This window comes from Bactrocera tryoni, chromosome 4, assembly GCF_016617805.1.
Source record: "Bactrocera tryoni isolate S06 chromosome 4, CSIRO_BtryS06_freeze2, whole genome shotgun sequence".
Lineage (NCBI taxonomy): Eukaryota > Metazoa > Arthropoda > Insecta > Diptera > Tephritidae > Bactrocera > Bactrocera tryoni.
In genome coordinates, this window is record NC_052502.1 from 18,878,171 (window position 1) to 19,121,963 (window position 243,793).

General features: G+C 32.8%; 3 protein-coding genes across 3 annotated transcripts; 2 read left to right on the forward strand and 1 right to left on the reverse strand.

Moving 5' to 3' along the window:
• The first annotated feature begins 22 nt into the window (after positions 1-22).
• LOC120776046 lies at positions 23-6,329 on the forward strand. The gene is made up of 3 exons (XM_040106496.1): positions 23-1,084; positions 3,767-3,899; positions 6,156-6,329. Exons 1-3 carry the CDS (start codon positions 910-912, stop codon positions 6,262-6,264), a joined length of 417 nt encoding a protein of 138 aa, XP_039962430.1. The 5' UTR covers positions 23-909; the 3' UTR covers positions 6,265-6,329.
• A 30,489-nt stretch (positions 6,330-36,818) lies between these two features.
• On the reverse strand, positions 36,819-240,646 carry LOC120775967 (death-associated protein kinase related). Its single transcript, XM_040106383.1, has 6 exons — positions 240,491-240,646; positions 239,265-239,489; positions 42,699-42,911; positions 42,395-42,570; positions 42,004-42,322; positions 36,819-41,938 (listed from the first exon to the last, which is right to left on the reverse strand). The coding sequence occupies exons 2-6, from the start codon at positions 239,390-239,392 to the stop codon at positions 39,916-39,918; spliced, it is 2,859 nt and encodes a 952-aa protein (XP_039962317.1). The 5' UTR covers positions 239,393-239,489; positions 240,491-240,646; the 3' UTR covers positions 36,819-39,915.
• LOC120775968 (3-oxoacyl-[acyl-carrier-protein] reductase FabG-like) lies at positions 200,129-201,603 on the forward strand. The gene has a single exon (XM_040106384.1). It carries the CDS (start codon positions 200,545-200,547, stop codon positions 201,310-201,312), a length of 768 nt encoding a protein of 255 aa, XP_039962318.1. The 5' UTR covers positions 200,129-200,544; the 3' UTR covers positions 201,313-201,603.
• Positions 240,647-243,793: the final 3,147 nt, after the last annotated feature.

The following is a 243,793-nucleotide window of genomic DNA, read 5'->3' on the forward strand; positions in this document are numbered from 1 at the left end:
CGCCGACAGTCGTTTGCCAGCTTTGGCGCGGTGGCTATGCAAGGCGCGCGCTCTTCGCGAAAGTAAGAGTGAGTGAGTGGTTGTTGTAATGAGCAGCGCCAACTGTTGACGTGGCAGGCAGCAAAGATTCGCATACAATTTGCCATACAAATTACGTTGCTGCTCGACGCTCCGATTAAATATATATTTTATAGCGATTTTTATCTTAATTTATTTTGTTTTTGTTGCTGTTTGCGCTGCGGTTATTTTTAAAAATATCACACTTGCCACATCGTGTCGTAATTTGTACTTAAAGCGCAGCGGTCTGAGTGGTTGTTCACCCTTGCTAACGAGCAACGCCATTATGTTTTTGTTGTTGTCGCCACTGCGTAGTTACCGTTGTAGCAATTACATTTGCGTTGATGGCGTTTAACAGTTGTAAATCGTTTCGCGGTTTTTGGATGCCACCATCGAACCGCAGAAGCAGTCGTCGCCGCAGTTGGCACGCCAAAGCACACACAACACCGATGTTGGCTGAAAAGCACCGCTCAGTACAGGGGTGGCTCTCGCTGTGCATAAATGTCCGGAAAGGCGGTTAATGTGGCGATTCGCAGGAACACACCTCAACACGCTGATAAACTCAAAGTAGTGACATTCACCGCGTAAAAAATAGAAAAAAGTAGAAAATATTAAAAAAAAATTAAAATTAAGAAGTTCAAAAAACAAGCAGAAAGAATTATATTCGAAGATTAAAGCTTAAAACGAAAAGGCAAATAATCTGAAGTGTTAGCAAACAATTAATTACAGTGTGGATTGATAAGCATAGTGCAAGAAGTGTCTCACGCCAAAGTGCCAGTGCTCAGCATTTAAAAGTGAAAAATTTAAATCAAATCAGCTGCCGATATTTCCTAGTCTCTGAGTGTTCGTTCAATGGCGCGTTTGGTGATTTACTTTTTGGTCATAAATTCGTTGTTCTTTTATAATGAAAATGCACGCTTGCTTGGTGGCGGTGGCAGCAGCGGTCTGGCGGCAGCGACAAACGGACACGGTAGCCAGCTGGAAGGACGGGATCGACATCATCACGAGCGCGGTGGACATATAAGACGTGAGTGAGATGATTAGTTTCAGCGACACGCTCGTTTTTTGGGATGAAAAGGACTAAATTTCAAATAATAATTTTAAATGAACTAAAATTTGGTAACCATGAAATAGTAAGGCTGTGAAAGCGTATGCTTTTCTGAATTCTGAAATTTTTGAAAAAAAAAAATTAAACTCGGCCAGTGACCCCTCGGAAAAAGATGAGAACCCGTTGGCAGAATAACTCCTTACTGGATTATCTAAATTGAAAAAAATACATGCTTTTGTTAAAACCTTAACTAAGAACTTGCGCGAAGAGAAAAAAACTGAAAATGGAATTTTTGGCAAACATTTTTACAAAACAATTAATATATATATATTTAAATAGTTGTAATCAAAAAAATCCTGCTTCCAAATCTTTGATCTCAAAGACCTGTGTAAAATTTCATGAAGATGGGTTGAATAGTTCTCGAGAAATCTTGCCAACCGACTTCAAAAACACTGTTTCGAGAAAAACGCATTTAAAGACTTAGCTTTGCTAACCTCGAGCGCACAAGTTCTCAAGGCTGGATCTCCGAAACTATTTCTTGGATCGACTTAACTTGACGATTTAAGACAATAGTCTTGAGATGTTGTAGAATTTAATAAGACAATAAAAAATCATCGATTTTTTGGTACCCGTAAACCCATGTAAGCCGTTAATGAATTTAATTAAGGGTTCGGCTGAATATCGCACGTGCGGCACAAAATACTTTCCGGAACTAGGTGAAAAAAGGTTTTCTGTTCCTAATGCATGCCTTAGTAAACTTTATATTGAGAATGTATTATTCAAGCTTTTTTAAAAACTAAACGAAGCTTCAACATTTTTTTCTCAATATTATAAAATTTAAGAAACGTATGGCAGCATTTGAGCATCCTTATATCTGTCCTTTTGAAGCGGAGTAAACTAAATTAGCAGAATTAGTGAATAATTGTTTACATAAGCAAAACTCTAGCGAAATATATATCACATTTAAGCTTTTCCTTCAGAAACTAAGCTCAAATCTCACAATACGATACGGATGATATGATAAATAAGTATCAGAAGCATGAGACTCTTTGTTTCTTCTGAAGAAATACCTCTAAGGATTTGGCAAATATTTAGCGGCAATTATACCATATGGCATTAACTGCTCATAAACATAACCGATAAGCCTTCAAACCAAATCAGATTACATCAGGCTTTCACCGTTGACAAAAGTATGAACAATTACTGTAACCCGATCCTGTAACCAATTTATGAGCAGATATTACATTATTTACATATTGCAGAATTATTTACAAAAAAATTGAGAGATAAAGCGAAAAGTAGCGCAATCTCTATAAATACAATGGCAGCATAGAAATATATTTATCATCATGTAGTATATTTTTAACTTATTAAAGGATAATAATAAAATATATTTTAGCATTTCTATATGGAAAAATGAATAAACTTTTAGTAGGAGACTTCGCTCTATACTTAATTTTGTCAGTTTTATTATAATTTTTTCTTTTTTATACTAATCAATTTCCCAATATACATTGTGACAAAAAACTGGTGCACTCATGCCATTACCATTTTTCATGTCCTCGCCCTCAGCTCCTTCAGCGTATAGAACTCCCTATTTACCGACCATCTGTCCCTCCGTAACAAATTATTAATGCACCAAACCAACCTCCATACCGATGATTGTTGACTTGGTTGAATGTCAAACACATAAACCCATGTTTCTTTGGCAGTTGTAGTGCTCTCCATAAGAATCTCACAAGCAAGCATTTCCTAAATGACTTGTTTACGGTACACTTTCTGAAAACAAATCATCTTTTCTTGTATATATACACCAAAATTATTTGAACACACTCCCGAGAGATTTCGAGCTTTTGCCTTCTCTTTAATACTTGCCTGACGATTTTCAAGCACCATACTTTAATTTAATATTTTCATCAGTTGAGAGGCCGAAAATCGTCCAAAATGAGGCAAAGATCTTCTGTCTTTGTACCACTCGTAGGTTTGTGTTTTTGATAAAACTGAATCACCGTAAGCCTTTTTTTAATAATCGCAATGATTTCGCATACGAAATTTGATTAGAAATACATAATATGAGGCAAATTCTTTGTTCGATACTTTTATCCATTATATTCGTCTCTGAATTAGTTGCTTACTGCTAATAAAAAGTGCCAGCCGAAATGGTGATTTTCCCACATTAAGATGACATTGGCACAGAATTATGTACTATGAGCAACTTCGCTAGAGAAAAACTTTTAATTTGGACCAGAACTGCCAACAATTTAACAGTCTGAATTGAACAATCGTCTAGGGACAGGCAGCTTTGGCCATTAGGAGATCAATTTTACTAATGTTCCTTCAAAATAACATCAGTCAACACATGTTAATAATAGTGGCTTACCACAGAAGCTACAGGAGCTTAGTTGAGTTGTTCTTATACAAGTACATACACCCTATAGCGAATGAGTTTGCTAGTAAAAAATTCACATCAAGCGAAGCTTTTGAAAATCGACTGACTCGTCTTCCTTTTCCATTTTTATAATTTAATGTGATCATACTTATAAATGTAAAATCTTATGACCACCATTATTTCCTTATAAATTCAGTATGCATACCATATGTACATATTTCATTAAATGTATATATATAGATAAATTCAACTTTTTTTCATTCTTTCTTCAGGTGACCTCAACCACTGTTGGCGTCGTTATGATGGCTACAATTTACAAAGCACAATGGTCAACAAGAAGGAGCAATTGAAGAAGCCATACGGCATATTGTGCAACTTCAAATGTACTTGGTTCTTCACAATAAAGTAAGTCAATTAAATGGTAATAGAAATCGAATACTCGTTATTGTAGCTGCAAAAATAAGTCTTTTCTAAAATATTTGTATAAGGCGTATGCGTACATCAAAAGTGTTTAAAAGCAAAAAACGGAATGAAGTTGTCAATTTTCTAGAGAAAAAATCGAAAAAATTACTAATACGCCAAACATTTGATATTTAGGAAAATATAGCCGAAAGTAGCCCTGCATAGAGACTGTAGTAGACAAGGGCCAATAATTTTTGAAAGCAAAATAAAATCAAAGAAAGATTAAACCTATTGCAAACGTGAAATACAATAACAAAAATTAAAGTTAAAAATATTTACAAGACACTTTGCAGTCGGGACGACAAAGGAAAGGTGGGGGATTTTTAAAAGTTTAAAAGCGGCTTAGCTCGATTTTCGGCAAAATATAAAAAAAAAAAAATTTATGGCAAAGTTTTGGCTACTAAAGGTTAGGTTAGGTTAATCTGGTAAGCCAATAAGCCAAGCATAGGCCAGTTCTGATCCCTTGCGATACCAGAAAGAGGTCAGTCGCTAGGTCAAAGAGGAGTAGTCATGCTGTAGGATGCCTGCGTATGACTCGAATTTTACCAGACTCTGCGGCCTCACTATCGATACCTCTCATCATACAGCGTAGTCTTACCAATGCGGGGCAAGTGCACAAGAGATGCTCCATTGTTTCCCTGATGCCCTGCTTTAGACATTTCCTACAGTTTTCCCGTTTTGTCAGCCGCCAAATTTTTTGTAAAAAAATGAAATAACCATGTTTTGTATTTTTTGGAAAAATTTAATTATACTCTATGGATTAGTGAGCTTTTTGAAATTATTTCAAAACTGAATTTTTAAGCCAGAAAATATAAACTTAAGAAGAAAAAAAAAAACAAATAAGGAAGAGCTAAGTTCGGGTATAACCGAATTAGTTAGATGGTATCTAGGGCGAGATTTCACCTGTTTTGATTCATTCTAAGCACAACGATGCACCGTTAGAAGAAAGACAGGCTTTCTCAATTTAATTATGATAACTCACATTTTAGCCGATATATGCGGTATAAAAGCCGGTAGTTCGAAAATCTTTATAGAATGTAGGTATATGGGTGCTAACGGAATTATTGATCCGATTCAACTCATTTGTAGCAGGCAGACATACTACTATCAGAAAAGAAATCTCTCTGAATTTCCATTATAAATTGTAACCTAAAATTCAAAGTAATTCCCACCAGATGTAATACACTTATGCCAACGATTTTTCCAGTCTTTGCATAAGCACTTTTGGAATAGTCTTCAGCCCCTTTGAAGAATTTTATTTTATCTCTTCGACCGACTGAAAACGGGCTGCACGGAACGGAATGTTTGAAGAACAAGAAAAAATCACACAAAGCCAAATCTGGTGACTACGGTGGTTGATCGATGGTATTCATTGCGTTTTTGGCTTTAAATTCAATCACAATCGTGGCCCGATGTTATGGTGCAATATCATTGTGAAAAATTCATGAATTGTTCTTCCACAATTCCGGCCATTTTTGACAAATAGAACTACTTATTGACCGTCTGTTCCTCCGGATCAAATTTATATGCAACAATCCATTAATATCGAAAAAAATCAAAGCGACTTTGGTGTGGTTTTTGGTTTCGGCACGTTTTTTCTTTCCATTCCGATAATTATTGACTGGTTTGTATGTCAAACATATAAACTCATGTCTCATCGGAAGTTATAACACTCTCCATGAATCTGTAATCGGAATTCGCATGATCAAATATGTCCAAAGAGACCTTTTTACGGTATTCTTTTTGAAAAAAATTCAGCTTTATCGGGACCAGTCAAGCAAGAACGCATACCTAAAATATCCACCAAACTCTTTCAAACGGACTCGCATGAGATGTCGAGCTCTCTTGCCATCTCTCTAACACTCACCTATCGATTTCCAAGCACCATATCCTTTACTCTTTTGATATTTGTATCAGTTGAAGAGATCGAAGTTCATCCGGAACGAGGCATGTCTTCAACGATCTCTCCACCGTCTTTGAAAATTGAATCATCGTAAGCCTTTTGCAGCATTCACAACGATTTTGCACACGAAATTTGGTTAGAAATATAATATTTGAGACAAATTATTTTTCGATATTTTTATCCATTGTACAAATATGAACCATACTTAAGGCTTTAATAAAAGTTTCCACGTATATAGCATACCAAAAAAATAAAATGTTTTAAAAATAATATTTTTTTTTATTTTTTCATTGCAGCTTTCCCACATGTGAATTCATTTATGATTACAAACTTTCTTGCTACTTATTTACATCACTGCCGGATTGTACTACGGTAAAATGTACGCTTTTAAATTTTTTTACATAAACACTAGTAACAATTACATAGCTAATTATAGTTATAATTATTTACAATTAAAATATTTAAAAGTAATTTTTTATTTTAAGTAAATTTTGTAAATATATTTATATTAAAATTAAAATAAATAAATGTACATTTTTTAAATAAATAAATTAAATATTTTAACAAATTAACAAGAGCATTTTGAATAAAAATTGTATATTTTTATAATATAAAAGCTAAAAAATAAATGCTTCAAGCAGTTGGTTGGGCTGCGTGGTGTTTCATAATTTTTCATAATTTTTACATAATTTTTTCATAATTTTTTCATAATTTTTACATAATTTTTTTCCAAAAATTATTTTTTTATAAGTGATTTGCTAAGTGGTGTTTAAGAACTTTTTCTTAATTTTTGACAAAAAAAAACTATTTTTTTGTATAAGTTTTTTGCTCATTGGTGTTTAAGAATTTTTTATAATTTTTTTTATCGAAAAACTTATTTTTTTATAATTAAAATCTTCATGTGTTATGTATTATTAGTTTTGGAAGTTCCAAGCAAGCTCTTCTTTTTATTTGTGACTACATAAGTATTTTGGAAATATTTGCTCTATTGTATGTATAATTGTTCCTTTTCCACTCTCCATTGCTGCTGAGTCCTTCGCTGCTGCATCAATTTCTGATATCCTGTTGTTGTTGTTGGTTATAGTACGCCAAGTGCAGCATCGCTGCTCAAAATAAAATATAATCAAAAATTCACTTGTATTTGTTTATTAACCCCTGCATATAATAAATTCGCCATTAAGTAAATGCGCGCCTGGCAATGTTCAGCTCATATAAGTATAATTTAAAAACAAAAATAAATAAATAAATTGTATAACTCTTCATAGTGTACAAACTAAATATACCCTAGCTTGCCCACTCTGGCTAATTTTCATTATTTTCATTAAGTCACCTGCAGCAGCACCGCAATTTCACTCATCCTCAGCCTCAGCAAAAGCGATGCGGTGTTTTGAATTTCACTTTGTTTGTCATATTTCACTAAGTGATTTCACCACAGTGCTGACCCCTGAAAAAGGTATGCGGCTTTCAATGTCATTTCAATTGTCCGTGCTTCTTGTTTGCTGAGAGATTTACGACATATATTGTACTTACATACATACAAACCATATTATGTACATATGTACATGCATTCTCCCATGCAATATTTTCACAAATTCCTATGTCATGCACATAAAAACACCAGTGTAGCATATTATTTGTATGTGTGAATAAGTAATGACTGTACAAACACAAATACATACATAAATAACTTGGTTGAAGGGGTTGCATGTAAATATTTTTATTTATTTATAAACAAACATGTATTTAATGGCGTAGTTCACCCAACAACACTTCTGCACTAATATTTACCGGCAACACACATACACACACACCCACACACACATCGGAATGAAATCCATGAGTTTATTTGGTTAGCTCAGTTTGACATACTTAAAGGTATTTAAGTTATTGTTTTTGCTGAGCTTTTCGTGTGCGAGGGTAGCTTGCGTCCGCTTTAGTGCTTAAAACAAATTGTTTCCAGCTGTGAAAAGTAAGAGTGACATATGTGCGCGTACTGGTTATGTATGCGCATAAAATAAAATAGAATAAAATAAAAAAGTTATTTATATTAACTAAATTGCCGCAATGTCATGCTACACTTTCAGTGCCTACATTGATAAATACACACATATAATATAAATATATATGTAAGTATATAAATAAATATAAATGCAAACATAAAGACACTTTTGTGTACATTAGGCATGTTTTGTGGTTAAGTTGTGGGAATTTTTACGTTTACAAAAGTGCTTACGACAGTAAATATGGGCATTACAGAGGTAATATAAAACAAGTTGTTCGAGAAAATTGTAAGTTTAAATAAAATAAATCAATTTTTCATGTATATTTTTATTAACTTTAACTTTTATACAATTTTCTCGCACAATATATTTTTCTTAAAGGTAAAATAAAACTATTAATTTGCGAAAATTAAATTTTAAATCAAATCAATCTGGTATTTCTCTACTGCTTCTACTTTTTATAATATTATCTCGCATGGTATATTTTTGTCAAAGGTGAAATGCAACAATTTATTCGCAAAAATTATGCCTTAAGTAAAATAAATAAATTTTATCGAGTATTTCTGTATTGCTCCTACTTTTTATATTATTTTATCGCATGCTATATTTTTGTCGAAAGTGAAATGAATTTTTTTTTTTGTGAAAATTAAAGTTTAAATCAAATGAATCCAATATTTTTTTACGGTTACCTTTTAATATTACTTTATCGCATGCTACATTTATGTCAAAGGAAAAATCAAACAAGATATTTGCGAATATTATGCTTTAAGTAACATAAATAAATTTTATCGAGTATTTCTGTATTGCTCCTACTTTTTATATTATTTTATCGCATGCTATATTTTTGTCGAAAGTGAAATGAATTTTTTTTTTTGTGAAAATTAAAGTTTAAATCAAATGAATCCAATATTTTTTTACGGTTACCTTTTAATATTACTTTATCGCATGCTACATTTATGTCAAAGGAAAAATCAAACAAGATATTTGCGAATATTATGCTTTAAGTAACATAAATAAATTTTATAGAGTATAGATTCGCTGTATTATTTTCTAGCATGCTATATTTTTGTCAAAAAACTTATGTCATTTATTTGCGAAACTTTATGTAAACTTTTATCAAAAGTAAAAAAAAAAACAATATATTTTATTATTATTTAATTTTATTAATAAGTTTTGGTAGAGTATATTTTTTATATTATTCCCTCGCACGCTACATTTTTGTTAAAGGTTAAATGAAATAAGATATTTAAGAAAATTATGCTTTAAGTTAAAACTATATGCTAAAACTAAAGTCAAATGAATTAAGCTTGGCCGAGTATTTCTTAATTATATTATTTTCTATCATGCTATATTTTTATAAAAAGTAAAAACCCAAGTTGTTTGCGAAAACGAAGCTTTATGTCAAATAAATATATTTTGCTGACTTTTCTTTACTGGTTTCTCTTTTTATATTATTTTCTCGCATGCTATATTTTTATCAAAAAGAAAAGAAACAATGTATTTTATATTACTTAATTTTATTAGTAAATTTAGTTGAATATTTCTTTATGACTTTTATTTCTTTATTTTTTTCTCGCATGTTATTTTTTAAATAAACGATGGTGGACTGTTCAATGTCAAGTTATTCGTTTTGTAGCACAAACTCGAATTTAATATTTTCTGTTTATGAATAACTCTCAAGATTACTAATTTAGGTGTTCGAGTAACTAAGAACATAATTTAGAAAATTTCTCCGAATTAATTAATTAATAATTATTCATCAATATTTATTTTGTCGCCTTTAAAGTAATCCCCACCAGATGTAATACACTTAAGGCAACGATTTTTTCGGTCTTCGAAACACTTTTCATGACCACTTATGGGGATGGCCTTCAGCTCCTTCAGTGTATTTTGTTTAATCTCTTCCATCGACAGAAAACGGATTCCCCGGAGCGGCAATTTCAGTTTGGGAAAAAGAAAAAACCACAGGGAGCCAAATTTGGTGGTTAGTCGATTGTTTTCATTGCGTTTTAGCTTTAAATTCGGTCACAATCGCAGTTCGATGCGCTGGTGTACTATCAGCGTGTAAAATCCAATAATTGTTCCTTCACATTTCCAGCCGTTTTCGATGGGTTTTCTTACGCATCTACCTCAATAGAGCCAAATAGAACTCCTTACTGACCGACTGTCTCTCCGGAATAAATTTTTGATGCACCAAACCACGAATAACTAAAAAAGCAATAAGCATCGCCTTGATTGTTGGGCGACTTTGGCGTGTTTTCTATTGGTTTCCTCTCGTTTTTTCCCTCCATTACGAGGATTGTTGACTTTTTTGCATGTCAAACTCACAAACCTCTCCATCAATGTGGGATCGGACCTCCCACGCTCAAGCATGACTAAAGAGACCTATTTACAGTACTCTTTTTGAAAAAAATTCAGCTTCATCGAGACTAGTTGAGCAAGTAGATACGTGTTTTATACCCAAAATATCAAATAAATCAAAATCATTTGAACTGACTCACAAGAGGTGACGAGCTCTCTTGCCACCTCTCTAATTTTTGCCCGACGAATTTCATGAACCACATCCTTCACTTTTTTAATATTTGCATCAGCTGAAAAGGTTGAAAGTCCTCCATAACGAGGAATGTCTTCAACAATCTCTCGACCGTCTTTGAAGGCTTTGTATCATTCGTAGGCTTGTGACAAATAATGGGTTGTCAAAAAAGTATTGCGGTATTTTTATTGATTTTTTTTTATTGAAATTAAAATGAATTTTTGATGACTCATGCCCAGCTCTTGACCGATGCTACGGCTGCTACTATGCCGGTCTCTTTCGACCAATTCAGCGATTTTATCGCAATTTTCGACGACAGGCCTTCCGGAGCGTGGCGCATCTCCGACCACCTCTACACCAGAACGAAAACGTTGAAATCATCGTTGTGCGGAGGAAATGGAAACTGTATCGGGTCCATAAACTGCATAAATTTTATTAGCGGCTTGAGATGCATTTCTGCCTTTATCGTAGTAGTACTGTAAAATATGTCGTATTTTCTCTTTATTTTGCTTCATGTTTGCGACGCTATAACTCACGAACGACTTAAAAGAAACGACAATCAATCAAACACGTGTTAGCGCGTGAAATGAGCTTTCCAAAAAGATATAGCATGACCCGATGCGACGAATAAAACTAGAACTACGCGCTTTCAGCGCCAACTAGCGAAAATACCACAAGACTTTTTTGACAACCTAATATATGGTGGACTGTCAAAATGGTCATGACACAAATAACTCAATAGTGTAAGCCACTTTTATTGTAAGCCGGGGTTGCTTCTCATTTGGCATCTAGCGAAGTCAAACTGATCTTCAATTTTATTGAATATTGAAGATTTCATAAACACAATACAGCTTTTGAAAGATCTAAATTTTCCTTCTCCACCGACACTTGTCCAATAAAATCAAAACCGCTTTTATGTTTTAACAATACTTTTGTAAAAATTTTTGTAAAAATTTTGACCTACCAATTCAAAAAAAAAAATGTGAGTAAAAAATTTCAGTGAACACAAACAACGAATTGACACGAACTGCATTTCTGCCAGCTGTGGCTACTACATTTGCAATTCGTTGCGTCCGCTTGCATGCAGCACAAATTGAGCAGAAGTTTTAGTTCAAATGAAATCAAACCAATCACAGTCAATTTGGCGCTGCCCAAAAAATCCGACTTAGCCAACTTTAACTTGCGCATTTTCTGTCATATTATAGAAATATATACTTTTTAGCTTCCTCAAGTACTGTTATACGTACATACATATATATATGTACGTATATAAGAGAGCGATATGTTGCTGGCTGATCGATGTCGACCATTTACCGAAATAAAAAGTCATCCAACAAACTTTTACTTCCCGTCACAAAAACTTTTACAATTTGTTCAATGTCATAGAGATATGCGTGTGTATGTGTGCGAATGTGTGGGCGTGCACAAACAGTAGACAAATCAAATATCGCACAGCTGACTTTGAATTTGAGCCGGAAAAAGCAAATACGACATATTCAGCAGCTATAAATCGCCGGAATCAAAACGATGACATACAAACGAGTGCATATTTAGTTAGTAAGAAATTAAAGTTGAGATTTCAAATTAAATTTAAATGTTATTTAAAGTTGCATGCATTGTTTATTTAGTCAAAAATTATCTTTAGCTCTAATTTAATCTGGGAAATAGCATTATGTTTGCGTTAAGGATAGTTGCACTAAATATATTAATGTAAATACCAATTAACTCACATTTCATACATTAATCAACAACAAAGCATTATTATTATTTATATTTCGTGCTTAGAAAATATTTCCTTTCATTATTTTCACAACTGCCTACAGCGTTTCTAAACACAACAAAATTTATTAGCTCCAAGCGACGTGTCATTGCGCTTACTACGCATTGGTTACTCATACGCAGTGTCTTACTTTGTCCTTATGAGTATTTAGCAGGTTATTTGGCACCCGCAGCGCTGCTGTCAATCAACATGAAATCAAGTCAAGTCATTATTTGTTATTGACAATCCATTAGGTTTCCGTTATGGTTGTGATTGCGCCCAATTTTGTGTATGTGTGTGTGTATTTATATTATTTGGTTTAATTAAGGCGTTGATGTGTGAGAAAGTATTTTAATGGCTGAGTGTTAATTAACTATAACAGAAATTAATTAATGTATGGTATACATATTTCTGATGGTAATACGCTGCAAGCGAAGTTAAAGGAAATGTTATATATTTATATTAGGGTGGGTAAAAAAAAAATTAATTTTAAATAAAATTTTGCTTGATAAAAAACAAACAGAAAACTGTCAGGTGGAGGACATTCACGTTACAATTCAGAGTTTATGCTTGGTGAAGTTAGAAGAAATGTTATATATATATATATTTATAAATTAGGGTGGATAAAAAAAAGATTTTTTTTTTTTGTTTGATGATTGGAGAGACTTGTCTAAGAACTTATTCTTCAGATACAAAGCGTAAACAATATAGTATTTATTTTTTTTTACCCACCCTAATATATAAATTTAACATTTACTTAACCAAAAGCTCATGTTTGGAGAGGCTTGCTTAGAGGTGCCTAAGAACTGTTATTTCAAATACCAAAATATTATTTTTTTCACCCACCCTAATATAAAAATTTAACTATTTAGATTGAAAAAATTTAACTATAAAAATTGAAAAAATTTTGCGCGTAATAAAAAATATATTTTTTTCTTTATTGGGGTACATAAAATATTATTTAAAATTTTTTCAGATTTCGGAAAAAATTCAAATTTAAATTAAATTAGATGGAAAAATTTTTTTTTAATTAAATTTAAATTTTTTCCAAAATCAGAATTTAAATTAAATTTTTTTTATTAAATTTAATAATTCTAATACAAGATACAAGATTAATATAAACATAAAAGTCTGATTTAAAATTTGCTTAATTGTAGCAGAAAGAATCAAGAACTGAACGATTAGCCTTTAATTAAATATTTGAAGTCTTTATTGTCCCAAATATCACCACTAACATTTCCACAACGTCACACAAAATTAGCTTTTCTGGTGTAATAAAAACTAATTGTTTCGATAATCATTGACGCCTTAACCATAATGCACCTATGTATAAGCATGCTTATATGCTTAAACTTATATACATATATTTATATAAAGTCAATTCAAGACAACGTAGCAATTTTCTTAACTTCCTTTAACCTTTCATACATACATATATAATACGTATACTACGTAAACAAAAAAAAATCGTAATCAAAAACAGATTTTTTGCTGCCGCTAATGCACATAATTATTCAACACTTTCAGCTGTTATTATATAAGCCGCCAGCTACTCAACCAAGTAGCTTGTACACATAAACATATTAGCTGACACGTGCTTACGTACATACATATGCTATATATGCTTATATAGACAGAATAATGCAACAATTTGGTTAACGAGCTAGAGCACAGTAGTCTAAGCGTGCAAAAAAACAGAAAATATGTGTGTTCCTCTTCACATTTGTATATAATTTCTTCATTTAAAAAAAATTTATTATTAATATTTTATTATCAAATTTATTTTTTTTGGTTTTTTGATACTATTTTATGCAAGACACTCAAAAAATATCAGCAAATGCAACAGTACTAACTTTACTATATCCAATCACTTTCCTTTGCTGCTGCTTTTTCACTGTTTTCTAGCAGCATCGGGCAAAAAAAATGAAAACTTTTTCAGTATTATTTGGCATTTCATCTTGGAAAGATTTACACCTGCACAACGTTTCCAAATCGTTCAACTTCATTGCGATAATTCACGTTCTGTAAAGAATGACTTTTGCGGGCTTTGCTCAACTTATGGTCAACATAATTATCCATCTTGGGACCCAACATTCATTATTGGATAATATTCGACTGAATATACTACGTCCAGCCAGCAGCGATAGCTGAGAGTGTACACGAAGACCGTGGTGAGTCGATTCGGTGCCGTTCAACGCAACTCGGACTGACGTATAGATCGACTTGCGCATTTTGCGTTGAGATCTTAAATTGAAAAAGTTCCAAGTATAGCCAAAGTTTTCGAGTCAAATTTAGTTCAACGATGAAGCCCATTTCTGGCTAAATGAGTATGAAAACAAGCAAAATTGCCCGACTTGAAAAGAAGAGCTATCTGAAGAGATTCCAAAAATGTCATTCCATGCCGAAAAATTAACAGTTCGGTGTGGTTTTTGGAAATCAACAGTCCATATTTCTTCAAAAATGATGCCGGTACGAACGTATCCGTCAATGGAGACCGCGGAGCTATCGCGCCGTGATAAACGACTGTTTGATGCCTGGAATTGAAGCTTGTGATCTCGGCGACATTTAGTTTTAATAAGAAGGCGCCACTTCCCACACATCACGTCAATCAATGATTTTATTGAGAGAACACTTCGATGAGCAGATAATTTCTCGTTTTGTGCCGGTCAATTGGTTACCAAGATCGTGTGATATCAGACTTTTAGACTTTTTCCTATGGGGGTATTTAAAGTCTAAGTTCTATGCGGACAATCCCGCTTCCATTCAGGCTTTGGAGTAAAACATCACGCGTGTCATTCGCCAGTTACCAGTCGAAGTGCTCGAAAGAGTCATCGAAAATTGGACTCAACGGATGGACCTTCTGAGACGTAGCCGTGACCAACATTTGAAAGAGATAATCTTCAAAACATTAATGACGAAAAATGTGTTTTTTCTTTAAAAAAGTATAAAACCTCGAAATGGATGTTGCAAGAGGATAAAAGCAGATGAAATGTCAGGTTAAATGTGGTTAAACCATTTATAAATCTAGCACGACTGAACCAAATTTGATTATCTCAGATTTGAAGAATACGTCAGCCGATCGTTAGCTTTGACAGTGCCGAAGCTATAATACTCTTAACAGATGCTTTTCTTATATCATGGAGGGTATTAAAAGATATTTGTCTTGATTTTTTAAGTTAGTTTGTATGACAGCTATATCCTAAGAAAAAAACGTTTATACAATTTCATCTCGAAACCTCAAAAGCTTCGCTTTTATTTAGGCAGACAAACGGACAGACCGCCGGACATGGATAAATCGACTACGTTTTCCGCATACTTATAAAAGTCTGTTGAGGATATACAATCTTTTTTACCGTTTGTGGGGTCACACCAGTAGTACAATCCAATTGCAGACAGGTCGCTATGCAATTGGTGCTTCCATTGGAACGCCGTCTGCTCTTACTTTCTTTGTTCACCAAAGAGCCTACAATCAAAGGAACTTTTCGCTAGAACGCCAACTATCAATCGGACGATTTTTATGCGCTTAACTAAGTTCATGGCGCTGTAGAGCTCGTACAGTTTACAACTTCTTCGATATTGATCGAGCATGGCTCAAAGGACCTGGCGGAAATAAGTTCTATCGAATGCTCGAAATGCTTTCTCTTCTCGGTTTATCATACTTAAACCATGTTTCTACGTCATAGATATAAAAGGACAGGAATGATGTGAGACTTATAGAGTGTAATTTTTGTACATCTATATATTCCAAAGAGATTATGGCATGGAATTATAGGACAAAATTTTACAGATTTGTAAAAATAATTATTTTTTCCTGATATGTAGTATGTATAGAGTATATTGAGAATTTTGCGGAGAGAGTCTTGTACAAATTGCGCTCCAAATCCGGGCTTTAATTAGAAAGTATAGAAAACTTAGCATACTTTTAGGCGTATGTGCAACTTTTATCCTAAAAATTTTAGTTAATATTTACAAACACTGTACCCACAATTTAATGAGTATTTACGCCACTTTGTATGCCTATGCAAGTACATGGTCTGTCGACGCCAGCGCTACGCTGAGGAAGATTGATGACAACGCTTATAAAAGTGTGCGAAAAATGTCAGGACAGACCACAAAATGAAATAAAATTCAAGAAGAAAAGTGAAGCGCGGCGCCGCAAAAGAATGTGCTTATAATCTCTTAAGGAAAAAAGTCAATTGAGTAAATGGCGAGCGATGCTAAGCTAGGAGTTGAAGGCGAGCGGTTGAAGGCGAGCAGCATGAAGTGTCTTAAAGTGTCTTAAATGCATAAATATTAGCTGAAATATTAAAAGTTTTATTTTTGCATTTTCCTGGTTTAATTTTTAATTTTAGATATCTTTTGAAAGCCGTAAGTGGTGACACGTGTAAGCGCTCAATTAATTTAAAATGTCTAAAATTATCCACAAAGTACACACACACCTGTCTGCCTGAATGCTTGAGGCCACGCTGCCAGTACAAGTGGCATATGACTACCTAACTTCCATAATTTAATTGTGTGCACATTAAATTAGATTGAGCTGCCAAGCGCCGTTAAAGTGCCGGAAAGCAGCTGCCTAAACAGGCTATGTAAATTCTGCTACGTTCAAGGAATTAAATTACAGACCATGCAGACTTTGTGGATACTTAGCAGAAACGAAAGCAGGCTTAACAATATTTATTTTTTATCTTCTTTTATTTTCCGCTCATTTTTTGCCTTGCCACCTTGCCACCTTGCACGCATACGACATTATGGCATATGGTGTTTTTAATGAGATTTTCCGCATTCGCCACAAATGTCATCTGCAGCGCGCATTGCCGCACGTTCGCACATTCATTCACAAGTCGGCACTTTTTCTGCTCACACGCACACACGCACACACGTATACGTTTCTTTATATACTGTGGCCTGGCGCCTGCGTTTGTCACTTAATAAAAAGTTTATTAAAAAGCATAATCGTGGTATTATCTTCATGATCGACATACCGAAGCCGCTTTTATGCCGCGAAAAAATGGAATTTTTACTATGCCATTTCTACGTGTACAGCTCGTCTATTAAGTATGCGTATAATTGCATAAGTGGACTTAATGCCATATGAATATGGAAGTTATGTGTATGAAGTGTTAGTGTCAGTAAAAAAAAGTAAAAAAGTATACGCTAATGACTTTTCCGTTTGCACGCAAAAAAGTATTTGGTGGATACTACCGGGAGCAAAAAATAGTAAGACTTTTTAATTTAAAGTTCGATAAGTGATAAGTTCCAATATACTGCTAGTTGCTAATGAGGCAATGTGATCCCTAACTGAAAACATGGATCCAAGGGCCTCTATCCTGCATCTGCAGACTGCTACGAAGTCAATTAGCAGGTGTTATGGAGTGTTAGGCTCCCTGTCGCAGAACCTCCGAAACTTGATCCATATTATGTACATAAGTGCTTCTTGGAAGTTAATTAGACCTGATGAGGTTGTATCCAACCATTAGCTACTTGACAAAGCGAACGCTTTGGTGTTGTTGTTAATCTCCCTGCCTATTTCTTCCAGTTCCTTTATTGTATGAGGACTCACCGCAATTAAGGGTTCAGGTCCTACCATGTGAGTGGATGCTGCGGAGCAGGTGAGCTTATCAGCCAGCTTATTCCTGGCTATACCTTTCTGACCGGGCATGCAGATAAGGCGTACTTGGTTAGGTTCAGTCGTGCTCTCCACTCCGGCAACAGTAGCGATTTGATCTCGTAGGCAGAGATTTTTTTAAGTGCCGCCTGTTCGCTGCGATAGTTGCGTTGGAGGTTTATCTCTACGTACCGACTTATGGCGAAGATCCCTGCTTAAAAAATGGTCGGGAAACTTTCTATAGATATGGATGGTTTGGTGCCCTGCGACTCCTGCACCAATGCCCCCAACAATTGTATTATCTGTAAGCAGTAGCTCGAGATTGGAATCATTCTCTTCAACCTTACTGCTAAGGCAACCTTGAACTTCTCAGTGAAGTGTACTCTTTTGGTAATGCTGTCCCTTGGGAGAAGAGAAGAGGTACGCTGGAATGAGATTAGCTTACCTCTGCCAAACCCTTCTGCAGTCATTTGAAGCAGTGTGTGTTTGGTTACCTAACCACCTACCAATTACTAGGTGAAATGATGTGAGTTCACGCATTACTTCAAGTGCTGTCATCGGGCATTTGCGCATGGCACCCGACATACAAGTGCATGTAATTTGTTAGAGCTTCGATGGTTGGAGCCCTACCAATATATGCAATGCTCCCAAGCCACCAGCCCATACGTGATAATCGGTGGTATAATCATGGTGTATAACCACCTTATAATCCTTGGCTTGCAGCCCTAACTACCAGCTAATCGATGGCACACCATTAGTATTTTATTAGCATTGACCATGATCAGGACAACATTCTCTGTCCCAAGGGTTAGATTCCTGAAGCCGGGCAGAGACCCAAGTCTTGTAAACGGGACGATGGTCGTCTTCGAGGTGTGTCCTTGAATTTACCACTAGCAACAACAATGTCAACCGCATATCCCTGACAGCGGATCCCATTGTTACTTAGCTTAGTAGGTCGTCCACGACAAAGCTCCATAATGAGGTGATAGCACTTCACGCTATCCATCTACAGTGCTCTCGCTACATTCCCGTGAGACATGTTGTCAAAAGCACCTTTGCTGTCTCGGAAGGCCCATAACATTACTTTTCCTCCTTCCAGCGAACTCTGTATCTCCGGAGCTAACTGGTACAGAGCAGTATTAGTTGATCTGCCTGCTCAGTAAGCATGCTGGTTCACATGCAGAGGTGCAATTTTTAGCGCCTTTCCACTTTTTTTCATAATTTATGTTCTTTTCCATAATTTTTAGTAAGAAGGAAGTTAGAGTAATAGGATAAAGGATTTTGTCAGTAAATAGACCTTCCTTTCAGGCCCTCTATAGTTCAGGGTAAAGGTAATCCCTCATCAGCCGAATAAGATGTGGCTGTGGAACCTGTTCACCCTGTTGTAAAACTGCTGGAAAGATACCGTTCGCTTCCGGAGACTTGAATTTCGAGATATAAGCGATATGGCTTGTGTTCGACTATGGGTCGACATTGGTTTCGACAAATTGTTCCCGGTAAATGCGCCCGCAGAAATTCGGTAGCTCTTTCTTCTTCGCTGGTCGCATATGTCACGTCGCATCTTTTGATTGTCAATGCTGTGTCAGTCTTGCCTCTGGCCAGAACGTTGTGCAACCTAGCTACTTCTGGTGTAGAGGTGACGTTTTCACAGAAGTTCCTACTTAGTTACATCTTTGCCAAATCTGAGTTCAATGTAATTCTAATTAAAATATGTGTATATAAAAAGTCGAAAATCTTCATCGAATACAAGGCAAATCTTACATCGAAGCAAAATTGGCAAATATGTGTTATTTGATCTCTCTAATATTCTCTAACTTGGCTAGTGATGTAATAAGGATGGATTTTGCGCCGTCATGGAAATAGTTTAATTTTATCCAAGTAACGTTAGACCTGCTGAGTCAAATATAGAAAATAATGCGCAATAAGTGAGATCGTGAAAAAAATTTTGGGTAATTCTTTTAATTAAAGGCTTTCTATTCAGCCCATCAACAGTTGCAGAATTATTGAAGAAAATTTCCAGAATTTAATTAGCTTTTTTTGTACAATACAAATCATAATTGCACCAAAGAATTCAAACAAATATTTATTGCGTAATATTTCGCACTAAAACACCTTTTTAAATTGACCCAAATCGAACGAATTTCACTTTTGAGCGCATCAAATTTCGAAAAGGACACATTTCAACCCACCAAAGGGGTCGAAGCAAAAAGAGCACCGGCTTGCCTAAATATTTTGCTTTCATTTACATTTGCAAATACAAACAGCCCAACAAACCAACTAACAAGATCATGTAGAAGGAAACGTCTGCCTTTAGAGAAAATCCTTTTAGTTGCATGACTATAAATAAACCGATAAAGGAGGCCTACGTTTTTGCTCTTTCCGCATACCGATTGCGGGAAAGCACGAATGACCTAAAAACGCGAAAAGATTCTTAAAACAAATTGTAGAAACTTGCACGCACAGCTGGAAATATTCTCCAATGATGTTTTCAAAACAAAGCAAAGCGAAAGAAAAAGGCGAAAACAAACAACTGTTGAAAGAGGCAGAAGCAACAAAGTGCCCTTGTGTTTGTAAATACATATATATTATTTGCAATATATCCAGTTTGGTATGACTATGTTGCCTGTTCAATCTGTCGCGTGTTTAAAACATCTAAAAAATAAGAAGCTTGGGCTGAAATTAAAACAGAAAACGGCAGTCAACAAGGAAAACCACATATCTAAGTACAACAATTCGGTTTTATTATTTGTGTCTTCATCGGCGCACTCTAACACGTTAGGAAATGACATATGTAGGTACATGCAACCTAAAAGTTGACGCAGGCAATGATTTTGGTTATGTGTGTGTGTAATGAAAGATTGAGCGACCTGGCAATAAAAGTTTTCTTTAACTTGCTCGCTTCAATAATTTTCGACCAGCTCCGAATCGCATAACTACTACTAAGCGCAAAGTTATATCAATGAGATGAGATGAAATGAGATGGAATGAATAACTGATAATTCATTTAAGAACACTGATCGAATTTTAATCCAGCTCAGCAATCATTAATTGAAAGCAACATCCTTCTACGACATGACCAACTTTATGACTGTCACTAAGTGGTACTTAGTGTCATAATGCCGCTCGCATAGACACTTTCGTCCCTATTGGCAAAAAACTAAGACAGCCGATATTTACAAGCTTCACTTGAAGCGAATTTTTCACCAGCAAAACTATTCGCCGGAGGATGGAGCCATGTGTAGAAGTTCGCGCAACTGATGACATTCACTTTGGAGTGGCCAGAAAGGGTTCTTTTACATATGGCTCAAGCAACTCACGACTTCCTCTGAGTGGCCAAAAAACATCCGTTTGAAGTCGAGTTAAAGTGAGAAGGCGAAGGGTTCCGCCACATAAAAAAACACCGCCAGAAAGAAAGAAGAAACCTTCCTGACCTTCAGTATTGCCTTGACCACACAACGTTGTCATAAATTACTCACTTTCTAGTAATCATCAACTTCAGAAATCGATTTTTCCATGAGTATTTTTGTGTTAAATCGTATGGCGTCTATTCAGATCAACAAACTATCAACGTGGTTTCGGAAAAGAACACAGCACCACCACAGCACCTAGTGTCATAAACGCCTAGATAGTTTGTGGCCTAAATTAAAAATCACGCTATGAGAGAACGATCATAGAAGTGTTAGACATTCCAAAAGATCTCGAACCATCTACCTTCCCGCCAGAAATGAAGAGGCAGAATATGAACTACCAAAGCGATCGGCAATCATTTCGATGTGAGTTTCCCTGCAACAGCTTAACTTCTACATCACGAAACTTCCGCATTCACCAGAGGGAGTTTCCATCTCCTCATATGTAAATGATTGCACGATGTTGACTTCAGACAATGAAATTTAAGGCATTTGTTCAAAAGTATACAACCAACCTTTTGATCTTTCACGCTTCTTCTTAGTAATACTTCCCGCATTCAGAGCGACCATATTCACGAACTGGACGAAAGAAACGGAGTACGGATCTTAATGCTACAGTCGTTGATAATGAATTCCGACTATCAACAACGCTGAGATTTTAGGCGTTACATTTAATAGCCAGCATTGCTGCACTCCGCACATGACCGCGATTATTGCCAAAGTACAGATCCGCCTCAAGTAGTTAGCTGGCAGCGCCTGGAGTAAAAAGGAAAAAGCCTTGTTGGTAACTTTCAAGGTAATCTGCATTCAACAGGAATTTAAAAAACATATGTTAAAAAAGTTTTCATAAAAATGGAAGTATTTGCATACAGACATATAAAATGTAAATATAAATATTTCAAACTGACTTTTGAATGAAAAATACTCTAATTTCCTCAGTTCCAGATATTCGGTTTGATTTCAACCCTTTTTTTCATTTTAATCCTCATTAAGCTCCTTTTGCACTTTCACACAAATTCAAATATTATTTTATTAGTAATACTAAGAAAGAGAAATCAATTAATCACTTGTGCCATGTTGTGCCGATATTTCCCAAGTGACCTTCACTCTCTGTTGAGCAACTCAAGCATTTCTCATTCAATTATTGATTCTCCACAGCGCTTCCTTTCATTTGTCATTGGAAAACCGCAAAATAAAATATTTTTGCCATATCCCACTTGGCAAGCGCTTGCAGCACCAAAGTCTGCATATTTATAACAGGTGATCCAAGTAGAGGTACTTTTTCAATAGCCTGTTTTTTTACAGATGACGACTGAGTCGTGTTAAGCTGTCATGTTATTTTTTCAGTGTTGCTTGGCATTTCACCATGAAAAGACTTACGTCTGAATAAATTTTACGAATCGCTTAACTTTACTACGAAAATTCACGTTCTGTAAAGAATGTGTTTCGCTTAACTTATGGTCAACATAATCGGCCTACTGTGCATACTATTCTCAAAACCAACACCCTTCTTGAGACTCAGCATTCATTTTTGGATAGTATTCGACCGAATGGAACACGTCCATCACGCAGTGAAGAAAATATAGCAGCCGTAGCTGAGAGTGTACACGAAGACCGTGGAGAGTCGATCCGGCATTGTGTGGATCAACTTGGCGCATTTTACGTCGAGATTTTAACTTGAAAGGGTTAAAAATACAATGTGTGCAAGAACTGAAGCCACTCGATTTTTCCAAGCGACAACGCTTCACTCTATAGGCTCTTGAAAAGTTCCAAGAAGATCTGTTGTTTTCGAGCAAAATTTTGTTCAGCGATGAGCCCCATTTCTGGCTCAAGGTGTATGTAAACAAGCAAAATTGGCGAATTCGGGACAAAGAGCAACCTGAAGAGATTCAAGAGCTGCAATTTCATACAAAAAACGCAACGCTTTGGTGTGGTTTATGGGTTGGTGGAGTCATCCATACATATTTAATCAAATATGATACATGTGAGAACGTAACCCTCAATGACGACTGTTATCGCGCCATGATAACTGACTATTTGAAGCCTGTAATTGAAGCTCGTAATCTCGACGACATTTGGTTTCAACAAGATGGCACCACTTCCCACTCATCACATCAATCAATGGATTTATTGAGAGAACACTTTGGTGAGCAGATAATTTCACGTTTTTGGCCGGTCGATTGGCCACCAAGATCGTACCGTTAGACTTTTTCTAAAGAGATGTGTATAGTCTAAAATCTATGCGATCAATTCCGGTTCTATTAGGCTTTGGAGCAAAACATCACGTGTGTCATTTGAATGCTCGAACAAGTCAACGAAAATTGGACTCAACGGTTGGACCAACTGAGACGTAGGCGCGGCCAACATTTGAAAGAGATAAACTTCAGAAAATAAATGCCAAAGAATATTCTTTCGAATGATAATAAACATTCCCTTTTAAATTTGAAGTTTCAATCCTTTTCTTTAAAACAGTAGATAAACTCGAAATAGATCACCCTTTATTTTTATAAGTATGTACATTATTTATAAATGATATTCGCAAATAAATGCACTTCTATTTTATTGTGCTTATGCAAATGTATAAGCGTTTTATTTTCCTTTAATATATTCCACTTCGCTTTCGCTTTCGCATTCAATAAGTCTCTTCATTTCCATTCGCTCAAATATCATTTCGCTGTCACGCGAAAAATCCACAATCTTTTGCAAATTTAAAATCGTTTGGCAGAGAAGATATTTATGGCAACTTCAGCAAAGCGGACTTTTCGCGTGTCACGCACACACATATATTTTTACTGTACCGTTATATGCATACATATGTGTGTGTGTATATTTAAAAATTTCAGCTCGAAATGCTATTTGTAAACACTTTGATGCAAAAACTTTGCGCTTTTTCATCAGCATTGGTGAGCGCATTTACAGCAACGCACACGTGCGCGCGCACACAGACACATTTGAAAAAGTTGAAAAAGTTGCGCTTTTGGTAGATTTTATCTGGCATTGTATTGTTGTTTGTGCTTGCTGGTGTGTATGCATGTAGCTCATGCTCTGTGGCTCGAGCGAATGTAAACAATTTGTTTCTGAATTTAAAGGCTTGCGTTGTTATTGGCTTGGCGGAGGAATTTCAAATATTCGACAATCCGGAAAAATAATTTGGAAATGTATGAAGTTACATTTTTCTCTGACATATACACATTACTCATAATGTGTGGATTAAATTTAATGCGATTGTGTGAAAATTATAATAATTTTGTACACGTGCCAAAGTTGAAAGCAAAATTTGCTAAAATAAAAGAAATTAATCACCAAATTTGTTTTTTAACATAAGCCGTCCCAAAGCAATGATATTTTTGGTGGCAAATGAAAGCATTTTTTTCTAAACATAACCTCATTAGCTCAAAAAGTTTAGTTTTGAATTTTTATAACTATTTATTAAATCTAAAAAAATGAAACTATTTCGTAGGTTAGGTTAGGTTAGATGGCTGATTAAAGATCGCACGTGGACTGCTATATGTAGTGCTTTGTGTGGCCATATAGAAGAAGAACTGATGTGTTCGAAGTTACAAATTTACACAAGCGTTTAATTTCCATTCCCGCCAGCTCGGGATGTCTGAAAGTATGTGCTCCCAAGTGCTTAAGTCTTCACCTCACAAATGCAGCAGAGTCAAGAAGGAAGTGTTGAGTTGATGGCATTTAATAGGATTCCCAGCCTTACTGAGTGGACGCCAATAGAGCGATGGCCCGTTTAAAGCTCTAAAACTAAGGAGAGGCTAGTCTGACTGAAGGCATAGAGATTACTAGATCTCCTGCGATCGATCTTGGGTCAAAAGGCTTTTGCGACAAGGCATGTACCGATGGTGGCCCAGCGCTGATGAAGCTTCCGCGAAACGCAGTTGTCTAGTAGTAAATCACAAGAAGATACGAGAGCACCAACCCGCTTCCATTCTACCGATAACGGTTCTAAGGTACCTTTTCTTGCTAGCTCATCAGCTTTACAGTTTCCTATGATTCCACTGTCTTATCACAAAGGCACTCGATCCTGTTCATAGCGAAGTTAGGCACTCTTGGTCACAGCGGTATAGCCGGTAATAAACTGGCGGATGAGCTAGCCTGCTCCGCAGCCTCCACCAAGATGGTGGGACCAGAACCCTTTATTGGGGTAGGTTCACATACCATAAAGGAGCTACTTCGCAGGGAAGAAGGAGTGGGCAGAGAGGAGCATTGGCGGCAAACGCGTGGTATGAGACATGCCAAGCTGCTAATGGGAGGATACAATCTGAGCAGGTTCAAGTTTATAATAAACCTCCCCAGGAACAAACTCAGGCTACTGGTCGCATGGTATACCGGCCACTGCAAGTTGAATAGGCACCTGTACAACATGGGCCTATCCTCTTGCATTAACTGCCGGTTCTGCGACTTGGAGCCTGAAACCCCGAAGCACCTGCTGATTGACTGCACAGCGGTCTGTAGACACAGGACTAAGGCCCTCGGATCAATGTTTCCGTATAGGGATCGCATAGCCTCACTAGCACCCAGAAGTCTATTGAACTTCATCGATGCGCTGGGGCTAGGTGAGTCTATGTAAGTTTGGAGAGGGCACAATAGACCAAAGATCACGGTGCATTCCTCATATTAATCAATCAATCAATCAATAGGCACTCTTTGATTAGTCTTGAACGCACTGAACTAATGAGTTCAAGGTTAGTATCGCCACTCTGCTATTTGGGTGGATGCCCACTTCTCCGAAGGAGGCTGTACTCCTGCGCAGTAAATTTGTGCTACCTTAATGCTGCCAAAGTTCGGTTTGGCGATTCCATGATCCAATTTATCCGGTATAAAGACAAAGTGAGTGAGGATTTTCGAGTATTTAGACATATATTCTTTTATAAAGCCAGACTCTCTAAGTATGATAGCAACTTTCGCAGCCATACACCTTCCGGTGATGTCCATGGGCAATATTTGCAAGACGGCGTTAAGTGCCATGGTTGGATCGGTGCTTAGTGCACCACACATGCTGATAAGCGCCACTCGTTAGTGGTCAGAGTTGAAGAACGTGGCCTGCCAAATACCCCACAGAAATTTATAAAATTTAAAAAAATCTTTGGTTCGAGTTGAACTTGGACGCAGCGCTAAGGTTTACCAGATAACTCGAAGACTATGTGCTGTCTACTCTTGAACTATCAGGCATTGAAGCTTCCCAGCGAACTTTCAACTAAGATTTAGTAGATTTTTCTAAGATCTCATTTTCCTCAAAACGGAAACTGGTGGATATGAAAACTTCTGAAAGTCATGAAAACTCAGTTCTCTATATACATATATATATAGGTTGTCAAAAGAGTCTTGCGGTATTTTCGCTAGTTGGCGCTGAAAGCGCGTAGTTCTAGTTTTACCTTTTTGGAAAGCTCATTTCACGCGCTAATACATGTTTGATTGATTGTCGTTTCTTTTAAGTCGTTCGTGAGTTATAGCGTCGCAAACATGAAGCAAAATAAAGAGAAAATACGGCATATTTTACAGTACTACTACGATAAAGGCAAAAATGCATCTCAAGCCGCCAATAAAATTTGTGCAGTTTATGGACCCGATACAGTTTCCATTTCCACCGCACAACGATGGTTTCAACATTTTCGTTCCGGTGTAGAGGTGGTCGAAGATGCGCCACGCTCCGGAAGGCCTGTCGTCGAAAATTGCGATAAAATCGCTGAATTGATCGAAAGAGACCGGCATAGTAGCAGCCGTAGTATCGGTCAAGAGCTGGGCATGAGTCATCAAAAATTCATTTCAATTTCAATTTCAATAAAAAAAAAATTCAATAAAAATACCGCAAGACTTTTTTGACAACCCATTACTTCTTCCCTTTTTCTCGAACACTCCTAAGGCCAATACATCAAATGATGTCATCGTCCATGCCTTATAGTGTTTGGTCTTTGTTGGTCGGCAGAGGACATTACTTCTCAATTTCCTACTTAGTCCAAAGTAGCACCTGTTACCAAGAGTGATTCTGCGTTGGATTTCAAGGCTGATATTGTTGTTAGTGTTGATGCTGGTTCTGGCAAGAGATATTTCGTACTGCTCTCGTTCACAACCAGACTCACTGCTCGATAGATAATTCCACACATATAGATTTCAGCTAAATCCAACTCAACATTTTTTGCAAGCCCCAGTTACAAAAAATTTATTAATTCAAAATTTACTCTTAAAAATACTTTTTAAAATAAAAGTTAACAAAAATTTAATCTCATTTAAGTTCCGTTTAAAGCATAAACCTCCTCTTAACTGCCCACCAACTTGGATAATATATTTCAGCAAGTGTTTACTGCTACAAAAGAGGCTGTAGACAATGAGTGACAGGTGTGTTTTGTGGATAAATGACTGTGTCATGTGCTGAGTGACATCTCTCTTGAGCAGCATGAAAACGCCGACCATTACAGCTGCCTCAAAAGCAATCACACTCGTCTGCAGTCAAGCATTTAGTTGCTGGCAGAGTGATGATGATGATGTTGATGGCGCTTTGGTTGGAGACGAAGGTGTTTAAGCAGATACTTTTGTATACACTTTCAATTACATGTGAAACTTTTGCTATGTGTATATTTAACTGTACGTGTGTGTATATCTCACATTAGTGAGAAGAGCACTCGCTGCTATTAACTTTATTAACGACTAATCAAAAGTGCCTTTAATGATATAATCATCGAGGATGTCTGTCCGTATGGAGTAGATAAAAGAAAATGTTGTCTGCTAATGTCATTGACTGGCTTTCTTGATGTATTTTTGCGTTAAATCGATATATATTCGTATTTAATTGATATCTATGGTTTTTCTTAGTAATTAATTACAACAGAAGAATTAATCTCTAAATGTATCTGATTTTGTTTCTGGTATGATTTTTGTTTAAGTTTAAGTGTGTGCAAATTTATGAATATTTTCTTACTTTTTAGCAATATGTGCTGATATGAATGACAATTTCATTCAAAAGAAGCAATCTCTTTGTAATAGTTTAATTTTTGGCTAGTGGGGCGTATGAGTAACTTTACTATTATGCATAATAATTGAGATTAAGTATATATTAAAGATGTTGGACAGCATTTCTCTGCTTATATATTTTTGATGAATATCTTTGTATATTCCAATAAGTGAGTAACTTTAGTTTTGAAGTCACATTGAACAGCTGATAGATGTAATAAGAAAACATTCAATTTTAGTAATGAGTTCGAAGCAATATTACGGCTCTCCGAAGAGAACTAAAATTCGGAAAACATACGAGGTGAAGTAACACATAATTAGTATTGTATTAGATTTAAAAATAATTTGCTTTTTATTTATAATTTAGAAGGAGATAACCAACCCGCCAGGTGTGTATAGTTGGCAGTATCGGTCTGTAAGAAGTTCGTAGTTTGCTGGAGGTCATTTCTTTGTCAGTTAGATGAGAATGCTATAAAATACATAGGAAGTTACATATTCCATATATACCGCTGTGTTAATTGAAATAGCAGTGCTGATGACCTGAATGCTATACATTGATAAATTTTATTATAGAGGCCAATATGAGATAAAAAATGTTTTAGAAGTAGTAAATCTGCGCGCATGTCTCTTGTACAACCTGCCAAATCTGTGACCTAGAAGACGGGGATCGCTTTGAAGCTTAATTTTATATGGGGTTGAGATCCGAGAATTGAGCTGGCCATAGTATCAAATCAATTTTTTCTTGGCTGAGCCAACTTTTAGCCAATTTTCTGGTGTGTCTCCATTGGAAGGGCATATTCCAACTACCAAAGGGCAACATAACGTTCCTTAATATCTCCAGGTACACATTTTGATTCATAATCCCATCGGTCATATAAATTGGGCCCACATCGCTATAAGAAAACACTCCCATATCAAAATTTTAAGGCCACCGTACTTTTCTGTGTCAACCATAAATTTGGAATATACTCCGTGTTTGAGGGTCGACGGACATACCAAGATCATAAAACAAGAGCATTTTGGACTCATCTGTTCAAAGGATATTGCGACGTTTTGACATTTTCCAACCGGACTTTGAAAAGCCTTTAACTAAGTGAAAGCACCTTTCGTAGGCTTCACGCATTCAATTTTTTATTCAACAGTCGTCGTCAAATGGTTACGTTGCTGATCCCCAACTTCAGCTCCGCTATTTTCTCTAGTGAATGCAAAAGGATTGTTTTTGCTGAAGCGCACTATGCGTCGGTCCTCTAAATTTGTAGTTTTGCGTAGGGCACCACATTTTACGGGCTTCTATTCATAATGTATGGCAATGTATATTTAAAATTTTTCCTTTTCAAACTCATTATTCACAAATTTAAAATTTCTATCGACACTTTTCGTTGAAAAATATATGATGTTCGCAAAAATATCAAAAACTACACCAAGTCCTTCAAATATAACAGGTTTTTACTTTTTTCTATTTTCTGTATTCCATTAAAAAAAAAAAATGTGCAAGCGATCAACTAACAAAAAAGAATATGCACAAAACCTGTTCTATATTTTTGCTTCTCTTGCACTGCTATTTCAACGAACACATGTATACATGACATATCTTAAGTGTTTCTAACGTTTTATTATCTTAGGAATTTATCACTTACTAATTTAGCAAAATGTTACTCATACGCCATGGTGCAGAATCCAAAGTGTTACAAAATGCATTGCTGACTATTAGAATACATTATTTAATCCAAAGCACAATATGTATTTTTTTACTTGGCTACTGGAAGTAGATTTTTGTCGTGATCACCGATGATACACTTGCAGCCTAAGTATTATGTTCTATAAATTAGTTTTATTTCTTTGGTAAAAATATTTCTCTTACAAACCCATTTTAACATATTTGCAAGTGCATATAACCCCTTAGCTCTCAAATGTTTAATCAAAACCAACACTTTAACGTTCGATAACTTGTAACATTTTATTATTTATTTATATTTATATATATGTACGTATGTGTGTATATCATAAGATGCAATATAATTCAATTATTTAACTATGATTCAAATTTTCATAAATTTATAAATATATTTAACTCAATATGAACACAATTTATTACGTTAGTTGTGGCAAGGCATGAGATAAATTATATTTACAGAGAAAAGAGTTAAGAAAATTATAAAAAAAAATAAAAAGGTATAACAAAATATAATCAAGAAACAGTATTATTACCGCTGATGCAACATGTTGCCAGAGTATAATAACCTTTATTAAATACTTAATTCAAGTATTAAATATTATAGCCTTAGAAAATAGTTAACTTGCTTAATTAGCTTAGAGCACAATTCAGTTAATTAATTGTAAACAGAACATTCTTGAATATATAAATTTATTGTTGAAATTCTTTAATGTATGCTTTCCATTTGCATAAATTCTTACACATACACATGTAAATACATTGAGATTTTATATTCTTTTTTATACTTTTTTGAAATTTTTTTATATGATTTATTATATATACATACATATGTATATAACCCAATTTCTATGACCCTCCACAATTATATTTAAAAATGTACTTATTATATGCACTTCTATGTTGCTTTTGTATTTGTAGCGCAGCAATTCATAAGAATCAGTTAACATTTGCAGTAACAATTGGAAAGTAAAATTTTTCTGTTTTCTGCTTTTCTTGCACAAATGCGATTTAGCAAACGTTTGCTACCAAGCAGACGCTGTCGGATTTGAGTAAGTCTTCCTATATATATATATATAATATATATATATATGTGATTTGTGTGTCCTCAAGTCTTGCTTAGCTGCTTTTGTTAATGGAAGTTGCAATTGATGGTTTTACGAATTTGTTTAACTATTGCATGCCGACTTTTGGCTTATATATAATGCTTACTTATTTATTTTATATATTTTTGAACCAATATTTTCTGTTTGCTTGAACTATTTTGCAAAAATATTAAGCTTTTCGGCTGCATAAATGCATAAAATGTCTATGAACCACATTCTCTTTCAATAAAATGCATAAATCAACGCTTTGCAAGATGCGTTGCATACTTTTGGGGGCGCAATTGTATAAGCAGAGAACGTATATTTATAGAGAAGGTTCACGATGTCGAGAATTTAGGGATACTTCAACGTTCTCTGGTATAAGTATATATTGCTTAAAGTATTTTTGCTTAATTTTATTAAACAAATAACGCTGCCATATTTTATTTTTTATACCTCACTATGACAAACATGCATTTTCTTATATTATATTCTCATTTTCCATCTTTCCACTTTATTTTCTTGAGTATAACTTCTTTTATTGTTTAAAATTTTTCAGCTTGAATAATTACACACATTACACATACGTTGAACTTCACACATAGCATTTATATAATATGTATATTATATTTCCAATATCTTCAAAAATTCATATTCGAAAACTCTTATCTCTTAATAAATTTCACATATCTAAAGAAAAGTTCTCATAATTTTTTTGGGTCGGCATTAATTACGCAAGAATTGTTGTCCTTCTCGAAACCGTGAACAATTTTAGTAATAAATACCGTTGTAATTACGCAACTTCGAAAAAATTCGTATTCGTTGTAAGAACTTTCGTATTCAGTCGGTAAACTGAATTTTGTGCGTTCGTCGTCACACATACACATACATGTAAACATATATGTATATGCATGTAGGCGTGTGTGAGTGATTTTATTGTATTTTAGTTCCTGATTTTTTATGTATTGACTTTAATGGGTCACATTAGGGTAATGCAAAATATTTTTTATTAATTTTATGTTTAGAAAAATTTTGTAAAAACATTTTATAAGAAATTACCCAAAAATTCCAAAATCATTTAATATTTTAAATAATTAAATATAAAATAAATAAATAAAAATTCCAAAAATAAAAAAAAATTAATTAAATATAAAATTTAAATAAAAATTTCTAAAATAAAAAAAGGTTGCTAATTTTAAAATTAGATAAAATTCCAAGAAAAATTAAATATATAATAAATTTAAATAAAAAAATAAATATTAATTTTTAAATAAAATTTCCTAAAATTATATATAAAATTGAAATAAAAATTCCAAAAATAAAAAGAATTAATTAAATTGAAATTAAAAAAAAAAAATTTTAAATTCCCGAAATAAAAAAATAAATTATATTATATATAAAACTTAAATAAAAATTAAAATAAAAAATTTGTGAAATTTAAAATTAGAAAAAAATACAAAAATAATAAGAATGATTAAAAATAAAATTCAATTAAAAATTTCAAAATTAAAAAAAGTAATGAATTAAAAAATTTAAATTAAAATTTAAAATAACTTGAATATATTTGCTGCTTTTCGTATCTTTTGATTCAAGCTGGTGAAATTTTTATTAAATATACATATACTATAGGTATTTTTTAATATAATTAATTTTGATATAAAAAATTCGTATTAATTAAAAAAAATATGTAATATACAAGTATTAAGAAAATTTCTTTTAAGAAGTTATATCCCCTTGCAATTCAGAGAAGACGCATTTTTCGAAAACTGTTTTTTATTAATTTTGTAACACGTATTTTATTTAATAAATAAATAAAAAATAATGTGCATTTAAAATTTAAAAAATTTTGAATTTGCTGATCTTCAGGAGGACCTCTGAGAAAGGTTTTCTGGCACTGAGGAACATTTCACTGCTTAAAATTATCTCACAAATCATACACTCAAAAATCATAAACAATTATTTTTACAATAAAAGAATACAGATAATGAACGGCTTTTGAAAAACGCCGTTTTGTTTTTGTGAAAAACTATTATCAGAAATCTTATTCCTCGATCACTACCAAACAAATATACATATGTACATATGTAAGCACGTAGTGTGAAAATATAAAATCGATCGATCTAGCCATTGCAGAGACGTTTTACTCACTGCCGCTGGAAAGAATTTTCGAGAAAAACGAATGCAAGGTTTTGGGAGTCGATTAAGCCACCTAAGTTTAAAAGTTTTGCGCATATGTATGTATATCGCAAATTATTTAATATAAGAACTACAAAGTGATAAAAATCATTTTTTTGAAATTCACAAGTGGCTATAACCTCTTATTAAAGCACAAAAAAATTTAATTTTTCAGTCGATATTGTCATAATATTTCAATAAATAACTCTTCAAAATAATACTCAAATTATTTTCCGCCCTAAATACCAACACAACAAATAATCTAAGGTAATTCAAGGTTAAAAATAAGAAAAAGTAAGGAAGTAAGCTAAAAAAATGTTTATTATATTTCATCAAATACGAAAATAATTTAATTTGACTCGGCATTTAGCTTAAGTGTTTAATTTTCGGTGACTTTTTTTATTTTACGGTGTACGGTGAAATATGTTTTCGAATTGACTTTGACTCGTTGCGTTTTTTCGCTTTGTATGTACATATATGTAACTACATTTTTAATTTAAAGACGCCTAATTTTTAAACCACACACATTTATTATATACCATATACACATCGACATTTAGATTTTCCTTGTAACAACTTTTAAATTTCTCTTACTACCAGCTATAACGAGTTTGATATGTTCATGCAGTATTTTATTCGAATAAAAATTCAAATACTCGTACATCAATATAATTTTCCTCAAATATGCGACGCAGAAATTTTTATAAATTTTGTATTCCATTATAACTTGACATGCTTAACAGTCTTTATATTTGTAGTCATATATTTCTATTTAATTGTCAATATTATGTATATATGTATATATTTTTTTTTGCTTTGGCTTCTTTTAATTCAGCAAAATTATATGCTACAGCCATAATATGGTATGTACGTGCCAAATTTACTAATTTGAAATTCCAGCAATTAAGTAATAAAATAATAATTTTCTAAAATATTAATAAAGTCAGTTAAATTTTAGTCTGAAAAGTGAAAAATTCAATGCATTTAACTGCGAAGTTTGTTTTTAGTGCACCCAGGCTGTGAAAACATACACTACTCTCGTAAAATTTTCTGCTCGCAACATGTTGATACAAGCAACAGCAACATTAGAAATTAAAAAAAATATTTTTTTTTCTATTTTTCAAGCATTCTCAACAATTTTCCGCACGCTTTCGCAAAAATTTGTATTCGCAACACGTGTACCAATGCCTCAGCAACACACCAACTGTTTCTAAACATACATATATTTTTCCCACTTTAAATATACATTTATTGTAATGCAACAGTTAGAGAACATTGCTGCTGCAAAACATGGTAAATTTTACCTCAACATTCATTACGTTGTGTTCATAGCAACAATTACAGAATGTTTTATATACTTATGCATATGAATTGATGTTTATAGCATTATTAGCAACATTTTTTCGCGCTCTCATAGCACTCCTGCCTCATTTGATGTATAAAGAACTAGCCAACATTTAGATACCAAACGTATTTAGCAACATTTATTTTGTTTCAACATGTGCCTAGTAACATTTTTCATGCAAAATGTTGACAACATTTTATTATATTTTTCTGCATATCATTTTGCTTTCTCATATATGTATGTATACTTAACTATAATATTATGTTTGGATTAGTTTTATAGCAACATTTGTATCTTTCGTCGTAGCAGATCTTTGTGCTCTCATAGCAAACTGGCCTCCTTTCATGCATACATTAATAATTAGCCAACATTTAGACACCAAACATGTTCAGCAACATTTATGTCATGCAACATTTTCCTACCAACATGTTTTTTGCAACATTTCGACAACATTATTTTACATATATTTTTATTAGATAGCTAGCAACATTCGTGCAACATTTTCCCAGCAACATGTTGCATGCAACATTTTGACAACATTATTTTACACATTTCTTCGCTTTCTCATAAGCAATATTATATTGTGTGTAGTCTTACAGCAACATTTGAAGCTTTCATTATACAATAGAATACCATTCAGAATCAGTTGAAAGAAAAATTGTTTTGGAAAATTGTCTTCTACGAATTGTACGGCTTTTTAATGCTATTTTATGCATATCGTAATTATGTAAATCTGTTACCATTTAATTTCTTTCGCACAATTTTACCTATCTAGTAAATTTGGTTATCATTTGCTTATTTTAAATATAATGAACACTTTTATTTTGAAATTCGTTTGAACGTCAGCAATCACACTGCGCTTTTAGCTGTCGTTGAGCTTAGCAGTTAATAATAGAGCCGTTATAGGCCGTTATTCCAAGTGAAAAATTATTTTATAATAATTATAAGAAGAGATTTTTAGGCTAACTTAATATTGATCTTAATATTGATTGGTCGGTGAACTGCCCTTTGAATGATAGTGAAGACACGTTTCCTTTGAAAATATTTGAAGGTGTTACTTTAAACAGCATTTTTAAGAACAACTCAACATTCTAATTTTTGTTCCTACCTATATACGCATTGAAGGAAGTGTTTTTAGTAACAATTAAACAAAAAATTCAACATAACCTCACAAAATAACCTCAAAATTATGCGAAAGATAGCAATCATGTTTCACGATGATTTTTTTTCACAGTCGCTACAATTCTTTCCAACCTAAGATTTTAAGAACTAATCACAAAAATGATAAAAACCCAAAAACCTGCTCGTTTGTCGGAATCGCCCATATCAGAACACTATAGCATATACATACATAGCTGTCATGCAAACTGATTGATCATAATCATGTGGTTGTATGAAAAACTTTTTTATTTGACAAGATATCATCAAATTTCGCATAATTCATGCTTTAATACAACGCCATAATATCCGTATATGTGACCTGGTCTACGGAAAGGGGGCTTAGGTGTCAAAAAATCAATTTTCACTTTTTAGCTGATTCGGATGGAAGATGAGTTTTTAACAGCTGTTTCCCAGAAAACTAGTTTTCGCACGTTAGCCCCCTTTTCCCTTTTCGTAGACCAGGTCACATACTGTATTGTTTCGTTCGGACCACTATAGCATATAGCTGCGATACAAACTGATTGGTCGAAATCAAGTCGCTATATGAAAAAGTTTTGTATATGACAAGATATCTTCACGAAATTTGGCATAAACCATGCCTTAAGACAATGCTACAATCTGCTTATATATTGTTCAGATCGGATCAATATAGCGTATAGCTGCCATACAAACTGATCTTTCGAAATCAACTTCTTATAGGAAAACTTTTTTAGTTGAAAAGATATCTACACAAAATTTGGCACATATAATTTTCTAAGACAGCATTACAATTTCTGTATATATTGTGCAGATCGGACTACTATAGCATATAGCTACCATACAAACAGGTCGTTCGAAATAAAGTCGTTATATGGAAAACTTTCTTAGTCGGCAAGATATCTTCACGAAAATTGGCCTAGAATATTATTCAAAACAACACTACAATCTCCTTACATATTTTTCAGATCAGACTACTATAGCATATAGCTGCCATACAAACTGACTTAAAAAATGTCATAAAATTTAGCATTTTTTATTAAAATAATATATTATACTTCTATGTGTAAGTGTTTATACCATCTTTTCTAAACAAACCAAAAAATAATGAAATCAAACTAAAAACAAAGAATATTTATATAATGTATTACCAAATATAATGGATTTATTTTATTCGTTTAAGTTTTGTGTTTGACAAAAAGTAACCACACAGCATTATTATCATTATTATTCATTTAAATTAAATTTCAGTTATATTATCAATTATCATAACGCAATTAATTAGTAACTAGTTTGTCTACGAACGGCATAACGATGATTATGCGTTTCACGTACGTAAATATTTATTTATTTATTTAAAGAATGCCGCTTGGTTCAACTAAAAATAAAGGTAGGCATATAATATGTATGCATGTATGTATGCGTGTATGTTTGTATGTATGTATAGCAATTCATATTAAATTTTCTTAGTTGCAAATTTAACGATTTCCTTTAACTACACAGAAAGAAAAATTATATATATTAAAGATATAGCATTAAATATTTAAATATATAAAAAAGAAACGTAAGCAAGTGAGAAACTTAAATGGTACAAAGCAAACGAATAATGCAAAAAATAAAAAGATACATAATAGAGTTAAACGAGTAGAACGCAATTTTTTGCAGTGTAGAAAACATACGACAGCCAACGGCGGCGACACCAACAATTTGAAGCCCTAACAGCCAATATAACTATACACTTTTATATTAACTAATTCACTAAGACTTATTTAAGATCAGCAGCAGCAGCGGCGGCGGCAGCGGCAGCGACAGCGCGAAATGGTTTAGTCTATGATGCCATTTCAACTAAATTTTATTTATTTATATAAAAAACTAGTAAGTTGAGGCATTACTAAATATTATATATATGTATATACCCTCAATTTCCCTTTCCCTTTCGATTTCTGGATTTCTTCATTTCGGGGCAACGCATAATTTTTTATTCTAGCAAATTAAATGTAGGCATTTCAATATGGTTTCATATAAAAAATAAAAGGTTTCACAAAAATAAACCAACTTAGCGCTAAATACTTGTAATTGTAAAAACTGTAAATATAAGCGAGTAAATAAACTAAATAAATTATTTAAGCGAATTAGCTGGATGTTGTGTGAGGAGGTTTGAATTAAGTTTTTTCAGCGACGAAGGTTTGCCGACTTTGGGAGCAAACTAAATTTTCGGAATTAAGTAGTACGGATTTAAAAAAAAAAAATGCAAATAGACCAGAAAAAAACATGATATCATGAAACCCATTGGAAAAGTCAGATAAAAATTACAAAATTTAAAAATAAAAGAATTATTACAGGCGATCTCACGACGGGCAGAGCAAATGTAGTGAAAATTTTCGAATTTCCGTTACAACGACAATGAGGTATACGTAACCGGAACGGTCGCGGATTTTTTAATCGGTCAAGTACCGTCGGCACGCTACAACAACAACACAATTTTCGATTTAAAATTGGCGACTTTTCTGTTATTAAGTCCAAAAAAAAGTTGAAAAAATATATATTTCAAATACAAAAATTTACAGATTGTTTGGGTCACCAAATTTTGTAAAGAAACTTTTTTTGCCAGAAAAAAAATTTTTTTAAATATTATTTTAATTTAATTTTGTTTCTTCACTTAATGAAAACAGCGCACACTCTATTATGAAAAGTGCACACATTATCCTCACTTATGATTTCTACATTTTAAGATGACTAAATTTTATTATTTGCAATTTCACATATGTAAATTTTGAGGTTATGGAGAAAAATTGTACATACAAAAGTTGTAGATCTTTGCTTTAGCTACAACTTTGCCATATAATAGTTTTACTCTAAAACTCGTAGTTAAATACATTATTACGGTGACCAGATTTCGTTAATTGAACTTTTTCGAAAAAATTTTGAGGTTATGAGAAAAAGTTGTACGTACAAAAGCTACAACTTTGCCATATAAAAACCTTTCCCTAAGGCTCGTAGTTATATTTTAAAGTGAACAGATTTCGCTATTTGCAATTTTCACAAAAATTTTGAGGTTATGCGAAAAAGGTTTACATTCAAAGGTTGTAGATATTTTGATTACGTACAACTTTGCCATACAACTTTTTACTATAGCATTCGTAGTTTTGCCGAAAAGTCGAGGAAATCCGTTTTTGAAACTTAAAAATTAAATTTTGAGGTTATGCGAAAAAAGTTTGCATACAAAAGTTGTAAATCTTTGCTTTAGCTACAACTTTGCCGTACAATAATTTTTCTTTAAGACTCTTACATTATATTTTAACGGTGACTCGATTTCATTATTTGAATGTTTTACATAAAATTTGAGGTTATGGAGAAAAGTTTAACATGCAAAAGCTGTAGATCTTTTCATTACATACAACTTTGCCATACAACTTTTTTCTATAGCATACGTAGTTTTGCTGAAAAATGGAGGAAATCCGTTTTTGAAACTTAAAAAACCATCCGGGACCTTAACCTTATGAGCTCATATTGTCCATAATTTTTTTTTTTGTTTTCATTTTTGTTATTTTATCTGACTTTTACAATGGAATTCAAACTACAATTGATTTTTTCGCTTTTTAAACGCTCAAAGGCATTTTCAAAGGCTTTTGCACTGGCCTAATATAACTAGAAAATTTCTAAAAATACTAAAAAAAAGCGTATAAAAAATTTAAAAAAAAAAATAGAATAATTTTACAACATTTAAGCTTTAATTTCATTTTACCTAATATTAAATTTGTTTTGACATAATTATACGGCAACATACAGAGAAAGTCTTGTGCAATGCTAGCATGCCAACCACCATTGAACTAATTCAATATAAACTTAGCAATTTTCGGCTACTAGCGCGCCTTACTACGCAGCTAGCGCTTTTATTTAGTTTAAAAATTAATTAGCTGTAAAGTTGTAACACTAAACTAAATTGAACAGTTATGCGCATGCGCGTATTGCGCAATGAGGCAAAAGGCATAAGCAGCAGCGGTGTGTGTATGTGTGTGTGTGCGCATAATTCACAACAATTCATAAGACATATGTATACATATATAAGTTACTTGATATATATATATATGTATGTATACATATTTTGATCACTTTTAAGATTCACTTTAACCAGCAGCTTTAATATTAAGAGTAACAAAGAGCAAAAACAGACATTGCGCACCGCCACACGCCGCTTGCAACACCCACACCGACCGCAACTGCGTGTTGCCTGCTTGTAAGCGGTTTTCAGAGGCAAACAGCTGATTGCTGATTAGGGGCCACAGACCGCTTACAAAGCATCAACGCAATACTACATGCAGCAAAGAAATCGATTAAAGAAATTTCTGGCATTTCTACGCGCCCGATTGGCCTTTAGCTAACAAATAATACCCTGATCTAAGCTTAAATTGTTGGCGGTAGCCGCCTTCGTCGCCACATGCATGTGATGGTGGTGATGGTGATGATGGTGATGTGCATGATGGTGCACGCCGTTCATGTGATGCTGGTGGAGCTGCTGCTGTTGTTGTTGTTGTTGCTGCTGTTGCTGATGATGACTGCTGCCCAGCAGTAGTGCCGTTGTGGTGGTGGCGGCAGTGCTGCCATTGCTGCTGCCATTCACAATGGCGGTGGCGGTCACGGTGGCAGTGTTGGTGGCATTAGCATTGCTGTTGGCCATTTTGCTGCTACAACACTTGGTGGCCGCTGTGCCATTATTGTTGCTAATGCTTGACGTTTTGTTGTACCTGCCGGCGGCGTCCGTTGAGTGCCTGCAACCATTGCTGCTGGTGCCAATCGACGACGACGCCGCCTTGCTGCCGCCACCACCGATGCAGAGTACACAAGTCGTTTTATAGCTTGTCGCGGCGGCGCTGCCAACGCCGATGCCACCGCTGCCGCTGCGATTGTGTGCTATATGCGTCGTGACTTGTGTGACCGTCGCTGGCTCGGAGGCGCGGCGCCCGTTGCTGAGGCTGCCACTGCCAGCTGTGCCATTGTGTTGTTCGCCGCCATACTTGCGTGTCGTATCGAATTTCTTGGCAATACCGTTAGTGATTGGCGACTTCTTGTTGCTGCTGTTGCTGTTGCTGCCAGCGCTAACGCCGTTCATTTGTGTTGTCGTGTTTGTTATTGTTGCATGTAATGTTTGCTGATTTGTTGCTTGTGCCTCTTTCAAATGTGTTGTGGCGTGCTTTTCAAAGGCTGTGGGGCTGGTGTTGCCGCCTTCTAATTGAAACTTCTTCACCAATGCCTTGACCGAGGTCGGTGAGGCTTCGGTGTTTGGGGTTTTGCGTATAACTTTCGGTGTTGTGGGTGCGTCGGGGAAGAGGCAGTGCGTTGTTGTTGTTATATACTTTTCGTGATTCGCATTGTTGTTGCTGTGATTGCTACTGTTAGTATGCATGCTGCTGTTGTTGCTGCTGCTGTTGTTGCTGTGATTACTGTGATTGTGATTGTAGCCGCTGGGTAGCGTAAATGTGGCAACCACATTAGCAGTGGCAACACCCGTTGCCGTCGTCGTATCACCCATTTCGCTGCCAGCAATCACAATGGTCGTGGTCGCTGTAGCCGTCAGTGGCTTCTTCACAACGCTGCCAACACTGGCTGTTGACGGCGCTATTTTCTTCGTAGCCAGATAGGTGTTCTCCTTGTTGGAGTCTGAGGATGAATGGCGGCGCGCAAGCACCTGCAATTGTTGTTGCCTTTGCAGTTGCTGCTGTTGTTGTTGTTGCTGGCGATGGCCACCGTTGTATTGTAGCGGTATGGTGGTGGCACGCACAGCCGGCACCGTCACCACGGCGGTTGTGCGCTGCGTTGTCGCTGTTGTTGTTGTTGTTGCGCTCGCTTTAACGCCGTTCGTGTAACGCGCAGCGCTGCCAGCGCCATTCGTATACGTAGTGTGTGTGCCGTTATGACGTGCAGTATTGTTGCTGTAACTACTGTTGCTGGCGCTGCGTCCATTATAGTTGCTGTAACCGTTGCTGTTGCTCTTATTGTACGCTGTCTTGCCGTTGGTGATAACCGGCTGTTTGTTGGTTGCGCTCTCCTCCGCCAATTCTTCGGCATCCGATGATTCCATTTTGCTGCCATTTGTACCATTCAATTGTTGTTCTGTGTCAATGCTAATATTGAGCTCGTCCTCATCGCCGTCATCGTGTGACATTTCGTTTTCCAATTCAGCTTCATTCGCTTCTACCTCATCGTCCTCTTCTTCCACCTCGTCGTCGTCTTCATCTTCATCTACATCTACATCTTCTTCATCATCATCATCCTCATCGTCTGCAGCTGCGGCTGAGTCGACTGTCGTTGATTTGGTGATATCGGTGAGGATTTGTCTATCGATGGAGCATTCGTCTTTTAACCAAATGTGCTCGAGACATCCTGCAGCGGTCATGCGATCACTGCAAATAATTTTGGATGGAAATTAGTATTGTGTTTATTGAATTTTTATGCGTTTCGGACTTACTTTGGCTTTATTCGCAATGCGCGACGTATAAAATCAATGGCCGCAGCGGACACTCCGCCAAACAGCTTGTCCGGAAATGTCAGCGCACACTGCGAAATGTTGAGGAACGTTTCCTGTTTGGTTTCGCCGCCGAAAGGCGAAAAACCGGACAGTAGCACATAGGCCAGCACGCCCACCGACCAAATGTCCGTCAATAATGAGAGCGGTTCGTATTGCAGCACCTCGGGTGCGACATAATCCGGTGTGCCGACAATCTCACGCACATTGGTGCCCTCGGCAACCACGCGTGAGATGCCAAAATCGCACAGCTTCAAACCGTCTGCAAGTTACAACAACAACAAAAATCATTATTAGTATGAAGGAATAGTAGTTTTTACAGTTATGTACGCACCTTCAATGCGCTCACCAGTGAGCAATATATTCTGCGGCTTCAAGTCCAGATGTGCTATGGAACGTTTGTGCAGATATTGCAATGCCTTAAGTACCTCGCGCATGCAATAGCGCGCATGTGCCTCACTGAGGCATTCCTCATTGTCTAGAAATGTCTGTAGCTCACCACCGGTTGCCCTGCAAGTATACAATTACAATTATTTATGACTAAGATTGAACATATATATGTATATATAGGTGTATACATATGTATGTAGACATTTATATATAAATATTTAGATTTGTTTGTATGTAATTCAACTTACAGTTCCAGCAGCAACGCTGTGTCGGAGCGTGACTCGTGCACGGCATTCAATTTGACAATATTGTCGGCGCCATCGCATAGCATTAGCACAGCGATCTCGTGTTTGATCTCCTTATCTGAGGATTGAGCGCGTCGGCGTCGTTTCAGAAATTTGGCAGCAAAATGTGTACCGGAATTTTTATGTATGGCGCGACGCACAGCAGCGAATTTGCCTCTGTAGAAGAGAGAAAACATAATTGGATAAGTTAAAGAAAATAAATTTATTTAAAATATATTTGTTAAGGGCAGTATAGAGCGCTCTACGAATAACTTATACAATATATGCGCGCCGAAATGTAGGCAATATTATTTCACCGAAACATATTAGCAGGTGGTACGGCAGGCATAAGCTTACCAACACACAAATTTTAGCTTTGAAAATGCTTAGAAGAGAAATGAGCAGTTTTTTTCACGGAGGAACCAGATTTTTGCAACAAATTCTACGAAGAAAGCGTATGAAATAAATTTAGAACTTAGGTAGAGGTCAACAGCATAGAACGTAGGACGCCGATCACACTTCGGCAGAGCTTTCTCTTTAACTGCACCCCCTGCAGTGATGAGTGACAAGCCGAGACTTACCGAGGAAGTAAATGGGGTTAGTTCTCCGTAATAACAGCCCTCGGCCGGTTAAAATCCGGGTCAATTCCGGTAACCTAGAACCGGCTGTGGTGGAATTACTACTCATGATACTAGCCACCTCTTTGCGTGACCTTTTAACCCTGCACATCTGACACTCTTCTCCCTTTGGTCGGACCCCGTCGAAATACCACGTTTCCTGGGCTTACCGTTGGGTGACATCGATGACATATTATCCAATCCTTACAATCCCAACGGGGATTAGGTACCCGTTACAACAACAACAAAAACAACAAAAACATGAGTAACAAATTTTGTTTTGCGGAAAACGGATTTTTGAAGTCACTAGCAGTCATTATTCAGTTTCAGAGGGGGATCTGGAAAATCTCGGCTGGATTTGGAAACTTATTTCTAGCTCTTCAAGGCAAAGTGATATTAAACTTGTAAAATCACGCGTCCTTGCGATGATTGAAAAAAATATGGCATAGACGGCTTTACAAATATATCGACATAGCGCCGAATATGGATTAAATTTTCAAATAAATTTTGCTATCTTTGTAGAGCAGGTATTATTGAAAGATAAATTAATTCGGTTAGTAAATACGTTTCGAAAAATACCTATACAACGACAGTTAACGGAATTTGAAGAGAAATCAGTTTGGAAGACTATAAAAAGTATACCATTAGAGCCTTTCAAATACGATTCTTCAATATGTTATGGATATAATTTCAAACTTTCCTTGAAAGGTAAATGCATTCGTTGAATATCCATAGTCCATGGTCCAAACTGAAGGATTTGTTTGCGATTAAAACTATTTGAAAAAAATTCGCGAAATTTTAAATTTTTTTTGTAAAAATGTCTGCCAAAATCCAATTTTCAGTTTTTTGCCTCGTCCAAGTTAAGGTTTTAACTAAAACACGTATTTTTCACTTTAAATGATCCCGGAAGCAGTTATCCTGCCAACGTGGGCGCATCTTTTTCCGAGGGGTCACCGGAAATGGCGTCCCAATGACAGAGTTTAAAATATTTTTTTTCCAAAAAAATTCAGAATTTCTCTGTTAATAGTGTATGTTTGTAACAATAAAAAACTCTAATCAAATATTTCATTTTTTATATGAAAAAAAAAATTGTTGAAAAAAGGCTGTTTTTTATCCGAGGAAACCCATGTAACCTCTTAAGCGATCTCAATGTTTGCCCAAGAAAATCCTTGTCAGGAATGAAATAAGTGTTCAGGTAAACCTACAAATGTCTCAATAAACATAAGCATTTCAACACACACACAAAGTCACAAGCAGGCTGCCGGACTGGGGGCACGTGACGCGTGACAGAAGTCACCAAACAACAACAGTACAGCCCAGTTTTGGATGTCCACCCATGGGCAGACTTGGTCTAAATGTCAATGTTGCATTTTTAGTGGACTTAGTGGCATTACGCAGCTGCAGAGCACACATACACATGTATATTTTCATGTATGTACATATGTATGTGTGTCTCTCACAAATTGTCGACTTTATTGCAAAGGTGCGCATAAGTGGCGGAAATTGTTCACGTTTTGTCGCCGCGTGGACTTTTATTGCCTGCAACTGTAGTTTCAAAGCTAGCTTGTAATACGTTATAACAATAACAATAAACAAAAACATTTTAGGTATGACGCATAGCAATGAGCAGCACAATTATCACGGTGACGTTGACGGCAAAAAAAAAATCAGAGAAGTACGTAACTAAAATGACGCCAAAACATATGTAAAAATGTACATATGTACATATGTGCGTATAATTTTGAGTATGTGTATGTGTGTGTGACGTATTGGCAAACTGCGAGCAAGAAATGTCAACAATAGTCAATAATAAAAGTCAGCGGAACGGATTTGCTTCCGGCATAGACGAAAAAGCGCAGCAACTGAAGAAAGAATTTACACTGATTTAAGATACCAGAATAATGTCTGGTAAGCGCGATGTGCTCTCCTAAAGAGATTGAGCATTCTTCGTACAGCAGTGGGAAGTTTAATGTCAGTTCGGTTGCGAAAACCATTACAAAGCTTAAGGAGACTAGAAAAGAATATTTATTATTACCATTTCGATTGTATGGTATATTTAAAGCAAAAATAAAATAAAACTCCCGAAAAATTTTAAAATTGTTGAAAACTATTATAAAGCTTAAGGAGATTCAAGAATATACTTAAAATTTTTAATATTACCACTTTTATTAGTAACACTTGGTAAATATATTTCATCCAATAAGAATTTGAGTTAAAACTGAAATAGATCACCAGCCTCTTATTGCATTTAAGCAGCCATTCACACTCATCCAACCAAAGTTATCAGCGAAAAGCATTGAAGATCCTCCCTTTTGCAACTTTTTCTCGAAAACCTAACTAACCTGTAGACAGCTCATTTAATTTTGAGTGTCAAAAATATTTCACACAGAACATGCTTGCATCAGCTCTTAACTTTCTGACTCTGCCATATGAGTATATTTATGCTTTATCCATGAAAGCTGGATATAGAAAGTGTTATAATAGATTAAAATGCTTAATATAAATATTTGCCCAAAATACATTGGGAATCCTCGGAATATGCTATAGCTGGAAATCTAACTTGAGCGTCAATGATTAGCCGAATTATGTACTTAAGGTTTAAATCAATCTATATGTCTATATGCGATATTTAGCACTAAAATTTGTCTAAAGGTTCAATTCAGGGTGATTACAATTTCTTTAAAAATATTTTTGGGAAACTTTGCAAGGATATTTATACGAAAAAAAAAGGTTTTAAGTATATTGGGTATGGAGAAAAAATTTTGGTAAAATTTACATAAATAAAAACAAACAACAAAAAGCCCATATGGCAACGCTAGATCCTTATTTTAAAGATCTAATTGTGGGAAAAGTTGAATATGCGCAAAATTACTTTTGGAAAATGTGCTTTATCAGAAGATAGCACTTCAAATCCACATTTTTTGTAAAAAAAAGTCAGTCCGATTCCTAACGCCATTTCTAATTTTTCATTAGATGTAATAAAGGGTTTTTAATAGAGACGCTACAAAAGTAGACCGATAGGGACAGCAAACGATGCTATATTTTTTCTCGCTCTATTGACATTTCTCTTCGGTAAGGTTTGCCATTTCATCATAGAAAGATATACGATCCAACAACGAGACGAAATTATTAAAATTTACTGCCGAAATTCGCAGTCAGAGTCACAGTACAAAATGTTCCCGTGCCAGTGAGACAAGGATTGGACTGAGCAACAATTTGAAAATGATCTTGATTTTCATCGAAAAATCATCTTCAGCGATGAGGCTCATTTCTGGCTGCATGGCTTTGTCAATAAGCAAAATATGCGTTATTGGTCAGGCAGCAATCCACACGTACTCCATGCGTCACCATAGCATCCCGAAAAAAGTACAGTTTGGTGTGATTTATGGGCCGGCGGTATCATAGGGAACGGCCCTTCTTCCGTGATGATCAAGACCGACACGTTACAGTAAATGGGAATCGGTACCACTCAATGATAACCGAATATTTTTGGTTCGAATTGGACATTATGGACTTGGACAATGCATTCGTCTATTTCACATACTCATTATATAGCACAAAGCAAGTTCGCAACATTGAAATGGTATAAACACCGGCAGAAGACAGTAACGAGGACAACCATAACAATTAAAAGGTAAAAAAACCTACAAATACTGGTGCAATTGTCGACAATCGTTAGACTGCGAGATGCCACTAAATCTTTTCGAGCTTGTTAGAAGCCCTTGTTTTGGAGCTAAAACAGCAGCAACACCTCAAACCAAAATCTAACAACGAACCCTCGTAAATAACAACGATCACAATCCATACATAAACACGTATGTACGGTATATGTACAATATATATATATATGTACAATGTACAATATATACATTGTATGGCGCAGCTTACGAGCCAGATCGACGGCGAGGAAAACCACTTTGGTGCACTCAAACGGATGTGTACGCTTTGTCTGGACACGTCGTCTTAGGCGTGAGTAGCCAGCCGCCCGGTTTTAGTAGTGCTGGCGCCGACATCCCGTTCATTGATGGAGCGGACTATAACAACAAAAATAACAATAATAACAGCAGAAGCAACAATAATAGCAGCAGCAACAACAAGGCGAGTCGAGAACAACATCGCTTGCGTGTCTAGAATGATGAGTAAGGCGTGCTTTGGCACTAACAACCTTAATAATGAAGCCTTCTTACAAATACAAAGCACGCACACATGCATACATATGTAAATGACATACATACATATATACATATAATATAAAAGTAGTATGTACGTAGATGTCAGCGCAACCATAAACAGCAATGAAATGTTGCAGGTTGTAGGAGCAAAGTAAGGATGCGTGTTGTTGCAACAGTAGCAGCTGTCACGCACACAAACACAGACATATGAGCAAACACACATACATACATATGTGGATTACATAAGCGCACATGCAGATGCTCAATTTGGTGACAATTTATGAGCAAAGGGTACGTGGCACGTAATGCCAAGTCCATCTTATTAGTAATGCAGTTAGAATGGTTTGGTTCGTGGTTCATTGGCTTCCACTCGTCAGCTTTGTATGTTTGTGTGTTGTTAAGCCGTTCGGGAGGCTGCTGATTTGTTGATTGGTCTGCTGGTTGGCTTTGACGCAAATATGGCTTTGGTCACGCAACACTTTTGAAAGCATTCGTGTAAATTATGTTGCAACAAACGACGACTTAAATTTCTGGCTGCAGGAAATCAATGCATTAATTTAAGAATTGCATTAGAGAGAACATGTCGAAGCGGTAATGTTGTTTGTCAGGTCAGTTGGAGTATCAAAAAGAATAAAAAAAATATATGTATGTATTCAAGAAGATATAAATTAAATAATAAAAATTAAAGAACAAATAAAGAAGTATAAAAAATAAAAGAGAAAACAATTAAAAAATAAATTAAAAATTTAGCAAAAATTAAAAATTAAAAGTTTTTAAATTGAAAAAAATATTTTAATAAAAAAATAAATAAAAAAAATAAATGGTAAAAAAATAATAAAAAATAAATTAACTAAGAAAACCATTAGGATTTAAAGAAAAATTAAAAATTTTAATTAAAAATTAAATGAATTATTTGGCTGAATAACAAAAAAAAAATTAATAAATAAAAATGAATAACATAAATAAATATAAATAATACATACATAAATAAAAAAATAACCAAACAAATTAATTAATTAAAATTAAAAAAAACATTTAAATTGAAAATACATAAAAATAATAATTAATAAATTAAGAAAAATTATAAATCAAATTTTTAAATTAAAACCATAGTTTAAAAGGAAAAAAAATAAAATAAAAAAATTAATTAAGTAATAAATATTACAAAACATTCCTAAATACAAAAAATAAATTGAAAAAACATAAAAATAATAATTTAATAGTCAATAAAAATAATAAAAGAATTAAGAAAAAATTAAGAATCAAATTTTTAAATTAAAACTAAACTAAAACAATAATTTAAAAAAGATTAATAAATACATAATTAAATACGAGTATTAATAAAAATATTAAAAATCTTAAGAAAAAATTAATTAACTAAATAAATTAAAAAAATTGTTAAATTAATTAAATAAATTATTTACTGTAGTTTTCATGTAAAACAGTAAAATTATTAATTAAAAAAATATATTTAATTAAAAAGTTATTTTTTTAATTTATTATAATTAAAAACAAAATATGTATATATACAATTATATACATACATATATAGGTTTTTCAGTTTGTTTATGTTCCCTAATATTTTTGTAACAGCAATTTTATTTTATTTTTTTTGGAATTAATGTCACTTCCCTAGCAACATCGTTTCAGATTTAGATAATTTCACGTTTTGGACCGGTCGATTGGCCACCAAGATCAAGTGGTATCATACTGATCAATTTTTTCCTATGGGGATATGTAAAGTCTAATGCCTTTGTGGACAATCCCACTTCAATTCTGGCCTAGAGCTAATATAAGGTTTTATTTGAGAAATTATATGACGACTTTAAAGGTGGTATGCCTTCATATGAACTAACTCTTCATATGAACTTCAGACTACCGCATATGAATCGAAGATCACCTGAGATCACCACATACATATTTATTGATATACTTGTAGTATTCATACAATACAAAACAATTAAAAATGAGCAGCTCTATAATTATCTACATATAAATACACAAGTGCGCTCTACAACACTATTTCCATATATTCAAAATCAAAACTTGCCTTCAAAACGAAAACGAAAAAGCCGCAGTAAACAGATAATTTAAATTAAATAAGGGCATTTACGAAATCACCAAATTATAGATTTTGCTAAACCAGTGATGTAATCGCTACATTTTCACAGCGCTCGGCGTTTAACGGCATTGTTGACAATCGTTTATTGTGAGCCTACCTTTTTGTAGATATGACTTCTCGGCTTAAAAGCATTGATCGTGGGCGTGCGATTTTTATGCGCCTCTTTTACGTGCGGCGACAGAATGAATACCTCGAAAAAACCTAACAAAAAAAAAAAATACTTGTCCGCGCACAGAGTACAGTTATTGAACCTTTGGAGGCTGAGAATTTCGTATAATTATAAACTATGGTTTTGACTTCGTTTTTTGTGCGGACTTTAGCTGTTTTTGCGGTTTCGTATTCGTACGGTGGCGGTTCGGCTGATTTGTTGACTTGTTGGCTGCTCGTTTGGAGTGTTGACTGCTCGCTTAGGGCACGCAAAGTTCATGGTTCATTTCGCTTGCTTCACATTTCGGTTTGCTTTTAGCCTTACTTTTGTTGTTGTTTTTGCTTGCTCAAAAGTATTGTTTTTAGCTATTCGGTTACATGGCGGCGTTCGCTCGCCAAAGCGGTTTGGCCAAAGCTATTGTTGACTTGGCGGCGGCGCAACAGTGGACACTCCCACCCACATGCCGATCAAAATAGACGCACACACACATACATACAGACATATATGTGTATATTCATTATGTGGTTACATAAATGTATCTATGGAGAGTGGCGGCCTGCTGTACCGCAAAAGCGATGCGCAGCGGCGGGTGGGCACACAGCACGTTCTGCTCGCGCCATGTTGTTGCCATTTGTATATGGACATTTACATGGGCACACTCAACAGCAACACACATACACACATATACTTGTACATATTTGTATGTGTTGTTGCGTTTTTAACTATTTGCCTCATTAATTTTTCGCATATCGTGCGATTCCAGCACTGGACGGCATACATACTTACTTATATGGGCGCTTATACACACACACACCTATAAAGTTATAGCGGCTTTTTGACTTGTCGCGTCGCACAAAGGTAAATGCGCAACAATGTGGCGAACCTTAAATGGCCAAGATTTCTGTTGTCTTCTATTGATCGATCACGAATGTACATACATACATATATACATACATATGTCCATATGTACTTCAGTGTGTATGTACATACATATGTATGTATGTGCTTAAAGCAAATCAGCGGCAACAAGTCAACAATTTTCGAAGCGCTTTTGCGGCGATCATTAATTTTTTTGCAGATTCTTTAGGTAGGTTTTCATTTTGCGACATTTGTCAGCCCGTAAATGGCGGAAGATATCACTTTACAGAGAACCGCAGTGCCCCGCGCTTATCCACAGAACAGGAGGCAGCTGGTGAGCGACCAAAAAAAATTGTTTATGAAAATGTTTTTAACAAAATAAGAGATTTTTTATAATTTAAGATATTTTTGGCAATAAATACAACAATAAAAATATGGCATACACATTTTTTGTTGTGAAATCTCTTTGGTCACAATAACAAAATCATTGGACTGCAACAAAATTGCGTAATAAACAAAATTCCGTCATCCTCGCAGTGCACAAAGCGCCACTTTTTAGTGAGAAATGAACTGCTTAGAAGTATTGTTAGGAATACCTGGTTTAAGAACCAAATGTTTTAACAGAAGAAAGTTAAAAGGTTGCCACTTGTCGGAGAAAAATTAACTACAAAAATCAAGCTATGAAAATACGCTACAGTCTAAAAATTTTTTACTCTTAAAAAAAATTAATTTAAAAAAATTATGAGTGTTGCCAGATCTTTCAAATTTTTTAACTAAATAAATAAAATATTACAAAGCGGTCCTTCAAATAATGAAGTTTTAATAAAATTTTGTTCAAAAACACATGAAGGGTTGCCACCTGTTTGAAATTTTAAAGAAATGCCAACTTCTGTCAAAAAATGCTAGTGTATGTTAAATTAAGCAAACTCAAACTAAGGATTTTTTAAAAACATTTTAATCGAATATATGAACATACATACATATGTGTGTAAAGAGTTGCCACCTTTTTAAAATTTTAAGTCAATCATATTAGTAAATTCATATAGCTTTCAATAAAAAAATATCTTGACAACTTTTACGCTTTTGTTAGAAAATTTAATCCCGTTAAACTGGTGACATAGCCTACTTTTTGGCGCAACTTATATAACTTGAGCCAGGAAGATTAACGACTTCACAAAGCAGCATATTTAAAGTGAACGAACAAAATTGTTCTGAATTCCTCTCGACCTGCCAACAACTAGCAAAAATAAATATCACAATACTTTCAATCTCAAAATATACCAACTGACCCTTGCAGTGTTCACCGTGAATACCTTAAAATATTTATGTAATTTCATCAATATTAAATTACACACAAAGTGAAGGCCGATATGGGTCAACAGCATTCGCTTATATAAACAAACAAATAAAGTCGCACTTCAGTTCCGCACTTGGAAGCGGTGTGAGTCAAGGATTGCCGGCTGCCGAATAATTTATTGTACTTGTGGTGCTACATATGTATCCGATATGCTGTGCGCCATGCAATCAAAAGTACAACAATGCGTAAGTGGTGGCCGGTGCTTAATTGTTGCCATGATTTTGACCGCTGAGCTGCGAGAATGCGCTGAACCTTGAGCGCAGTTAAGTAGTTTGAGGCGCACGACTCAAATTCGCACTTTCAATGAAACGAACGAAGCAATCGCAATTAAAAATTAAGCTAAATTGTAAACATTGCGAATGTGAACTTTTAGGTATGTGGGCAACAAAAAAAAAAAAAAAAAAAACAAAAACTAAAAAGATATTAACAATAAACATTAAAATGAGATAAGCAAAGCGCAAGTGTGGCAATGCTGTGCAAATGGGGCGAAGAAAATTTTAAATTGCGCTAAATTGGGTTTGAGTGCGAAAGCAATAAAATTGTATGCCATTAAAGTGGTGTTAAAGAGTGGGTTATTATAAACAACGATTGAATTGTAATTTAAAATTATTTACTTTTGTTGAGCAGCAGTAAATCGATATGTCTAATAATAAAATATAATTTGAGCTAAAAACAAGTTTCTTATAAAATTTCAAGTATTATTTGCATTTTTTGCAAGAAAAATGCACCGTTGGATTTTAGTGATTGCATATAAGATAATAAGATTATTTACTGTTGCCATTTCTGCAGCTGAAGACATTAATCTAAACTGTTAAAGGAAAAGATGAAGACTTGATTGCCATTGATTAGAAAACCAACTGATCAAATTTGACTCGGATAGTTAAAAAAAACTCATCGTCTGCAAAATTGTCTCCTCGGCCATCACATATTTCAGTGATTTCAGTTTTTTTTTTTCGAATTAACAAGCTTCATACCCAAAAAATTAACCAAAATATACTGAGCCGATACACACGTCATGTCGAGATGCCTTGCCATCTCTCTGATGCCGCCCCGACTCAGGTACTGTTGCTATAACTTTTTCGATGCTATATAAAGATGTCAATAACGGAGGTCAATGGATGGACGACTCACATGTAAACAAGCAAAATTGCCGCATTTGGGACGAAGATCAACCTGAAGTGATTACAGAACTGCTATTTCATCAAAAAAAAAACAACATTTTGGTGTGGTTTGTGGGGCGGTGGAATCATTGGTCCATATTTCTTCAAAAATGATGTCGGTGAGAAAATAATCGTCAATGGTCACCGTTATTTCGCCATGTTAACCGATTATTTGATGCCTGAAATTGAAGCTCGTGATCTCGGGCATATTTGGTTTCAACAAATCACTTCCCACACATCGCATCAATCAGTGGATTTTTTGAGAGAACACTTCGGTGAGCAGATAATTTCTCGTTTTGGGCCCGTCAATTGGCCACCAAGATGGTGTGAATATCACACCGTTAGACTTTTTCCTACAATAGCTGTCGAGTTGATTTTGAGATGTTCGAAACACATGGACCACCCAGTACTCTTACAACAAAAATAATTACAATAATATAATTTTTTAAGAAAATTATATCATTTGAGAGAATTGGAAGAAAAAAATATTTTTCACTCATAAATTTTGTGAGCAACAGGATTTTTTTAGTTTTGGCTGTACTTGACCCATAATGTATATGAAAAATTTCCAAAATATAACCAACCAGATTGTAAATAATCAAAAAAAAAAATAAATAAATAAATAAATAAAACTTAAGAAACTCTTGAAGAATTAAGTCAATAATTTCGGAAAAGGTGCTGAAGGTAGTGAAATGCCACGGAGAAAATATAACAAATCTAATCACACACACATAAAGCTTTTTGTTTTCCTAATTTTAAACATTCACGTGTAAAAAACACGCGCACTTTATTCAAATAAGCAAATTATGCGCGCTAATCAACTGCTCAGTCCATCAAAGCGGCAGCACAGCAGCAGCAGCGTAATCAACATCGATGTATCTGCAAGATATCAAACGGTGAGGCAAATGAAAATGAGGCGAACGCCAGCAAGCGGCGCGCAGTCAACAGGTGGGTGGTGTGGTTGGGCGGACTTTTCCGCATTGGCTGCCGTGCATAGACAAGTGGGTGGTTGGTAGTTGGCTACAAGTACGGCTGTGTTGGTGTGTGTGTGCAATGTTGTAGTCTATTAACACGCCAAACGATGAGGCGTCTTTGGCCGACTGCCAAATAGTGAGTGCTAACATTTTCTCAGCGCTTTGTTGGTGTTGGCAACCACATCAACAAACACTCACACACAAGCAGGAACATCAGCAAACACACACACACATAACAAACACTGCGTTTATTTGTGCGCTCCTGCTGTGCGGCTGCTTAGCGGTTTTGTTTTGATTCCGTTTTTATGATAATTAAGTGCGAATGAGATTTTAAAGTGCTTGTTGGCTCCTGCGTAGCGTTTAGAATGCTTGCAGGGCACTCTCCTGGAAGATTTCTGCATTTTTTATTTTATTTCCTGTGTTTGCCAATATTTGCTATTTGAAGAATTTCAAAGCGCCGGAAATTTTTGAAATTTCTTTGCTTCGGTTTGGCAATATTGAAAATTTCCAATTATTACAGGGTTTTCGTAAGCAGCGGATAGTTTAATGGTCTTGTTGTTTGTTTTATAGAAATTTCGGATGCAAAGAGATATTTGTTGATGTTGCAAACGCCCGGCTTGTGAAACTGTTTCGCTCCGAGGCTAAGTTGGGCAATTTTGCGTGATAAAAGTACTTGGTAAATAATGAAAAGTTTTCAAAATAACTGTCCGAAATATTTCAAAATTTTCGAAAATATATTATTATTTATTTTTAGAAAACTTTATTTCATATTTAATTCAAAAATTGTTTTTGCATAAAATGTTTTAAGCCGACAAACGAAGAGACTTTTCAAAATTTTTTATTTATTTGCCAATGAGTAATAAAATCTTAAAAAAAATACAAGTTTAAAAAAAATATTTTTTTTATTCATTGAATCAGTATTGTTTATAGCCTAACAATGAGTAATAAAATCTTAATAAAAAAGTAAATAAAAGAAAAAAATAATAATAATTAAAATAAAAAAAAACAATAAAAAACTCAAAATAAAATAAAAGTTTCCAGAATTTTATGAAAAATTAAATAAATAGTTAAAAAACATACAAAAAAATAAAAATTTATATTTAAAATTAAATAAAAATAAGTAAATAAGATATTGACAATATGCAATGCAATAAATTAAAATTATTAAAAATATATCTCCCTTTAACACCACTCCTCAAAATAACAAAACAAAAAGAAAAACAAAACAACTATTAAAAAAATAAAGATACCAAGTAAACAAAAAAATAATACGAAAACTATAAATAAAACACTATTTAAAGCAGCTATTCGAAATTATAAAAAATATCAAAGGCCTTAGGTTACAAAAAATGTATTTAAAAAAATCTAGAAAAAATTTAAATAAAAAACATAAAAATACTAATTATTAAATTAATTATTTTTAAATTTTTTTTATTTCTTTTTCCATATTTTTTTATATTTTACTTTAAGATCTTTGATATGTAAAAAAAAAAAATAAAGTAAAATAAATAAATAAAAAAAATGCAAAATTAATTTTCATAATTTTTCATGTTTTATTTTATTATTTTTTATTTTTTATTTTTTTTTTTTTTTTATTTTTATTTTTTTTTTATTTTTTTTTTCCATATATAAAATATATATGTTGTTTTTTACTTTAAAACCTTTGATATTAACAAAAAAATAAAAAGTAAAAAAATATAAAAAAAGAAAAAAAAAATAAAAACAGTAAAAATTGAAAAAAATTTGAAAATAATAAAAAACACTAAAATTAAAAAAAGTATATATGTATATAATAATCAAATATTAATAAAAAATAAAACTACCCACGCTCTATACAAATCCTAAAATATAAAAAAAGAGCGGCGACATTAAAGCCCGCCATATAAACTACGCGCATGCGCACTAAGTACACCAAGTGTGTTAGCGGCTGACCATAAAAATCTAAGCACGTGCGTGAAAAGTGGTCAATCAGAGTGTACTTAATGCCAGATTTCGCGCTTAATTAAGTAAATAGCTACAAGTATTTGCAAATCAACTTACGCTAATGCTTATATTTGAGCGCGAAAGAGTAGCTGGACTATTAAAGAGTCTTAAAATGCGGTGTTTAGGTGTTGCTTGACGGCGAATCACGCCATTGTTTGCTGAAATCTGATTTCACTTGCAGCGTTTCAACGCATTTAAGTGTTAAGAAATGCTTGTATTTCTTGCCGAATCGTTTGTGGGCGGAAATTATGAATGAAAGAGTGCAGGCAGCCGCTATTTTTGGTGAGCTAAGTTTACACGAGATTACCCGATTTGGCAGGTGTTAACACAGAAATGAAGCTGTCAGTATGATTACGAGCTTAAAAGTTGAGGGAAATTAAATAAAAATATATTGTATATAATATTTTTGAGTTAAAAATATAATAATAAAAAAGTATGGCTTTCAAAAAATTTAGGTTATAAAGTTCGGCAAGTTTTTAAAAACCCTTGAGAGTCGCTCCGTCATGAAAAAGCTTAATATTATTTTATATTAATTATTTTATATTAAGCTTTTTCATGGCTGGCCGACTTTCGACGATTTCTTGTGACTTGTCGCACTTAATATACAACTTTCGATTTTTTTCATAATCAACCATGTCACAGGCAAATACTTTTAACTTTGATAGGACAACAATATACACAAGTTCTTAAGCAAGCTTCACGAATTTTAGTATAACTTTTTCAACAATTTTCAAACTTTCACAACTCTACTGAATGACAAGCCAAGCAGCGACCTCCTTCCTTACTATTAAACCCTCCTAACCCACAATTTAGCTCGCATATCTCCATTAAGAAATCCACATTGCCATCAAGATCAGTAGCAAGCGTTCAATGTCAAGGCAGCTAATTTGTTTAATGTCTGCTCCATAAGACACCCACACTACCAGAAAGCACCGAATAAGTTCCGGCAAATATGTACTAGGCAATTAGCAATTATTCAAATAACCTCAGTAATTAGAAAAATCCTCAATTCTATAAATGACGAACCGACTTGAGACTTATTTAATACAGCGCTTAGAGTATAAATGGCAAAATCAGGCGGTAATTGGCAGGCGACGTGCTACCAAATGAAATATCTAAGTCATCAGCGTGCCGCAGTCAGTCACTAGGTCATTCACTAATTTACATGCGCATTTATGAGCAAAAATGTTGGCGCAACTACAGGCGAACGCAACAATAAAAACCAGCAATAAAATGTTCATTGTTTCAGTCATAATTTTTCATTTCACACTTTCCAGCAATTTAACGGGTAAATAAACAGATATATATTGTATATATTTGCTTATGATTTGCAAAGCGCACAGTTGATTAGGCAGGCAGGCAGCCAGTTAGCTATGCGTGCGCTCTTAACCTTGTTATCAATTTGTATTGAATGCGAAATGTAATTGTATTATATGCATTTTATGTTAAATTGAAATTGAATGCGGCTCCAAAGCGCAGCTTGTTTGATTTGTTTGCGTGACGACAACTTTTGACGCGTCGAGAAACAGTAACTAATTTAAGACTACAAAAATGATGCGATTATATGCAAGCATATTTATGTTTTATTTATTTTTGTAATTTTTATAATATATACAAATAGTCTACAGTGGCGGAAGGAAATTTATGATGGAGCAGCGGTGAACATGGGCGATTATATTTATGAAGCAGACACTGCCGAAATATTAAATAAACTCTGGACGTGCTTTGTTAGTCGATTTGACCGTGTTTCGGGTTAAAAAAATGTGTTATATAAAGGATTCCACTCATAAACCCCAGTAATCAAATGAGTGACCAAGCGAATACATTTAGTTTGCTTTGAGGCCAACTACGATGGGTTCTATTTCAGTTGTCAACTGTATATTAACTTTTTTGGATAATTGAAATAGTTATTCTCATCATCGAACCCATTAAGGAAAAGCAGTATATCTAAACTTGGGCATCAATATTTTGAACATCGTTTCGAAAACAATTGGCTATCAGGATTCCACAAGAGATGGGCTTAAAATCAAGAACCGCTACTGATTCAAAAACTATGTCAACAATATAAATAGAGAGAGACCAAATTCGATAAAAAACTAAAAGAACAACAACAATAATAATAACAAAAAACCTACAACAATCACCACAATAATAAAAAATTATTTAAAACTACAACAATTGTAACAACAATACCAAAAAAAAAACTACGCTAAATAACGTGCGGCCTTTGTGGCCTTTCAACCCCTGATGACTGTAAAGGTGAAATCGGATTAGGAGTAGGATTAGCTATTTGGGATTTTGGTAGAATCCTGAGCTGGAGGTTGTGGCTTCCTGACACCTGAGTATGATGGGGTGACACTCATCAGAAATGGCTGACGGGCTTTTATGGAAGCCGAATATTGAGGAGAAAGAAAAAAGGCATCGATTGCCTTGTACTTCTGTAGAGGAGCCATTGGCAAACGGTGGGATCTCTCACCGAAAGTGGTCCTTTGGCTCTGCGACACCATAGTCAAGCCTAATATGTTCTTGGAGTCTTTATGTGATGGAGGGCTCTAGAAAAGACCACACTTGAAAAGAAACTCAAGAACTCGAAAAACATGTTTACGGTCAGGAGCTCTTTATCAATTCCTAGATTCAGACTTCCTGACTATTGCAGTGTCTTCCAGGCCGAGGTTTCAGCCCATTGAGGAGCGGCGACATTAGCCTTGAAATCATTAACAGTGCGTTCAGGGCTGGTCAAAGAGTGCCTAACATCGCCATCAACAGAATCGAATGTCTTTGTGATAAGACTGGTATGTGTGCAAGGCCACAGCGGAATCGCAGAAAACTGTAAAGCTAATGAGCTAGCAAGAAAATGTACTCTAGAACCGTTGTGTGTAGAATGGGAGCGGGTTGGTGCTCTCGTATTCTCTTGTGTTCTACTTCTAGATAGCTTTTTACCCACAGTAAGACTAGCTTTTCTCTAAATTTGTGGCTTTTAACAGGCCACTGGCCTTTTGGCGTCCACGCAGTAAGGCTGGGTATCTTACCATCTGCAGAATCTGTATGTAAGAAGATGAGGTGGAAACAATTCGAAACTTCCTTCTTGACTGTACCGCGATTGGGAGGTCAAGACTCTGCACATCCCGGCTACCATGCGCTACTAATCGTTTTGCTAATTTTTAAGAACGAAATCAGGAGTTCTTTTCTATAACCTCACAAAGGACTACATATAGTACTCCAAGTGTGATCTTCGATCAACCATCTAACTTAACCATTTCATAAATAAATCAAAAAACTAAACACACAACACAAATATGAGCAAAAAATCTGCCAAAGAGGCAAAAAAAAAAATCAAATGGGGTTTGAGTCCCCCAAAACCCCCACGCAGTTGCGCCTCTGCTCAACTATGTGCATAAATATGTATATATCTATATGTTTGCATTTTTTTGCAATCATATTTTGCGATTTCGCCAGTTTGTGGGTTGCCGATTTTAGCATTCATCGGCAGTTTGTATTACAGTAGTTTTGTAAAGAGTAGCAATTTACAAGTTCAGCGCTGCACAAGCGACACCCGCGCCAGCGCAAGCCACCTACAGCTGTTCGAGGGGAAAATTAGTGAACAAATTTATGGAAATGATTGAATATAGCATGTGATATATCTATTTCTATACAATATATCTATCTACACATGAGTGTACATATGTATATTGGCACCCACCAGCAGCATTTAAGCGCTCACACGCTGGCGCTACACAGCAGCACATATTATACTTATATAAAAGTATATGCATACATATATCGTTATTAACGGCATGTATGTATCGCAATCGAAAAGTCGAGTGGAATTGAAATCGTGCGCGACCTCAGCGCACCCGCTTAAATTGCCATTTCGCACCTTGTTAACGTGCAATTGTAATCAACAACAAACACACCACACATACATACACACATGTATAAGTTTAAGCATAGATTTCTGTATTATTTACATGCATTTAATTTTTTAATTTGCGCTTTTCGGCGGCTTTCGCAAGCGGCACAACAACACTAGCGCTAATGGCATTGTTTGTTACTGACCAAATTAGTGAATTTACGCTTGCGCCGCACGCCAACTTAACGCGCGGCCAGCGCTAGTAACGCTTGTTAGTGGAGTTGTGTAGCGGTGCGGGTGTGCGTTTGCTTGTAGTGGGCGCGTGCGCAGCGCAATCTCGCTGCTAAATAGCAGGCATATTAATATTCGCACGCTTGCTAACGCTTACGAATTCATATTTTCAAATAATTTTCACAGTCATTTGCATTTAATGTTGTATTTTGGGTGAATATGTGTGTTTGTGTGTATTGCTTATGTCAACGCACTGTCATCAATAGTTGTAGTTTATTGTTGCTTGTAACAATGTTGTGACTTTCATTTGTACACAAATTTTTAATTAAAACAAATAGTAGTTGAAGAGTACAGCAACACTAAAGGCGTTTAGCGGCCGTTGTAATGCAAAAACAGATATAATAAATTAATGCAAAGAAGAAATTGTAATATTATTTTTTTCCATTATTATTTTTTTAATATTTCTAATTTTTTTCTTAACTATTTTTTTTTAATATTTATATAATATTATAAATAATAAAAAATAATTATAAATAATAATAAAAATAATAATATTTATATAATATTATAAATAATAAAAATAATTAAAAACAAGAAAAAACGTTAACTTCGGTTGCACCGAAGCTAAATACCCTTCACAGGTGCATTTCTGTTAGTAACTATGTGTTCAGTTTGTATGGAAGCTATATGCTATAGTCAACCGATCTGATTAATTTCTTCAGAGATTACATTGTTGCTTTCACGAAATAATATATACCAAATTTCGTGAATATATCTTGTCAAATGTGAAAGTTTTCGATACAAGCATTTGATTCCGATCGTTCAGTTTGTATGGCAGCTATATGTTATAATGATCCGATATCGGCCGTTCCGACAAATGAGCAGCTTCTTGAAAAGAAAATGACGTTTGCAAAATTTCAAAACGATATCTTAAAAACTGAGGGACTAGTTCGTATATATACAGACAGACAGACAGACGGACATGGCTAAATCGACTCAGCTCGACATACTGGTCATTTATATATATACTTTATAGGGTCTCCAACGATTCCTTCTGGGTGTTACAAACTTCGTGACAAACTTAATATACCCTGTTCAGGGTATAATAATTAAAAATTGAAAAAATATATATAAGAAATTTTTTTTTAATGTTTACATAACATTTTTTTCAATTAGAATTTTTTTGATATTTTTATTATACATTTTTTATTTTTCCTTAATTAAATTTCTTTTTTAATATTTTTTTATACTTCAATTTTAAATTTGTTTTATTATTATAATATTTTCGCTCAATTATTTTTTTTTTATATTTTATTTTCAATATTTTTTATTTCTTTTAATATTTTTTATATCTTTTATTTAATTTTTTTTTTTAATACACGTTATGTTTTCAATTTGTTTTAATTAATTTTCTCTTTAATAGTCTGATTGTATTTTATTTTTGTAATTATTTTCTTAATTAATTTTTTTATTACAGTTTATTCTATTTTTTGAGTTTTATCCTCACTTATTTCCTTAATGTTTTATAATCATTTTTTTTTTCTCAATTAATTTTCTTTTTCAATAATTATACTATACATATTTTTTCAATTTTTAATTATTTTTATCTTATTTTTTTATTATTTCTTTCTGTTTTTTTTCTTTTATTTCTATTTTTATTAATGTTATTATTTATTTTATTTTTATTATTTTGGATCAATTAATTTCTTTTTAATATTATTCCTTAAATTTCTTTTTGTTATTTTTTCTCAATTATTTCTTTCTTATATTTTATTGTATATTTTTTTTAATTTTTTAACAAGATTTTTTTTTTACATATTTAATTTATATTTTAATTTTTCCCCTTAATATTTTTTTTTAATTTTTGATTAAAACTAATTTTTCAATTTTCAATTATTTTTATCTTCTTTTTTTTACAATATCTTTTTATTGTTATTATTTTATTTTTTTTGGTTCGTATACATATATTTATGTATATATTTTTGTTGTAATTTTTTAATAAATTTTGTTCTCTTTTATTACTATTTTTATTATTATTTTTTTTATGTGTAATTTTTATTTTTTTTATTTTTAATTTTTATTTTTATTTTATTTTTAATTTTTATTTTTTTGTATGTTTTCATTAAGATATAATTTAATTTAATATTTTTTAATTTTTTTTTATGAACTTTTTTATTTATGTGTTTTTTTTTGCTTTTATATTTATATTTTATTTTTCATTCGCATTTTTTTATATTAAAATATAGTTTTTTATTTAATATATTTTTTAATTTTTAGGCGTTTTAAATTTTTTTAATATGTTTCAAATATTCTTAATTATTATATTTATTTTTTTGTATGATAAATTATACATATTCATATTTTTTTTAACAATTTTGTTATATCATTAATATTATTCATTTTTATTTTTTTTAATTTTTTATTTTATATTTTTTATTACTTTTATTATTGTATTTTGCTTATTTTTCTTATTAGTATAGTTGTTATTGTTTTGTTTTTATTTATTTATATATTTTAAAATTTTTTAAATATTTAATTTTCTAAATTTTGTTTATACATTTTTTGTTTAATTTCAACTATTTTTTTATTTTTATGCACCAATCACTCACTCGTAACCCTCAACCGCCTGCGGTTGTAGGTGTTTGGGTGGTGCTTGCTCAGCGTTTTGCCAATGTAATTAACCATTTTTGGCTAACAAGCCGGAAACTATTTAAAGCGGCCACAACCACAAAATTTGCAACTGATTTCGAATTTGGCGCGGGGGTGTGCTTGATTACACAAACCGTAAGCCATATTTTTGAGTTTTTATGAGCTTGCTAATTTTTGCAAAACAAATAGTAATGCAATAGTACTGTTATTTAATTAAATAGTAGCAATGCGAACGATTGTGGGTGGTGAAATTAATGAAATATCGCTTGCCTTGATTTTTGATTGCTTTGTTATGTAATTGTGGGTAATGAAAGTAATTACGGTAAATAGTTATGACATGGCCTTTGACTGAAAATATTTTTTTTTTAGAAGTTTATGATCTAATCAATTAGCATAGTAATTTTTGTGGACTTTTTTGTTGTAAAGACATAAAACAATTCACAAATAGTTTTGGATGGATTGTATACGTCTAGAAATATAAAGCTATCTTTATAGTTCACTATATGTAGAATAATAGATATTTGTTCACTAACATATATTGTCTTAAATTCAAGAAGTTCCTTCAGTGTGCCAATTTTTGTGACGGATACACATCTCGATCTTAAGTTGGAACTTCTTGACCTACCTGTTTCAGTATAAGTCTGATTTTTGTCTGATCTTTCCGAAAAAACATGTTTGAATAAAAATTTAATTATAATTGCGTAACGACATTGAGACGAAACTGAAGCGTATTTAACACTTGCAAACCATCGACAACATGAAGCACCATTTGCTTTCATCGTCTTGATTTTGATATTATCACGTTCATTTACCTGAAAAGATAAGGAAATTTAAGAAATAATTATTTTATTGTTTTAAATATTTTTTTATTATTAATTTATTTTAAATATTATCACGAAAAGTAAAGCCATAAGAAAATTTTAAATATACACTACGCAATAAAAAAATGAGTACATGTGACCTTGTCATATTTTTGGACCGAAAGAAGGAAACAAATCGAACGTTTTTAAATATTTGTGTCAATTGTTACTAAGTACTTATACGAGATACAAAAAAAATACTGAAGAGCAGATTTTTAAGTTATCGATAAATATTATAATCGATAATTTTTATCATTGATATCACACTGATAACGATAATTAATATAATAATTAGTCGTCATCGGTAATTACCAAAAATAATGTCTTTGATAACCATTGCCATCGTTAAATGTTTCTATCGGTAATCATTAATATCGATACGAATTGTTATCGATAATTATTGATAGCGAGATACATGTTCGGCATGCCTTTAAGTTGTCGATAAATATTAAAATCGACAAATTCTATCGGCGATACATACTGATATCGATATACATATATTTTCAGCACTGCCTATAATTACCGATAAGTACCATAAATAGTGTCACTAATAAATTTTACCACTGATAAGTATTTCTATCGATAAACATTATTATCGATACGTATTGTTATCGATATTTATCGATAGCAAGCTACAACTACAGCTTATTTTCAGAGTGATGCTCTAATATGAAATCCTCTTATAACATAGTGTTTTGAAAGAAGATATTATTACCGCCATCGAAAATCTGCCTGCGAACCCACAAAAGCCCTCATGTAAACATTAACCGAGCTATTTAGTTATGGTTTCGGGTTCATCGGACATCACACGCGCTTAGAATCGAGTAGTACTCATTCGTACGTATGTATATCGTCACATGAAGTCCGTGCCTTTTAATAACTCCAAAAGCCGGAAGATGCTAAAACAACAAGCGATACCAATTTAGTGCCAAGCAAAGCGGCTTATTTCTTTCAAATGCAAACGCAAAAGGCTGCTCGCCCAGAAGGCTCGGCTCACTACTAGTACGGCACATTTGCATTATTATCTGCATTTCAAGGAAGTGAGTGGGCATAAAACGCTAAGCGCCTTTAAAAGCGTGCGGCACTCAGACGCAGAAGCCGGCCGAACACAAATTTAATGGCCGAGAGCGAGGTGGGGGAATAAGAAACAAAACTGTGGTAAAAGAAGCAGCAGGCATAAGCAGAAGAAAGAAGAAGGAGCAAAGTCTTTTATTTCATTTAATATTTTTTCTTTCGCTACTCAGAAACGCCAAACAAAAACAATGCGAAGTTTTGCTTCCTGCACTTAAGCAAACATAACTTACACATACTTATATATATACATTTATATACACACGTATATCCGTGTTTGTTGCCTGCTTTTGTTTGAAGCGTAATGCAAGCTTGCGTTTTGCCCAGCACTTTACATTCAAAGAACTTCGCCAACAACAGTAACAAATAGTGATGCATTGAAGTGGAGTAAATTCTTCAGTAGAAGAGTCGAAATGGCATAAAATAAAACTGGGAAATGGAACTTTGTTTGTTTGTTTAACTACATACTTATGTTTGCTATATAGACCATATACATATGTAATAAGTATGTAGTAGCTGCTGGTAACTGGAAATTTACTTCCGCTTACTTTATTGTTGTAAGTGAAAAATAAAAACAAAAAGCAGTTAAGAGAAAATGCATTATTATTGAAGGGAGCCAGGTAAAAAAATACGAGGAGTTGCAAAGTGTAGCGAGCTTCCAAAAATAAGGTCTCTTAAGTAAATAACCAAAACTACAAAATTTTATGGAGTTATAATAATTGTAGTGAGAGGGACTTCAGTTTCCTTGAAAGCTTAGACTGCCATTTAGAATAATAAAACTCCTAAACCCAATTTTCCCCAATAAGTTTGACATTATATTTTGAGGGATTTCGAACTCTTTGAAATAAATTTATTTAATATATTACCTAATCCTTGTCTATCCTGGCATAAATTAAAAAATATTAAATTTCACGAAAATATTTGAATTTTTATAAAAAACGTGTTTAAACAGATACGTACTTAGTGAAATTGTATTCAAATGAAATAAAGTTCGGATTGGTCTTAAAGTAACTAGTTGGTAACTAGTATATAAATAACTATCCTGGCTTAAATTAAAAAATATTTTTTGTACAAGTTTTCTATGTTATTATTTTGTTTTGTTACTACGAGATAGTGATTATAGTTATCAAATATTTTATTGTTTCCTTTCAAAAGAGCAAATTGGATCAAATAATTATGACAAGGATATGAAGGTGTTTTTGCTTTATTACTACTATCAATTTATACTGTTATGTTTTGTTTTGGAATTTTTTTTTAAATAGTAAGATTAAATTTTTTTTCACAAGCAAATGCTTTCTCATATTTTGTGTCTTTAGTCATGAATTTCAAATTTTATTAAGGGGAACCTTTTTTTTTTTGTTATATTTATTACTTTCATTTTGTTATTTCTTTTTTTATTTTTAAGTTAAGTTATTGTATTTATTTATTTATTTTTTTTATTTTATCTAAATTATTTTCTTTTTTTGTTTATTATTTTTATTTAATTTGGTAATTTAAGTAATATGTTCTTATTTTTTCATTTTATTTAGATAAAAAACCAATTATTTTATTTTTTGAATTTTAATTTTTTTTTTCATATTATTTAGATAAAAAACAAATTATTTTTTTTTTAATTATTTTTATTTATTTGAGTTAAAGTAGTTTTTTGCTTTTACTTTTATATTTAACAGTTTACTCTTGCTCTTCATTTCAAGTAATGCTTTTTTATAAACTTTTTTTAGAAAAATTATTATTTTTTATAAATTATTTCGTTTGTTTTCTTATTTATTATTTTTTATATTATCTTTAAACTATTTTACTGTTTTTGGAATCTCAACATTTATTTATTATTTCGAAAATGTTACATTATTATTCTTACACGTTTTTAAATTATATCGCAATTTTAATTTTATTTTTTTATATATTTTTTTATGTTGATTGTATTTTTTTGAATTTTGTTAAATATTTTTATATTTTTTCTGATTTTTGTTTTTTTTCAATTTTTTTTCATTGCATTTTTTGTATTTTTAAACGTTTTTTTTTATTACTATTTTTTTTTTTACATTTGTGATATTTTAGGTAGTCGACGACTACTTTTTATGTTTTTCTCAAACTTGTTTACAACATTTATTATAGTTTTTTTATCAGATTTTTGGATTAAGTTTCAACCAGTACTTTGATGTTATTTTGCTTTAATCTCGAGATTTCATTTGTCTCCAAATACGCTTCATAAAGAGAGCTTTAACGCGTAGGAACTTTTTATTATTCTCTACGACATATTATATTAATTTAAAACGACTGTGCTTTACAATAATATAAACGCATGGCAGCTTTAGCCCTTGCACTTAAATTTATCATTCCAAAACAGGGAATGCATGATTTTCATTATTTCACATTGCCTTTAACTACAACAACATCTGGTTACCTATAAAATCTTCATTGATAGTATCAAATTTCAGCAAATAAACTTTGTGCACGTAACAGTTAAAGGGATGGCTCTTGATAAGGCATCGGTTTTAATGCGACGCTCAATATAAAGTTTCTTATATTTTCATTTAATAGTACATTGCGCAGGTCGGTCTTACTCGGCATTTCAGTTGCATCTTGATTAACCCAACATTAGTTAAACCACATTTAGAGGTTCGGATTTGCAACCATCTCATGCATGCGTTTCTTTTATTTTCAAATTATTTTTTCATACATTTACTTTTCTAAGATTTTTTGAATGGCATCTAAATCAGTTTTTTCAAGGGTTTTGTAAATTGCTTAACTAAGATTACGCTATTTGGCCAAACCATCCCTTTTGCGTTTATTATGTGTGATTTAATGTTTAATTAACCTAATCGCCCAGTTGAATTGATGTTCATCTCAAGAAATGGACACATTATCTTAATTATACAAAATCATACATTTTTATAATTTAGAAACAATACTATTTTAAAATTTGTTTTAATTCACCGTTTTCAAGTTAGCTAATTAAATTTTTTTAAGTATAGAAAATATTAACAAATAAATTAAGGAACTGAAACATTAATTACAAAAATATAAATCATTCAGCTCCACCAAGACCCTGCATGGAATTCAATCAGTTATTCTCAAAACTTGCCACAACTACAACAACATCATATACCAAGTTTTCGGTGATTATCAACTTACAATGCACTGCTGGCACTGCCACCAGCTGATAATCATCTGCTTTCCCTTATTTTCTTTATTTTCGTTAATATTTTCGCCTGTTTCACTTTTCCTCTGTCTCACACGCGTTCACATTCGGACACTAAAAACGCTCTGCCCTCAAGTTCATTCAACTATTTTCGCGAAGTTGTTTACAATACATATGTACAAGCATATTTACATACAAAGTAGCATATGCATAGATATGTACATATGTGTGTGGCAGTTGCCGTCATTGTAGGGCCATTAAGTGACTCGAAGTGGAAGAGTTAAAACAATGAAGAAGTTATGACAAAAAGTAGAAGAAAGATGTGCATGTATGTGTGCGTGTGTTTATGCCCATAAGCAAATGTGCACAAATTTACACACATCGTATGTATGTACTCGTATGTATGCCGGTATGCATCACCATGCACAGTTGCATGTCATTACATTAGTTCCGAGTATGTGGTTGGCGCCAACTGCAAATACTATGTATACAGCATGTCAGCAAGTTTTGTTTCACTTTACACATAACAATGAAGAAAGGAAGGAAATAGGACTAAGATGGCAACATTGCCGCGCGCAGTAGCAACTCAAGATTTTTGGTATGACTAAAGATATCGGTATTTGGCTACATATACAAAAATACATGATGATGCTTAATGAGGAATTTAACAAAATTACTATAAAAAAAATATTTCATATTTCACTTTTCTAAACTAATTTTCTAATAAATGTCACTATATTATTTGAATTTTCATAAAAATGTGTTCAAAAATATACTTACTTTGTGAAGTTGAATTCAAAACAAAAAAATTAGGATTGGTCTCAAAGTAACTAGTTGGTAACTAGTTTATAAATAATTAGTTAATAACTAGTTTCAACGCCCAAAATGATGAAGCCGGTGTTAAAATATTTATTATTACGAATTTCTCGAATTTTCCAAAAATTTACAATAAATATATTATATGCTGTTAGCACAAAACTAGTTGTAACCACCATATTTAGCATAGTCAATAGCACACAAATTACTTAAAGTTCCACTATGGTGTTTTTGGCCACCTTCACAGCAAATTTAATCATATTACACCCAAACCATGAAACAAAACTTGTCACAAACAAGATTTCTTATGTCTTCTGCAGTAGAAGAAAATTTGGTTCGCTTGGCAGCCATAACGAATTCCATTGTAAGCATCTTAGTTTTGTTAAGATATATATGGAATTATTTTATTGCTCACGTTCGCAATGACTTGTTAAGGTATTTAAATTTCGCGAGTGTTGGTTGGAAAACTTTTTCACACGTTCCTGACAGCGATGTGATGTTGTAATGAAATAATTGTAAATAAAATTGTAATATGTTGACTCCAAATTATTAATAAAAAATTAACAATTTGAAAATTTAAAAAAAAATTATTTAAAATTGAAAAAATAAAAAAAAATTAAAATTAAAAAAATTTACAATTTAAAAAAATTTAAAATTAAAAAAATTTGAAAATTTAAAGAAAAAATTTCAAAATGTAAAACAAAAATTTAAAAATTATAAAATAATTGCAATGCACATATGTATATAAAACAAAATATTTCTTTTGACAAACGCACATACAGTTTTTTTTTTTAATTTTATATTTTATACTTTTTTTTGGAAAAATAAACAACACCTCAAAACAGATTTTATGAAGAAATGTATGGTGGCCTCAAATTATTCATAAGAAAAAGTTTTTAAAATTAAAAAAAAATTTAACATTTAAAAAAAAATTATAACAAAAAATTTCAAAGCACAAAATAAAAAAAAAAAAACATTTTTGTAGCACATATAGTTTTTGTTTTTTGTTTAATTTTTTTTGAAAAATATTTTTCATTTCTTTTCTTGAAAAATAATTTTTTTAACGTATTTTTTTTTTTGAAAACCATTTTATATATTTTTATTTATACTATATGCATATATTTTTTGTAGAAATATTTTTGTTATATTTTTTTAATTTTTTTTTTTTTTTTTGAAATTGGCTATTAATCAAAAATGTACTATAAAAAAGTGCGATGATAAAAAAATAAAAATTATTTTCTATATATTTTTTTTAAATTCTCTAATTTTTTTTTGTGTTTTTCTTTAAATTTATTTTCAATTTAGTCTTCACCCTTTTCATAAAATCATCTTCTATAAGTCTGACTACAAAGACTATCTAATTAATTTCAAAAGTCATAAATATTTCACATGCAATTATCTGTAGCCTATTCTCAATTTAATTGACACGCTTCAAATCACATTTTTCAAAAGCTAACTGCCATCTACCACACCCACTGTCCAGAAAAAAACGAAAACAGAAATAAGAAACCAAACACAAAATGGAGACATATTTGTCCACCATTATATTTTACCTTCGCTGACACTCTAACGATCAGCTAAACTCCATTTAACGGTTTGGACATACTCAGAGGGCATATAAGCACTCAACTGAGTGACCATAGCGCTCAATTTTTGTAGGCCAACTTTTTGCTAGTGCAATGGACGGCAGATAAATTACGCGAAAAATTGGTTGGGATTGCGCGGTGGCACACCCTCGCAATTTAGGCTCAATAGCGCATATATCAGATGTCAAAATTTTGTAAATTATATATATAGTAAAACTTTTGCTTCGTTAGAAGCGACATTGCTGGCAATAATTTTCCGTTCTCGCATGCGATACGGTAATTTATATAGTCAAACAATTTGTTGAAATATGATATTTGAAAAATGGCAAAAGTGAATGACAGTAATGACAATGTAAACGTCACGTTTCCAGTTGACTGAATGATTGAGTGACTGAGCCAATGAGCAGTTAGTGTTAGTATTTACGTTAGCACACACATACATCCATATATGTAGATATGTATGTATATGTGAATGTAGATATGGCATACATATGTATATTTCTTCCGAAGTTAAAGATATGGCAATCTAACGCAGTGTTGATCGAGTGAAGGCACAAAATATATGAGCGCATAACTATTAACTGCTCACGTATAGTTTCAAAAGCGCAACTTGAATGCGCATGCGCACGCAAGTTTCGCTCATTTTAGCCATTTCGCAGCCGCGTGGCCACTGGTTTTTTGCTTTGTGTGTTATTTATAGAGCGTGGCTTTTGCTCTTGCTGTTGTTGTTGAAGTTGGAGTTGCTGGTTGGTATGTGCTGACATTTCAAGGATACGAAACGCTTAATGGTTTTCTTGCGATTTGCGAATTTGGTAAATGAGTAGGTTTGTGTGTGTGTGTCTGAGTGCGATTATACGAGTTTGGCCCAGTTTTGTGCACTAAATAAGCGTTTTATAGTTTTATTTATAAATTTTTTTTAAACTGAAAGTATTTCATATTCGAAGACTTTTTAAAAATTTGTTTCTATTGGAATTAAAAAAATATATAAAAAATAATTAAATTGAAAAAATAAAATAATAACAAAAATAAAAAGTTAGAGAAATAAATAAAATGGAATAAAAAAAATAAATGAAATGGAATAAAAAAATAAATAAAATATAAAAAAAATAAATAAAGAAATAGTAAAAAAAGAAATAAAAAGCCAAAAATATATATACAATACAATAATACATAATAAATGTTTCCGAAATTTTGTTAATAATACAAAACATTATTATTTTTTGAAAATTATTTTTAATAATTTTATATTTATTTTTTTATTCATTGTTTTAAACAACTTCAAAAACTGTATATGACAAAAAAAATATTTTTCATATAAAATTATTCGACAAAATTTTAAAAATTGTTTTAAAATTTTCACACGAAACTATAAAACTGAGAAAAATATATTTATTTTCAATTTCAGAAGTTTTAAATATTTTCTCTAACGTTCTGTGCAGAAAAAATATTTTTTATTTTTTATTAAAATATTTTTAAATCAATAACAATTTAGTTTTTAAATTTAATTTTTAAAATTTTTTGTTAGTAATACTGAAAGCTATTATATCTTAATTGCAAAAACAAATACAAAAAACTGGAGTTCGATTTTTTCATCCCAAACAATGTTAAAAAAACTTAGTGAAATTAAGTAAAAATACTTTTTTTTTAAGAGGTATGTATATATTTTATGTATAAAACCAACTCAAAACAAAAAAAAATTATTCAACTTAAGAAAACAAAAAAACCAAATTAAAGTCGAAGTAAAATATAATGAATAAAAATAAATAATAATAAAGCATAAATAAAATTATAACTAAAAAAACTGAGTTAAATACATACAACTCTTGTAATAAAGCAAAATATAAATAAAAAAAAAATAGAATAATATAAAATATGTAAAAGTAAAGAACAAAAGTAAACATTAAAAACCAAAACAAAAAAAAACATTGAAATATTAAAATAAAAAAATTATTACATTTAAAAAATCTAATGTAGAATAAAAAATTGTAAATAAAAAATAAATATAAATACAAAAATATTACATATATAAAAAATATTTGATACATTAAAAAAAAATAGTTTTAAAAATATGTAAAAAAAAAATACTTTAAAAATAACAATTTAAAAAACTTGAATAATTAAAATATATTAAAAAATAAACAAAAGAATTAAAAAAAAATAAAATAAATAAGCAATAGAATAATGAATAAAAAATAAAAAATAATAAACAGAAATAAAAAAATATTTAAAAATAAATTTAAATAATAAAATAAAAAATTTATTACACTTAAAACCAAAACAAAACAAATAAATAAAAAATAATTCAAATATATAAAAATAAAAAATTATTAGCATTACAATAAACAAAATAATTAAAAAAAATATATAAAAAATCAAAAATAATTTAAAAATAATATAAAAAGATACAAAATTAAATAATCAAAATATAGTAAAAATTAAATTAAAAAAATAATAAATTAATTAAAATATATTAAATTAAAACGTAATAAACAATAAAAAACAATTTCACTTATGCTTGACCGCAGAGAATTGGTTACGAGTTTCAAGAATAAAAAAAATAATTAAATAAATAGAATACAAAATAAATAATAAAAAAAAACAAAAAAATTTAAAAAAATAATAATAATACGTAAAAAAGTTTTTACTCTTAATTGACTGTGGAGACTTGGTCGAATAGTTTCAGCTGCAGAACCAAAAATTCCATATAAAAAAGTAAACTGAGTGAGGTTCAAAAAAATATATAAATTAACGACATGAATATACTACATTCAAAAGTTATGATTTTTTTAAAATAAAACTTCAATTAATACAAACGAGAATAATCTATTATATTAAAATCTAAACCCTCTTAGAATTGCACGCGAATTTCGGAGTGAACAAAAACTTTGCTAATTTGACCAGTTTACATAACGCGCAATCCAAATTTGACATGCGAACTTGGATTTCGAACAACTGTTAAAATACATACTTTTATCTTATAACATAGAATCTAACGTACCTGATTAACATAAGCTATAAAAAGTAAATGCTCAGAGGGAAGGATGCTAAATTCAAAAATTTCATATCTCAATCGAAATTTCGAGAGGATTGCAATACGCATAATGAAAAATAAATATTCGAAAAAAAATTAGCATTTTTAAATGCCAAAAATTTTTAAACAATTTCTTCTTGCACTAAGAAATGCCATTTTACAAATCAAAGAATTACAGAGAGAGAGGGGAGAAAAAATATAAAAATTCTCATTAATTTCAGTAACTACACAAAAACACTAAAATATATGAACAAAACACTAAGCAAATAATAAACAAACTATTCAGGGTATATATGTACATATGTAAGTCTGAATGCCTGTAGTTTCAATTACATTTATTTCATAGAAAAAATCCGCAGCTCAACACAAGCAAATGCAATTTACGTTTTTTAATGAGATTTCTTTATTTTCGACTTCTTTTTCGCTACCTTTAAGCTTTTGTAAGTCGAACACAAATCAACAAAAGCGCTTAGTGGTAGGCAAGAGAAAATAAAAAAAATACAAAAACAAATACAAAAATAGGAATTCAAATATAAAAATATGCATACACATATGTATATATGTAAGACACAGCTATGGAGCTGCATGTGCATTGCTCCCGCGCAATTTGACACACATTGATGGCCGTAAATACACACACGCACACATGAATGGCAACAAAAAGAAAGCAAATAAAGTAAATCGAGGCAGAGAGCTAGGCCGGAAGGCAAACAAATAAAAGAAGTACACCCACACACACACACACATGCATATACATATGAATATGTAATGGATTGTAAGGCATTACAGCAGATAAAAGCAAACATGCATTATTTGCAATAACACACAGGCACACACACACACACACACTTAAATTTGCGCTTGTTTGCTTGCGACTTCAATTTCGCCGCCATATTGGCACAGAAAGGCATAGAAAGCTCGTTAAGATTGCATAACGTCAAATGACTTCCTGGTACTTTATTTGCATTCGCTCGTGCGCGCACGCACACACACACACATACACAAGCAACAGCTGTTGGGCAGATAACATACACGAATATGTAGTACATATGTATGTATGTATATGAGACATATGAAGACATTGTCTGCGGATGCATTCTGAATGCTGCCGCGTGCATCTGAATGACTGCCTCAATGACCGGGTGAAAGAATGACGGAGCGAGTGAATGAATGACTGGCTGCGTGAATGCAGAGTTATAGCTATGTGACAGTTGCAAAGCCACTGTTGGTCGCGCGTCAAGTGTCAAGAGGTTAAGAGGACGTTCTTCGTCGTCGACAATATTGCTTAGGATGTGTCACATGCTGAATGGGATTGCCAGGCTTAGTGGCGAAATGAAGTGTGGCTTGTCTGTGCATGTGTGTGGTGTGAGGGAGCACTCAGCTGCCGCTGAAGTGCGCTTAGTGCAACTGAGTCGAGTGCTAGGATGTGTCAAATTGTCATCCGCCTGCTGAGCGCCTTTTATAAATGGTTGAATGCGAAATATGGATGTGTGTATGTACATATGTTTGTATGTTTGTTTTTGCTTTAATTAAAATAGATGAGCAAAGCAACCGGGTGTAAGCTGCATAAACACCTTGCAAGGCGGTTACAATGGCGCTGAGGTCAATGCTTTCGTGTGAATTCGAAGAAAAAATATGTTAATATTAAATTAATTTAATTTGAAATTATATTAATTATGTTGAGATGAGAATATGGAGTTAATATTTGAAAAAATATATAATTTTTAAATATAAATGTTCTTTAAAAAATAAAAACAATTTACACAGGAAATTCACAGTGGAAAACAGACTTCAATTGCAAGGGAATATGTTTATTCAGTAATGCAAAAAACAGTCCCGAATTTTTTTTAAAATACAGAAATTTCGGGATGAGGTATATTTCAAGATCAGTAATATATTTAACAATGTAATAAAATCAGTCCCGATTTTTTTTTTTTTTTGAGAATCCAAAAATTTTGGGATCAGATATATTTCCGAAGAAGGAATATATGTATGTAATGTAAGAAGCAGGTAAAGAGCAGTCCGGCATTTTTTTGCCAATCCCGAAATTTCGGGATCAGATTAAAAAAAAATAATTTTCATACTCTAAAATTAAAGTAAGTTTATTACTTTGTAAGCGAAATTGGAATGCAGAATATATTGAAAAATTTTTGAAAATCCCGAAATTATTTTTTGAAAATCCCGAAATTTCGGGATTAGGGTTTTATTGATCTTTTCAGAAACTATTAGGATACACAGAAAAGCGTATACTTTCATTATACTTTTATTAAAATCGGGCAACGATCGGTCTTAAAAGGAGGGTACACAACAAATTTGCTTACATATCACCATAAGAAGCATGATTATGAATATCGGACGATATGTAAATTACAAAAATAAAATCAAAATGGATTAAATCATGCCAATTGACACCGAAAAATAGTACAATATGCAATGAACAAGCAATCAGCACAATCTTTCAACAATATAAATCTTACACAAAAGGTAGCGCAGAAAAAATTTAAATACAATATAATTTTTCAAATCAGATAATAACGCGTCACATATGCACAACGCTGCGCTATAATTTTGCCACTTGAATTTTTGCGAACGCCACCAAAAAAGGCATACATTTGCGCGCGCGTATTAATAGCTGCGGTGTGTATGGGTGTGTGCGTGCGGCGGGTGTATGAGTGGTCAGTCAAGTGCCAGTTTCAGAGCACTTCCTTTTTTGTTGCTTTAATTCGATTTGAATAAAAATATATGCAATGGCGATAGATTAAAATTTTATTTCAAATGCCGTTTGTGACCTTTTTTGTATGATTTGTGTTTTTGTTGTTGTTATTATATTGTTTTCGTTTTTTTTTTATTGTCGTGTTGATGGTAATTATTTTTGCTTTCTCGTTTTTCATTTTAAACGCTACTAACCGTTGCCAAATTCGAAAGCAATTAGTGAAGGCAGCATTTGGGGCGTGGGTGGCGTATGAGTAACATTTAAGCATTTCATTACAAACGCCTAAAAAACATAAATATATGAGTATGTAGGTAAAGGTGTGTATATGTATTTATTGGCATAGTGATTTCGCATGCAAATGTGTGTACTGTTTTAAATGTATACCAAAGATAGTGTGGCTTTTAAGAAAACAAAAGCTTTTTTAGATTAAAACAACTAATAGAAGTGAGAAATTTTTATAAAAATGAATAAAAAATATAAAAATTAAAGAAAAAATTTATAAAATAATAAAAAAATATGAAAACAAATAAAAAAAAATTTATAAAAAAATAAATAAAAAATTTTAACAAATATATTATAAATTAAAAATTAAAAAAAAATAAAAATTTAAAACAAAAAGAAAAATTAAAAAAAGAATTATAAAAAAAAAAATTAAAAAAAAAATTTAAAAAACAATTAAAAAAAAATTGTAATACAAAAAATTAAAAAAAAATTTAAAACAAATGTATTAAAAATTAAAAGGAATTATAAAAAATTTCAAAAAATAATTTAAAAACGTTAAACAAATTTTCAAAAATTTAAAAATAGTAAAAAAATTTTAAAAATGAAAAAAAAATTAAAAAGAAAATATAAAAAAAAAAGTCTTTCCGAAAAAATAAAAATATATAAATAAATTAAACTTCAAAAAATTATGAAAAAAAATTTAAAAGAAAATGTTTAATAAAAAAAGGGAATTAATAAAAAATTATAAGAAATTTAGAAAAAAACTAAAAAATAATTAAGAAAAATATGAAAAATTAATTATGAAAAATATTTTAAAACAAAAAATTAAAAAAACAATTAAAATCTTCAAGAAAAAATTAACAAAATTCCAAAAAAAACTGTTAAGTAATCTGGCGAGTTGTGTGACCACCGGCTAATTTGTGGAAAGAGTTGTAAGCCGCTTGAGCGCTGCACAGTGGCACTTAAGGCGGAAATAGCTGGCACATTTGGGACGAGCGTGGTTGAGAAATGAGTAGTAAATAGATGGAACGGAGGAAAAAAAGTATAAGAAATACAACAACAACAAAAATAAATATGGACGCGAGATTGAGTCGCAGAAGAAATACAAACTGAAATCAGAACATTTTTGGACAGCTTCAAAGTCAGATTTAAAAATTGAAAGAGATCAAAAATTACACTAAGCGAAAATTTGCCAAAAACAGACAACAGTTAGCCAAATGCGGCCACGAAATAACAAAAAAATAATATAACCAAAAATCTACAAAACATTTTTATTGCCCTCCAAAAATGTAAAAATATGCATAACATATTTATAAAGGCATTAGCGCAGCTTTAGCAAAATTCAAAAGATAATTTGGCAAACAAAATTAAATTAAAAACACGAAAACAAAAATTCTGAAACAGAATTAACAACTTAGCAGCGCTATTAAGCGACTTAAATGTACATATATGCATATTTTATTGCCGCAAAAGACGCTGCAAACGCTTAGCCAACCGAAAAGAGTAAGAAACTAAGCTCCGCAGTGCTGATAAAGCACAAAAGCTATAAAATTTACCAAAACATTTCAAAACGCAAAAAATTAATTTTTGCTGAAATTCATTAAATGTGCGACCGAACTTGCTGCTAGCGTAGTGAGGGAGCGTGAAAAACAAAACAGTAAAAAAATTCACAAAATCAGCAAATACTTTTGAAGCTTGATGGACAGCAGCGCATAACGAAACTGAGAATTTGTACGAAAGATTTTTGAACTTTATGGTCAGCGGCGTCAATGTCGGTTGATGAGCTTACAGCAGTGTGGCCATGCGCACGCGTACAGAAAAAAATACTATTTTATTTACAAACAGCAGAAGGTGAAGAATTTAAGAACTGAAATAAGAAATTTGAATAAGTCAAGTGCTTGTGAAAGATTATGCAAATAATTGGATATAAAAAATGTTTCTTGAATTATTTGATACTAAAATAAACAGTTATTATAATTTGTATTATGGAATACACGTACAGCTTTTGTTGTTATTTTAGACTAAAGAAAAGAACAGAAAAAAGATTCAAATTTATAATAATAATGAACTAAAATGTATATGAATTAATCTTAAAAAATAAAAATAAAAAAAAACATTAACCAGTTGAGAATTACAGTTAAAATTGCGTAAATCGAATGAAATACTTGAAAAACTAATATATGAATAATTATTCAAAAATTATTTTAAAATAAAAAAATTAGAAAAAATATTAACCTGTTGAGAATTACAGTTAAAAGTGCGTAAATCGAATGAAATATTTAAACATTACTTATGCAGCAGCTTTCTTAAGCTTAGATTGCTATGTAATAGACAAGATGTCTGTGAGTAGATATATATATTTTTTAAATGAAGCAACATCAGCTGTTTTGCTGACGTCACTTAAGCGAAGGTCCAAAAAAGTGGCTGTTTTAGAAGAAGGTAGCTAAAATTACATATGTGAGGGTCTTTTCGAAGAGTTCCTAGGATTGCTAGTTACAAATATGAATATAACCTTTTAGAACTTTATTGTTATTAGCTAAAGTGATTTTTTATAGCAGAGAAAAGCTCAAAGTAGTAATGAGAGAAGTGTGGAATCGAAGTCGACTAAACCTTTCTTTTTTGTTTCCTAACGCCAAATAGTTTGGAACTAACGAACAAGTTATTAGTTCCTTCTAGATCATAGGTTTCACAAAATCTCATAAAACTAATCGAAGACCTAGCTAATTTATCAACCGAAGACCGAGGCATAGTTTGGAACTAATGAAAATGTGATTAGTTTTTTCTAGAAATTCAAGACAGACGTTATTGCTTTTAAAATTTCTCGCGAAACTAAAGAAGGACTTTGCCAATTTATCCACCATAAGATGTATAAGAAATATTGACACTAGTTTAAGTTATTGAAAACGTTCAAAATTAGAAATTTTTTTGCCGAATGAAGTTTTAAAAACGATCCTTTAATGTATATCATCTCATTATACAAAATTTTCCAAATTGAACATTTTTACAAGTCCCTGGGTACAAAATTTTTGGTCCTTAGTTCCTATGACTCACTTTCAAAGAAAATATCGGTCAATCGGTTCTAAGTTATCTTAAAGGCAGAGCCTGATATTATGGCGTGATACCAAAAATGTATAACAACGGTTAAATCAGTTCGAAAAGTGAGATCAGCTCAATTAAAGGGTGACAAAAATGAAGAGAGCAACCAAAAAACAGAAAGAGTGAAATGGATAGTAGGAATTATATTGGTTAATCGATTAAACAGCCGGAAAACTGAGCTATGGTAAGCAACGAAGTATATGGAGTCTTTGTTCGAACTTAATTAAATCGGTTTGATATTGAGATTAATTAGAGGATCTGGAAAGCCATTATATATCTTCATTGAAAACTTTATTTTAAAACACATATAATAAGAGGAAAATCCTTATCAGCGGAATTAAAGGCACTCTGGAGCACATCAGCCCTTAAATATTTTTGGGAGCTCATCTTAAAGCAATAAATTAATCATACAACTGACTAATTCATAATGACCTATATCAAAAATACAAAATACAAAACAAAAATAAAACAAATTAATACTAATAATATTCCATGCAGTGGGTTGAACAACAGGCAGCTGCAACTACCGGCTTTTGCCATAATTTGTTATGTCTTATTACAAAAGACGAAAAAGATACAAGTTTTGACCGAATGACATGGCAAAATCAGGCAGCAAATGATGACTGCAACTGAGGCAGGAAAGAAATACAAATAAATAAATAATGAAGAAGAAAAGATAAATATTGAAGCAGAAAAAAACAAATAAAAAGCATAAAAACAAATAAAAAGTATAAATAAACGAAAAAATTATAGTAACCGAAGCATAAACAAGAAAACAACTACGCTACCAACTCATTTCTCTATCACCACGCCGCAAATAGATCCATAGCAGCTCAGCTTCCTCACTTCCCAACCACTGACCATTTGACCGGCTAAAGCGCTTACCAGCGCTTCGATTGTGCGGTGCATAAATTGCGGTTTTCTACACAGCTGAGTCGATTGAATTGTTATGCCGTGTCGCCTACTCTCTCGCTGGCGTTTTCGAAAGTAAGTAGAAAGGTAGGTTGATAATACAACTGTTTTTGACGCTTTCGGTGGAAAAAAAGTAAACACGGAGGAAATGCTGTACTTGCAAAACGTTGACACACCGCTCGTATGCCAGCAACGAGTGCAGCCAAGTGAAGAGCGGTCTGACAAGCTATGACACATTTTGACCTATTTGTTGGTGTTATTAAAAGGAGGAGGATGAAGAAGAAGAAGCAGAAGAAAAAACCCATATTCAAAGCTGCGGTCAACGCCAACTCTTTGTCACAAATTTTTCTTCGCTGCTGCTTCTTCGCTTGATTTCATTTTAACATTTTTATTATTGTGATTTGGTCGCGTCATTTGTCGGTAATTTAAATCTGCGGGTGAAGGTCAAGCGGCTTAAAGATATTTCATCATTATATACATATATATATGTATATATGACACGCGTAGATATGTATGCGAAATGATATGTGGGGGTTTTCCAAAGCCGCATTTGAAGGAGTTTGATATATGGACTTTGATGGTGTGAATTAAATGCAGCAATTTATCATTGGTCTTCAACGGAGTGTGGCTGGGTTGCAGATATGTATGTAAACGTGGGCTTGAAATAATTTTTATATAACTGTTCGCTGTTTGGGATTATGAAATATGTGTAACATTTCACTAATGAGTGAAGATTAATATATTTTGTTGTGATTTGGAAATTAGGAATGACCGCTCAGACTGATTGACTAAGTTAATGAGTTCATATTTAATGTAGTGGCCTATATTTTATGGTTTCAATAGGTTTTGTGTACATAATTAGTTACATAACTTAATACAAGTAATCATAGATTTAAGAGTTGTTATGAGGGGCTTCTTAACTGACTATTTGATGCATGAAATTGAAGCTCGTGATATCGGGGACGTTTGGTTTTAATAAGACGCATCTTACATCGTACCAACCAATGGATTTATTGAGAGAACACTTTGGTGAGCAGATAATTTCACGATTTGGGACGGTCACAAATCACACCGTTAGGATGAGTCTAAGGTCTATGCGGACAATCCCGCTTCGATTCAAGCCTTGGAGCAAAACATCACCCGTGTTTTCCGGCAGTTATCTTTCGAAATGATCGAACGAGTCGTCGAAAATTGTACCCAAGGGATGGACAATCTTAGACGTAGCCGCGGCCAACATTTGAAAGTGATTTAGCAAAGACAGACCTGCTAAGAGTGTTGGTTTTACCGCTACCACAGTAGTCGGCTCTACGTAAGCGAAACGGACATGCTCAAGCTGGCAGCGCCCTCAAAACCAATTCAGAAATGTTTCCTTCTGCCACACTGCTGATTTTTATTAAAAATATTCTAACGATCAGACGCAACTGACTCAGCGATCTCGACTGGAACCCGAGAAATCTGCCTTCTCAAAGATTAAACCATCTGTGCTAAGAATAAGAGAGAGTTTCGGGGCTTATCTGATCATTGTGCGCTCTATTAACGAACTCCTGCGACAGCTGGCAAGCTCAAGTACAATATAAGCTGTTACCGAAAGCATAAGTATGTACATCATGGAAGTGAAATAACTCTAGAAATAGAAAGAAAAAATTCTCTATGTAACCGAAACGGACCCGGATTTTCAATATGCTACAATGCTGATTCTTACTCAAAATATTCTAACGATCTGAAAACATATTCAATTGATCGAGCGATCTCGACTGGAACCCGGGAAATCTGCCTTCTCGAAGGATAAACCACGTGTGTTAAGTAGAAGATAGGCTCAACTAATCACTGTGCGATCTATTGACCAACTACATACGTCATGGAACCCAAATAACTCAAGAAATAGACAAAAAAAGTTCTATCACTGCGATCCCTTACAAATTCCGCTTAAAGGTTCAGTGAGTATGGAAGAATCTCACAGAAGATTATACTTCGGTTTTGCGATGCGATAGTCTCTAATGGAGTTCGATTTAAAAGCCACATATGTAACAACTGGTTAGAATTTTTGTCACCTTTGGTTCGAAGTTGCCAACGAAAAGTACTTCGATGAGCTCTGGAACATAATGGTGCTAACATATATACAAAGCTTTGATCAGAACTTTGTAAATGATAGTACTACTGACTTTAAAAGAAGTATAAGATATAGACAGTAATTTATGTGGTCATCCTCTGTTGAATTACCGAAAAAACGCATATTGGCCATAAGATAGTTAAAAGTTGAGTGAAAAATCGCTTGTTCGAAATGATCATGACGTGATCTAGCAATAAGATACCTAAAAGATCAGTGAAAGATCGTGTGTTCCAAATAATAATGAGGTGATCTTCTTTAAAGCTTTCTTTGTGCAAAGCTTTGAATAGAGGTTTTGGAACACTAGTACTACTGATTGTAAAAAAGGCTTCGAAATCAGCACGAAAAAACATCTACTGACATTAAGAGATATTTTTGAGATCAATCCAATCGTGGATCGCGTGATTTATGCATATGATCGTGAGATGATCTTCTTCAAAGTGATTACTTACATACTCTAAAAGAATCCAATACTGTTAACTGAATATATAAAAACAGCAACACGCAACTAGTGATTAAAGACATTTAAACAGTCACGAATGAGCTATTAGAACCAACTTTATTTTTTACAACAAAGGAAACACAAATATTTCAAACAGTAAAAAGCGGCAAATGCTTAAGCAATTACACAAATATTCTAATTTGTTGTTGACATTACAAAAACTTATCGCTGAAATAGCAGCTGAGACGAGCCAGTGCTTACACACACTATACAACAGCGGTCCAAGGAAATAACAAGTCAGAAAGCGGCGGCAACTAACAGCACAACCCGCTAGTGAAGAGCGAGAAAAAAATTCCGAATGAGAAATAGAGAAAAAAAATTCCGAATGATAAAAGCAAAAAAAAAATTAAATACAATAATAAGTAGAAACGAAATGAATTAACAAGTCAGCGGATTACTCATCGGCGTGCTTGCCCGTGAGGCGACGACGAGAAATGCGCCGTCAAGATCACTAACCGGCGACTACAACAACAGCAATAATGCTGCAGTGGCACCAGGAAGTTGGTGAGGCTTTGATTTTTTTTATCTATTTGTTGATGAAGACGAGGAAGGAGTCATAGAGCAGGCAACAACAATAATAATAATAATGATTAAAAAATAAATAAATAAAAGGAGGAAAGTAGGAGAGGAGGATAGGAAGAAAGGGAGCGAAAAATGCTGTTAGAACAGACGTATGTTGTCAAATAAATATACTATAAGCTTTACATATAAATATATATGTATATATGTATGTGAAAATGCAGCTTTACATAATTAAGCAGAACAGTCATAGCAGCGCGGCAGGTAAGGCACGCGATCGGCGTAACCCCATCAGCCTGAAAGCAAGAATGCAACTCCCAGCGAGCGTGTGTGAGTGAGTGTGACCGCGAATAGTTTCGAATTTGTTGAAGGTTGCTGCTGTTAATATTGTTGTTGTTGTTGTGTGCGCATTTGCATTGTCTTTCAAGTTCTTTTGCTGCGCGCTTGATGCTTTTGTCATGAGTCATCTTTGTTGTTGCTGATAGTTGCAGCACAAAAATAACACGCAGATATGCAGCACAAAGACAACATATTTTTACCACACAAAAACAACAACAACATTAAAAAAATTGCGAAAAAAGAGCAATCACAAGAAGAAGTATGCGCGCGATAAAAGCTGAAAGAAATTGTGTTTATCGAGCGCAAAAATATAGCGCGAGAAAGGAAAAAAAAGTCAGAAAAAACCAAAAAAAAAATGTGCCTCCTGGACACACGAAGAAACCCAACGAACATGAGATACCAAAATACAGATTGCGCGTTGCATGCGCGCATAAATACAAATAAGGAGCAGATTAACGCGATAATTTTGATTATCGGCAATAAAATATTTTGCCGAAATACTTTACGAACTTCTTAACGGCATATAAAGTCGCGTGAGGACGCCCTCTTGTGCGCCAGACTGCATTATTTATTTTTTATGTGCGTTGTTGTTGTGCAAGCGTTCCATTTATGAGTGAGTGCTTGAAAAACACTCGAAATATTTCGTCTTTATTTAAATTTCTGCTTTTTGATTCAGCTCTTCTTGAACGCGCATTATGATGTAATCGATTCCACCGAAAGCCGGTTCGCTGCGGTGGCCATCAGGTAAATCATACACACACCTATCACTAACATGGATGTATGTACCCACATCAAATGAGTCATGAAAGTAAAGTTCGTGGTATATTTCCATTGCTACAATGCGATCGAGAGAAGAAGACGCACGAGCGACAAGTGCTAATTTGTCATAAAGCTAGTAGTAAGTAGTTACTCAAATAGCAGCCTAGAGGTTAATCAAATTATAGGAGTTATTCACCTTTAGTTAAGTAATTTTATACGAGTTTCGCTTTTGCGGATTTTCTTCGATATAAATTATGATAATACTTTAATAGTCACAATCTTGACTAATAGGTTTGGCGCTGTTAAAGGTCTCGATATCGATTTCTTCCAAAAATAAAAGATGTTTCTACTGCTGTTATGAAAGTTATCTACAGTTTCATGATTTTAATAGTTCTAAAAATTTTATTTTTGAAGTCATATTGGTCAAGTGAAGCCCTTGGATAAAGAACGCATTAAGACTTTTGCAGATATGGAAACAAATTGAATTTATTATAATAAAAATAAGTTTAAAAAAATATCTATTTAGTTGAGATATGTTCATAAATACAGTGATTTCTTTCGATTTCTTAAACTTTTTGTAATTCTCAATAGGTTAATGTAAAAAATATTACATATTTTCGAATAAATTGAAATTATGTGAATAAAAATAAAATGTGAAAAATATCCATTTAGTTGAGATATATTAATAAATAAAGTGATTTCATTCGATGTTCTAAATTTTTTTGCAATTCTCAACAGGTTTCTGTAAAAAAATAGTACAAATCTTTGAACTTTATTTGATCAGAGTTTCACCTAAGTCACTATTTTGTATGAGAAAGATATTGTCGAAAAATTTGGGGTGATAACGGTTGATCACATCAGTTGGAGAACAAACCAGGTATAACTTATCCAAGCTACAGCTCGGAAAGTCGTTTAATGGAAAAGATATTGGTTTCATTGTAGCAAAAAACTAAAAATCATAATTCTGTAACTTACGCAAAGATTGTATTTTATATGCAGACAATTTTTGCGTAAATAATAGAATTAGTTGTTTTTGTTTTGCTACAATGAAACCAAGATCTTCTCCATCAGACGATCTTCCGATACTTCAAATTATCGTGCAGTATTCATAGTCTAGAGACCGCTATTAAAGTCAAATCCTTTATATATTGTGTGTTATAATTGTTGGTCGAATCAAGAACAAACCGGTGTCTTCACAAGTAAGTAACACAGGAATGCTGAACTCAATAAAACCTTTTTTGAGAAGGTCTTAAAGAATATAAGTTGTTTGTAGTGCGTTGTTCCGAGGTTTATTTTTTTTACAGATATCCACCAATTATGTTTGTTTTCGTATTTTGATTTAATGTTAGTAGGCTCTTGGTGGTTTGAATTTAAAAGCAATTTTTCAAGAGCACATTCACAAAAGACTACATGTGCACATTGTTGCAAGCCTTTCGGAATTGTTTTGCTTTTGATACACCTGGGAATGTTAATAAGGTCACCGCCGTATGACGCATCTCAGTAGGTGGGCGTGACATCCTGCAGGAATGGCTGGTGGGTTAATAATCATACTGCCTCCGTCCCGTCAAAACTCAGGCAGAGCGCGGAGTACGTTTCTCTTCCGTCCGTATAAAGTTGATGTAATAGGCGTAGGTTGAAAGGACGCCCCTTTGAGGTGAAGGGCTCTGAACGCCTTGCCTCATAAGAGCGTACGTCTACCATTGATTTTGCCCCTGAACTAAGATAACCTTGAGACCATTAAAGGCGATTAACTTCTGGGAATGGGATAGCGGCTCAGAATGGTGACCAAAAAATATGAATACAACAAACAAAACAAACGAAATGGATGTGAATTGAAGTATGTCGAAAGAGACCGCAAAATCGGGCAGTGCTCCACATGGGTCACAGCCTGCGGCGACTCAACAACGTTCATAGCTGTCCAAGTGAGATTCATCGATTAGAATAAATTCAACAACCTAACTTAACACACAGATTTTTTAAGAAATAGCAGAGGAGGATGGCAGGCAGGAGGAGGTTGTTGTTTCAAATGCAATTTGTTGAGCGCGTGTTCTTAAAAAGACTAAATTGTGTTAACAAAATATGATCGCAACTCCAAAATTAAAGTAGAGAAATTATTCAAAATATATTTGAGACCCAAAAAAGAAACATTTAATGAAGTCAAGACCCTATATCATATACATCAAACACCTAAACTCTTTCACAATTATTTTGACTCCACAAAAGTTATATATTTTTTCAATAAACAATCCACATATAACCTGAAATATTTACATATTAAACTTTTTCACAGCACAGAGGGCCACAAAGCTCTTCTGCACAACTTTTTCAGCAAACAGTTGTGGGCTATTGACCAACGACGCATCCATAGGTCGTGGGCATTTTCTGTCAACAAACAATTGAAACTGTCAATCAAGCAGCGCAAGAGCACAGCAACGCAACGAAACCTTGACCTCATCAATAATTTGTTGCTGCAGCTCACCAACAGTATTAAACCGCTTTTATTGTATTTATAGGGTCGCTAAAGGGCTTGAGCAGCAGCGATGGGCAAATGATAGCAAGCGCTGACAGCCGGTGAACTGTAATGTTAACCTTTTCACTCAACTCTCAAAATGCAACAGCAACAACAAAGCAAACAGCGCGCAGTTATCTGACAGCTGCTTGCAATACGCGCAGTGTGGCATAATGGAGCAAGCACCCTACTCCGCCTCACAGCAATTTGTTGCATATCATCACTGTTTGCTTTGTTGGTAATAATTTTTTCATTATTTTTTCTGCTTTGTGACACTCGTGGGGAATATTTAAATATGCATGACGCTGCAGTAACAGCGCTCATAATAATGCAATCATCCAAGCCACCAAGCGGAGAGTCTTTTCATTTGTTTGTGTATAGCTGCAGCGATTGTTGTTGTTGTTGCGTTTGGTTCGTTGGTCTTTGAGCTTCAGCTTGGCAGCTTTTAATTTGAAAAATGTTTCCCTAAAAATTAAAATTTCAAGGTGTTTGCACACATTTGTCGGTCTTTAGCGTTTAAATCAATTTAATGCTTGATTCTCTCCATTTACATTGTTATTGTTATTATGATACCCTGAACAGGATCATTTTGATGAGCTGAGTCGTTTAAGCCAAGCCCGTCTATCCATCGGCTTGTATGTACTCGTATTAGTCTCTCAGTTTCCGAGATATCGAACTGAAATTTTACACACCTTCTTTTCTCCCCAAGAAGCGGTTCATTTGTCAGAACGATCGCAATCGGACTATTACAGCATATAGCTGCCATACAAACTGAACGATCGAAAACAAGTGCTTGTATGGAAAACTTTTTTCTTTGACAAGATATCTTCATGAAATTTGGCATTTATAATTTTCTTAAGCAACGGTATAATCTCCTCACAAATTATTCAGATCAGCCCACTATAGCATATAGCTGCCATACAAACTGGTCACTCAAAATATAAATAAGACGTTCTTATACCCTATCTTGCTATAAGAAATACCCCTGTGTAGGGTATTACAGCTACGGTGCAGCTAAAGTTTACATTTTTTGTTGTGTTTGTCCTACCAGACCAACGGCTGCACTTAAAATAGTTTTGGTTTTGGTTTTGATGTTTTAACATTTAAATGCGCTGTTGCTGCTGCTATGCTGCATGCCGTATGTTGTTGCTATTGATGTTTGGTATCTTCTTAAATGATACCGTGGCCACAGCCAAAGTCTTATTGTTGTTGCTGCCGCAGCACACCCACAAGAAATGATTGACAGATTTGGGCCAAAAGCACTCGCATTTGCAAGCGCACAAAGCCACACATGCATACCTGCATATTTACATAAGTACTATAGTATATGCATATGTATGTGTGTGGATAAATAATTATCCCGCAGCGCATTCGGTTTGCCTTTGGCCGGGCACACGAGTCGCGTTGCGTTGCGTTCGTCGAACTTTTTGCTCGCTTCCATGTCGGCGCAGCTGAGCGAAGCATTTGAAAAAATGTTATGGTTGGCAACGCGATACAAAAAAAAGTAGTTTGGCCTCAGGATAGGGTTACACTCAAATATGTGATGATGACGATGACAATGTCAGCAGCCACAACAACAACAAAAGCAACAGAAGCGATTACTTTGACTTTGACATTTTGACGAATAGCTGTCACGAGTATTGTCACTGCCACGAGGTTATTCAATATTTTAATAATTATTTAATTGCATAAAGCTGTTGGTATTGTTATATAAGAGTTGGAGAGAGCAAATTAAATATTATTTAGGATATTGATATGACAGGCAGGAAAAGTAGCTTAGTCTAGAGATTGGTTTAAATAAGTAGTGACTTTGCATAATTTTTGGTCGCTACGGCATTTCAATTTGTAGTCTGAGTCCAGTGAGTCGATAAATTGAGCGTTCTACAAGTTCAAAACCACCTCTCTAAGATCGACATTATGAGTTCTGCATGTTCTAAGTTATCTCTAAGAGACTGATGGATTTTTATTGAGAGCTTTTTCATATCGCAAATTCAAAGGTTTATTCTTGCAGCCAACTCCCGATGAAGCAGTGTTCTGCCAAAAGATCGTCCGAACGCTTTCTTTGACCACATGCTTGATCGTAACAAATCTTTTAATGAGGTTTCATGATCCCTTTTTATATACGCCTTATCAGTATCATTTCAGAATATAACGATTTGTCGAAAGATCGTCCAGAAGGTTCTTTTGACGACACCCTGGATCCTAATAAATGCTTTTTAAAGGGGTTTCATGATCTCTTTGGATCCATCTTATCAATATCATTTCAGAATATTCAATATAACTGGCAGTGAGTCTAATTGACAAGTTCACGATGGCAGAGAGAAATATAGCCAAATAGATGATGGAAAAATTAAAATATTAGTTTTCAAAACTAAATAAGAATCATTCAAAATAATTTCGCAAGGAGAATATTAAAGTACATTATTAAAGTAGAAGTCAGAGATCAGAGAGAGAGTGAGAGGAAGTTCTTCGAGCACATTATTAAAGTAGAAGTCAGAGGTTTCTGCCTGCATATGTCTCTTTATCTGATATATGAACTTTATAAGATAAAGATCGAATTTGCCAATCTGTATTCAAGAAGTGAATACACCTTAGCAGAGTCTCACACAACAAAAAAAAGTATAAGGTTATTGCATAAGGTTTAAAGATGAATAAGATAAATACTTTTAAAATTCATTTCTTCACTTCCTTCCTCCTCGCTTATTACACCTTGAATATACCCGTTATCCTATGCATTCCAACTATTTTAGGAAATATTTACAAATCGGAAATGGTGATTTATCCTGTTTTCGAACCCGTAACAGAAATGTTATTTATCCTGTTTCCGAACCCATAAGAGAAATCCCACTGTCGTTTACGGCTCCGGATTTCAACTTTGGAAAGATCAACGCCCGTATTGCCGACTGTTTCTCAGAACAAAGGTATGAGTTGAGAATATAGATTTTAATGCCAAAATTTGAAATTCCAGGGTCTAAAGCTTTCGCCAATGAGTTCATTTGCATAGGCTTCGAAATAAGATACTGTTAGACATCCAACATACTTTAGAAGTCAAGAAAAAAAACTGTCAAAAGTAGCTCTTTCAAAGTCTAACTTCACATAAAAAAGTGTACTCTAAAACTAACTTACGGACGCACAGCCGCCCTATAGATATGCACGCGTTCCGCGGAACTATTTCCAACTCTACTTTAACTCGTTTTCTTTGACCTACACTCCAAACCACAGGAGTTACACAGTTTATACCACAATAAATACAATTTTAAGGTTGCAATAAAACGGCAACCGTAGAAAAATATGTATATGCGTCTAACAACTGCTGTGACCACAATTTGGGTTACGGTCAGCGTAGCTTTGACCACTGCGAACGTAAAAAATAGACATAAAACGCACAGATCTCGACTGACTACAACAAAGGAAGGTATTGCATGCGTGCCATTTTTTCAATTAAATAAATGCAAGCGCCGCAAGCAACAAGGGCATGCAAGACGGAAAGGGCGGAGGAGGGACACACTTTGACCGCACACGCGGCGCGAGCTGTCAATTGTGAATTAGGACAAACGCGATCGTGTGTGGTGCGCATAATTGACGGCGATTGTAAAAAGACGCCGTTAGTTTAGACTTATGTGGCCAAAGAACGAGAGAGGGAGAAAGATAGAGATAGATAAGGAAAGAGTTAGACTCTGAGCAATTGCAATGTAATGAAATGACGACAATTACAATATGCAGCTAATGGAGTTGGCCATTTCGTAGGCACACAAACGCTTCGTACCACAACACGAGCACACGAAGGTATTATTCCGCTGGAAGTGCTTTATAACTCGATTCTAAAGAGATAAACCTACAAACGGATGGAAATAAAAGTCTTTCCGTACGTTTGGCCGACAAAGAGAGGCCGTAAAAACATGTGATATCGATAAAAATCAGTAACCGTTAGAATGGTTAAATGGCGTTTATGGCAAAATTAAAAGAAATAATATTAATAAAATTCAATTCAAAAGAAATTAATGAAATATTAATATCATTTTAAATTATAACCTTTAATGGACTTCAACAAAAATTATAATTTTTTTAATATTTTCGGAAAAATTTTAAGAAAATAATTAATATAAATTAACCAAAAATTACTAAAAAAAATTGAAATAATTTTAAAATTAAAAAATTAATTTAATTAATTTTTAAATATATTAACTCCTTTTTAAATTTATTTTTTAATTTTAAAACTAAGGTTTTCTCAAAATTTTATACAATAATTATTAAAATTGAAAATGAAACTAAAAATGTCTATAAAAAATAATTATTATTTTTTTATTAAAATATTTTTTTTGTAATTTTATTAAATTAAGAAAAATTATACGAACTAAATAAAAATAATAATTATTTTTTTTAATGAAATATTTTTTTTTTTATTTAAAAAAACTAAAAACTAAATAAAATAAGTATTTACCCACCTACAACAAGAATAATTACGCAAAAATCAAAAAATTTTGATAACGTGAAATTTTATAATTTCCCAAATTATAGACTTTAATGTAAATAAACAAAAATTCTATATTTCTATAAGTTAAGCAAAAATTTTAAGCAAATCATGAATATAATTTACCAAAAACTTATGTAATAAAATTAAAATAATTTTTTATTTTAAAAAATTTTAAATCGAAGTTTTTCCCAAAATTGTTGACAATATTATCTAAATTGAAAAATGATACTAAAATGTAAACAACAATAATAATTAAATTTAATAAAAAATTAAAAAAAAGTTAAATTTTAATTAATTAAAAAAAATTATAATTTAAAAAAATTGTAATTAATTATCAATTTTAATTTTAATATTTAATTATTTGTTTTTACTTCAACAAAATTAATAAAATTAAATAAAAAAAATTAATTATTATTATTATATGCAAAAAACTTAAAAAAATTAATTAATGAAAAAAATAAAATAATTAAAAAATACTTTTTTTCGATACAAATAATACATAATTCATTAATAAGCAATACCTTCACAAATTTATAAAAAGCCTGCTATTTGAAACTAACTACAGCAACTCAGAGCAAACAAGCTGCTCCTTAGCACCAAGGCAATGAAATAAGTAATCACATTTTTTACCACCAATCATAGCGTACGCAACAACGTGCGCGACACTTCTAATTTTTTATTGCCTTACAACATTTTTCGTGCCTCAAAAACACAAAAAAAATCGACTGCACGCATGCGCAGTTTCATTTTAATGTGCAGCTTGGCGCCAATTGTTTTTTTAATATACACGCATGTTTTCGTTGTTGCTTTTCCAAGCGTTGGCGCTGCCTAAGAACACTTAAATATGCATAAATATTTTTATAAGCACATGCGTGTCTCTAGAATATCGTGTTTAAAAATAGACGGGACGCTTAAAAATAACGGTAACGCAGCCAGTATTTTAGCTATAAAACTTTCTATCGTCGAATGAAAGTTATAACGATTTCATTTCCAGAAAATAAATTCTTAGAACGCCACAAACAAACGTCATATCGTTATAGGCAACAAAAATTGTCGATTAATAAGCGATTAAATTTCTCAAATGTCTCTAAAGCCACGCTTGTTTGTTATTGTATTATTTGAAATTCATATATTTTTATGTTCTTTTTAAAAGCTATTCCAACTTCTAATGGTTTCTGTATATTTGTTGAATGTGTGTATCTTGGAGCATGCAGGTCGTGCTTACTACCTGAGATCCGGCACTGAATTGAAGGAGCTTAATTGAAATTCTTGCTTTGATATTCTCTTTCAGTTTTTTTATATTTGAATTTGATATGCCATTTATGGCAATTATTCTTTTATGTCTTTCATGCGTTTGGGTTTATAAACGGTACAATTAAAAAAATATATTAAAAATTATAGGTTATTTTAAGCAGTAGCTACTGGCAGCTCTTTTTCGCCACTTTTTTTTAATGAATATTTCTTTAATTTTAAGGCAATATTATTGCGGGTAGTACACTAAAATTGAAGTTCACAAGAGATTTTCTTTCAAAAACTTACAAAATTTTCTAAAAAAATAATTTAAATAAAAATAAAATAAATATTGTTTATTTTTTCATAGCAAACCATATTCATAAAAATTCTTAAGATTAATTAAATATTTTCTTTTACTTTTAACCTACAACGATGTTACCCATGCTGATATTTAATCTAACTCAAGATAATGCTATTTTTCAATATGAAAAGTAAGAAAATATTGCCTACATTTCAGCGCGAACATACAAATATATTAAGATACAACACTGGAAAACAGTTCCATAATCATTAACAAGAGGTGATTTTATCTACAGAAATTTTTCTCCATAAACTTTCCAATTAAAAATAATTAAAATAAAAATGATAAAAAAAATAATTAAAATTAAAATTATAAAAAAATAATTAAAATAAAAATTATAGAAAATAATTTTCTGTTCTCAGCGGACTAACACTTTCACTTAATCTATAACTACATGCAACCCATTTCAGAGACAACTACCAATGCTTATTTGTATTTTTACCTAAGATATTACTACCACTCACTATAACTTCAAAAAAAAAAAAAAACCGTTGCCTACATTTGATCGCGAACAAACATATTAAGAGAAAAGCTGAAAAACAGTTCAACCATAATCAATATAGTGTGGAAAGAGATACTTTTATACAGAAAAAAATATTCTTTAAAAACTTTTTTAAAAATAATTAAAATAAAAATGATAAAAAAAATAATTAAAATTAAAATTATAAAAATAATTAAAATAAAAATTATAAAAAATAATTTCCTTTTTTCAGCGGTCGAACCCTTCCTCTTGACCTATAACTACACGTAACCCAGTTCAGAGACAACTACCAATGCTTTCTCGTACTCAACCCGAAGATATTACTATCTCTCATTTTTTGTAGAAAAAACGTTGCCTACATTTGAGCGCCAACAAATAAACATATTAAGATAAAAGCTGGAAAGCTGAGCAATTATAAAAGCTAGTTTTTTCCAATATTTAAAAATGGGAGAAAACCCCATACAATTGTGATAAAAGATATACTTTCGCTCTAAAAACGGTGCTAAAAAATTTACGCAAACCCACCGAGTTCTAATAAAAAATATCACTTTGCGCTCTGAAAACGTTAAAAAATGACTTATGCAGTGACTGAGAATAAACTTAGGACTACCGAAGATTTGTTGCAACAAAAAAATATCTGAGCGACAGCTGTTGTAGTCAAGCTTTCATGGAAAAATTTTTGAAATGAAAAATATGTAAACTTGAATTTCTATAAAATTTAGTTTCTTTAATCGGCTATAACCGTAAAAGCGCTGTCTACGGCAATAAAGAAGAAGAATCTGAACGACATTAATCCCAATTCACCATAATTTATAAGAAAAACTTCTGGATTCTGGGTCTTCTAACGCAACCAGACATTCCAGGAACTCCAGAAAAACTAGAAACTTCGAGGAGTCCAAACCAGCAAATTTTCGTACAAAAACCATACATCTTAGGAAATATTGGGAGCAAGGTCACCACTCCAAAAAAGAGAAAACATATGAAATACGCACGCAAAGCCGCTATGGAGTCAAGGACGTCATGAAAAACACAAGCACTGAGTGTGAAAATATACGAAGCTAATGCGGACAATAAAAATAAAAGAAAAATATTAAACAGTAAAATTTGTTTTTAAAGGCGCTTTAAACATTAATTAGTCGCTTATATTTTGCAAAGCACAAAAGTGAGTCTGAGGAGTGTGCAAGCAACACCGCGACACAAAGCAGACACGAACAAAAGCCAACGAACAGCTGTTGACCGGCTGGCTGGCCGGACTTGCAGAGCACCGCAATTGACCGTGACACAAAATGCCTGAACCCACATGCAATTTTTCACTCCACATGCAACGCCACACGAGCGATATGCGAAGCTGAAATATTACACCGAAGCGTTGCGCAGGCATCATTTTTCAGACACACATAAGCGCTTTAATTTTTCCTTTTATTTACACTTTTTTTGAATTGTTTTTGGTTTATTAGCAAATTATGAACAGAAGAGTCAAGAGTGAATACAAGAGGCTGATAAAAATCTTGCAGCAATACAAGTATGTGAAGGGTGAAAGTGATATGAAACTTAATCTGAGTGTGCGCGGGCGCCGAGTAAGAGACCAGTGAGTAAGTATCAGAGAGGAAGGGGGAGGCAGTTCAACAATGTTGTTGCTGCGTTTGATGCACAGCTTCCACCACCGTCACGGCTGATGAGCTGATGGCGTCGTTGATAACGTGGAAGATGCCATTGAAATTGCCAGCGGCTGCTTGACTCTCAATAACCAAAGAAACTATACGATGTGATATATCGTGTGCGAGGAAGTTTGATCGCTACGAAATACCAAAATTATGTGAAAATTTTATTGCTGATGGCAAGGTGTCCGATGAACAACGGTAAGAAAAATAAAATCTTAAACTTATAATAATTAAAAATTAAAATGCATTGTGTCGAAAGTTAACAAATTGTTGCAACAAAGCTATTTTTAGAGACGCAGTTGATTTATTTGCACCATATGAGGTGTGTGTCTTTGCTAAAATCTTAGAACTTTTCGCCTGAATGTAGGCAACACCAATTAAAATGTATGTAAGAGAGGGTTTGTTGCCACGAACACTGGATTATTTGATAGAAAAAAAAACTAGATCCGAAAAATTAATATTTTATACTTGGAAATAATTTTGAAAAATGTACAAAGAATTACCAAAGAGAAGATGAAGACCATATGAGGTACGCGTCTTTGCTAAAATCTCAGAACTTATCGCCTGGAAGTAGGCAAAAGCAATTAAAATATATGTTCAATGTATAGCATATGGAATATCGGAAAGCGTTACATAAAGTTCAAGTGAAATCGAAGCAAGAAGAACAGAATTTAGATTTTTACAACAAAAAAGTTATTGACAACAGGCACATACCCAAAAGAAGAAGAGTACTTTTGTGTTATTAAACAAAAAATCGAAGTTTGTGCGAATACAAGCAGAATGCGTCGGCGGCTCACACCTCAAATTCTAACACAAAAATTTTCTCTCTTTTACTGTCAGAACAACCAGCCGAAGAATAGTTTACAACTTTTCAATAAACAAACTAATACGTCACTGTCAATTGTCAACACCAACACAGAAAGTTCAACAAAAATAATAATAACAGGAAGAAATGAAAAAAAAAACAACAATAACAAGAAGAAATCCAAATAAATGATGGTTGCAAATTAAAAATTGTTGGACAAGCTGGACTGATGAGAAAAAGCGCTGCAGCTGGAAGAAGGAGCGGCGAGGAGTTACTGTGGGACAAGAGTGGGATACGATCTATGCATATTATAGAAAAAAGAACAAAAATGCATCAAAAAAATAATATTAATAACAAAGCAGGGAAACCATTTAATGAAATCGCAAATGGAAGGAATTCAAGCGAGCAGCATGTAGAGGGGCAGAAAAGTTGAATGAGAATAAATTGGAAAAGTAGGGGAGTGCTTGCGAATTTCAAAAAAGGGAGTAACAAACAGGCGGGAAGGGCAATTGGCCGAGAAACTAAGCAATGATTGATGGATTGTTGCCAGCAAAATGCTGTAAGAGGAATGGACAATGGACAGCGGGAATGTGCGAAGGAGTTAATGGCGAAATATGCAGTTGAGGGAGTAACAAAAGAATAGTTTGTTCCCAGGAAAAGAATATGGGAATGTGAAAAAGGGAAAATAAAAAAATTTAAAGAAAAAAATATTTTAAAAACATAAAGAAAGGAAAAAACATAATAGTGAAAAATATAATAATAATAACGAAAAAATACGGGAAAAAATTATGAAAAACATAGTTTAAAGAAAAAAAAAGAATAGCTTGTTCTCAGAAACATAGTATATGGGATTGCGAAAGAGAGAAAACAAAGAAAAAAATAGTTAACAAAAGAATATTAAAAAAAAAATATGAAAAATAACGAAGAAATAATAATGATGAAAAAAATAGTTTAAAGTAAAAAAGAATATTTTGTTCTCAGAAAAAATGTGCGAATGCGAAAAAGCGAAATCAAAGAAAAAAATTGTTTAAAAAAAAGAAAAAAATTAAAAAATAACGAAAAAATAATAATGAAAAAAAAATTATGAAAAAATAAATAATAAAAACTATTAAAAAAAAAATAAAAGAAAAAATTTCTGAAAAAAATATTTTAAAAACAAAACAAAATAAAATAAAAATAATGCAAAGAATAAAAAAAAATAAAAAAAAATTATTAAAAACATAAAAATAAAAATCAAAAAATAATAAAAAAAGAAAAATAATAAAAAATATTATTTTAAAAAATAATAACAAAATAATAATAGTAAATAAAATAATAAAAAAATAATAAAAAATGAAATAATAATAATTAATAAAAAAGTGTTAAAAATAATAATAAAAAACTAATAAAAAAATTAAATAAAAAATAAAAATACTCCGGCCATACTCATTTTAGTTTCAAAAACACCTAAGTCACCGAACAAAAATGCAACAAGCAGCATAGAACAAGCAACTCAAAAGAAATGCCAGCAAAATAAAATATTAAAATAATACAAATTATGGCAGGGAAGCAAGTAAGGGAATGCCAGCGCGTTGTGCAGCGTGCAGCGGGGGCAGCAAATACAAGAAGCATGACGGTGTTTATTTTCGCACACAAATCACTCAGGCAATGCCACGAAGAGCCGGCTGAAGAACATGCCAAGAGGGTGAAAGAAAAGCAGTTGAGGCATAGAAGGCAAGCAAGCAGCAACAGGCTGCTTTATGCATGTTGCATGCCACATAAATGATAGCAATATAAATATAAGTGCATTAAAGAAGCAAGGAGACTAGCAAAACTCGAGGGAAAAGTAAAGCGCGAAATTGCTGGACAAGCAAACTAAGTGCAGTAAATAAAAATAAATGCTTACACATAGTTATATATATTTGTATGTATAAATATATATGTATATTATAGGCACACAAGCACACACACTTGGCTGGCGCGCTGTCATCTTTACTCCCATTTTCACTCACTTCACAGCGCGCCACTAAATCAGCGAGTGGCCTTTTTAGCAGTGAGCAAGCGCGCGCTAGCTTTGATGAAATATGTATACACACATACATACATACATATACACATAAATACATATATGTGTGTGTGCTTCTAATAAATGGTCGCGCCAAGTCCATGGCGTCCACTTTTGGTGTGGGTCAGCAGGAAGCCGTCAGTGTTGACTTCGCTCGTCGTTTGTTCATTTGATCGGTTGAGTGGCGCGCGTGGGAAAGTTCTACGCGCAGGCAGCAACAACAACAGGAACAACAACAGCAAGTCGCATGCAACAACATGCATATAACTATAACTTCAAAGTATGTGGCAAGTAAACTATTTATTTGATGTAAATTGAAATGGTGAAACCTACAAACAAGCCGTGCTCTGGCTACCAGTTGACCGCCGCTGGTCGCTCTCGGGCACTCAAGCACTTCTCGAGCTATTTAGCTACTTGCTTAAACTTGCTAATTAACTCTAATAAGCGTTGCAGCGCGTACTGTATTCATGGGAGTTTGGCGCTGGCATGCAGTGATTAATAAATTAAATTGGAAAAACCAAGAAATCAGCCGAGAAAATTTCAAATTGCCTGCTGCTGATGGATGATGAGTCTTACGGCGGCTGGTGTTTAGTTAGAAAATTCTTACATAAAATTAACATTTAGCTTTTCACGCTGAGTTCTTAAAAGAGGCAAGAAGAAAATTATTATAATAACCGAAATGCAGAATGTTGAAAGCATTTTGATGAGGAAAAAAGAATTTGAGGAGCGTATGAGAATGTAGAAAGGCTCGTTAGGGTCAATTAATAGCCGTTGGTTAGTGACTTCCGCAAAAAGCGGACAGCGGCAAATTGTAAATGAACAAATTTTGTAGAGAAAGCTTTATTGCAAGCAAGATGCACAGGAAGGTAGAGGCCTTAAAACCACAACTCTGACAACAGAGAACTAGCAACTTGATGACTAACTGACTGAAGGGGCTCGTTGTACATCTTTCTAAACCATTTACAGACATTTTTTTTCTCCGAGGGATTGGATATCGTTTAGTATGCTGGGTTTGAAGATCTTTAGGTCAATACTGAAAGATGACTTTTTGTGAGTTTGAAGAATTTCAGGTATAAATACAATATATGGTACAAAACAAGCTGCTAAACTCCGAAATCTTGGAAAGCCGATTATTGACTACGGGTTAAAGAGTCTTAGGAAGAAAAATTGTTCGAAGTTTAGCTAAAATAAACAAAGTCAAAATACATTTCTGGTCCAAGATGCCTAAACAAGATTGTCATGCTATAATTCATGGATCGAATTCATGGTAGCATGAAAGTCGGTTGGAAAGAAAGAGACGAAGCCCGGAGGAAAATGGTACTAGCACTAAATATTAGCTATTCACTTGCAATTTGTGAACTATTTTCATAAATAGTGATGTTATTGCTCCTACTCTCAACCAGACCTTATCTCTTAGAGGAGATCAAGCGCAATCTTAACACATTTTGTGGGCTAAAAGTATAACTGTATGCTAGGAGTAACACTGAATTCAGAAGGAATTACTAGGATACTATCGGAGACCAAGGTATGATCCGAGAAAAAGAGACAATCGGAAACGATCATGATACAACGGGAGACCAAGATACAATCGGATACCGAGGTACAATCGAAGACCCAGATAAAGTCGGAAACCAAGACATAATCCGAGATCAAAAGACAATCGGAGTCCAAGATAATAACATTGAAGACCAAAACACAATCGAAATCTAAGATACAATCAGTCACCAAAATACAATCAGAAACCAACTAAGATATAGAACCAACATAGAACAAGATATTATCAGAGATCAAAAGTCGGAGACCAAGGTACGATCTGCGACCAAGATGCAAACGAAGACGAAGACATAATCGGAGACCAAGATACATTCGGAAACGAAGGCACAATCGGAGGCGACCGATACAGCAGGAGATCAAAATACAATCGGAGATCAAGGTACGATCCAAGATGCAAACGGAGAAGAAGACATAATCCGGGACCAAGATACAGCCGTAGACCAAGATGCCATCTGAGACCAAGATTATATCAGCGGCTAAATAAAACCGAAGACCAAAAGACAATCTAAGAGTAAGACACGATCAAGCACCAAAATACAATCGGAAACCCAATAAAATCGGGGACCAAGATAGAAACAGAACAAGATATAATCAGAGACTAAGCAGCAATCGGTTACCACCGTACAATCAGAGACCAGATAAAACCTTGGCCCAGATAAATCTTACAATCGCATAATGAGATATAATCAAACTATGAGTTACAACGGTTCAACGATCAAGGTTCAACCGCAGACAGGGAAATAATCGGAGACCAAAATAGAAAAAGATCAAGATTCAACCGTCGACGGAGATACAATACAAAACCAGGATGCAATCCAGAACCAAAATACAGTCTGAGGCCAAGGTTCAACCGGAGAGACATACAGCCGGTGACCAATATAAATTGTGAGACCAACAATTAATCGGAGACATAAAACTAAACGGAGACGAGAATACAACCGCAGACAAATACACAGTCGCGAAGCAATATAAATTCGTAGACCCAGCATCAACCGGAGACAAAAATATAATCGACCAATATAAATTCGGGGACCTCAGGTGGATTGAGCCAAGGTGTAGAAGTTCACGCAAGTGAGGAAAGTTCTCTGAGCGCCATTCACTTGGCAGTGGCCAGAAACGATTATTTTATATATGCCTCAAGCAGCTCATGACTTCCGGTCTTAGAACAAGCATCCTATGGGTAGCCAAGCAACATCCGTTTGAAGGCGAGCTCAAGTGAGAAGGCGTAACATAGCTCCCCAGGGTTGTGCGCTGGGTTTGGGACAGGCCACGTAAAAAAAACACTTCCAATGAAAAGGACAAAGTCCTGACTACATTTGGAATTTCCAATTGGTGCCAAACAGAGAAAAGGATGAACGACTAGCGCGCTGTGGTAAGCTCGACTGTAACAAACGCAGACCAAGGTTAGGTGCAAACGCAGACCACGAATCAACAGAGACAAAGACACAAACAGAGACCAGATAAAATCGGGGACTACGAGCGAGCAAAAAGTTGATTTCGAAGTAAAAAAATCCGATTGAGGCTTAATAAAAGGTATTTCTTAAAAATATTTCCGAGAAGCTTTTGGTGTATAAATAATTTGTGTAACTGGAAACTAGTCTTATAACCAGTAACCCCACAGTTCTTATGGAAATTCTTGAGTGAAAAAAACACTGGGTCGAACGAAGTCATTAAAGGGAATCAGTTTGAAACATTCGCCGATATTTAATTATTATTTAAGGGGGTATTCTGGTCTAGAAATTTAAAAAAATCGAAATTTTTTTTTTTATATTTAAGTTAACTATTCAAGAATATGTATGTGTACAAGAGGATTTTCCAAAACTCAAATTATTTTCGGAGATACATCGCATTTTTCTGACCCGGCATACAAACTGGTTCGGCCGGAACTAATCGAACAAAAGACATTACGCGAAACTTTAAACGCGTTTTTCTCAAAACTGACTTTTTCGGAACGATACCCACGATTTCTCAGGTTCTACTGGACCGATTTACTTGAAATTTTTATAGTCTTCTTTATAGGCTTGTCTATGGTTGGAACTAGCCCCATCCCCAAATTTTTATTTTTATTATTTTTAAAAAATTCGAAATAGTCAGAAAAAGTGATCCAAAAAAACTTTTTTTTTCAGGCAGTCGCCATTTTGTGAAAAAAAATTTTTCCCACTTTTCCGTAGTTCCGGCCATTGCGACATTATTCTAGATTAATAATCTTTTTTTTTTGGTTTCAGATAACTAGGAGGGTTGAAATCATGGGTATGGTCACGTGGAAATTTTTAGAGACCCCCCACTTCGTCAGCTCATAATTTTTGAAATTTTTTACTTTTTTTAGTTTTTAATTTTTTTCTGTACTCTTCTAAACAAATTAAATTAACAAATAACTAATAAAAAAATGGATATTAAAAATATTAATTGCCTTTTTTTACGACACTTTAAAAATTACCTGAAATTCATGCTTCTAGACCAGAATACCCCCTTAAAGAACATAATATACATTATATAAAAATCACCAATGAAATGGAAAATTTTCTACGAAAAAACATTTTTGACTAACAAAAATTGTCTTGCGCACCTCAAAATATTATTATTTTTGTTGCATTTGTTTCGAAATCACTAAAACATTTCTAATAAAACGCTAATAAAAGCGAAAGCGCATACTAAACACAGCCATTGCGCAGTATTTACCAACAACAACGACGCGCAAATAGTATCCGGGAAGCGGCAGGTGTAGGCGAGGTGGCACGCAGTGCGGCGCGCATGCGCAATTAAAAGTAACAAATTCGAATGCAACCGAAAGCTATTGTCAAATGCAAAGAAAAGTGTTTGCGGCCGTGCAAAAGTGGCGAAAATGGCATTAAAATGAAAATTGCAGCCATTCAAAATAACGCGCGCCACAGCGCATGCGCAACGCAAACGATAAACGGCAAGCGGCAAAGGCGACGCTGGACATTTAAAAACGTATTTTTTATTTTATTGTTTCGTTGTGTTGGTCCGCGTGCGCTATTGCCGCTGCGCGTTAGAAAAACGCCGCGTTTATTTATTTTAATTTTTATTGTTTGGCGCATTCACGAAATGGCCTATGCGCATAAAAACGCGCTGCACTTGGCACTACTGCCCCGCATAAGCGCAGCGCCTGCCGCGCAACGCTGTCACTCGGCTATTAATGCCAACTGGACATGTGCGCCAGTGTGTGTGGCACCTGTTTGCATTTCATTTGACTCCTTGCAAATCCAGTTATGCGGCCGATGCACAACAAAAATGCGCTATCCACATATCTATGTTGCAAGCGACAAGAGATAAACATAAACAAACCAACAACAGAGACTCGGACAAAATGTCAGTTGGTCGGCGTTGAAGCGCGTTGTTGTTGTTGTTATTATTGTTTTTGTTGTAGTTGGCGTAAAACTCGCATGCACTGACTGTTGCCGGCTTTCCATGAGCGAAGCGCCGCCGCACAATAAAGACGCAACAACAAAGGCAGCGCTGGTGGCGGTGTTGTTGTTGTTGGTGTTGGCGGCTGGCATTTACAATAAATATCAATGCATTGACTATTACTCGCCACACTAGCGCAGGCGCAAGCGCAAGTGTTAGGTGCGGTTGAGGGGGCCGCGCCGTCTAAACTGGACCGTAGCGCCGCCGTCTAATGCAACAGCTTAGAAACAACTTTGCTTGCCGGCGCATGAATCGCACAATATTTGTAGCTTTGTGCAACACGCATGCGCTGCATATTAAATCGAATCCGCATACTGCGCTGTGGCAATAACAAAAACACATTTCATTCAAAGCATGCAAACACCACCAGCGCTGACCAAACCGGCCGGCTAGTCCGGCTAAGCTGGTTAGCAGTCAGACGACGACGCCGCCGCCGCCGTCAAGCAAAATAAAAATTCAATAAAAATCTCTCACTTGGACTGCCACTTGCGGTGGGCGGTGTAGCGGCGCTGGTTGCATGCAATTTCAGGTTTCGCATTTTCACAGCTGGCAAACACTTCACACATATTCACGCCAGGCGTTCGTAAGTAAAACATAAATTGGTAATTGCCAGACAGGAAAGTGTTGTTTAATTGCAGAAAAAAGTATGTACTTACTCAAAAGTGTATTTTTGTACAAAATAACCATATTTGAAGAAATATTTGCGCTGTGGCAATTTTTCGACAATTCAACACTAACACAGATGTAGATATGGTAGTTACCTGAAATAAAGAGAGAAGAAAAAGTTCAATTAGATATTGTCTGTATATTATTTATTATTGAAATTTTCAATTTTGTTTTTAGTTATATAATTTTAAAAATATAAAACATTTATTTCAAAAATAATCATCAGAGCAAAAAACAAAAAACTCGATGTTGTCCATTTATATGTATACCTAAATAAATAGGTTAGCATATGGGTTACCTGGATTTGTGAGTTTTAAAAAAATCGATTTTTTATTGTCTTATAAAATTCTACCAAACTTCTAGAATATTGTCCTTAATTTTCAAGTTGATCCGCCTAATGGTTTCGGAGATACAGCTCTTTGTTAAGACGCCGAAGTTCCCCGAAGGTATTACTACCGAGATATTTCAACTTGTGCGCTGGAGGCTAGCTAAGCTAAGTGCGCCGTCTTTAAACGTTTTTCTCGAAAATGTGCTTTGAAGCAGGTTGGCAAGATTTCTTGAGAACTACTCAAACTTTCTTCATGAAATTTTACATAGGTCTTTGAGATACAAATCTTAAAGACTTGGACGAAGGATTTTTTTTCAATTACAACTATTTGAAAAAAACTCGCGAAATTTTCACTTAAATTTTCATTTTTTTTTTTTGTAAAAATATCTGCCAAAAATCCAATTTCCCAAGTTCTAAGTTAAGGTCTCAACTAAAACACGTTTTTTTCACTTTAGATGACCATGTAAGGAATTATGCCGCCAAAGCAAATGGCGTCGCAATGGCAGAATTTAAAATATTTTTTTTTCCTAAAATTTCAGAATTTCTTCGCTAATAGTATATGTTTGTAACAATAAAAAGATTTAATAAAATATTTCATTTTTTGAATGAAAAAAAAATGTTGAAGAACAGCTGTTTTTTACCCGTGGAAAGATAATGCTGGGAACAAGAGCTTTAAAAGAAGTCTCTTCGAAAATGAACAAATGCCCGATGCTGTCCATTTTTATGCCTAAATAAATAAGTTAAACCGTCGATCCTAATATGTGTTTCTCTTGTACAGCTTATAACGCCGGCCCGACCATAAAGATCATTCGAAATCAACAAAGCGTAATGAGACGTCGAAGAAGTTCGCTGAAGGTATTATTATAGTTATTCTACCGAGATGTTTCAACCACAAAGTTGCAAAGGCTGGACCATAGAGGAAAAAGTGCCTGAATGTTTCCGCCTTCCATACTATTTACGCCCGGCTGGATTTTTTGTCTTACAGCATGAATGCCTATGGGACAATGTTTTGAAAAAACTCCCACGATTGGCAAGATCAACACTGATAAGGGCAAACAGTTCTGTAGATTTGATGCGTTCTCCTCTAGGACTGTCTAAGGCTTAGGTTCTTTTAGGCAAAGCTACTCAGAACGCTTCGCTGAACCTTATCCGCATATTTGATTTTTCCTTTATTTTTTGCTCCATGTAAATCAACTGGCTTTAGTATGCGTGTCTCTCTTGCTAGCTCAACAGCTTTGCAAGTTCTAAACCAATCTTAATTTTCAATATTTTTTCGTTGCTGTCATTCTAATTTCAATGTATCACAGCCTAAGAATTATTTAAAGCGAGTAAAATAGATGCTCGGCTATAACCGCGTAAGTGGTGTCTACGCCAATAAAAAAAAGAAAACGGAGCCTTTACTAAAACGTAGCAAACGACGCTTTTGAGAGAGTTTTGAGAATTATTTTTCAATTTTCTTAGTAGTTTATGTGTATATCTACCAAAATCAAGCAAGCATAATTAGTTCTCAATAAACACTATTTTCTCTGGTAATGGTTGCTTCCAAGACTATGGTCTCAGTCATTAGAAATCACTTTAGAGAATTAGTGTAACTCTCAAATTATCATCTTTAGCTCAAAAGCAATTGGAGAGAACTTATATATTAGAACTCCGTGGGAGATTGACTGAAGAAATAGCAAGTGCTGAATATATAATATGATATATATATTATATTTTTACTTCAAATGCACCTTATTTAGAAATACATATTATTGTAGAATCTTCAAATATGGCAATAGGCATTAGATCAAGAAATTATGTTCGTTTAATTTTGCTTCAGAATATTTTCAATTCTCCCCCGCAACGTTTTCCAAAACTAGGGATTACAGAACGGTACTATAATTAAAAATCATATTGAAGTCGATATCTAGAATTTAATACAATATTTTCCGGGTGACTTTTTGGTTTATCGAACACCTAATTTTTTCAAAAAACGTCACTCATTTCTAATCATCTTATTTAATGTTATGAAACAATCTTATAATAATAGTCAGAATGAATTGAAATGGCACATTATTTATTATATTTTATAGTCATAACTACAACTTTATGAACCAAACACCCAAAAAAAAAAGGTTTGTATGGTACGTTAATGATAACTCCTTAGAAATATATCGTCTAAGGGCGACGATTCCTTAGAGGGAGTTTGTTTAGAGCCCTGCAAGTAGTACAAACCATTGCTGTGACGACAGCGCTGATGTTGCGGAAGACATTTTCCACTCACCCTCACTAAATACAAAAAAATGCAAACTAAATAAATTCGATAACCAGTATTTATGTTCTCGCGTGCCTTATCAACTATTTGAAGTATCTTTGGCTTAGCATTATTGATTGAAACTTATATGCTTTCATAAGCACTTACGCTTGAAGAGTGTGATTATTAATATAATGACAATGCAAAAATTGTGGCAATTGCGCAATACAACGGAATTACAATGTGAAATGCAGAATACTAATTTAATTGTGCCTCCAATGCGCATTTTTTTTGTTTGCGCGCAATATGAATTTATAAAAAATGATTATTGCTTGGACAATCAGTCGCCACTTGGCAGATTACAAAATAAATTAAACACACATATTTATATTTAATTTTTTTACCAACAACAACCAACAATTACATACGCATATTTAATAAATTTATAAGCATTCCCAGTAGGAAATTTGGCGCATTTGGAAATATGGTTATAAAAAATCAATTTCAGGATTTGGAAAAATTGATAATACTTGTTAAAAAGTATTGAAGATCACTTAAAAGACAGTGAAACACAATTTTAAGCGTATGCACAACATACAAAAATTTCCCTTAAACGCTTACGTTTACTGCAAAAGTGCTTCATGTAGAAATATTGAAGTTTTAAAGCCGCAAGCGCACTTATTTTGCCGACAGTGGACAAACATATCTACATGTAAGTATATAAATATAAAACTGTCAGGCAATGACCATACTCGTATGCCATCTTTAATATATTATTTAAGTCGTGCTAAGTGACATGAGTGATGAGTGAAGAGAAAGAATTCTAGCTGGGTGGCATGCGCGTACATTTGTACATACAGCTGTTTGCTAGATTGAATTTATGGTGCTTTCCTTGTTGAGGTTGAGTTGGAGCTTAATTGCATTTATTGCTGGCTTTCGGCGGCAATTCTTCTTCCTCATTGCAATAAAACAAAGTGGCAATTAAGGTGCCTAGAATGTAAATATGCATGTCCACATGGACACGTATGTATGTATATATGTATGTGTTCGTTAATAGTAAATATAAAGAAAATACGATAATTAACAAAACAATAATAAAGAATAATGTAAATACGCGCGGAAGAGTATAACTGGAATATAAAGAAGGTAGATGAAGCAATTAAAATACGGAGAATGCAATAAGGAATTTTGATGGAAAAATGTAAAGAAATAATTAAAGCAAACAATTTTAAAAATTAAAAAATAAAGTAATTAATTAATTAAAAAACAAAAAATTAATTCAAAAAAAAATTATAATTAAAAAATTAAATTTAATATGTATGTACATGCAAATATTTAAAAAAATCAAATAAAAAATTAAATAAATATAAAAAATAAATAAAAAAAATAAATAAAAAAAAAAAAAATATAAAAAAATTAAATAAATATAAAAAAATTAAATAAAAATAAAAAAATTAAGTAAAATTAAAAAAAATTAAATTAAACGAAAATAAATAAATTCAAAATAAAGACAAAAACATCAGAAAATTTCCAAAAATTATAAAAATTAAAGATTTTTATGAGGAAGTTTGATTCAAATAAAGAATAATAATTAGAGAAAACAATTTTAAAAATTAAGAAAAAAATTATTAATTTAAAAAAATTATTTATTTAAAAAATATTCAAAAAAAAAATATGTATAATTAAAAAAACAATAAAAAAATTAAATTAAAAAATTAAAAAAATATTAATTTAAAGTATATAATTATGCTTAAAATTAAAAAATAATTTAAAAAACTAAAACAAAAATAATTTAATTCAAAATGAGTAAAAAAATCAAAGAACTTCTGAAAAATTATAAAAATTAAAGAAATCAATGATGAAGCCGGATTAAGAAATGTAAATAGTGAAATAAAAAACATGATAAAATTAAACAATTTTAAAAATTAATATTTTATTAATTAAAATAATTAATTTAAAAAATTAAAAAAAAAATTAATTAAAAATTAATTAAAAATTAAAAAAATAATTAAAAATTACAAAAATTAAAAAAAAAAATTAAAAAATTAAATAAATAAAATGAAATAAAATTAAAATAAAAATAATTTATTTCAAAATAAGTAACAAAAATTAAAACTTCTATAAAATTATAAAAAATAAAGCGAGAAAATTTTATAAATGAAAAAAATAACATAAAATAAACAAAAAAAAATTTTATTAAAAATAGTACAGTAGAAATGTGGAACAATTAGTTAAAAATTATAAAATAATATATATTATATTACTATATTATTTACATTATATTATTAATTAATTACATACAAAAATATAGTACTATTAAAAATAAATATGTTAATTTTTTTTAATCTTCTACTAAGAAATAAAAATTATAAAAATAAAACCATAAAATCTTATGAACAAAAAGCAAAAACAAAAAAAGAATATTAAAAAAACTGTAATAATGCAATAATAACAGCATATTTGGCCAACTTAGTTAAAAATTATAAAATTAAAAATTGTATACAACAAAATAAAAAAAAAATTAAAATTAAATTTTGTATTCCGTTATAATTTCTTCTTTTTTTTTAATTTTTACATAGTATTCTATATTTTCTGTTATTATTATAATATAATTTTAAATATTAGTAAAAATTATAAAATTATAAAAACAAATTTAAAAAATGTAAAAAAATTAAATTTATATAAAAATATATATAAAATTAATTTAGTTTGTAATTGTTTACAAAATACTTGCCAGAAATTATTACAAATAAAACAAAAAAAATAATATATAAAAAAATAAAATATAAATATAAATGAAACATAATAAAAATACACTAAAACTCAAAATAAAAAAAATACTTTATTTAATTCACTCACTATGAACTTATAGCCATTTTTTATAACTTTCTAAAATAGATAAAAAGTATTTCTTAAAGTATAGAGAAATACCAGCTCTACCTTCGCTATTAGTCACTATATTCAATCAAAAAAAATTAAAAAATTTGCAAATAATAAAAATTGCTCATTGTGTAACCAAAAAATGTAAACAAGTTATTATAAGTTATTTTTACAACAAAAAAATTATATTACTAAACAATTAATTAACACATAAACAATTAGAAATGCATGTAGAGGCGCGAATAAAACAAAAAAATGCAAAGCTGCGCAAATCACTTTGAATAAAGACGGTAAGTCAATGCCAAAGCCGATGCTAATGACTCGGCCAATGAAGTTCATCACTCAAGTTGCGGTTTTGAATGTCTATATGAGTCATATGAATATGAGGGCTAAGAGAGATGATTAGCATAACAGCAAAAATCTTACGTGAGTGAAGAGTTATATAAACATTTGAAAAATAATGTGGTTTGAAAGTATTGAAATTGAAATGAAGTAAAGTTTAATGAAATTCGAGCGTTATTTTTGTTGGTTACAGTAACTTAAAATACTCATCTCGGCGAGAAATGGAATTAAGGCACGAAAATTTTCGGGCGATTATTTTTTTACAACTATCGAGGTGTATCAAGGCAACAACAGTGTATCGAGGAACTTAACTAAATTTTTGGCAATGCAGCACCATCAAGGATTAGAGTTTATGTATACTATAGTGATTTTAATCGAGGTCGAAGATCACTTTAAGACGAGTTTCGTGGAGACTGAGACAAATATAGGCATAAGTGGGACCATATTCTATATTTAGTTACAGTTTCATGATGAGCAAAGTCTATCAGCCCTTTCTGTTTCGTACCACAAAAAAGGTATTAATTTGAATAGAGCTAGACTGATTTACTTATAGCAAAGATAAAAACTCAAGATAGCTTAGATAGTTGATGGAGTGAGAAACCCGAAAAAACTCATAATCGACGAATATTAAAAGCAAATAAAGCCTTAGAAACAAAAAAATAAGAAAAAGTAAGCAAAACTTTTTAATAGCCGAACACATCGTAAATTATAGCGCGGCTAGTTGACATTAATAACGCTATAAACTCGCCTATAGATGGGTAACAAGCCATTCTCGGGCATTCAAGTAGCAATGCTGTACAATTTCACCGGCCATTAAAGAGCCAAAGATGACTTCAAAAGCACTCACCAACAACCCACAACAAATGTGAGGAGTCGATATGTACATATATACTTACATATGTATGTGTCGCATAGAAAGTGGCGAAAATCAAAAAATAGAAATAGAAACATAAATATGGACATGTGCGATAAATACTGGGAATGTACGACAAGAATTTGCATATCCAATTTGGAAGCGACCATTTCATTTGCGGCGCGACGACGACGACGACAATAAAGTGCCTTACTTTCGAAACCGAAATGGTAACAAAATGAGGAAATACAATTTGGTGGCGGTAGACAAAAGCTGGCAATTGGGTGTAAAAAACGCATGCAACGAGAATGAATGAAAGAAAGAAAGGCGCAATCGAGCTGTAAAACATTGTAATGAGCCGCAGACAATGCGAGCTGATCCGCAAAAATTGCAGAGCCTTTTGTGTGCGCAACAAAGCTTTGCTTTTGACCCCGGAAAGAGCGAGTGAGCGCCTGCACTACAAGCTATCGCATTACTAAGCGGCGGCTCAGTCCCGAAACCTACTGTGGTGTTCAGTGGAGGCTATGTGTATGTTCAAGAGGAGTGTGCTGCCACTGACAATGGCCGCATGCGGAAAAGCAGAAGTGACCGTAGAACAAATGGAGGCGTAGCTGCGTTTGTTTTTGCCTACTTTTGTTTCAGTTGCGCTGAGCATTTCCTTGGATTTTCACTTTTCACAAGCTAACACTCATGTACCGCCAAGTCAGCAAGGTTCCTGACAGCGTGACACACTTTTGACGTTTGTTTGTTTTCGTTTTTTGACAGCAGAGCGTTGCCGACTGTAATTTTCCCTTTTTGCATTTCGACAAACTTTTGGTAAGTCTTCACCGCATGTGGCCATTAGAAATACGGCATACCCTCACAATGGCCAGAGCCAGCGCCAGTATTCTATGGCATTCCGGAGGATGAAGGGTATTGGTTGCCGGGACTAACGCTGAAAAGTGCTAGGCAGACAGGCAGTCCGTCAGCGCAGTTTGCAAAGCAAAAACAGAGGGTTTTTTTTCATTTGTTTGCTTCTTCATGGCAAATCAGGAAATTTTTCATTTCCTTTTGCGCTCCCCACGAGCAGTTGTTGCTGATATGGAAAATAGGTCAGCAGCGGCGGCAATGTGTGATTGCCAGTGCATTTGTGGCGTGCTATGGATGCAACTACTTGAAGCTTATTGTTGTTGGTTGCCGTTTTTACTAGTTGTTTTTGTTGCATTTTTACTTTTTGTTATTTTTTTTTTTCATTTTTTTTTCTTTACGACTTGTGGGTGTAGCCGCCTCTTGCTTTCTATGCGCTCTTCCTTTTTGCAACTATTTGGTGACAGTTGAATTTTTTCTGCTGCAGCAAATGCGATTCGTTGCGAGATTGCCACAAATGTTGCACGCTGGCAATGCGAAACCGTTTCACTTTCGTGTATATAAGCCATTTTTTTCGAGCTTTGGAATGCGCTGAAGGAAAATAAATGGATACATTTGAAATTGAAAGCGTTGTGAAGTGGCATGAAATTGGAGAGCAGCTTAAATGGCGAAAATGCAGGAAAATGTGACAGAATTTGCTGGAGAATTGCGGATATGAAAAAGTGAAAAATTGGGGAAAATTGTTTTATTTATATCGGGATTAAGTTGAAAATAAATAAATCTTTATAATTTTGGTTAAATATTGTATAATTTTATAATTCGGGCAACTAAGGCATCTAAAAAGCTTCAATATAGAAAATAATTGTGGTAAATGTTGCCACATTTTGAAAAGTTTTATAAATATCTTTAAAAATATGTTATTTAATTAAGTTTATGAACATTTATACTAAGTTTAGTTATAAAGTTAAAATTCTTCAATCAATGTTCATATTATATTTATTTTTAGGGCTGCCAGAAAATTCTGAATAAATTTTTAATATTTAACAAAAATCACAAAAAACTCTTATAATGAAATTAAACAATGAAAACCCTAATACTGAAATTTGTTCGAGAATTGTTGCCACCTTTTTTAATAAAAAAAACTAACTGACTAGTTATATTTAATTTAATTAAGTTTAGGAACTATTTCTACTACATTTGATTATAAAATTAAATATTTTCAAATATTATTAACTTTTGGGGTTGCCAGAAAATTGTAAATTAATACTTCTTATTTGATAAAAATCAAAGAAAATTTCATACATCGAACTTTAACAACACAAAACCCAATTAAATTTTAAAAAGTTGCCACATTTTCTGAAAGAAATTTAAAATAAATAATTCTAAAAAAATTTAGAACTATGTTTAGCAAATTTTACATGACAGTTGTTTCAATTTTCAATCAATGTTTAATTGTATTGATTTTTGGCGTTGCCAGAAAATTTAAAAATAATATTTAATTTATTAAAAGTCAACAAAATATCATACATTGAAATGTAAAAACGCTAATCTTAATGCTGAAATTCGTTTGGGGCTTGCCACATATTTTAGTATTACAAAAATGAAAAAAGTAAAAAAATGGAGCTAATTAATTATATAACATTTGATAATAAAACGAAATATTTTTCACCAATATTAACTTTTGGCGTTGTCAGACAATTTGTTATTAATGCTTATTAGTTATTAAAAATCAATTAATTTAAAATTAAAAGAAAATACATTGAACTTAAACAACACAAAATCAAATTTCTTAGAGAGTTGCCACATTTTTTTTTCAATTAAAATTAAAGCAAAAAATCCTAACAAATTTAGAACTAAGTTTAGAACTTTTTAAATGAAATTTAGTTATAATATTATATGAACATTTTTCAGTGTACTGATTTTTGGGGTTGCCAGAAAATTTTAAAATAAATTTAATTTATTAAAAGACATAAAAATATCACAAATTTAAATGTACAAAGGCAAACACCAATCTAAAAAATTTAGCGTTGCCACCTTTTTTAATAACAATAAAAAAAAATTAAAAACTGAACATGTAACCATGGATAATTATGTTTTAAAAAAATTTAATAAAATTCAAAATGCAGATACTTTACAAATGCATTGAGCAAAGAAAAAAAATGTTGATACACCCTATATTTTTTAATAATTTCTAAATCGATGCGTCTTTATGCCACATTTCAATTGATTATTAATGTATACTATATCTAATTACAGAAGTCTCTAATATGCTATATTTCGAACAAAAATCCATATTTATAACCTCGCCGAACTGGTTTCGGTCCTTGATAAGCAAAGAAATAGAAATATTTTTCTACTAATAACCATAATGTTTATGAATTTTTTGTATATATTCTCAAAAACGATATAACTATGTTAAAACAATTTTAATTTAATAAACACGAGCAACAAAATTAATTGATAAGTGCATAAATCGGCAATAAAAAATTGCAAATCTCACCACAAAAGGAACAAAAGGCACTATACAAAGCTAATAAACTTGTTCTGCAACTGCGAAATATCAAAATTTATTTTAAAAAAATTTAAAAAATACATGAAAAAATCGAATTCTAAACAGAGATTAGCAAGCACACAGCAGAAAATTTAATTTATTTTAATGCCAAACAGCAATAAAATACTTTATGGAAACCACATCAAATCAACAAAGCAACGAAATGAACACAAAACAAAAAAAAGAAATCGAGTAGAAGAACCGAGTCGTAAAATGAAACACAATAGACATCAAATGAAAAGAAAGACAACGAATTGAACATGAAATTGACACCCACGCGACAAAATAGTGAAAAGAAGTACTTAAAAACTTAAAAATGTACAAACATTAGCTGTTGAGCGGTTCTGAGTATATGTTTGTAGGTGTTTATAAGCATATGTATACAATTTAGTAGACCACAGACAACCAGCGCTTTGAAAGTGAATAAAATTGATTGGACTTAAGATGGCGTGTTGCATTTAAAACCGGCAGAACCTGTCAAAGAGTTTGAGGAAAAAAAGTTAAGCAAGAAAATCAAATGTCAATTTTGACAACGTCCGGCATGCTCGGGCGCACAAAAGTAATGAGCCACAAATTGATTGCGTTACAAAATAGATTAATAGGCAAGGGGCAAAAGAACTAGATTTGGGTACGAGTTATCAGTGCAATAAAATATGAATTGCAAAAATATCTGAGCTAAGCTAGGTATGTAGAAATTAATGCCACTAGGACAAGTTTTAGTACAGGTAAACGATAAAAGCCAAGGACATCGATATTTTTAAAGCAATATATAAAATTAAGCCTCTTTTTCTTTTATCGTACCCCGATCCTGCCATAAAATAAGCTATTTCAATTGAATCCTAAATGTAGACAAAGTTACTCAAGGGTAAATGTTAAGGACATCGATTATTTTTTTTAAAGAAAAATGAAAATTTAATATCTGCTTTCCCATCCCGATGCTTTCATAAATGGGTATATTCCTTATTATCCTAAATTAGGCAAAGTTTTCTTCGCTAGAAGGATAAGCATGCAAAAATATTATTAATTTGTTGCCTACATTTAGGCATTACTTAGCAAAGGCGCACACCTAGCGCTCAGAATACAAGTATAATATTCTGATGCGATTAAGCCAATAATACTTGTCGAAATGATGAAAATAGCAACAAGGATAAATTAAATAATCATTTAGTATTAATAAATTGGTATATAGACGTCATAAAAGCTATCGGAAATGTTTTTGTTTAAAAGCAAAGAGTATGAACGATAAAAGGTCTGTTTTTAAATATCCACACAATTATATAAGCTTCATTCAGAAAAATATCAATAGGGTAAAGGTATTTAAGAAAAGAAAACGAAGCATTAAATAAAGCTAGGGCTTAGCCCAAGTCCAATAATTGAGCGATAAAATTATCTAAAAAAATTATATAGAATACATCAGCTTAGCATTCAATCATAGCTACAATTGACTAGTGATTTCATAACACTTTTTATCCACAAAATGGTGCTAAAATATGACAACTTGGTGAGGAAGAAAAGAAATTAAGATCTAAAAATGACGCCAGAAAAATATCCAAAAAAATCATAAAGAATTCTTCAGCTTAGCTTTCAAACATAGCTACTAATGATTAGTCATTTCAAAGCGCTCTAAATACAGAAAATGGTTCTTGAATAAGATAACTTGACAACTTGCAATTTGTTGAGGAATAACTGAAATTAAGATAGGCCTAAGCGAATCCAAAAATTGCGCGAGAAAATAGTCTAAATATAAATATTATAGAATTCTTCAGCTGAGCTTTCAGTCTTAGCTATAAATAACTAGTGATTTGAAATCAGTTTTTTTGTAGAGAGAACGGTTCTTAGATAAGATATCTTAAAAAATAATAATTTTGGTGGAAAAGAATTGAAACTTAAATACCTTCTTTAATATTTCTAAAAGGAAAATATTTAAAGAATTTTCAGTTCATATAAAATTTGCCTAAAAGTTCTATATATAAGACATCGCTGAACTCGTAAAAATAGTGAAGTTTGTGTTATTTTCCTTATTTCTCGCTTTTTTAGCGAACATTCTTTCTTTTTGACTGCCTTACAAGAGACATGGGCCATCGTCTAAGATGAAACAGTGCAAAATTGTATAGAAAAATTATAAAAATATAAGTATTCTAACGTATATTTTTCCTTTATTACATAAACCTCAAATTTACTGAAAATTAACCCACTTTTTGCCTGTGCGACCACTTCAAAAAGCTTACACAATTTTCCAACTCACTGTAAGTGCGTAAATCTTAATTTATAATGTCTTGCCGCATAGCTTTAATTTATTTGCTCCCCTTTCAACGCCTTTTGGAGCGAAGTAAGAACACATACGTCTGCACATATGTTGTTGCTATTGTACGCATGTGCGAATGAGGTGGGTAGCACACAAGCAGCGTGTGGAGCATGGCGGAAGGCATTACACAAGTGATATTGCCACAAATTTCATTCACACACTGCCACTGATTCATTCATTCATTCATTCATTTATTATGCAGCCAATTCATGAATGAATGAACGAATTCAAAGTGGATAGAATAAATGGAGAAAATTCCAATTATAAAATGCATAACTACACGTGTATATACACGGTGTACGTATGTATATGAATGGAGAATGCTGCGTTGGGGCAAAGTAGCAGCAAAAAGTGCAAGAATGAGGCAAAATATAAGAGACAAACGGAAAGACATGAAAATGAAAATAAAAACAAATAAATGCATAAACGAGGCGAAGTGAAACAAAAAGCAAAGACATCACAACAACTACAACGACCATTACAAAAAAATTACAACAAAATTTATAACAAACAAAAATTACAGATACAACAAAATTGCAACAATAAGAAATTACAACAAAAAAACAACAACAACAAATTGTAAGAACTAAATTATACAATAGAAAAAACAAAAAAAAACAATAACAAACATTTACAACAACAAAAATTTACAATAACAACAATTTACAAAAACAACAAAAATTTACAACAACAACAAAAATTTATGAGAACAACAAAAATTTACAACACCAAAAATTTACAACAACAACAAAAATTTAAAAGAACAACAAAAAATTTCCAACAACATATACCAAACCTAAGGTGACGAGGCAACGCTTCCAACGTACGTAGGCAGCCATGCAATGGCTAGCCAGTGTGGCAGGCTGTGTGTTGCTTATTGCAGCAAATGCAAACATGCAACAACCATTCACGCATTTGATATGCCATGCAATAATAAACAGACAAATTTGTTTGTGCATATGCGTGAATGTGTGTGTGTATGCTGTGCGTATATGGAAATTTAAAATAGGTATGAATATACGTGCCTTTTTCACTTTGTTGCACAGCTCAATTGAATACAATTCTGTTCTTTTATTTTTATTCATGAAATGCATTTTTGATTCCCTTTTTCAGCAAAAGTTCGCTGTTTCTCCAATTGAATTGCACGTGTGCCACACAAGCGTATGGTAAGTTGGTGTGGCACGGTAGTGGTCATAAAAATGGGAACCGGCTATGTTACGCCTTATAGGCGAGTAATTTCGATCACGTTTGATTGATAAATGCACATATATGCAAGTATGTGTATGTGTGCGTTGCGTGCAGGGAATATTTTTAAATTTTCTTACTTTTTCATGCAGTTTTTTCCTCGCGCATTGTGCGCTGGAAAATTCGCAAAATCCATGAAATGTTTCCATTTGCTTGCAACATTGCTTATATATTTTCATATACTTACATATGTGTGTGTGAGCTTGTCGCAGTCAATGCCAAGAGTACATTTGCAGCACACACACAAATATAAGTTTATATGTAGCTGCCTCAAGCTCTAACCATCACGCGCAGCATATCGTCACACGCCATTGATTGATCGGCTCAAATAAATTACAAGAACAAAAAAAAAATTGCAAAAACAAAAAATTGCAAAAACAAAGCATGAGCGTGGAAAAGTCCGCTCAAAACAAATATACACCGGAAATTCAATTAAATCGAACGACTGTCTGATTACTTTGCCAGTTAGAATGCGCACCAGCCACCCGTTGGCAACGCGCCCGCGTGAGTTCGCGACAATTTCACAGTCGTCTGGCAATATTTACTTTGCCCAGCGGCTTTCCGGAGGAGTGTCAGCGTGTTTTTCTCACTTTCACGCAAATCTTTGATAAATATGTGTGAATGTGTGTGTGCGTGTGTCAATGTCGATTTGACGGAATTTTTCCCATTTCTATTTGGCAGGCCATGATTCAATGCTGCGACCGTTAACTGTACGCCGCTGGGGTCAACTGCTGCATTATTAAGCGTCTTTCTGATGTGCTACACTTTCCTCCCCCACTTTTTCGTCTGGTCTAATGTAGAATTCCGATTCGGTTGTCAATCAGCGCTTGTAAAAGCGCTTAATTTCGCACCCTTTTATGTTGCATTACAAAGTGGACAGGCGTGGCTATGAAATGTGGTGATAGCGTGAGTTGCCAAATTAGTGGAATTCATATTTAAATTAAATGTATTTGAAGATCTGAATCGTAAAATAAGCAGCATACCAGCTAAGATAGATTTTGATAACACTCTGAGACTATTCTTCAAAGAGCTAGTTCAGAATTAGGAAAAAAAATATTTGGCGCCTAAGGGTAGGCAACTTTTTTTAACTTGGTTTTTTTTAACTTTGGTTAGAGATGATCTAAACCTATATCGTAAAAAAGACAGCTAGTACAGATATATTTTGATTTCATTTCAGGCCACGTTTCGAAAAGCTAGTTCAAAATTTATTTTAAAAAAATTCTTTGGCGCCTAAGGGTAGGCAACGTTTTTTTAACTTGACAGAAACTAAGTTTTTCTCTGCAACCGGAACTCTAGGAATCCTGGAACGACTATTCAAAGATGTCAACAAGCTGTTTTTCGAGTTGAAAAGGGCTAATATATTGTCAGTTTCATATTATGCTAAGCACTAAGAAGATAGAGCAAAGTGTCGAGTTTCTTTTTGAAATTTTTTCGCTTTATGAGTCAGTCTCTGCTTCCAAAAGATAAATGCGTTTTTTCAAAAATTCTGAAAAACCGAGTTTATTAGTTCACGAAGTAAGGTGCAAATAATTTTGAAAGAGATTGTGAGAAAACCAACTTTGAAGTCAAAGCAGAGGTAGTGCGGCTGTCTGACGACGCACCTGGGCTATTTTAGGAGGACCATTATAAAATCACCCGGACTAAAATATCTACGCCTCATTATATTCTTTCTGAACCACGCTATGCTCCTGATGAAGTTCTTTAATACAAAAAGTTTTATATGTGTGAACTCCGATATATTGTCAAGAAACCCTAGATCGATAGTTGCGATTCCTTTCCTATAAAAATAAAGGGTTTTCTCATAAGGACGTTACAAAGATAGACTGATAGGGACAGCAAACGACGCCATATTTCTCCCGCTCTTTGGACATTTCTCTTCAACAAGGTTTGCCATTTCATCACGGAAAGATGTGCGATTCAACCACGAGTCGAAATTATTAAAATCTACTACCAAAATTCGGAGTCTTTAGCCTCAACTTCAAGAGGACTGCGTCCGATTTATAGTCGTCATAATCGATTGAGCGTTTAGTGGAAAAATTTTAATAAATAAAATAAATAAATAATATGTATTTATGAATATAACTGAAATACTAAAACTTTTAATTGAAATTTACAACAAAACAGTCATTAAATTCATACGCGTATTTCCAAATCCACAACTCAGCTTTAACAATCATCAATCATCTCGAAGAACCTTGGCAATCCTATAAAAAACCATAACTGTGAAAGAAACAGCTGCTGCCGCTGGTAAAACCAAATCTGCTTGCAACACGCAGTCGGACATGAAATGATAAGCGCTAGGATTACGATGGAATTAAGGTACTAACGACAGTTGAAATTACAGACATGTGGCAACAACAGAAACAAGCATGCATCCACTAAGTGCAAAAACGTATCTCAATCAAGTTAAGCCGAAAAGAGGAAAAAAGGGGCAAACAGCAAATTGGAATTGGAAAATGGCAAGCTAAATAAGTGCAAGTGTCGGATTTGCAATTGACTTGGTCGCACGTACCGCCGGTCCAAGGGTCGGTAATGGTACGGCTGTGGCGCGTATGCAATCAACCCCAGTGCAATTGCGCTGCACACATGTGGTTCACGCTTAGACCTGTGAGTGTTAGTGTGTGTTTGTGTCAATGAAGAAGGGAGTAGAAGAAGGGAGCATGGTTGAACTGCGGTGATTTGAGGCCTTTGGGCGTCCATTTGAGTGAACGCGAGTGTTGACAGCGTTTAGTTAAGTGTCAAGTTGTGGTTACAACAGCACAATTACAACAACAAATGGAAAACACAGAAAACTGAAACAAAACTGTCTGAAATGAAGTTAAGTTGCAAAATGCGGCGGCGAATGCGAAAAAAATTGCTGACGGATTAAATTTGTGCGCTGAAGGGCGTCAGTAATTCACCGAAGAGCGCTGATAGCGGGAAGTGAAGGGAAGCGAGCGGAAGACTGTGAGCAGATAAGCTTTTATTTTTGCACTTTTTCGCTTTATTTTCGAACTTACTTAATTGCACTAAAGCCCGCATAGCCGCTCGTGTAGTAGGGCAGCTGTCCAATAAGCGGACGCTGGCGTGTGCAACAGTTTCGTAAGCGCTTTAATGTTGCAGCTTTGCCTGCTTAAATGTCAGTTGGTGTTAATGAAGTGACACTATGCGTTGCTGATTAGTGGTTAACACGTTCGGTGAGCGATGGCGACTACACACATATTCATATTGCGCGCCGCTGCAGCTTCGGCCAGACATGCAATCACCTTTGGAGCATTCCGTAGCGTCTTATCAGCAATGCGAGCGCTGCACACAGACACAATTAATTATTGTATAAAATTCAATTAAAGCGTGCATTGGCGTGTAGAGATTGTGATAAGGCAAGGTGAGCGGTGCTTGACTTAGAAAATATAATGAAATGCTCGATCTTATCTGCAACGTGATGATTGACTGTGCGCTATCAGCCCTTGAAACGTGACCTTCGTTAAATTTATGTAGTAATTGTATATTATATTATAAATAACTAAAGTGCGGATTTTGCATTTAATATTAGTTGCATAAGAAAAATATTTTGAATCTTTCATATTATTAAATGGTATTGAACTAACAAAAAAACACTGTTTCAAAATTTTAGCAAATCAAAATAAGAATTTAGAAAAACAAAACATAAGTTTGAAAAAAGAATTTTGGAATAACAGTATTCTTGTAAAAAAAAACGAAAGTATTTTTGGAAAGAATTAAAAAAATATTGATTTGAAAAAAAATAAAAAATATACATCTTTGAAAAAAAAAATTAAAAAAATTTAAAATACATTATTTTCACATATTTATTATTATAAATATTATTTCTGAAAAAAAATTAAAAAAAAAAATATTTTTGAAAACAAAATTAAAAAAAAAATAGATTCGAAAATAATTTAAAAAAATCCTTTTAAAAACATCAATATAACAATACAAAAATTAGTTTAAAAAAGAAAAAAAAAATATTTTCGAAAAAAAGTAAACAAAATATTTTAGAAAAAAAATAAAAAAAAGTTTTGAAAATAATTTTTAAAAAATTCTTTAGAAGAAAAAATGTATTGAAAATAAAAAATATTTCTGAAAGAAACATTTTAAAAAATAATTTTGGAAATGTAATACTGGAAAAAATAAAAAAAAACGTTGAACAATCAAAATTTAAACTATTTTTGAAAGAATTTAATTTTGGAAAAAACAAACTTTTTTAAATAATTTATTATTATAAATATTATTTTTGAAAAAAATTAAAAAAAAATAGTTTTGGAAAAAAAGTTTTGAAAAAAAATAGTTTTGAAAAAAATAGTTTTGAAAAAAATAATTTATTTTATTTATTACTCGTATAAATATTATTTTTGAAAAAAAAATTAAAAAAAAATAGTTTTGAAACAAAACTAGTATTGAAAATAATTCAAAAAAATTTCTTTAAAACAAAAAGAACTTAATTAAAAAAAAACGTGCTTGGAAAAAAATTATTTCTGAAAAAATGTATAAAATTAATTTTGAAAAAAAAAAAATTTTGAACAAAAAAACAAAATAAAACATTCAAAATTTGAAAAAAGTACTTAAATGAAAAAATACTTTGAATAAAAAAAATGAAAAAAATTATTTTCAAAACTAGTGTTTGGATTTCAAAAGAATCGATTTTGAAACTCTTAAAAAACTTTGACAACCTGATCTTTAAAATCATGTCTTCTTTTTTTTATAAAGTCTCTTAGATTTTTATATTAGAACATTATTTAAAACGTTTAACATTGACATTTTTTTATAAAAAATTTTTGAAAACATAAAACTTTTGGGAAAAAAATCAATTTTGAAAAAATTGCAGTGAAAAAAATTAAAAAAATCAATCAAAAATAAAAATGGCAAAAATTTAAATAAAAAAATGAATTTTGAAAAAAATTTAGAAACATTTAATTTTGGTATTCCATCTATTGAAAAATATTTTTATAAAATATTAGAGAATTTTTCCAGAAAGTATTTTTATTATAGATACATATATTTTTTTGGATATGGTATATACATACATACATATGTACCTCAATGAAAAATTTATCTTTTTAAAGACTCTTTGCGGAAAAGAGTTCATCAAGAAAAAAATTTTCAAAATTTATTAGAAGTTTTAAGGGTTTTTTTTGTTGATGATGCTACCGGAGTACGTACATGTCAGTTTTAGAAAAGAAATATTAATTTTACAACAAAAATGTTGAAAAAATGCGTTGCAAATTTTTTCCTATCAACGCAAAAATATTTCACTAGCAATCGCTAATTGCTGCGATAATTTCCATTTCAGCGCACAGAATGAATACCGTTAATTTGTAGCACGTTTTCCACATTAGCAACTCGCATACTAAGTTTCGTTTTGCATTTTTCCGCAACACCTTTTCAAACAATTGTCGACATTTGCATCTCGGCGGCTTTCGGCATTGTTTCAGCGCTCATTCTTGCGCAAATGTTTGCTAAAAACAACAAAAACCAGTGCAATAAAAAAGAAAAACAACAGTAATTAAATATATGGAGTTACCGGTTAGTAGAAAGAAAACCTGAAGCATTTAAATATATGTATGTATTTATATATTTTATCTTTTATTGCTGTGTTTTCTTCTGAAGTGGCTTTTCAGACAATACACTTTTTGCTTATGTTGTCTGCTTGTCTCCTAGTGTAGACTTTGGTTAAGTTTTCCAGACAAATAGTCAGTGCGTCTGGTGGCGGGCAGCCAGGTAGTTAGACAGTCTCTTTAGTGGCATGGAAGTATATAGAGTGTTTTTGACAAAGCAGCCGTCAGACACACAATGCGTTTTGAGTGGCTCTTCTGCGTTTCATGTTTGCGGCATGCGGCGGTATCTTGTAACTGCCATTTTGTTTATTGTGCTGAGCATTGCGTCCGTCCTATTGACGGATGCGCTCGTGTCTTTACAAAGGTAAAGTTTTCTCCAGCCAGCACAAGCTATAGAAGCCAGAAGCAGTGCGCCGCTCTAGGTATGTTTGCTTGTTTGCGGCATATTTGCTTCCTCTTCTGCGAAAATTGTGCATAAGCGAGACAAATAACTTGCTGAATAAGTAGTTATGCGAAATTTCTTTGAATTATTTTGCATTTCCAGCAGAGATATGAGTTGTCTTTTATTATGTTTGTGGCAACATTGCTGCGTTGCGCTCATTAAGTCAGCTGTGCGGCGCGCTCTTTGGCGTTAAAACTTCCTTAATGCACTTTCTTGTTGCTGTTTGTTCGGAATTTCAACTGAATTGAATTGTTGTAGTTTTGCATTTATTTTTGTAACAAAACGCATATTGGTAATTCGCAACAATTTTTACCACAACAACAAGACAATGTCTGGCAACACCACAAACAGCATTAAACGATCAGACACACAGCAGCTTACAAACAGCGAAAATCAGATAAAGTGATTTTGAAAAAAAAGTTATAATAAATTATAATAATTATCAAAAATATTACATAAATATTAAATAACTTTAAATAAAAACCAAAAAATTTAAAATAAAAATAAAAATTAAAAAAATTTCCAAAATTATAAATAATTATTTTTATTAAAATTGCATAAACAATGTGACAAAAATATTAAAAAAAAAATCACAAAAAAATGTTAAATTTAAAAAAATCACAAAAATAAATTTAAAAAATCATAAAAGATTATTTAAAAAAATTGGATAATAAGAAATCATACCAATAAAATAAAAGACGCTTAAAAAATTAATAATCAAAACAATTTAAATAAATAAAAAAAAAAATAAAAAAAGTAAAACGTATGTATGTATATTTAAAACGAATGGAAAAACAATAAAAACATTTAAAAAAAAATTAAAAAAAAACAAAAAAATATATACACAAAGAATATTAATAAATATAAATATGCATAAAGATTAAAACAAAATCGAAAATATTAGAAAGAACAAAGAAATAAAACGAATTAAAAATTACTCAAAAATATAAAAACATCACGAAAGGATTTACTAATTAATAACATAACAAATAAAAACCAAAAATATTAAATTGTTAAAAAATAATAAATTATAAATAATGAAAAAAAATTAACTTAAAAAAAATGTTTAAAGTAAAAATAAAGAAACCAAAAAAAAACCAAACAACAATTAAAAAAAATTTTAAAAAATTAAAAACATTAAAATATTCGAAAAGGTTATAAATTTAAAATAAAAAATATAAAAAATTTAATTATTTTAATTTTTTTTAATATTTTATTAATTTTTGTTTTTATTATTTTTATATTCTTTTATATTTTTAATTTTTTTTCTATTTTTCGTTTTTACTACTCGTATTTACTTTTTTTTTTAAGACAAATTATAAAAAAAAGATTAAAAATAAAAATAAATAAAATTTAAAAATAAAAGAAATATGAAATAAAATAAAAATATAAATAAAAAAATTAAAAAAAATAACGAAAAAAACTAATTTCTCTTAGAAATTAAATTAAAACAAAAAATTTTAAAACAAATTAAATAATTCGGAAAAAATTAGAAAAAATAGTAAAAAATATTAAAAATGTACAAAAATTACAAACAAAAAATTGAAAACTAAAAAGTAATTTAAAAAAATAAATAATTTACAAAAATAAATACTTTAAAAAATAAATAAAAATAATAATTTTACTATTCTTATTTACTTTTTTAAGAAAAACTATAAACAAAAGATTAAAAAAAAAAAAAAAAATTAAAAAAAAAAAATAAAAAAATAAAAAAAAAAAAATTAAAAAAATAAAAAAATTAAAAAAATTTAAAAAAATTAAAAAAAATAAAAAAATTAAAAAAAAATAAAAAAAAAATTAAAAAATGTAAAAATATAAATAAAAAAGAAATTTAAAAAAATATCAAAAAAATTAATTAATTTCTCTTAGAACCTAAATTAAAACAAAAAATTTTAAAACAAATTAAATAATTCAGAAAAAATAAGAAAAAGTAGAAAAAAATATTAAAAATGTACTACAATTTCAAAAAAAAAATTTAAAACTAAAAAGTAATAAAAAAAAATTATTTAAAAATATAAATAAAAAATAATAATCTGCATTACAATTTTCACTGCTTTTGCATTGCAACAATTCCACACCCTCACCCAAAGTTGTTTCTTTGCTGCTCTTAACGCCTGTCATTTCCCAACATTACCAACATTGCCAAGTGAACCGCACAATGACACTTAACTAAATACCCTAACCACAAATTAATCTTACGTGTCACTAAATTTAACTCATACAACTTAATACGTTGCAGAGCAATTTCGTTTGCTATTTCATTATTATTTTCATTTTCAATATTTTTTACAGTTTCTCACCTTTTCAAAACGCCCGTCTAAGATTACAAAAATTTCAATCGCATGTCAATCAATGGCGCATTGAAGCGTGAGGTTAAGCTGCAATTTAGTATTAGCGTCACCACAATGAGCAATATTACGCGATTTGTTTTCGTTTTCATTAAACCTGGCGATGATAACGCTTTGGTTGAGGGAGCGAGATTGTTGTATTGTGTTGTAGTATTATGAGCATAAACTCTGTAATAGTGTTATTAAATTTTAGATGTGGTCGAAGAGCTTACTTCCTGTAGAAGTGTTCACTGACGTAAACGCAGCTCAAGACGGTAAACAACTTTGTTTATTTAGAGAAAATCATAGATCACTTGGGATCGCATGGAGTTACAAAACATTGTGTAAAAGACAGCGCTTAAACAATCGGGGAAAATGACAAGAAGCCTTAAAAAATAGTTTAACGTACGCGCCAGATCTACAGCGCTTAAAAGATCAGCGAAATTAAGCAAAAAAACGTCAAATAATCCAACGACCTTAATCCCGGATTTATTTAAAATATTTCCACAAGAAAGAAAAAAAACAAAAAAGTCAACAATGCCGTCTTAATAGCCAAAATAACTAAATTTTTGTAAAGTTTTGCCATAAAAATTTCTTGAAACAAATTTAAGAACTTCAAAAAACAAATTTATAAAACAAAAAATAGACGAAAATGCCATCCGATCCAACAACTGATTGCAACAAACAAATAATTGCGGATTTTAACGCCGGTTGCACAGCAACAACAATAGCAACTACAACCTGTGCCGTCGAAAAAAAATATTGGAGAAAAATGAAATGCAAACGCAACCACCGGCCGGTGGACCGAAGCGCAACAAATTGCGAGCAGCAGCCGCCGTTGGCACCGACAAGCTGGTGTAAGCGCGCAAAAAGGCTGTGTTAGTGGGGGGCGCTATGAATTTGGCAATTCGTAATAGAGTTGTTGGCGTAGAAATAATTGGTCGTTTGGACAACGATGACGGCGGCGGTTGAAAGCAAAACGAACGGCAGGCGATTTGCGAAAATGTATGCGAAAAACGCCGAAAAAGGTCTAAAGCAGCCATCGTAACCAAAAAATAAATAAGCAGATGCCCACAGGTAGCTATTCAAAAGCGATTAACTATGTAAAAAGCAAATGCGAATTTGGGACGTGCCCAGCGGAGGCAAAAACAAAGCGCCAAAAGCAGAAATAAATAAACAAAAGTGATGAAAAAATGTGTGTAAATGCGTGTTAAGTAGACATGCGTAGACAATGGCATGTGAACACAACAATCTTTTATTGCAAACAACATTTTTTTTGCAAACAACATTTTTTTTTTAATTTTTTTTCAAAATAATTTTTTTTTTTTTCAAACCAAAATTTTTTTACAGCAATATTTTTGCCTACACACCATTAAGCGGCGTTGTAGGTGCGCTACCAGCTCGCTAACAGCGGGCGAGTGGCGACCTGTTGATGAGCGTCCAAATTGGAAATAGTTAAATTAAGTTAGTAACAATGGCAGGCAACAAAAAAAAACAACATTTGCGCTTTTTCATGGTTCAATGCCATTTACACGATGTGGCAACACCGCTGTGGGACAAGCGTAGCGGCACATTTTAAATTATTGTTGTTTTTGTTATTTCGAAATTTTTGTTTTATGCGCGCTTGCTCAACTTCTGCAGCACTTTGTGTAAATTTGGACTTTTTGGCACAACCTAGAGCTATTTGCGAAGCAGTTTGCAACATAACTGTAATATTTTATTGTTATTTTGTTTTGTGGTAAATTTGCAGCACAATTGAGGAGACAATGAGTTTTAGTGTTTGTATATCAAAACTGATTTTTTTTTAGAAATTTAACTGAAATTAACACATTAATACGTGGGTTGCCTTTTATGTTTCGGGATTTGACCAGCATAGTGTTTCAATCTGACAAATAAGCGCTATTTCTGTTGTTTACGGTAACTTAAAATATTCAACTCAAAAAATGGAATGAAATCATCATGATCATCTTAACCATATAGTCTTCGATGCGTCACTTCTGTGCTCTTTTACTCCCTCGAAAGAAAAACAGTTTCTAAAATAAAAATTTCTTTGAAAAAAAAATCTTCTAAAAAAAATTCCTTTGAAAAAAAAATTCTTTGAAAAAAAATTTCTTCGAAAAAAAATGTCTTCGAAAAAAATTTGTTTTCGAAAAAAAATTTCTTCGAAAAAAACTTCGAAAAATATTTTCTTCGAAAAAAAATAACTCGAAAAACAATTTCTTCGAAAAAAAATTCTTCAGAAAACCAAAACAAACTCGAAAATTCCATCGAAAAAATCTTTCGAACATAGCTTTCGAGGAAAAAATAGAGGAATTTTAACTAACCATTCCAAAAATATCGGTAGAGATCCTATTTTCCTCGATATATTTTCAAAAGTGTGTATTTGCATGAAGAGGTATATTGTCAAGACAATTTAATAATCGAAATTTGTTCGAAGTTAAAGTATTGCCTTTTTAATAAAAAAAAATAGCACTATTCCACGTATTTCATGAAGAACTTACCACAATACAGAGGAAAGGTTCGCTCTGCATAAACAGGTCACTAATAAATAGAGTTTGTTTGTCGTCGCTTACCTGTAAAAGAAAAAAAAAAAAACAAAAAACACAATTAAAATTTTTAATATTTAGATTGGAGATTTGATAAACTGGAAAGGAAAAAAACAATAAAAATATATAAACTCAAGTTCTTTTCGGCTTCGTCAACTCTATTCTGGTGAGACAGTTCTTAAGTCACTCCGATTCTCTGTGTTAACATTAAATATTATAAGACGAAAGAAGCCTCTACTGAGAGAAGACAATGTCAAACATCTCGAGACATTATTCGCTCAACTCTATATAGTTTCCACGGAAATCTTCAATAATGTCATCATTAAGTCTAGAACTAGTACAAGAACTTCTAATGTCAACTAACATACATACATACATACATTGTTGGGATATACGCGCAAAGTGGCCGAAAACTGGGCCTTACGGCTTGATGCATTCGAGCCAGTCGCTGGGTTTACTTGCTCGAAATTATTTTCAAAACATATTGGCAAACACTTATATTTATAATAAGGCTAAGTTCTTGGACATAACATTAAATTACATGCGTTTTATTGCTTCTTGAAAACCATACATATGTTTAAAATACACCTTTAAAGCAAATACACTCAGTTAAGCTCGATGCAAGAGTATGTACCACATGTGATCTCTTTCAAGTCGTGTAATATATTTGTGTCATGTCTCTATTTTAATATGAAAGTCTAATACTAGTATCAGTTGTTTGTTCGATACGCCAATCTTAAAGTTTATGCTATCAAAGTTATCTACCAACTCATATTTTAGGTTAAATTTTATTTCACTTTCAACATTCCTTTAAATTAAGGTTTAAAGTCATCTTGCTGAATATTATTGATAGGATCTTTACCTTCTCCAAGGAACTGGAACTAATTTAGAAATGTATCCATTAAAGAAGCATAGGTAAATACCTTAAGCAGTTCTCGAAAATGACCCACCTAGTTCTCATCATCACAACACCGACCTGGGAGAAATTTCTTTGAGTCTAGTCTTGATCTTGTCTTGTCAACCCCTATGAACTTGCCTTACAACCTTCTGGCTGCGTTCTAACTAGACTCTTGAAGATGAAGGGTGATGTCACCCGAACTGGGAGAGCATTCTATGAGTCCCTCTATTGAAGGAGGTTTTAAACTACCTCTAATGCCGCTTTCTGTTCACCACTGGAAGTTGTTTGGTAATTTTATACATTATCTGACGTATTCGTATAAAATTTGATAACACCTTGGAACATAGTTCTTGGAAACATGGCAGAAAGTTGTTTGAAACAGAAACAGAAAAAAACTGGGAAGTTAACAAAAACATTATATTAACTTGAGAAATCAGTAGCTTAGTCGGTTCGTAATTCTTCTATATTTTCTATCTATATTCTTTGAACTTCACTGATTTTAACTAGGAAAAATATATTCTGCTTCCGAAAGCGAAGCGAGAAAAGATATGTTCTACTCATAAGCACCCTTAGCTATCTTTCGATACTTTTCGTTAGCGTACTTATATTAGCACCCATAATAAGGCACAAATAGCTGCTATTCTCGAATCATGCATCACTCATTATTTTCTTCATGGCGTCGGCAGCCCGACAGTAAGATTTCAATTACACAAGATTTACGCTTTAGATACTAGTAAGCATGTCTTATGCCACTAACTTCTGGTGAATTCACTTAAGTAATCGCTACGTAATTAGCTAGTAATTACCACTTAGCCAGCAGCTAGAAGAGCTGTTACATCAAAAGAACACGAGACGCAACTCAAGCACGGCAACGGTCAAACCGTCAAGCTGCCAGTCTAGCGGCGCAGCAGCAATGCAAATCATAAACGGCAACTGGACGCACGTTGCCACATTTTTCATTAGTAACTGCTAAGTACCTAGACTATGATATATGCAGCACAGCTGCAGCTGTATGGCGCGTGTTGATGGCTGCTTGATTGCTGTCTGATTTATGCTGGCGCTTGACAAGCGCTCCACAAGCTCACAAGCCGCAGCGACGCGAGTGCGGCAGGCAAAACTAAATTGTAAAATAATAACAGCAAAACAAAGTGGCATTTAAAATTGAAATTACGATGAGTGAGTGACTAAAATAATAAATAATTATAGAATAAAAGTGTACGGAAAGTCGGAGGCAGGCAAAAGCCGGGCAATTAGAGAGGTGGCTGGCGGTTGGTAGCCGGTGGGGGACTGTTGACATGTGCGGGGTGCGGGTTGCGAAGCCTGGGCATCAAAGGGTGGCAGGCATTCAAATGCAGTGTGAAAATGTCAGCGGATCATATTGCTGCTGGTATTCTTACGCTGGCTTGCCTGCTGCTTGAGGTGGCGAGAGGGTGTCAAAAGCTGTGACTTGTCATTGGCTGCGATGATTGACAAGACAATTAAAAATGCAATTGCTGCTTTTCAATGCATTTGCTGACATTTCAATGCAGCTTGTTGTTGCTTTTTTGTATTTTTTTTAAATATTTTTTTACAAATTTTTTTTAATGAACAAATGCCATTAATTTTATTTCCATTTATTTTCCACATTTTCATTTACTATGCGCTGCCATGTAAATGCTATGCAGTGGATTACTGTTATGCGAAGAGGTTCTTGACATCGATAAATCAATTTAGCATCACTACAAAATATTCCACAACACATCGTTGTTGTTGTTGTTGTTGCATTTGCGTTTTTTACTGCAGTAAGGTGGGCCACTGATTAATTGCTGTCATTTTAGCGCGTTTTGCTGCGGAGAGGCTTCGGTGCAGCTACTGGTTGTTGCCACTACTAGAAGGCAATTAAATTGGTGCCTACACATACACAAACAAACACATGCATACATATACTGCATATAATACATAGCATATATAGAAATTGCGTGCTTGCGTTGCCTTGTTGTTATTGTGGCTGTGTGGTGTTGAAAAGCGCATAAAATTTAATGACTTTTCCAAATTTATTGCGTATGCCAAGAAACTTTTAAATTTAATTTAAATATCTGTTAATTTTTTATTACTAATTTTTAAGCTTTAGGTTGAGGCTTGAACTTCCGCGTTGACATAAAAAAGTTTGCGTTAAATTTTGCTGTTTAATTTATGTTCTTAGTGGGCGTTGGTACTTAGGCGCTCATATAAATGAATTTTATGATTCAGGGTTTCATTTTATTGGTCAGCTATTTGATTGCTTTGTGGAAAGTTCAGTAGACAGCTGTAACATATCTAAATGCCAGGCAAAGCGCTTGTGCCCTTTGTGATTTCCATTTTGCTACTCGCATTAAATATTATTTTAAAATATATATTCGGAATTTTCCTCATTATTTTTTAGTTTTAAAAATTACAAAATGAATGAACTTTTAGGCACAAACCTTTTATGTAAATCATTACGGATTGTAATTTTCGAAACAAAATTCGAAATAAGTACAAAACTAATTTCCACAATAAATTCGAAACCAATTTTCGAAAAAAAATCCAGAACTAGTTTTCAACCGAGCTCAAAAGCATTTTTTTAAAGACGTTGAAAACTAATTTTCGTAATAACTTCAAAACAAATTTTCGGGAACGAGTACAAAATCAATTTTCGAAATGAATTCATAACCAATTTTCGTATAGAGTTCAAAATCAATTTTCGAAAAAAAATGCCACTATATTTCGAAATACGTTCAGAGCTAATTTTCGAAAAAAGTTCAAAATGAATTTGCGAAACTGATTTAAGAGCAATTTTCAAAAAAGTACGAAAATAATTTCCGAAATATAATTAAAACTAATTTTCGAATCAAGTTTGAGTTTGACAGTAATTAAACTAAGTAAAACTAATTTACGATATATGTTCGAAGAAAATTGTAAGCTTAATTTCGGAACAAGTTTGAAGCTAATTTTCAAAATAAGTTCAAAATTAATTTTTGAAATAAGTTTGACTAATTTTTTGAAATACTTTCAAAACTACTTTTCGGAGAAAGTTCGAAACAAATTACCGAAAAAATATTTACAACCAATTTTCAACCCCAGTTTGACTAATTTTGGAAATAAGTTAAAAACTAGTTTAAAACTAATTTTCAAAACAAGTACGAAACTGATTTGCGAAACAAATTCAAAACTAATTTTCCAAACATGTTGAAATCTAATTTTTGAAATAAGTTTTAAACAAATTTGCATCTCATATTTAAAACAAGTTTCGAAACTAATTTTCGAAATAACTTCAAAACTAAAACAAGTTCTGAAGCCCGTTCAAAATCAATTTTCGAGAAAAGTTTGACAATTTTCGAAAAAAGTTCAAAAGAATGTTTTCGAAACAAAAGCGACTAGATTTCAATTTTCAATAGCCACAGCTAATATTCGAAAAAAAGTTGAACAAAAATTAATAAACAATTTTCACAACGAGTACGAATCTAGTTTGCAAAAAAAATATTCCAAACTAATTTTTCAAACAAGTTGAAATCTAGTTCTCAAAATAAGTTCGAAAAAAGTTTATAGCATATTTACGAAACAAGTTAAATGTAATTTTTTAAATAAGTTCAAAATTTATATTCGAAAAAATTTAGAAACAGATATTCGAAAGAAGTTTAAAACGAAAATTCGAATGAAGTAGAAGCTATTTGATATTTGCGAAACAAGTTTCGAGGTAAAATTCGAATAAATGTTTAAGAAATTTTTCGAAAACAAAAATTTTAAACAGATTTTCGAAAAAAGTTCGAAACAGATTTTCGAAACAAGTTACAAGGAAAATTCGAATATATGTATGTTTAAGCAATTTTTCGAAAAAAAAAATTTAACAGATTTTCGAAAAAAGTTCGAAACAAGTTTGAAGCAAAAATTTGAAAAGTGCGTTAATAATTCCCAAAACGAGTTCCAAAATAATTTTCTAGACTAGATTGAAACTAATTTTTGAAAAACGAACATTATCTAATTTGCGTTGAAATCGCCACGATGTCATCTTTGAGTACTGAATTTTCAAAATCTAGATCATAATGTTGCTGCCTTCATTGTAAAAACAAAAACTTTTATATAAGTATGTATACATATTTTTTTCCATAATAATTTTCTGCCTCTTATCATGTACATAACCTCGAAGATACTTTTTTATTCGCGCTACACAATTTTTCATAATTACAGCATAAGTCTCATGTGCCGTTATTACTCATAACAGCACGTTATTTATCAGTGCTTGTAAAAGCAAATACAAATAAATTACATGATGTTTGCTCCGAAGAATGTGCATATCTTTATATAATATAAATATATTCACATATGTAGGTACGTATGTATGTATATACATATATGAAATGTATATACTTATATGCACATATGTATGTATTTGTGAATATACATATATGTTATTTACAACTTTCTCATATAACAATTTCGAAATTTTATTGCCTGTAAAGAGTCGTAAAAATTTGGGCACGGCAAGTGTAAGAACGAACTTTTTTTAATGGCTCTTCGCGTCTGCAATAGTGCTTTTTGATTCTTTTAAACGTAAATATTTAATAAACCGCAACAATAAACTTGCCACATACACTCACAAATAGATTTTTTTTTTAATTTTTTGTTTGTTATTCTTTGCTTTCGTTAAGGGGTCGCTCGATTGTATAGTAAGCTTTGACTGATAATGAATTTGTTTTGCTCCCACATAAACTTTATATTCTAAACATTCTTTATTAAAAGCAATTTTCAAAATACACATTTCATTGTCGAGAACTTCTTCGACCGGTGTCATAAAATAATAAAAAAGATATAAAATTAACAACGAATTTGGTTGAAGGCACGCATTTTATGCTTTTTATTGGCGATTAAGGAAATTTCGTAAATATACTATATATACATAAATAGTGAGAGTAAATATGTATGTACTTTATAGTTATCGAAAATGTGTGGGATTTGACTGGAGAACATTCAGCTGATGGATATTGAGAGCACTCTGGCTTAAAGCATACAGTCTGATCTCCTAGATCTCCTTAACTTCTACTAGACTCTTGAGTTGAGTTGACCAGGCGTTGTAGTATAAGTCTGCATACTATAGAATTTCTAAAGCTGAGCGTATTCTTATGATACTTTGTGAGTTGTCGCATGACAGATTTTGCTATGAAGAAACCTTTCTGACTCTATAATGGCTACAAGAAAATGTTTCTCTTTAGACATGCCATTGACCTTTCTCAAATCAACAATTCCATTATACTAAATACAAATCAATTAATTTAAGTATCAATGTGTACCAATAAATGTACAACAACAACAAATAAATATAGAATCAAGCCATCAAAACAGCATTTCCTACAACAATAACAATAAAAAACATGTAACCCTTCAACGGCGAACGATTCCCATGTAAAAATAATCCATGTACGAGCGGTGCATTGTCAACTTCGTGCAATTGACACGAACATGCAATAAAATTTGAAACTTTATTTTTATGCTTTCACACTTTTCCTGCTTTTCTACACACACACTCGCACACAAGTTTAACTCGCCGCTTCTTCGCTTCTTCGCTTCTTCTTTCTCTTCAGCAAAGCAACAAGAGCTTGCTTTTGGGTAAGCAGACAAGTCTAACAGTCTGCAGTGGCTAAGAAAGAATACTTCATCTGTCATTCGCTTACAATTTTTTGTTGTTGTTGTTATTACTTTTGTTGTTGTTGCTTTTTCATAGTCAAATTGTACGTGGTTAACTTTGGTAGCTGCGTTTTTATGCGCACAATTGCGCTGCTGCATTGTTCTTGTAGTTATTGTTGTACGCTTTTGGTGTTTTTGTTGTTACAGCACTTCCACCGGAAACGGAAGTGTGTTTGTGCATGTTTGTTTTACATTTTATTGCTTTTTTCACCAGGCCGTAGGTCGCGTTTGGCTTGTGTCTTCTGCGCTTGTGTTTATCATACAGAAAGATTCTTAAGCAAATCAAAATTGTCGGTCGAAAGATTGATTTTGCTTATTTTTCGCTTTAGCAAGGTATTGAGTCGCTGCTTTATTGCGATTTTTGTGACTAAAATACTTATTCAAGTATTTGTTTCTTAACGATTTCATTATCAATATCTCATGATTGGCAGCTTCAGTTTTTGTGCCTCTCTGATTTTAACTCTCCATAATCTAATAGTGTATATGCACCAAGAGAACAGAAAAGCGTCAATATCTATAATTTCCTATGTTTCAATTAAATAATAACTTCTAAGCAAGATAATTTTATAGATCACGACTCATAGAACTAGAAAATAACAGCGAACTTGAGAAGTAATGAAAAAAGGTTCTACGAGGTTAAGCAAAAGTCAAAAAGTTTATAATCCATTTCCGCGGTTAAAAAAAAACACAGAAACTTCAAATTTGATGGGGAATGTTTAGTATACTTTGAAAAAACATTATTTGACCTTTAATTTTTGAAAATTATCTCTTTCGAATGTTGGCCGCGGCTTCGTCTGAGTTGGTCCATCCGTTATGTATAATTTTCGATGACTCGTTCACGTATTTCGACTGATAACTCGCGAATGACACACGTGATGTTCTGTTCCAAGACCTGAATCGAAGCGGGATTGTCCGCATACACTTTAGACTTTACATATCCACACAGGAAAAAGTCTAATGGTTTGATATCACACGATCTTGGCCCGGCCCAAAATGTGAAATTACCTACTCACTGAAGTGTTATATAAAAAAACGAAATGTGGCTCGAATACGTCGGATCCTGTTATTGATCTCTAAAACATCTGAATAGTCAGTTGTAAAGTTCAATTATGGTTCAAGAACTACATAAAATTATCTAGTCTCAACAGATTTAGACATATGAAGGTGCTATGAAATATTAACTTAGATCAAAACAGATTAAAAAGAATATACAACTTTTTAGAATTTCAGTAATCCAATATTAGATTTCATCTTGGATCAAAACAGACTTTAAAACACTTTGGAGAATCAAAAATAATTTCTATTAAATAAATGATTGCCAGTATTTTGACTTGATTTATATAGAGATTTGGTTTTCGGAATATAGATAGAAATAAATTGAGGCGCATCGTAAACTATTGTGCCCTCTCCCCTGTCACAATAAATCACATAGGCCCAAATACTAAAAAATTTTAGTATCCTGTTTGGTGCACTAGAGGCGATGAGATCGTTATTCGGATATCCAATGGTTTTTCAAATGCGCCTAGAGGCTACTGTGCAGTTTGGCATCAGGTGCTCTGTAGTTTCCGGATGCTATCGCAGGACCTACAGTTAGTGCAAGAGACTATACCCATGTTGAATAGGCGCTTCTTGAGCCAACAGTGCCCAGTGTAATAGATTATGGAAACATCACTGTAATCACGACTGTTATAGCTAAAGTGACCAGGCTCGCTGGTTGCTTTTTCGAATAGAAGCACAGCATATTCTATGGAATAAGAATTCTAGAATCAAACTTAAGATGCAGGAGCTAAAAAATGGCTATAAAAATTAAGGGAAAGTGGAAAATGCTTCTGGAAAGTTTTTATGAAAAGTATGTTGGTTTTGACGGCAAGTATTAGGCCTCCCAACGTGATTGTCTAAGCTTTGATTTTCACTTATGGAGAATTTTTATGGTATGTGATATATCGCAGGACAGCATGAAAATCAACACAGCTCAAATAATAATAAAAAATGCAATCACTCTGCTCTGGAATAATAGACTATGAGACTAATAGAACTAACTCAATTTTTTATATATTCAAATGCTAAATCCAGAGCTAGGAATTATGTGTGTGGTTCACAGTAAAACATGGCAGCGATTTTAGAATGTCTGAGAAACCTTAAGAAAAATCTAAGAAATGATTGCAACTAACCAAGAAAGATTTAATATATTACATATTGTATTTCACTTCATTTTTATCTCCCACATCGCCCTTGGCTAGGAGTACTTAGCTCTCATACACACATACATATGTACATCTATAAAGATATAGATTCATATCTAAATCGATTGCATAATATTCTTACACTTGCATTGGATTGTAAATTACTGCTAATTTATGAATATACACACATACATATATGAAGAACACGTGTATGTGCCGGTGTGTGCAGCGTGCTCGTGTAGCTGTCGTTGACAAATCGCTTTTAAATCAGTAGCGATAAATTATGACCCCAGCAAAGTGCTCGAGCGTATGGGAAAGAGTGAAAATACAAAATCCGCTAGGCATATACACATACACAAACAAGCACATGCAATGTCTAGCGATTGTATAACACTAAACGTATCGAGTTACTTAACAATTTGCTGACTTCATAAATATGCCAAGTTCTGATAATATTCGCTGGCGGCAAAGATTTAGAAAAATAATTTGCTAAATCAAAAATTCAATAGAACCAGTTAAAATGGACAACAAAAAACTGTTATACACACATACATACAGACAAGCAGTTAGAGGTGTGCAAATTCAGACAAACGTTATTGGAAAGTCGCTAATTGTTCCGCTGGCTGAATGGCCTCAATGGAACTTAAACAACAACAAAATGAAGCCAATACCTTCCATGGACAATTAACAGTTATTTTTCACGCGTGCAGCCTAATTTTTTCATATGCGCGATATTTGCTCCATTTTCAAATAGCGCAAACATTTAACGGTTGTAAGTTGCGTTCGATTATCTTGGCAAAAAACAATATACTCTTTTTTGAGAGTAAAGCCTTTTGAACTAGCTGAGGTGAGTTAATGACCGCTGATATTTATGCATATTTTTTTCATTGAATTTACATTGGCAGCTGTCATCTGTATGAGAACTACTAAAATCCACTTGACGTTAAAATAACACCTTTATATTTCATGTAGATGTTGTTAGTGCATTTGTAGTTTACACTTATTGAGCTATTTGACCTCTTTTTGACTAAGAGTTGATAAAACTGTATACAGTAGTATATTGTTGGTTTTGTTGTTTGTTTATTATACCCTGAACAGGGTATATTAAGTTTGTCACAATGTTTGTAACACCCAGAAAGACCCTATAAAGTATATATATAAATGATCAGTATTTTGAGCTGAGTCGATTTAACCATGTCCGTCTGTCTGTCTGTCCGTCCGTCTGTATATGTACGAACTAGTCGCTCAGTTTTTAAGATATCCTTTTGAAATTTTGCAAACGTCATTCATGGAAAACTTTCACATTTCACAATATATCTTCACCAAATTTGGTATAGATTGTTTTCTAAGGCAGCAATGTAATCTCCGAAAAAATTGTTCAGATCGGATTAATTTCTTTTACTTTAATTTATACTTAATTTATACTTAATTATTGTATATACATACATACATATGTACTTTTTTTTAATTATTTTACTTAAACTAATTTTGTTAGTTTTTTTAGTAAATTTTTCAATTTATTTTGTGCTTAATGATTTTATTTATTTTTTAATTAATTTTAATTATTTTATTAATTTTTTAAATTATAAGTAAATAACTTTTGCATAGAATATTAACTTATAATCAATTATTTTATATATTTATCATGCTTTCAGTTTAATTTAGTAAATTTTTCTGTAATTTTTTTCATAATTTATTTACATTATATTAATTATTGCATATACTTATTTTTTATTGTTTTAGTAAGCAAATTTTGTTAGTTTGTTTTAGTAAATTTTTTAAATTAATTTAAACTTAATGATTTGGTTTACTTTTTAATTATTTTTATTTATTTCTTAAATTATAATTAAATAATTTTTGCTTAGAATTTTAACTTATAATTAATTATTTTTATATTTATAATATATTCAGTTTAATTGAGATAATTTTTCTATAAATTTTTATTTAATTAATATGTGAATGTTACAATTTTAATTTTTTAATTGAGCTAATTTTGTAAATATTTATAAATTTTTAAATTAATTTATAATTAACGATTTTATTTATTTTTTAATTATTTGATTTCAGCTATTTTTTAACTATAATTAATTAATTTTCGCATATTATTTAATTTACAATTAATTATTTTCTATGTATCAAATAAAATTTTAATTATTTCAGATATTTACAGTTTAATTGAGCTGGTTTTCCGATTAATTTTTTTTTTTCAATTTAATTTACACTTAATCAATCACTTTATTTTTTTTTAATATTTGAATTGAAAAAATTTATTCTTGCATACAATTTAAATTACAATTATTTATATTATGTGTACGATATATTGACTTTTTTATTCAGTTTATTTGAGCTAATTTTTAAAATTAAGATTAATTAGTTTTCGCATAAATTTTTAATTATTTCTTATTCATTTTAATTGAGCTAGTTTTTCAGCCTTTTCTGAATTATTTTTTTTTTCAATTTAACTAATACTTTATTATTTTATAGTATGTATTTTAATTTTAATTGAACTAATTTTTTCTGATTTTTTTAATTAAATTTTTTTATAATTATTTATCAATTTTATATTATGTGTACGATATATTAATTTTTTTATTCAGTTTATTTGAGCTAATTTTTAAAATTAAGATTAATTAGTTTTCGCATAAATTTTTAATTATTTCTTATTCATTTTAATTGAGCTAGTTTTTCAGCCTTTTCTGAATTATTTTTTTTTTCAATTTAACTAATACTTTATTATTTTATAGTATGTATTTTAATTTTAACTCTGTGTTTTTTGTTAAATTTTTTGTGTTGAACTGAATTGTTTTATTTTCTCTACCATATATAATATATTTACATATATGTAATAATACATAAGCAACTGTCTTACAGAAACTCAAAACATCTGAAGACAACGTGAAGAAAACCCTTTGTAAGTTCAAAAAAGTCAACGAAATCATTCGATGCGGTAATATGCACAAAGAGAATAAAATAAAAATGCAATAAATTTGTCCCAAATTCATGCATAACAGCGCTCAGCTGTGACATAATATTTTATCTCGAGACTTACAACACAAAACTGGCAGAATTTCGAAATTAAATAATTTCAAATTAAATTGTAATTTATAGCAACAACGCAGCGACAAGCATTGCAATTCGCTATTAAAATTAAATTTATTTTTAAGGTTTTCACAACAAATATTTCTAGCCGAAAGCTAACCAAGCGAAGCGCATGCCGCAAGCAGAGCTGTATGACGCGCGCTCATTTCGTCAGCATTCAACATTTTTTAATTTCATTTGAAAATGTTTCATTTCTTGAATTATATTCAAGCGCCATGAACTGCACTGATTCTTCAAATTCTTCTGTTTACGAATTCTCTATGCACTGGTGTGATGAAGAATGGCGGGGTTACACGCGATTTAACTTTCTGACTCATGTGTGAAGGTGAATGTCAAAAATGAGTTATTCCTTGACGCCTTGGTAATTCTTAAGATGCTTAAGCGGTTTTTACAAGGTGCTTTGGGCAATGAAGGGCAATTAATTTTTGTACGGAAAATATTTTACTTTAGTTTTAATGCCAAAATGAGGTTATGTAATGACTATTTTAGGTTGTTAGCTATATTGCAACAGTTTTTCAAACTTATTATTGAAAATATAATTAAAATTCGTTAATGGTCTTATTAGAGTATATTTTTTTACTAAGGCGTCACTCGAAAACTTTAGATAAACTAGGCATATCCTGAAAATTTGGTAGGAGAGATTAAATTTTTTTACCACCAAAAAGAGGAATTTTTTCGCATATTCTCTGAAATTCTGTTCAGTGAATTCAAACTTGTACGATAAAGTCGGCTTAAAGAAAAAAACAGAGAGAAAGATGTAGTGAGAAAGAGAGAGAGAGAGAGAGGGAGAGAGAGAGAGGGAGAGGGAGAGAGAGGGAGAGAGAGAGAGAGGGAGAGAGAGAGAGAGAGAAGGAGAAAAAGAGGTAAAGAGCGAGTGGGATGGAAAAAGACCAGAAGCAGAGAGTGAGAGAGAGAGACAGAGAGTGTAAAAAATAGAAAGAAAATAAAAAAGTTCCCATAAAAGAACTTGATTTTGATCGTCCAGTTTGTATGGCAGCCATAAGAATCCAATATGAACAATTTCTTCGGAGCCTTTAGCATTCGCTTGAACAATAATCCATGACAAATTTTGTGACGATATCTCGACAGTTAAAAAAGTTGTCCATACAAGGACTTGAGTTTTGTGATCAGTTTGTATGACAGCTAAACGCTATACTGGTTCGAAACGAACAATTTGTTCGGAAATTGTAGATTTTCTTCCGACAATAAACCAAGCCAAACTTCGAAAAAATATCTTGTCAAATAAAAAGGTTTTACATACAGGAACTTGATTCTGATCGTTCAGTTTATATAACAGCTATATGATATAATAGTCCGATATTGGCGTATCCGACGAATAAGAAGCTTCTTAGGGTAAAAAGGATGTGTGCAAAATTTCAGATCGATATCTCTTAAATTAAGGGAATAGTTGACATATATACAGAAGAACCGATGGACATGGTTTAAGCAAGTTCGTCTAGTCCTTTCCTCATATACATATATGTATTTATAAGACCTCCGACATTTCCTTCGGCGTGTTACAAGCTTGGAGGCACACTTATTATACCCTTCCCCGGCTTTAAATATGTATAATCATCTAATATCATCAACAACCGAGACTAAACGAGCAGCTGTCACAAAAGTCCGCAAAATTCTGTTGATACCGACGCTAAGAAAGAAGCAAAATTATACATAAACGGAGACATATCAACGTTTTTTCTAAATTATGAAGATGAAGACGTCAACGAAATGCAATTTTTTCCGCTGGCATCTCAAGAATCAGTCGTTCAACTTAGCATTTCAAAGCGCGGCGAAGCCAAAGCCGAAGACGACGCGCAATATCGCGAGATCGTTTTGGCAGCAACGCTTATCTATATGACGGCCGTCGCTTGACTTTAAAGCCGGCAAGATGTCTCCTGGAGACTGCAAGCTCAGCGCATAACGAGTAAACACAGGAAGAACAACAAAAAATTGCAACTAAAATACCGAAATAAACGAAGCTGTGCTATGAGCCAGACCAAGCGAAGTGCATAAAAGGCCGACAACAAAAGCAATGGCAGCAACAAAAGCAACGGCAGCTGCAGCAACAGTAGCGCAGCGCAAAAGAAGCTTTCTGCTATTCCCTGTTTTTTAGGTCAAATGTCTGCAAGGCGGATGGCTGGACGGACGGACGAATGAACGAACGAATAAGCGCATGGCCAATATGTTGGTCAAAAAGATGATGCGCTATGCCTTGTTATGCTATGCTAAGCTATGTTGTGCTTTGAGTGGGAAAGCCAGTGAAGCATACGGCATATGGAGGAACCCACACACACACATACATAAGAGCACATAAGTGGCAAAGCCGATGGCAGCTGCTGCCTACACACACGCTTATGCATGTATGTTGCCACTGCCAAGTTTTCATCAACTCTGTGATTATCATGTGCAACAGCGCTGTTATTACTGTTATTGTTGTTGTTGTAGGTAATATCATTGTTGTCTTCGGCATGGCTGCAACATTTATGCGCACTGCAGCTTCACACTCGGTGAGCATTATTGCTGTTGTTGTTGTCGCAATCTGTGTGCGCGCACTTTTATTTAACTTGTTGTACGCAACAAAAATAGCATTTCAGTCATAAATTATGGTGTTGCTGATGCTGCCGAACAATTTCATGTTTATATTTTTATTGTTATTGTTGTTGCTTCTGTTGATTGCTTAATTGCATTTATTGTGTAATTTGTTCTTTCGCCGCGGCAGTGGGGCGGCGGGTGCCAACACTGCTGCAACATGCCACATCAAATTGCTGGCAGCTTCCCACAAATTAATCAGCGAAATTCAAAAATAAAAAATTATATTGCAATGCATTTCTTCGTGGTGTGCGCAGCAAGTGCGATTGTGAGCAATCACATTTTGGGCACTCAACACTCTGGTTCCTACATACATATGTGTGTGTTGCCAAGCAAAGATTATTTATAATTTTCTCACAATTATTTGATATTAATTTGTTTGCACCATCACTCAATTGTATGCAATTGAGTTGAAAATTTTGAATATTTTTTAAATTTCGAAAATAAAATTTGCTTTGATAAATACGAATTGAAACCAATATAGCGTAGAATTTTTTTTTATTATTCTCTGTAACCCCAAAATTTTTGGAACTAAACTTTCGGGATCACGAAACGCTTAAAATTATTTTAATCAAAATATATCAATATAACAATTACCAGTTTTAGAATTTCCATACTTAAAATTATTTTAATCGAAATCATATCATTATAACAAATACCAGTTTTGCCATCGTACCATTTTAATACTATGTGATTCCGAAATTTTCGGGACTTAACTTTCGGGATCCCGAAACACTTGAAATTATTTTTCTTATCAAAAATTATATTATACAAAAATATACATAATATTAAAATTTTCACCAAGTTTAAAAACAAAATAGCATAGTTTGAATACACAATACAATATTCTTAACGATTGTCGAGCTATAAAAAAAATACTTGTGCATGTCTCACAAAAATATTTCAAAACCTTTAAAATCAATTAAACGGATTTATGTAAAAATATTTTGAAATCTCCATTTTTAATCTTTTCTAATTTGTTTATATTGAAACAAAAATTATAAAAGAACCTTCGAAAATTTTATAGCAAATATTTCGGGATCCCGAAAAATTTATTTCAAAATCTTTAAATTTTTTAAACCAATCAAAAGATTGAATGAACACAATAAGCCAATATAATTATAAAACAAACTTTTTATAGCAAATACATATGTACATATTTCGGGATCCCTAGAAACTCATTTCAAAATCTTGACATCTTTTAAACCAAACGAAAGGTTGAATGAACATAATAAGCCAATATAATTATAAAAGAAACTTCCAAAAATGTATATAGCAAATATTTCGGGATCCGAAGAATTTATTTCAAAATCTTCAAATTTTTTAACCCAATCGAAAGACTGAATGAACATAATAAGCCAATATAATTAAATTATTGAAGATAATTAATGTATAATTTAATTATTTAAGATATTAATTAAATTCAAAATTTTTATTCAGTTCTAAAAAAAATAAAATCATAAAATCCCGAAATTTTCATTTAAAAATCCCGAAAAGTTTTAAGCTACTCGCATGATAGATTTTCTATTTTTTATAAGCAAGCAATTTAATAAAATTTCGAGAAATATTTCGGGATCCCGTAAATATTATATCGAAATCCCGATTTTTTGTAAGCTACTTGCATTATAGAACTTTTCAGAGCATTATTTTTTTTGAACAGACAGTTTTATAAAATCCCGAAAAATATTTCGGGAACCCGTAGTTTTTTTTTTAATTTTTTTTAAGCTACCCGCATGATAAAATGTATAATTAATTAACTCTTCGAAGAAACTAAAGTAATTAAACCTTCCATATAAGTAATTGCTTAAATAGAACATTATAGCAAAAATGCTTTGCCATAAAAACCAGCACTTATTAAACTTGAACTTTTTCAAGAGTGCGCAATGTTCTTTTACAACGCATCATAAAGTAATTAGCACAATTTGTGTTTAAACAAATAGCATAAAGTTGTTGGGTTCTTATGACTTCTGAGCGTTAATTAGCAGCGCTTGTAATATGCTAACAAATGAAGCACAATAATAAGCAAACAATTTAGATGGCCTAAATAAACGATTATGTACATACATATACATATGTACATATATGTACATATGTATGATTATATATGCATGTGTGTTTGGGAAAAACTTGAGGCTCGTTATCATAAAAACTTAAGAAGTGGTACAACTAGCTCGCATGAAGTACAGCGATATAAAGCCCACAAGCTGAGCGACACGTAGTAAACACACACACATACAAGCCTACATAGTAGCATAATCAACTTGTGCATAAAAGCATGTGTATGTGTATGTAAGCATGTAGGAGTATGCACGTCGGTATCACCATTTGAGGAGCTAGAAAGACGACAGCTGTTCTTGGCCCACTTTTTCACTTACAAGCACAAGCCGCAGCAGAAGCCGGCGACAGCAATTACAATCACTGCCAAACAATAGCGCTTGATATCAACAAACTGCAGAAACTACAGCAAACAAAACACAAACAACAAATATGCTAGTTACAGCATTTAAACAAGTCTAGAAATAGAAAAAATGATTTCGACACCGAAACTTTGCGATTAGAATGGTTTTCTCCTTTGCTGGAGGTTAACACTGAAGACTTCGAACAAACGAGCAAATATGACAAAAAAATTACGAAAATTAATTTAGAAAAAAATATAAACATTATAAAAGCGACAGTAAAAAATATTATTAAAAAAAGTAAAAACAAAAAAATTAAAAGAAATTAAAAAGAAATTAAAAAAATTTAAAAAAATTAAAAAAAAAAAAAAAAAAAAAAATATAAAAAAAAAAAAAAAAAAAAAAAAATTAAAAATTTAAAAAACTAAAAAAATTAAAAAAAAAAAAAAATTAAAAAAAAATTTTATCAAAAAAAGTTTATAAAAATTAAAAAAAATTTAAAAACTATTAAAAATATTAAAAATTTATCAAAAGTTTCAAAAAAATTTCTAAAAATCTGCAAAAAAAATTTAAAATTTTTTCAAAAAATATTCGAAAATATGTAAAAAATTTAAAAAATTTATACATTTTTTTTTAAATATAAAAACATATTTAAAAAAATATTTTAAAAATTTTAGAACATTATATAAAAAAGTATAAAATTTATTATTAAAACAATATATATGTATGTATGTATGCACATACGATAAATATTATTAAAAAAGAATAAAAATAACAAAACCAACAAAACAAAATTATCAAAAAAAAATTTAAACATAGTATAAACATTTCAAAAGATTAAGAAACAGTTAAAACAAGGATTGTTAAAAAAAATGTGAAAAATTTTATAAAAAAAATATAAAAACAGCAATTAAAAAAAGAGAAACTTATAAAAAAAATTTTTGAAAATTAAAAAAAATTAAAAAAATTTATTAGAAACTTAAACGAAATTAAAAAAATTATGAAAAATATTTTAAAAACTAATATAAAATTACAAACCGACAAAAAAAAATTTATCAAAATAAAAATAAAAAAAATTTAAAAATTAAAAAAAATATAAAAAAATAAATACTCTTTTTAAATAAATAAAATAATATTAAAAGATATTATGAAACATATTATTAAAAAAATACAATATAAAAAATTATTAAAGAAAAACGCAAAAATTATTAAAAAGAAAAACAAAAAAAAACAATAAAAAAACTATAAAGGCAACATTAAAAAATTACAAAAAAAAATAAAAATAAAAAAGAAGTTCAGAAAAAAATATGCCAAAAAAGAAACGAGTGCCTTGTCGGCCACTGCCAAGAGTTTTTATGCGCTTTGTCTTTGACGTCAATGCTTTTATGGTCTCCCATTATGTATTTATGGTATTTGTAGTTGGTAAGTCGCAATCGACACGACGACAACGCTTTATTGTTGTACTTAAGCATACTTTCGTTTGTTGTAAAATAATTGACAAAACGACAGAGTTCGTACATTATTCTCATTACTTTGTTATGCCTTGTATTGAAGCATGGATTGGCTTATTTGTTTTTATTTTTCATTGTTATTGTTATTGTTGTAATCATTTTGTTTTCAGCGTCGAAAAAGAAAGTGCCGCTTCAATTTTACGCTTCTGCTGTGTTTCTATACACTTTAATATTTACTTTGTTGTTGTAGTTGTTTTTGTTTATTGACTGTGTCCACGCAGTCTTCCGCCATCCTTTCACATTGTCGTCTGATACTCGATTTGCGCTCGGCATCTACAGGCGAGTGGCGCTGAGAGTGCGCAATGCTTAAATAATATTGAAGAATCAACGAAAAGCGAAGCCATCTCTGGTTGGGAACGTGAAAAAAAGAGATGCTGCTGCAGCATCTACATCCCTCTCTACTTCATAATTATGGCACTTGGTCACAGCAATTAAATTCGCTTTTGTCGCGACTAAAGCATTTACGATCGCGACCCAGAACCAATACTATTGTTATAGATGAAACTTGGATGTATTCTTCGGCTGTAACGACAGCTTTTCTTCTCATCACAAGCATATGTAGGTAAAAAAATTGAATATAATAAAAAAGTTCTACCTCTAAACCTCACTTTTTGTGCAACTCCCCACTGTTCCCCACGATTTTACCTCGGCTTTCTACTGGACAACAAACAGTCTGTTGCCGTTTGCTCTTCGTTTGCCAGCGTGTATCTACTGTGCTTTGAGATTCGCTTGCTTTTGTGTCAAAGCGGCTGTGATGACTCTTTTTTCCATGGCAATTATGTGGTCCACTTTATACCTTCGCATAAAATTAGCACAAACTTGTTCCGCTTTTCGCCCCCTCTGTATACCACTCGCTCTCTCACTACATACTTACAACAATGCAAAATAGTAGTTGTAAAAAGCTATAAATTTTTATTGTTGTAACGCGCACGTCCGTTGCTGATCTCTGGCTACGATAGGTGATCGCGCCATGGCACGAAGTATGTATTTTCACTAGATAATTTTTATTGCCGTTCTCGATTTTATTTACTATCTTCTTGCGCGTATTATTTGCATTGCTGTCATTTTTCTCAATCACTCTTAATGTCAAATGTTTATCGCGGTACGCATACTTTTTGCCGCACACTGTGTTCTTTATAGCATTTGTATAGGGCGGCCATGAAGAAGAAGTTATGCGAGGAATGCGGTCGAAAATGTTAATGCTTGACTTGTGGTTCTTGAGAATTGTTGGTCAGAAAGCGTTAAATCGCCAGCTATAAATTGAGCGCAATAAAAAAGCGGTAATTGCGTTTGACATTAGCTCAGTTTGACGTTTGTGCGAAGGCATGTAGTGCTCGGTTAGTGGGCGCAAGTGATCAGTGTTCGATCTTAATGTACTGTGAATTGGTTTATTGAGGTAAAGGTAAACTGCTTTCGTTGTAATCGAGTGCATGATGCTATATTTACTACTTTTATGTAAAAAATTATATTTTAAGACCGGAATATCGGACTTCGAAAAAATATTGACAAATTTATATTAGTATTCTTAATGATTGGGTATTAAATATTAATTTCTCGACATTTTTTTCATACTAGGTTAGGTATATAAGCTGAGTTTTCTTGAGGCAAAAAATAATCTCACTTAAAAATCTAGAGACGCTTGACCTTTGTGATGCCCAGAACTTCTAGGTATATGTAGATTAAAAAAGACCGTTGTATATCTACAAAGCACCTAAATCAGCCACAAATTTATTTAGCCGGCTTATAGCCATTGCAATCAATTCGCCGGGTTCGTAGAAAGTGTGATAACCGAGATACTTCATCCTTAGTCTACCGAAAACTGGACAGTGGAAGCTTTCGTCTGACGAATGCTAGACAGTGGAAGCTTCCGTCAAACTAAGGTTGAAGTATCTCGGTTATCACACTTTCTGACGAAAGCTAAACAATGAAAGCTAAACAGTGGAAGCTTTTCTAGGACAACGATTGATGTATCTCAGTTGTCATACTTTTTAGAGAAAGTGATTAGATGTTTCTTCCTTCCTGCAACTTTGACAAGTTGCTTCCTTCAAAATCTTTACTATCGTCGCTTGAGAGCCACTGGGGCCGTGTCCAGTTAGGACATTTATCATTTTTCCTATTAAGAGCATAGCGTGTAATGTTCTATCAAACTACATAATAAGTAAAATATCTCGGGATCCAGTGTTGATCTCCATAAACTGTATCGGAATTCAGTACTTATCTCTACTATCAATTGAACTTTAGTACTTCGAAACAACTTCAGCATAACAAGAAATAAGATATCTTTAAACACATAATGGCGACTTTTTGATATTGGATAGTTGACTACTTCTATCCGTTATACTATTGTAGGTCTAAAAGTTTTTATGAGAATGGTGATCTATTGAAGATCGTTTCCAAGCTTTAAAATATAAAAATTTATAGCGAGAACAGTAAAATAATATTAAAACCTTTTCAGAAATTATTTTAACTTCGTATCTTCGTTTTAAGAACCATATATGATAATTTACTGGTTGAAAACTGCTGGGCGATTTTCTCTAAATTCATCGGAATCCATAAGAATTTGTTCGATAACTGGTTTCTATATTCCTGATATCATACAATTACTCCGCGGATAGAAGCTCTCACGTGAGGATATTAGGTGGATATTTATTATAGTAAACTATCGATATAATACTATAACCCATCGTGCTACATTTTTCTTAGGCCCAAGTGATCTTACAAAATGGTTTTCACTGATCTTTCCGATATTCCAGCAATGTCAGTAAGAGCTCTGACTGTTAATCGTGGATTCTCAAGCACTAATTCCTTTTTTATTGACCTGTTGATCATCAGGCAATGTTTCGGCACCAGAAATATGATTTCATACACAAAATTTAATGGCACTTTTAATACTTCAGAAAGACAAGCGTATACCAAACACTAACGATTATTTTGATATGACATTGGGCACAGATGTCACTGACAATCATACCAACCTAGAAAAAAAAATATTTCGACTTGCGAAATTTAGGTTAAAAAGTCACACTACAACACTTTCTGCTTTTCAATACTGTGCTTCAAAAGACATCTTATATGGATAGTTAATCTTTCAGGCAACAAAAAAACTTTGTAATAGCATGATATTGAGTACAATATAAGAAGCTTGATGAGACTTTAAATTGTTACCAGTTATTGTAAGTATATATGTATATGTGGATGCACATATTCTAATCCAGTTCAGATCGTTCAAAGTTTTATGAGTTTCGAAGAGGGTTGTGTAGCTTACCTGCAAAGATAAAAAGAGAGGAAAGGATGAGTAAATAATTAAGGGCAGAATTTTATTGTATTATGGCATAAAAAATTTTTAAAATAATTTCACAGAATTTCAGGATTTCTTTATAGACCAAGAACACATATCATACACTTAACACCATGTATATACTATGTATATAAATATATGTTTTATATCTTATATACTCTACTCTATATGTAGTTACAGCCTGGCATGCAGATTTTTTTTAACAAATCAACTGTAGCATATTTTTATCGAACAAATTTCTTGGCGGCGTGACATTTTCTTATCAAATCAAGTAGAAACAGAAATGCACAGTACGTGCTTTTAAGTCAGGCGGTGGAGACTGACCACAGTTCGTTGATGCTGATGTAATAGTACGAGAATTACGACTGAAATATATTTATATATTATATATATAATATATTTTTAGATTACGAGATACTATAAAAAGACTGCCGGAGATTAAGTTAGAATTTTTTAAAATTTAATAATGGCAGTAAATTAAATATTTATAAAGAAAAAAATAATGAAATTTTAGAAGAAATAAGAAATAGTTTACGATTCGCTAGAGATTGAAGAGTGTTGAAACGAACAAATAACTGCCATAAAGCAAGTAGCTAGAAAGTAGAAAGAGATTCTGTTAGTTTCATGTGTTGGAAGGATGGAGTCATATGTTGAAGTTCATATGAGGAATGTTCTCTGAGTGCCATTCACTTGGGAGTGGCCAGAAACGATTATTTTATATATGGCTCAAGCAGCTTATGAATTCCGGTCTTATGCCAAGTATCTTCTGAGTAGCCAAAGAACATCCGTTTGAAGGCGAGCTAAAGTGAGAGGGCGAATCATGCCTCCACTGGCTTGTGCGCTGGGTTTGGGACCCGCCACGTAAAGAACGCCGCCAATGAAAAGGAATTTTTTTTCGAAACTAAGAAAAGGTTTTTATTTAGAGTGACGAATGGTGCTTGTACCGTTTTACTCGATGCAAATATAACAATTTTTTTCTTAACTAACTGGTTTTTAAATGATTTCTAGTCGAACTTTTGTGGTTCAGCCGCACATCAGCGCACATAGAAGCACGAGCAAACACGTAAAATCTAGCGCGTGGCAGTTCAAAAGAAGCTAAGATAAGAAACTAAGAAATAAAACTAAAAATAAAAAATAAAAACAAAAACAAATGCATAACCGCATACAACAAACGATTGCGGCCTCATTTGCGTGCGGAACAACGCATAAATTTTGCTCGAAAAACTAAAAAAATAAAATAAAAAAAAAAAACAAATTCACGCTTGCATTGCGAACTTGCGCGATAAGAGTCGCACATCTACACACTGCATGGCGGCGTAAAGATCAAAGCGGCAGCGCTGGGCGAGCCCACGCGAGTACAGCAATGCGGATATGGCAAACCACAATACCAACGTGGAATGGCGAACATGAAATAATCAGTTCAGGATCCAGCTGCCACTGCCAGGCGTGGCGCTGGCGGCTGGCTGGGGTTGGCTGGACTTAAGACGATGGAATTATTTAATCCGCTGTTTCGCCGTTAAAACCTTTAAATGAAGTGAAGCAAACGCACCGCTATCGGCGAAAGCCAGGCGTCGTTTGCTGGCGGACGCGCGAGGACACCGCGACAAAACAGCAAAGCCAGGGCATAGAGCAAATATATAGAGGAAGTTGAAAAATTGTTCTGGGCGCAGCAAAAGTGGCTACAGAAGCTACGCCGGCGCAGGGAAAAGATAAAAAAGTTGTGAGCGTACAAAGTGCAAGGCAGGAGATGTGAAAAAGGAAGAGCGCTCTCGGCGAAATGCAACTAATTTGGAAAGCGCAAATGGCCAGAAGACAAACAGTAGGAGGTGAGGCGGGTGGCGCTGTTGGAAAATGCTTGCGGTGGCGATAAGAAACCAAGTGAAGCGGCCAAAGCAGCAAGTAAAAAAATAAATAAAAAATAAAAAATAAAAAAATAAAAAAAAAAAATAGAAAAATATTAAAAATAAAAAAATAAAAAAAATAAAAAAAAATAACAAAAAATAAAAAAAAAATACAAAAACAAACAAAACCCAAAAAAAGTTTGCCTTTTTTTTCTTTTTTTTTTTAATTTTTACACTTGCTTTTAAATTAACATTCTACAACAACGCAGTAACACGCGCTTCTAGCCAACACCACTAATAGATGTTTACCGCCGCCTTCAACGTTCTCCCACCCCTCCGCCGTTACACCTTCACAACTTAGCGGCATTTTAAATAAATGCACGCGCTAAGCGGTGAAACATCAAAGCGCTCAGCAGTTTGTTTTGCCATTTTAATTTTGCTACTGTTGTTGTCAAATGCCTTGTTGTTGCTTATGTAAATATGCAAACGCGTTTGTGGAAAACCACGCTGAGCGGTGCATATGTAAATACTAAGCTGAATTGTATGACACTAGCAAGAAAAACAGCGAAAATTATACAACAAAAATGTGGGCAAGCGCTGCAAGCAACAAGAAATCAATTAGCCGCAGTGTGAGTGTGTTTTTAGTGCGAAGTTTCGCAAAAGTTTAGCATTGGAGACACACTAAACGCTTGAAGCAGAATTAATGAACGTGACATCTAGGTTACTAAGCGCAGCACGCTGGTTTCGTTGGGCAAACATACTCATACTTATATATGCAGTTATGTATGTGTTTTGGTATCTGCTTATTTGATCGTCAGGGATAAGCGGAAATGCTAGTTATCAGTAAAATTATCAAAATATTTTTCTGAGAAAAAAAATAAAGTGGAAATGTACATATTTAAAAAATATATAGAAACTTATATAAAAAAATAATAAAAAATAAAAAAAATAAAAAAATTAATAAAAAATAAAAATAAAATAATAAAAAAATTTTAATTAAAAAAATTAAAAGAAAAAAATTAAAAAATAAATAAAAAAAATAATAAAAAATTAAAAAGATAAAAAATAAAATAAGATTCAAAAAACATTTTAATTAAAAAAATTAAAAATATAAATTGAAAAACAAATTTTATATTATAAAAAAATGTCTAAAACCAAATTTAAAAAAAATTATAAAAAAAAAAATTTAAAAATATATTTGATATATTACAAAAAATTAAAAAACAAAAATAAAAAAGTATTAAAATTTTTTTTTTATTAAAAAACGTCTAAAAACCAATTAAAAAAAATATTAGAAAACCAGAGCATTTAAAAAAATAATATGAAAAAAGACGAACCTTTTTTGAAGTTAAATATTTCATTTATATTACAAATAATTCAACAATAAAAACAATTTAATGTGTGTGCTAATTATCAGAAAAGATTTCAAAATATTTTCCAGCGAAACGAACAAAAATTAAGTGATAAACTATTAAAAAATTTATAAAAAATAGAGGAAAATAGAAAAAAAATATATATAAAAGTAAAAATAAATATAAAGATAAAAATAAAAATAAAAAATAATAAAATTAAAAAAATAAAAAATATATTGCAAAAAATAAAATAAAAAATATTAAAAAAATTGTAAAAATAAAAAAAAAATTAAAAAAATTAAAAAAAAAAAAATAAAAAATTAAAAAAAATTAAAAATATTACAAAAAAAATTTAAAAATTAAAAAACAAATATCTAAAAAAACTTAAAAATTATTAGGCAGAAAGAGGAAATTTTTTTTGAAGTAAAATAATTCATTCGCATTAGAAAAAACTACAAACAATCAGAAAAGAAAAATTTATAGAAGCAGAGCATAGCATTATGGCACCCTGTGTTCACAGCAAGGCATAGACATTTCATTTCAAGGTTGTGTTGCTTATAACAATAAATTAGAAATTTTCCTTTAGAGTTTACCTAACAATCTCGCATTTTTTTTTAATTTTCGTTATAATATTAAAAAAAAGGTTCCGGAGAAGATTGCCGTTGTTTGAGCTCAAAACAACAACTATATTTTTTCATAATTTCCCATGTCAGATATACAGATAAAGGCTTAGCATTGAATTTTATGGCACGATACCCACTGGAAAAGGAAGAGTCCATGAATTTAAATCAACCAGAAGTTTGCCACACAAACTACGAGTGATAGCTACAAACTTATTCCACCACCCGATGGTTTTAATTTGGGATTTTTGGTTATAGAATGGCTGTCTTGGAAGTCGAACCTCAATTACATAGAACCGAACGCACCAAAAAGACTTTCGGTAATTAAGGTGTTTCATCGAAATACTAATCTCAGTAAACGCAGAGAAATCAGTTAATGGAAGAAAAAAAATTTTGTGAGACTAAAAGCATTTAAGCGCTAATATTTTAACACTGAATTTCTCAATTTCTGCATTTTTCTGTGTTTTTTCTTATTCTTAGCTACAATCGCCACATTGTTATTACCCAATACGATTTTCTGGAACTAAAAAATTTCTGCCACAAACAATATCCAGAGGAAATAGCTCTCATTTTTTCAAACGATTCCCTCAATCATATTTATCTATTTTTAATTTCTTGCATAAACAGCTGCATATGCCGTGATTACCCATTATTGTTATTGAGGATTAAAATGCGATGGCACAAATTTGATGTTGCATCATCAAAACAAACATACATACGAACATGAATGAAGTAGCAGTGCACTCGAAAAAATGTGGCAACGAAACTGGAGCAAAGTGAGACAACAAGTAGAGGCATAGGGGCTATGGCAGGCAAAGCAACAAACAATGTCGAACTGAGAAGCGATCGTGCAGCAGATACAATCAAACAATCAAACCATATGCAGAGGTATGTTTGCGCATATTATTCAGTGGAAGCGGCAATGTGTATTTAAAACAAATGAAAATAAATAAATTTTGAGAGACGTGTAGTGATGAAGTCGTGGTTGGTAGTTGTCATAAAATTGTGGCGGCTGGGAAGGTAAAAAGAAAAACAAAAAAACCAAAAGAAAAAGAAATAGTTTCTTAAAAAAATTAGAAAATTATTTATTATATAATATTTTAAGATCGATTCGTGATTTTTAAATAAAAATATATTTTTGGAAATTTGCACAAAAAAAATAAAAAAAAAACTTTTTTTATGAATCTCATTTTTAATTATTGATTTAGATTTTTTCCGCACATTTTACTTAGTCAGCAATTGGTTGATAGCTTTTGTTATTATTATATTTATAAAGTATTTTGCTTTGCCTTTCTTAATTTAGATAATTTAACTTAGATAACCCAACTTAGCTTGACTTAACTAAACTTAATTTGACATAAGCTAACCCAACTTAACTTCACTTGACATGACATTACTTAACATTACTTAACTTAACTTAAGTTGACTTGACCAGACTTGACTAAACTTAACTAAATTTAACATAACTTAGTTTGGCTTAACCTAAATTAACTTAACCTAATTTAGAAAATTTAACTTAGATAACTCAACTTAGTTTGACTTAACCAAACTTAACTTGACCTAAGTTAACCTAATGTAACTTAACCTAACTTAACTTGACTTGACTTAACTTAACTTTACCTAACTTGACTTAACTTAACTTAACGTAACTTAACTTAACGTAGATTAACTTAACTTAACTTAAATTAACTTAACTTAACGTAGATTAACTTAACTTAACTTAAATTAACTTGACTTGACTTAACGTAACTTTATTTAACCTAACTTTTTTCATTTGAACCAATTTTGTACTCTTACGCAAATATTCTATTTAATTTTTTTTATTTCGCAGCATTTAATTTTCAATTTTATTTTTTTATATTTCCTTTTTTATTTTTAGTTTATATTTTCACGTCACATTTTATTTCGCTACAATTTTTCAGAACTACTTAATTATGCCAATTAATTTTTTAATTTTTTTTTTAATATTTCCCCAATTAACAAGTGATTGAAAACACTTCCACGAAAAAAGGCGTGTGTAATGTAGTTAGTAAGTCAATAATGTATTTTCAATATTATAAATAATGTTCTACTAAGTACTTCGACGCCCACAACACGTAGAACTACTTGGTCTACATACAGCTTGGTCACAGTGGCAGCCAAGCAAGCAATTATGTATGTCGAACAAACGCGAAATCACCATTTTAGGTAAACAAAACGGTAGACCATTGGCCACTAATCGATGTACAACTCGTACGCTGTCGCCTTGTAATCCAATTTTTCACTCGTCGCCACAAACCGATTTGCATGCAACCGAGCTGCGGCAATTTGCAGAAATGAGTCAAGCGACGAAGCCGTGCAAAGCGAATAAATTATGAAAATTTACCAACCTTAGTAAAATACTGTTAGAAAATTTATTCATATGAAAATGGGTAAGTGCACAATAGCACACACACACACATATATACATATATATATTTATGGCTGTGCATGCACTTGACCACCCGCAATTATATGCATTAGCTGCAATTTTTCAACACTATAACTTACGCGCACTGACAACAACAATCGGGAACAACAACAACTGTAATTGCTGCGACAACCATTAAAGGCAATAACGTATGGGGAAACGAACATTAAATTATAAAAATTTGCAAACGAGAAATCAAGCCAGAGTGACTATTAACACTTACGGTACAACAACAACAAAAGTTAAATATTTTGTAGAAAAAATAATAAAAGTACTTAAATTAGTAGAACATGTAACAGCAAGCGCATTTTAAAGTAGGCATTACGCGATTGTTGGTTTTACAGTCACGGTGAGTAAATTGCAAACGAATGAAAAAATTTATTTTTTTAACAACCAAAATGAAAAAAAAAATATTTAGAAAAGTCAAAAATAAAAAAAAAATAAAAAATAAAAAAATAAAAAAAAAAAAAAATAAAAAAAATAAAAAAAAAATATAAAAAAAAAAAAAAATAAAAAATATAAAAAATATAAAAAAAAAAAATATAAAAAATATAAAAAATAAAATAAAAAAAAAATTTTAAAAATTAAAAAGCAACACAACATAAAAAATTAAAATACTAAAAATTAAATAAAAATAAAAAATAATTAAACAATAATTAAACAGAAAAACAAAATTAATTAAAATAAAAACAAATATAAAAAAATTTAAAAAAAAAATAATTAATTAAAACAACAAAACAAAAATTAAAAATAAAAATGATAACAAAATAAATTTAAATTTGAAGGGTTAAAATTAATTAAACAAAAACAAAACATTTCATTAAAAACAAAAACAATAATAAAATAACAAAAAATAATTTAAACAGAAAAATTACAAAAAAATTAAAAATAAAAGTTTAAAAATATTTAAATACATAAAAATAAACATTTAAAAAACTAAAATTTAAAATAAAAATAACAAAAAATCAAAAATATTTGAATGTTATTTTATAAAATAATTTAATTTTGAATTTTTTTATATCACTCAATTTTCAACTTAATTTTAAATTTAAATACATTTTATGAAATATTTTAAACGTTATTTTATAATAAAATACGTTGTTTTACTTTTTAAAACTTTTTTTTCTTAAGATTTTTTTTTTCAAATATATTTTTTTTTTCAAAAATAAATATGATACATTATATATTTATTGATTAAATTTTTTTGTTTAATTTCATTATATTTTACTCCTTAATTTTTGTTAATTTTTTTATTTTTTTCTTATTTTTTCTTATTTTTTCACAAAAATAAATATGCTACATTATATATTTATTGATAAAATTTTTTTCTTTAAATTTCGTTATATTTTACTCCTTAATTATTGTTAATTTTTTTAATTTTGTAATTTTTTTTTAATTTCATTATATATTTCTTCTTAATTTTTTCATAATTTTTTCCACAAAAATAAATATTTCATGTATCATATTTATTTAATTCCCAACTCACAGGAACTTCCGTCATACGAGTACAAGCGTGCCTCGTAACCCGCCCGCATATTCTAATTACAGCACAACTTTAATTCTCTTTTAGAATTGACTATAAATTGCATTAAGCATGGCGAATTGTAAATGATATTGAAATGAGTGTAATTTGTTATGGCATCGACATTGTTTACAAAATAAATTTGCATTTAATGTCTTTGATTGTGTTATTTTGTTTTATTTGCGATTTCAAATCACTAAAAGGAGTTAAACGAATACCGCTTTGTCATGATTTGGTTGTAAGCCTTAATTAAGCGAAATGTTCATAATAAAATGCACGCTTAAGTATTCAAATTTAGTTTGATTAGCAATAAAACTTGCAAAACAATAAAAGTACCGACAGTTTTATATTGAATGAAATGGTTTATAAAGTGCAGAACACAAAACCAAATGGGGTAATTAAAATACTTAAGTAATTGTGAATTAAGCTATAAATTTTATAGAAACAAAATTATAGAAATAATGATAATTTATGGGGTGTTTGAATGTAGTTTTAAATCCGTAAGTGATTAATGTCTAAATTTGAAAAAATTTTGAGCACGTGAAATATAAAATGCAATTATTTTCTATTTTTTTTTTTTAAAGTGGGAAGCTGCTTTTTTGTAAGCAACTACATAAACACATTTAAATACATGTTTTATGATACAAAAGCATAGCGCTTACAAAATTTTTGATTTACTTACATGTTAAATTTTAAGCTTAAATTGTAAGCGATGTCACTACTTAAAAAAATACTTTAAAAGGGCACTAAATTAATAACCGCTTACAAAATTCTGTTAATAAACTATTGAATTACAGTTAATTTTACTTTTCAGAAAAAATAATCTCAAATCTCAAACTTGCAGTATTGACAGCGAAAGGTTCACTAAATTAGACCACGTCATGGACGTATGGACCACTCTTTGTAGCCATAAATATGTATGACTGTAATATGATCCATTTTACCTTCATTTATAGTATATTCATATACAGCCAACCTAGCAACACGTCCTCAAACTGTCAATAATAGCAAACACTATAATTAGTTCAGAAGACTTTCCTTTCTACTGTCAAAAACCTTAGACGCTGTGTGGCTGTGTTGGTGAGTAGGCAACCATCTAATGTAAACCAACAATAAATTGTGCTAAAAATGTCAGTAAGCGCATAATTTATCAAAAAATAAATACAACAAAAATAAAACAAGAAAAAAGAGGTTGCAGTCGGGAAAACAATTCCCAACAAGAGAACCGACAAAACGAACGGTTGCAATGAAACTGTGGCCAAAGGCCACAGTCATCATTTGACAGCGGCGGCATAGAAAACTCAAATTACAGTCGTGTGCAAATTTATAACTTTATTTGCGAATTTTCACAACTTTCCAGATTCTCACATGCAAAGAGTGAAAAAGGTTAGAAATAATAACAAAAACAGTAAAAGCTTTGTAGCTGTGAGGGATGTGTTTACACAATTTTTAATTTTTTTTTTATCCTCTTTGAACTATTTTCTTTTTTTACAGTTATGTTTATGTTTTTTTTTTTTATTTCTGCTTTTTTTACCATATTTTTCATATTTTGTTAGGACCACTGCAACAACAAATATGCTTGCATTTCCGAGTTGGGTCAACGCATTGCCAGTGGGGTCCATCATCTCAGTTTTAACTAAGCGCAAGCAGTGAAGATTTCCCTGCGATGCAAATTTTCCACTCATTTTCGGCGCAATTTTGATGAGTTTTGAGTCTACAGCAGCCATCTTTGCACAGCATGATCGCCGAAGGGGATTGTGTGACTGGCCACTAACTACTCATCAGATGTTTTCATTTTCATCAACAACATGGCAAGCAGCACTAACAACACTAACAATTTCAATGTGGCAAAATAATTTTGGCACTTCTTCGTGTCACGGCGGCAGTGGCGGAGTGATAGTGAATGTGCGAATATTTTGTGCGAAGTCAACTTGAAATTCGCAAGCCATTGCTGCCACACAAACAAATGCACGTAGCACACACACTCGTGACGAACAATCAACATTCGTGCAACAGCGGTAACGTCGGACAGTTAGTGAGTTAGTAGTGAAATTTTAGCTGACAAGCGAAAAATAAAAATAAATATGAAAAAATACAAAGCCTTGGAAAACAATCTGCCTATTGACGCAAACTGTACACCACTAGTTGTTGGTCCAATCGATCCGCGTTAGCAATTTAGCGGCCATATTTTTGTTTGTGCATACATATTTAACGATCGCCAGCGTCATTTACAGTACGTTCATGCCGTCATAACCTACACACCATGAACGCCGCTATTGCGAGATCTTGATTGCTGACGCTTCCACTTTTTAGCAAAGCAAATATGAAACCTCAAATCACCGCAAAAATTAGCGTGAAGTTTGTGGCGAGACGTGGAAAATGTTTGCTACTGCTGTTGGGCAAAATTCCACGACACGCTCTTGACTACAACTTAGTGTTTGTAAAAAAAAAACAATTTTTTTTGAAATGTAATAAGTACGTAGGCGTGTTGAAGAGTTCATATCGAACAAAAACTTAGCTTTACTATAATAAATAATATCAATAAATTGAAATTTCAACAGTAAAAAAAGTTTATTTTTGTAAGCGATTGTTTAAACGCGCTTAATTACATATTTTATTAATTACATATTTTATGTCCTAATTGCTGAATTGGTTACATGTTAAAACTTAAGCAAAAATTGTAAGCGAGGTCACTAATTTAAGACATTTTGTGAAAGGAAGCTAAGTTAATAAACGCTTACAAGTTTTTTAAATGAAAATTTAAAATACAGCAAATTTTTGTGAGCAATTCCTACATACGATCTGATATATGATTCACTAAACAAAGCAAACAATAAATAACTAATAACCCGACAGAAATTATATGAGTACTTAGCTGAATTCCTAAATTAAAATAAAATTGTAAGCACCTACTAAAACACGTTTACCGCACTTATTAGATATATGCTTAAGTGTAGCTTATAAATTTATTAAAGCGCTTACAGCAACAAATAAAAAAGTATTGATTTTGGTAGCGCAAACATAACCTTCAATGTATTAACTCACTAAAAGCGTTAAATAAATTAAAATGGGCATTATTAATTGAAGAAAGTAATGACAATTAAAAAAAAAAACTTAAAAATTTAACACATTTTGGACCAACAAAATCCCACAAAAATTTTCCGTCGAATGGCAAGCAACAAACTAAACGAAATCGAAAATAACAACACATTGAAAGCAAAATCGTCGATTTAACAGAGCGCAAAACGATTTCCGTGTTGCATGCAGCGAGCAATCAAAATGCTTTAATTTTTGCTGATTTGCAGTTTTTCCTCTCTTTAACTTTTTTATTTTTTTTCACTTTTTGTTTGTTGCTTTTTTGCAACGCTTTTAATTTCGAAATTTATTGCACATAAATTGGACAAAAAACTTTCCGGTAATATGGGCCAAGCATGCAACAGCAACAACACGCCACAAACTTCGACAGGCAAACGCTACGCCTGCTCATTGGACCTTCATGCCGTAGCGATAAGCGGCACTGTTGAGGACCAAAGTAACCAACAGCGATAATTAACCGAGTTATATTGCCGCTGCAGCGTTTGTTTTCGTGCACAAATTTGTCTTTTCTTTGAATGGTTTGAAAAGTGAATTTATGACTGCTCTACCTTACACTATGTCTGTGAGTTTTCATTGTTGCTTTGCTGCAGTTATTATATTACCAGCATACATACATACATATGTACATATGTATGTATACACTGTGAACGTATTGTTAAGCTGTTAATTTACAATTGGAGTAAATAAATATTCGTTGTAGACAGTTTGGTATGAAGTTTTATTGTTGAGTGGGATATTTTATGGCCAATTGGATATTGTATTTGTTATAGCACGTTTGACTATGTTAAATTTTGTGTTTACACGATCAATAGCGTTTTGTAGTTGTTAGATTTTTAAGTGAGAGGTTGCAGCTTTGTTGCATAGCGTAGTTTTTTTACTATAATTGAAAAAATGTATGCTGAATTTTGTAAGCACTGAACGTGGCGCATATTTTGGTAAATATAGAAGCTTTTAGGGATAAAGCTTACAAAAATGTTCGACTGCTTGTTAAAGACATTTTTTAAAATTTTATAAGCATTGAATGGAAAAGAAATTTGGGTTTACGTGGAAGTTATCAACAGTGATGCTTACAAAATATTTTATAAAGCGGCTGAATTATCTTACACATTTTTTTATAAATTGGCTGAATTTTGTAAGCGCTATGGAAACGCATATTATGGTGGATATGGAAGCGTTTACAGACAAAGCTTGCAATATTTTTCAATTGCTTGCTATGAAAAGTTGTTAGAATTTTGTAAGCACGAAGTGTGAAAGGAAGTTTTGTTTACGTGGAATCTTTTACCGGGATTGCTGACAAAATTTTGTATATGCTGACTATAAAAAAATTGTTTTACATTTGTAAGCAACTAAAACCATAGTAAATTTTTACATGTATTAAACTGAAAAAGTTAATGCTTACAAAATTAATACTTTAAATAACAAAGAAAACATATTTCTCTAGCAATAAGGAGAGGTGCTCGCATAATTACCGACCGCTTAGAAATAAAAGTATACATATTACATAAATGCCATATAACGCTCAACTAAACGCATCTAAAAATATACACAATATCATTCCGTTTATGCTTAAGTCCATAAAATAAATAGTTTTACGTGATTTTTATAGTTTTTGCATAAACTGTCAATATATCAATAATGAAAACGCCCACCAACAGCTAGTCAAATACACCTTCAATCTACGTAACAATCTGGTAGATATCATGAATAGCCTTTAGCTAGCTGAGCGCAAAAGTCGTGGGATTAGCAACGATTTGTTTCGAGTTCAACAAACCAAAAAGAACGTATAGAAATCAAACAAATATTTCCAATCGCATATTACCCAAATGGGCATATCTAATGCGGAACGAATGTGCTGAATGTTGCGCACAAGCATTAACTCGAATTGTACTTTGCTGCGAACGCTTCGTAGGCATGCGCAGCAGTGAACGTAATTTTCCTAGGCGGCGACAATAAAAGAGTAGTCACCCGCGCATTTTTCTACGTAAGTACTTAGAAAGGAATATGCACCAATACATACATACATATGTATGTAGGTATATTTAAGTCCATAGTACAATTGTGTATAAGGCGCTGGTTGTTGCTACATTTGTGACAATCGACAGCTGCCGATCGACGACGACATGAATTGATTGTCAGCGGCATAAGACAGTGACATGAATGCGTCGCGTCGAAAATGGAATTGAAATGAAAGCGCAAGCGTGCGCGCAAACGCCAAAACACATACACACATATATACATACAGCGGTGCGCGCATCGCCCATAGAACATTTAAGTGAATTGCGTTTTTTCCAAGCACCGTTTTTTCCCTCATAATATTGTTGTTGTGTTCAACTCTCATTTGAGTCATTCGATTTTGATTTATTATTATTGCCATTTTAATAAATACACCAGCAGCAATGCAGCTCAACCCCCGTGGCACGGTGGCGGTTTCGACACTAAATGTGCGCCTGCGCGCGCCACCTTATTTGTAACACTTTACCACTTGCGCGCTCCCGCGCTCACTCGCTGGCTCCACTGTCCGCTTGCTTGCTTGGAAAGTAATTACATTTAATTTGACATTTGCCCGCATCGACGACTGTCAGGGCAATTATACCTGTTCAAGGAAGACAGATGAATGTGATTAGGGCTTATATAGTGATATGTTGATATGGTGTGCCATTTATGATAGTGTGTATTGTATGTAGAAGGGATGAATGACAGCACATGTGCATGCCTATCATATTAGATTTGCTCACCATTAACGGTAAAGCTAAGATGACAGGTAAAATGTTGCTTGCGCATTAAGCGTGAATTTGTAATTATTATGTACAGCCTAATATGGCAGTAGAACTGCAAATGAAAACTCCAATTTTGCTTTAAATATGGTTAATACTTGCTAATATTACATTTTATATACAGAAGTTTACAATTTAAGACACATGCACCTAACGCTTACAAATTCGCGCATGCGCTTACAAGTTCAATCAAAACATATTGCACAAATTTTGTAAGCAACGTAGGGATTAATAAGATTACATTAAAAGCGAGCTGAAATAATTGATTGCTTCCATATTTTGCGCGCATATAGAAAAATAATTTGCGCAAAAGTTGTAAGCAGCTAAAGGATTGCATTGATTTATCTAATATCAATTGATTTTATTAATTTTATACACAATATGACGTACGCTTACAAAAAAAAAACAACAAAAACAGCAGGAAAGTTTAAATATATAATGACTAAGTGTACCTACTTTAAAAGTAATACGAATAACTGCTTGCTTACAAAATTTGTAAAGTGCTTACAAAAAATTAGTACTTAAATATTGTAAGCAACTAAAGACTTTTAAAGAATATGTCTAGCGTTATACATACAACTACTTGCTTACATAATTTAGCAAGTTTTCACAATGGAACTTGCACATATGTTGTAAGCAAGTAAAGGATTCTAACAAATGCAGATGGTGTTATATAAATAACCATTTGCTTATAAAATTTGGTAAGCGCTTGCATTAAATCTTGCACTTATAAGATAAGCAAGGCGCTTATTACATATTCAGCTTCTTAACACTTCAAACAGACAACTATTTTGTTATTTCAATGTACATTCGAATGTAATATGTTAAAATATAAATTTCTTGAATTCCAAATAAGTCGTATTTCTTCTCCTACTACATCAGCATTGATTTCGAGCGCCGCTCTGCTGTTGTCAATTCACCATTATTATGCTAATTTAATTTGCTTTAGGTAATGAAGCCGCTTATTATGGAGATGATGATTATTTTATTATAGATTTTTTTTGGTATGCTTTTGAAGCCAAAAACTCAATTCCATTCGGTAGGAACAAAGGGCTAATGAGTACCTTTTGTACGATGGGAAAATCATTGTCCAAAAAGTTGTTGACTTTCATATAAAATTTTAGCGCTTATTTATTTAAGACATAGCTTTTCTTTGGACTTAAATGGCGCTTTTAATTTATGTATGCCTAAATAGAAGTCCAGTAGCTTTGAAATGGTATTATCTTCGGTATACAGAATAGAATTTTAACAGCATTTTTGCATACATTATTACTTATTTTTTTAGAATTCTTAAATGATGTCGCCTCAGTAAATAGAATGATTTCAAAAGTTCTTCTTCAGAAATAGAATAAAAGTGTGTCAGTTGCGTGCAAAAAATTAGGACTTAACTGTAGTTCTTGAATCGTTTATGGGTTTTAGGTTATTTGATTGTCCCTTTCGAAGATTTATAGGCGCAAATCTGCAATTCGCTGAATAATTTGGTAAAATGCCGTTACTTTAAGTATTGTTCTTAGTAAAAAATGTTTAAAGAAACTTATAATATATTGGCAAATATTAAGCTTTTGTAAAGTAGGTAAGATAGCGGCAATATACGCTTTGTGCTATACGTATTTTAGCTTTCTTCTCTGATGTGATGTTTTTGAAGAACGGAGCGATTAAGTGGTTAGTTAAAAGTAGTTCATTAAAATTTATTTATGTAATAAAATATGTGAGCCCAAATTTTAATCAGAATTTTTTAAATACATATTTTGTAAGCACTATTTGTTTTCTAATTTGCTGATTTTGTGAATTCATTACAAGTACGCGCTTATAAAATTTATAAGGTGCTTACAAGCAAAAACACATTTTTTAAAAATTGGGGTAAATATATTCATTTTTTTATATAATGAAATATGTGACCCCAAATTTTAACCAGAATTTTTCAAATATTTTGTAAGCACTATTTGTTTTTGATTTGCTAAATTTATGAGTTCATTACCAGTAAGCGCTTACAAAATAAGGTGTGCTTACATGAAGAAAAAAACATTTATCAAAAATTGGTATAAATACAATATTTTTTTATTAAAATATATAGTTATATCAAATTTTCGTAGAAAAATATAAAATTTTCACCAAAAATTTTATCAGATTTTGTAAGCAATAATTTTATACAGTTTCGCTCCTTTTGAAAAGCCATAACAAGCAAGCGCTTACAAAGTAGCAACATTGCTTACAACAAAAAGTTATAATTAAAAAATTTAATACTCATAAAAAAATTATTTTATTAAAAGAAATTGTGTGCTGCTTTTGAGGAAATATAAAATAGTATGAAATCAATAGATGAATAAAATAAATTTTACTACTTTAAATCATCAAACTTTTCATAACCATGAACCTTGCCTAACAAAGCGAGTGCCAAGAGCAGCTTATGTAGAGCGCAAAAAAAATTAAAATTGGCAAATGTTTCCGACAAATTGATATTAAATTAAGTTTAAATGACAAAATAAATATACAAGCCGATTATAATTTTTTGTCGAAACTATCACGCAATAAATAATTCTTAAAAGCAATTTAATGGAACAAATTTTCCGACCAGAAAGCTAAACTAACAAACATACAACGAAGGAACACTTGGCACACATTTTTGGCAATATTTCCCACGCACCGTTACCCCCCACCAGCAGCGCACAACAACTCCAACACAGCCCAGTCAGAAGTCAGCGTTTGGCTTCAAGCCAACTGGAAAATATTGGGTAAAATGTCAACATTTATGACATGACGGCGCCGTTGTTGGCCCGCCTTCTCATTTTTCGCCTTATTTTAACATTTTTTGTTACAATATTAACACTGCTGCATTATATTAAAATTATTTTTGTTTTTTCATAATATTTTTAATAATTTTTTTTTCTATAAAAAATTAATTTTTTTTGTGCGCCTCTAAATGTCGCCCGATTAAAGCTGTGATAGTGATTAAAATCAATTCGTAATGCAGCACTTTGCACATACATATACACACACACGATCGCTGAGCTGAAGTGGTATCAACTGGAGGAGTTGAGACGTTCGCTGCGCATGCGTGCAGGCGTCGCCACTGCAGCACAAATGCCAACGGCAGCAAATTGTGAAAATAAGAGAGAAATAAATATTAATGAAAATAAAACAATGAGGGCAGGGCAGCATAATAATTGCGCCCACACACACACACACCAATCACCCCACCAGCAAGCAGTGCCTTGCCAGTGAATAGCAACAACAACAAAGATTTAGCAGCAAAAAAAGTGTGACAGCACAGTGACAAGCGTTGCATGCATTTTATAAGCAGCGTGTTTTGCAAACAACTACAACAACAACACACATATTAGCAACAACAATAAAAACAAGCATATTAATAACAACAACAACAATCAGCTGGCAAGCAAGTTGTCAACACAGTGCAGAGTTGCATACAAAACAACAACAACAAGTAATGTGCCGCAGGCAAGTGTCGACGCCACGCTGCTGTGCCGTTGTGGTGGCTCGTTGGCGGCGCCAGCGTGTTGAAAGCCGCATATTAGCAGGAACGTCGACAAGCTTGCTGCTCTTGCATATTTTACATAATATTTTGCATAATTCTTTAAAGAAAAACTGAAACAAAATACAACAACAACAAAAAGGTATTCAAACGACTAAGAAAACGAGTGTGAAATTCGGAAAAGCCAACGGCAGCGGCACAAGTGGCTTCGTGTGTGTGTGGAGGGTAGTGGGCGAGCTTGCGTTAGTGTTGCCACACAGGCACATTTTGGTTACTATTTTTTCTCATGTTACGTACTTTTTTATGTTATGTATTACTGTATGTAATTCTCCAAGCATCGTCATTTGACGCGCCATTGATTGTATCGCCAAGCAATTTTGTGCTTTATTTTAATGTAGTGGACTGCCTTGAATGACCTTCGGGTCAAGCCGCGTTCGCCGAGCAATTAACGCGCGATCATTAGCCACTGAGTGTAAACAAGCTATGCATATGCGTGAGTGTGTGTGTGTGGCCAGCTGCTGCTTTGACCAATTTGGCGCGTAATGATGACTAACACGACACAATCACTGCGCGTTGTTTTGGTCAAAACCACAATGGACTGGTTTCTTTGTTTTCAATTTCGAGTTTTTTCATAAAATTTTGTGTTCGTTTGTGATTTATCATTAAAAATTTAATTTTTGAGTTGCTGATTAAACTTGTTCAAAACATGAAAATTTATAAAAAAAAAAAATTAAAAAATAAATAAAATAAAATAAATGGGCAAGCGATTCTCAAAACTATAACAACTTTATGGTAGTGGGAGATTATGGCTTTCAATTGTTTATCTTCGAAGCGCGCTTTAAAGTGTGAAGTCTGTGGGCGCTTGGTTTTGAAATTTTTTGGAAATAAAATTTAATGTTTAACGTTTGATAAGTTGACGGTCATTTTATAGTTTTTCTGATGTGGAAGATGACACCAGCAGACACCCACCAGAAACATGGACTTAAGTCAATAAAATACAATAAAAAGCAATCGTAAAATTGTGGAAAAGAATAATGTGCTAATAATATAAAATTAAAAATACAATAAAAATATATTGAAAACTTAAAAACAAAAATATACATAAAATTAAAAAAAAAATTATATAAATTATGTATATAAAAATGTAAAATTTATATATAAAAATAAATATTTAACACAAATATATAAAGATATTAAATAGAAATAAACAAGTAATATGTAAATCTACTCTGTATATATAAAATAAATAAAAATTAAAATTAAGTAGATAAAATTAAAAGAATTAAAGACAAATTGGATTAAATGTTAAAAAAAAATTAGATAAAAAAAATTTTAAAATTAAGTATATAAAATAAAAAATTAATAAAAAAGAAACTAAAATAACTAAAACATATGAAATAAAAAACATTAAAAATAATATTGAAAAAAATAAAGTATTAAATAAAAAATATAAAAAACAATTATATATAAAAATTAATAAAAAAAAAACAAAGTTTTATAAATAAAAATATATAAATATAAAAACCAAATATTAAATGTAAAATTTAGACTTTGATATAAAAATTAATTAAACAATTTAAAAATTTATAAAATAATACAATAATAATACTAAAAACATTAATAAAAAAAAGTTTACAAAAAAATAAAACAAATTATACATGAAAATATAAAATTTAAATATAAAAATAGATGTTAAATATTAGATCGGATATAAAAATATTAAACGATTTCTTTTTAGAAAAATTTAATAAAAAATTCCGATCTATAAATTAAATTTAAATATAAATATTGTGAATTAAACATAATAAAAAAAAAACATAATAAAAAAAAACATAAATAAAAATTAACGATTGATTTAAGAAAATTAATTGATTTTATTCAATTTATTCATAGTGAATTTAATTTAATTTAATTAATCAGTGAGTACAAGTCAATTAAGTTAATTTATTGCCTCGAATATCGGTCATCTATTTAATTTCTTAGGATTTAAATTTAATAAATTAACAAAAAAAATTCCATTTTCAAACAATTCACTTCATTTTAGATTAACTAATTTTAGAATAAGACAATTTAATTTCTTACTTACTTAAATTTAAAAAAATAATTTACTAATTTTTTCATTTCTAGTCAATTCAGTTCATTTTTGATTAAGTTAGTTGAGCCCAATTAACTTGAATTTAATTTAATTCACTTGTATATTGATTGCAATCAATTAGTTGATACTAATTCAATTCCATTAATTTCAATCCAATTTCATAAAGTCTAGATTCTATGAAAATTTTCAAATTGACAAAAATTATCTCGATTTAACAAGGCATTTGACTTAATTTGAATCAGTTCTTCTCAATTTTTATCGTTAATATATGTAAGTATATTTAATTACATTTAATTCAATGCATTTTCAATTTAATGTAAGTATTTTTAATATAATTAATATTAGTTGAATCCAATTGAGCCAATTAAAATAAGTGGTTTGACTAAATTCTTATTAAATAAATGATATTTAATTTGTTGCAAACAATTTAAGATTTGAGTAAATTGAAGCAAGCTAAATATTGATGTTGTTGTTGTTGTAGGGACATAAAACATTCCTGAGGAATTTTGAGTTATGGTGCCGAATTCACTTGGCCGGGTTCGTTCCGGTTACTTAGATCTGACTGTGGTGTGAACGGAGAAAATAGTCCTCTACTGAATAGAAACCTTTCTATATAAATTTTATTTAATTGAATAAAGTGAATGAACTCAGCAAATTCAGTAAGTTAAATTTAAATATATTTAATTAATAAACTCCAGTCAATTGATTAAACTTTGACTTGATTTAAAATCTCAGTTAATTCAGTAAATTAATCAAATTGAAAGCGATTTGCGAATATTTATATATATTTATATTCAATTTGGTTGAATTTGACTTAATTTAATAATATTGCCATTCAATTACTTTCAATTTAACTCATTTCGATTTGATTAAGCTGGATTAACAATATTGAATTGAATAATATATTTTAAGTAAATTGCAGAAAATTTTATGAAAATTAGCTAAATTAGAGCAATTGGATTAATTTGATTTTATAAAGGGAGTTTTCGCTTTTATTTTGCACCAAAACAATATAGTTTATGATATATCTATATTTAAGTATTATATAAATCATTTAGTGGTGGTCTTTATTATAGCATATTTTTAAGTAGATATTTGATAAAAATATCAAATGTGGAAATATAGAGGTACATATTAGAAATGAATAAGCATATTCCGTAAGAATTAAAAAAAATATAAAAAAATCTTGATAACGATGAACTCGCTAGTCCACTGCTGGTAAATCATATTTTTATTGCAATAAAACAGGACAGCGTAGACATGTACTAATTATTTACATGAACAAATATCACTAAATAATCTAAAATTTTAAACGAATATAGATCAATATGAAGATAAAGTTTTAATTAAATTTTGACACTGTCAATCGCCTTGAAAAAGACGCTTAAATCAGCTCAACGCACTAATTATAACTCACTGACCTTCAGCGCCGTAACACCAAATACATATTTACTAAACGTTTAGCTAACCACAAATTATTATTTTTATTTTAATTACATAATTAAAATGTTACACAAAAGTCATTTGATGTAAACCAAGACAAATTAATTATAGAGCGATGTGCTATGTGCGCACGCATGAGTCGCGCAGCCTCAGCCGCAGCCACAATCTCCGCACAGAAATCTTATGTGGCGTGCGGGTACACTCACGTTCAGCGAAAACAAAATAAAAATGCGTTAGTAACTGACATAAATAGAAAAGTTTAGCAAACATTTAATTAACTGTGATAAGTGTTTTGGACGCCTCACCGCGCCGACGCGCAGCAGACGACGACGACGCGGAAAAAAAGCGAAACAAGCGAAATGGCGAGAAGTATTGTGCAATAAAACTTTATCGGCAAGTCAAAGGCAGCGCAGCAAGAGAAAATAATGAAAAATTATGTGGGGTACCGTAATGAATGAGTTCATAAAGTAAAAAATGCGCGCTTGGTGGGGTGTTAGAAAGGGGAGGTTGGTCAAGTGGGCGCAGTGAAGTGAGTGGAACACCAACAAAGCAAAAGGCAAATAATTATTTAAAAAGCGCTGAGTAAAGCGCTGAACCAACAATACAATATATACAACAACAATGCATATGTGTATATATTACAACTACAATTTGTATATATTACAACAAAAATATGATTAATTGCGCAAAAGATTGCGTGTGCATAATAATATTTGAAGAATTTTTAAATTAGCAAAATTAATAATAAAAAAAATACAAAAAAAATGCAAAATGGTAATCATAATTACTACACAGTTAACGTGTTTGTATACAACACCATTACAGACGGCATCAGATGTCAAGATGAACTTGACAGTGTCAACGTGTGCGCCTGATAAATTGCAAATGTGCACTCGAGCACGCAAACTTTGTTTGCAAACATAAATTTTTTAAGGAAAAAAAATCGAAAATAAAACAAAAAAAATATATATATTTTTACAAATGTGTTGAAATACCAAAAAATAAAGAAAAAAAATCACATTTTGTAAGCAATTGAAATGTGCTTTGGCCGCGAGTAAAGGCAAACAAAAAGCCGAGACGAGACATTTGACTTTGACTTTGGCTCGTGCGCCACAACAAAGTGCACGAAAGCATTGAAAGCGAAGAAAAACGACATGTGTATTCATGAATACGCATGTCAATAGCAGCTGACAAATACTAATGAGAATTGCAGTTAATACTCAAAGTGTTGCAAACAAAAATTCTGAGAAAAAAATTAATAATAAAAAACAAAATTAAAAAAAAAATTAAAAAAAGTTAAAAAACAATTAAAAAAAATCAAAAAAATTAAAAAAAAAAATTTCAAAACAAAAAAAAAAAAAAAATAAAAAAAAAATTTAAATCCATAAATCCCTCTTGCAAGTCATTGGTCCCGAAGCGCCCAAATTTGCAAGCACACAAAGCAGTTGTCGCTGAAATATGGACTGCAGCAGCGAGAATATACTTTTTGTACTCGAATTTTTATTAACAGCGCCTCATTTATTAGGCATTAGCTGGGCGCACGTACATACTTATACTTATACTTACATACATATATTTCATTTACAAAGCCCGCGTTGAAGCTTGAAGAATTGAAGCGGATGGAATTAAGCAAATCTTTATGACGGCAATTAATATAAAAGTATAAAGGAAAAGTCAAGGAACTGCAAATTTTAAATGAATATGCAGATTACTGTTTGAAAATGGTAAGCATGATAAAATGGATTTCCTACTGAACCCTATCTACGGTTCAAGCGCCAAGTTATAATGCAAGCCAAGTTATTTTGGAAATACTTAATAATTTTTATGCCTTAAACGGGTTTGAATATTGCAGAAAATAATTATTGGAGCGATAATTTTAACCATTTTTGACAAGAACGCTTTTGAAGCGAAACTAGACATATATATGTATATGCATTCGTTTGACAAGAAAAAAATTCTGTGGTCGAGTTGAAAATTTTGTTTTATAAATATGGAAATTAAAACCATTTTTCTTTAACTATTCTTCTAAATACGAAAATTTCTAACTACAACGTGTCTGGTATGAGCGTAAACAATATGCTCGATAGGTGGCGCGGTGGTCGAAACTTGAAAACAATGCTCTTATTAAACGAAATTTTTATATTTTCGCGTTCATAAGTTTTTACAATAGTTGTTGCTAGTGTGTAGCCAAAAGTTTACATATGCTTTATGATAGCTCGAGGCTGCTGTTTTGAGATCAGGTTTCTGTAAACCACCTAAGATACAACTGATGCTGTTTTCTAGCTTTCATAAATTTTAAGTTGAACATAAAGTTGTAGGTGATACTTTCAAAAGTGCAAAACAAAATTGTATTGTAAAGAGGGAAATTTAAATTAAATTGTATCAGATCGCATATAAAGTATGTATGTCATGTGATGATATGATATCATATGCTATAAAAGAAGATCAGAGATTACGACTTGAGACGGTTGGAAGGCAAATAAAAATTAAAAATAATTTTCAAATAGTACTAGATAATGGCAAGATGGAAAGTGTCATGATGTGATGTGACGATATAATATCAAGTGATGGTAAAGAAACGAGGTTAGATGACGATTTAAGACGGTTCAAGATTTGAACACACTAATCTGTTAGATCGGGTGTAAGGCAAAATGTGTTAATGTGATGTGATGATATGATGTCATATTATATAAAAGAAGATCAGAGATTACAACTTGAGGCGATTCAAAGTCAAATAGAAATATTTTTAAATTTATTATTTACTAGATGACAGCTACATAAGGGAAAAGTGCCATGATGTGGTGTGATGATATGATATCACCTGATGGGAAAGAAACGAGGTAAGATGACGATTTGAGGCTATTTGGTCCCTTGCTATTATATCATCATCATTTAAGCAGTTTTAGAAGTAGAAAAAAATATTTACAAAATACAAAAAAAAATATGAAAGAAAATAAGAAAAACAAATTTAAAAAAATAAATAAAGAAAATTAATAAAAATAAGTTAAAAAATAAAAAGTAAGAAGAATATATATAAAAAATAGAAATAAAAAAAATATAAAACATAAAAAGAAAATAAAAAATATATAAAAATAAAAACAAATATAAAAATAACAAAAATAACAAAAATAAAAAAATACGAAAAAATATTTATTATTACAGCAAATCTTTTTTCCATCCATTTTCCACACAACAAAAAACATTACTAATAAAAAAAGTGAGCATTTAATATGCAAAAATCAATAATTACAAATGAAATCAATCAATAACTGCAGACAATACAACAACGCTTGTAGGCTAACATGTAAATTTATGCAACGTACACAATTGTATGTAGGTGGCAACACCGGGTACGAACAAGCGCAGCGCTAATTGCTGGCGCACACACTGAGCGCTTCACCAAATTCGCACACAGACTTAGGAGGTGAGAGAGCGGTGTGCGGTGCGCAGAGCGTGGATTAAGCTTATTTTCTTGTTTGCGAGTTTAGTGTTGGCTGTGTGGCTGAATTTAATGTTGCTGTACTTGTTGTTGTTGTGTGTAATTGCTGCGAATGTTTTGTGTAATTACAAATTATTATTGATGTTTGCGTTCTGAAACAAGCGACAGCGACAACAACAACAAAAACACCACTAAGCGTATTTGTAAACCTAAGCAACAACAACAACATCAGGCGTATTTATAAATCTAAGTAACAACAACAACATTCAGCGTATTTATACATCTAAGCAACAATAAAAAAAAATAAAACAACAACTTTAGACGTCGCGCAGTAAAGATCAAGAGTCAAGATATGCCATTTTCGGTTGCGGTGCCGTTGTCGTTGCTGCGGATTAAAGTTCAGCGCAGGCAATAAAAAGCGGAAAAATATACATGTGCATGTATGTATGTATATATGAGTGTAAACATGTACATTTGTACCTGAAATAGATAGACACATAAAAATTATGGAAATTAAAAGTAACATTTTCGCAAATTTATTAACTGATCGCGAGATTAAAATTAAGCGCTTAGTGTCAGTGTCGCATTTGAAGCACAAAATTATGAAAATTTTAGAAATAAAATCAGAAAATGTGTTAATTTTGTCTGCACCGAAGCTTTCTTTAATACCCTTTTATTTTTTATGCCCTTTTAAGCTAAAAGAAGCACCCGTACTTTTAGCTAAAAGGGCATAAAAAATCGTTAAGCTGGCCGTTATATGCTATAGTGGTCCGATGCGAACAATTTCTTGGGAAATTGTACCGCTGCTTTGGATAATAAACCACACCAAATTTCGTGACGATATCTCTTCAAATAAAAAAGTTTCCCATACAAGCACTTGATATTGATCGTTCAGTTTGTATGGCAGCTATATGCTATAGTGGTCTGAACTGAACAATTTCTTGGAAGATTATAGAGTTTTTTTGGATACTAATACATGCCAAATTTCGTGACGATATCTCTTTAAATAAAAAAGCTTCCTATACAAGCACATAATTTCCATCGGTCAGATTGTATGGTAGCTATATGCTGTAGTGGTCTGAACTTAATAATTTCTTCGGAGATTGTACCGTTGTTTTGGATAATTATAGATGCCAAATTTCGTGACGATATCTCTTCAAATAAAAAAGTTTTCCATAGAATAACTTGATTTTGATCGTTCAGATTGTATGGTAGCTATATGCTATAGTGGTCGGAACTGAACAATTTCTTCGGAGATTATAGAGTTCTTTTGGATACTAATACTTGCCAAATTTCTTGAAGATATCTTGTCAAATAAGAAAGTTTCCCATAGAAGAAGTTGATTTTGATCGGTCAGTTTGTACGGCAGCGATATGCTATAGTGGTCCGATATCGGCGGTTCCGATAAATGAGCAGTTTCTTGTGGAGAAAAGGACGTGTACGAAATTTCTGGTCGATATCTCAAAAACTGAGGGAGTAGATCGCGTATACATATATAGACAGACGGAACTGACTAAATCTATTTAGCTCGTAACGCTGATCACTTATATACTATATACATATATATTAAAGAGTCTCTAACATCTGCTTCTGAATGGTACAAACTTCATGGCGAACTCACAATAACCAATAATAATATTTTAACGTTCCTGCTGACTAATATTACAATACGAGCTGACAGCTTAGATTGCCATTAGGCTCTCTCGCGGTCAACATTTTTTTTTGCCGTGCTTTTGTCGGCGAATTTCACTTTGAATTTGCAAAATCGTCGTGGTTGATCAATTAAATGTGGGTGGTGTGATCGTTTCGCGCTACAATTTCTTATACGAAAACGCGCGCTCCCAGCACGAAGAGAGAAACGAGCGAGCAATTTATTGCGTACAAATTACTGAATCTGCTACAAGCGCTTTGCGATTTTCATGAAAATATCTTCGCTTTATTTTTCTCACATAAGTACACACTATGGTTACAAAAGCTACCCGGATTTGCGCGTGTTTAACGGCAGCGCAGCCAGAAAGCCTTCTCAACACACACACAACTAAATTGCAACATAAATATGGAGAGCAGAAAAATAGAAAACAGCAATGCTTCGTAAATATTGAGACAATAAATTGTTTGCATGCAACTACAATTACAGCAAGCAAACAGACAACAGCAAAATCGAACAGCCAGCAACAGCCACAAAGGAAACAAGCTATCGCTTTGGCAATATGATGAAGTGCCAGTACACATATTTGTTGTACACAGTGTGTAGTGTAGTATCAATGAAGTCGATCATAAAGCGCGCCGCTGCAAATTGTTGGCGCCGTCTGCGTATTTTTCTGATACGCGCGCGCGATAACTTAGCAGCGCTGGCGTCTGCCAAGGTAGATATGGCCGTGCGCGAAACACGAGGCGGGTTCTAGTATGCTGAGCTGGCGGCAGCGGTGACGGCGTTGAACTCTTCTAGCGCCGCCTCTGGCATGTGAACTATTTGCTTTGCCGCGGGTTGATTGACATGGGAAATCGACGACGATTGGAAACGGCACCACCAGCAGCGGGTAGCAACTCTTAGCTTTCGACTATACCGTTAGTGCAAATATTACGTCGGCTGATAAACCATGGCAAGCGAAAACGTCAAGAATCTGGCGCCACAAATGCTGAGGTAAGTGCTTATAGAACATTCAAGTGACTGTGAGACAAAAGAAAGCGTAAGAATGTAAAATAAAAGTTGCCAACAATCAGTGAAAAGTGAAAGATCATCCGTATTGTGGAGATACTTGTAATAATTCTCAAAAGATAGACCGATAGAAATCTAAAAATAACAACAAAAAAATACGTATGCAGATCGATAGTCCGTGTAGATGTTAGTTTTTTGCAGATTCTTTCAAAATTTAGTTGAGTTGTGATCGGTTCAGATCACTGCAAGATCACCATAAATTTTTGAATTTTACAATTTTCATTTTTTCGATCTTTTTTAAATAAAGGATAAAATATTAAATTGGCATATTAAAATGCCTTTTTAATCTGTGTAACCTTGTCTTATATGGAAATTACTTGCGATCGCGTCAAGGATCACTATGAAAACATAAATTTCTTTGAAGTTTCATTATATTTCCTGTGAAACCAAGAAGAAAACTGTTAAATCATAATATCAAACCCTCTTGAGCTCATGTTTCAAACAATGATCGGTCCTTAAACAGCTGAGAGCGACAATATTAGTGCCGAGTTCGCTAACTCTGGGCTCAAAGCTAATCAAGCAGCTAATCAAGGTTCTATCCTCATTAGAAATAACATAAAGCTTCTACATCTTCATACTTGTTTGAGTGCCTGATCATAGCAGAATCAGCTGCAGCTGCAAAGCCAATGAGTTAGCCAAAGGAGGTACCCTTGACTCGTTCACATCGGAAAGGGACTGAGTTGGATATGCATTGACGTCTTGAATTCGACCAATAGACCACGCAGGCGCTGATCGTAGATGATGAGTTCTACTGAACTACTTGCCCTAAGCAAAGTTCATCTTTCGCAATCGTAAGGGTTCTTACTGGGCGCGGGTGAGATTGAACATCCAGGCACTTTCGTCCCCATTATTCAGCTTTTGCCACAGTGAGGTTGAATCATCAATGCTATTTTACCTTTGGCGAATCAGGAGACATAGTCGAAACTGACTTTTGTTGATAATGTGAACGGCACAAAGCGCTTAATTCACTTGTATAGTAAGTATCGTATGATCTATTGTATAAAAGTTTCAGGTACCATAAAGGACCGCTGTTCTAAGCTGTCCAAAGAACCATCTCTTAACTTAACCTAACCAGTTAAGGATTCTATGGGAACGCTGTAACGAAAAAAGTAGCTCCGTTCGCAGCAACTCGGACTGACGTATGGAAAGAAGAAAGAAGCTTTCAAAATGCAGCTTGTGCAAGAACTGAAGCCGCTCGACCTTCCCAACCGACATCGCTTCGCTCTATGAGCTCTTGAAAAGTTCCAAGAAGATCCGACGTTCTTGAGCCAATTTTTGTTCAGCGATTAGGCTTATTTTTGGCAAGCAAAATTGTCGCATTTGTGAAGATTGAAGAGATTCATGAGCTGCCATTTCAACCTGAAAAAACAACGGTTTGGTGTGGTTTGTGGGCCGGTGGAATCATAGGTATATATTTTTTCAAAAATTAAATGATGGTTAACCCTTAGGAAGTGTTGAGAACGCTTAGATGAACCGAAAAGAGTTTCTTATTACTGCAAGTAATGAAGAATGTTCAATACGGATTCTTCCTTCTTCTTTTTTTTTTTTGTTTTTCACACTGCTAATTGTTCTTTTCTTTGCTTGTCTACAAAATTTTTCACAAAGTATGGCGGTCAGTTAGTATTTATGGTACTTCAACTCATATGCGCACGGATAACCTAGAAGACAGTGCCACAGCTCACTTGAGTGCCCATTTCGCCTATCAGTTAAGGAAATCGATCATTATCAATAAGTAATCGGCAATAATTCAACGATCCACTAATGGAGAAAAAATTATAAAAATAATTTGCAGCTACGCATCCTTTTCCTCGCATATGCGAGTACATAATGAACAAAAAATGCCACAAAATGAAAAGAAAATTCGTAAGACCACCGCCAATCACCGACAGCAGGTACAGTACATTACAGCGAATCGATCAGCGCACGCGTCCCCTGCTGCGCGCAAACACACCCATAGACATATGTAACGAGCGAAAAATAAATGAAAGGACGGAGTTCAACAAACTCGACGGAATTCCGCTCCAATGCCCCGAAAAAACACAAAGCAACAACAGCAAATGGCAGAAAAATATGCGCATGAGACAAATGTCGAGACGCTAGCGAACGTACCTGCATAGATTTGGATCGACGCGCCGTACGAATTGACATAATAAATTTCAATAATCAATAATCACAAGCGCTGGCACTGGCGCAAATGACAGACGAGGAAAAACGCACAACCAAAATAATAAAAATACAAAAAAAATAGTAAAAATACAACAAACATAATAGTAAGTAAGAGAAAAAATTGTAAAATAGTTACGTGCGCGCGCAGCTGGGAATTTATGTGTGCCATTGTTGCGCGCGTCATTTGTGTTGCAGAGTGTAGCAGCTGAGGCAGCGTTCAGCAGCGCGCATAACTCCCCCGAAAACTGCGAAGCAAAATGAAGGTGGCGGCGCGCGTTTGTATGTATGCAACATGTAATTGAAAATCAATGATAAATATAATGAAATGTATTGCAATGTAAACAAATGCGCATATGTGCGCGTATGTGAACGCTATGAAGCGGCGAGCGCGCGCTAAGCCAATCAACAAACGCAATCGAGGCGGGTTGTCCATAGGTGTGGTATGTGTGTGTGTGTGTTTGTGTGCGTGCGCGCGCACTATCGACAGCGCGATCTTTTGATCGTTTGGACGCGCTCCCGATGCGATCGCTGCGGCAAATAACGCTAATTAGCTAGCCGCTTGGGGGCAGCAGTCAAAATGAAATAACGTTACGCCGCGCGGCGCGCCTGCTTGTAACTTGAAGTTATGTTGCTGGCATAGCGCTGTCAACGCGCGCAAAAATGTTGCGAAATGGGTGAACTTGCGATTTGCGAAGCAACAAAGGCGCAAACGTCAACAATTGAAGAGTTATTACATAGGGACGTGAGTATATTGAAAACACTATTTTTTGGCACACCTAACGGTGCTGTGTGGGTCAGAGACAAAGCCATGCTAATGATCGCAAAGCGAAATGGTATAAAAAGCAAAAAAAAAGTAAGGAAGAGACAACGCAACAGATATGTGGGGAATATAGGTCACTGTGGATTAAGTAAAAAAAGGTGGAAGTTTGAGACTGCAGAGACTGGTATGTCAGAGCCAGCGCTCTGAATAATAAAAATGGTTCCAACGACCACCCGCTATTAACTAATTTAGAACGCTGTTGAACTGGACGTCTGTCAAAATATCAAAGCGCTCAATCTAAGGCAGGTGATGGGCGGCGTTTGCGTATCGCAGCCAGGTAATTTGCATAATTAAACGATTTCAACTTGTTAGCGCCAATTGTTGTGACCACCGCTATCTTTACTGTCATCGCGGGCTTAATAACTCTATTAGCTGTAGAATAAACGCAGGCGTTTGAGGAGACAAAAAGCGAGAGAAAGGTACAATGGGTTGATGATGCTAATGACGTTCGCATAAAAATAAAGCAGACCCATTGAAACGACTGGATGAGATTGCGCAAATATCCACAGCACCCGCCTCTATCGCAGACATTTGTATACCTTCGAATATAAATGTACGTATATTCAGGTATATTCCCGTATCTGTGTCAATTAACGGTCGTTTGTTTACAATACCACACGGTGGCGGCAGCTGGAGTTGTTTTAGAAATTCCATTACTCCAAGCGAGGAATGCACCACGACGACGTGTGCGTGTACCTAGGGATGCCTACACAATGAGGAAGCATTCTGTAAGTATACGTGCTTGTTGTTTTCTAGCCGCTCATTTGCATGCCAGCGACCAGCTTTGTTGTGATCTTTTGTTGGTTGAGCTCTTGTATTAATGTATGGTTTGTATAAAATAGTCGTGTATGGCTTCGTGTACGCGTTGCTTGGTACTTAAGTATTGAAATCTCGCAAGTCTGTGGTGTTTAAACAGTCAATAGAAATGTCAATGTATCTCGGAATATTCGCATGAAATGCACGGGTGTGGTGTTAGGTAGCTAAAAATCGTATGGAAATTTTTTGAAAATTTTTATTGCGCCAAAATGTAGGCAACATTTTAAGTATTATGTATGCATTCTTTGCTGTCTGCGATTAAGCAATAGAAATAGCTGAAAATCTTAAGGAAATTAAAAAAAAAGTTACTGCAGTGCGCCAAAATGTAGGCAACAATATTCGTACTGTGCATAATAAGCGTTCTTTGCATTCTGGGGTTAAGCAATAAACACGCGAGCACTGTTAAAAATGTTTTTTGGTTTTGAAAAATTATATTCCGCCAAAAAGTATGCAATGGAACGAAAATTTAAATTCGAAAAAAAAACAAAGTATAAAAATGTTGTGTTTCACTGATGTTTGTTAAAAAATAAAGTAGAAATGAATGGCGCTATTAACTTCACTATACAATAATTTGTGTAGCTAAACGAAAATATAACATATTTTCATTGCGCGCCTAAGGGTAGGCAACATTATTTTTACTGTGCATAATAAGCGTTTTTTGGAGTCTGAGGTTAAGCAATATATACGCGAGCACTGTTAAAAATACATTTTTTTTTTTTGGAAAAGTATATTCCGCCAAAAAGTATGCAATGGAACGAAAACTTCAATTCGAAAATATTCAAAAAAGTATAAAAATTTTGTGTTCTACTCATGTTTAGTAAAAATATAAGTAGAAATTTATGACGTTGTTCCCTTTCACTATAATAATTTATGTCGTTAAACGAAAATATAGCATATTTTTCATGAGTGCCAAAAGGTAGGCAACCATTTACTTGGCAATGCTTTTAAATGAAAGATGAGAAAGATTTTGTTTCTAAAACAAGTTGAAATTACTGACTATAATCATTAAACGAAAATATGACTAATTTTGCTTGCGCGCCGAAAGATAGGCAACACTTAACGCGTAATGCTTTTAAGCTATAAATGAAAAAGTTTTGGCATAAAAAAAATATTAAAAATCAATGACGTTATTCTTTTTTACTACAATCATTCGAGGAGTTAAACGAGAATATGACTTGCACGCCAAAAGGTAGGCAACAATTATTGTATTTAAGGGAAAGTTGACACGTTGTTGGATAATAAATAAATCTTTGGAGGAAATGAAAGTAATTTCTAATGATTGAAGAATTGAATGGCAATAAAATAAACAAGATTTGAACGTGAAAAGGACGCAGAAAAGGTCAAGAAATAATGTAATATAGTTTCCTAAATATATAAAAAGATCTAATATAATGTCTATTATGGATTTTCGAACAGTTTCTGCAGTCTAAAAAAAATTAAACGAAGAAGGTTGTCAAAGTTAATAGAAGTCTATAGGATCTCGTAGCTTTGAAAGTTCAGGGAGAGCATTACTATATGATATCTATTACAATATTTTCATGTAAAAATGCATCAAAACTAGTAATACTCGAGCACAAGATGACATTTTCAGCACTTTTATGAATCATAAAGTTTTATCTAGTGGACCAAACTAAAAATGTCAAAAAAAACGACAAAAAAATAGAAAATTTATTTAAAAAAAATGTCTGAGTCACCTGTTGCAACACCCTTTCATTCTAAGTTACCACACAAAGCACTAGGCAGTCACAGATAACTAAGAAGTTGAGCATGTTGCCGCGAGGCATGTTTTCTAGTCGCATACCAAAACCAGATAAGTCAAATGTGCAGAGACGCAGATCAACATGCTGACCGCCAGCACTGGAGAAGCACAAGACATGACTAACTTACAACATTGACATTCCACATATATTGCCACAGAGCTTTGTATGTGTTGACAAATAAACATATTTGCACTTACTCAACGCGGCAGCCAAAGAATTCTTACAAGTTATCGAGCGCGTAAATATTGTCATATGCGCACACATGTCGCTTAGTGCCAAGCATATATGTATATAATATTATGTGTGGCAGCAGCATGTAACTTGCCCTCGAGCGTGCTATGTGATCGAGCTAGCGGTTTCTAACCGCTGACTTGGTATCTAACGAACGTGCGAGCATGACGCGCTGCTGAAGGTGATGTGGCGCTTGTGCTTTCGATTTATTTTCTACTTAATAAATAAGAAACATTCTTGGCGACCCTCACAGAAATGTTTAGATACATGTACATATGGTGCTGCAAGCAGAGTGAAAGGGCGCAAGCGAACTGTTGACGGTTATCCAGCGCGTCCGCGAGATCGGCTAATGCGCAGCGTCGAAGCGCTCATCTTAAGACCACGATCACTTGCGTACGTGCAAAGCGCTGTTGTATAAAAACATATATAACAACAATATATATATATATATATATATATATGAGCACACACATAGTCACCTCGAAAGACAGTGGTATGCTTCGATTGACCATGATGGGTTTCTAGCATTTCTGCCGATGAAGCCACCAGCCGCCATCCGCCATACGCCGTACCTTGCCAAGTAAAGTGTGTACAAAATACAGCAACAAATCACAAATGTGATCGCATTTTTTCATGTCACGAACGCATACACGACGAACGCGTTCGCAATCGTAATCACAATCATCAGCGCCGTACATCAGCGCGTCCATTCGTCCCGCCATCCACACCGCTGCTCGTCAGTGCGTCCATCAGCCAGTCAACAAACAACACCGAGCGCAACATCATTATCATCCACATTGTTGGCGATCTTTTGTTTTTTGCCGAGCGCCTATTGTGTCGTCGTCGTCGCCCGCTTCATCGTTTACAAGCGCGCGGCGGCGGCGCGACGTTGGCGCGGCACTTCGATGATGTATTGCGGATTTACGCACATACCGATCATTTTAGTTCACTTCAATTGCGCTTAGCTGTGAGCGGCGGCGGCGGCGGCGGCTCTGCGCGCTGAGTCGCGCTTGCCGCAATTGATATTTGATGGGCGCTGTTGGCCGATATGTCATTTGTGGTGCACTTTGTAGGGCGCCCGCGGATGAATTGTAGCCGCGGAATTTCTGCTGCCAATTAGCATACGAATAAGAAGAAGGCAAATTCCCATTTGACTTGTTGCACGTTTCATGACAATCGCCACATGTGGAATGCTAATGTGTTATACGCTATTGTTTGCTCATACTTTTTTCATATGCTTCTTTTGTTTTTGTTGTTGTTTTTTGCAAAAAGCGCGACGACAATGCCTACCGAATGTAATTGTTTGTGCGCCGCTTTGGGAGTTGGTGTAATCGCGTGCTTTGCAATTGACCTTGTAAAGAGGTACTGTGCTGCATACATTTGAAGGCTGATGTAATGAGGCGGCGAAAATGTATTGGGTGTGAAGAAAATAAAAAGACGAGTTACATAAGTTGTAATACGCCGAACGGGCAGTGTAAGAGGGCAAGAGAATTAGAATTTGTATGAAGAGAATTCCCTTATCGATTCGATGGAGCAGACGTTCCATTGCCCGACCATGAAAAAGTTCGAGTAGGAATTACCCGCAAGAACAACAAGGCGAGTTATTCAAGATTGGGTGTCAAGATCCTGCTATATATCTGGCAAAAGAAAGGTCTTGGAATTTACCTAGACTATCCTGTTGATCTAAGAGAATGCAAGAAGATAGATCCATAGTACATCCATTATTCTGATCTATGAGAATGCAAGAAGACAGATCAACAGTGATTCCGCTGATTTAAAGAGATAAGATTGAATTTGAAGAATTTTGTAACATTTAAAGGCTGTTCTTAAACTGAGTTCATTCCAGTGTCCTTCCAACAAAAAAAAAGGAAAACGTTGGACCCGAACAGCTCGGACTGACATATGAAACAACTTGGCGCATTTTACGTCGAGATCTTAATTTGAAAGCCGACAAAATACAGCTTGAGCAAGAACTGAAGCCGCTCGACGATCACAAGCAACATCGCTTCGCTCTATGAGCTTTTGAAAAGTTCTAAGAAGATCTGACGCTTCCGAGCCAAATTTTGTTCAGCGTTGAGGCTCATTTTTGGCTCAATGGGTATGTAAACAAGCAAAATTGCCGAATTTGGGACGAACAGCAAACTGAAGAGATTCAAAAGCTACCATTTTATCCAGAAAAAACAACGGTTTGGTATGGTTTGTGGGCCGGTGGAATCATCACTACTTATTTCTTCAAAAGTGACACCGGTGAGAACGTAACCGTGAATGGTAACCGTTATCGCGCCATCATAACCGACTATTTGTTGACTGAAATTGAAGCTCGTGATCTCGACGACATTTGGTTTCAACAAGACGGCGCCACTTCCCGTACATCGCATCAATCAATGGATTTATTTAGAGGACACTACGGTGAGCAGATAATTTCACGTTTTGGGTCGGTCGATAGCCCATCAAGATCATGCGATATCACACCGGTGGACTTTTTCCGGAGGGGATATGAAAAATCTGAAGTCTAAGCGCACAATCCCGCTTGGATGCAGGTCTTGGAGCGCAACATCACGCGTGTCATTCGCCAGTTACCAGTCGTAATGCTCAAACGAGTCATCGAAAATTGGACTCAAAGGATGGACCACCTTAGACGTAGCCGCGACCAACATTTGAAAGAGATAATCTTCAAAAAGTAAATGCCAAGAAAAGTTCTTTTGAATGATAATAAACATTCCCCAATAATTTTGAAGTTTCTGTGTTTTTACTTTAAAACTGGATCAATGTTACCTCAAGCGCCAGATTTCTTCAAAATGACTTGAATTTACCCACCAAAACCCCGAACTTCCGCAATGGAAACTATTTCACCAAGGCCAGCAGCAACAGCAAGCATGGCTTGAGACCTTGTTAGGCTAATGGACCAACTAGAATAAGTTAACCTCATTAATCTCATGTGTAACTTGCGGCAAGGCCAGCTGAGCTACAGCTACAGATCGGCGGCCGAGATAAAAAAGCTGCCGACCTATACTAGTACAATTCTACTAGTGTAAAGCAACAACAAACAGTGCGGTTATGCCAAAACATTGCGTTAATTAATTCTTTTAGGCATTCGAAAAATCAGCGAACTCAGCGAACCATTGAACAGCGTTTAAAGCGCGGACTAACCGCAAGCGATTCTTAATGGATTTCACGCAGATACCAAATATTATGCAATCACTGTGTTTTTGCTGTTGTTGGCTTTTGCAATTATTTCACGCAAAGAACAAACAAAATAAAATATGAGCGAAACACACACAGCAAACGATTGACATTGAAAATAAGCCCAGACAACAACTACAATGTGGAGCAGCGAGATTAAAATTAATGCGCCAGCAAAGAATCAACAAAGCTGCGGCGCGCTCGCTCGAGGTTGTTGGTGGCCGGTGGCAGGTGGCGGGCGGCCTGGTGCTATAATTTACATTCACCAAATTATGTTGGACGTTTTAACCACGTTTTGGTGTTTGGTTTTCTCGGTAGCGCGCAGTTTAAACGCGCTCGCCGAACAAACAAAAACAACACATATTTGCTTTTGGCTTTTTAATTGTTGTTGTTGTTGTTTGTTTCGGTTTTCAGCGTAAGTGGGGTGGCTGAAACATCATCGGCCAAGTAATTATGGGCAATATAAACTGAAACCATAGAAATCATTGAAATCGAGCAGCAGCTACAAATTCAAAGCCGAACACCTCGAAAATCGAGAAGAACTTGCAAGCCGCAAAGAACAACGCAAGGTAAGAACAACATTGGGCCATAAAGCCAGAAAATCAAGAAGAAAAAAAGCCAAAGAAAAACGATGCCGAAGAAAAGGCGAACAGCGTGCCAAAACCGAAACGAAGCAGAGCCAAGCCAAAAGCTTGAGCCACTAATTAAAGTTGTGAACGGACGGACGGCGATAGTTTATGTAGTCAAGCGCTGCGTAGGGACGGCAACAACAACGCCAACAATGAAGCATACCAGGGACACGATAGGCAATAACTTGCAAGCAATCAGATACGCATAATCAGGCGATAGATGGATGCATGCGGGTAACATGGAAATAGACGGACATAAATATTGTATATGTATATATAGAGCTGAAGCTGGAGCTGCAGCTGAAACTGGAGCTGGAGTAGAGAGCTGAAGTAGAGCGCTAGAGCAGAGAGCAAGTGAAGACTAGCCTACACAAAGGCCAACATATGACGCGCAGCGCTCGTTTTATATAAAGACTTTGAGCAGCTGTGAAGTGCGCGAATTCCTGCAAGTCAACACACACACACATAAATACACACACATGCATATATAATATAGACAGCGGAGAGAGTGGCGCGCTGCAAGCTACAAATCAACGCTGTTAACAGTCTCTAGCCAGCTGTTTGTTTTTACCCAGCCAATGGCTAAAAGATTGGATCGTGAGATTTACTTGACGCCAGTTGACTGCAGCGCGACAGCGCTAACTGACAATTGCTGACAAAAAATCACAAGAAAGTACTAAAAAAAATTATATACTCAAGGCATATAATAAAAATATACTTATATATAACACATATATACACAGCGATACGTTCATGGCTTTGGATGCGCTGAAGCGCGTCGGTGTCGCTGAACGAGTTTCTATGCGCTTTGCTTGCAGCTTTACACGCGCGGCGGTATATTATTAGATTTCTGCTTCTTCGCCGCATACAAGTTACAGCATGCACACACACACACGCACGCGCAACGATGCAATGTTGCAGTACACAACAATGCGCGCAACAACATTGAAATGTGGTGCACTCATTTGAAACGACCTTTGAAAATATTTGCTGCTGCGCGTTAAGCCGCGCCGCGCTGCTGCATTTAAACACTCGACGCGCAACCCACTCGGCGCGTCGCTGTGCGGTTGGTGGAGCGGGTGTTGCAGGCGCATACAATGTTGCCACAGTCTTGGCTTGCGGTTTCATTATTATCGTGCGCTTTGGTATGTGATCGAAAGCAAAGAAGGCAAAATTTGGTATGGACGCGACGCAACGCATAGCAACCTAGGCTTAGACAGACACACGCACACACACATTTATAAATATTGTAGCGCATGCGCAGACGCGCGGATTAGTGTTGGTGCAAATGTGTGCGCGTGGAATTTTTATGACTGCAGCTGCGCATAGCCGTTGTCGCAGCTAGATTTGTGGCCATACAAGCTCCAAGCTTTTGCAGTAAGTCTCCTGTGATTTGCACACGCATCCGCTTGGAGTTGTGCGGCCATTTGGCAATCAAACATATATACATATGTACATTTTTATATATTTTGCCAAAGATTTGAATTGACATGGAAACACGTTCAAGCGCTAATAAGAAGTGCCTGAGATCCGGCTAATTGCCTTCTGCTGTCATTTGGCCGAAGCGTAATAAATTTGCAAAAATCGAAGGTACATTAATTGGCAATTAAATTAATTAATTAAATAATATTAAATTGAAATAATTAAATGAGAAAGAGTCATAAACAAATACTCGGTTATATAAATTATTGAATTAGTTAATTTAGTAAATTTACTATTTGAGTAAATTATGTAAATGACAGCGTTAACTAATTGACCGAATTAAGCTTTTAATAGACTTATTGACTGTTTCCGGATTTATTATTTATTAAAAAAAAATTTATTAATTAACTCAATTAACTAATTTAGCTCTTTCCATAATTTAGTTAATTAGTTAATTGACTTAATTTAAAAATTAAATTACTAGTTCAATGTTTTTTGACGATTTATTTAGTAAATTTAGTTACTACATTAACTAACATTAACTAATTTACTGAATTAATAAACTAACTGAGTAACTGGCTCTGTTCGGATGTATTATTTAGTCAAAAAATGAATTTAATTTAGCCAACTAAATAAATCAATTAATTTACTAAATAAGTTAATTGACTTAATTGATAAATTAATTCACTAATTAAATATTTTAAATATTATTATTTAGTAAATTTATTCATTAGTTTAGTCAATTAGTTCAGAAAATAAAACTTGCAGTAATTGATAATAATGATTAAGCTAGTTGAGTAAATCTACTAATTAAGTAATTGACTTAATTAAAAAATTGCACGACTAACTGAAGGTTTTAAAACTTATAATTTAAGAAACTTAAAAAATAACTTAGTCAATTAGTTAATTAAGAAAATAAAAGTGACAATAAGGCTCTCAAGAATGCCACGAAAAGTTAATTGAGTACATTAACTAATTAACTAAAATAACTAGTTCACTTAACTAACAAATTTAATTCCTTAAATGACTAATTCAATGCTTTAAGACTTATTATTTACTAAATTTAATTATTAATTCAGTCAATTAAGAAAATAAAATAGATAAAAGGGCTCTCAAGAATGCCTCGAAAGGTTAACTGAGCAAATTAACTAATTATCTAAATTAACTAATTCACATAATTAACAAATTTAATTAATTAAATGACGCTTTGAATATTTTAAGCCTAATTTAATGGTCAATTCCAATATCAATTTAGTCACTTAGTTAATTAAGAAAATAAAAGTGACAATAAGGCTCTCAAGAATACGCCGAAAAATTAATTGAGCAAATTAACTAACTCACTTAACTAACAAACTTAATTAATTGAATGACTAATTGAATATTTTAAGCCTCATTTTTTGGTCAATTCAATTATTAATTTAGTCAATTTACTTATCAATAAAAATAAAATTTTAAATAAGGCTGTGAAAAGTGCTTCGAAAAGTTAAATAAAATTGAGAACAAAATACAAAGCTCAATAAAGTATCTTATAAATCAAATGAGAGTGATAAAATATTTCAAAAATAGTGTCAAAAATTCATTAAAAAATAGATTTGCCAAACTTCAAGTCAAACTAAGGTAAAGAAATGCAGATTTTAAGCCAGCGACTATGTTTTAAGTGAAATTCAACAAAAAAATTAGAAGATTTAATGCTGTTATAAGCAATAAAAATTTCAGACATTTTCGATTTAACTGAAATTTTTAATTTTAACAATTTAGTAAAACCTTTTCACTTTACTAACTAGAATTTGTTTTTTTTAACAACAAGTTATATAAATTTTGTAAATTTTTTCATAATTTCTTAAATAGAATTTATATTTTTAACTTCAAATAACAGCTAGTGACTTTCACGACCATTTTTTGTTACACCAAGCGCCTGCTCTCAACTCTCTTCTCACCAGCAGGAGACCGATTCTGTGTGTCAACCATTTACGGCGACTCGTAATAATAACCCAATTATAACGCCAAAGCCATATGGGAAATCAGCATGGCCAAACATTGCTGGAAAATCCGTCAAGGCACCACCAAGACAGCACATAAACTTTCACTGTGTGGCAATTCTTTGTGCCAATATTGGCGGTGCTTACGATGCTCGCCGAGCACAAGGCCGCTGAGGCTGCGTAGAATATGAATGCTTGCAATTATATGGCGAATAAAGACGACAAGAAGAGTTGTCTTTAGGTACGTATGTGTGTGGAGACAAGAAAGTACACGGGCATGCGCTGCTGTATGTACACATGTGTGTACAGATGTATGTTTGTATGTAACAAAAGTCGTACGCATTCCGATATCGCTTTTTATGCGCCAATATAAGCTACAAGTAAGCGCAAACCAATATAATTATGTATGTAGGTATGTTGTTTTTGCAAAAGCCACAACTTTTCAAGAAAACTCCATAAATGGCAGAACGAAAAATTCCATAGCGCAACAACAATAGAATGGAGTAATGAAAAGAAACTTTATAGCAACGCAAAAAAAAACAAATCATAAAAATTATAAAAAGAAATTCTTTGACGTCTAAGAACGCTGCGCATCAACAACAATGACAACAGCAACACAACACACAGTGAAAAGAAAAATACACAAAAATTTCCGCACAAATGAAAGAAAGTCGATAAAATTCAGGCGGCAACAGGCAAACTCCAAAGCGTTGCTGGTGAGTTGAGCAGAACAAAATTGTGCCACCTTCCCATTGCTGCCACACACACACCACATGTTGCACACGCCTTAAGAACGACTTAATGAGACAACATATGTGACGGCGTCTGTGTAGCTGAGAAGGTAAACTTTGAACCGCTCAGTCAAAGCCAACGCAAATAGCGGCCATTAAGCGTTTGTATGTATGTATGTGCATGTGTCAAAGCTGCGATGGTGCTCAGCTCAACAACCCACTTGATCAATGAATGGAAAATTGTACAGACACACAAACAAGCAAACTGCAGATTAGAATAGAAAAAAAATTAAAAAGAACTTCTAAAACTATCAGCATGTGTGGGTATGTATGTACATATGTGCGTGCGCGTGTATTACAACCACTCAAAAAGCCATAAAAGAAAGTGCCCAGTAAACTAATAATAATGATATAAGACAATGGCAGCGCAACTAAAGAAAAAACGGTAAAAGTCATCAAGATAGCTTCTACATGCTTTAGTGCTTTGTGGCCCAGCAGAAGCTTCCAAAAAGTTCTTTGTTACTTTTATTGAAAAAGTACGCTATTATCTGCGCTGTTTTCATGTTTTTGATGAATTTTTCTTGTTCTTCGTTTTTTGTGCGACAGTAGCTACGCAATCTGAGATTGTCAGGCGTTTTGTACCGTAATTGAATCGAATGTGATTGATGTGATTGAAAATTAATTTTCGTATTCTTTGCAGCGCTGGCACATTCCCCTCTCTTTCTGGCACTTTTTCGCTTCATTCTTCATAGAAATGTGTGTGATGCACTGTGATATTGGGTATGTGTTGTTGAGGTCGTATTATGGAATTCAAAGCTTCTGACAATATTCTTCTACAAATATTGATGGACTTTCTGTGGGCTTGTATGTATAGAATTAGTAATGAGAGAAAGGAAATGAAAGTTTTTGGAAGAGATTTATAACATAAAAGTGAACTGCGGGCATTACTGATTATTATTGCCATTTCATTTATTTATTTATTATTTTTATAAAAATCTTTAGATATTTTTGTATAAAATTTATATAATTTTGAAGAGTTTTTTAGATTTGCATACTTATTTTAAATAAATATGTGTATTTTTTTAGTTTTGTTTTATTTTTATAATTGTTTCTTTATATTATTTTACTTTTAATTTTTTTATCTTTTTTATATTTATTATATACATATGTATTTGTTAATTTTTTTTAATATCTTTTTTTATGTTTTTTTAATATTTTTTATATTGTTTTATGTTTTTTAATATTCTTTGTGTATATTGTGTTAATTGCGGGCATTATTAATTATTATAGTAATTTCAGTTATTTATCTTTTATAAATTGCTTTATATATTTTTCAATAAAATTTTCATATATTTTAAATGAATTTTTTAGATATGATTTTTTTTTAATTTAAAGATATACATATGTATATTTTTTAGTTTAATTTTAAATAATTTTTTTATTTTTTATTTTTTTTTTTTTTATTTTTTTTATTTTTTTTTTTTTTTTTTATTATTTTTTTTTTATTTTTTTTATTTTTTATTTTTTTTTTTTTTTTTTTTTTTTTTTTTTTTTTATTTTTTATATTTTTATATTTTTTTTATTTTTATATTTTTTTTTTTTTATATTTTTATTTTTTATTTTTTATTTTATATTTTTATTTTTTATTTTTTATATTTTTATATTTTTATTTTAATTTTATATTTTAACATTTTTTATTTATTTATTTTTTTTATTTCTATAATTTTTTTATATTTTGTTTTATTATATATTTTATATATTTTTTTACTTATTTATAATACGTTAGTAAAAACGATCTTTATATCAACACTTTTTTTACCGAGCAACTATGTGTTAGATAAAGTATATAAGCTCATTGTTGTTTTTGTAGCTGCAGAAAACTTTCTCCATTTTAAATTTGAGACATGCTGCCTAGATTACAGTGGTTGACGGGAGGAAAATGCGACCTTGATCTGCTTTCATAGACCCGAATGTCTTGGGAACGGAACGAGAGCTTGCTACTGGACAAGGCTTTAGACACAAAACGATATTTAATGAGGCCAAAAATTCGACCTTGAAACTGAAGTGGGATTCCGACTAAAAGTTAAAAGAGCAATAGCAAAAATAAAGAAATATGTTCAGATATAACCTCCAAATATTTACCAATAATTAAGACAGCAATTATTTTCATTCGTGAGGATGGGTAGAAAGAAGAAAGAGAGACATTTTCAGGCAGATTTTTAGTAAAGAAATTGATCAATAGTTGTTGGACCTACTCAGAGAACTGTTTTTGTTTTTTGTCTAAGCCTATTTTCCCTCTAGCTTACCAATAAATAATTATTTGAGCTAAATAGAAATGCTAAAATGGTTGATTTTCACTTGTTTTTTCAACTGTTAGTAAATTCGGGCAATGAATTGCGTTCTAGGAAATTGTGATCTATTAGATTATAAGGCGCTTAAAACCCAAAACTATCAACCATTATATTGAAAATTAGAAATCTTCGAAGGTTCTTCACTTTAAAGGTTCTCAATTGTATTATTTCTTTGAGCAAAAAACACAAACACAAACCGACTTTTATCTACATAACCTCAAAAAACTAAATTAGAAATTGTTTTAATAATGTCGCATTGGCAGTAATTCGCAAGTCATCGAACTATTAAAAATGATCCTGTGTGAAATTTTAGCAGCAGAAACTGCAACTGTGTATAAAGGGTCTTTAAAACCTATCGGGTTCATGAGCTTCTAAAAGTTTCTGTATGAAGAAAAGGTTGCTGAAGAAAAGGTTGCTGAAGGGGCTGAAACACACAAAATGTTTGTTGTTTGTGGGGAAAGGGTCTCTGAGGACATTCAAATTCAACTGTGTTTAAAGGGTTTAAGAGACCTTTCGGGTTCTTGAGCTTCTAAAAATATCTGTATGGAGGAAAGGGTCTCTGGGACACACAAAATGTTTGTATGAAAGGGTCTCACTGGCCATTCAAGCTACTAAAAATTTCGTAATTTTCTCCAGTATATATCATATTTAGAATACTTCGCAATAAAAATGCGTAGTTTTTGCATTTCGATTTTTTACTTGAGATCTACTCAGCCGCTTAGTTTTTTTTTACGATTTTTCAGTCAATATGTGAAAAGAAAAGAGTCTAGAGAGACCTATTTTCGGTTAAAATGAAAGATGAGAAGAATATAGAGAGACATTGCGAGTATTAAAGATAAAATGCCAGCATCTACGATCTTCTAATGATTACTTGACAAATTTCGTAAACACTTTTTCGATATTAAATGGTTAGGAATTGAAAGAGTCACTCGGTCTCACGTCTTTCACAAGCTCTAAATCATGGCTGAGTGCTTTTATGCTATTTAAATGCTTATGGCTTCAAGCAAAAAGTGGAAAAAAGAGATTTTTAATGATTCTTTAACCGTTTATGTGGGCGAGTAGAAGACTAATTACATTATAGATCCTAATGAAACTCTATAAATAATAAATAATAATTTTCTAATATTTTTAAAGGCATTTTTGACTAAAATTTAACTAACAACTTAATTTTATCAAAAAAAATTAAGGCTTTAAAAAAATTGTATCAGAAACCATACACAATTTAAAATGTAAATCTATCAACAACACAACAATATTGAAGATTTTCAGCTTAAAGGTTTTGTAAGCAAAATAATTTCAAAATTATACACCATAAAATTCATCATATTTCATTCAATTTCACTGGAAATCTGCAAAAACATGCCAAAGCAGCGCTGTCAGATGAAATATATGTATGTATATGGGTGAAAGAGTATATGTGTGTGCGTTTGGCTACACAAATTTGTATAAGTTGTTAGATTGTTTGCTCAGCGCTGATGGGCGTACGTGAAAATGTGGAAATTTATGCGCATATGACTAACAAGATTTTTATGCATTTTTATTTTATTTTATTTCGTTTTTTTGTTTTTATTATATGAGCGTGGACGTTGACTTTGTGCAGCAACCCCGAAAGCCGCTGATGGCCAGGCCGCGCGCTAGGCCACTCAGTCAGTCGGTGAGCCAAACAATCAACCAGCCAAGCAAAGCAGCCACGCAGCGAGCAATTCGTTCCGCAACACCAGCACAGAACAGCACGCAACACACACACAAACACAGTAACAAAAAAGCGAGCAACCAACAAAAACAATAGAACAGAGACGCGTTTGTTGGACGCTTTGGCTTATTGTCGCTACCTCGTTTTTCTATACCTTGTTGTTTTTGTGTGTTGGGTTTGCTTTTTGCGCGATTGCAACAATATGTCGCACATTTTTATTGGCATTCAATGACAACAAGAACATGTCGCTATGGAAAAAAGAGTGGCAAACTGCCGGCAAACGCATAACAAAGCGACCCAGCAACATGCGAGCGATGTGCGACGTGCGACGAGCGACGCGTCGGCTTCTGTGCGCATTACCTTTGATTTGCGATTGTGTTGTTGTTGGCCGCTGATTGGCGACGGGCGGACGAGCGGACGTGTTGGCAGCGACAGTGCCAGTAGCAGCAGAGTCACAATTAAAGTCGCGGCAACAAGCGGTGGTGGAGTGTGTGCACACCGAGAGCACATACATACATACATACTCGTACATATTGGCATAATATTTGCTGTTGCATTGTCGCTATCCATCTAACAGCAATAAATTGTTGTTATGTTGGCGCCAATGTGCGCAGAGCGACGGAGGATGGGGCTTGTGGTTGAGTTAGTTTTTCCAAAGGCCGCCACCGCCGCCAACGCTCACAGTCACTATTACTGACAACAACACCGCACACACCACCGCAGCCACCACCACCACAACCACCGCAATTGCCGTCAGCAACACGCTTGGCAATCGCTTGTGTGCAATTTTTTTCTATTCTTGACAACAATAACACACATTTAACGACATATGATCAGAAGAACATGACAACGACAAAATGTGGTCGACGACGACGTCGGTCTTCGCGCAATTTGATTTTGATGGCAAGGCATGCAGGCATTTTACACATTTTCATTTTGTATTCATTTGTTGGTATTTGTTTTGCTAATTAGAATTTTATATAGAGTTTTTTAATCGAGGTGGTTTTCATTTATTATTATTGCTGTTATTTTTTATTATTACTATTTTATTATTTATTACGATTTTTCTATATTCATTATTTTCTTAATTATTTATTTAATAATTTTTATTTTATTAAAGGATTTTTTGTATCTAAGGAATATAAAAATAATGAACATCGAAATCTTTATTTTTTTTTAATTTTTTTTTAAACTTTTTTATTTTTTTTAATTTTTTTAACTTTTTTTCTAACTTTTTCATTTCTTTTAATGTTTTCAATTTTATAAATTTTAATTTTTAATTTTTTTATTAATTTTTTTTACATTTTTATCTAAGCAATTACAAATAATTAATTTCGAAAGCATTAAAAAAAAAAACAAATAATTTCAATTTATTATATGAATATTAATAAATTCATATTCAACCGGCAATCTGTGTTTATAAACTAACGAATAGTTTTATGCTTAGAAATATATAATACATTTTTTAACACAAGTACATACAAAATTTCGCTCCGTATTTATTTCTTTAAACAATTTGAAGTATTTGGATGCCATTTGGATAATGCACATACCTGAAAATAAACAAAAATATTTATAAAATTATTAAATTATATACTATAAAATTTACTTATTTGATTTTTTTACAATAAAAATAGTGCTCTGGCGTGTCAAAATATATTATTCAGAAAAATTTCTTAATTTAATCAATTACCTAATTGAGTCAATTAAATCCAGATTAAATGTATATCTGACTCAATTAGCAAAATCAATTTGTTGAACGACATTCGAACATCCACTTAATTTAGTCAATTAACTAAATGAAGCTAACTAAAATAAGTCAATTAAATCCAGATACACATTTAATTGACTCCATTGGCAAATTTAATTTAGTTAACGACACTCGAACATACACTTAATTTAGTCAATTAACAAGAAAATTACTTTCATATAAATAGTTATTTAATTTACTCAATGACATTCCAATGTCCACTTAATGTAGTCAATTAGAATACAGTTATACATTTAATTGACTCAATTGAAAAAATCAATTTGTTGAACGACATTCAAACATCCATTTAATTTAGTCAATTAACTAAATGAAACTAACTAAAATAAGTCAATTAAATTCTACATGTGTATCTGCTCCATTATGACTCCATTAGCAAATTTAATTTAGTCAACGACATTCGAACATACACTTAATTTAGTCAATTAACAAGATAATTACTTTCATATAGTTATTTAATTTACTCAATGACATTCCAATGTCCACTTAATGAGGTTAATTAGCATACAGGTATACATTTAATTGACTCAATTGAAAAAATAAATTTGTTGAACGACATTCAAACATCCACTTAATTTAGTCTATTAACTAAATGAAGCTAACTAAAATAAATCAATTAAATTCTAAATGTGTATCTGCTCCATTAGCAAATTTAATTTAGTCAACGACATTCGAACATACACTTAATTTAGTCAATTAACAAGATAATTACTTTCATATAGTTATTTAATTTACTCAATGACATTCCAATGTCCTCTTAATGTAGTCAATTAGATCAAAAGTCATTTTCAGATTAAGTCAGCTAGCAAATTTAATTTGGTCAATGACCTACTGACATCAACTTAATTTCCTCAATTAAAAACTAAATTGAGTCAAATACCTACAAGAAGGTCTTGAGTATACAAGCCACAAGAATATAAATAGCCAATGTTTTTTGTAGGGTCAGCTAATTTTGTAATAGTAGTAATTGTGAAGAACCACCGAAAGGTGGACCTTGAGGGATGAAGAGTTGTCAGGACCTCCTTTAATTTACCCTAGGCCAGAAAAACATGGCGACTGGCGACTGACTGCTGGTAGTCGGCCAGCGCTTACTGATTCGGTCTGAAGCAAAACAGTCCAGTAGTGAGCCATAGGTAGCCATAAAAGCTCTAACTCGTTCCCATTCCGCACTTATTGAGACTGAACTGCTTGCCTCGGCAAGTGCGGAAACGATGCAAATGTTGGAAACGGCTTTCGGTGATTCAGTTTTATCAAAAAAAACAAGCCTTCGAGTAGTACAAAGCCTTCAAAGTCGGTTAGAGATCGTTGAAGGCATAACTCGTTCTGATCAAGTGCTTATGAAAAGTGTTTCGAGGATTGGAAAAATTGTTGACATAAGTGTATTACAACTAATGGGGATTACTTTAAAGGCGCCAAAAAAAATCTCAGATGGATAAATAAATATTTATATAAAGTTTAATAGCGCATGTTTCACTTACATCCATTTCATCTATCGATTTTTACTTAATATTTGCGTAAAGCACATGTATAGAGTTACTGAGTTCATTTACTTATTGCAAATGTATTTACGATTCGTTAGAAACTCTCGCTCTTCCCTGCTTTCTCTCTCTCTCCCGCTCTTTCAGTGATGACTTTTATCATTTTCTCAATATTTGTATTTTCCCAATATTCAGCATTCCTAACTTACCCTCAACGATCATTATCTTTCACCCTTTCCCTGCCCAACAATTTATAACACATAAATAATCAATAATTATTTTTCTAGAACAACAACAAATTAAAGCAAAAAATAGATAGACAGATAGAGAGATATTTGAAGGGCAAAAGGCGACCAAAACGTCACTGCAGGCATTCAGACGCCTTTGTAGTTGAGCCGATTCGAAATGAAATTTATTTCATTTTCTAATAGCAGCACAAACTTACAGAATATATACATAATAGATATATGTATAAATATATATGAAGCGACAACAACAAAGTAATCTAAGCATGAGCTAATGCAACTCTAAGAACTTAGAATTATACGAAACAAAATATCTACAGATTGAAGTGTGCTACTGGCAGCCAGAGACTTACTCGCTCCGCTGTCGATAAAGACGAATCGCTTTGCTGTCCAACACTTCGACACTTCGACGGATATGAACGCACAGCGCTGTATTTCGTAGAAGTACGGAAAGGAATGCGCGCGTGGAGCGCTTTGGTGGCAATACAAATTAATCGAAATTAGATTAAATGGAATTTGTGATGTGGTGATTTCATGGAATGTGCTGAATAATGGCGTAATAGATAAAAATGCTGGAGATGTTGCTGGTGGTGGTGATGCTGATGGTGATGATTGTGGTCATTGCTATTTAAAAGAGTAGGCAAAGGTACATTTATAGACACATGAACAGCGCGAGATCGCACATTTGCACTTGAGCAATGCTTTGTGGCGCTATAAATTCACATTCGCGAAGGTTTGGCGTTGCTAAATTTGTTGCACACTCTTCAATGTCGATTAATTAAAGCAAAAATCGTCAGATAAACATTTTGAGCAATTATCTGCATTTTTTCACTTTACTCGTTGCTTCACTTGCTGCCATTTGGAATTTATGGCTGCGTTAGCCTTGAACTGTTTTCGATATTTTTTTCTTTGTATTTCGGCAGTCATCATCACAACCCTTTCGTGGATTCGCCAATTTGGCGAAAACATAATAAAATTGGCTATAAAAACGGTGAGTAAATGTGGTGAATATACATATGTATGTAGATATGTATGTACATATAAACGAGCATACTGGAGTGTATTATTATTTTACGCTTTTTGTGTTTTTTCTTTGTTTTTAAATTTTTTGGTTTATTGATTTTCTGAACGATTTGTTAAAATTTTTTGTGTGTTAATATATGTAGTGCAATTAATTAGAATAAATTATAAATTTACATTCAAAGAGCTGATGAGTAATTTTGATGAATAATTTTGAAATTAAATTTTTTATTTAGTTTTCTTAATTTTTTCAACCTGCTTTTAATTTCGTATTTTTATCATATTTTTTTATAAACTTTTTTACTTTAAATTTTTAAAATGTTTTTTTTTATTTTTTTTAACATTTTTTTAAATTTTTCACATTTTTTAATACATTTTTTCTATTTTTTAAATACTTGCATATTTTTAAATAAAAAAAAATAGTTTTGCTTTAGCCCTTAATTTTTTTTTTTAAACTTTTTTACTTTTTTTACATTTTCTTAATCTTAACTTTAATTTTTTAAAGCAAACTAATTTTTTTATTTTTACCTTTGTCTTTAATTTTTTTATTTTTACATTTATCCTTAATTTTTTTAATATTTTTAAGTTTTTTTATTTTTGTTTTAATTTTTTTACTTTTTGTTTTTTTTTTTTATTTTTTTAACATTTTTTTAAATTTTTCACATTTTTTAATTTTTTTTCTATTTTTTAAATGCTAGCTTATTTTTAAATAAAAAAAAAATAGTTTTGCTTTTGCCCTTAATTATTTTTATTTTTTTAACTTTTTTACTTTGTTTTACATTTTCTTAATTTTTTTTTAATTTTTTAAAGCTAACTAATTTTTTTATTTTTACCTTTGTCTTAATTTTTTTATTTTTACATTTATCCTTAATTTTTTTAATATTTTTAAGTTTTTTTATTTTTAATTTTTTTTTAATTTATTTTTATTTTTTTTAATTTTTTATTTTTATTTTTTATTTTTTTTTAATTTTTTTTTAATTTTTTTTTTGTATTTTATTTCATTTCTTTTTTAATTTTTTTAATTTTTTTTCAAATTTTTTAATATTTTTAAATTTCATTCATTTTTTATTTTATTTTATTTTTTTATTTTTTTATTTATTTTTTTTTATTAATTTTTTTTAATCATTTTTAATTTTTGTTAATTTTTTTTTGATTTTTTTTAAATTTTTTTTAATTTTTCAAAACACCTCTCACAGTCTTATGATATTGTATGCATAACTGCTGATTGAGCAATAAGGGCTGATGCACTATAGAGCAAGTCTATACAAATATAACAAAGAGAAATTATGAACAACTATCTTATCACTTCTTCTGTAGAAAGTCATCATAAATACTCTCTCAAAAGATATAGAGAATGTTAAGAGTATTAGGTGAGCACGTAAAATTTGCTTATAAAATCACGTAACAGACTCACTAACAGTTTCATAAATGAATAAAATTGGCAAAACATAAATATTTACAAAAGCCAAGTGATAAGATGTGAAGGTGTAAATTACCCTCCATAAGTATTAGCGTTGCCCACAGCAATACAGTTCCTTCAACGCCGCGAGTTCGTACAGATCACCATGAGTTTAGTGGGCAAAGTTGTAATTGTAACCGGAGCGAGTTCGGGCATTGGTGCTGCGACGGCAGAAGCTTTTGCCAAAGCAGGTTCCAAAGTGGTGCTCACAGGACGAAATGCAGCGAATTTGAAGGTTACCGAAGCGGCCTGTAAAGCTGCCAACAGCAAAGCCGAACTTCTATTAATCGCTGCTGATGTCACAGTGGATGCGGAACGCATTATAAACACAACAATTGACCGTTTTGGACAATTGGATGTGCTGGTCAATAACGCGGGTATTTTTGAAGTTGGCAACATATTAGATATTGAAGTCGATCAATTTGATAGAATTTTCAATACAAATGTGCGTTCCGTCTTCCTTTTAACTAAATTTGCAGCGCCACACTTGATCAAGACCCAGGGCAATATCGTGAATGTCTCTAGCGTCTCAAGTTTGCGTTCTAACCGTGGTATGTCCGCCTATTGCAGCTCGAAGGCAGCACTGGATCAATTCACTAGATGTATCGCCTTGGATTTGGCGCCGCAAAATGTACGTGTAAATTCTATTAATCCCGGTGTTATTGTGACCGGTATTCATAGAAGTCTTGGTTCATCGCCGCAGGAACTTGACGAATTTTATGTGCGTTCTAAGGCAATGCATCCACTTGGTCGTGTTGGCGAACCAAGAGAGGTAGCCCATGCTATTATTTTCTTAGCTAGTGACAGCACTAGTTTTATAACGGGTGTAACTATGCCCATCGACGGTGGCAGACATGCCCTCAGCTCTTTTTGAATATTGATTGAAATGCCGTTTTTTTTTAAATTGATAAATAAATTTGAAATATAATTAACAAAATTTACTATGTGTCTTAATATTAAGTAATTAACATTAGTAACGGTTACTTTTACATATATATTGGGTAGCAGAAAAAGTTTTTTCGTATATCTACTGAAATATATCGTAATGAAATGGAAATATATATGTATTTTCTCAAGGCATAACGAGCAGGAATCACTTCATCGCTGTCGAATGAGTCTTGTTCTTTTAGAAGCCGCTTTTTTATTCATTTTTTCCTATTGTCCGATTTAAATACAATCTTTCGATTATTATAGCATTTAAATCCAAACAATGGCTGCTATTTTTAGAACCATCAATTATTTGTAGAACTATGGAGTGAAATCTCAGATTCACTTTTAGCCATAAAATAACACAAAGAAGGCCTCAAAGTGACTGCAATTAAGCATAAAAACAAATACTAACGCGAAAAAATTTTTCTTTCTCGATTTTTGCAGACATTTATTCAATGTGATAAATTGCTTTGGCGAGATAAAAATCGCAGAACAATTGAGTGATTGGAAACGAAGAACATACACAGATCCCTATATGCGGACTGTGAATGCAAAAATTGTAGCTGCAGCAACAATGGCAGGCAGCAGCTGCTGACCACAAGCATGCGCTTGAGAAAAAATATGCGAAAAAATTGCGTTTGATGGTAATGGCAAAAACACAGAGAAAAATTGAGAAAAAATTAAGAAAAAAATAATAAAAGAAAACATGCAGAAAGCGACAAGAAACCAAGACACTGCAGACGCACCTAGAAAGAACCTTCAGTTAGCTAAGCGGCGCGGCTGCGCAGCTCACCTCAATGCGCACTCAAAGGTGCAAAGCAGTAAAGGTCTACAAGTCCACATACCAAGCCACCAAACCGAAGCAAACCAAATGTGCTATCGCATGTACATATGTGTGTATGTGTGACATAAGTATGTGTGTGAGTGTATGTTGTAGAAATAACAGCTCGAGGCAGGATGGTAATTTTTCAAGCTCAATACAATCTGTGCGCGCTCTGGCTTTAGCCGCTGATAATGCTAGGCGATTATGTTGCTGACCATTCAACTTCTTTGCATCTCACAGCCCATAAAGCAGCTGAGCATGGCTGAAAAACAAAGGCAGCAGCAAACAGCTAAACAGCACATGAGCAAGAACAAGAACAAGAACAATGGAATGTGCAGCAAGTCAGTCTGCAGTGCTGGTGCTTGGGTGTGTATGCAGACTAGCGGCAGACGTCTGCAGCGGCCAAGCAAATAAGCTGTAGGCCGGGGCTTATTTTTCGGAACGCCGTTGGACGACGTGCGACCTTGAAAGTTTTTTCTCGCATTCAATTCTTTTTTTCCTTTTGTTATCTATTATTATTATTATTTAGTTGCGTTTGTTTGTGTGTGTGCTGTTTTTTACTTTTATTCAATGGTCATACCTAGATTCTGTGGCATTCTTCAACAAGTTCTGCACGCTTGCCAAGTCTGAGGTGGTTCTTCGCCACTTTATGCAACGTTATTTAAGTGTATTTCGTGGCGTATATTTTTTTGTTTGCAATTTCTTGTTTGCTCATTGTTTTTGTTGTAGTTTTTTATTCTCACACACAATGTGTTGTAGTTACGCCATAGCTTTAACGCTTTAACATTGGCCTTCTTCTCCACTTTTTCACTTTTGCATTATGCGATTTGTGATTTGCATTGTTGCTGTGCTGTGCTTGATTCTGTTTCTTGGCAATGGCGGCGTCCAAGAATGCAGACTACACATCGGGAGGCACCCTTAATGGTGAGTGCCACGTATGTGAGGGTTTTTGTTTTGTTGAAATATAGAATATCTAAGCGGATCGGCAGACGTTTTGCTCGAGTGTTTTGTGTGCGACAGCAGTCATAAATCATTTGGTCTAGTAATCGGTGATCCGTTTTTGTTGTTATATGCATTTGCAAGATTGAAGTCGAAGTGAAATTTTATTTTTAGAATGAAGTTTTTGATTTGGAAGAATACTTAAAATGTAGAGGAATTTTTGATGCTTAGAGCAAATTTCAAATTTAATATAAAAAAAAATGCAATGAAAAATATATACATATGTATGCATAAATAACTTTAAAGATAGAAATTATTTTTTAAAAATGTTTAAGAAATTGCAAGGTTAAACAAAAGAAACTAAAATATTTTTTTTTTAATTTAGTAATATTTTAAAAATTTTTTTATTTTATTTTTATTATTTTTTAATATAATTATTTTTATTTTTTATTATTATTTTTATTTTTTTTAATGTTTTTTCATAGTTATTTTTTTTAATTATTTATACATTTTATATTTTTTTTTATTATTTTTTATTTTATTGTTTTATTTTGTTTATTATTTTTTCATTATTTTTTTAATTTTTTTATAAATTTGATTTTTTTTTATTATTTCTATTTTTATAAAATATTTTTGTAATGATTTTATTTTGTAAATTTTATTATTATTATTTTTATTTTTTAATGTTTCTGACAAATATTTTTTATTAATTTTGCATTATTTTTTTAATTTATTTATAATTTTGATTTTTTTATTATTACTTTTATTTTTTTTTTTTTTGTAATTTTGATTTTTTTATTATTACTTTTATTTTTTATTTAATTTTTTATGTAATGATTCTTATTTGGAAATTTATTAGAAATTTCGACTTTTATAATTTTTAAAACAAAATTTCATTCACAAATACTTATTTTAATTTTTTTTTTACTTTTTATTATTATTTTTATTTTTATTATAATTTTATTTATTTTATTTAATTTTATTTTTATTATTATTTTATTATTATTATAATTATTATTTTTTTCTATTTTTAGCATTTTAATGTTTTTATTTAGAAGTTTTAACTTTCATAAATTTAAAACAAAATTTCATTCATAAATATTTGTTAATTAGTTTTTTTATATTTTCTTTTTAAATTTTTAATTTATATTTAGATTTAATTTTAATTTTTTTATATTATTCTTTTTTTTAATTTTTGGAATGTTTTTTATTTTGTAAATTTATTACAAATTTCGATTCCCATACATTTAGAAATAAATTATTTTTCACAAATATTTTTTTAATTAGCTTGTTATTTTATTTTTAATTTCTTTTTGAATTAAATTTTTTTAAATTCTTTTATATTATTTTTATATATTGTAACTTATTAAATTATTATAACTTATTAAAAAAAATTTCCATTTTCATAAACTTAAGAAATAAATTTTTATTTTTTCAATTTAATAATAAATTTATTTTCCCTTAAATTTTCATAATATTAATGAATTTAATTTAATTTTTCTAATTTCAAATTTTTTAAAAATTTTCCATTTTCAAGAAATCCCATAATTTCAAATTTTTTAAATTTTTTTTTTAATTTTTTTTTTTTAATTTTTTTTATTTTTTTTAATTTTTTTTAATTTTTTATTTTTTTAATTTTTTTTTTTTTTTTTTAAGATTTTAAGTTTTTTTTATTTGGAAATTTATTTAAAAAAAATTACCAATTCATAAACTTCAAAAACAAAATTTATTTAAAAAAAATTTATTTGCTAAAAAATCTATTTTCCCAAAAGTTTTCATAATATTAATTAATTCAAATTAAGTTTTTTAATTTCAAATTTATTAAAAATTTTCCATTTTCGAAAATTTCCATAATATTAATTAAGTGACGATATTTAAGCACAAGCCACTCAAATAATACATATGTACATATGTACATACATATTTTATAGGTTTGTACATACATATGTACATATTTTATACTTGCTATGAAAGCGTCGGCATCGATTGCCACTTGATTATCAATTAGCTGTCAAATGATGTTTATTGTTTAATCAATCTGTTTTTATTGTTTTTGTTCTGAGAATTGCACGTTGAGATTATTTGTCTATATGTATGTACATAGGCACATATTTACTTCATACATATATTATATCACATATACTTTTTGCTTCTGTGATATACAAGTACTTATTGGCAAAGCTCTCAACAATTTCCGGTAGGAAGTTTTAGACAAAAAAGACAAAATTTAATTATTATGTTAAAACGTAAAAAATTTTAAATAAAATTAAATTATTGCAGGATTTGAAGAGGTGGTAAGCGAGAAAATATTTTTTTTCTATTTGAAAGATTAAAAAAAAATAAATATTCTTAGAATTGTCTATATAAATATAATAAAAAATTAAAAAAATAAATAAAATATATATAAATATAAAAAAATCGTGTTGAATTTACATTAAAGAAATAATAGTAAATCACCGACTTTGAGGTTCCGAATTATTGTTTATATCACCACATATCAGGCAAAACATTGTATGTACAAAGTATACTTCATAAGTGAGTTTCCGCGCAATTAATTGACAGGCACCCATAAACAAGAGTACATTTTATTGATATATCTAAAACAATAGGAGCAAATACAAAATTTTCCAGTCATAACATCACTAGCTGTAAAATAACAGTAGCAAAATAATTGACGTGTGACGAGTGAGCTGTCAAAACTGACACGAGCAGTCAAAACAACTCGGCAAAACGTCATTAAAGAGAGCAACGAGCAAGCACAAAGGCATGCCAAATTAATGTAGACTAACAAAAAAACATAACAGGACTACAAAATGGCAAAAAATTATACAAAATTATAGAATTTGATTATGGAACACTCAAGTAATTAATTTGGATATACTAGAAATAATAATTATAATTCTATGTAAAGATGAAGCGACTAACTGAACAAAAGTTGGGTTATTTTTCTTTTTTTATAGAGATACAATGATGTTTTTCAAAAATTAATAAACACGTAATTAAATGTAGCATTAATGAGCAGTCATATAATTTGCATGAGATTGCTCATTAGAACTAGTTCAATTTTTTTTCTGTAAAAAACAACACACTCATTTCACAATTATCAACATTTTTCATTTAACGTTAAAAATTCCAATATCTGTTTCTAGCATCTGTAATGCACACGTGTGACTTTCTTGTTATTACACTAATGCGTTGGAATATAAATTTATGGCCCTAGCACATGCCCCTTATTGCGATGACAAAATAATAAAAAAATACATTTGCAATTTTCCGCAATTCACGCCGCCGACTACGGATGCTCCACAGGCCGATTTTATAATTGTAGCAAATAAAATGCTGGTAATGAGTGAATGAATGAATGCGAAATGCGGTAATATTTATTTAGCACGCCATAATTCATATTATGATTGAGTAAAATTATTGTTGATTTTTATTTGTTGGCGTAAAGTCGTAAAATTTTAGCAGTCAATATGAAAATCTGCGAAAAGCGTAAAAAACGTTTAATGTAAAAAATTGTAAAAATTTAAAAAAATAATGTAATCATAAAGAAAATTTAAAATAAAGATTTGTTTAAGCAGGAAGCAATGTGGTGAAAAGCATACGATGCCAGCGACAACCTGAACAAATTTAATCCGGACTGGTACATTTAATCATTCATACAATCATCAAAACATACAATTTTTTTTTGTGAAATGCCTGGCATATAGAAGGGTACAGCCCTTTTTATGTTCATGTGAAGTATGAACTTCATATCTCAAGTACTCTGTCTTTTGCAACTGATTTTTTGGGAAGCAGAAAATTTGTCACGCGATTTTTCCTATGAAAAACAACGTGAACAACGAGTTTGCTTCAAATTTTGTGCTTCCAAACGTCGTGAAGTCATCGAAAACTGAAAATCATTATGTTGGCTTCAGAGAGATAGGAGAGGATCTCAACATCGTTTTTAGATAGACTCAACACAGTTTGGATACAGTTTTGGTTAGAGTTAAATCATGGAAAACTTGCCGCATGCGGGTCGTCAATCCACCTTTGTGGGTGACGAAAACATCGAAAAAGTTAAAGAAGCAGTGCTTGAAAATCCTCGCGTTGGCATCAGAGAGATAGAAGAGGATCTCAGCATTGCCTATAGATACACTCAACACATTTTGGTTACAGTTTCAGTTAAAGTTTCGGTTAAGGTTTTAGGTATGAAGAGCTGAATATTTTGCAAATACGATATCGTGTAGAGGCAGCAAAAGAGAGGCTTGGCAAGGTTCTTAAGAAGAGGTTACAGTTTTGGTTAAAGATTCAGTTAAAGTTTCGGTTTTTAGATATAAAAGTTCGGAATATTTTGCAAATACGATGATCAGGAGATATAGATATATGAATACAACGTGGAAACTGTTCAAAGATCTCGCGAATGGCGCTCCAAAAGTAAGCCGAAACCGAAAAAACCAATCTCGGACGGGGTTTATAACAAGTGAACGGAAAACTGTATTAAGCGTTGGCATGCCTATATTGGTTCAGAAGATTAAGCAATTGAGGGCAATAATAAAGAATTGTATTGAAATACGTGTTATTTGTCAGTCTGGGTCAAATTTGATCATATGTTATCTATCAAAAATCAAAAATATTAAATATTTAACTATTTTAACTAAGTATTTTTTGCTTTAATGTTTTTTTTTTTTGTCAATCCGGGTCAAATTTGATCATATGTTATCTATCAAAAATCAAAAATATTAAATATTTAACTATTTTAACTAAGCAATTTTTGCTTTAATGCTTTTTTTTTTAGTCAATCCGAGTCAAATTTAATCATATGTTATCTATCAAAAATCAAAAATACTTAACTGATTAACTATTTTAACTAAGTAATTTTTGCTTTAATTTTTTTTGGCACTCCGGGTCAAATTTGATCAGCTGTTATCAATAACAAGTCAAATATATTAAGTATTTGAAATATACATACATACATACATATGTTCCACTAAATTGAAAAAACACATATGTACATATGTATATTCTTTCGTTTTTCCATAACTATTTACCACTAATTATAACTATTATAGCCTTAACACCAGAGCATGAAAACCCAATCTGACCGCATTCCACGCTTAATACTTCTATACATTCTAAAAAATTCGAACACTCCCCATTGCCAGAGTGCCAGCGTGCCAGAGTCTGCCCGACTGACAAACTGTCTATTCAACTGCCAGCCTAAGCATTGCTGCCGGTGAGTGAGTTGCTCGACTTTCTATCTGTCTGTCACAGTTTTGTGACACAACAATAACCGGCACTGACACGCAGACGCCTGTCAGCCGCACACCAACGAGCCAACCCAGCCAACAGCTACCGTTTGGGAGTGCAGCAAAACTACTTAGTCACAATATATAATATTGTATGTACATAAGTCAGGCACAAATATAAGTATGTATATGTATGTATGTAAGGTTTCACTATGCCAAACGTTAAATAAATAAATAAAGTAATTCAGCGCAAATACACAAAACTTGCATAATACATAATCAAGTATTACATCTGCATCCGAACATGCCCGAAAGAAAAACAAACGTCAGAAACAGCAACACGAACACACAGCTGATGGATATAAAGTCATAATATGAATGTAAACTGCAAGCGAATTGAGGCGTATAAAAAGCAGCAAAAAAAAAGCAAATATAATATAATTTGCAAAGTCACAACAACTAACGTACCTGCTGTTTATAAATAAATAACTAATAAAAATTAAATGCTCGGCGAAAATAAGCTTGCCAGCCTTTAGTCAGCTGCTCGGTGGGAGTTGATGGGATAAAAACGGTTACTGGGCGCCACAATTGGACAATCAAATGTCGGTGCGTTTGGGCACTTGTGGAACGCAGCATGTGCGAAATAATGCGAAATTAATTTTCCCACTCGCCCACACTCGCTCGTTGGAGCAAAGTTCGTTGATATGCATTTGACGTGGGCAGCCTGGTGTACACGTTGCCCATTTAAAGCGGCAAATTTTAAGCAATAAGCATCATTAACAGACGTGCAAAAAAATAGCATAAATAATATAAACGAAAAATAAAAATATATATGTAAAAATAGAAAAAACATCGCAAAAGAAAATCAGTTATATTTGTGTGTGGTTAGCAGTTACTTTCGGTTACTTTGGTGCGTCGCGAAAAAGGCTTCAAATAAAGCAGCTAAAAATATGGTCAGAACAATTGCTGTGACCGATTTAAAAAGTGAGCAGACGACTGAAAGAAAGGCTGCTCGTCGCATTAGGGCACAGCTGAGCTGAACACGAGTACAGTAAAGAGATTATTTGTCGCTTGCGCAAGTGATGTGCCATTTCTCCTACTTTTATACCCTGAAGAGGTCTGTATATAAGCGAAATAGTTGGTCAATTTCTGAGGTATAGATCACAGATGTAACTTTCTTATGAAGGAGCTGCTCATTTGTCGAAACCGCCGTTATTGGATCACTATAGCATATAGCTGCCTTACAAACTGATCGCTCAAAATCAAGTTTTTGCATGGAAAACTTTTTTATTTGAAGAGATTTCGTCACGAAATTTGGTACGGTTTATTGTCTAAGACAGCGCTACAGCCTCCAAACAATTCATTAAGATTGTACCAATATAGCATATAGCTGCCATACAAACTGATCGATCAAAATCATGTTTTGTATGGAGAACTTTTTTATTTGACAAATTATCATCACAAGATTTGGCATGGATTATGGTGAAAGGTAACGGTACAATCTCCGAAGAAATTGTTCAGATCGTACCACCATAGCATATAGCTGCCATACAAACTGATCGATGAAAATCAAGTTGTTGTAGGGATAACTTTTTTATTTGACCAGCTATCCTCATGAGATTTGGCATGGATTATTATGGAAGGCAACGGTACAATCTGTGAAGAAATTATTAAGATTGGACCATTATAGGTTATAGCTGCCCCACAAACTGATCGATGAAAATCAAGTTTTTGTATGGAACACTTTTTTATTTCAAGTGATTTCGTCACGAAATTTGATACAGATAATTGTCTAAGATAATGACACAATATACAAAAAAATTTTACAGATCGGATCACTATAGCATATAGTTGGCATACAAATTGATCGATGAAAATCTAGTTTTTGTATGTAAAACTTTTTTATTTGAAGAGATTTCGTCACGAAATTTGGTAAGGATTATTGTCCATGGCAACGCCACAGCCTCCGAACAGATTAACAAGATCGCACCACTATAGCATATGGCTGCCATACAAACTGATCTATCTAAATCAACAAAATCGTTTCGCTGCAGAAATAACTTCAATACTAATTAAAGGTTGTTTATATAACGTCACCAGTGAAGGGTATTACAGCTTCGGTGTAGCCGTAGTTTACATTTTCCTTCTTTGCCTTGTCTGTATTATTTTTTAGAGCCAGTTATTGCTGTTATGAAGCGCGCACTTGTAGCAAATAACAATTAGATACATGTGTACATACATATAATAAATATGTAATTATGAAAGTTAAGCTGGCTAACAAGCTGCTCGCGTTCTACCTTTCAGACTTTTTGACACTTTTACCAACAACCACACCACCTTTATGGGCTTCCTGACAAAATCAGAAGCCAAAAAATATAGGCGTAATGATAAAAGCTTCAAGAAGCAACTTGCTAATACCACATACATACATATATAGTAGCTACATACATATCTACATCGAAAATACTGTCGTGTAACACATTATGTGCAAGAGTGGTGAAAGAGCGGGTTTACCACCAAAAGCAACAATTGTGGTGCCATCACCCACCTACCGCAAGCGCTTTGCAGCCAACCGTCAGCAGGCAGCGGGATTATTTTCGCATTAAATTTGTCGGTAGTTGACTCTTTACCCCATTTTGCCGTTAACTCATTTTGTGGCCAGCACACGGGTTCATTTGTGGACGCGCTGCCGCATTTGAAATTGCAAAATATAACAACAGTTGGTGCTAATGCCTGCAGATTACAATTAAATACTGGAAAAAAGAGTGAAACGCAAAAGCGATAGAATAGAAGAGAATAGAATTGTAATTATGGCGCAGATGGCTGCGGGTGTTGAAAAGTAATATGTAATGTAGATTGCTGCTGCTGCTTGTGTGTTGTTGTTGGTGCGTGTGCGAAGCGATATTTGCGGTGGCGAAGTGATAAATTTAATTGTTTAAGACTTTGTTGATTTATTACCTTTTTGCTGATAAATGTACTAGTATTTGATGAAAGTGGAGAATACTTGAATAGCTTGTCACAAGAAAAACAAAATACACATACATTTGTAACATTTGTAACTGTAAAATGAACAGCGGAAATTCACATACATATGTACATACATATGTTTGTATTTAAAACGCAGCTAAAGTGGTACTCAAGTTCGATTGGCTGTTAGGGGGTTTTATTTGTGAATTTAATTAAATTTCGCATTTGATATCTAACAGTAACTATTTTTCATATCAATGTAAGTAGCTATAAGCACCATTTCAAGTAAATAATTCCAAACTTAATAAGGTGTATTAATAAGATAAAGATATTTAATTAAATTCTATGCAATAAAATAATATTATTAGTCACTTTTTAAATATTAGTGCCGAATGGAGACTTGCTTTCTAGAAAAAATTAAATTAAACAAGAAAAAACTTTAACTTCGGCTGCAACGAAGCTATAATACCCTGCACAGGTGCATTTCTTATGGCATAAAAGCATATAAAATGAGCTTTAACATGGTTTTGAACGGTCAGTTTGTATGGAAGTTAGATGCTATTGTAGTCCGATCTGAACATTTTTTTCGGAGATTGGAGCTTTATCTTAAACAATTATCTCTACCAAGTTTGGTGTAGATATCTTGTCAAATAAAAAAGTTTTTCATACAACTTGTTTTTCAACAATCAGTTTGTATGGCAGCTAAATGACATAATTGTCCGATCTGAACAATTTTTTCGGAGATTGTACCGTTGCTTTTCCCAATAATCCGTACCAAATTTCGTGATAAAATCTCTTCAAACAAAAAAGTATTCCATACTAGAACTTGATTTTCTACGGTCAGTTTGTATGACAGCTATATGCTATAGTCAACCGATCTGCAAAATTTGTTTGGAGATTGTAGCATTATCTCAGACAATTATCTATGCCAAATTTGGTGAATATCTCTTGTCAAATAGAAAAGTTTTTCATACAATAACTTGATATCTGAGTTCCCTTCTGGGTTTTCATGGCAATCGGAATATAGACTGATATCCTCACCATAATAATAATAATTAATATAATAATAATTTAAGCAATATCAACAATTAACTTTCGCAAATTAATACAGTAATATAATTTTTTTAAACTATTTTTGCTGTATTTTTTACCGCTTTGTCTAAGCTTCAGTATTACCTGTTCTAATTGGCGCACGACATTCCGCAGACATGACAGCATTGTTAAAATTCCACGGGATTTCTAGTGCGGAACTGCGCTAGTGGCAATAAACGCGCCTGAGGAAGCGAGATAATAATTGCTACAGCAACAACAAGAACAGCAGCAGCAATATTGCACAAAATCGTATGTAATAAGTAATGCAGCGCACATTGTAAGCAAAACTGACAACGTTTGGCGGCGATTGTCGCGCTTGCTGACAAGCAGGCGCTACATTGTGGAGACAAAAAAAGTATAGTCTAAAGCTTTTATGTAAGAAATCGCAAATGATGCACAATTGCTTTATTTGTTTTTATTACTTTTGAGATTAGATGCATAGCGGCGTTGGAAAAGTGGACTTTGATGTATGAAAAACAAAACAAAAATACTTTTAATATACATATATATGTACCTCAAAAATAAAAAAATAGAAAAAAAAATTTATTATCAGCCTGCGATCACTGATTTTTTTTGTAATTTTTCAAATTTTTTTTAATTTTTAAAAAATTAATTTTCGAAAAATATGGGAAATATTTTAATAAAACAAATATTAAATGTTTTATTAAATTAAAAAATAAATAAAAAATAATTTTAAAAAATTAATTAATAAAATTAAAAAAAAAAATTTTAATTAAAAAAAAATTATTTTAAATGGCGCATCAACTTTTTTTGTAAAACTTTTTGTAATTTTAGTTTTTTAATATTACAAAATTTAACTTTTGAAAAATTTCATATTTGAAAAAAAAATTACATTAAATATTTTACTAAAAAGATCGGAAAAAAAAAAAATTTAAAAAGTTAAAAAATAAAAAAAAAATAAAAATAAAAATAAAAAAAAATAAAAATGAAAATGAAAATTAAAAAAAAAATGAAAATGAAAAATAAAAAAATTAATTAAAAAAAAAATAAAAAAAATAAAATAAAAAAAATTAAAAATTTTTTTTTTAAATGTTTAATTTAAAAAATAGTTTAAAAATGGCGCGTCAACTTTCGACCACAGTTTTTTAGAACTTTCTTGAATTTTTTGTAATTTTATTTTTTTAATTCGGCTGAAGGCCTCGTAGCCAGTGCTTATGTATTTATATAATAAAACTCTTTTTGTTATATGAATTATTATAAATAAATAAATAAAATAAAATTTTTTTAATATTACAAAAATTAATTCCCGAAAAATAAGTGAATTTTTAGTAACTTTGAAAACACACATAATTTTTTGCTTTAAAATCCATTTGTACCAAAATAAACAATATAAAGAAAGCTTTATTTGCATAAAATTTTGCCAAACCAGAACTCGCTTTTTGTATCTGAATTTCAATCACGTACAAAGATGCAAATCAAAAATTTTGCTGTTACGGAATTTAGAGTAGCCAGAGTAACGGTTTTGAGAAATATATTTTTTTTTAATAAAAATATTATTTGCACGTAAGTTGGTTTTTTTATCAACCAAATTGCTTACGAACAAAGCATAGTTAATAAAAATAAAAAAATACGAATTATCTGCATTTGTTGTGACTTCTTGGCCAATCACAACAAACGTTATTATGCAGGCACACATACAAACATACATTTGCGTTGTTTATATTTTTGCATAGATATTTTATACACTAAATGCTCAAATAATTATGCATTTTGAACACACCACTCACTCGGCTGTCTTGCATATCATTTTTTATTGTAAACATGTACATATGTATGTACGTATGTGTGTGTGCATGTAGAAATTGATAATTGTAAAAACGTTGTACGTTGCCGCTTTCGGTTGACCATTTGCGCTAAATGCGTCATAGCGGGAAGTTTAAACGGCCGGCGAAACACGTACGCGCAATTTTAAACCAAATCGGGTTTGTCTAACCTCAATGTCATTAGAAGCGAAAATCGTATGGCATACAATTTGAACTACATTCGTGTTAAATACATATGTACATACGTATGTATTGGTAAATAAACAAAATGCTACACACCCAAAACGGTTTTGAATGGAAATTAATGCCAATACAATTTAACTTTCAAAATATACGGTTAATGATTTTCTTTCGAAAAAATGTAATTCTCAATAGATTAATGAATTTTTTTATGAAGAAAAGTTAGCATAGCTAACTATTCGAAAAATTATAGATCCAAAATGGCTGAACCAAATAGAGGTAATTTTTTCAATAGCCTTTTTTTTTTGAAGCCGATCGACATGCGCTCTATGGGCCCTTAGAAAGTTCCAAGAAGATTCAACGTTTTCGAGCCAAATTTTATTCAGCGATGAGGACCATTTTGGGATCAATGGGTATTACATACGAGCAAAATTGCCGAATTTGGGGCGAAGAGCAACCTGAAGAGATTCAAGAGCTGCCATTTCATCCAGAAAAAACCATGGTTTGGGGTGATTTGTGGGACGGTGAAATCATCGGTTCATATTTCTTCAAAAATGATGCCGGTGAGAACGTAACCGTCAATGGCGACCGTTATCGTAGCATGACAACCGGCTATTTGATGCCTAAAATTGAAGCTCGTTGTTTTGGCGACATTTGGGTTCAACAAGACGGCGCCGCTTCCCAGACATCGGATCAATCAATGGATTTATTGAGAAAACACTTGGGTGAGCAGATAATTTCATGCTTTTGGCCGGTCGATTGGTCACCAAGATCGTGTGATATCAGACTGTTAGAATTTTTCCTGTGGCGATATCTAAAGCCTAAAGTAGGCCTTGGAGCAAATCATGCTCGAACGATCATCCAAAATTCGACTCAACGGATAAACCTGTCGAAATCATCGTTAAAATAATGGAAATTGTCGAGATCGACAGTCATGTAATTATTGTTCCGATTGTGCACGAGCTAAAGATTAAAGTTCGAGGTATGCGTGCAACACGAGTTACGGCGAAAACAACTTCATAGACCAAATTTCCATCCGTGAATTGCTGCTGAATTGAAAAACGATCCCTTTCTGAGGCGGATGGTGATGAAAACTGGATCTCTTTCGACAATCTCAAGCGATAATGGTCATGGAGAATGGCGATAAACCGCCGGAAAAGGCCAAGCCATTCTGGGATCAACGGCCAGGATGGAATTTGCTATGTGCTTGGTGGAATTGGCAGGAAATTATGTACCATGTACTGTTCCCAAACTCTTAGCTCGGAACTATACTGTGAACAATTAAGCCAAATGAAGTTACCAATCTCCCAGACGTGGCCAAGTTGACCGATAGGAGAGAAATTTCTTTCATCCGGACTACACCAGATCACAGTCGTCGATAGGGACTTACCACAAGCTTCTGGAGCTTGCTTAGGAGACACTTTATGTGTCTACGTTATAGTGCGGATCTAGCACCAAGCGAATACGGCCTGTAACTATATATGGCAAATGATTGCACTGGTGAAAAATTTGCCTCAAGAGGAGCTTATGAAAATCCTAGAAAATAATGGGTTTCTTTTTACTAGACCTTGTTTATAGTACATAGAATAACAAGCAAGGAACGCCAAGTTCTGTCACCAGTACGAAACTGAAAGCCAATTTCGTTAGAAACCACAGCGCTCTTCTTACCACGAAAATTTTAGCTAAATTCCAAAGCACATGGCAACGCCAATAAAATTTACGAACAACTTTAAAGCCAACAGACAAAATCATTAAATTGCGCGTATAAATTACAAATGGGAAAAGAATGAAGTAAAGTTGGCAAAATGGAGGGGCGAACGACAACGACGACGACGTAAGAAAAATAGGAAATATTTGTATAATGACTTCTAAAGCGTTAAAATAACTCAAAATTTTTATGATGCCAAAGAAGGCGAGCACAAAGCAAGCACAAGCACGTCAGCGGTGCGGGAGGGAGGAGCGAGCAAAAGCATTTCAAACTTCATATACACAATTAGCAAGCACAGAGCTTACCTACCGACAATTACAACAATAAATACCCACACATACAAAGCAATGAACTAATTTACAGCCAAGGAACGGCGGTGGCGGCAACGGACCGCGATGCAACCGGAAAATGTGCAACTGTGGAAAAATGTAACATTCGCAGCACGACCACGACGACGACATGTGAACGAATGAATGAATGAGTGAATAAAATTGCAAGAGCTGAAGGGACCGACCACTGCAAAAGTGGAAGTTAAGTAGTGCACTTGCAGAGCTCGTTGGCGAAAACAATAGGCGCAAGAGTTGGGGAACGCCGGGTTGATGAGGCGACACCACACTTGATGATGATGATGGGATGATGCCTACAATTCCTGCCTGTGCCTTCCTACTCAATTAGGCGCAGTGAGAAAACTGTCAGGCCTTATATTACTGCAAAGCGGGAGAAGGTGGAGCGCCAGCCAACCAGCCGTTTGACAGGAAGCCTGACGGCAGACGCGCACAGCACCAGCCTAGGAGGAAACTTAGTAGCAGTTCCGCGAAAGACGGAAATTGCTGAGCAAATTCTTAGCGCAGCTAGGGAAGCACAGAAGAAAGCAAACAAAACATATACAAACATAGCGAATTCTGCAAAGAAAGGGAGCGCAGCGCGCAGCATTCTCAAAGTCTGATAAGTATTAGCTGGAAAAGCAGGAAATTATGGACAAAACGTTAGAAGCAATGAATCATGTTGCGGCATCAATACAACAATGCTTACATAGAGAAGGCAGCTCAAGCTTGAGAATGCTGATAGCAATGCTTTAGTAACAGTAAATTTTTAAAACGTTTTTATCACTAATTTTTTTTTTTTGCTACACTTTTCCATGCAACTAATTGCAAAATTACATCCCGTCTAGTGGTTTAATGAAAATTAAAATGTTATGGCGGTCCCCTAAGAGCCCAGAGAAAGGCAGGAAACCTCAAACACTTTCATTCAAAGAATAGTTTAGTGCTTTAGCTAGAATTTGTAATGGCAAAGCGAGCACGTGAAAGTGGCTGTAAATGAGCAGACGGCAAGCCTGATTGGTTGGCATTTGAAATGCGGAAAATGGTTGGATATCAGTTAATTAAGACTGACGACACAAAAACAAAAATAAGATGTGGTTGAAAGTTAAAAGGAGTTTGTAATTTTGTTCTTGCTTGTTTTAAAGGAAGTTTGTCTGGTACTGATTAAGATTGAATGCTAACTGGATGAAAAATTATAAGCCATTTGGAACCGCAAAAAATATATATGAGCAGTCCGTAGAGGCGTCTTAAAAATGCTGGATCTCACCAGTGGTGTGTATTTATAAAATTAAGGCACATACCAAAGGTTAGCGAAACTTGTATGAATATATAGTAAGGACCGTTCTCTTAATGTCTGATTAGCAGTCATCTGTCAGTTAAGTTCTGGTTAACTTAACCAAGACTCCATCTTTCGGTAAAGAACCTTTTTTTGACCAGAACTGACAGAAGAAGGCTGCTAACCTTTGAAAAAGTGGCCCTAAATATACACATTATCTTCTGATTAATTAACCGCCGGTTAAGTGATTTCTCAGCGTTTTCAAAAGAAAAATGATTTATTGGAAACTATAAATAATTATTTTGATAATTGGTGAGCCTCGTATGAATATCTGTTAATAATAAATAATCACTTTATCTCCTGGTTAGTTAACCTGTGGTTAATTTTTTCGCCGCGTGTTCGAAACAATTTTTGAGTCAAAAACGGTTACTTGCAAAAAATATATGGTTTTATCGAAATCAATCTAGTAAGTATAACATTGCCTCCTGATTAATTAACCACCGGTTAAGTGATTTCTCAGCGTTTTCAAAAGAAAAATGATTTATTGGAAACTATAAAAAATTGTATTGCTAATAGGAGAGCCTCGTATGAATATTTTATCTCCTGGTTAGTTAACCAACGGTTAATTTTTTCGCCGCGTATTCGAAACAATGTTTAAGTCAAAACGGTTTTTCGGTAAAAATATATGACTGTATCGAAATAATTAAGCAGTATAAGGAGTTACAAAAAGTTAAATAATTTTTACAAATAACTCCGAAACTATTTCCCAAATTAACTTCAGATTTTCGAAAAAAATATTCTCACATATATGTAGATTCCATATATGTATGTATATCGATTTTTTGGAAATTCAAAAGTGGATGTAACCCCTTAAGTATATAAGTATACATTATTCTTTGGTTAGTTAACCAGCAGTTATTTTTGTTGAAGCGGCAGAATTCTGCCGAGTTGACAATATTTGGCCGGATAAAAATTCGGGTCCGTTCCGGTTACGTGGACCCGACTGTAGCGGGAACGAAAACAATAGTTGAGTAATGATGTTTGCTTAGAAAAATATTAATTTATTTGCATATTTGAAATCAGTTTAAAAGCTTTGCGGTTATAAGTCGAGAAATTGTTGTTATATGGACTGATCTATAATTAATCTCTGATTAATTACACTTTTTAAATACAATTTTTTCAGTACATAGAAAAATAAGTATGAGTCAACTAACACAAATTTTGCGCTCTTCATAGAGCTTTTGACCGACGAGTCTTGTATTTACAAAAAAAAAAAACCAGAAACTGGTCATCTAAGGTATGCAAATCTCCACATTTCCGCGTAACTCGCTTCTAACACAATATTCTCCGATTGATGCATCACCACCACCACTGGTGCAAATAGCATGGGTGGCATATGGCTCTAAGCTATGATCCGTGCCATAAACTTAATTTCAATAAAATTGTAATCCATATGGTAAAAGCGTCAATAAGCGCTGGACTACATGCATGTGGGTGGATGCGTGGAGAATCATGCTTTTGCATTAATTACAGCGCTTGGCATACGCACGCTAAATGGACACACATTGTTGGACGCACCACGAGGCACGAATAGCGTGGCGTTGCACGAAATGCGGTGTCTGTATGTATGGCTGGTGTGTTGTATTTATGGCTATGAATTGCGTTTGGCCTAGGGGGTATATAAAAGAATGAATGAATGGCTGGATAATCAAGTGGTTTAATGGCTGTGCATGTGGCCGGTTGTAAGTCCGCATGCATGTGCTTCCTTTATAGGCGGCTCCAGAGGTCTGTACTTGCATAAATCAATATTGTTTGTGCGTCCCAGGCAATGAGAATAGTAAGACGTTTTATAGCATTTATTAGCGTAAATGAAGAAGAGTTGAAGGTGAAGTGTAAATAATTGGTGAATGAGCAAAATGCTATTTTAAAGCTGCATGTAACCGTGACCGTTGTTGTTGTTTAGGCAGTTCAACGAAGAAATGGTTGATTGATGTGTGTTGGTTAGTTGATTTGTGTTGATGGAAGAGTTGTTCTGTAAGGTGGAGATGAAGTTAATGTGAGGATATGCACTCTTCTCTACTTTTGGTCTAGCATATAAAGAAATCTTTGGTTGCGTTGATTCCATTCCGCTAATTTTGATGGTTAATATTTGTGAATGCCACAAGAGTTACATAAAAAAAACCCATGGACTGAAATTCCATCTATGAATCGCTGAGACGGATAAATACTGGTGATGAAAAATTGATCGCTTACAACAACGTCTAACGGAAACGCTTGTGATCGAATGGTGGTGAGCCGGCGCAAAAAGTGGTGAAGCCAGAGTTGACTATCATTGAGGGTTTTTTTGGTGGGACTGCCAGGGAATCATAAACAATGAGCTGCTTCCATCCAGCAATACTCTTAATGCGCACCTGTACTGTCAACATAAGTGCGGCTGGTGACTAGCCAGATCCTTAGAAAGCTTCAAGGCACCCTATGCGTATATATACATATGTACATAGCTATCATATGTATATTTCTTACTAAAACAAAAATATATATATTAAATAAAGTTCATCTCTATGCAAATGACGGTCGTAAAAGTGTTACGATGTCCTTGACATTCCAACGCGTACAACACCAAATTGCATTGACGAGCGTTCGGCTGGGGACTACCGCCAGTGTGCACACAGTTTTTTCGCACATATGGCAATAGCTGCCAGAAAAAAGTAAACAAAAGCGGCTTTATATATCAACAGTTTGCGTTTATGATTTGCTGCAGCCGCTCTCCACATGCGTGCTTTGTGCCTATTTTCACTTTACTTTTAATGTCTTGTAACGATTTTTTCGCATTTTTTTTTTCTTTTTATTTCTTTTATTTTATGACAATCGTTGTGAGGCTGGCTGATAATGTTGAAGGGGGCCAATACGGCGAGGCAGATGACAGCAAGAGGTGGCATCGCTTTTGCAAACGAGCAGCTGAATATATACATATGTAGCTGTGCACAATAATTCTGATTGTACGCGCAATATTATCACAACCGATTGAGGCCGCCGGCGTTGCTACCCTGCTACGCGCGCCACACAGTGCCAGCCACGGCGGTTATGATGGGAAAGTGCAACATAGACTTGACACCCAACACACAAAGCCCCGCGGCACTAAATGCAGATTTCCCTACTTTTGCGTACGCTTGACGTTTGTGGTGATGCGTCGTTAATGTTTAGAATAATCAGCATTTTGCCGCACAAAAATACACAATGCCGCCGTCACTACGCAGCAGCAAACAACATGCTGCAGCATCAAAGCAATGTCTCACTTTTAATAGCTCAACGCATGTACACACAAACGTTATTTTTGTATTGTATGTGTAGAGTCTTCCGCGATCTGGTACTGATAGCGCTCGTGCGTTCTCCAGTTTCGCTGCGCTTCTCCATTGTGTAGTGGAATGCAACGCTATTTAGATGTTATTTTTACACCACACATTTGTATTTTTGTTTTCGTAAACTTTATGCGATAATCGTACAAGTGTGTTGGTGCTCACTTCTTATTTAACGACACAAATTTCTCTTTTTTGCCCGAGGTGCCCGAGATTGTGCTGTTTGTCTGCTTGCACTAGCTTCTAGAACATGCTCCCATTGTGTGTTTGCAGTTAAAAAGTATACATACTTATATATAAGTAAGATAATGTCTGTCTTATTTAGGTTTTCTAATTTAAAACACCACTCCAGGGGTGCTGCTGTGGCTTGTTGCAGATCAAACAATCCGCATATGTTTACTGCACTTAATTTTATGTGTTTCAGGCAATAGCTGAGTTGCAAGCTTTTAATTGTTACAATTTTGAGCACTTAGTACACGAAATGCACAATAATTTGTTGCAATAAAAGTTTTCATTGAAATTAAAATTGGTAGACGCAAAATAAAAGTCATTAGTAGATGTAAACAAAACCAGCTGACGTTTAGTGTTGGTGAAGTCGCTTCGATTTTTGTTCGATATGTGACTGTGGTGGGTTTTTCATTGCTAACAATTGCCACAATTTTTTTGAGAAACTAAATATTATATTATTTTATAATTTTTTTAAATTCTTTTTTAATTCTTTTTAATTTTCTTTTTAAATTTGTGTTTAATTTTTTTTTAATTCTCTTATAATCTATTTTTTAATTTTTTTTTAATTCTTTTTTAATTATTTTTTAAATTTCTTTTTAAATTTTTATAAAATTTATTTTTTTTATTTTTTATTATAATTTTTCATAAGCATTAAAAAAATAGCGCAGCAATCAAAAATTAATTTATTTATTTGCCTAATCATTATTCAATAGCTTCAAGTCAGCCCAAATTAACATTTTTGCTTCTTCAATTCAATTCCTTGAATATTTCACATTCGTCATAACAAACACGAATGCAGTCTGGGTTTTACTAAATAACCAATATGTATGTACTTATGTATGTATGTACATACATATGTAAGATAAGAACTTGGCATACAGTATGCCACTGCAGGAAAGCTCACTGAATCATACTCATATCAATTGTTGAAAAAAATTGTATTTTTATGTAAGCCCACACCACACCACTACTTTTATATGCATATCACTACAAAATTATCACCAACAACATGGTAAAGGCAAACGTTAAATGGAGCACACAAACCTGCAAAAAAGAGAGAAAAAAATATTATTTAGCAATAAGTTGATTAAAGCTTATCAGCAAAATATAAATTCTTGATAAAAATTTATGATAAACAAATAAAGCTTTAAGGCTATTTTTAGCACAACAGGTAAGCATTGTTATATGTAAGTTAAATGTCGATCAATAATATATGTACATATGTATATGTTTACGAAAGAAATTTCTACAATCGTAACTCAATTCTGTATATCACGAAAAGGAGAAACGTTTGTTGAAAACACAGCGGGATATCTGGTTTATACTATATACACCACAGCTGCCAGCTGTCTAATAAATATTGGTTTTAGAAAGTTTTTTGTTTGTTTTGCTGGAATATTTTTTTTTTTGTTTTGTGCTGGAATATGCGCAAATTCGTAAATTCATTAATGTAATAATTTACATATGAAAGCAATGAAAATGTTTTGCAAATTGAAGCCTGAAAGACAAACACAAAAAATATGAAAATAAATACGCACAAAGGCCGCTAATGTGGGCAAATGGCGTTTGTTGGGCAGATAGTGGTGAATAAGTTCAAGTGGCTGAAACAAAAATAATGATAATAAACTTCAAATTGAGTCACTTTGCAAAAAAAAAACATTGCTAAAGATAACACACAACCCAACACGTTGGTAAATACAATAAAACGCATAAAGAAAGGGAAAAAGCGTGTAAGAAATATGGCAAAATGAAGTTCAATGAGCGATTTGCATAATTGTCGCACAGACAACTTGTAACTAAAACAAAAACAATATTTTTACGTATATGCGTATATATTTTGCTGCAAAAGAAATGTATTTTCATTTTACGATATTTAAGTTTTGTGTGCGATCAACAGTTAGTGGCGAAAGTTTATGTTTTGATAACTTTTTTTTTGTTAGCAACTTAACGATTTGTTTTATAGTTGCTGCGAGTTTATATTTGCTTTGAAAACATGCTAATGTCAGTGTAGCGGTATGAAGTACAAGCGTTTAAGTAGCTGAAAGTTAGTAGTTTGGTAATTTAAGTTTTTCTGCCTTTTCGTATGAAAGACAAGAAAAGAAAAATAAGAAAACTGCGTATAAAGTGCAGAAAAACGAGCGCAAGCAATGGTGAAAAGCACGTCGTCCACAGAAAATATGCGACAAATGTAACAATCGATAAGATATCATAGTGAATATATTTTAAAGTTACGATGACAACCATAAACGATGGCAGGTATGACACGTGTGTGATAAATATAGAGCAACGAAAAGAATAAGGAGTTTATAATAACCAGCACGACTACCAAAACTACAATATGTATATACAATAGCAGGCAAACTAGTACATACAAATCATTAGCCCTATACATAAGATAGGATCGGTTAAATTTGTCTGAAGAAACGAATAGAAACTTTAACGTATATATCTGGTAGCGCTTTCGGTTAAGTAACCAGTGATTTCACTGATAACTAACTTGAAAGGTATTACATATCAAGCATATTTACACAAATTTCGGTTAAACAACCAGTTATTCCAGTTAAATAACCAGTAATTCCGGTTAAATAACCAGTAATTCCGGTTAAATGACCCGTTATTTCACCGATAGTTGACTTACAGGGTATCATTTCAAGCATATTTACACAGATTACGTTCGACTTTCAAATGTCCAATATTAATCGAAACGAGATAATGATTGTGTGATATAGTAAACTTTCTTGTGTAAGTAATTATCTTATTTTGTCAACAGGCTTAATATTTTTATGATGAGTTGATAAAAGCTGCTCAAAAAAACTTTTAGAAAGATAAGGAATTATAATATTATCGATGACAGGGGTAGATTATGAACAAATGTACTACAAGGTGCGTTCCAAAGTAAACAGGACTTAAAAAACAAAGAACAAATGGTTTTTTCGGCAAAATAAATTTATTTTATTCAAAGTTGTCTCCTTCTGATTCAATACAGCTTTTTGCAAGGTCCAAAAGCATATCGAACGAGTGTTTTAGCTCGTTGGCCGGTATGGCCGCCAGTATGCCGGTGCAAGTCTTTTGAATGGCCTCTACGTATGCATAACGCTTTCCTTTCATGGGCAAATGCATTTTTCCGAAAAGGAAGAAGTCGCACGGTGCCAGATCAGGTGAATACGGGGAGTGGTTAATGGTTAAAATGTGATTTTTAGTCAAATAATTGTCCTTGGAGTGTTGGATTCTGAGCAATTTTTGGTTCAAAAAGTCCTGTTTACTTTGGCATGTACCTTGTATGTAGGCAATTTTTATTATACTTAGGTTTAAGTAATTATCTTATTTTGTCACCAATTAATCCCTGTTGGATTATATTTTTATGATGAGTTGATAAACGGTGCTTAATAAAACTTTTAGAAAGATAAGAAATTATAATATTATCGATGATGGGTAGATGGTGTATAAATGTAGCATACATATGTAGGTCATACAGACTATAATAATTTCATCAAATGTGACATGTTAACTGCTTCAAGTATATTAAAAAATATTTATGAAGTTATTTTTGAAAAAAAAAATAAATAAAATATATACAGTTACACCTAAAATTTTTATTTCTTGCGCTATAAAATCCAAATATTCAAAATTTCATGAAAATTTGTTGGAAGTTTCAAAGCTGACATAAGGACATACTCTATTTATTGTGTAAGCAAATGAAGCTGAACATAATTTCCACAAAATTTCTTAAACCAAAACTTGTCAGAAAGTCTTTGCGAGCAAAAACAACAAAAAATCTACACAAAAGTACGTACACTATAGATAAATAAGATATTGTCATTGGCAAATAACGAATGATTTGTGAAAAAATTCAAACTCGGTGTATTGTATGAACAACGCAAAAAGTTAGAAAATATTTATAGCTAATGGTTCCTTTGTTTAAAACAGGTTACCTACTTATATGTAGACAATGTTTGCACTGTGCCTTCAACGTTGCTATAGCTATATAGCAATATGTGTGCCTGTGTATGCCTAAGTACTTAAGTATTGGGTAAGTCTGATAAAATTGACTGACACAAACAGCTTTGGCTACTCTAATCATTCATTTTACTGATAAGTGAACATGGCGCAGCAAACACGCGCTGGTATTTTCAGCTTTTTGCTTCACTAATTGGCAACTGGTTCAGGAAAGCACAAAAAGAGATAGTAAAATATGGTTCTTTACTTTATATTAATATGTGCAGATATATGTATGTAGTACTTGTGTTTTCAATTCTTAAGCTGCCAGTGGTTTCGCATGAAGTGAACTAAATAAAATTCGCATTAATCAATCGAAACGCAAATGACTCAAGTTTGGTTATATAACGTTATCGCTATGGGTGTCAAAAGTTGATAAGGTATTATGAAGGGGTTTTATTGTATTTTACCAATCAGTCCTACATACATATACATATATTGGTATATAACAGTTGCTTGTTTAACCAAGAATATAAGAGTGTATTTTCATTGATTTTTAATTTTATCTTTCATTATTTTTAAAGATTTTATATTTATCGATTATAATTTATCGATATTGTTTTTATCGATATTGTTTTTATCGATTTCATTATTTTTTATCGATTAAAACTTTTATTCTTTTTATAAATTATTTACAATTATTGTTTTAACTATAATTATTTTCATAGTTTATTATTTTTATTGATTACATTATATCGATTATATTATTTGAGTTAAACACTTTGTTATGAATAATTATTATAGTAAATCGTTCTATCGACACTATTTATCGACATTATTTTCATCAATTTTTTATAATTGAAGACTGTTTATTGTTTTTATCAATTATTATGCTAACGATAGTTATTTTTATGGGTTATTATTTTTATCGATTATTTACCATTTATGGGTTTTTGATGCGGAAATTTTAAACTATTTTGGTAAGACACTTTTTCAATTATTATTTGGCTTTATCGATAATTTAACTATCGATAACTGATTTACCAATTATCGAAAATTGAGTTATCGATCAATAACTTTTATACATAATTATTTATTTTAGATTTTGCGGTAAATAATTATTGATTAAGCAAGAACGTCCTTTTAGTGATTTTTACTTTTATTAACCATTATTTTATCAATAATTAGTTTATCAATTGATATTTAAGGATAGTAAATTTATAATTCTTTCTTTTAGATTATTATTTCTTTTAGATTTTAGATGCTGTATTTTTATAATATTTGTTTGATGACCAAAGGTACTTTGAATTAAAGATAGGCTATCACTATCACCGATTATATCCACAACCGGCTTTCCTAGACGAAGAAGCTTCACCTTTTTAATTTTAAAATACAAAACAATTAAAAAGTCTTCAACTTTTATAAAACCCACACTTCACCGCCTTGAAGCAGCTTAAAGCCACTTAAGCCTCAATTGTAAAATATCTTTGTACAAGTAATTTTCAACATATTATTCAAATATTAAATACTTTGCCACATAACTTTTAAATATTTAATTTTTTGCATTTTTTTGCCAGCCGCTTCCACGCTTGAGTGACCACTACATTTTCAGATGAAATTCCTTCAAGCGCATATTGAATTACGAAAAATCCACTTTCGCCTCCTACAATTTCTCACCTTCCTTTTACCCAGCCACCCAACCGCCTGCTGTCGCCACCAAAAACAACACTTACAAGATCTCAACAACATATTGGCATTCGAATGACAAACACACACATACACTCGCGCAGTCGCCACACAAGCTTGGTGGTAGTGCCATTGAAATTAAATGCCACACCGAGTAAATGATATTTTTTAGCCATAAGCATGAATAATTTGAACCGCAGCTATTTGCACAGACGCGTCACCGTTACGTTGCTGCCCCCCGCACACACACATTTTGGTGGTGGCACACAATATTGTTATTATTATTTTCGCTTTCTTGTTGCCTGTGGTTAAAAGTTTTTGTTGTTTGTATGTATAATTTTTGCATTTCTTTTGCCTTATTCGTGTGTGTCTATTTTTATACCGTGCGAAACCACTCCTGAGCCTTGGAATGGCTGAGGCCAAGCACGCGTATCTAGCAACCATCTAACGTTATGTTCGGCTGTTGCATGAATGGCATGAGTGTGTTGGTATAAATTTCTTTGTTTGCACACCGTACACACCCTCCTCCGCTTGCCTTGACGTCACAATCAAATTCAATATTTGTTGCTTTTGCGGTCTGATTTCAGCAGCCCATATGATACCACCATACTTACCATATTTACCTGCTTAAACGACATTTTAAAGCCACACAAAGTTATGACTTATTCAATCATTTTTTCGTTACTCCGGACATTATTCAATATTTAGCAAACACAAAGCTGAGAAAGCCAAGCAAATGCTAAACTTGCACAACTTACGCTCCTTTCCTTAGTGCTACCTCAGTTGTATGTAACTTTATTGAAGAAAAGCAAAAACCCAAACAAAACCGAAAACAAAAAGGACTGACTTTCACGAAGTGCTGTGTATATAACTTTGTTGTTTTTGTTTTCATATCATTACCACCACCACTTGCACCGCCTACAACAGTCATTTATTGAGGTTAGGTCAGCCTTCCAGCTGTTGCTGCGCCATTTGTAGCATAAAACTTTTCATATTTTGAAATTTCAACCACCGCGTCATTTATAGTTCGTAATGTCCTTTCCAAATGTTGGCTGCTTTTTTTGGTGTTTGCGCACACGTCATTTGCCAACTTCCGCGCACATTATGGCGGCTACAAACACACAATCATTTGTAGGAGGAGTGGTGGTGGGGGCTCTCATTTCTAGGTCGTTTGTTAAAAGTGTCACGCATTAGAAGGAAATGAAATTTGTGCGCCGAAATAAGTCAAAGTAGGTTGCAGAAGTAATGAGAAATGCCGTTGGTGGCAGCAGTTATATCCTAACTGAATACCATTTGAGGCAGGCAAACAGCATTGGAAGATTATATTTAAATTATATTTTCGTTTCGAGCACGAATTTCTTAAATGCAAAATATGGAATGCAAATTTATTTTGAATTCGAGCAAAAGAAAGATAAAAACACACACGAAAATAATTATGACAGGTAATTGAATGATACAATGTTATCGAAAATCGATACCTATTAGTAGTTTTATTTACAAATAAGCGAGAATGGCATTGCTCAATCAAGAAGTTGCAATAATGCCATAAAGCAAAATATTATTTTATATGGTCTTTAGTTTGTTATACACTGAACAGTGGCACTGAGCAGCAAACGGCAACGTCGAAGAACCTATAAATGAACTGTTCCCACGGCAGTCAAGTCTAAGTAACCGGAATGGACTTGGATTTTTATCTGTCCCAGGACAGTCAACTCGACATCATTCCTCGAAATTGCTTCAGAAATGTTCTCTGCCGCTACAACAACAACAGCAACAACCCTAAAATGATCAACGTGATGAGCTGAGGTAATTGAGCCAAGACTGTATATGAGAACCCATAACTCAGTTTTTGTGTTGCCGATCTGCGCATGTTCTTTTCTCCCCGGCAACCTGCCGCCGATATCGAACCACTATAGCATATAGCTGCCGATGAAAATGAAAGCAAGGATTTACGACTATTTAGGGTATGAATATGTAGCTTCGTTTTTTGCAGTTCTTATATAAAATGAAGAAACCTAGAAGCATTTTTCCCTCCAGCTTTCTATCCTTAGGGATCAACTCAGTTCTTCCTTCACGCTCGGGTTCTTGAACTTCCTTCTCATGCTCAAAATCTCTGAGGACCTCATCTTTCTTCTTCTTAATTGGCGTAGACACCGCTTACGCGATTATAGCCGAGTTAACAACAGTGCGCCAGTCGTTTCTCCTTTTCGCTACGTGGCTACGTGGAGAAGGACCTGGCTACGCTTGGAATATCCAATTGGACCTCATCTTTACATAACCAAATTTTTGCTGCAATGCTCACAGGAATACAAAATTACATTTTACTACAACAACAACAAAGTACAAAACTATAAAACCAACAACAACAATGTACCAAACTATAAAACCGGTTATATATGAAAGACACAATCGTAAAGGGAGGTACAAACTCGATTTCTTAAGAATTAACGTAAAATATGAAGAACAGTTACATGCACGGCGCTTGCTTTACAAATTGCGAAATTTTTACAGTTGTGCACCAAGGTGCTGAATTCGTAAACATCATAGGTTAAAATGTAATTGTGTAGTTAAATAATGCGATCAGCTACACAAAAAAAAAAAAACAAAAACATACGTGTTGTAATTCTGTTTTGTACTTGTATTTCTTATTACGAATATGCTGCTTAAAACCTTCTTGTGGCCGTGCCATTTCAGCGACGTATGTATGTGCTCTACGCTTACCCCCCTCTTTTATGTTCAGTTGGCGCACAATCTGCCGGGGGCTCTTTGTAACGCCTGAGCGCCTTTGTCTTACAACTATGTACCTATGTATGTCTGTCTGTCTGCCGGTAAGTCTGTCTGTCGGTATGTCTGAAAATTTCTTCTTAGTTAGACCATTGTTGCGTTGTTGCTTAGTTCGGTCGTCGCAAAGGTGAGTTGAGTGCGAAAAGAGAAAGAAGGTTATTGGCCTGTTACGAGTTGTACCTACGAGTACCTACGTGCGCTAATTGCATTCGCCTCAATGGCACCGAACAGCTGAGTGCGATCAAACAACCATACAGCTATGGTTCAGGTGCCCCATAAATATGTATATGTGTGCGTGTAGCGACTCACAGAAGTATGTCTACATAGCCTCTTATATGTAGACTGTGTAGTTATGGGTTCCTGTATCTCGGCAGCTGTTGTCTTGGCTCGTTTTATGTCGCTTTTGGGTTTCTTTTCCTACTATTTTTCCCATTCATTCTTGTCTTGTAACCGAAATTGCGAAATATTCTTAACAGTACTGCTTGTGTCGCAATTCGACATTAAATGGTGTATATTTTGGGTAGACAGTTCATTTTAACTGTCTGACAGCCAGCAATTATGGTAGTTCTGGGAAAGTTCGGAAAATTGGTGCACATTTGGTTGTAAAATGTTATTATTTGAACTGCACAAAGTTAAGTTACTTTAGTTTGGTTATACAGTAGAGGCCCGCTAATCCGGATCAATTAAAACCGGCCCCTATCCGGAATATAAGGGAATCCGGATTACCAAAGACATATCAGAACTATGTACTCGTATTAAGAAAAAATATTTATACATTTCTGTTTGTTTATTATAACAAATAATACACATGTTCCAAAAAAAAACTTAAAACAATAAAGCATAAAAGTGAATGTGGTGAATAATAAATATGTGATCCGGATTAGATAATACGGATAGAGAATGTCGGTCCGGATTACAAGGGACAAAATAGAAATTTTGAATTTTTTAACCCTGTCCGGATTACAGTGGAATCCGGATTAGGCCGTGTCCGGATTCGCGGGCCTCTACTGTAGTGGGTAAAGTAACGAAAGAGTCGCTTTAAGAGGTTATATGCATTATGAGTCTCAAAAAAATGTTTTCGTTATATAATACCCTCCAAAAAGTTCTCTAAGTGTTGATTAGGCAATCAGTTTCAAGATAATAGTGTAATTGTAAGATTTTTTATACTCTCGCAACAATGTTGCTAACGAGAGTATTATAGTTTTGTTCACATAACGGTTGTTTGTAAGTCCTAAAACTAAAAGAGTCAGATATAGGGTTATATATACCAAAGTGATCAGGGCGACGAGTAGAGTCGAAATCCGGATGTCTGTCTATCCGTCCGTCTGTCTGTCCGTCCGTCCGTGCAAGCTGTAACTTGAGTAAAAATTGAGATATCATGATGAAACTTGGTACACGTATTCCTTGGCTCCATAAGAAGGTTAAGTTCGAAGATGGGCAAAATCGGCCCACTGCCACGCCCACAAAATGGCGGAAACCGAAAACCTATAAAGTGTCATAACTAAGCCATAAATAAAGATATTAAAGTGAAATTTGGCACAAAGGATCGCATTAGGGAGGGGCATATTTGGACGCAATTGTTTTGGAAAAGTGGGCGTGGCCCCGCCCCCTACTAAGTTTTTTGTACATATCTCGGAAACTACTATAGCTATGTCAACCAAAGTCTACAGAGTCGTTTCCTTCAGGCATTTCCATGTACAGTTCAAAAATGGAAGAAATCGGATAATAACCACGCCCACCTCCCACACAAAGGTTATGTTCAAAATCACTAAAAGTGCGTTAACCGACTAACAAAAAACGTCAGAAACACTAAATTTTACGGAAGAAGTGGCAGAAGGAGGCTGCACCCAGGCTTTTTTTAAAAATTGAAAATGGGCGTGACGCCGCCCACTTATGGACCAAGAACCATATCTCAGGAGCTACTAGACCGATTTCAATGAAATGCGGTATATAGTATTTTCTTAACACCCTGATGACATGTACGAAATATGGGTGAAATCGGTACGCAACCACGCCTTCTTCCAATATAACGCTTTTTTGAATTCCATCTGATGCCTTCTCTGTATAATACGAGTATAAACATTAGGAACCAATGATGATAGCGGAATAAAACTTTACAAAAATACGGTATTTGAAAAATATGTAAATGACGTATTATGAAATCTCGATTATCACTTTACCATGCAAGAGTATAAAATGTTCGGTGACACCCGAACTTAGCCCTTCCTTACTTGTTAACTTAGTCTTTCTAGTCCCAAAACTCGAAAAACACGTTTTTCTCGAAACACTGTTTTCAGATTTTATGAGGTGCTTTCTCATTACCGATAGAATTTTCACACGACTATCTTAGATATATTTGTCATGAAGTGGTCGAAGGAAAAATAATTTTGAGTTTTTCTCGAAACACTATTTTCAGATTTGGTGATGAGATTTCTCGAAAGCAGCTGGACTAATCGACTTGAAATTTTCACACGACTATTTTAGATATATTTGTCATGAAATAGTCGAAGGAATAAGAATTTTGAGTTTTTCTCGAAACACTGTTTTCAGATTTAGTGAGAAGGTTTCTCGGTAATGGCTGGATAGATCGACTTGACATTTTCAGAGGACTAGCTTAGATATGTACATACATATATTTGTCATGAAATGGTCGAAGGAATAAGAATTTTGAGTTTATCTCGAAACACTATTTTCAGATTTGTTGCGGAGATTTCTCGGTAACGTCTAGACCGATCGACTTGAAATTTTCACGCGACTATCTTAGAAAGCCTCCCGGCGATTCGGATAGAAAATGTCATAGAATCTTTCTGATAAAAAAAATGTGTAATTTTGGCTTTTCAGCACTTTTTCGAAGACATACTCATACTAATCATTAAAATCATGAACCTAGAATTGGCTATACGAATTTGCATAGCCGCAAGCAACTTCCTTCGCGTTCGTTTACACAACATGCCACTGCGAACTCACCCCATCTTCGCGAAACACTGGATGGCCGGCCGGCCGTCTCTTAATTTTCCACTTCCTGAGTGGCGGATTTGTTTTTATTGAAAAGTAACGTATATTCGCCACTTAACATGCAAACGCATTCCACAAATCAACACTGCAGAATTTAACGTGGACAAAAGAAAAAAAAAACAACAAAAACAGCAGAAACAAAAAATGCAAACTAATAAGAAGAAAATGTGAGGTTATATGTACATACATACGTAGTGAGTCTGAGAGCTGTGGCAACTGACGTGCGCTGATAGTAAAATAACGCAGAAAAGTGAAATAATCGCAGCGGCAAAGCAAAATTTAAGTAAAATATAAAAGAAAACAGCTGAAAAGTGGTTAAGAATCCATAAGCGCACAAGCAAACGACCTTCACAGTCATTGGACGCGGAATTGCAGACTCCAAAACAGGCAAATCAGCGCCTAGCAAACACAATAACAACAACGAATAATGTTATGCAGGCAGCAACAGCTAGCAACAGAAGACAAGCAGGCAGGCAGGCAAGCAACTAGACACAATCAGTGCAGCGTCAGTTTGTATGTATTTATGTATGTGGCAGCATTCAGCAGCGCGGCTAATCTGGAAAAGTGACGGGAAGAAGTTGCTGGTGCAGAAAAACAACAAAAAAAATATGGTATATAAAATTTATAAATAAGAAGAAGCGGCAAACGGCAGAGTTATGCAGAAGTTTCGCCGATATGCTGTTGCTGCTTTGGTGACTTCGCTTGTTGTGAGGGAACTGCTGATAGGCACGCAAAATTGACTCGTACAAAAACAAAAGCAAACTGCGGTAGAAACACAACTTTTTCACAAGAAAGGCGGAAAGAAATTAGTATGGATGTATGTATGTATTGTTATAGAAAAAGAAAAGATATGCGAGGTAAATGTAAAGGTGCTGCACAAAAGGTACGGCGAGTGATTGCGGGTAAGAGTTGAAACACGGGGTGCAAGTAGTGAACAGCAAAAAAGTAGTGGAATCGGCGTAGCAAAAATTGTAAGGAACGCGTAGAAGAATATGCTGTTGTCGCTTTTTTTTTAATAAACTACAACACTAACAACGATGGGGAAGTTATCAGAACTGCAAAAAAATTTGCAAAAAAAATTTTAATAAGTGAGGAGAGACAATACAAAATACATACATATATGAAAAAGAGAGGTAATATAACATATAAAGTACGGGGAGCACCTTTAATCGAAAGTTGCAATTGGTAAAAACTTAAAGAAAAAGTAAAATATCTTGCAAAACGCTGACGTAGGAAGCGCAAAACGTCAACGAACATTCAACGATACTCATCAAACGACGACGTTTCGGAATTTCTGAATGGAAAGCGATGGCAGCAAGAAAAGCGAGAACATACCCCGGAACATTAACGAAATTTTTCAGCCAAAAGTCAATGGCATGGCCGATGAAATTCTGCAGGTGGCAATAACCTGATAAATGAGCGCGTAAATTTTCATTAAATGGCGATTAATTAAAAACACGTTTCTTTATTGAAGAATATAAGGCAAGCTACATGCTATAGCGGTCCGATGTAAACAATTTGTTCGGAGATTACAGCTTTGCCTTGAACAATATTATATGCCAAATTTAATGAAAATGTCGTACCAAATGAAAAAGGTTTCCATACAAGAACTTGATTTTGAACGATAAGTTTGTATGACAGCTATATGCTATAGTGGTCTGATCTAAACCATTTGTTTGGAGATTAAAGATATGCTTTAGACAGTAAACCATACCAAATTTCGTAAAGATATTTTTTCAAATAAAAAAGTTTTCCATACTAAGACTGCGACTGATCAGTTTGTATAAAAGCTATATGTTATAGTGGTCCGATCTAAACAATTTGTTCGGAGATTAAAGCTTTGTCTTGCACAATAATCTCTGCCAAATTTCGAGAAGATAGCTTGCAAAAAAAAAGTTTTCCATACGAGGTCTAAATTTTGACTGATCAGTTTGTATGACAGCTACTCCTTGGAGAGAAAAGTACGTGTGCAAAATTTCAGATTGATACCACAAAAACTGAGTGTTATTTCAAGTATTCACCGATGGACAAGGCTAATCGGCTCAGCCCTTCAGGCTAATCATGTATACATATTTATATTTTATAAGGTCTCTAACGTTTCCATCTGGATAGTGGCAAACTTAATACTATACGCTGTTTAGGTTATAAAATTGCAGGGAAATGTATAAAAGAAAAGTAAATAAGGAAGTAAACCATATCGAGTAGTCAAACCCTTACTCCGACAATAATACGAATATGTGATATGAGTAATCAGAGGAGTGCATGCAGTTTCACGAAAGCAAAAGGCAAACAAACAAACATAGATATGAGCAGCTGGTCAGCTGCACTGACAGAAAACGACCAGACCGGAGATTTACATAAATGCAAAGCAAACAAAAACTGCCACTGCCACATACTGCGAGGCAAGAAAGGAAGTTTATGACAGAATATGAAAATTGCATCGCATACATATTTATGTATGTAAGTTGCGCTAATGTATGTTGGTAAGAACATGTGCAAATATTTATGCAAATCGAGAACAGAAAGTTACGCCGAACTCAGTTACAGCAGCAGATCAGCCGAACAACAACGACAAGTCAACGACGAGTAACTAGTAAATAAAAACTAATGAGGAACGAAATATGCAAATTTTTGCAGCAAAATAAATATAAGTACATATAAAACATGGCAAATAACATACAGCTGATGTGATAAAAACGAAAACCAACAGATTGCGAAGACTTTAGAGAAGACATCGCTTTCAACACAATCATGGCAAACAGCAAGAATTGCAAAGCTCACAAAGAACGATAAATGACAGATAACTGGTCGTTAAGCAAAAGGGCAAGTTACAGTTTAGGTGTGAATTAACTCAATTTCTTTACTAATTCGGCTTAGTGCGAAAGATTGTGTGTGTATAAATGAAATACAAAAGAAGCTACAAAGAAATTAAAAAATTAAATAAAAAGAGACAGCGAAAAAAATATAAAAATATTTCAAAAGTATTAAAACAACACAAAAAAGTGGCTTGTTTTGCAGTTGTCCGCGCTCGTTCGGGCACTGGTTGAGCCGGGTCTGGTTTGCTGTACTGGTCTTGTTGCTTTGCAGCTAGCTGCAGCGAATTGTTGTTGTCGCTTTCAAGTTGGACTGGCAGTTATTGCTGCTGCCGGTGCTGTTGTTGCTTCTGCTGCTAACGACGTTGTCTGACCAGCTCGAGTGACGCTGGCAGCAGACCGCATGGACTTGTAGCCGGCGCGGCGCAATGCACAGTACACTCTTAAACTGGACTGCAGTTTCATTTTACGACTTTCTTTTAAATGTTATTGTTGTTGTTGCCGATGCCATTGTTGGATTTTTTTCTTATTTTCTTGCTTTTGCTTGCTTCAGTTTTCGCTTTTGGCAGCCGAAATCCGACATCAGCCATTGAATGTCTCTACCTTTACTTTGCAGCTTCTTTGTTATAGCAGGTTTTTTTGTCAAGGCATTAGAAGAAATTGTTGCCGACTAGACAGTTTATAGATTTTAGAATTGAAATTAATATTTTAAATGGTTTGAATTGTATTTTTGTGGCCTCAATACACGGGGAAAATAAGAAGACCATATAAAAGCGGCATTAGCAAATCGGTGTTAGGTTCGATTGATGGCATTTGAAGGTCATTCAGTAGAGATTCTAGTCCCGGCGGACACACGTGTAATGTATGAAAGGTATTAGGTGTAGTAATATTTTCTTGAGATGATGATAATTATTCATAATTTAGTCAAGTCAACAGAAGGATACATCTATTTTAGAGGTTATATTCACTTATGAACTTCAAAAATTAGATTTTGTTGCATATCTATGGAATGTACATGTATTTGAAAATATATCCAAATATTTTAAATTGATCCGGCAAATAATTTCGGTGACATGAGCATATTTATAAGAACTTTTTAACTTAATTTAATCGGCTCCCAAAACTTTAAACGCGTTTTTCCGGAAATTCTGTGTTCTATGAAAATTATTATGTTTACACAGCATCGAAAGTCGATAAATTATCGAACACTACAAACCATACCAAAGTATAAGGTTTTGTAATGGATTTCAACCCTTCGAAAATTACATTATTTTTAAACATTATATACAGATTTTTTAATTTTGTATCTAAAACATAACCGAGTTTCATAAAAAGTCGCTTAAACTAACCTTTAACGAACACGAATAGTAGGTTGTGCATTTCATTCTTAGTGTCTATAATGTAACTTGTCAAAGCGGTTACCAAGCTTGGCTTAATTAGAAAATATGATAGCAATGCCCACAGTCGAAACGAAGTAGCTATGTTAACACGCACTCGCCAATCGACAACACGTCACTCACCGCGCTTGTATTGGCCACAAGTGGTGGCATTGACTTCCTGTTGTCAGCAATTTGTAATATTCTGTCGTGCGGTTCTTAATTTCATTTATGAAATTTAATGCATTTTGACAAATATGTGGTATGTGCTGTTATTTTATTTATGCATAAACTCATTAAAAATGTAAATTGCAGCTGAAGTGTTGTATAGCCAGATTAACAGAAATGTAATTATTATTTTATGCGTGCATAACATGGCACTGTAAAACATTTGTGGGTTGAAAAGCTGAGGTTTTTACTAACAGTGCCGCTGACTTGAAAACTGTTAAATTCACGTTTCGGTTAGAAAAATTTGGAAATAACAAAAAATAATAAAACTATACCTCGAAATTATTTACCGAATCAACTTCAAATATTTTCAAAAATATGTACGTTTGACACACAAAAGAATTTTTTTTATTATATCTTCTATAATAAAGTCTATACTCTGGACTTTTCACTTTTGTCTCTATTTGTTAGTATTTATATGGAATATCGTATAACGCAAAAATATGTAATAACAATGCAGGCAAAGTTTGTATTTGCATGCCCATTATCTCATGCTGATAAAATTCCAACGACTCGTAAATACTAGAGCTTAGCTGCTTTACAGTTGACAGCGAAGATGCAAAAGCGAGGTACACATATGAATTTATATACTTATATCTACCTATGTACATGTATGTATATACATATGTATGTACGTATATAACAAAACATATGTACATATGTATGTATGTACATACGTGCCCGAAGTTTGAAGCTACAGTAAGGGCACAGAATAAAGTGTGTGGAAACAACGTAAAAACCCAAAATGTCAAACAAATTTACAAGTAAACAAACAGAAAACAGCAACAATGCAAAACCAGCTGTTAACACTTTTTTGTTAGAGCTACTAATTTGCGTGATCTATATAAATTAAACTAATATCGGCTAAGAATGCATACCACAGACATCATATAAAAGAAAATGCTAGTCTACATTTTTATTTAATTTAAAAATATATTTTTATTATATTTGTATGAGGAACATTGGCTGCTAATTTTATCTGTTGCGCAGAAAACAAATTCTGCAAATAAAAACGCAAAAGTAGTTTAATAAAAAAGAATAAAAAGTAAAATACCAACCGTTAAGTACAATTATAATACCACTAGAGAAGTGATATTAAAAATGATGATAAAGCAATTGAAACACTCTAAGTTACTTTTGCATACTTTATTTATACATACATATGTATATGCATGTTATGTACATATGTAAGTATGTATGTACATATGTACATAGGTTTACAGTAACAAATATGTACAATAACTGCTGGCTAAAGGTATTTGACTGTTTCACTAGAATGTGACTGTGCTAAACTAACAGCTTCAGTCAGCAATGGCACTACAATAACAAAACAAAAAACATGGTCGCCAGCTACCGAACAACAACTTGCAAAAAATTGCTAACAAAGCAAAATTAAATCGCATATAAAAAGAATTACGGCAATTTGATTTGTCCAACTGACTAACAGTTTGCTTGGCTAAATGAATGGATGCTTTGCTATGCGGACGTTGATTGCCAGCAGTAAGGTTGGTAAGGCTAGGTATTAAAAGAGCTTAGTGTGCTAACCAGTTATAGCACATACAATCATACATGCATACATACAAATGTACGAAGGTTCATACATTCCTAATATGCTTCCAATAATGTTCCTCTAGCTACTACAAATGTGTGTAAATGCGAAATCGTTGTTTACTCTTGTGGTAAGAGGCAGCGAAAAATTTGCTGCTAATTGTTATCTTTAGCGTTTTTCAGTTTGATTTAAATTTAGCAATGACGGAATTTATTAAAAATTTTATGATACCGGTTTTTAAATTTGAAATACCGTTCTTTTTTGTATTGGAGCAAAAACTTGGTCAACAACTTTATTTGCTTTATTTTGTACTTGATACACTTTTTGGAAACTACTACAAATGTAGCATACCACAGATACATCCATATGTATATTTTTGAAATATAACAAGTACCGTAATTTTAAAATAAAGAATCATAATTTGATTTTTCAAAGGCGGGTTTTCATAACATAAGCAAACACACGTGAGAAATACTCCTACGAAAGCAACTTAACATTTTTTTGCGCACATTAAGTAAAAAAAATATTTCGAAATTTCATTACTGTATTGAATTCACAGACAAATCACAATTACGAAAAGATTACAAAACAACCACGCGCATGCTCACCTGGCAAATGGTGTTTGTTCCAATTCGTATATTTCATTAATATCGTCCGCAACCAGCAGCTCTTTTAGCCGATCCTCATTGATGTCCAAGAGGCCATCACCAATTGGGAAAATACCTTCCGTAAACATTTTGTTTACTTGTCGTTCAATGTTAAAATTACAAAAATTTTTTAACTATTTTTTAAATCACAGCGAAGTGAAACTTCACAGTAAATACGAAAAATTGCTATGCAAATATAAGAAATTTCGATTAAACTTTACACTATTTAGCAAGATTTTTGAAAAATTTATTCGCTGCGCGCACGCGTACACTAAATTATTTTTATATTTCCAAGTAGGTAATATTTTTTTTATTTACGTTGATTTTAGGCAAAACTAATTGATGTAGCAATAACAACTTTAGAGCCGACACTATTTTACATGTATTTAAATTAAATCATTTATTTTTGGGATATGAGGGAGTTATTTTCCAAGAATTAAACACAGCGAGTACACAATGTAAATTTCTTATTTATTTATATTTTTATATTTGTTGGAATGAATCAGCGATGTGTGAATTTCGTTGGTTTTCCACTACACACTGCTATTTCACAAAACACACAAATTGTATTGTAATTTAACGAAAGCAAACTTGTTTCAAATTTGCTATTCTGGTCTTAAATTATTCTTCAGCTTCACTGATATGTTTCCTCACTGTTTTATGTACGTATACTATATTTTTCGTTGTCTACCAGTTACGTTTTATTTCGCATCCAATTTAACCACTTCTTCTTTTGCTCTACTACATCTTCTACTTTTTACAGCTTTCGTTTTCCATTCGTTTGTTCGTACGTTCGTTTCTACACTTGGTACGTTCGTGGGTTAACTCAACATTTTTTGAGTTTCAGCTAACTACCTTCATAAATGGAATTTTGTCTCCACCACAATTAGAATGGGTTCTATGCACAAACTTAAACACAAAACCTTCCTTCGATTTGGAAATAGTCAAAATATTTTATTACACACTTAGAATATGGTTAAGGAAATCGTTGTCGTAATTGTTAACAGCAGGGAGTGAAGTTGCAACTTATTACAATTTTCTTCTTTGCTCGTTCTCCTTTTTTTCGTTTCACAAACAACGTAACGCGACGAAAGGCGGGCGAGCGAACGAATGAGCAAGCAAACGGAGTTTTTTTTAATCAGAATGTGATTTCTCAAATTAACACCACGATTATATTGAAACTTTACCAATTCAATCGGTTTACTCCACTTCAAATAACAATTAATTCACTTCTTCACCAAACCGATAGTTTTTTAATCCCGAAAAACTTAATATCAGATTTAGATTTAAGAAAACATGTTTCGTGCAACGTCCGCTTTCTGCAATCATTCCACCTTTCACGTACAAAGAGCGATTTTCGAATGCCTCAACATTTTTCTCTTCATGTTTAGGAGCGCCATTTCGCTGACAGCTGCAGATTCTTGCGGTGTTGCCAACCAATTAGAGTTGCATTTGTTGATTGAGACATTTTCAAATACTGTGTGGAAATTAAGACACAAGCGAGTGGCAACTATGGCTTACTATTGGAAGAGCCAATTGAGCGGAAAGATGGTAAGTAAATATTGTTTACAAAATGAAAATATCAATTTTATTGGAAAAATATAATAGTAATTTCTCTAATAACGAAACTCAACAACTTTTTTAATATATAAACTGCGTGAAGTGTAAATCAATAGCAATTTGAATCCCACTTTGACAAGCTGCGAAAATTCGTGGTTCAAAACCGATTGGTAACGCTAAGCCATGTTTATTGAGCTTATTGGTTGACATTTCCGCAGTCAAATGAAAATTGACAATTCGAGTAATATTTATGAAGTTCCGGTAATTTAATTTCGCGCCGGATACCAATTGTATTGCAAAGGAACAAATTTTCATTTTATTGTATGAATAATTGATATCGACGTGTGTATATATTATATTGAATTAACTAATTTGGTTTGGACAAAGTTTATAAGTACGAATTTTAGAACAAGTTAGTTCTTTGATAGATGGATGGATGGATGATAGATGGTATCAGATTCTTTTTTACATTGAATTTTGCTGCTAATATTGCTGCTGAAAGTCGAGCTTCCTTCTATGGCAGTAATTCGATTACATTTAGTTCACCATGGATGGCCCGAGCTTTTTCAAGAATGTCTATCCGTGACACAGCGTTAAAGTAAGTGTCGCCAAGTAAGTTGACTAATAAATCTACCTACATTTATTTGTATATTCCTAAAGCAAATCTAAAAAAAATAATACTAAAAATATCTTTATGTTTTCAACACTTTACCTATAGCCAAAAATAAGTGCATATAATAAAAATCGGTAATGAATGCATAAATTCTGAAATGACTAATAAAAGCAAGCAATTGAGATATATCATCGCGCAATAATACAGCTAATTGTGTACTAATTTTACATCTGAAATATTTTCCGCTTGAAAATTCAAATTTGTTAGTGCATTACATTAGAGCGGACGCGCATTGGAAGTGCGTGCTCGTTCGTACGCGCCGATACTTGTGTGTGCGGGATATGCAAGAATGCGAATATGCACGCTGATTTTAAAAATAATCCGCAGTATTTTTATACACATATAACGTATCTGCAATTGAAGCGCCGATAGAGGCGAAGTGCAAAAACCCCAAATGGATTTACGCGATCTTTAATTTTCAACACAAACAACTCAATCGAACGAGAGCGTGCGCAGCTAGCGGCTAAGTGGCGTGGATGTCTAGTGGCAGCTGGCTATGTTGCACAAACGGATATACTGATGCTGCTAGGTAAGTGAATGAGCACACAGGGCGCGTTTTAGTGAATGTGCGCTAAATTCCACATTCCACCAAATGTTGACGTACCTAAATTCCCAATACACAGCAAATGAATACAATAAGGTACACATGTATGTAACTGTGGGTATATGCGTTTAGAAAGACTGTTTATTAACTTTATTTTGCAAATTTGTGAACTTGTGTCGTGCTCTTTTATTAAAAAAAACGTATTTTTTATATTATTCTTTACCCCAAGATTTTCAATTAAAAGTTAATAATAGAGTAAACACAGGTGAGCATTTTTTTCACGAAATAATCCCGGCTGAAAAGTGAAAATAGAAAGAGTTATGCCTTAGAAAGTTGTAAAAGTCCACTGTATTAATCTTTATATGTATATTTTTTTCGTTATATGAGTGCAGTACGGTATTCTCTATATTGTTTTAATGGCCTTACATAGCTTTAATGAGATTTCAAAACCGGGAGTAACGCTATATCCTTCTTCACCAAACGTTTTAGATTCGAGGGTTTAGTCCATTATAATGTCACTTATCCTCGGAGTTTTTTGTTCCATAAAAAATTTCCAAATTATTTTGGGATTTTAATGTGAAGACTTCATTCACCCACGACAGCTCGACCAAGGGCCATTTTCCGGTGCTCTAATCCTGTTGGCTACGAAAACTTGATACTAAAAATCATGCGTGGTTGCTGTCAAAGAATTCCTAAAATCTCGCATAGCAAGTTCATGTTTCAAATAGCCAAACCAATCGCAAAGTTCAATGTTCGATGCTAAATTTATTCGAAAATAGAAATTCTTTAGCGTTTCCCTTTCTATTTCGACTGCTCAAGTAAGGAAGTAAAGTCTTGGCAGTTTTTCAAGTGTAAAAGATCACAGCTGCGCTTTCCATTGTTGACCCCACGCATTGTTATCAAAACAATACCCTCACAGGAAAAACGTTTTCAGTAATCAGTCCGCGGTTCCGCTGCCAAATGCCAACTAGTTTGTTGAACTTAATCGTTAAGTGAGTGGCGGCGGTGTCTAAAAGCTGCGTCTGCATCATTCTCATTAGTCGCATTTGCTATTTACGATTAGATATTTTCTGAGTGTTTAACAACAAACACAACGTCGGCGCATTCCTTTGTACCGCCGGCGTCGTCGTCATCATCTTCGCCTTCGTTGTTGTCGTCGTCGTCGTCGGCGCACCTGCTAAAAATAAGTCCAACGCCAAATGACTTAACTTTGGCAATGTTGATCCAAAAACGTGGTGCATTCTTGCCAAAACTATGGACGGCGCGCGTCGCAAGATCACACATATCACTTATAAATATGTATGCAGGTGTGTTGCATGTATGTATGAGTGCGTGTAGTTAATGTATTTGCATTTTGCTTTTGAATTTGTTGATGACAATCATAAGCGCCTAAACACAGTTGAAGTGCAGGAATGCAGGCAGCAGCAACGGATACTAATGCTTGAGCGCCTTAAAATAGACGCATTTCCCCCCAAGTTTATTTATTTATTTTTTCCCTTAACCCAAAACAACAACAGAAAATACGTGCCATCGGCGCTAGTACACCCACCCCTGCAATCACTGTGCCCTCCACTTTCGCTACGGAATTCTTCAGCGAGCCGGATCGCAATAACTCATAGCTGGCGCCGGCACCAATATTGGGAACACCACATTGTTGACATGGCGACGACAATGTAGTAGAGTGACGTCGTAACTTTGGAAAGCTTTTTTCTT

Excerpts from the sequence above, each read along its gene's own strand:
- LOC120776046 (XM_040106496.1), top strand. The coding sequence starts at position 910 with ATGGCGCGTTTGGTGATTTACTTTTTGGTCATAAATTCGTTGTTCTTT. Across the intron at positions 1,085-3,766 it reads GCGCGGTGGACATATAAGAC|GTGACCTCAACCACTGTTGG; the intron begins GTGAGTGAGATG and ends TTCTTTCTTCAG. Across the intron at positions 3,900-6,155 it reads ACTTGGTTCTTCACAATAAA|CTTTCCCACATGTGAATTCA; the intron begins GTAAGTCAATTA and ends TTTTCATTGCAG.
- LOC120775968 (XM_040106384.1), top strand. The coding sequence starts at position 200,545 with ATGAGTTTAGTGGGCAAAGTTGTAATTGTAACCGGAGCGAGTTCGGGC.
- LOC120775967 (XM_040106383.1), bottom strand. The coding sequence starts at position 239,392 with ATGTTTACGGAAGGTATTTTCCCAATTGGTGATGGCCTCTTGGACATC. Across the intron at positions 42,912-239,264 it reads GAACAAACACCATTTGCCAG|AGGCAAATTCGCTGCTGTGC; the intron begins GTGAGCATGCGC and ends TCTCTTCTACAG. Across the intron at positions 41,939-42,003 it reads GCATTGCGAATAAAGCCAAA|TGATCGCATGACCGCTGCAG; the intron begins GTAAGTCCGAAA and ends AATTATTTGCAG.